A 288,358-nucleotide genomic window follows, 5' to 3' on the forward strand; every position below is an offset into this window, starting at 1 on the left:
CTTCACGAGGAAGTATCTCGAGTAGACTCCGGAGCCCCAAAGCCTCTTTGGGACGAGTTCGATCGCGCCCTTCTTGAGCATCGCCTTCACCTCCAGGAGAAGTTGAGGGACGTGAAGTTCTTTCCTGGCCACGGGGGGGACGCGCGGACACTTTCTTTGAAACTCGAGCGCGTGGCCCCGGGCCAAGGCGTCCAGCACCCAACGGTCGGTGGAGATGGACTCCCACACGCTGACGAAGCTCGCCAGCCGGCCTCCCACCGGGGTGCTTCGGTGGGGGCCCGACCCCCCGGCCGGTTCAATCCTGCTTCGACGAGGCTTTAGCGCCTTGTCCTTGGCGACGACGGTGGGGTCTGCCAGGCTTGCCTCGTCCTCTGTAGGCCTCCTGAGATGACGAGCGGGCCGCTTGACGGTAGGAGGAGAAACCACCGCCGGAACCTTTGGAGGCGCCCTTGCCTCCGCTGCTCCGAAAGGGCGTCCGTCGTTGTTGCAGAACTCCAAGGGCCCGGGCCGTCTCGGTGTCCGCTTTAATGGCCTGAAGGGAATCGTCCACCGTTTTCCCAAACAGGTTGTTCCCATCGAAGGGCATGTCCAGGACTCTGGTCTGAACGTCTTGATGGAAGTCCGTAGCCTTGAGCCATCCACGCCGCCTAAGGCAAACGCTGTTGCCCAACTGGCGGAACCCAGTGTCGGCGATGTCCGTCGCAACGGTAATGGCGTGGTCCGAAGCCACCTCACCTTCCTGCAGGATCTCCAGGGCCTCTGCCCTCTTGTCGTCCGGCAAGAAGTCCAGCAGGGGAGCCAGTTTGTACCAGAGCTCCCTGTCGTATCGGGCCACGATAGCCAAGGCGTTGGCAGCTTTAATCGTCGTCGCTGCAGACGAGATGACTCTGCGTCCCATAGCGTCCAATTTCTTTCCCTCGCCGTCCGGTGGGGAAGTCGATGTGGAGGCCGCACCCCCCCGCTTTTTTCCTGGCCGCCGCGGAGACGACGGAGTCCGGGGTAGGCTGCGCCCGGAGGCACAGGGGGGCCGTGTCCGGGACCCGGTACTTTTTCTCGTACCGGTCTCTTCTAGCTGGCGTCGTGGACGGGTTCTTGAGGAGGGTGAGGCCCTCATCCCAAATGTCGTCCAATAGAGGCACCGCGAGGACCGTCTTCCTCTCTTGGCCTCGCGCCGCTGATAAAGGAAACCTTCCTTCTTCTTCTCCTCAGGGCAGAGTTGGAAAAGCTCGGATGCCCTGGCGATCATTGAGTGGAACGATCCAATCTCGTCGGGCGGAGAAGCCCTGGTGGGAGGCGACGACGGTACATCCTCATCATATACCTCGTCATCCGTACCCGTCGCTGCCGTGTCAGTCCCCGTATCATCCCCTCGGGTGGACGGGGAGGAGGGCTGGAAGGGGCACGACGGCGGAAAAGGAGGTGGAGGGTGGATCCTTCTTTTCTTGGTAGGGGGAACACCAGAAGGTCCCGGTTCTGGGTCCCCCGACGGGAGAGGTTCCGTCGGCAACGGTAGTCTCGTCCTTATCTCAGAGCATAAGGACTGTATAGCCAACAAAATGGCCGCCGAGTTGTCTTGCGGCGCTGGCAGAGGGGAATCCGACGGGCGATCAGGGGCCCCGTCGGTACCCTCGACGATGTCGTCACCTGCGTCGGGATCCATCCCGACGGGCCGGTCTTCTTCCACGCCGAGGCCGTGGCTTAAGACCTCGACCAGCTCCTCCTCCGAGGTTGAGGCCGAATCTACGACGACGCCCTGACCCCCCTTTTTCTTCCCCACGGGGGATTTCACGGGGGTCCTATTGATGGGCACAAAAGAGGACTCCCTCCGAGGTGGCAGGGAGACTCTGAGCCCCGAGGTCGCCACCACTGGTGTAGCCTCCACAGGCTGAGCCAGGGCCGCCGCGACAGTTTCGATAGAGGGCTGGCCGGATGGATTAAGGCCTTCACCACCTTAGGTGCGCTCACCGCCTTATCCTTGAGGGGGGGGACACTGCCTCGCTCCCCCTCCGCCTTCGAGCTCGACCGGGGCCTCTCCAGGAGCTTCGCCGGGTGCTCGGCCTTCCTCTTACCCGACCCAGAGCGTTGGCCCGTGGTTGATGGTGCCGGGGAGGGTGCGCCCTGCCTGGCGCCCGTAGAGCCCGACCGGTCGGCGCTCCCGGTGCCAGCGGACTCGCGGTGCTTGGCCTTATGTTGGACCCCCGTCGCCGGGGCGTCCTCAAAGGTCTTAGAAGACAGCTCGGATTTCTTCCTCTTCTTCTCGCCGGACGGGCTCTTCCCTTCTAGCCAGTTGGCGAGACGTTGATGGCGTTCCTTCATGGTCCGCTCCGACATGTTGCCGCAAAACGCACAGTTCTTCTCCACGTGCGTCTTGTCCTCATGTAGGCAGTAAAGACAAAAAGAGTGTTCGTCCTCCTTGAAGACGTTCTGCAGCTGGCATCCAGGGCAGACCCTGAACAGCTTTCCGGGCGTCGAGCTTCCCTTCTCCTGGGCCATGGCCGGGCCTGAGAAACTTCTGGAGTCCTCCAAAAGCGTAGCTCGACGAAATCTTCACCCTTGAGGGGCGCAGACGAATCCGAAACGGGTCCCCGTTGATCGGATGGAGAGTCGGTGGAGCTTGAGGCTCTTTTGACCGAAAAAACGAAGTTTTTGAGAAAAAACGTGAAAAAAATAGCACTAACGCTCGAGAGCAATAGCACGAGGATCCCAACACATTAACGTGCGGTAAAAATCTGAAGATGGCTGCCAGAGGCGGTGCTGTGGTCAGTATGACGCAGAGACCAGTGATTGGTTATTACTACGAAAGACAGATCAGAAACGAAACTGATACTGGTTTTTTCTTTACCGAGGATTCCCAGCCTGACGACGGGGAATATTCATGAGCATGTGAATCCATGCCAGACCCCATGCTGGAGAACAATAATAACATTTTGCAGCACTGAGCAGAGAGGGGGGCAACTCCCAGCCCACTGATGCTGCCACCCATGGCTGCACCCCACAATGTCGGTTTATGTAGGGTTAAAGTAGCAACTTCCACTAGCTATTGTGGGTGAAGGATACTCTATTTCACAAGTGCAATTTAAAGATGCAAATCAATATAAAATCACATACTAGTTTAAGTACTTCTTTAAACACATCCTCATTGTTAACAGTTTGGCAAGTGGAAAATGTTGACCCTCTATCCACAGAAAAAAGAGCAAATGTGCTCTCCTATGGTAAATTGACTGACAAACCCTGAAAAATATGGGTGTATAGGTTGGCTCAATTACAACTACTCCTCTTGGGCAATGGTCTTTTCTCTGGCCTTGCCCCTGTGTTGGTGCTTCATGCTGGTGACTGTCCTCTTGTTCTCAAACTACACTGGTAGTGTTGCTGGTTATTACTGTAGTGGAGCTGCAGCAATGTTATGCAGGATGACTGGAGCAGTGTACGGGCATGGCAAGTAAAAGCACCCAGTATTGTCACTTTCCAGCTCATTGCTAGCCATGAAAATCGATAACTAGCACTACCCTGCTCACCTTGGTCAGCATGCTCATAACTAATAATGAGCCAGCCCAGAATGAACAGACTGGCCAGCGCACACTGTTGTTGCGACAACTGAATAGGAGTTAAAATAATACATTTGTCAAAACACCACATCATAATCAGACAGTCTGAGAAAATAAGTGCAGAGGCTCAGAAATAAGTGCCAGCGCTGGGCCCTGGCAAACACTCCCGCAAATTAAGCACTGCGAGAATTGTGCCTTGCCACACATGGTACAGGGGTGAAGCAGAGTATGTTGCTCTTGGCCCTTTTGCAATTGACAAACTATTGTGTCAAGATGGATTCTACAAGGTCCTGCGTCTATGCACCATTTCACATACTCTGTCACAATGGACATACCCCAAACAGTTCCATATCATTTCCTTTATAGGCAACGTGTATGTTGCACATTAACCTATTCATCTTCCACTCTGGACAATAATCTCAGTCAAAGTTCAATGGGACAGGGGAAGACAGGTTATACATTATATATGTTCATGTAAAGTGTAAAAAATGATATTTGTAGGTGACCAACATGTGGCATGCAACATTGGCTCTTACAAAGGTGATCATATAATTGTTAAAACATATAATTCCATCTCTAAATTCAGATGGCCTTGCATAGAACTTTGATGCCCTTTATGAAAAACACAAAACCATTTTTCAACATTTTATTGACATTGTTAAAAACACACATTTCCCACATACTTTGGCATTGTTTAAAACAACATATACAGGGTAGCATTACAATCACCTAAAAATGGCATAAGGATACAAAAGTTGTCTGTGTATCCACATGTTTTTACAGAGCTCGTTGTACAGAATTTGTGCAATACTGTTTTAACTATGTTATAACTTTCCTTATCCATAAATGGGGGGTCCCATCGCATGCCTCTCATTAAAACCCACTTTGTACCACATTTACCCAACTGCGATCTACACTTTTTCAGTCTTACCTCACTGTATATTGTTGGGGTTACTGGGCATTCATTACTGATACTAAGAAGACATTTCAATATCATGGTATTTTTATTTAAATCTGTATATCAGATTTGTTAAAAATCACATACTCTTGTATGGCTAACTCATAAAAAATATTAATTAAAAGGTTCAATGGGAACATATGCGCACATAAAACCAGAACCAGCACCTTTGAAAAGAGCCCCTCAGCTGTTAAGGGATGAAGGAGCACAAGTAGAAGTAAACATTTGGCTCATCATGGAATGTACTGCAACACTTAGTTAGCAAGAGCCATTTGCTGCGTTCCGCGAGGTGTGACTTGAAACGGCAGATTGCCAATACCTGATCAAAGTTCTGATATAACTAAAGGCACTTAGTTGCAAGTGAATATTAGAAAAAAGGCAATGGGGGATTTTAGGGTGGAACTAATGAATCGAACTCTGCTTCATAACAGGATTTCACATTATATAATGCATTACTTTATTTATTGGCAAGATTTACATGACAGTATAAGGCATACCACAAGCAGCCTTCAAAATACGTTTTCCAGTATAAGCGACTAACACAATCTTTACATGTAATACAGACAAATGTAGCAGGCAATCTTCAGGATTCAGGCTACTATGCAGCATTTACATACACAAGGACAGATACAAAATCACAGTTTATTTAGTTTAAATGTCTTAATACTAGCAGAACGTTTACTTTTCACCAGGAGAAGAAGGGTGCATAGGAATTGATGTCAATAAACAAACAATTGTATCGCAGCATAGCCCATTGCTAGTGGGGCAATTTCATTTGCTTAAGAGGTACACACATTATTGAACAGGAAACTAGTTTCTACCCAAGTGACAGTGGTGCAGTTAGTTAATAGGGCAGTACAGATGGATGGCTACAAGTTACACATACCATGGCATCCAAAAAAGGCCTTTCTGCTTGAACACAAAGGAAACCCAACATGGGCCAACGCAGCCAATTTCACTGCAGTAGCCGACACTCATGCCATTTATGCCAAAAGACCAATACAAATATTCATACAAAATGGTTTTTTATGTAGTGTATGTTATCACAGTCTTGCAGCACTATAGTTAATAGGTGTTAATAATGTCCAATTGAATGATGACCCTTTTATCAACCTCAGAGTGATGAAAGACTGCGCTAACGCTGCTGATGTATGCATGACTGATCTCGCAGACAACCTATAGATCTCAGTAGTGAGAGCTAAACTCACTGAGCTATCCAACCGGTTTGTGTCTAAGGGGAATATAAATACAATACACACTTTTTGGGGACCATTAGGGAATCACAGGGAACTTTTCTAAGAAGAAAATTAGCACTGTATGTAATCTCATTGGTTCCACACACAGTGGTTCTTCCCATAGCACAAATTAGCCCTTATGTTAGGAGGGGCACATCAAAGGCCCTAATCTATACATTGAGCACCTTGATAAACGAGAAAGTCAATCGCTAAAGTAAATAACATTTCCCTTCTTGCAATGAAAGTACCCGCAAATGGCTCTAATGCAATAAGAAAGTGGCAAACCATGCAAGTGCCCCAAAAATACATTGCGTTGTTTTACACCCGCTTTTCAACTTTAAACTCATGCTTAGCAAAAGGTCTTATGCAGATAAAAAGGACGGTTGAATTAGTTAATTAAAGTTTCACCTGCCACTCTGCAGGAATTAAGGATATGCTGAGATTGGATTTCAGGTAGAGGTTTGCATACTCGGGACTATAAATTACAGGCTAATATAGATAGATGAATCTTTAGGGTAAATAATGTTGTTTAGTACAGCTGATATTGTGAATTAAATGCAGTGGGAGTCACCTTTCATAAATGACCAAAAGCAATACATTCTTACAAAGCTTTCTTTTTTATGGATCAAATGAGTACTGTTTACGCAGTGAGCATCTCATGTCAAATAAAGAACAGCAGATAAGTTAAAGTTCAGCGTTTATGCATCATACTTCATGGAAATAGGTCGATCAACTGATACTCAAAGAGTCCAGGATTGTTGCCTTCAACTGGCCGTATTTTCAGCCTGCAGCCTCTCAATTAGTTGATCCGCCTGGATTGGAAAAAGAGGATACACATCATCTGGGTACAGTCATGAGTAAGCATATTGTACATGCTATGCTGTGACAGATCAAAGCAATCCTCGGCAGATTAGCCACATACACTGACATCCAGGCAGATTAAGTGGGGCATTTCATTTGGACTTCTGTACTGTGGCAATATGCGTTTTGTATGTACTGAACAAAAAGGTGAGGGCTTCGATCACAACTCTTGTACCTGAGGATAAGTCACTGGAACAATCCCTATACAAGGTCCTCCCCAAAAGCTCAAAGTCATAAACAAGCAGGTAAGATACATGTGACCAAGGGGGAAGATTCTAGTGAACAGAGACTGGGGACATCACATACTGACAACATATGTTTTATACAATGTAGTGGTCAACGGTTGAATATCCAGTATGTACAAGGAGGAGAGGAAGAGATCAAGCGGGAGGGATGATGTGGTGCCCTTCCGAGGAGAGGAGATGCAGTTGAAGGAAACATTTGAATGCAGGTATAGTAGTCTCATTTTATATCCAGGGTAGAAAGTTCAAGGGAAGGGTCGAAGGAAAGAAGGTCAAGGTTCAGCAAATGTAAGCTATGCAAGTCTGGCAGTGCAGGCTTTGCACAAGCCTCTGTACACCATAAGTAAATGGAGATTGCATTGATGAAGACTTACAGACGTTTAGTTTGGGAATCATTCAAAGACTTAGAATACCACAAGGTTGAACATATTGCATCGCATCTCAGTTGAGAACAGAATACAAAGTAGCCATCTTGGTGTACCCGCTGCGTGAGACCGTCCAGTGCAAAATGCGACGCATGGTACTGGTTAAACTAAGCAATCTTTATTAAATTAGTTATCAGGTTTAAGGGTTGGCTACATGCCTACATGTCCTGGGGAAAAGCTACAAACAATAGGAATATTTTTTTAAGTAGACAGTGAACGGGTCATATTTATATAACTTGAGTTTTTCTTACAGGTGCTGGGCACTTTGGAGGCTTCTGTTCCTCTCCCCAAATGCTAATGTTCGCCCCATTCTTATAAGTCTTTGTCTAACCCTGAGATATCCACCTCTACAAAGAAAAAGTCTTTCAAACTGGTGGGCAAAGTAAAGTTCCATTATCTAGTTTGAATGAGTTCTTCGCCGCCAAGATATCCAGTTCTAACAATAGGAGTTTTTGAAGGTTTGGCCCCTAAAACAATCTTCACAAACCTACTTGTCCAAGTCCAACCCTTTTCTAATATCACCAACAAAGTATTTCTCAGGGCAGGCTCTTGTATCCGTTACACACAATCTAGTATGATTAATATGGCCTCTCTGCTTAGCCTAGCTCTTTCATGTCCTCTCCTCAGACATGGCTCATGGTTCACAATAGGCCTCGCCTGGTCTTGGCTTGATTCAGGATTCTAACAGGCCTCCCCAGACCTTAGCTTAGTTTGGGTTTCTCACCAGATGTAATGGTTATTCATGCCCCTCAAACCCCTCCACCACCCCCATTGGGTTTGTCTGGCAGTCAATTAACCTCCTCCCATGGGTCAGTCTCTCCCATTTACCTTTGGAGTGCTGTTGCCAATACCCTGGGCCAATATTCCCTTGCAGGGTCCCCAAGTGAGGACTGCTTCCTCTAGATTCGTCTAGCATTTCCCAGAATCTTCAGCCTTGTTCGAGGGGCTTCATGACTCTTCAGCAAGGGAGCATGAGCAGACATGTCTGCTATCTCCAGGAGTCTCTGCCCTTCTGAATGTCCCTAGCCCCTGTCATACTTCCTCAACAGGGGCTTGGATTCTAGGCTGACTTCCAATCACTTATACCTCATTCCAACTTGACATCTCAGGGTTAACTGGTTATTCCCCAAAGTGTTTTTGTATCCCTTTCATTATATCATTGTTTTATCATTCAGATTGATTAATTATCTGATAGTTCTTATAATCACTAATGAGGGTTAGAGAGGAGTTACAAGTGAGCGTGGCGTTCAGTGCCATCCAAGCAAGTCCTCCTATGTGTTATGCAGAGCTGCAAAGCCTTGCCTCTTATTGAAGTCACATGGGCTAACGTTGCACTGGAATCACTTAAGAGCGGTGGGCGTGAGCCTCCTCTCTTTGGCTCCCTCAATTAATACTGCAAATACATCTTGGTTCATGTAGTTGTGAGGATCAACACTTCCACAAGCAACCTCATCCGTTAGTAGCAGGTCTTTGGGATCCCGTCTTGTCCTCTGGAATCCCACTTTGCCTACCCCTATAGGGAGGCACATCAGGTAGCGGTCGGACCAACCCCATACCTAGCAGCTTGCTACTCCCACATGCTAGAATGGGGATTTTGGGGAACTCCCCACATCACCCTAACATTATAGGCAATTGAAATCTTAACAGTGAAGGGATATTATTCCATGTTTTCCTGCAGTCAGAGTGTCACACTACAAACATCAATAGTTCAAGTAAAAACTGTTGGACAGTGATGATGCTGCAGCAGGGATTGCTTGCTGTACCCCACTGCAAAAATATACACTGGATATATTACTTTGATTTGCTTTTTAATTTCCATTTGCCAATCAACAGCTATAAACCACAGTGTAATCAATCAATTTATTTTTATAGCGCTCTATCACTCAAGGCATTATGGCGCTCAAACAACTAATAGTCAGGATAGATGTAAACGAAACCCATGTGTCAAAGGGGGTATCTCTGAGCTTTATCTAAAGAGAAACGTTTTGAGATGATTTTTGAAGGATATGAAATCCTCACCTTTTCTCACATTTTCAGGCAACGAATTCCAAATCCTGGGGCCAGCCACTGAAAAAGCCCGGCCACCCAAATGTTCTTTGCTCTACTTGGATATCGGAAGGAGTGATACATTCGAGGATCTCAAAGAACACACCGGGCTATATCTAATCAGTTTCTCCTGGATGGCTAATCATCCATTTCCACCTAGTACACGCTGCATAATGCAAAGCGCCTTAAACTGTAACTGAGCTTCTACCGGGAGGTAATGGAGAGATTGTCTAGCCTTCGTTACTCCTGCTCTGGCTGGCAAGTGGGTAACCAAACACACTGCTGCGCAGGCTGTGACAGGCAAACAGCATTACAATAATCCAGACTCCCATTAACACAAGCTGCCACTACTAGAGCATGAAATATATCTGAAATAAACGGGAGGACTTTCTTTAGCTGTTTGAGCTTAAAGCCTGCACCATACACTGAGTTAACCTACGCCTCCATAGACAGGGATTCCGAAAACTTTACACCTAAATTACGAGCTGTCTTAACGGGCCCAATGATGCGGGCCAAAAAGCATCGGACCATCCCTCAGAAGCCCCTGTGGGGTCCTAGATCAGAATCTCTGTCTTCCCGCCATTCAATTTAAGACAATTTGACTCCATCTAGACTCGGACGGCTTCCAGACAGTTTTTTAGCTTATATCTTACATCGTCCTGCTTAGTGTCTAGTCTAAACAACATCTGTGTGTCATCTGCATATGAGAAGACTCTAAAGCCAAACAGAAGAATCAAGATCAGCAAAGGGGCGAATATATAAATTGAAAAGCAGGGGAGAAAAAGCCAAACCTTGCGGAACACCACAGGAGACCGAAACCAGAGAGGAGCAGTATGGGTGAAGGGAAAACTATCTGCGAGCGAGAGGTCAAGAAAGCATGAAACCAATCCAGTGCTGCCCCAGCAAATACTGCCTCCTCTAGCCTCACCATCAATTATCCATGATCAATGGTATCGAAAGCAGCCAACAGGTCCAAAAGAATGAGACCTGTCATGCCGCCTTCGTCCCTGATTATGGTAAGATCATCCAATACAGATACCACAACTGATTCAGTTTTCATCAAGGGGCGAAAATCCATTTGGAAGCGATCTAAGATGTCTTGACTTTCCAAGAAAGTTCTCAGGGGGGTCACTACTGCTTCCAAAATCTTCATAGGAAAGGGCAGGAGTGAAATAGGCCGATAGTTAGCTAAAATCAGAGGATCAAGTGATGGCTTTTTCAGCAATGGAATAACTAAAGCCTCTTTAAGCTTAGATGGAACTACGCCCCACTGCAGAGACAAATTTACTGCAGCAGCCAGTGTGTCATAAAACTTCATAGGCGCTGCTTTAAACAGTCTCAATGGAATGGGATCTAAGGGCGATGCCGATTTAAGCTTTGCAACTATCTTAATTAGCTCCTCCTTGTTCATTAAGGCAAGTCAGAAAATAGGACCGCTGCCTTTTTTCTGACCGACAGCATAGGGATGCCACGTTCAATGTTCGCATAATGTAGATCGCTTGGGTTTCCCTTACCCACAATTCCCATCCTAATCTCCTCAATTTTACGGATAAAAAAGGTAGAGAGCTCATAACACAAAGATTGTGAGGTGGCTATCTGTGTATTACTATCCGGTTTAGTCAATTTGTTAATGATCCCATTATTTGTTTTACTGCTTTTAAGTAATGGCAGAACATGGTCAGAGTACGAATGTCAATGTCACCTATAACACTGTTTTCTAATTCCCAGGGAAATTACTCAGTGGGCAGTGGCTTTCCCACAGTTCATTTGTCAGATAACCAAGTTTCCAATTTGCCACAAAGGGGAGACATTGTCTTTATTTTGCGGGCAAACATGCAAGCGTACAGCAGTGAGACTCTTGTCACCATGCAACAATATTAGCCTTCACTACAGATACATCACTTCAATGCTTTATTTTCGGATTTACTCCCTAAAAGCAAAAAGCATAGTATACAACAGCAACAAAATGAAAATTCCAAGTTATGGCAATTTGAAAGAGCAAATGCATTACAATTTTGTAAAATGATACCATGAATGCAAACTTTTGCCACCTATTTGATGAGAAGGGGAGTGAAAAGAGGTATAAAATAATGCATTCAAGTTTTATCTTTTTTAAAACGATTAATATATATATATATATATTATATACAAAATATATATATATATATATATATATATATATATATATATATATATATAAACATTGCATTTCATAAAGGAAGCATCAACCATAAGAACTAGCAGTCATTCATATGTCTGTATGACCAAGATCTAAAAAATGTATCTAGATACGGCAAAAGTGTATTTGTCAACTTACATAGAGTTAAAGCATCCGAGAGATGACGGACAGAGATTCTTTTAAGATTGGTTTCAAATATTGCTCCCTTAATCCTATGTAAAACGCACATAGGAACAAGAAGTGTGTGATATCCTGTTTAGTCGTAGGGCAGGAAGGACATAGATCAGAATCTCTCATGCTCATGCAAGTTGGAGGGTTTGTAGGGGAAGAACGCCCAAGCAGAATCTAATATAAGTGCTTGTGCACAGGGTGGGGATATTTCGTCCAGGTAACTTTCATAACCATAGTTTAATTTGGAACTCCAGTACGCTGCAGCGAAGTTAGATTGATGACAGGTGTTGCTTAGGTTACTAAGCAATCGGGAGTTGTGAACCGGTTTTAATTTTTTGCCCTTGGATGGCTATTTATCGTTTCTGGGTTGTACCACAGGTCCTCGTGGCCTAATGAGGTCAATAATAGCCTAATATGCCTACACCAACTTGTGTTAGTGCCCCCATTTTGTGACAGAATATCTACCATTGCTTCTCGATATTTGTTAGAGATGGGGAAACACACAATTGAAGCCAGGATCGAACAAGACTAAAAGAAGTTGCATTCGAGATGGAGTTTGATTGAGTTCCAATCGCAGAGCTGCATTCATAGTGCTTTGTGGTAAGCACAAAGCCTTTTTGACATATTTTTTCTAAACTATGTCAAGTCAGGAACTGTTGAACTCCAAAAACGGAAACAGCCCCAGCTTGGATGTTATATAATTGAAGCGCTGGTGTAAATGCGCCATTCCCATGACTTGGAATACATTTTAATATGGCATTGGTAGTTTTTTCCAGGGTTGGCAGATATTTATCCACCTGGCTTGCCCAACTGCTCTCACTCCTAAACCTGGTACCAAGATAATCAAAGCTCCCCACTTGCTCTATACATCTATCTCTATGAAAATGTCTGTGCTTCACTCTCTTCTGCAAGGTGCGGAATACCATCATTTTTGTTTTACTGTGGTTGATCGGGAGCCCATATTCCGTGTTTACGGAGTCCACACAGGGTGGGAGAAATTAATAATCTGTCATCCGCAAACAAAACTAAGGGCATTCTGTCCACGCAAGCTTAGGGTGTCAGTTTGCAGATGTTCTAGTTTTGTGATGATCTGGTTAATAAACATGCAACAAAGTGTGGGTGCAAGGAAACAACATTGTCTTAACCCCACTTTGATGTCTATCGTACTGTTACATCTCCCGCTAAGTACCAATGGATTCTGGCAGAATTACCATTGTAAAGGCTATAAAGGGATCAAGAGTAAGTCTCAGACAAAGTCATCGGTTTCAAGATGACTTCTAACTTTTATTTTCAAAACAAGAGGGTTGGGGAAAATCCTATCCCTAATACCAAGAAGGGTTTCCCTGCCTCAACAAAACTAAGGAATGTCTGCGTCAGGATGTTAAACAAAAGAGTGCCTTCCCATCCTGTGTCCAAAAACCCTAATCTGACCCTTCTACTATAAACTTGATATGTCTGCAAGGGGATTGCTCCTTGCCTGTGTTTCTCTTCCCTTTTTAAGGCTTCGCTTTACCAGTTCAACAAGAATGATTTCTCCCTTGAGCTCGTCTATCTTTCTTTAGCCCTTTATGCTTTTTAAGGAAAAAATCCTTGTATTCCTTCAACCTTCAAAGCTTTACTTTAAGTATTCACAATCTTATGCCTAAAGTATGCTTGTAACCGCAGCGGCCAGATACCTTCGTGTGTGGTGCGCCTTACAAATAAATAAACACATGATATTCATCTTTCCATGAGTTTCCTTTAGAAATATGATGCCCTTTACTTCACAATGTCAAGGAAATTGGCCTTCCCCTTGCACCTCCCTTTAAATACACAATTCCTTTTTAATAATTCCAGTTCATCACACTGAGTATTTTCCACTTACTTTCTTAGGGTATCTCTCTATCCTTCTCCACTGATTGCTCCTCTCTATTGTGATGAATTCGCAATGATTCCCCAGAAAACCTGGCCTGGGACCCTTCTCATGTGGCCAGGGAAAGGCAGACGCTTTCTGATCCAGACCCTGGGGGTGGTGTTCTGCGGGAGGATCACATGATGGGGGAAGTAGGTCAGGAGGAATGGAAAAACCCCCTTGTTCAACTTTCCCTGAAGCCCTACTCTTTTAATGGCTTATTGTAAAACAACAGAAATAAGAGAACCTAATTTTCCCATTAGGGACTTCAAGTCCAATAATTCCCTAAGTGCTAGGACGGAGAAGAGGTACAAACTTGAAGGAGTGGTCAGCTCATTAATGCACCTGAGGGAGACAGAGGATTAAAAGACCCCCTCAGGTGCAGGCTATAGAGTTGTTATTGTGGTACGATGTCCTTTCATCGCGGGTTGTATTTTCGTTGGGGTTTTTACTGCAGACTTTTTGTAACGGAAAAAAACTCATCGACATGTTTAGGGGGTTAGAAAAATATACATTTGGGGTGTTGGTGTTCGAGAATATATAAAAAATGAAAGGGGATGTGGGATTTGGGGGGAACCCCCCAAAAACATTTTTTAAAAAAATATTTTTTGGTTAAGAAATCTGTGGTAAAAAACCCAGCGAAAAAACATCCCACGATGAAATGACATGAAAACATTATTCTTGGAGAGGAACAGAGGAAGCGAGAAGCAGAAGCCACGTGGTTTGTGCTGGCAGCACAGGCACAAGCTGGAGAAGAGAGAGGGCGCTGAGACCACTGTTTGGCAGCTATCAGATGCCGGTCCTGAGAGGGTCTGTGTCTCCAGAAATCTGAAGTGCAGAGATCGCACAGTGGGAAGCGTGCAGGAGAGAAGCTTGTTCCCTTGTGATCTGTTCTGCAGAGGCCGCGCAGAGGAAAGCGTGCAGGAGGCAGTCTCAGGTGGCTTGCGTGCATCCGAGTGCCTCAAGGCTGTCTGTGATGGCTGGGGTGCACAAGAGGGCCTCCGGAGCAAGAGGAGGTGGTGTGGGCGAAGGCAGACAAACAGAAGCAGATTGCCGGGTTGTGAGGAGCCACAGCAGCAGAAGTCCTGTGAGCGGCAAGGAGAACGGAGTTGCACGTCTTATCCGGTGAGTTCACAAGCTGTCAGTGACCCTGTAGCACTCTGTCCCCGCTAGCGTTACGCGTTTCAGAAGCAGACATTCAGCAGTGAACAACGCTAGCGTAGAAGTAAAAACAATTCCAAGTTGGTTTTGAATACCGAACTATTGCGAAGCAGCAGGAGCAGGAATTGCATGTGTGTGAAAGTGGATCCCGAGTTAATTTTGAATACCGAACTAGGGAAAAGCAGCAGAAGTCTATCATAACAAAGCCAAATTACTGTATCCTTAAAAGTGTGAGTCTGTGGAAAACCCAGTAACCCGAGAGGGCAACTTTTGAGAGTTAATACCTACAAGCATTGCCCAAGCAGAGAGAGATTAAGACCAAGACGCATACAAACTAGCCAATATTGCCAACAGCAGAAGGGGGCAGATGCAGGGTCTATAAGCTCTGAAACGTGTTTCCCATACTTTGTACAGCATATAGTACAGGCTGGGATAAACACACATTGGCAAAACCAAGGGAGAAGCAGGAACAGACCCCATTTCTATCAGTCATTGGTTAGTTGTGTAGTGGGGAAACAAGAGGGGCAAAAGGCTGACCTTCAGGGAATAGATATCCAGATGGAGAGGAGCATCATTACAGAAGAGTGATAAAGAGCATCAACGTGAATCTTGTTCTCTCTGAAAAGTTGTTGAAAGTTTTGAAGCTGCAATTTGTCTAAAACTGTGAAGCTGTTGTAAACATTGTCAGTTCATCTTAACCACAAAAGTATTATTGTTGTGTAACGCTGTTCGAGCAGGGAAGCAGACCCAAATGGCAAACGTTTGAAGTTATAGGCCTGGCATGGAAGTAGACCAGGTGAAAGTTGAAGTAGTGCTACAAGGTATTCCTGACAGAGGCATTTTATGTTGCTTGTGGTGCTAAGTAAGAGCAAAGTAGAGATGTTCCAAAAAAAGCTATATTTCTTTAGAAGTTTTCACTGTGGCAAAAATCACCCTGGCCAAGACAATTATTGTTGCTATTGATGAACTGAGAACCTATTCAAGAAAGAGGAAGAGGGTTATATCTTCTGTGTGGGAAATCTTTTTAACAAGTTGAAGTGGCATCGAACTGTATTGGAAGCAAACCAGTGGTCTTTTCTTGAACTGTGAAGCAGAAACATGGTTATCAAGAAAGACTGGTTGCATTGTGAATTACATCATTTTGGTTTTGAACTGCCATGTATTTCCTTATTCATTTGTTATATGTATAAGTGTGAGACACATATCCTTTGTTAGAGTATTTCCTTTAGTTTATTTTAGGCAGGGAAATCCTCGTCAGGGTAGGGATAGTGAGGCATTCATCCAACCTTTTATAATAATAAAATGGCATTTATTGAGTAAACTTCACAACGCGGTGCTTCTCACAAGTCTGACCCCTCACACAATGGCCCTGATTCACAGAACATTTTCCTATGGGATTGTGCCATTATAAAACACTTCCATGAATCAGGCCCAATGTGTCCCTGTTGTACTCTCCTGCCAGGGTATTTACTTCTTTTTCATTGATTCCATAAAGAGGTTTAAGTCTTCCCTTTTATGTATTGGTTTGAAACTTTTCCCAACTTCAGATTCACTTCCTTTCCCACTCCTGGTTTACTCTCCTGCCAGCATGTGTAAGGGAGGCATGGTTTCAAAACCTTTATTCAATTTGCTGGGTTTGGAAGAACTCCTACTTTGCCCTATAGTTAAGATGGCAGTAGTCTCTACCATCAAATAAGAAAGAAAACACAGTCCTAGTCAGTCTATATCAAATCAAAATGGCCGATGCTAACAAAACCTAATTCCTGCATGATTTCTTATACAAAAAGTGTGTAAAAGGGAATGTATATGCAATGGCAAGTCAGTTTTATAACAAAGGATCAATGTGGCTGAGTCGGCTCTCCGCCGCACGTTGGACAGCACGGAGTAAGGCGGCCTTCGTAAACAGAATGACAAACTCTGGCTCAGGTTATAAACAAAAGGCAGTTTAAAACGTGGGTCGAGGCCCGCTTGGCCTTCCATGTTAAAGTCACTTATTCCAGCTTTCCAAAAGTTCTCTCACAGTTCAGTAAAAAGTCCACGTAGGTCTGCCTTTGTAGGGCTCAGACCTCTCAAAGCATTAATAGTTCATGTACTACTTCTTCAGTCGGGCTCAGACCTTTCAACCAAAAAGTACCTGATTCAACATAGATCTCCCTCAGCCGGGCTCGGACCTCGTAATAGCAGCATTTGCAGGGGTTTCCTTCCCCAAGCTTTTCCGCTAACCTATTGCATGCTTTCGGACTACCTCAGTCGGGCTCAAACCTTTCACTGATGTAGAAGACTTTCGAATGTGCAAGGCTTCTACCATAAACCTCTGCAGCACCACTTCGAATCTCTAACGCTATTTGCCCCAATGTCTCTTGGTCTTGGTAGTTCCATACCACAAGTACAAAAGTTCAAGGAAATCTTCCTCTTAAAGCAATCACCTTTCAACTTCCCCTTTCGTCTGGGTTAATCTGGGTTAATCTGGTCCATTTGCACTTTTCAGAGTTTGTTCACTTTATATCTTGACATCAAGTATTTTGCGGAGACTTTCGAGTGGGCTACTTCCTTTTGCCGGACCACTCCGCTACTCTGTATCACTGGCTTCCCAGTTATCGGTATGTTAAAGTTCAAAACTGGTTTGCTTTCTTTCGCATCTCATTAGCATGTGTGCAACCTTCACTGTTAAGATACACTGTTGCAGCTTCAATCTTTCCTTGACACACACCGGCCTTTCATGTCTTTTGCTAACTCACCGGCTGTGTGCATTCCTTTCTTGTCTTTGCAGCTTTAATTCATGAGTCAAGGTTAATACCACAGGCTTGGCCTCGCCAACTCTTGTCGTTCATCCGGGAGGGTCGCCGGCACCCTTGAAACACAATGCAGGTTTCTTCTTGTCTGCAATTTGGCTTTCTCTGCATCTCCTTTATGGTTTCCGAGAGGCAACAACCTCCTCCAGGGAACCTCAGGGTTCCTCAATCCCCTGCACTGGTCCCTCCATCACTCATCCTGCTCCAGTGGGTTTGCCTTTTCCCCGGAGGATCTGCTCCTTCTCGTGTTCTACCTTGCTCAGAATGTGTCTCTACGTTCCGCCTTTTATCCGTGTGGTGGGAGCCAATGGGTATCAGATGAATGAGATTACGGTCAAGGGCCTGACTTTGCCTGACCTGATTAGCGGGGCATGTCCAATGAGATACATACGTGTTAGCCTCTTTACTCTCAGTCACCCTCTTCATCAGCCCAGTGTTTGTGTAGAAAGAGGGTGAGAGAGGGGAGGTAGTTGGGAAGTTGGAGAATCCCAAAATATAGGATGGATTATGTGTACGGGAAAGGAGGGAATGCCCATTATACCCATTATTTCTGACTTAGAAACATTTATCCTCAGCCCCATCACTTTCTCCACCCTTATTAATTCCTGACACAATGCTGGAATAGAATCTTCTGGGTCTGTCAGGGACATCATCGTATCATCAGCAAATGCCATTATTTTGTATTCTTCCGCCCCAAACCGAATACCCCTCATCTTTTGATTGCATCTTATAGTTGTTAATAGGGGTTCTAAATAAATGGCACATACAAATGGGGAAAGCAGACATCCCTGACTTGTCCCTCACGTAATATAAATGTTTTCTGATATGTGGGAATTAATAGAGAGCCGAATTTAGGGATTCACACAATTAGCTTTTATCATCCGAATTAACCCAGGACCAAAACCCATATGCACCAGGGTGGAAAATAGGAACCGCCACTCGACTCGGTCAAACACTTTCTCTGCGTCGAGTGAGATCAGAACCACTGGGATCTAATGGGAGTTAGTTTTCTCTAGCAAATGTGCCAATTTTCCTATATTATCCCTTGTTTTTCTCTGTTTCTGTTATGAAGCCTGACTGGTCAATAGAATGAATGTCCGGAAGGAGCGGGGTGACTGGCTGCCAATATGCCCGTATACATTTTTGCATCTAGAGTTAATAAATCTATGGGCCGATATGATCCACATAATGTTGAATCCTTATTGGGTTTTGCAAATACCACCACTTTCGCCTCAGCAATGGTAGGGGTCACTTGTCCATTCTCCCTGATAAAATTGAATAGACGCACCAGTCTGGGACTCAACTGTTTACAAAATGTCTGGTAAAAACGTGCAGTGAATCCATCGGGACCCAGAGATTTGTTTTCGGGTAGTTTCTGAATAGAGGCCACAACTTCCTCCTCCGTAATCTCTCTATCCAATCTATCCTTTTCTTGTTCAGCTATTTTCTGCTGCGGGAGGCTGCTAAGATATTGAGCCACTTCCCTCTGATCCAGTTCATCTGACATATAAAGAGCCCCATAATACTCTTCAAACTCTTGTAATATTGTTTCTAAGTCCAGCGCCACTATACCATCCTTTTGGTTAATTCACATTTTCGTACATTTCGCTGTGTCCCTTCTAATCTGTCTGGCTAGTAGCCCATCTGCCTTATTGGCACTTACATAGTAGCGTTGGCTAATATTTAGCAGGGCCCTCTCCGCATATTGTGTAGGTAGCAGTTCCAATTGTGTTCCTAATCCTTTCAATTTATTATATACCTCTTTATTCTTACCCTGCGCAAGTTTACGCTGAGCCTCTCTTAATTGGGCCTCTAATTCCATCTATCTCCATTGCCACCCTCAATTTACTTTTTCCCTTGGATTGATATAATCTCGCCTCTAATGACCGCTTTAAATGCCTCCCAGACCCCCTCAGCTGTCATTCCCTTGCTTTCATTATGCATGAAATATTAGTCTATCCCATTGTTCAATGCTTCTACCGAAGTACTTCCCGGGGGCATGTCCGGATCCATACTCTCTTCCGATTACCCATCCCCTTCAATTCTACCACCATTGGGTCATGATCGGAAGTCAAATAGCCCCTATATCAACCTTGATCACCTCCACCACTAGTGATGTTGTTGTCCATACATAATCTATTCTGGAATATGTTTGATATTTGTAGGAAAAACACGTATAACCACACTCATTCCCTTCTTTTGATTGCCAAATATCTACTAGAGGTAAGTGGGCACATTTCTTTTTTAAAGCCTTCTAAGGGTATTCCTGGTGTGTCTATTGTGCGCATTCCTATCTAAAACTGGGTCACAGGCCATATTGAAGTCCCTAGTAAGCATTATCTTTCTAGTTTTAGGAGAGACACCCTAATAAATGCCTCCTGCCCCATACTAGGTGCATAGACTGTGCCCACAGTCAGCCTAGTGTGTCCCAAAAGAATCACTAGGAACAGGTATCTGCCTTGCTTGTTCACCTCTATTCGTTCAACTTTTGCCTTTACAGCGTCTTTAAAGCCTATCAGCACCCCTGCTGTTTTGCCTGGGGCACTGGCTTGATATACTTGCGTAAATGGTTGAAATCGCTGTAGTGACCTATCTGCTTTCCTTATGTGGGTCTCTTGCGGCATTATTATATCCGCTCTGAGTCGTCTAATCTGCACCTCTATTTTCTTACGCTTCACCGGGGAGTTCATACCTCTTACATTATGTAAGTATACTGTTATAGCCATAACTTGTCGTTAAAATAATGTCCTTCACAAACCTCAGAACGCAATGATTAATCCCGTTTATACTCGGATTTCTGGCTAAGCCATCCCCCACACTCCCTTTCCCAACTGCCCCCAACTCCCCCCTTCTCCCTCCATATCCTTTCCCTAAACTATCCCCCTACCATCCCCCCAAGATTATCCCCCTAACCCCTTCCCGGTCCAAGACAGAGTTCCTACGGAAACCCCCAGATTCCTTCCTGGGGCTCTGATCCTGTGGCGACCCCGAGAACACCCCTGGTGAGGGCGAACTACACCCCCCCCAAGTGATTCCTCAATGCCGTCACCTCAACCCTCCCTCCAGCCAGGTTGATACATATGCCCCGTATTCCTTTCTCATCCACTTGGTACCCCTCACCACCAATTTTACTATCATATCTAACCACTTTATATCGCTAGACAACAGGAGTGACAACAATACTAAATTTGAATCAACTTCTCAAACGCCTCCTGACGGTCAAGGCTTGTCCATGTTGCCCAGAGGGCCTAGCAGTTTTGCATATCTGCTGTCTCGTCTGCCCGGTGCTGCATACCAATTCCACTGGCAATGTCCTTCAGATGAATGTTCTTGCATTTGTCCACTGGATCGCCTGCCCCCTTGTATGTTCATGATAGACAAACCTTCCTCACAGGACGTTATCTTGTATTGCTTGCCTTCCCATGTGAACAGCAGGCCTAATGGAAAGGTCCATTTATACTAAACATGTTTAGCTATTAGTTCTTTAGTGACCGGATACATGGCCCTCCTTTTATGCAAAGTCGTCAATGCAACGTCTTGAAAAATATATATCTTAACCCCACTAATAGTTAAGTCCGATTGTGATCTCGCCATCCTAAGAACCTCCTCTTTAATCTTGAATGAGGATATGACCACTAGCACATCTCTTGGTCTTGTACCTGGACCCAATCCCCTGGGGCCCACACAGTGAACTATCTCAATCCCCACATCCTCAGGTGTTATATCCGTGCCTAGACTCCCAGAACACTGCTGGATCATTGGCCTCAAGTCTATATCCTTTATGTCCTGCGGTAATCCCTTCACACGTATATTCAACCTTCGGGAAAAATGTTCCTGGTCTTCCACCTGTATTGCCAAATTGTGTGTGGCTCTAGCCAGTAGATCTAAAAGCTCACTGTTTTGACCTGCTTCTTTCGTCATTTCAGATAGGCCCCGTTCAGTTGTATCCACCCTTGCACCAATTTCACTGATCTCCTTCTTCACTTCCGTCATTGAGCCCTGCAACTCTTCCTTCATTTTACCTAGCTGTGATTGGAAGGCATTTATCATCCTTTCTTCCATTCCTTTTAAACAGTCCTGGAGATCTTCCTTGTTTAAAACCATTTCAGTATGTTCGGATTTACTTTATCCTAAAGACTGCTGCGCTGTTTCCTCCCCCAAAGAAATGTCTCCTGTGCGAGGTTTCCAACAGCGTTCTAACTAGCACCCTTGTGAACTGACAGACATCTTGGATTAAGAAGTAGGGGTTTTCCCTTTAGCCCCCGGCATCTGGAATTGTAAAGTATCCTCTCGGTCGGGGATGCACCATGCATGAGCAAATGCTAAAGTAAAATTATTCCACTAGTACACTGCAGCAGTATTAATATGAGTCTGTCGCGGCACCCTCTTCTTCCAGACCACTCTTTTGTGTTCCTGGAACTGTAACACCACCCTTGCTTGTCCAAATGATGAGTAATTGAATGAGGTTATAAATTGAAGCCAACTGGATTGCTCGATCTCACATAGTGCCTGTCGCAATATTTTTCATCTGTGTTTTACCTTAGCCAAAGTAAATTACCTGTAGTGGTTCACATTGATCAATGATAAGTCACTTTATAAGTCCAAACAATAGAGCCTTACCTGTCTCTTCTTTTACTTATATCACTCTTTAGGGATGTTCCTCTCTTTTACCCCAGTGTTATTTCATAACTGTTTTAAGTCTGTCCCTTTTGTTTGTTCCGTCTTCATCTTTAAATGAATGCTTCTGTATCGTCAGTGTAACTTGGTCCCCCCTCTCGCATCCCCTGAGAGCAGTGTTTATATTATCCTTGAATGCGGGACACCATCCTCCTTTTACGAAAGTCAAATATTATACTTTTTAGACCCTTTGAGACACTGGGGGAATGGCTTCATAAACATTAAGTAGGCTGATGTGCTCCATATATGCACTTATCTTCTTGCGACCACAGTTATATGCCCATTTGGTCACTCACCGGCTTGTCAGTACCCCACCCACTTCGTATTCCAAAGTTTTCTTAAGCACGGGTTTCCAGGATCGCTGCTGCATCTGCCTCAGTCATTTATTGTTTCATTTTGGCTAAATAAACCAGACAAAGTCATAAAGACGCATCAATCATTTCATGGCCCCCTATCCAGACCTCTTGTGCCCGGGCCATCCCCATCTCAATGTCGAAGATATTTCCAACTCAATTATGCGTTTTCTCGTGGTCTCTCCGCTGCCACTTGTACTGCATCTGTCTCCGCCTTCATCTGGAGTCTCGCCAGCAGCATCCATTCATTTTAAGTCGCCGGCCCATGGGCTTGCTAAAAGTCTTGCTGCTGGAGCTTGGGAGACACCCTCACACCGTGAAAGCCATTTTGGAATCCTCTTTTTATTTGATTTTTTTAATGTGTTTATTGGTTAAAAATAAACATCATAGACATCCATCTAAAAGGTACAATATAAAAACGATACCATAAATAGTGAAGGATTGCACAACTAAGTAATATAAGATCATCAAAACAACATTGGCCACAATGTTCTCAAAATAAACAAGCAAAAAATAATTAAAATCATTCACCATTAATAAGTGCACAAGCAAATTTCCACACATGGTATGTTGCGGCTGTAATCACAACAGATTCCGCTCCAAGCATTGTACTCCAAAATTGATCGTCTTCTCTACTCATATCATGTGAAAAAAAAAAGTGTATACCCTTTTTCATAGATAACAGTCATAGCTGGGCATTGTGTTAAAATGTGACGTGCAGACTCCACTGTTTGATTACAGAGACAGCCAAGTCTTTCCTCTCTGGGCAATTCCATCTACCTGTGTGCTCAAGTGTAGGTAAGATGTTCATGCGCAGGTAGAATTGATTTAAATATGTACATAGAGCATTTCTGTTGTTACTGCCAAAGCCCTGTTTGCTATATTCTACATAAAGTGTCAAAGAGGAAAGATGATCAACGCCATTACAATGAGCAAGAACTTGGGCCTTCTTCTTTAGGACAAGTACCCAGTTAGGAAGGGTTAACAATACATTTAATGAAAGGTTTTGGTAAGCAAGTCTGTATCTTCACGCAATTGTAAGAGAATCATGTTCCTACAAGAGCCAGTGTTAGCTGCAGCTAAATAAGAAAGAAGAGTATTAGGCTTTTCAATAGCTTGCAGAATGGTGATATACATAATACTCCACTGCGTGAGCCAGCAAGATCTTAATGATTGCAGACCCAATTCGCAGCGCAGAGCCTCCACAGGCACTGACTGTGGGTCCCCCCTCCCCCTCAATATAGACAGCAGTATTTTACCTTCCAATCAGGTCACCCAGCTCATCAGATGTGCCAGAATTGCACCCAACCCATAAAGAATTCCAATACTTTTCCAATACAAGGCTATCTGTCCCTTGTTATTTCCTGTTTTAAGACGGATTCATTTTTTTTTTTTTTAAAGAGGAACCATTTCTTAAAGATCTTAATATTATTATGGTGATTATAAAATTCCAATGAGGGCGGACAACAAATAGGAAATCCCAAATATGTATATTGTTCACCACTTCAAGCAGAGTCCCATTCATGGACCAGGTAATCACAGTCCTGCGGGACCGTGCACCGATAACCAATATTTTGGTCCTACTGGCGTTAACAACCAAGTTATTACTACGCGCAAACAGGGCGAGAGCATTGATTGATCACTGCAGCCCAATGGGAGAGCGATCCAGTAGAACGGTGTCATCGGCATACCCGAGCCGAGACACTGCCCGTGTTTCAATTTTACGTGGGAGGTTACGAACCAATTGGATAGCAGGGTCCATATCTCTCACATTAAGATTATAAAATACAGGTGCCAGAACACACCAGATGTTGACCCCCATCTCAGATGACATATGCTCCATCTGATGAAGTCATACTCTTACCATATTATCAGAATGTACTAATATGATAAAAGTATAATAATGAGCAGTCAATGCCCCAGTGCCGGAGTTTGTTCCATAGAAATAATTGTGAGACGGTGTCGAAGGCCTGGCTAAAATCTATGAAGCACATATGTAAGATATCCTTCTGTGTCTTCCTACATGCTGCAATGACATATTCTAGGGCACAGATGCTATGCATAGTATTGCACCCTTTACAGAAGCCTGTTTGGTTGGGGGGGTGCAACAAACCCTCTTCCACAATCCATTTGTTAAATAATTTTAGGAGGTTGTTCGCAAAGACCTTCTTGCAGGCGTCGATCATTGCCAGAAGCCGATAGTTTGTGATCACCCCTCTTATGGACAGGGATCATAATGGACCACCGCCAGCTAAGTGGAATGACCCCATCTACCAATATTTTATTAAAAAGATTTTCCAGTACAAATGCCCAAAATTCCAGGTTTTCCTTAAGCACTGCGTTGGGGGGGTGCAACAAACCCTCTTCCACAATCCATTTGTTAAATAATTTTAGGAGGTTGTTTGCAAAGACCTTCTTGCAGGCGTCGATCATTGCCAGAAGCCGATAGTTTGTGATCACCCCTCTTATGGACAGGGATCATAATGGACCACCGCCAGCTAAGTGGAATGACCCCATCTACCAATATTTTATTAAAAAGATTTTCCAGTACAAATGCCCAAAATTCCAGGTTTTCCTTAAGCACTGCGTTGGGGGGGTGCAACAAACCCTCTTCCACAATCCATTTGTTAAATAATTTTAGGAGGTTGTTTGCAAAGACCTTCTTGCAGGCGTCGATCATTGCCAGAAGCCGATAGTTTGTGATCACCCCTCTTATGGACAGGGATCATAATGGACCACCGCCAGCTAAGTGGAATGACCCCATCTACCAATATTTTATTAAAAAGATTTTCCAGTACAAATGCCCAAAATTCCAGGTTTTCCTTAAGCACTGCGTTAGGCAATGTATCTGGGCCGCCTTCGTGAGAGTTGTTCAGAGAATTGATTATAAAAATGATGTCATCTTTATGAAAACCCACGGCAAATTCTGGCTTATATGTATACTGGGTATTACCCCCCTGGTCCATGTTAGGACAGTAGAAAATGTTCCTGAGGTATCGTCCTAAACGCTCTCACATATGGGGTTCAATGCTATACCTATGTTGTTGGAGATAAAAGCGTCTAGACATGGCCCAGAACCGTTTCTCAGTGTTGTTCTTGACCATTTCCCAGAAGGACAACCAATTCGAGGATTGCAGAGAGGATCAGTGACTTCTCTATGGGAGGACAGGTCTGAAAGACCCCCCTCCCAGACAAGCCCCACCTATGTGAGGTTCGTGGCTCGTCAGGGGCCACCCCTGTTGCCAAGGCCCAGGCGACGGGGTGACTACTGACCCACACACAGGACTGATCATGCTGTACCATGGACACCATTTTGGAAAGCATCGGGACTCCATTTTTGATACTGACAACCTGAAACCCAACGAGACAGCCTGCCTGCGAATGCTGCAGCTTGGCCCCCACTCTCAGAGAGCCATGCCCTTCCCCTGGCGCCTCTGCTCCATGGCAGTTCCGCCGAAGGGCCATTCTCACGAGCAACCAGACACAAACAAGTATCAGAACAAACACTATCATTTACCTTCCGCAGTACATCACTGTCCCCGAAGTGACCTGACTCGCGGTTCAAGCCTGGAAAATAACAGAAAACCATCCTAACAGAACAGGCCTCGACCCTGCATCTAACCCGTAACATGTAAAATATATGATGTCAATACCTACATTGTACCTTCCCCTCGAATACTTGGAATCCAAGATGCTTCTGACTTCGAATTCTGGTTCTCCGTCAATAAGTATGGATTTTGGTGGTGTCCCAACCTGTGTACCAGGCTACATCGGTTTTAATAGGGACACGTCAAATACTAGGTGAATCTGTAGGTTAGGTGGTAAGTCTAGTTTGACGGCCGCTGGATTGATAATTGCCTTGATGGTGTAAGGTCCTAAGTACCTGGGTTGAAAAGTCCGGGTTCCCTTGATGGGTACAAACTTGGCAGCCAGCCAAACCTTGTCTCCTACCGGATAGTCTGGGGCCTTTTTCCGGTGTTGGTCGGCAAATTGCTTTTTTTTTTCTTTGGCGAAAATAAGATGTTCTTTGGCCTTTTTGAAAGCCTGAGTGATGTTGGTGTGAAGAGTTTTTACTGCTGGCATTTCCAAATTTGTTGGGACATCTAGTTCTGAGGTACGTGGGTGTCTACCATAAAGGGTAGACAAGGGTGTTTGTCCGGTACTGGAGTGCAAGGAGTTGTTATATGCGTACTCGGCTATCCATAACAAATCTTTCCAGTCTCTTAGTTCATGGTGTAACATGCACCGTAGGTACTATTCGAGGGTCTGGTTGGTCCTCTCGGTCTGACTGTCCTTTTGGGGGTGATGGCTAGTGGATAGCCTGACGTCAATTTGTGCCATTGCACAACATTTTTTCCAGAAGGTGGAGATGAACTGGCTACCTCGATCGGAGATCAGGAATGATGGGAAGCCATGCAGTTTTACAATACCATCCAGGAACACTTTGGGTAGAGTGGGTGCGTCAGGGATGCCTTTGAGTGGAAAAAAGTGTGCCATCTTTGAGAACAAGTCCACGACTACCAGGATGGTGTTAAACCCTTGACTGGGAGGTAGGTCAGTGATGAAGTCGAGGGAAAGAGTGTGCCAGGGAGTGGGAGGAATGTCTAAAGGTTGCAGAAGACCGGATGGTTTTTGTTTTTGTGACTTGTTTTGCGCACAGACTCCGCAGGACTGAACATATTGGATGACATCTTTACGCCAGGCAGGCCACCAGAAGTTCTGTTTTACCTTGGCTAGAGTCTTGCTGATTCCTGGGTGCCCTTCGATCAGGGAATCATGATAACTAGCAACAATTTGTTGTTGTAAGTCTTTGATGGGTACATACAACCGGTCCTTAAAAAAGGGTAAGTGATCTTTAATGGTTCTCCGTGCGCTTGCCATGCGAGGAAGGCATCTGGGTTCATGGTTAGTTGAATCTCATCTCTCAGTTCAACTTGGGTTAAGGCCGTAGTGAGGCCCAAGAGCTTGTCTTCCGGTATGATGGGGACTGGATCTGGGGGCATATATACCAAGTCATCAGTGCCTGTACGAGAGAGTGCATCAGCTTTTCCATTCTTGACCCCTGGTCGAAAAGTGATGACAGTCGTATTCGGCGAAGAAAAGATCCCACCGCAAATGGCGTGAAGACTGGGCTTTAGCTGTCTTAAGGTATTGCAGGTTTCGGTGGTCTGTGATAACTGTAATGGTGTGTCTGGCCCCCAGAAGGTAGTACTGCCAGGCCTTAAAGGCGGATTTGATCACCAAGAATTCTTTGTCCCTGATGGCATAATTCATCTCCAGGGGGGAAAATTTCTTCGACCAAAAGGCCACTGGATATAGCTGGCCTGTTACTGGATCTCTTTGCGAGAGGACAGCTCCCATCGCTATGCTGGAAGCGTCTGTTTCCACGATATAAAGAAGATCGGGGCGAGGATGTCGCAGGATTGGCGCGGAGGTGAACCTTTTCTTGAGTTCCTGAAAAGCCTTCTCTGCTTCTTCGGTCCAGGCAAATTTCTTGTTATTTTTTCTTAGCAATATGGTGATCAGGTGTACGACCTGTGAGAAGTCTGGTATGAACCGGCGATAGAAGTTCGCAAAGCCCAACATGTTCTGTACCCCTTTTACTGACGTTGGTGAAGCGCATTTCAAAACGGCGTCCACTTTATGCAGGTCCATTCTGATGCCTCCTGGAGTAAGAATAAAACCCAGAAACTCAACTTCGGTGACGTGAAAAAAGCACTTCTCCAGCTTTGCATATAACCGATGTTCCCGGAGCTTGGAGAGGACTGAATGGACGTGCTCGATGTGATCCTGTTTTGAAGTGGAGTACACCAAGATATCATCTGTGTACACTAGGGCGCAGACATCAATTAACTCTCTCAAAACGTCATTCATAAAATACTGAAACGCTGCAGGAGCGTTGCATAACCCAAAGGGCATGACTTGATATTCGAACAAACCATATTTGGTGCGGAAAGCAACTTTCCATTTGTCTCCGCTTCTGACCCGCACCAGGTGGTATGCTCCTCGAAGGTCCAGTTTGGTGTAAATTTGGGCATCTTTGACCTGGTCCAGCATTTCTGGGATGAACGGCAAGGGGTAACGGTTCTTTACAGTGATCTGGTTTAATGCGCGGTAGTCAATACAGGTTCTTAGGTCCCCTTCTTTTTTAGGTACGAAGAACAAAGGACTAGCTGAAGGGGACTTGTATGGGCGGATGAATCCATTTGCGAGGTACTGGCCTAAATAAGTCTTCAGATGAAGGTTTTCGGGTTCCGTGAGAGCATAGATTCTACCGCAAGGAACCTGAGCACCGGGAACAAGGTCGATCTGGCAGTCATAGGGCCTGTGCGGCGGCAGCGTGTTTGCTTAGTCCTTCTGGAATACATCCTGGAAATCTTGGTATTCCTCAGGCAAGGTACTAGTCACTCCCAAAGTTGCCACATCAGGAGTCGTAGAGATACTGAAAGCAGGTTTCTGTTCTTGGTAATAACAGGCTGGAGAGCAGTCGCTGGGAAAGGTTAATTTTCTTGCCCGCCAGTCAATCAAAGGGTTGTGAGCAACTAACCATGGCATCCCTAGTATGAGCCAGAATTGAGGTGCCTTGATGAGATCGAACAAAATAAGCTCCTGATGTCCGTCCTGGCACAGCAAGGTTATCTCAGCTGTGCGCTGGGTTACGGGCCCGGAAGCGATTTCTGTCCCATCCACCGTGGTTACCTTGTCTGTAATCGGCTTGGAACACAGGGAAAGCCGCATCTCTGTAGCTAGGTCCTGATCTATATAATTCCCAACTGCTCCGCTGTCGATGTATGCTTCAAGGCATGCATGCTTGACGACCGTTGGTTATTAATTAAGATCACCGGAATTGCAAAGTGTGAGGTCGGTGGCTCCTTTCCCTCACTCGACAAACGGACCTCTACGTTTGCCGAGCTGGGCAGTTTCCTGACTGACACGCCTTCTCTTCATCTTTTTCCGTGGCTCCAACAATCTTCCTCAGAGGTTTCACTGGGCAGTCCTTCAGGAGGTGCCCTGACTTTCGGCAGTACAGACATAGTTGTTGTTGTCTCCTTTTATCTCGCTCTTGTTTTGTTAGTGGGGGGTCGTACCCCTCCGATTTGCATGGGTTCCACAGTATTTTCTTGCACTCGCATTACATTGTCTCTAGGCCGAACGTGCACTGGCCGAGGGTCCATTTTAGAACGGTCTGCTTTTCGGTCTTGCAACCGGTGGTCCAGTTGCACAACCAATTCTATGAATTCAGAACAATCTCTGGGAGGATTAACCACTTGAACTAGAACGTCTTTTAATTCGCCTCATAAACCCCAAAGAAACAACGTGGTTCTTTTTTTTTTCAGGCCACCTGGCTTCAGAAACCAATCGGTTGAAAGTAGCGATGTACGTTAACAAATCCTGATTCCCCTGTCGGAGGGAAAGGAGTTCATTGTCCACAGCTTGTTCTCGGGTATGGCGAGCAAAGGGTTTTTCCATTTCCCTCTGAAAGTCTCCAAAGTTATGTAATAAAGGGTCATCATGGGACACCAATGGTACCGACCAATCTGCGGCGCTGCCACTTAGATATGATAAAACGAAGGCTTCCCGGGCTTGGTCATTTGAGAATGCTCCCGGCCTGCAAAGAAAATGAAGGCGACACTGAATCATGAAAGCTGCATATTTTCGTGGATCACCAGCCAACCTCTCCGGTGCTGCCAAACGAACTATACCTGGTAACACAACTTGTACCGGAGTAGAGACAGTGGATGACATGCTAGGATTTTGCATCGGTGGGTTGTTCCCAGGTAGAGGCGTCTGACCCACTTGTGATTGCAAGGCTTGCCTGCTGATATCTTCGGTACGCTCTTTAGTTCGCAATAAGTCTCTCCGGAGAGCGTTAGTCTCCTGTCTGGCAGAGTGAACCTCGGCACAAAGTTCTCCCAACAATTGGGCCAATTGGTCTAATTCTGATGTTTCCATGGCGCCCAGGTGGATTGGTTTGGCATGCTTCGCGTTCTATTACACTCACCTGGTATCCACAGGGACGCCACCCAGCTGCGGGGCCTCTGGTGCCCTTTTCAGCCGCTCCCTGGTATAATCAGTGGGGAAGTTCTGCCTGGAAAACAGGTGGGCAATGTTCAAGACTGGGCAACTGGGATAAGAGCCTCCCAACACCCCGTATGCCCGCAGCCCCTCCCCGGACCTTTCCTCACCTTGTTATGGGTTTTGGCGTGCTCTCCGTCCTGCCTTCTTGGCAGGGGCGCGTTGTCCTTTGTGGGCGAGTGCGATCTAGTTGCTTCACTGATGCTGCCCTTTAGAGTCTTTCAGGTAGGTCTTATTACTGTTATACTGTAAGCCTTTCTTGGATTCAATAATGTCTTTTCTCTCTCCTTAGGTGCGCGGAAGTTTGCTGTGAAACATTGGCTGAATTTGGACTCACCGGCAGATGATGGTGTTTCGAGAGCGCCTTGATGCGGTAAGTAGGCGCTATGCGCAGCGCTATGATGCCTTGCCTTTGCTAACCCGTTGTCTTTTGTTCCCGTGGGTTGCGGTGCTCACCCGGAGCAAGAAGTCCCAAGGCGGTGCTGGTCGATGGGCGACTTGAGAGGTAAGCTGCCGGCACAATTGTAAATGTCCAATGTCTTGTTTCTCTCCTTTTGTAGATCGGACGGTCCGGGAGGCTCGCTGTTCCTTGGATGCTGTTTGCAGGAGCAGAGGGCAGCTAGCGGTGGAATCACAGGTAAGCTGCTGCTAATAACGATGTCCCTTTTGTTTTTTCAGGTGCTGTTCTTCCAAGGTTCGCAGATGCTGCTGAACACGATGAGCGTCACGTTGCAGGATTGCAAAGTAACGCAAAGCGTGTTCTCCAAGTCGGGTGTGGTTTAAATAGCATCAAGAAAGTAGTCCAGGTAAAATAGTCCCTAGGTTACCACACCCAAAACACTATACCGCATAGCGTAGTTCCAAGGAGCCAAGCTATGTGGATGCCTCCATGTTGACTGGCATTGAAATAAAGTAGTTTCCAAGCACAAGTCTTCATTAAGTATGAGCCTGGCGCCAAATGCGCCAGGACTGGCCCCAAGAGGGCCTAGGCAAAGGATGCCTAAGCTTGTTGGGGGTCCGAGCCGAGACCCCTCCTGGCCCATGGGCCTGCCGGGGTGGTTTCAGGAAGTGGGTTGTGACAATACGTCCAACACGGATGTTATCTCTTTGGGAAACGCTGCAGCCGATGCCGCAGAAAAAGGAAGCTTTCTATTTAGTAAAAAAAAATAACATGTGAGTACTTAGTGCAACAACAAGCAGTAGAAGAGCTTCCGGAAGGATACAATACAATACAATGCCCGTGTCACAAATACTGGAGTTGCAGGAAGGAGCAAGTGAGGAGGAAAAAGGGCTGTGGGAAAAGAGGTTGTAGTCAAGCAGCAACTGATCTTTTGTGGCATCAGAATAACACAGGAAAGGTGGTAATGCCCCTCAAACTCCTAGAAATAGCATTTCAGCAACTACACTTCCCTGCCCACGATGCTAAACAACACATAGCAGCAGAGATACAAGAAGACTGGTGTGTGCCAGGCCTCCAGGAGCTTATGTCCAAACTGGCAATGGAATGTACAACATGTCAAATATACAATTCAGGAATGACACTGAGGACAATTAGGGGAACAATACCCAAACTAGTAGGGCCCTTCAGAGAGATGCATATTGACTATGCAGATATGGGGGAAAGGTGTAATGGAGCACGGTATATGATAGTGGTTGTCTGTCCATTCTCCAGATGGGTTGAAGCAGGGCCGTGTGTGCACGACCTGATGCCAAATGCGCTGCAAAGTTCTTAGTGAGGGAAGTCTTCCCACGCTGGGGAATTTGCGACGTAATTCGCTCAGATAACGGCACTCATTTTGTTAACAAGCTTTTCAAGGAAGTGACTGCCTTGTTAGGAATAAAACATAATCTGTGCTCGATTTATCATCCGCAAAGCAACGGCGTGGTTGAGAAGATCAACAGCCTCTTAAAAAGGCAGGCTATCAAAATTGTGTTTTTCGCTGAAAAAGAATTGGGTCCATTACCTGCCTCTGGCCTTGTTCGAGCTGAGAAATCAGCCAAGCAAGGACCACCATTTGTCACTACACGAGATCGTGACGGGAAGACGCAAGCCTACGGCACACTCTCCACTCCGCAGACATTCAGATGCACACAAAAGTGCCACAATACTAGGCGAAGAATTTACTGATTATCTGACAAAACTCACAAGAGCAGCCCGCATGATATCAAGGCAGCTTGCACCACCATTTACTCGGGAAGAAGGGAACGAGACAGTAACATTTGTCGAGCAAGGCCCACAAGGGCAGTTGATGCCAGGGGACCTAATTTATGTCAGAAGTTTTGTACGGAGGTGGAATGCTCCAAGATTTCATGGCCCTTATTAAGTGATATTTTGCACACAAATGCAGTGAAAGTAAAGGGCCTGAGATATTGGATACATTTAATGGACGTACGTAGAGCATATGATAGTGTCCAAGAGGAACGAGAAGAGGAGGTACAGACAACAGCAGATAATTACCAATAAAGAGGAAAGCAAATCAATGCACATAAAACATGTAGACTGAGTAAATGGTTAAAAATATGGAAAAATGAGAAATGCAAAAACTGTTTTGATGATAAATGAAAGCTAAACATGAAAATGCCAATAATTATGAATTGTAAATATAAAGCTCTCTTTCTTTCTCTCTCTCTCTCTCTCTCTTTCTCAAGAAACGAAAATGTCAGCTGTTTATGTATGTTTAATACGCTTTTATGTTTTAACATATAGGAGTGATCATGGCAACGAACGGGCAGCCCGCAACAACTAGTATTAGGACACTTAGAAATGTAAATAATGTATTCCAGTGGTGTAGATATTCGTATGAATGTGGCCTGTCTGTGTGTGCTATTTTATTCTTTACAATGATGTTTGGTCGCGTTACGTACTGGTTCATTTCATTCATCTCTACCGAGATGAATGGGGGGAGGGGGGAATGAAACTAACACGAAAAATGCAACCAAAATGGTTAAAGAGGGTGATTACTTACTATGGGATGGATTTCAGCTTTTATGGGGCTATGGTATAATCCCACCCAAAGCGCAGCCCCCAAATAATATCCATAGCAGCTCGAGTATAAACCCAACCTCACTCACAAATGTCTCGGAATATAATGTGTACAGTTTAAATGACCGCAACCCTTCTGTCATGTCATGGCTATACGATACTACTGCCACACCTCCCTCACTAGAAGCTACTCCCACAACAGACATTACAGTACCTATAGGAGAAAAGGAAGAGAATGAAGAAATGACAGAGAAGCTTCTGTCTCTGTATGATGAATGGGAAAAGGGGGGTGCGGGGAAAGGGGCCAGAATCACACATAGCCCGAGAAGCAAGGGGCTACCTTAGAAGCAATAGGAGGAAGAGGGAGCTGGGGAGGAGAAAATATGACTAGTACTATGGTCTAGGTCTAGACACAATAGAAGACCCGAAACATCCACACCAGTCAAACAAATGGTATGCAGACATGAGTTCCACTGCAAAACAGACAACCAACGAAAGTTGTTATGTCTGTTCCCTGATCCCCCACGCCTCAGGCACACCTAAAGTCCTGTTGCCAAAGGAATTACCTCTTGCAGATGCCCAGTGTCTCCTTCATCTCACCTTGTGCAGGATTAAGAACACCTTTCAGGCACACGAAGTATCCTTTGAAATGCTGCAGAATGAGAAAACCTGTTACTCAAGAGTGAAAAGGAGTGATATGCTCGAAAGAGCCTTTTTTCGTGATCAAAGGGACATTGTTTTTGGACAATAAATGGAAAGACGAAGAAATATCGTGCAAGGCTGAGGCACTACGAGGGCTGACCGCAGACAAATTACAGTGGGTCGAAAGAACATGCACGCCAGTCTGGAAAGAGCACATCACGAAACTGACTTGGGTGACCGCCATAGAAAAGCCATTCAAAGTGCAAAAAGAAATATTGTATGATCTATGCTTCCAGGGGGAAGGAAAGAACCCAATTGGTGTGAACAAGAACTGCAACCGGACACTCTATCCCAGACATGAAGGGAACAGCAGCACTTATGGAGTGGGTCTGCGGCAAACAGGCATACTTGCACCTCCCACAGTCTTGGAGGGGCACATGTTCGTTGGCAATGCTACACTCAGCATTAATGGTGATTCCGGAGAGCCATATTGTTGGGGGCAAAGGAGTGCCGGATGCCCCCCATGAACGAAACATCCCGCCAACAGAAGAGCCACATATGTATGTCCTGTCTTCCAGCAATGAGCAAGAGGTGCTATCGAGGAGGCTGCGATCATCCAACTACATATCCAATGCCTCCTCAGAATTATTGGCGCAGATTCCAGATAAGTATCGACGGTTCAGCTCTGCAGAAACATTCTTTGCCTCACTCGTTCCAAGTATCCAGGCGCGGGCTAATGCAAAATGGCTCCAGATCACACGCTGGGAGCTGATCCAGCTAGCTAACGACACTGAAGAAGGGTTTAACGTGATCAACGTGGAGCTAAGAGCCCTGCGGTTAATGACGATGCAGAACAGGTATGTCCTAGACCTGTTGACGGCGGTGTTTGCTGAAAAATCGGGAGTCCATGTTGCACATTCGTACCTTCTGAAGACGCAGATAATGCTATGTTGTCAAATGTCATCGAAGCAGTGCACAACCTGGGGGAACAAATGAAAACTGAAGGAGGAGGAGCTGCCAGTACCTGGTTTGACAACCTCTTCTCTTGGATACCATCATGGCTTGGATTGACGATCAAAATGTTGATGCCTATCGTGGTATTTTTGCTCTTAATTTTTTGCGTGTGCCAGCTGGGTCTTCGCCGTTGTGCAAATGCAGTGCCTAATGGCGCAATGATGATGGTGACAATGGGCAACACCAGATGAGTGGCACAGGTCATGCACGAGGCTCAAGTGCAAACAGGTGAGGATCCCGGGCCAAAGTACAAAATGGTACCTATATCTTACGATGGGGACATAGTAGATAGATTGTATCATACCACAATAAAGGAACCACAAGAAAGAATGGTGTGGGTGGACCTGGAAGGAGATGGGGATTGCATATATATGCCCTGCACACCAGATGAATATGCTAGAAGAGGGGGAACCCTGAGAGGGGTGTGTAGGGCTTGGATGCCAATAAAGGGTACACAAGCATGGGACGAAGCTGTTGCAGATGAGAAGGAGCGTCAAAGATTGGGTGAATTACAGTATTCGTTACTTAAGTACTTAAGTAACGAAAGGGGGGAAATGTATGGGAGGACAGGTCTGAAAGACCCCCCTCCCAGACAAGCCCCACCTATGTGAGGTTATGGCTCGTCAGGGGCCCCCCCTGTCGCCAGGGCCCAGGTGACGGGGTGACTACTGACTGACACACAGGACTGATCATGCTGTACCATGGACACCATTTTGGAAAGCATCGGGACTCCATTTTAGATACTGACAACCTGAAACCCAACGAGACAGTCTGCCTGCGAATGCTGCAGCTTGGCCCCCACTCACAAAGAGCCATGCCCTTCCCCTGGTGCCTCTGCTCCATGGCAGATCCGCCGAAGGTCCGTTCTCACGAGCAACCAGACACGAACAAGTATCAGAACAAACACTGCATCATTTACCTTCCGCAGTACATCACTGTCCCCGAAGTGACCTGACTCACGCTTCAAGCCTGGAAAATAACAGAAAACCATCCTAACAGAACAGTCCTCGACCCTGCATCTAACCCGTAACATGTAAAAATATATGATGTCAATACCTACTTTGTATGAACCCTTGTCGATGTTTAAACACACTCCAATGCCTGATGGTTTACAAAGGTGATTATATCAAATATAAACACTCATGTTTAAGAAATAACTAATTCATAAGTTTTGGTAAAACAAGCATGGTCTTAGCTCATGTACAGTACCATGTGTAATCACCTAGGGTTAACTAACGAATGCTGCTAAGTACAAAGGAAGGCAAACGGAGCATTACTGAAAGCATGTGCGTGTGTGTGTGTATGTGCATAGAGGGATGCGTTTAAATGTATAAGCCAGAATGAAAATGTATTTTCGTCTCTGAATGTATTGCTTCCATGTTTCTGAGTACACTATCAAACCTAATGCTACCTCATGTGTTATTCAGCTACTACCGAGTGACATTACTAAAATATAATCGTTCAATGTGTAATGAAGTATGTAACAATGCCAAATCAACGTAGACAGATATAAAATAATATACAAATATATAGACGGTAGAAATGTGTGATCGTTTTTTATATTACCAACTTCATTAATCATCTCCTTGTTTTACATAGTGTACAGCTTAAGCACAAAGAATCGCTCACACACCCAAGGCCATCTCCCCTCCCCTCACACCAAGGCACGCCAGGACAAGCTGGTGTGCGAACAGCACTGGCTCACCTCCCCCCCATTCTGCTGGACCCGCTTCAAGTATTTGCCCCCCCCATATCCCAGATTGCCATGGTCGGCCAAAGGAATTATTTACAACCCGGTCCTAAAATCCCACCGTCCCAAGGGGCCAGAGGTACACCCTCGCTGGTCCAGTGGCCGTCCGGTTCACCCTAAGTTAATGGGCCTTGAGAAACAGATATTCAACCCTGTACTAACACATTATAAAGTAATTCTTCTCTACATCTAACGAGACCCGAATGAGAGTGCAGCCCATCTTATGCCCTCAGACCAGACCCCCAGGTTTATGACACCCGGCCAACAGGTCAGAAGTAACAGTGTCTTGATGTATTGGTAAAGCCTCACATTATATGTATTCCTATTGTGTCTTATTAACCTTTAGAGTAACCTATTGTAGGATTTACAGGACAACCGGAATTATCTAAACGAATGAATGTGGTGTGGGAGGCCACAAGGGCAGAAAAGTCAGGGCACCCTTTCATCAACGAGACGGACTGCGCCTGGCCTGGCAGCCCCACCCTGATGAGCCCAGCTGACCTATCCGCCCCACGTTGGCACCACGCTGATGTCCACCAACCACAGAGCGGCTCGTCACAACTGCACCTATAGTTAGTCGACCCCACCCAATCCCCAAGATTATGTGCCCCCTATAGTGTGTAGGTTTCTATGACAAAAATCTGTAATAAATAAGACTTTTTGCTATTGTCAGACAGAGCGCTCTCGGAGCTTGCAGAGTCCTTTGCATGCCCTATTTGATTAGATAAAAAATCTTTTACTTTTACATGCACTTGATCCTAGCCTCATTCCCTTTTGGGTGTGTCACTTATTGCCTCTCATTGCGGGGAGGGTAATGCCTTTTTAGGGACGCTTGCCTTCACTTCTTAACCAATTTTTATATTTGGTGGTGGAAGGGTCTGTAATTTACTCATGCTCAGGGCATCAAGATGACTAGAAGAACGTATAGATCTAATTTGATTCTTTACATTTCTCATGGCCCTTTATATAGAGTGGTCAAATCAACTGGAGTGATGTATCTGCAGTCCATATGCTTGTAATTGGAGAGGAAGCACCCCATCCAGCTACATCAACAAATTCTGTATACTCCAATTGTTGGTATCAAGCCAGTTAATTAAAGATATGGCATTTAAATGTATATAAGCGCTGATCTTATTGAGATTTCTAGGGCCCCACACAATACGGTTCCCTTGACAATTTATGCTAGCTTTGATCTGAAAGTTTATTAATCCCGTGTGGCCGATGCAATGCAAAAGCCATCTCAATGTGGCATGGTCCCAAATAGGGGTAAAAGAGGACTGAAGGTTAGTGCAGCGTGATCTCATAAGGTTATCCATGAATACAAAGTCAGGTTAGAAAAGGGGTTGCCATTAGTCTATGTATACGGTGGCAGCCCTGATTAATAATTTAGACAAGTCAGATCAAATCTAGACATAAATAGGTACCATGCTTGGTCTTTACCATGCACATTATCAAAACCTGCAACCATCAAGCCCCCCCATTTGCCTCGTCCATAGCCTGTAGCTTGTAATGAATTAGATTAGGAGCGTTAAAATTTCCCGCAATTCTAGTCCAAATTCCCAATATTTCCTCCATCTGACATAGTATTTCCTTGACTTTAGCCTAGCCTGGGGGTGAGTAGATGTTAATAATCAGCATGCGAAAGTCAGACAGGGCTAATTTGATCATGGCTGCCAAGACATATGGTGATGTATTCTCCTCGAGGAAAGTAGTAACTTTAAAGAAAGACTTGGGGCCAATGATAAGCTCACCATACGGTTGGCCCTGGGGCCCAGATGCTGCATGCCTAAAAATCATGTTAAAACCATCAATATATGAATCATTAGTGGCCCAGGTTTCTTGCAGTATAATTACGTCACTGTTGCCAATGACTGATGATCCAATATGATTTTTCATGAAGGAATTATTACCCTGATGATTCCAGCAGAGCATCTTCAATGTTGTCACAAAGCCAGAATTTCAGGAAAGGAGAGGTGTTCCTTGTTCCCAGGGGTAGCTATGCAGATGATACTGGTTCGTCTGTGATGACCACCCATTGCGGGATCTCATGTGCGTGGACAAATTACTAATCAGTAGAGAAAGAGGCAATGGCACCACATTGCCGCCATTGGAACCGAGACCCCCCTACCCTTCGGGGGAGGAAGGGGGGCTCACTATTAACTGATGGAGCGCAGTAGATTGTTAGTTGGAAGCCCAAAGTCTTGAGGGCCTGCGCCCCCATACAAAGCAGTGCAGAAATTGCACAAGAGGTTAGGCAGGGCCTAATTAGACACACTATCCCACTTAGGTAGCTCAACCCCACAGATATCCTCACGCTTAATTGAGTTAAGCCAAGGACTAGTCCTCCAAAGTTGCAGAAGCCTGGTTCTATTCTGTTTTTCTTTCATTCAAACGGAACAGGGAAGGTCTTGGAGGGATTTATACAGTGAGTGGGAACTTCATATATTGAATGGACAAGTTGTAAGAGACATTCTAAGTAAATCCACTTGGCATTGGGACACAGTTGTGTCCCGTAGTGATTACATAGCACTCAAGTAAATTATTTTACCCATGTACTGTTTTTTGGTGGGACTTACAGATGTCAGCGATCATATGATACCTACGGCCCAGGTGGATGGTCATCTGAGTTTGCAGATTAAATCCAACAGTACAAACATTGGTCTTAATATGCAAAAAAATCATCGAATTGTCTGGAATCAAAGAACGCTTAATGCTTTCAATGAAGTGATTCATTATTTCTGGCACTCCAACCCCCTGAATCTTAAAGCAGAGTTCCTTTCCATGGAAGCTTTCCCTGAATGTATCCTACAAAAAGTAAGGAATACTTGGGGATGCACAGTTGTCTTCATATTCTGCGCATCTGAGGTATGAGTTTAATATAGGAGGTACAGATCAGGAAAAGAATTATGTTCTTAACAATAAAAATGATTCAGGGAAAGCTAGATGCCACGGTTAATAAAAATAGAAATGATAACTAAGGAGCAGCAAAAATACAAGAACTGGTTGAAAGCACATAGATACTTACTTGCCAAGCGTGATGGTGAAGTAATGTTGAAGACTGTGGCCGAAGGTTATGGTAAATAAATGTTGGTCCTTGACACAAAATAACGGGAAGTCGAGTGGAGAGGTGCTGACTAATCCAATTCCTGAACAATGGGCAGCTTACTTTTGTGACTTGTACAGCAGCCCAACAAAAGTTGTATTTGTTTCTTCTTATGAGGGCACTGGTCTGTTGGGTTTTCAGTAGAATCAATACACAAGATTATATCGTATTTCTTGAACTCTCGAGCTCCTGGACCAAACATGCTCTCCAATTGAGTGCTTAAGACTGATCTGGGTGCCGATTTTGTATATCTTGTTTTAAGACATACTAAGGACCAAAACGTTGCCCCCCAACCTGGAATAGATCACTCATTGTCCCCATATACAAAAAGGGGACAGATTAAATCCTTTGAGCTACCGACCTATTGCTCTTCTGGACTGTGAAACAAAATCTTATCAGCATGTATTCTGCAAGAGATAGAGAAGTAGATTTCTCAAACAAATAGGCTTTCAGGATTTCAAAAGAGGTTCAGAAGGGGGGTAGGTACGGATGCAAATGGCCTTATACGTTATTGATATTTTATTTCTATCGCGCTCGTACACAAGTGTTTCTCTAATTGAAAGTGTAAGAGGCGCAGATCCCAAGTGCGTCATCTCGGTTGATTTAAGCCAGGCGTTCAACACTGTAGAGAGCCCAGTTGTGGACAAAACTTTATAGGTGGAACTTTCTGGAGTCCCTCCTCGATATTCTGGTCCACAAACACACCAACACAGGAATAAAAGTGAGAATAAACATGCAAGGCTCGATAAGTGGTTTGATTCCCACAGCAAGAGGACTTTTTAATCTTTTGTGCCGCCACTAATGAATATGGAAAAGTATTTCTGGCTCAGCTATGCTAATGACTTTTATTGTTGGACAACACCCAGTACACTTTACAGCAGCTAATAGAAAGGTGCTCAGCATACACTGTATTGAATAGTCTTGGGGTCAACCCTTGTAAGACTAATGTTATGTGCTTCAGGGGCTCAAAGAAGAGTATTCAGAAATTCTGCTGGAAAATGAATGGGAACTTATTAATGGTACAATATACTTTGTATATCAGGGATATTTATTGACCAGAAGCACAAACCGATCTGGGTGGGGTGAACCGAAATTTGAAAAAGGAATTCATCTAGGGACACAGATGAGGTTTATCCAAAAAAGGTATTGTTGTTTTACTCTATGCCCTTTGAATGCTTTGACTAACTTGAAGGTTATCCTGGTCCTTATATATGGAATGGAACTTTCGCTCTTCTCTGAAAAATGTGATTTCCCTGGACCAATGGAAAATTATATAATTGTATTAATAACGCGATGAAGCAGGCCCCCAGACTCTGTGGGTCTCATTACAAGTATGGCAGTGTGGGGGAAAAATTGAATTATCGCCACTATTCCTGCACCGCCATACTACGAGCGTGGCTCCGGAGGGGAAGGATTTACCTCTCTGTTTCCGTAAAAAATCAGCAAAATCGGCAGAATGACCACAGCGCTCATTCTGCCAAAAAAGCCCCATATAGTCCAGTGGACTCTATAAAAATGGGGATTAACTCTGCCACTTGTAATCCAGCAGTAATTCCCCTGGACCAAGTGGTGGTAATGGGAAATCAATTGGGAGGTATTCCATTTACCGCTGGAATACCACCCAACTCGTAATGAGGCCCTGTATCATTTAACGTTTAAGTAACTGATAAGATCAAATGTGGGTTGTATGACTAATTTTAAAAGAAGAGGTCATGAAATCTTTTACAAAAACGATACACTGGGGGACAATTGTTTTAGGAACTATGAAACAATTAAGAGGAAACATTTTGATATGAGCTGGATAGTAACCTGTGAGAAAAGAAGCTCCTATAAGTTGTATAAGGATCTTTGTATGTTAAACAAAAAAGAGGCACATTACCCAACTATCTGACACATTGCCCAGATGGGAGAATAATGATGACTAAGGATAAGACTTAACCTTAATCACACTAATGATATTTTGTGCACCAGGGGATTAATTGTAAATAATCCATTTAGATTCTGTTCAGGGGAGCCTGAAAAACTCAAGCGTGTATTTATATTCTGTTCAGCTCTTGCTCTAGATAAGCATATAGAATTGTTAAGAGATTACGTGCATGATGTCGTGTATTTGTCTAGGCTTTCATTTTCGGTACTCCATTCTAGGGTTTGTGAGGGGTCAGAAATGAGAGCCAGACACAAAGTTGTACTTTTTTGTACTGTCAGACATCTTTATTAAAATAAAAGGGTTGGATAAAGGCCTTTCTGTCCCTATCCTAAAGAGTTTCGCTACCTTGGAAACTAAAATTAAAGATCAGTCTGTGTCTCGTTGTCAAAATGATGTAAACTGTCCTTGTGTCCAAAATATACTAATCTGACCCTAAAACTAAAAATGAACAACTAAGGGTATTAGGAAATGTCTCTGACTTAGGCTTGGCAAAAAAGTGTTCACAATGAAGGCAAATAGATAAATCCAACAAAATAGTATTTTCCAAGGAGAAATCCTTGGATCCAGAGGGTGGTTCCCTACCCCTGGATTTCTCAGGTAGCATGGCAAACGTGTCTCTTTTAAACAACAACTTTGTTGATTCCTTATACCTGGTTCAGGAAGTTTCTGTGCAAACAATATGTCCACCATTCAGCGCTTTCTAGGTTTCTTTGGACTGAGTTCACAAACTAAAAGGGGTATTATTCACAATGAAATATGCCATATAGGGTTCTCTTGTACAACCTCTTTGATATGTTAGCGGACCACCTGATGTACTCGTCCATTAGAAAACCTACCGTGAGCACTTTGGCTCTCTGCTTATAACCTTCTGCCAGATATTTTCGTTTTAACAGAAAAGGGTCTTTGTTCCATTTTACAACTTTCACTTGCCTGTTTTCTTTAAGTCTCTGGTATACTCGTTTTACCAGGTGTTCTGCAAAAGTAAGTTTCTATGACTTTAATGGACTTCCTGGTACACTCCCCTACCAGGAGTCCTGTAGTAGATTCATCAGGTCCCCTTGAATACTCTCCTGCCAGGTATCTTCCCACAATGTTAACATGCTTATTCAACTTCAATATGCCTGGTGTTTCTGACTGTCAGGACTTCCTTTAATCTGGTTCTTAAATTCCTTGGTATACTCTCCTGCCAGGAATCCTTCCATAAGGTCTTATTACTCATATTTCGAATGGATTGCCTGGTATACTCATCTGCCAAGAATCCCCTTCTGGGGTCTTGCAGATCCCCATGTATGCTTCTCTGCAAGATATCTTCCCCCCAAATGCTGACTGCCTGATGCGCTTCTTTCACCAGGACTACTTCTCTGAGTTTACTGTTTTTTTAGTATAGCGCAGCTGCATTCCTGCACTGTGTCTATACTTCACTGGCTTGCGGTACTACTTGTTTCAATTCTCCCCACATTGACATCTCATATATGGAACCTTGTTCAAGTTCTGTCTTTGTATTCTACTTGTTATTCAAAACAAGTTTTTAGTTGCTCACATGCCTGTTGGTACGCACCAGGGTCCCCAATATGTCTGGAAAGACTCACCGGTGTCTGGTAGCATCCTCAACCCGTGGCACATTATTGTGGTGAAGCTTTCTCTCTGAGATGGCATTTCGCACTCTGCAGACCTTCTTCCAGCTCTCCTGCCAGCTACGCATTCAACAGACTTCTGCTTCTCTGCACAACCACATTCCGGGTAGCTCTGCTGCCGGCTTCCCAGCGATTCTCCCACAGTGAGTGCTATGTCTCGTTTTGGCTTAACGCCATGCCGGTAGGTGATGCTTGCAAGCAGCAGTTTGAAAGCGCCTGCCTTCTCCAGCACGGTTTGTTCCTGTGCTGCTGCCCTCTCTCTCGGTTCTGCTTCCTTCTTCTCCTTCCTTCTCCATTTCCTACAATGCGGACACCATTTTTAAATGTCCTGCACACTCAATCATTGCAACAACTAGTCTGCATGTGTAGCTTGGCTTTTCCTTCAATCCATATTAACTCCTTTCTCTTCCTCGTCTCAGTACTTGAGTCTTTATTGAAGTTGGAGTCCATAAGATTGTTGGGACTTAAGTGATTTTGTTTAGGATTTGGAGTTCGAACAAAAACAGAGACAAGAGATCTTATTTTTTTTAATTATTTATTTGTTTTGGTTTTAAATGAAAAACCTTTACAAAAAAGAGAGAAATCTTCTTAATACAAAACAAGAGTTTAAAAACCCAGAATAAAACTAGTAATGGCCAGAAGTAGCCACGGGTGACCTGACTGGAACCTAGCTCAGCCCTTATCTTGCTCATTCGACTTATTCAGGTCTTTAGGGCTCAATAGTAGGAAGAGTTTTTCCAAAACTTTTACTATTGTAGCCGTGAGCATAATTTCTTGCCCTGCGATCAGTCTATCCCAAAACAGATCACAGATTAAGCGCTCCTCTTTCGCCCCAAATCTTCCAAGCAGCTGTGAACTTATTTCCCAAGTGCCCTCACACTCCATTAGCAAATGTTTGAGGGATTGATGGCTTGGAGGATCGCAGTGTCTGCAGAATATGATAGCTTTGTCGCCCTGGTTTCTTCTGGCCAGTATTTCTCCTGAATGTGCAATATTGAGTCTTGCTCTCAAAGTTGTTTCTTATAGCTCTGTCTGGATATTTTTGAAGATAACGAGGAAGAGAACCCAGTTTTCTGTCTACTTTAAAAAAATGGTTTGGTGGTTTCAGATTTCTTACTCCATCAATGGTGGTAATCCAGTCTTGTCTCCAGAAGCTTTTTTACTTTCGATGGATTACAGATAAGGGTTTCTGGCGTTGTCTCAAGCCCAATCAAAATGCTTCCCAATTTCTTCTTCAAACCTGTGAGTTGCTTTGATTTAGCTTTTTTGAGATATTCGTTTACCTCAAAGTAAAGAGTGGACCGACCAGCTGTTATTATTTCACGGTACAGGGAAAGAAGTTTCCAATCGGCTCGACAATTCAACGAAGTCAATCCCAACTCAAATCTAAGGCTTACTAGTGGGGTACACATTTGGGAGGTTTAGCGATTTTTTCCACAAGAGCCCCTCAACCTTGTCCAAGTTGAAATGCCAGAGTAAAGGCTTTGCTTCTAGCCCATACAAGAGAACCGGGACTGTTTTGGCCATATAGTATTTAACGAGTGGAAGGAGTGAGAATTTGCAAAATTTACCGTTCAGTTTCTTCATTTGGGAGATCACATTTGACGCTTTGTTCAGAGAAGGGGAAGCAAGAATTTCATAACCAAGATAAGTAAGTTCTTCAACCCGGGGAACTGCTTTTCCATCCAGGACCCAATTTCTAGAACCCAGATTTTTTTTGGGATGTTTGAAAATGAGAATCTTGGATTTCAAAGGGTTGATTAACAGTCCATTTTGTGTAGCATATTCCCCATAATCTGGACAGAAGCCTCTGCAGGCCAATCGCAGAGCTGTCCAACAGGACCAGGTCGTCCGCATATGCCAACCAATGAATTCTCCTCCCATTTAGCCTCGGGCTGGCCATTGAAGAAGACTCCAGAAAATCTCCCAAATCTGATAAGAATAGGTTGAAAAACAGGGGGGCTTCAAGACAACCATGCCTTACCCCTTTGAAGACATTTATTTTTTCTGACAGATTACCCAAATTATCCAGCCTCACTCTGATGGTAGTGTTCCTGTGCAGCTCGACTAGCATTGCAAGTTGAGAAGTGGGAATCCCCCACAACTATGGAGTTTCCGCCACAGGCGTGATCTATCTACCTGATGGAATGTCTTAGACAGGTCAACCCAGGCACCATAGAGGGGGACACCTTCTTTCTCACTGGTGTTTTCACTGAGGAGGTTCAGGATGAGCCCATTGAGGCTGGTGGAAAGACCTTTCCTGAATCCTGTTTGATGTTGACAGAGAATCTGCTTAGACTCCACCCAGAGAGTAAGATATTTTAGCAGCAATCGCATGAAAATTTTACTGTCGATATCCAGGAGGGCGATGGGGCGATAGTTTGCCGGATTTAACCGATCGCCCTCCTTAAAAAATGGGATTAACAAAGCATTCTTCCATGATGGTGGGAATACCCTGTTTTGCAGGATTTCTTTAAAGAGGCAGTATAGTAGTGTAGCCCACATTTTTGGGTTGTCTTTGAGAACCTGATAGGTGAGTCCAATGGGGCCTGCCGCTTTCGATGTAGAGGATGAACGAATAAGCTCTACAATATCCTGTTCCTCAAGAGTGAGAGACCAGTGTGTGTCTGATGGTAAGATAAAGTCAATGGACCCTGTTTGTTTAAAGTTGTTGGACATGTGAGCCATCCACTCTTTCTCTGGCACCAGGTTACAAAGAGCTGTTCTGACCACTCTCTAATTGATTCAAAGCCGCCCAGAAGTTTCTACAATTGTTTGCATTTAGTAGATAAAGCATTTTCTCTCCGTCCTCTTGGGTTTTCTGATGTTTATGGTTTTTTGACCAATTTCTGTAGGTCTGCTTGGCTAGCCTTAGATCTTCTTTACATAACATTGGATCGTTTTGTCCATTTCTTATACAACGGAGGGTTTGTCGTAAACTTCTTTTTTTCTTTTGTGTTTCTTCATCAAAAGGGTGCAGATGAACTGGTTTATCTCCAACTTTTATTTCACTTGGTGGACAGATGGACCAAACAAAGTTTCCAAATTTCTCTGGATGAAATTTATCTTGCCATATTGAGGGGGGAAACGTCTTTAAGAAGTTTACTCAGTGTTTTCCCACCCTGTTTGTATTTTACTACTCTCAGTTTTCCTTTTTGACCTTCGATTTCCTGCGTACTGATAGAGTGTGTAGGCTTCTGTATGTCAGGAAATAGAAGTTGTAACCTTGCGTGATCACTTCCCCCCTTCCAATTAAGGGAAAGTTCTGGACAGAGGACTGAGAGGCCGGGAGAAACAAAAAAAATAGTCCAGAGTGGACTCTAGGGACCCTTGCTGCCATGTTGCGCCCGCTTTATCATCACCCCCGGATTTTACATGGATCATTTCGAGGTCCCAAGAGTTCCAGAAGTCTCTCCATAATTTGGCTTTTCGTAGTTTACTCAACTTTGGTTGTGCGAACAGACTGCTCCCAGGGTATATGTGATCGGTGTTTAGATCCCCTGCTAATAGGATATATGCTCCCTCGCACTCAGTCTTCACCATTATGAGCACAGAGTCCAAGATTTCTAGGAAGTGTTGGAGTTTAGAATTGGCGGGGTTCCAGTAGATATTGATAATTGCAATGGTAAAATGAGGGGCTTGTATTTCCAGTTTTACTATACAGGCTTGAATCCCCACTCCATTGTTACATAAAGGTATAGTTTCTTTTATGCTGGAATTTTTAAGTGCAATTATCATCCCACCTGCTGGTCTTCCTTTAAGTTTTTGTTGGCTTGGAGGTTTAAGATTGTGAGGCCCTCTATCTCAATAGGGTTTACGAGCCTTGTTTCCTGGAGCAGAAGAATGTCATTCGGACCTAAGAGTTCTTCTTTCACTTTCTTACTTTTCAGGAAACGTGGTCCTCTTGTGTTCCAGGAGATTACCCTTAAGCCCCTTTGCCTAAAGACTATTTTCCGTGGCACCCAGTTTCAGAATTATTTGAGAGATAATCCCTGGTAGTTTGGCTATAAGGTTCTCATTTATGCTTGGACCCAGTACCCTAGTTCTGCCTAGGTCTCTTGTGTTCTCTGATGGTACTTCGTTTTTTTTGGCTTCCTCCGCCCCTGTTTGCTTTATTCTAGGAACAGTATCAGAAAGCGCCTCCTCACTAGTCTGATAGACCATCAGGCCCTCTTTGGCAAGATCCCTTTGGTTGTTAAGCAGGCCTTGTTGGGCTCTGCTTGAGTTTAGTCCGATTTCTACAAAAAATAGGTCTTCCCCTTGTGGAAATGTAACATATTCGATTACCTCAGATGAGAAGAGGAATAGATTATGATTTTTTTTATCTCAGATAATAACACAGATCTACAAAGTGATTTATTCTTATTTTGCTTGACCAATCTTAGCCATACTTTAGGGATTTTAAAGTCTCCCACATTCTGTTCATCATTTGTCTTTTCAGGTGTTAAATACAAGAATCCCTCATTCCTCTAAGTAGATGGTGCGAGGGTTCTATGCTTACCCACACCATTTTGACTTTCAATTTCGTTAAGCATACATCTTTGACCCACTTCCTCTTGGGTATGGGGCAAGGGATGAGAGACAATCTGAGCTGATAATGGAGCTGGTTTTAGTACAGGCTTTAAAAATATCGGTGCCAATTTCACAACGACTTTTGAAGATCCTTTTATGGGTTCCTGATTGGGGTTTACTTGATCAATCTTCAGAGTCTTATTTTTTTTTAAGAATATCGGGGCAATCTTCATGTTTCTAAGCCCTGTTTTTTAACCTTGTGTCTTCGGATCCTTTTTTGGAGATGTTAGAGGATCTGTTTGCAGACCAACGTTTGAGGTTTTCACTTTTGAACTCTGGGGTTCAGTATTTTGGTGCAAAAAACGCCTTTTTTCCCTTTTTTCCATGCAACTGATTTGGTAGACAGGGTTTGGTTTGGACTGAACCTCTGTGGTAAATCTGGAGTGGATGTGACAGATGCAATGGTTTCTGACAAATGCTGATCGATTGTCAGAGCCAGATTTTTAAAAAAAAGAATTAGTACCTGTATTTTTCAAAACTGGATTTTTTAGGTTTTTTGGGCTCTTTTTGTCTGCGGAAATGACGTTGCAGGTTTTGCACTGCGCCCCTTTTCCTTTTTTGCCTCTTTCTCCCTTTGAAGTCCTGAGAGGCCACTGGAATCCAGTTTATTTCCTTACTTGATGAGCCTTTTTGGGCCTCTTCCTTCTCATCCACAGAAACATCTGGAATCTCCACCAACTCGTCAATGTGCATATTGGCCAGTCTCCTGAATTCATCTACGATTGAGTCCGATAATGGGGTATCATCAAAAATTGTACCATCCTTAAGGGCCTCTTCCCTACTAGGCTGACTCCAGCTTTGGAAGTTTGAAACTTTCCTTGGGAGATCTTTTAGGAGTTCTTGTGTAACAATATTTCCCTTGGTACCCTGCTTCAATATGCTGTAGATTTGGGTGATGTCCAACCCTTGTTTCACTCCTTCCACTTGCATATCTTTTAGGGTTGGGACCAGAATGGTGTTCAAGATGTTACGAAGGGATACCGTGGCTGACTCATTCTTGGACATTTCATTAGTTAATTCCAACAATAGGCCAGCCTGCGTCTGCACCTCAGCTTTTAGAAGTTCAAAGATTGAAACCAGGGAGTTTAGAACAAAGCTGAGTGCTGCCAGTGTGCTGTCACTGGTCTGGGAGGAATCTCTGCTGGGAACAATCACAGGGCCTTCCAGGAGAACTTGGGGAGAGGCAGATAGTTCCTCATTTTGTATATTGTTATCTACAGGCGAGGGGCTATTTTGAGATCTTTCCAGGGAGGGTATCCTTTCTTCATCCTCTTGGGTATACTCAGAGGGCTGCCAGGTACTAATCAATAGGTCAGCATGTCGTTTGTACCTTTTCCTGGGAAAATGATCATTTATTCGACTCTGAATCTTCTTAGTTGTGATTGTGAATTGCAATCCCCGTTTCCATCCTTTCTGAATGAGGGAGGTAAGGGCAATTTACTCCCTTGTTTGCTGCCCATTCATGTGGATGAGGGCTTGTGTAACTACTGGGGCTGCCAAAATTAAGGTTTGGACGGGGGTATTTTGGGCATCGTTCACCATCTTCTCCCCTTCGCCCAGATATGAGCCTTCCTGATCAAGCAGGTCTTCGGTATCCGGCGAACTACGAAGTCTCATTTGGTGGGTCTGATAGTTGCTAAAAGTATTTAAAAAGATGGTCCCCCCACAGAATATTGATGTGTTGGTAGAGGATTAAAAAAAGAGGAAAACATTTTTTTTAATATATATATTTTTTAGATTTGGTTTAATATTTATCTATAAAAGATAAGAGAAATCTTCCATGTTTTCCCAGTTTTAAGTCTACCTCAATGACACCTTTCTCTAATCAGAGCAGGAGGTTGGTATGGTGCGGAGGATGAGGGTTCCCTCAACAAGAGTTTAGTATCCCAAATCTATGTATGGACTGCAATTTTTTTAACCTTTGTAGTACGCGCCTCCCGCGCCTAACAGCCGCACAAGAGTCAATGGCCTTGGCTCCGAAGGGCTTAGCGCTGCAAGGGTGGCTCGGGCCTCAGTAAATACTCGGATAGTATCACGTGATCAGTCACGTGACGTGGACTGATCCCGCCTCCTCCAGGAAGCAGGAAGAATTACAACAAGAGCGCTCAGCTCGCAGTGCTGTAGGCTGACAGGTGGATTCAGGTAAGCGTTTCTGTAACAAAAGCAGTCCTTTGCTTCTCAGCAACACACGCCGCTCGGGCGGCTCGGGCCTCAGTAAATACTCGGATAGTATCACGTGATCAGTCACGTGACGCGGACTGATCCCACCTCCTCCAGGAAGCAGGAAGAATTACAGCAAGAGCGCTCAGCTCGCAGTGCTGTAGGATGACACGTGGATTCAGGTAAGCGTTTCTGTAACAAAAGCAGTCCTTTGCTTCTCAGCAACACACGCCGCTCAGGCGACTCGGGCCACAGTAAATACTCGGATAGTATCACGTAATCAGTCACGTGACGCGGACTGATCCCGCCTCCTCCAGGAAGCAGGAAGAATTACAGCAAGAGCGCTCAGCTCGCAGTGCTGTAGGATGACACGTGGATTCAGGTAAGCGTTTCTGTAACAAAAGCAGTCCTTTGTTTCTCAGCAACACACCAAGAGATCTTGTGCATCTGTTATGGGCATATGAGGTATGAAAGGTACTCTGCCTGAGTGATTTCCCTCTCTGGGAAGTGAAGAATACAGTGTTTCTCCCGATGGGGGCATCACCTTCCCCCAACAGCTGTCTCCAGCCATGCGATCCTTCCTCATAATGTCACCCTCAGGGTCAGGATGATATAGTGGCTTCCATCCCCTGGCCACATGGGAGGAGATTGCTGGCTGGGGATCAGTGATGACTACACAGGATTCATCACAGGGGACAACAGACTGCATTATTAATTAGGGCTGTATCCTGTTTAAAAGGATTTAAAAATAATCAATGATTTTTGAAGAATCATATGAAATGGATTTTTATTTTTATGATTGTCTGTGAACATCTGATGTGTTTTAAAGCCAAAGTCAAAGTGAATTATTTTTTTTCCTCTTTCCACTCCCCAATATTTGGGATTTTTTTTGCTTGAATGTCATTGGAACATTTTAGATAATCATGATCATTAAATAAATTTGAATATGTGTATCTATAAGGTTTGTAATAAATCAATACAATAAAAACAAACCAAAGTTATCTCCTGCTGAATAAAGCACCTGTGACCTTTTCCTACCCACAAAAATGTTCCCTGCTTATTGATCGCAAAGTGTGTCACAGAGAGGTGCGGGGGAGGGAAGCATCAGGGTAGGCGCGGCCGATAGGCTGGGAGTTCTTCTGGTGGGATCTCAGTTTGACATTGCCTGTGGGACTTGGATAACAGATGGGGCCGCAGAGATCAAGCGTGAGCTATCGTGGTCATACGTTTACCAACCATCAGCACACATTGCTATAGAGCAGCAGCTTCTGCAGCATGGTTTAGCTCTCCAACTACAATTAGGAAGGGTATATCTACTACCTAATTAGCATAAGAAAGTACTCAAGTTCTGGTGGCAATAGGGTTGATAACGGAATACAGATGCGGCTGCGTTACTGCCAGAAGAGCTCATGGTATCTCAAAAAGCGTGCAGTGCTGCCAGAAGAGTTGGCAGGAGGAGGCTTGGTAGAAGGAGAAAAAAAGCCTCCTTCTGCCAAAGTTCCCTTACAGGTTTTGCAAGGACACAAGACAGAAGGTTCTGCACATTTTTAGAGTGTCAAGGTTAGCTCTAGTGCGTTTTGGACCTTGCCACTTATTCATCCACCAAACCACTCAGCTAAAATACCAAACAAAGTGTGGCTTTTGTAAGTCCTAATGGCTTTGTAATGGGGGGGGGGGGAAGAGATTTCCCTCAAAAATAGACTTCAGATCATCAAAACGTATATCTGAACGGGCAGTGTTACAGAGAAGCCCAAACAAAGACAGACATTTCCTAAATCAAAATACCATAATGCGAGAAACACACCTCTAATCTGCCTAACAGAGATATATTTCACAGAGACTGGAGGAAGAAAAAGATGTCCACCACCAGGGGCCTGAAAAATATTGTGCCCATGTGGGCTTGACATGAAGGGGAATGCCCGTTATGCTTTGTGAACAGAAACTGAATTGGCCATTTTACATATTGTTCCATGTTGGAACCATGCACATCGAGAGTGTTACATGTAACTGAAATGAATCGAAAGAAAGAGTGAAGGAAACTGCCTGCAGGTGGGAAAGAGTATTTCAGTAAATCTAAAGCTCTGCTTAGCTGCAGGGCTTATCCTTAACAATGTGTTATATCGGATTCCACAGCCATTTCCCATTTCAATAGGTTTTGCATTTTCAGAATATATTTTTAAACACGAATTGCAGACTTTTTGTATCGTTAACTTTGTTCAGCTGTATCTCATGGTGTTTGCATCATTGGAGTCATATCAGGGGTAGTAGAGCTAAGTGGCAACTCGCTCGTCTTGGAAGCAAGACTATGCAGAGCAACACAGGTTCAAATCCCAGATCTGCGCTTAGAAACCTCTTTGGTATTAAGCACGTAATAAAAAACCAATTACATTATATTACATATTGCGTTTTACAACGAGAAGGCACCTTCCACTCCCAGCTACGCTTTCAAATAACCTCCCCAGCAGCACACATACCGTGATAAACCAATACGAATTGAGTCTGTAAATCATCCTGGACAGGAATCCGAGCTGGCTGGCTGGGGCCAGTACATGAAGATGCAGGTGTGCAATTGTACAGAATGGGGGCCAGTGGTAGCCAACCCTAGCAAAGGAAAAAATACATGATCAAGATCAGTGTAGATTCTTTTAAAGAAACAAAAACATAACAGGTATAATGTATGTACATAAATACATCGCATGCATTAAAGTCTGCAACAGAACACCTTAAACTATCAATGCATGCCCCAATAAACAGAGTACTGGGGCTCCTCTGCCATATTTTGTGAAGCCAATAGAATCTAATCTAACAGTCAACAAACTGACAAAGCGGTTTGCTTTAGGTGTAGTACAACTGAATAGCATCTAGTATGGTTTAAACATCAATTGTGACATTCAGGTAACCTGAGATTAGAGAGAGCAGTCCGCATACAGTTGGCTTGGCTTTTCAGCCTTTAAAGGAATGGGCACCTCATGCACGTTTTCTCCATAAATAGTCAGTACACTTGCTCCGAAAATCATGGTGATGTAATAGAAGTGTTTTCTACGGAACATCACTTACATGTCAATGCACTTATCACTGCGACCCAACCTTGTTCACCATTGCCATCTTGTGTTAACAGAGACACACGGGCGAGCTAACAGTCTGATATGGCAGCACAAACCAGAGCAAGATCACGCGCAGTTGACGCCTGTAGCTGCCACAGAAGAATGCACTTGACACATGTATGCACATTCAGAAGACACTCTCCACAGTAATGCACATAAACATTGCATTTCTCAGTTCATCTCCAAATCTTTCTTTTTTACAATAATATATCTAAAATAAAGAAAGTAGTTGACACAGTAATTTAAGGATTTGTATTACATGTAATTGTACATATACAGCACTGTTATTAAAAAGCTGCCTGAAAAGTAAACTGTACACTTTTCACAGCAATGTGATTGTAGAGAAGTCCAATTGAAAAAAAAGTCTGTGGTGTGTTTGTGGCAATGTCTCTGAATGGCTTTACGTTGTTTTATATTCCAGAGGTCAGTCACGGTCGTATACTTCGTGGCATTTCAAAGCAAGGTCAACATTAGGTTATTGGCAAAATTCAGGGACAACAACAAATGAAATCTTTAGTACGGAAACTGACAGCATGGTGTTCCAATTTATGTCTTTGAATGATGGGCAATTTTTCATCTGTATTTGACAACGGATTTAGTATTGCGTCGCTCTAAATAACGGTAACTACATGCAGGCAAACAGGTGTTTGAGGGTAGATTGCCATCAATAATAGTTGGACATTAGGAAGGAATATCACTCAATGGTCCCTAAAGAACCTGACGGGCTGTAGAGAAAGAAGGTAACACACACGTTTGCAAACTGTATCTGTCGAAGTATAAACATGCAGCATTTAGCCCATGGAACCTCTGCTTGCACCACTAATCAACAAATAATACACGTCGCTTTTAAATATTTAGGGCTTCATCTCGAGTTGGGCGGTAGCCCTTAAATGCGGCGGTAATGCCATTACTGCTGCATTTAAGGGTCTGCCCAAACACGAATATGGCGTGTTTACCCCCAGCTCAGTCTCATGATGAGGCCCTTAGTACCTACAAAGTAACCCTTTGTCAAGGGGAACACCTCGAGCCAGTCCTGGTTTTCTCACTGAATGCTGCAGCGTTTGTGCACTGTAAGGATGGCATGGTATCAAACAGTGAAGACAGACACAAGTGATCACAGTTCATGGATGTTTATTGAACTTCAATGGGTTGGTTGAACGCCTATCCAAGCCTAAATCTAAGGATGGGAGCAAGCTACGACCATCAAACAATAACGCAGTCCTAGTGGAGTCTCTGTCAAAATAAAAGGGCCTCAACTAATAAACCTATTGCCAATCCTTACTTCTAAATACAAATGGTGTGGGACAGTAATGTATGCATAAAGAAAAGTCTTCAAGAAATAATTTGTCAGGATAATTGAACAGTTGGCTTTCCTTCCCCACGTTTTCAGCACTAGGCAAGATGGCACATTCGAGCTTCACACACACCCTGGCTTCTCTGCCACGAGGATACAGTTCAAAGCATAAATATCAGGGCCTTCTGCCAAAGCCTCTTTCTCAATAACCGTCCCTTATGGTAGAGGGCCTCAGGCTACCCTGCCAGGAATAATACCAATGTCTTTAAGGCTGAACACAGATGTCAAAGGAGAGTGCTTAACTTTCTGAGCGATGTTATGCAGAGCAAGTGGCCAGGGAGAGAGGTGGGAGCACATGTGAGAGGAGACGGTTAAAGCAGCAGACAGATGTTTGGAAGAGTGATGCAGGTGTTTCTGACTTGTACAGTTCCTATGTTACCAGAATTTTGCAAATTAGTTGTAATGGTAAAGACCAGTGTTTCACCCTCCCCCTCAAACATTTCCTGGCACAAACCACTGCTCCCACTACTGAAATGAGGGACATGTTGCGAGGCGGTCGGGCTTCTGTATGTGCTTCTCCAAAGTGAAGAGGAGAAAAGCCCAAGCAGCACATGCAGTTTCTGAAAAAGCACAGTCTCGGGTCTGCAATCTGGCCACAGGAGCAGCCCATACCATACAGCCTAGGGACTAGGGCACCCACGGAGGCATATCTCAGAGACAGATGTCTGCCCATCATTTGTGCCCCAGAGATTTTCATTACCCTTTCGATTGTGGCACATTTAATTAGCACAACCAATGGTGTAGGCTATCTTTAGGGTCTGGGGTGAAAGTCAGACCCCACTGACCAACGTATGATCTGTACCTTCACCACAAACCATTTGGGCCTTCCCATCCACCAACTCCACACACATGCTAGTCATTACTAAGGGCCAGTCACCCCGAAGATTTTCTTTAAATTGCTCCCATGCTCTGGTCATTACAGTAAGACCTTCTCTGCATTACTGATGTCTTTTTTTTTTAAGTCTGTCCACCTCTTATTGTCATTTTCCTGTATGTATGTTTTGGTAGTGCTGAAATCTGCATCAAGCGCTGTTGCTGTGGCCTCCATTGAGACGTGGGCAATTCAAGAGAAGAGGTGTTGTGGCATTTAATTGGAAATGTGCGTCTCCTCATTTCTTCTCTGCAGCAAAACACATTGTGTGGGAAGAAGCAATAGAATCTGAGACATGGTAGAACTTTCTGTCTAAGAATTCATTGTGTGGTCTCGATTGCTAAGAAGAACCACATCAAATTGAAAGCTCCCCTACACGATATGTGATCCTGAGAAAATTACCTTATCCACGTGTACCTCAGTCCACTTATCTAGCAACAGTGGGTGTGCATAAAACAGAGAGCACAGTAAGAACTAAGTGCAATGTAAAAATCAAAAAAACGGTCCCTTTCTGTGCCGCCCTGTGTTTTGGGGATGGTTCAGCTTGCAGTGCTGCAGTACACTGGCGCTATTATGGGGTTTTCATAGTCCCCAGATATCACCCGATTCAACAATGATTGATGTTTTGGGTCTTTGTAAGCTAGCACCATGAAAAGATATTCAAAACAAATAGTGGGTGAGAGTGGGAGATACACGCAAACTCTTTGCTGCAGTGTAATTTGATCCAAGTACAGCCCTGAGGACTAGTCTATTTTTTGGACTTTATAGGCAGAAGGTCGGGAGTTGCGTCTCATTGTGGCGTTTGCTTTACAAATACATTTTGAACGTCAAATATACAATTTGGGTGCTGTTCGTGGCCCCTCCATCATGGGTGGGTCACTAGATTGCACTTGCCGCTAAAGCCAAAAGGTGCCTGTCCTCCCCCTGCAGTTGCATCTCAGCAACTAGCACTGGTTCATAGTCTTCAAGTGAATACAACAAACTCGAAGACATGGTCGCCAGTGGAGTCATCCAAGGCAAGGTCTGGAGTACAAAATGTAGACACAGATGAACAGAGTATGTGCCATCTCTCGTCACTTCAATGGGGTTGCATGTCAACCAAACAAACATGTTGAACAGCATGCCATTACAACATTGCTGAGTGATGTGGGGGTGGTGTGTAGAGAGGAAATGGTTGAGAGTGAGTGTAGTCAGACAGTTTGTCATGCGCTTCATGCTTTGCTATGTGAATCCATCCTCGAATGTCAATGCCATAATGTCTAATTGAACAGTGCGCAAAGATCAGTGAACCACGCAGTTGCCCATCACATCGACATCTGCAGATCATGTCCTGGGTGGTGACCAATCAACCCCATGTCATCATCTTAGAAAAAAACCTTTGCCATACATCTTATTGGGAGGGTAAATAACCATAGAGACCTGCCTTAATGCAAAACGTGTCTAGCTGATGAGCCTGATGTTTGAGAAACATTACTTTAACCACTGTGCAAGGCATTTACAACTATTCTCGTCTCAGTTGTTCACACCGAATCTGAGCTCACAGTATTTCCCCCCCCTCACCCTCCAACCTAAGTGGGAGACGAGGAAGCTATGCATCAGATGGAAGATTTGCCAAGTAGCACTAGAGAGTGGAGGAAACAGCATTCGCACACCTACTCCCTTTCTCAGGTGGCCAGGGAACGGCCATTGTTTTTGGATCCTGAGACTGGTGGTGGAGATGCGAGGGAGGATCACCTCGTTGGAGTGTCCTTTAGGATTGGCGAGAGGATGTCTGCAGGCAAGACATGGTATCCACCTTTTCCTTTTTTTAAAAAAAAAACAATTTTTATTGAATTTTATCCAACAAATAATACAAGTAATGAATCCCTTGTTCGTATCTGTGAAGGCATACATATTCCAACAATCCTATACTACCACTCCCCCACCCCCCTTCATCCCGATCCTATCAATAAACATCTTTTAGCATGTTGGATCATCCTCCGCCAATGTCTGTTGAATTCTTTCTCCATTTCTCTCATATGCAGCAATGTTACAGTTAGGGTTATCCATCGCTGGATGTCCAGGCTTGCTTCTCTTTTTGTCCCCTCAATGCCTTCTCCCATGCCCCTGTTTCTGCTTTAATCCATTTATCTAGTTCTCGCCACCATCCAACGATACTAGGTTCGTTAGGATTTTTCCAGTTCATGGCTATGCTCCGCTTAACTAATATATACATCCCCCCTTTTCTAACAAACCTTACACTCCCTGTGCCTTTATAGGTTGTTGCCAATCACTTCCTTTCATTTCCCTCAGTCAGACCACTCTAGTACTGGGACGAGGAAGAGGCGACTAGGAGTGGTACACACTACCATGCAAATACACCACTCTGGTACTGAGATGAGGAAGAGGCCTGAAGACTGTTGTGAGGGTCAAGCATGTACAGGAACCACCAGTAAATATGGTCAGGGAAATCTAACACCTGCAACCTTTGAATAGGTTACAGGTGCATAAAAGGTGGAGCCGACAGTCAGGAGGGGGAGACCAACAGGACAGAAGCCGGGGTGGGAGGTGCAGGCTTGCAAGGAGAGAAATCCTGTCAAGAAGGAGGCAGCCGAAGGTGGTCCTGCCTGGAGGCCAGGTCACTAGCAGTTATCAACGAGAGACTGCGACGCTGTGGCCCACGTGGGCTGTGAGAGGGTCAAAGCTGTAGAGCCCACAGCCAGAGCTTTGGGGCACGGAAGAGACCCCAGTGCTGCAAGCTACCGGCAGCGTCCGCCAGTGATGTCAAACCACAGTGAGATTTCAGAAATGGTAGCAGGGCTCGCAATGCTGCAGAGACGTGTGCGCAGAGCAGAGAGTGAGAAGAGAAGAAACCCAGAGGAGCCGCCAAGGACCGGTGAGTGAGTCAAAGGGAACACTTGTACCGGTGCGGTCCTGGGGCTACTACAGAGCAAATGTGATTGTCAGATTAAAAGAAATTGATGTGCCATTACAAGTGAACCCAAAGTGAGGGGTTGCCTTGAACAATATGAGCAAGTTGAACTATAATCGAAAGAACATAACTTAAGCATGGTTTATGGCCATTGTATCAAATTTTTACCATCGACGGACCATCCCATTAAAAAAAATAGCATTTTATTGAGGGGGCAGGGGGCCCTACCCAACCCCTCCGTTTTTTACCCTTTGAAACCCAGTAAAATTAAACAAAATCTTTTACCTTTAAAAAACATACATTCGATTCATATTTTTTCAATGCAATCTTTTCGATGGAAAGGCATTCGATGGTAATCCATTAGATGCAATTACCTGATACCCTTAAGCATTATTGAATACCGAACAAAAGGAAATCTTTGATAAGCCTACGAGTGGAATACAAGCATGTGTGAAGCACGCAGAATAAATACTGAAAGATAACGAATGCATCTTATGGAATAAAAGCAAGTAATGAACATTACAGAACAGTATGAAAGTAATGTGGTAAAGGAAAGTGAGCACCACGGAGTTAATTGTATGAAAGAACACACTGTGGTAAAGCCAAGAGACTGGCAAGGAGAAACCAAAGTGAATGCGAACCAGAACACAGGTGCAGTGACAAGAAACCTGTGTGGGCAAGAAAGCCTAGGGTTATCGGTTACATGACCTTTAATTGGTGGACCGTGTGGTCCGACAACTGCGCCTTGATCGAGGATACCCCGTCTGTGAAAGCCAAGGAAAATACAGATAACAAATCGTCACTTATGAAAGAGATTGCTGAAGTGAAGACAGAAAAAAGCAATCTGTGTAAACTATTAAGGAATCAGAAGGAGTGTAAAGTTGATCTGGAATTGGTTTTGAGTATTAAGAGACTGAGACTGAGTGCGAGTTGACAAGCTGAACACGCTGATGTCTTGGGAAAGGGAAACCTAAGACTGAAATTTGTTGTTGCCTTGGGTAAGGGAACCCCAAGGTCCTTTTGGAACTGTGTTGTCTTCTTGGGGAAGGGAACGCCCAAGACTTTGTGGAAATGCTTTGAGGAAGGGTGGCTGAAAAGTAAGCCAACAGCTGGAAGAAGCTCTGAACTTTATTTTAGAAAATAACACTACTTCATTTGTTGTTGACATCCCTACACATTATTTAGCTATAGTTGTGAGGACAAGTATAGGTTTTGGACACAGACCTACAGGCTGATTCATGGAATTAATGTGCGCCGAAAATCGCAGCGCAAGCGTGCGAATCGCAGCGCAAGCGCGAAAATCGCAGCACAAGCGTGCAAAAGTCACGCAAATCGATTCATGGAAGTTCGTGCGTGTGTAAATCCTGGGATGTGCGCTAAAATCGGCGTCATCAAATGCCGTGCGCTACGGGCACAGTGAAAGCACACATAGCGCAGCGCACACAATAAAAGTGGGCTGAACGCGGGGCGTAACACCCGGAATGGGGAACAACGCGTGAAAATGTGGGCGTTACGGGGGAAGTACAGGAGGTAAATGCGCGGAACGCCCACACGCGCGCCTACAACACGTATTCATGGAATCGAACAGGGGAAACGCATGTGCCAAACAAGACGTGCTAATCTGGAAACACGTACACCAGCAGGAAGCAGGCGTAGGTGGCCCTGCGCAGCATAAAAGTGCGCGCAAACAACAAACAAGCTCAGACACTACGATGAATATACCGTTCCTCGCAGCAGTGGTCGTGGGACACCGCAGGAGGAGGAGGAGGAGGAGGAGGAGGATAGCCAGGCCCAGAATTTTTACATCCGGGACCAGCCTTTTTGGGATGCCTGATGACCAGGTGTATGGGAGGTACAGGTTTCCACCACACATAATACTCGACCTGGTGAGTGAGTGGGAGGATGACCATGACCTTACTTCACCCACCCTGTGCTCCCAAGCACTGCGCCCCTTGGAAAAGGTGCTTAATGTGCTGCACTTCTTGGCCACTGGTTCATTTCAGCGGACAAGTGCCATAGTGGGAGGGGGGGGTGTCACAGGCCACGCAGTCATGCTGCCTACACCAGGTGTTGGCCATCATGACTGCACGCCCATCAGTCCGCAGGCACATATATATGCCCAGAACACCTGCAGAAAGGCAGGCTGCCGTCCAGGACTTTTACTGGGTGGCACACTTCCCTAAAGTGCTAGGTGCCATTGATTGCACCCATGTGGCTCTACGTCCACCCAGGGCAATTGAGCACATCTATATAAACCGCAAGCACTGGCATTCCATCAACGTGCAGGTAGTATGTGATGCCAAGGGAATCATCGCCTCAGTATATGGCAACTATCCAGGGTCCACCCATGATAGTTTCATTTTCAGAATGTCACCCCTAAACCGGGACCTAGAAGCTGGGCGGCATGGCGATACATGGCTGCTTGGTGAGTATGAATGCCTGTGCAAATGCATGTATGTCAGATACTGAGTAATGTGACAACCCCACTAATGATACCCATCATCACCTCCCCAGTCCAATTCGGAACCCCAATACACCACCTGAGGTAAGATACAACACAGCCCATATTGCAACCCGGGGCATAGTGGAGCGCACATCCGGAGTGCTCAAGTCACGCATTCGCTCCCTTGACCGCTCTGGTGGGCAGCTGCTATACGCGCCCCCAGTAGTGTGCAGGATCATAGTGGCAGTATGTGTCCTGCACAACGTTGCAACCCGCCGGGGCCTGCAGGTGAACATGGTGGTGCCCCCACATCCCCAACCACATGCACGGCCGCTGCGCATGGGAGGTGAAAGGGCACATGGTGAGGCAGCCCGTACACAGATGGTGGCTAATTACTCCACCTAAAATCACACCCCTGTGGAGTGCACACAGCCCTGGCACATACCAGCTGACAATCAATGATGATGACATAAGGGACAGTCAACTGTCACAACCATACCAGCCTGAGATTGGACACCTGGAAGTGTTACATTGTGTGCATCCCTACCTACTTAAATACAACCAATGCTGTGTGACAAAAAGACACACATTCATGCTGCATGAATGACTACCCCCTTGCAAAATACAACATGAAAATAGTGCCATGTCACCCAACCCCTCCCAATCTCAGCTACCCAACACACCATGGCATGGCATGGCATGCAATGTGAAAGCAACCAAATGAATGCATAACACATGACACAAGTGTCACAAAGTGCACTGTCCCAAATGTAAACAGGCCACAGACAATATGCTCCCAGTAATCAATAAGAAACAGCACACATGAACACATACTTACCAGCAACACAATACAGCAACACAGGATAAAACAGTGGCAAAATATGACAGTACAAAATCAAAATAGTGCAAGTCTTACAACCTGAATAGGCCAGCACATCGACCCTTCCAACTGCAGAGTGTTGCTGTCAGGAAAATGTGTCAGTGTACTGCATACAACATGAACTGCATCTGCAAAGGAGACGGCCTTGTGAAGGCATGAAGAAGGTACATGTGAATAAGGAGAAAGGCATGGATGCACAAGCACATATCAATACACCATGCAGTGTTCAATCCAACAACAATCCCCACTAGGGATGTCCACACAGTTTTGACTAAAGACTGCCCACACAGCTCATGACAGCCCAATGTCACTGTGTAAGTCACTGTCACTTGGTCACACCCTTTGCAAGCCCATGGAAAGGGGAAGCAGGAGGGGTGTCTGTGTCAGGAACCCAAGCATCTAACCAAAAGACAGGACAAGCCTGCATGTGCCCAGCTGGAATACACAGTGGATGCCCACGGGAGCCACACAAGGCAACACTGGAAAAACCTTTTTTTTAAAAAAAAAAAATACAAAAATCAAAAATGGCCATGTGTGGACCGGGGGGGGGGGGGGGGGGGTTGAGGGCCATCCAGGAGGTTCGAGGAGAGGGTGCACCCCAACACCCACCAGGTGGATTTTGCGAAAAAATAATATACCTTCATGGACTCATGGCCTGCACGGCTATGCTAATGTGGGAGAACTGCTGTCGCTCTCTTCACCCTCTGCTGCTACATGAGGAGGTGGCTGTGCTATGGGAGGCAGCCCACACAAAGCCCTGGTATGGTCCTCAATGGCAGCAAGCATGCAGGTCTGGAAGGTCTGGTTCTGGAGGATGATAGGACGGAGATCCCCATGCAGCACCTCACGGGTTGCCTGCATTTCTGCATGCATGGCCTCGCGTGATGCCCGGATCTCCTCACATGTTGCCTGGAGCTCAGCTGAGAGTGAACGTGTGAGCTGCTCCAGCTGCTGTTGTGACCAAAATTTCGGGAAGCCTCAAGTTCACCCAGAGACTCCCTGAGGAAATGGAGTTCTAACCTCAGGGCTTCCCTGTGGCCCTGTGACTCTACAGATATGGCTTTGCGCAGAGTCTCCAGTGCCGCCCGTCGGTCGGTCCCTGTTTGACGCCAACATGTCTTCCATGTGTGATTGGCAAATGGAGTCTGTTGCCTGCTGTTGTGGCTCCATCTGCCTTTCAGGGGGGAGAATGGAAGTGGCCACCCTCTCCACTGCCTGAGCCATCATTTCAACCGATGCTCCCTTTTGTGCTGCTATACTGTAGATGGAGTTTTCCCATACAGTATTGCCTGGTGGCGTACGGCCACCGCGTCGGCGGGCACCACACCTGTTTGGGGCAAGGCGATCTGCACCTTGCTGTGCTGGCACTGCCTGAGGCTGCAGGACTGCATTCCCCCTCTTATCTGCTGGCCCAGGAAGAGGATCAGATGTTGAGTGTGACCCTGCATCCGTAACCGCCAAAGGCGGATTTACCAACACTGAAATCCCCATAGAGGGGTCTCCCCCTGGTGCAGGTGGGTTGGTCAGAACAGCATCCCTCCCAGTAACACTCACCTGCGATGCCACATATGTCTCACACTCCGATTCAGCACCTGAATCATAGAGGTCTGGGGAGGTGCACCCAGAGATACCCGTGGACAGTTTGGTCTGCAGGAGGATTGGGTTTTCACCCACCACCACCCCACGTCCTCCACTGGTGCCCGGTTGTGGCCGAGATTCCTCCTGGGTCTGCACCATCTCCTCCACCTCAACAGCATCACCTGCAAAAACATGAAAGACAACAAATGGAAACAGGCATGAGCACCATAGCACACACATAGACCTGACAAGCCAGAGATCCAGTACATGAATTACACATGTCCCACATGACTATAACCCTGGCATGCATCCACTGTCAATGAGTTGGAAGGGGAGGCAAAAAGCAGACACTGAGGACTCCAAGATGGAAAAGCAACACATTTGCTGCACGCTGGATAGCACTGGCATCACACATTAGCCTGTGAGTGGCATGTCCAATACACATACATAACACATGCCAGCACACAGATGGCACGTAGCATAGCCATGGTACATTTGACAAGTACTGCCATATGTTAGTCAATGAGTATTGTCACCCATCCATGTGAGATGGACATGAGATGAAAAATGCAAAATAGTGTGACAAAACAATCATGTGCCACACACTGCAACACATCCAGTGTACAATTATACAGTGATGGCAGGCAGATGGATGCATCAATGGTTGGTCACTTCAACATGACAGGAAACAACAATCATGTTCCACATTCAAACAGGCCACAAAAATTGATGTGAGCAGGCACTTACTCAATCAGCCTGAATGGTCAAATCATTCCCATAACATGGTAATAAATGTGGGACATTGTGGGGTGTAATCTCTGACAGAAGCATGTCATATATGTGGCATTAGGGCAGAAAAATGTGTTGCAAAAATGGGATTATTGAAAAAATCGGGCTGAATGAACACTGAAAATTCCGAACATTGTTGTTGCAAGATGACATTTCAAGGGCAACTGCAGTAATGTGGTGCTAATTGGCCACTGTGGTCAGAAGGGATACTGCCATACCCAAATGCAAGGCCGGTGACTGGTTTAGATGAAGCACATGGGTGACCCATACCACTCATGGGTACACACCCTCACCTGGCACTGAATCATAACACATCACCCAAGCAACATACACATGGATTACACACACATGCATGGGCACTCACCGGACAATACTTCATAATATGGTGGGTCTCCCACGCCTAGGATCCGTTCCTCTGTGATGAAGGTTCCAGCAACAGACTCATGTTCAGTGAGTTGGTCGTCCTCTGGTGGAGACCCACCGCCAGTTACCAGATTAGAGGCATGATTGGAAGCCAGCTTGTTCTTTGCTCTGCGTTTCAGGTCATTCCACCGCTTGTAGCAATCATCAGCTGTGCGCCTCACAAATCCAAAGCGACTAATGTGGTCCGCGATGGTCTGCCAGTGGGCCCTACGTTGAGCAGGCGTAGTCTTGCAGCCTGCAGTCACCAGCATTTCGCGGCTATGTGCCAACACATAGACCACAAGTGCATCAAGTTCGGCGTCATTGAAGGTAGTATTCCTTGACGTGCCGGAGTGTGTAGCCGTGTCTGGGGTCTCAGCCTGTAGTGCAAGAGCACCCTTCTTCTTGTAAGGTGGTGCGGATCCTGAGTGGCTTACGCCGCTCTGGTCAGTAGGGGCAGAAGTGCAGGTGGACTGGGTACTTGAAGCCTGTAAAGGCACACTGACCAAAGGTCTTGGTGCAGGCATTGGCTGCAGGGTGATGGTGGCAGGGCCAACGTCGGTGTGATGGACCTGGAACGACACTGTCCCGGCTGGGAGACTCGGAGCTGGGGTGGATTGAGCTGCAGCTGCCCCTGCAGCCTCCCCACCCTGGCTACTTTGGGCAGCAGATGACATTGCTGCCCCAGATCCACATGGCCTGGTGACAGCAACTTTCACCGCCACACGTGGCTTAGACATGGTGACCTGGGAGTCATCCTGTGCCGGTTAAGTTGACAAAATGGGCCGGTCCAACAAGGGCTGAGCTGGGATGGTGCCAGCTACGTTTCCCACAACCATTGGGGGGGGCATATGTGGCCCTGATTGGTCCTCCACACACAGGGCTCTAGGGGCACCCTGCAAATCCTGGCCACGTCCCCTACCCCGCCCACCACTCCCGCCTCTTTGAGATCTGCCACCTTTGCCTCCCTTACTACTTGTTCGCCTCCGAACTATGGCACTGATGTTGTTGTGCGTATGGGAGTTGCAGTAAACAATTGTCCTGGGCAATTGGGGAGAAAGAGGTAGGGTACTAGATGGAATTTGTACCCTAGTGCTCTAGCAAGGCTGTCTGTGACCCCTGGGGGAAGATGACGGGTCACACAACGCACAGGCACCCCAAAAACAAAAGTACACGTGCACGCAACCCCTGGTAGACAACGTGCATAGAAAAATGAACCCGCACTACGCTGTGGCACCCAGAAACAGATAAATAAGCGTACGCGTGTTACACTCAGCCTACAATGACCTCTGAAGGGGTACGCGACACACGGGGGCAACCACAGTTGGAAAATACGTGCGCGACTCACCGTCTGCCTTGAAAAAGAACCTGAAAAAGACACGTGTGTGCGCGTTGGCAACACCCCCGCCAAAAGAAGAAAAGAACGCAGTCTGAGGAAACAGGGAGTACGAATTGGAAACGTTGTGAAGTAATCGCGTGTGAACTGACAAGAAGTACAAGAAGCACCTGCTCGCTCTCCACAAAAAGCACGTACAAGAAAATATTATGATACTCGTACCTTTTAAAGCAGCCCACACGTGCAACGTCACGCGCTTACGCGCCAAGGCCCTTTCCTCCAATATCACGGTGACGTGCAGTTTTCTCACGTGCTGATTCACTATGCAACCGTGTTGTGGGGAACGCCCGCGCGCGTAACGTCACTTTTGCGCTTAGGGCCTTTCCTCAGATTTCACGCTGACGTGCACTTTTTTCACGTGCCAAATCACTCTGTATCAAGCTGGCCACGCGAAAATACACGGAAGACCACACTCCTGCCCAAAAGGCCATTTTCCTGCCCCCAAGAGTCCCGAGCACGCTCTGACCAGCCATCTGCTGCTGCCTGCCTGCCTGCCTGCTGCCCACGTGTTCTGCTATTTGGTGCCTTATCGTCTGCCATCTGCAGGGGTCCAGTTGCTGCGTCCACCCCTGCTGGAACAGAAGACTCCCGACTGGGATACCATCGCTCCACAACCCAGTCCCAGGACCCAGTTGCCCACCCACGCCTGCCTCGGGGGTCGCCATGTCGGGGCAAACACCATCTGAGACCACTGGTGACCCCCAGCCAGAGAGGCAGAGGGCCACCAGCTTCAGTGAGAAGGAAGTTGGTGTCCTGGTGGAGCATGTCCTGGGGCATTATGATGCCCTCTTCCGAACATCACGCGCCAACAAGGAAGGATGGGAGGGGATCTGGGAAGACGTAGTGGCTGCCATCAACGCGGAGGGGGTGGCAATCCGCGACATCAAGCACATCTGGAAGCGGTGGGAGGACTTCAGGTCCAGGACCCTCTACAAGGCCCGGCTGTTATGACTTGATGGTCGTGAAGATTATGGGGCCTCTGTCCACAAGTTCCACTCAGAAAGATACAAATAACTTCCTGAGCAATCCTTTAGGCCGCAGGTTGTTTGAGTGCCGAAGAACGCCAGGAACCAGGAACACCGTTGACCCCTCGACCACTGTAAAGCAAGCAATGGGTCAGTACAATGGCAAACAATACACTGAATAGCGAGGTAACAAATATCAAGGGGCTTACCAAGGGTCTGGGGACAGGAAGAACAAAGATGAGAATGGAGGTGTTCCGTGTGGCTGCAGAGTGTAGCAAGCTGCAGCGGGTAGGCGTAGATTGTTGTAGAAATAGGCACTGCAAGACCTGAATGGAAAGGGTACTCCAAAAGGTAACAGACGAGGAAGTCCGAAAACAGTCCGTTAAGAGTTCCAAGGTCAAAAGCCAGCCAAGTTCGTCATAACTAGGGGGTAATCCAAAGGAATCCAAAAATACAGTTCAAAGGTCCTGAAACAGCAGAGCAAACAGTATCCAAGGGCTTGACAGAGGAATCCAAGAAGAACAGTCCGTAGTCCAGGTTCAAGATGTGGAGACAGGAAGACGCCGAACAGTGCCTGACTGGATCAGCTGCGAAGCACTGAATGAGCGTTACCTCTCCGGTTTTAAAGGGGCCTCAGAGTGTCACATGACCCATCACGTGACCGATGATGTAGCACGTTTCCTTGTCACATGACCCAAGTTTTCAAAACGCTGCCGGGTCTTCCTGAGGGCGTGACGAAGCAAAGGAAAAAGCCGGCGTCTCCGTCGACTGTCTCCAAGACGCCAGGGCAGCTGCCAACGTTGCAATGGGTGAATATGACCATAGCGCGTTAGATGCCCTCGTGTGCGTCGCTGCCATGCTGCTTAAGGTAGTGAGGACATGAGGTCAGAAGGGGAAGGCAGAACAGGACCTGAGATGGAGGGCTTAGTGACTGCACGGGTATTCGTGTGCGTAAGGTGACCAGTGGATGGTGTAACAAAGGCGCCTCGTGAAGGCAGAGGATGCAGAGGGGTGCCGGGTCAGTATAAGCAACATCCAGATGAGGGTCCTGGAACGCGTAGGCCCAGCGCTCCACGCCCAGATCCTTCGGAGGCAGACCCGTCTGGAGTTGAGCGGTAAGTGGCCAAGCATTGCTGTATAAGACAGGGCATGTTGCAGTGTGCTGGTAGTCTGATACTTGCCTGTATGTGTGACATAGGCCATGTATGGATGTGTGTGTGTGTGTGCAGGGACATCATGGTCATGCATGTGAGACCAGTAATGTGTGAACCACATGGATGGTGCATGTGTTCCAATGCAACATGGGAGCAGTATGCGGAATGCACACATGAATGCATGCCAGTCTCTGTTCTTGGACATGGAGGGGGTGAGGGATGGGTGCTGCTCTCATGTACATGTATGGTGCACATGTGTGTGTGTGTGAGAAGTGTGTGTGTGACTTTGAAACGCCATGGATGCATGACACATGTCCGTGATGATGTGTAGATTCACTCATGCAGTGCGGTCACTGTTGTATCCACTGTGTCTGTGGTGTACAAGCCATGATGCATGACCCTCCGGTGATGTGTGTGCATGGGATCAGTATGAGCCATGATGCATGTGAGTTTTAAGGCAACATTTTGGTTAAAAGATGCCCTTGTACATGGATGCTGATGTTGATTGCAGGCACCGTGCCCGTTTCTGCATGTGTGTCGCGTGCATTCACCCATGTGTTGTGGAGGGACAGGATGGAAGTGACATTTGACAGTGCCACTTATGTGTTATTGCTTCCTGTCTAGGGGAGTATTGTACTGTACCCTTATGCTTGTGTTCTATGTCTCCCTCTACGCAGCGTCGAGTGAAGAAGAGGGCGGAGACGGTGCTCTGGAGCCAAGCGACAGGGATGCCTCCAGCAGCGGCGACGAAAGGCCCAGCCACCCTCCCAGGAATTGCCATCATCCGGGAGCGAGGGGACTGGTGCCGCGTCTGCCACTACAGCTGTAGCGGAAGGGCCGGGTGAGGCACCACAGGGGCTTGCAATGGCAGAAGACGGTGCAGAGACATCCAGGTTGGTGGTCTCCACAGAGGAGGAGGAGCCCGCTACTGAGCCGCACATGGGGCCTGGTGGGGGTATTACCACTGGTGCAAGTGGTGCAGTCCAGGGCCAGGGTCAGGAGGCAGCACAGGTCACCACAGAGGGGCCTGTGCATGTCGCTATCCTTGACCATGTGACTGCACCACCATGCACAAGCAGGGATGCCCTGTCCCAGGCCCGTTCGCTGGTAGGGGGGAGGCTCACGTCATCTGCCTCTCCACTACCTGCGGACGAGGGGTCCCATGACCATATGGGGTCCGTCCTGATCGGTGTTGCGTTGCGCACGCGTGACATTTGTGATGACGTGCATGCTTCCTGGGGGGAGCACGCACGCCATCATGAAGAGCAGCGTCGCGGCGTGGCACTGTTGTGAGGGGCCCTGGTTGGTGGGTTCCTACATGTGTCGCGCACTCTGGCGGACCTCTCCTCCTCTGTGGAGACTATGCGCCAGTCGTTCTCCCTGCCGTCTTCCGTCCCAGATTCCACCAGGGCCCCCTCTGGACCTGGCCTGACCAACACAGCCAGCTTGGTGGAGATCCCATCCCTGCCACAGTCGGGAGTCGGCGGTCCAGCAGGGGTGGACACCACAACAACTGGAGACCAGCAGATGGAGGATGTGCAGGCATCATCTGACAGGGCACATGGACAGCAGAAGCAGCAGCAGGCGCTAGGTGGGAGCAATGATGGCTCGGGGCCATCAACATCAGAGGGGCAGGCATCGGCCAGAGGGCAGGACGACCCTGGAATGGGTGTGTCTTCCGTGTGGCTGCGGTTGGGCCAGCGTATAGATGCGGAGCGGCGGCGGGCATAAGAGGCACGGCTCACAATGGTCAGGGCGGAGAACTCCATGCGCAGGGCACTGAGGCGGGCCGAGTGCCTCGAGGCTATGTGCAGGGAGTTGGAGTCCAACATGGCATCGTCCCTGCGAACCCTCGGGGCCATGGAAGAGGACCGCCTCCAGGACATTGACTAGGAGTTCGATGATGCCCTTGCCCGGGACATCGGAAAGTGAGCCTTCGGACTAGCCTGCTGCCATTGTAAATAGTTTTTAGTGTTAGTTTCCTTTTCGTTTTCATTTCTTTTGGGGCGATTAGACTATGCCCCACACTTTTGTATATAGTTCTTTTCTTAGGTAGTTTTTTTAGATATGATATGATATGGCATTTGATAGGTTTCATTTCTTTCGTTGGGCTCATGGACCCTTTCAAAATTGATTGTACATAGTTGAACTTTGGATTTATGTGTGCATTTTCACCATGGGGAAATGGATTTTCATTTTTATGTTTCATTTGGATTTGTTTTGGTGGATAATGATTTTGGACCATTTTTCATCTGGATTTATTTGGATTGTATCTACATTTCATTTTTCATATTTTTGGACATGCATTTAATTTCATTTTTGTATTATTTTTTTTAACTTTCATTTCATTACATTGATTTGTTAATAATACTTTTTGATACTTTAATTCCATGTGTGGGATTCGCTCATTGGGTTCATGCATGTCAAATTGTGGTTTTGTACAATCTATGGCAAACAGTGTGTGTGTGTGACCAACATGTGTTGATGTACATGGTTGACTTTTGATTTGTGTCGTAACATAAGCATGTCGGTGCGTGGTGGATTGGTGAAATCATTGCATGTCAAGACTGGGGTGGCGTGCTGTGGAATTGTGGTGCACATGAGGGCCATGATTGTACAGCTTCCTTTCGTGTTGCAGGGGGACATGAGTCTGGGCCTGCTGGCAGGTTCCCCTCAATGCTGGGTGGATGGGGTGCTGGGGGACATGAGTCGGGGCCTGCTGGCAGGTGCCCCTCAATGCTGGGTGGATGGGGTGCTGGGGGACATGAGTCGGGGCCTGATGGCAGGTGCCCCTCAATGCTGGGTGGATGGGGGTGCTGGGGGACATGAGTCGGGGCCTGCTGACAGGTGCCCCTCAATGCTGGGTGGATGGAGTGCTGGGGGACATGAGTTGGGGCCTGCTGGCAGGTGTCCCTCAATGCTGGGTAGATGGGGTGCTGGGAGACATGAGTCTGGGCCTGCTGGCAGGTGCCCCTCAATGCTGGGTGGATGGGGGTGCTGGGGGACATAAGTCAGTGCTCACTTGTGCATGGTGACATGTGGGCTGGCTGGGGGGCTTCAGCAGGGTGGATGGGCTGCCCGTGGGGCATGGCCAGGGGTGCAGTGTGTACCCCTGTGTTGGGGTCTGACTGCAGGCCCTGGGGAGGGGGGAGAGGGTACACCTGGAAGGACACACACTGCCAATTCGGTGGGGCACCCCGAAATACACCTACCCCGCTCGCACAGGGCCAATCGCGTGTGAAACTTCCCACGCACCCCAGAAATACACGTACCCCGCTCGCAGAGGGCCAATCGCGTATGAAACTTCCCACGCACCCCCGAAATACACGTACCCTGCTCGCAGAGGGCCAATCGTGTGTGAAACTTCCCGCACACCCCAGAAATACACGTACCTCGCTCGCACAGGGCCAATCGCGCGTAATACTTCTCACGCAGCGCAGTACGTGTATTCGGAGGGGTGCGCAGGGATTTTTACGGACTTTTTCGTGGTTGGGGGGCTGTATGCTAGTCCACTGTCCTGTGCGCCATGTACGGGATTTGTGCGTTGTTCATGGTGCACGGGGAGGGGTTACTGGCGCTGCTGCAGGGTCGCTGCGCCACTCTGCGCCATGGCTGGTTTTGGATGTTAAAATCCATGAATACGCTGTGCACGGAAATGGATTTTGGCGCACGCGGCTCACGCAGACTGCCGCACACGCACACTGTGCACCAGCCGCGTGCGCCACTTGTGCGCTGAATTCTATGAATTACCCCCTTAATTTGAACTTACTGACTCAGACTATCCTTAGTTTCTTTAGGTAGGGAAATCCCACCTTAGCATATGGCAAGTTAAGCCTTACACCATCCTGACATTTAAGTTAATAAACGTCTTTTGTTTGAACTTTGAATTTGTTGTTTGTGTCTTTGTTTATGATGCCTTCACAAGAGTTGACCAATAGTACTAAAGCCCCAAACATCATGCTTCCTACGAACCAGGTAAGATGGAGGACATTGGGTCTCATTACAAGTTGACAGTATTTCCCAAGCTATAGCCCTAAACTTGATTACTCCAAGGAGGGTTTGGGGGAATTATTCTGTAATGTAAGTGCTCCAACTACTATTTCTCCATTTTGTGGTGATAAAGTGGAGAGAAGACTTACAGTGGTAAATTGGAAGTTTCGTCTCCAACTTACCACAACGTTTGGAATTCAGCAGTGTGGGACAGTGGCTATAGAAAAAGCCACCAATCTGATTCCACCACTTTTTCTGAAGTCGCCAATCAAGTAGTGAGGGCCACTGGGTCAAAAAGAACAGGCAGAGAGGTCTGACCGTGTTGTGTCGTCACCTGGGTTAATGGGCACAGACATAGGTTATGGCGACAACATTTCTGATTATCAGCAGGCAAGGGAGCGTTTTGGACCAGGTAGGCGAGGGAGATGTTAATTTAGACAACAGTCATGGGGTTTGGCTTGGACCCATAAGGAAACAGGGCATTAGGGTAGGGACCAGAAACAAATACTGATTGTGGCGGAAAGCCCCGGAGTGTACGGCATGGGGAGACAGGGAACTTTCAAGAGAGAAGTCATACTCGTGGATGACGCAGCAGGGCAGAACAGTGTAATGGGGAGGCCATTAAAAGTTCAGGGACAAAATGGTCCAGACAAGTCAGAGTCACAAAACCAGGTGGACTTCAGAAAGAAGACAACTCATATGCCTAGTCTAAAAGGTTTTTTATTAACGATTTTACACAAAGGTTTGGGCAAGAAACATACAGGTCCAGAAGGCAAACAAACACAAAGAAAATCTTCTTGCTCCAGAAAGTGCATCCCAAAAGTCTCTCGATCTTTCCCCGGTGTCACTCTCTTTTTTTGTGCATGGCTCGGTTTGATTGGAATATGTTCCAAATTGGCAAGTCTTTCAGCACTCTTGCTGAAGTTGCCAGATTTGTCTCAGTAAGGTTCAAAATATCTTTCAGAGGTCAGGTAGGCAAAGTGGACAGGGCAGTGAACATGTGCTGGACCTCCTCCTCTGAGCACCCGCCCTGTCTCGAGGCTCCGACCCTGGAGCTATCGGTTGGCTAACTGGGCTGCTTCACAACAAACGTGTTCCTCTTTCTAGGCCTCTCAAACAACTGTTAGTCTGGCCGTTAATGGCCCTGTGACCCCAGGGAAACCTCTGTTCCGACCCTTTGCTCAGAGGCGTTGCTACAGGGGCAGGGGTGAGGAGGTTATAGTCACGGGTCTTTTGGTTGTAGCCCTGGATAGAAACTCAGGGACTACAAAGAAAAGGCTAGCTACCCTAGAGTCCTGACAGCTCAACATTAGTGTATCCCCAGATCTTTTCCAGACCTAGCAACAACCCTGCTCTTCGTTTAGTATCTCTCTTGGTCCTTGATATTTTCCTCCTATATCTGGTCTCCCTCCTTTGTTGTCTCCACCTTCCCTCATATCACCTTCCTGTCTAATCTATTTTTGCTCCTCCACCATCGCCTGCTCCCGCCTCACCCTCCTCTGCCTCCAGCATCTTCAGCTCTTTCCACACCTCCTTCTGTCCTTTACCTCTCTGCCAATCATCTCCCGCAAATACATTTCTCACCATCCCAGCTCCACCTGCACGTTCAGCTCTCCCCTCAGCTCCTTTTCCTGCATCTTCAACTCTCTCTCCAGCTTGCCCCTCCACTACTACAAATACTAACACTCACTAACATCTTCCACAGCCTTTTATAAACCCCTGAATCCTCCCACCGAGGTCGGGCTCTGCTATATGGGTTGCACTTGTGATTGAAATTTGCTCTTTGATTGGGAATGGTTGTGCAGGGAACAATCAAGTGCTTCCCCATTTTCCCTGCTGTGCGTACCATCCCGTGAACCAAGCCTTCAGCAGACCAGTCTGTAATCTTGGGATTTTTTGTTATGAGCAAACGCTTTGGATCACGCTTGCTGTGCCTGTCTGGGAGTGATGCTGATGCCAGAAACTGTGCTGAACTCGGCTTGTGGGATGCAGAGGCCGTGGGAACAAAAATGCTGCAGATCAGCAGGTAATCATGACTTCCTCATTCTTACTTATCAATGTCCACGGGTCCACATAGAAGTGGGCTGCGCTTCCTGTATCTGACACATATGGATAATGATCTAAAGGGCAAGTAGCAGGAATAGAGTTACTGTGGCAGTCCGCTGCCACAGGTCCCTGGTGTTGTGGGGAGGAATAAGGGGATCCTCCCCATACCGGCCCTGTGTCCCACATCAGGTAGAGACTGGTGGGGCCCAGCCCTCTGAGTTGCCCCTGCAGGCCCTCTCAGGGCCAGGCAGGGGACTTTGTCACAACAGTCAATGACAACTAACACAGTAGTCATATCCTGCATCTTAGCTACACAGAGGAAGAATTTAAAACTGACAGATGTCAGGGATTTATTGTTTCCAAAGTAAACAACATCTCAGGTTTTTGCTCATGAGAGGAGCAAGAGTCGGGTTCCCGAGTGCTATGTATATCTAAAAGTAGTGAATATTAGAGCCTGCCATCTATAACAGGGGAGTTGAGCACTCAATGCTAGGAATATGTTATTCCAACACCAACAGGTCTGTGGTCCTTATTGCCTCCGCCACAAATCGCTACTCCCACGGCATGTACATCTGAAGGTCTGTCTACCTTTGCCATATTAAGTACATGATGCTGCAGGTCCATCACACTTTAAAGCCTAGATGAAGAAGGACCTAATGGCCAAGTATATTAAGGATACAGGTGAAAGCTGTCCAGACCACCGTCCTAATGGTAGGAAGTACTATCAGGGCAGGGACAGTTTTCAGCAGGTGGCGCCTGAAATGGGAAAAATCACTGAGTTGTAAAGTTGGGCATTCTCGCCTCTACAAGCAGAAGCAAAGGCAACAGCTATGCGTACTGGCCATGGCTCCCACTAATCCCTCTGTTCATGTCAGGGAAGGAGGTTTGACTGCCCAAGGTGTCTACTGTGACTTGTTGAAGTAGGCTTTTAGTGGAAGAGCCCAGTGCGGTAAGCAATTACAGCTCGTCTAACGTGTTCTGGTATTCTCTTTTCGGTTGTGCTGGAGGTTTTGTAAAAGGTCGAGCAGGCATTTCTGCACACATTCTTGGTCAGTGTAGATTGCAGGAGTTCTGGGATTGTAGATCTGTCTGCACCTGTGTGCCCTCCTCATAGCACAAGCAATGTCCACAAGGACTTTGTCAAGACACAGCCCCGGGTCTATCTATTCCAGCTTCTGATACTGCCTGGAAGGTGGTATGATGGCAGTAACTGGGTAGTGGTTGGGGGGGATGTAGGTAGTATATGCACTGGCTTTAAGGGGCAAGAATTGATACAATGTGATCCGCAGTTCATTCATGCAAGTGATTTCCGATGGAAATGCTTCAAATGAGGGGATTCCTCATGAAGAGAGAGAGAACTAAATGTATGGTTTGTCACATTGGGGGAAGCATATATTGTACACAGTCAAAGTTACTATATAATGTTTCACATTTTTTTTCAGTTTTGATCAATGTGCATTTCTTCTCCCATTTTACTTTTGTTCATCTGAGATGTGCATTGTGCTCTAGATATGTTAATACGTGTTCTAATAATTCTATACTGGTGCTTCTGAGGTTTACTTCTGTAAAAGCATTTGTGATGTTCATTGCTGGTGTGCTGCATTGAATGAGTTGGGTGTCTTTGGGTGGTCAATTGGTAAACATGCTATGAGCACAAAAGCACTATAAAGATTGGGTTTGTATTTAGAGTGGAATGAACAGTGTTGCATTTGTTGTTGCCTGTCCCATTTGCTAGATTGCTGTAATTGTTTTGGGCTCTGCATGTGGTCCTATTCAGGATATTGCAGTCCCTGGACTTCGAGCGTGTTGGTGACTTTCCCTGAATAGCTGGTGGATTTCTGCCAAATGATCACTTCTTTGAGGAACATAATGGAATGGGTTCTTGACTTGGACTGAAACACAAGGACAGATTCTTTCGTCACTCATTTTGACAACTACAGGTTCCTCAATGGGGCCCAGACATACTAGGAAAGAACACTGCAGAATTCCAATGTTGTTAAAAAAAATTACATTTTATTAATCATTTTTACAGTTCGCTTGCAACATTTGGGTAAAGTAGTGGAGAGCATGAAATGTTGCCCTCACAGACGTTCAACCTACTTTGAGTGGTATGAGGTTGCTTGCCAAGTGCCAGCCAAAATAAGCCAATAAGAGTCACACTGACAAGACTGGTAACTATTCCTGAACAGAACATCATGATCAGTAGATGACAGAGTGTGAAAGCCCGAGCAATCTCCCACACTAGCCTCATTAAGATCAGGGTCTATTAAATGGCTACACCCCATTTGTACTGTCTTGATGAACTACCACAAAAGGCTTCTTCTTCAACCTGGTTTAACTTCACAGATTGCCCTGAAAAGGACGGATAGTAGGGAAAGGATACTGGCTTGAAAGTCTGTGCGGTCTACACATTTTAGGAGTATTTCGCAGGTGATGGGAAATTTTGCATTTTATGAAGGCGATTGTCATACTCTCACTAAAGAAATAACATTGTAAGGTTTTATTTTGTATTGCCCAGGAATGTATACCATTGTTGTAAGTATTTAGGGATCAAAGTAGATTTAGCTCTCAAATAGCAATTTTCTGCATGTAATGTAGAATGCAGACCAATTACTCTGATGTATGGGTCATTACGCTAAAACAAGATGGTCTTTAAAATCTACAACAAAAGGCTGCAAAGAGGTGTCTCTACCCTGGCCGCCTCCATCCACTGTTATTTTTCTAAACCTCGCTCGAATTGTATTTTTCTGTGCAGGATTCATCTCTGAATGATTAAAGCAGTCTTCTTAAAAAGTCAATTATACAGTGCCCATGGAATATAAATACATTGGTATAACCACTAACAATATTTGCATCTACACGCCTCTTCAATGTTTAAGTTTATTTAACTCTGAATGAAAAATGCAGTTATATAAATACTATGTAATGCGTTTCTATTTACTAACTTACTAAATGTAAAAACGGGAACATCAGATGCAATAAGGGAGTAGGAATGATTTTTTGTTTTCTTAAATTTTGCAATGGGCTTTAAGGAATGAAAACAGAAGAAGCCACAGCACCAGAACAAAAATACAATAAGGCATGATACAGGTTAACAATAAGATTGTATGCCACGTAGAATGCCCTATTTTTACGATGGCAGTGGCTTTTGTATCGCTTTAGTTTTTTCTCCTTTGTGGCAATTTAGCACCACTGAAATGAGTGAAGGGTAAGAAAATTAAAGGGGCTGTGCCAGGCAGCGGACAACGTCCTCATGCTATTTTGTGAGGCGTTCTACTGGATTTCAAAACTCTTTGCTCTTCAGAAAACTCCACATCGCCCATTGATCTTAATGTTGTTTTCCAATGAGATTTGCTTGTCGTCTGCTTCTATTTTCATGACGTGGAGAGAGGGGACACACTGCTCATGTCACACTAGGATATTACAATGGCAGAAAGAAGGGCATCCAAGAGAAGGCGCATATAAGTGAACAAGGTGTGTGCCCCTTTGCCCTGCTCCTATGTGGGCTCCCCAGTATGGACGTCCTAGCCCCACATTGCCAGAGAGAAGCAAGCACTCCTACCGACATTCTGTCCTGCCACTCCGGTCCCACTACATAGATGGACATGGAAGCGCAGCAGGGAAAGGAGGACTGTGTGAACATTGTGCAGGTCTACAGCCGCTGGCATGCTCCCCACGTCATAACACTAGCCCTTTAACAAAGGCGGGAAGATCTGGGTGGGTGGCAGGGCCATCCGAGATTCGGAGTGTGACATGGCCAGAGACCTGTCCCTGCAAGGTGGGGGTAGGGACCCCTCTCAGCCTAGTGTGAAAGGCCTACCAGGCGTATTGCAAGTGCCAGTTCTTCCCCAGAGTTGGGATTGCCCATGCACCTTCCCCTTCCGCCTCTGCCTGCATGACAACAGAACCACTGTATCACCCCATGCCTGGATAGCCACATTCCGCCCAGTATCTTTCACTTTACCAGCCGTAATGGGATACCCAGCCAGCACACAGAGAACAAGCTGAGCAAGCAGGTGTAGGAACATGCTGCCCACAGGGTGTCCGGTTAAAGTACCTAATACAAAAGGATTGAATGCCAAAGGATCGACTCAATTTGACCTAAAACCAAAGGGTCGAATTTTTTTTGTTTTAATATATTTTTTTGGGGGTTTCCGTTTTTGAAAAAAAAGTGGTTTTAGCACAAAAAAGGGAGTTTGGGGGGACCCCCCACTCGAATAAATAAATAAATAAATAAAACGACCCTTTGGTTTTAGGTCCTTTTGATTCGACCCTTTTGGCATTCGATCCTATGCATTCGAAAATTTGACCTATAACCGCTGCAAAGCAGCCGGATGACCGCAAGCCACGTTGTGACTGGCCTCAGTGGGAACCTCCCAGCTAGTCTGAGCATGGAGCGCTGCAGGAAAAATACATCCACTCAGAGACAACAACCTATGCAACACCCAACACCAGCGCGAGTCATGGTGTGGAGTTCCCAGTGGCACTCACATGAAAAAAGACTTTGTGCTCATCTGTAGAGGGTTCGTTGAGCGGCAACCTCCCCAAGCCGGCACCCATAAACTCCCAGGAGACCCTCCCAAGAACATTAACTGTTGTGCGTCATCCTTGCTGGAGACCGGCAGTTCCATGGATGAAAAACGGGTGGATCTTAAGAGCCCTTTTGAATGTTGGTGCAATTTTAACACCTTCCCAGTGAAAAGAGGAGTCAGTGGTTGGCCCAGGGAAAGAGCAAAGGAAGGACGGGGGAAGAATAAAAGGGAGGACAGGAAGCAGAAAGGTGTGGTTTGCTGGGTCAGGTGAAGGAAGGAGCTGGTAGACCATTCGACCAGGTGGAGGAAGGATGGAGAAGAGGAGAGGAGAGGGGAGTAGAAGTGGTAGTGAGGCCAGGGGAGTAGTAGTGTGGAGAGGGGAGTAGTAGTGTGGAAGGGACTAGTAGTGGGCTGGAGAGGGGAGAGTAGGAGAAGTAATCGAGAGGAGAAAGAGTGAGAGTGGTAGGGAGTAAGATCAGAGGGTGGAGGCACACAGTAGAGAAAGGAATATGGGAGGCACAGAAGAGGAAGTGCCAGGGGGAGAGAGAGAAAGAAAGACGAGACAGTGGGTGGAGTATGAGGGAGGCGAGTAGGAGGAGATAAAGGAGATTAGTCGGGCTTGTAATGGTAAGATCAAGTGGGTCCCCATAACCTAAACCATCTTGGGAATTTCAGAGCACAGAACTAGATTCTTCCCTCACGGAGACTTAGATTAGGTGTTCTGCCTTTGGGCCATCATCTTTAGAGGAGAGAGATTTTATATAGTAGGGGTTACTGATCTACAGTGACCATCCCGGGGTTGAGGGATACTTGGGTTAGGAGGGAACACCAGTCCCTAGATGAGATAGAGGGTGAAAGCCTGTTGACTACATAAACAATAAAAGCCCTTGAACTGTCTTCGAGAGTTGTTGTATACTCTGGGCCAAGTGTGACAACAGACCTTGCCTTCCAGAGGACCCTTAGTGCAGCCTCATCCCTGATCGTCAACCTATAGCAGCACGACGGGGAAAGTGGATAGGACAGGTTTCCGCTGGGATGACATGAGTCTCTTGAGCTGCCGGCAAACAACCCCTCCCAGAACACCATCCTATTTCTGAGGACTCTAACAGAACAGCAGCGCTTGGCAGGTCAAGTACACCAACCCTACTTTGCCAATAGATTGGGTATTAAATGGAATTACTTAGCATATGATGAGAGTACCTGCCATTTGATGGGAGTACATAGATGTTCTATGCAAAACCAAAAGGTGATAGCTGGAAGGTTTTGAATCAATCATAAGCATGGGCAGAGCTCTGGGCAACACTCCAGACTATCGCTTATCAATCTGCTAAGCCATTATAGAAGGGAAAATACCATATGCAAATCAGGCTTGGTTCTGCCCCAAACGAAGAAGTGCAGCCCTAACTTCTAGGTCACATCTCATCTGCATATGACCACAAGTAGCCCCAGACATGTATTAGCCTCATTGGGCATCATCAGCGAGGTGTAGCTTGGGTCTCTAGGCCCAGCAGGCTCAGGACCTACGTCTGGGCATCCCAGTCCCACTCAGGTGCCCAGAACAATTGCAAGAGGTTAAGATTAATTCTAAAACTTCCAGCCATTTTGTTTTGTTTTGTCTATGTCACTCAGTGTGGGACATGTATGCCCAGACATGGATTCCGAGCCGGGTGGGCCTTGGGCCTAGAGACCCACCTAATGAATACCTAGCAGTGGGTTACAATGGCTAGAATATGAAGGGAGTACATGTGCATTTCGTGGCAATAATTGGCATATGAAAAGAGCACTTGAAATTTGATGGCAATACCTGGCACCTGGTAGGTATATTTGATGTTTAAGGGGAATCCCTGGCATATATGGGTAACTGACACGTCAAAGCAATTATTGCAATATGATTGTGTTCCCAGCCTTGATGGCAATTCTGGACATTTTACAAAGGCCATATGCCCTTTAATGTAAATGGTAGGGTGCCTGACCATTAGGTGAGGAACATTGGCTCAGAATGGAGTACCTTCATTTAACAAAAATAACTGCCATCTAATGCAAGCACCTGGCATTTGATTAAATTCATCCCATGATTTTTGTCATTGCCCATTTGATGGCAATGCCTGTCCTATCATATTAATCCCTTGTGTATTTTGTGAGTACCGGGGATACGACTGTAGTACCTGGTAACACAGGAAACCATTTCACTATGCAAAAGCGAAAACTGTTGAATTGGCCAAAGCCTATACTGCTTTTTAGAAGACTTGACCGTTAATATTGTTGCACGGAGCACCACAACCAAGGAGTAAACTCCACCAGAAGAGGCACTGAAATCCAATTCCTCTCAAACTCGCAAAATATGAGCAAAAAGCAAAACACAGCAAATCGCACACTTACCTGGTATCTTCTAAGTCAGTAAAATGATTTCGTTGCAGAATAGTGTTGCCCACTTCCACCATTTTCTTTACTGCTCAACATAAAACAAAAATAAAGTCAAATGTTTACACTGCAAGTTATGAACAATGTATGAATTCCAATTGCAATAACTAAGTGCTTTAATCAAATAGGTTCAGAGAGAGCAAACGTCTTCATTCACAGGCTCCCAGATTCAACATTCTAAAGCTTGGCAGCTATGCCTCCCAGTCCGCAACATCAATGCACTCATAGCCTATATTATTGCAGTGCCCAATTAGATCAAAACAATCTGGTGAGCCTTTTGGCAGGTTTGGGGTGGGTGGACAGATGGAAGGTCAAAGGGATGGGCATGTAGAAGTAATCCTGCACAAAACATCGCCAGAGAAATTACAACCTCGTTTTGAGTGTGAAGATCAGTTGGGGGATGGATGGTGGAAAGGTGAGCGGATGAAGTTTACAGCTGGCCAGTCTGGAATAAAGTGTGCAATGTAGTGCATTTTAAATCAGCATTAATCCAGTAAACACTTGTCTTGTAAAATCTGACACGAAAACACAGTATGCCAATCATGAATAAAGATCCGTTGCTACAGTGTGAGAAATGCCACATGTAGCCAGTGGCTTCTTATCCACAGGAATGGATGACAATCTTGAAGGGTCCCAGTAGAAATGTATAATCCCGTTCAAAAGGCCTGCCCTCATTATAGTAACTGTCTTCACCGGAACTATAAAATGTGTTCCCAAATCAGGCCCTTTTCCCAATTGTACTTTGTTTGTGTCTATGGAACGAACGAAACATGTTGGGCATGATAGAGTAAGGTTACTTTGTCATGCATTGGATAGCACTTATGCACTTTAGAGGATGCTGCAATATCGTATCTGTATTGTTGTATACCTCTGCTAGGTCCGCGCTCAATAAATACCATAATAATAATAATAAAAGGGCAGATCAAGAACTTTGTAGCACACATGCACTTTAGAGGAAGTTGTAATAGGACCGGTTTGTTTAGCAAGAAACGTGTTTTCAGATGCAAGACTGCATAAGGAATTATGTGGTTGGAAACCACTGTGAATATATGTTAAAAGTTAAACGTAGCTAGAGGAAGGTGAAGAGACCTACAGACTGGTAGCAGTATAGAAAGTATCGCTATGTAATAAAAATGAGTTGTAAATAAAATGCATACATTTTGTAAATGGATAATGTCAAAGAATGTGTAATGTGTTACATGCAGTGAATGTGTAACCCGTTGCATACAGGAGTGGGTTTTTGATGTTTGTGCATATGTATCAAGTCAAGGGATACTCCAGCCCTATGTTTTGACCGCTGGGGCCTCTATTTGTCTAAGATTGTGTGAACCATCTCGCCATTGTTTTCTTTGGTGAGGGGGTGAATGGTTTTTCAGGTGGGAAGTCATCTAGTGTTTTCGTGATCCACCTTTTGATTGTCTCAGTTCTTTCTTCTATGCTGGATGAGTCCAAGATGGTGATTGATGGTTTTATGGCACCCAATATGGTGTCAAGGTCAGCAATGTTTATGGATTTCCAGTTTCTTTCCTGAATTGGAGTATTTTTTGGGAGATTAGTTAGTATTTGCGTTGGCAGGTGGATCAGAAAGGGTGCTATGAAGTGGTTTCTCCCAAGGATTTGAGTTGGGGGTGCGATTGAGACCAGGTTTCTGCTGCAGAAGATTGCATCTAGGGTGTAGCCAGCTGTGTGTGTCGATCCCTTCATCAATTGTTGTAGATGCATCGTTGCTAGCTGATTTGTTAGAGTTTTTGGTGAATCAATGTTTTCTTCTTCGAAGCAGATGTTGAAATCTCCCAGTATGATCAGGTTATCATGTTTTATGGCGATGTTGGTGATGGCGTCCACAAATGTGTCTTTGTAGGGCTGTATGTCTATGGTCTGTAGTTAAGCAGGAATTGTAGGTTGGCTTGGTGATCCAAGGCTAAGTGCAAGAGGAGTGATACGCAGTTTGGGGTGTTTAGTGGTGGAGCTGTTGTCATTTTTAGCTGGTCCTAGCGAAACCTCCTCCTCTTTTTCCTTCTCAGCTGGCTTGATTCGATGTGAAATTGTTGGGTAGGGAATGGTGCGCTATTACCTTGATGTTTTGCATTAGCCAGGTTTTGGTGAGGAATACGATGTCTGTCCCACCATCGCTTAGTAGTTCATATATTTCTGTTGTGCGTTTTGACATTGATCTGTCGTTGACTAGATTGCAGTGTATGTGTTCGTTTTCTGGGTTTTGTTTGTCTTTTGACGTTGGCATTATTAATTTGAGGTGAAACGGATTTGTTTTTCCTTCAGATTGTGCCTTTGGTTTTGTTGTTTCCATTTCTTAGTTGAGTAGGTTGCATTTTGGGTTGATGTTTTCTTCTGGGTCGTCTGCTTGCCTTAATCATTCATTGTGTCATGCCAATTTTTTGGGATGAATGGTTTGTTGGGGTCGTTTCGCACAGTTGTGCTTCTGTGGACTTTCCGCAATGCTGTTGGGTTTCCGGCCATCCTCCTTATGTCCTTATGGTTGGCTGGTTGTGCGAGTGGGTTATAGGTTGATAGGTAGTGCGATAGGTAGAGTGATTTTGGTCATGCACAAAGGGGCCTTCTTCTGTTAGGCGGGTAGGTGAAGCCCTGCTGCAGTGACTATTTGCCAACTTTGCATCGACAGAGAAGCCCCTGCAAGGACGACTTCTCCCTTTGAGTTGGTGGGACCAATCAACTCCAAAGTAAGCCACCTGGACACCCATCTCGGAGCTGGTTGAATTTCCTCAGTTGCTGCAGGAACTGCATAGCCAGGGCAAGGGACACCAGATTGTGTGCATTACTTTTAAGATCGCCTAAAGCTTTTGGAAGATCCTCCGGACTCCGATGAAGGAGGACTGACCAAGCCTGAGCCCCCTCAGCAGAGTGCGGGACCCCAGAAGTGAGGACAGTCCACCTTAACTGCCAGGAACCGCGCTTATGCTATTTGCTGTACCGCAAGGAGCTGAAACGCAAAACAGCCACTGAAAGTTAAGTTTGCAAGTTGGCCGTTTTGACGGTGCCAGTACAGTGCAGGAGTCCCCCCTCGACATCCTACCTCTTGTCCCCACGACTGAGGCCCAGGAACAGTGTGATTTGCAGAGCTGCACAGGAACAGAAGTCATCAGCTGCATCTTTTCTTCTTTACCAAGGTACTGTAAAACAAGTCTAAGCGAATTTACCCCTTACTGTAGAAGTGCTGGTAACTTCCACAACTCACAAGCCTAATCAGCTTGTGGCCCTACATTTGATTCTTCTTTTCGTCAAAGACTCCTAAGAACGTGTGCAAAGACTTTTCCATTACTTACCAGAAGTGCTTTATCCTATCCAAGACTTTTGCCCATCGACTTTGGCTTAGCCTATTGAATTGAATGACTCTTCTAGTGAAGTCTAAAATAATCTGCACTGCTTGGGAATATTTGTGGTCTCTTGTGTTCTAATAACCTTTGCCTTTTACCAACTTTTAAAGAGTGTTCTGAATGCCAACAGTAAGATATTAATGTCCCCAGCACCCTTGTTACTGAAGTCACCTGTGGGTATAGGTTGCGTCTGTGGGCCATCCCAAAAGGGTCTTGTCTGATTCAGATACTCAAAGTGTACAATATTGAAGTATATTTGTGTGTTACTATTCTATTGCTCCCTTCTGAAGAAGGCTTTATAACTGACTGATAAGTTATTAATTGTTTATGCAAGAAACCTTTAGTATAAGAGTTTATGTGAATACCTGTAACTGTGAATCTTTGTGTAACTCCACTACAGCTCACATTTCCCCTCTTGAGATAAGCCTGACTGCTCAACATGCTACCAAAACTGTGTGGTACAAGCTTATACCAAAGGTTGGGTTGCCTATACCTGTAGTCATAGTTGTATGTAGTGTTCCCAGAGGGTACTGCATTCAAACTTTGCCCAACACAAACCTACCGACGGGAAGACGCCGGGATCAGATGGACTCCCCAGCGAATTCTATAAGGAATATACTCAGGAACTGGCCCCTCATTTGTTTAGTACCATTAATGATTGCTACCAGGCTGGGGTTCTACCATTGAGCTTGAGGGAATCCATCATTATTCCACTTCTTAAGTCCGGAAAGCCTCCTGAGGAGTGTAGCTCTTATAGGCCCCTCTCGATGCTCAATCAAGATAGCAAGATATTTACATCTATATTTGCAAATCAGATGAAAAAAGTGATAGACAATCTGGTGCTGTCAGATCAGACGGGTTATTTCTGATAGCCATCTTCTTATAGCCCTCAATCAAACGCCCGGTCCATACAATCATGTCCAAATCCCAATCTCACTTATCCATTGATTACTGATACTTCTGCTGCTATAGACATGGGCCTTTGGAATGACAGGTCCCTTTGCAATATGACATCTGCAGTATTGGACCTCTTTCTACGACTACGTTTACACTTCCTCTGCATTACCGAAACTTGGATTTTACCCCATAACTCAACTGTTGCTGCTTCTCTTACCGCTTCTATGTCTTCCTTTGCCCATATCCCTCAAGCCACTGGCTGTGGAGGGGGCATTGCAATACTATTTTGCTCTTCTTACTTATCTATCCCTTCGCCGGTTCCCGTACCCGACTGTACTTCTTTTGGGTTCATCTAAAAGATTTTCACTGCCCCACACGCTATCTCTTTTCTTATTGTTTATCGTCCACCTGGCCCACTTGGGTCATTCTGTGAGGACATTGACCACCTTCTTTGTCATATTCTACCTAGTCCTACTCTGCTTGTTCTATTTGGAGACGTTAATCTTCATCTCTTCTCTACTCACTCTACCTCTTCCTTCCTTTCTACCCTTGACTCACATCTACTTTCTCGATTATCTACACCCCCTACTCCTATCTCTGGCTCTTCACTTGACCTGATCTTTCTTTCCACTTTCTCTGCATCATCTGTACTAGCTCTACCGGTCTACTTATCTGACCATTTTCTACTCTCTGCATCACTTCTCCCCCTTACCCTTATATCCCCCCTCTTCCCTCCTCACCCAAAACTTTTTTTTTCACTGCGACTTACGCAACTTTAACTCTTCGCTTTTCTATGATACCTGTATTACTTCTCTTCCTTCGCTCACAAACTTCTCCTCTCTTACTGCCGACGAGGCCACGTCCACCCTTTCCTCAACTTTTTCCTTAGGTCTCGACCAACTCTATCCTCTCTCTGCTTTTCAGCCTACCCGTAAACCCGCCCAACCTTGGCTCTATTGTCACCTCTGCTCTATGCAGGGTCGTCTCCGTCGTTTGGAAAGACGCTGGCTCAAATCTCGATCTTCATCTAATCATTCTGCTTATTTCTCTCATCATGCGCTCAATGATAACTGCTTGAATTCTGCTAAATGCACTTTTTTCTCAGACTTTCTTCATACTCAATCTGCCCATCCTAGGTGTCTTTTTCAAACCTTAACTCAGCTTCTTTCCCCTCCTTCATCTATCAATTCCACTCTATCTGCGCCTGACTTTGCTTGCTTTTTCTCTTCTTAAGTTCATTCTTTAAGCCAGGACATCTTAACTTGGTCCGCTCCTAGCACTGCTCCCTTTCCTTCTCCTATTCCCTCTACTCTGACTCTGATGTAGTACTCCTGTTGGCTGAAGCCCATCCTACTGGGAAGGGTTGATTGTTGTGGGTGGTTACCAGGCAACGTATTGTGTGCCAGTCCCTGATGCAAGGGGAGCTCTTTGGGAAATGTGTGCATGCTGAATGAGAAGTGGACTTTTGCTATTTGAAACCGCAATTGTGTGTGTACTGATTTGTAAGATTGGAATTTTGCAATCTGCCAATACGCCACACACACACGCACACGCACTGTGATTTTATAAAGCTGCGTGTGCTATCTATTGCGTCTAACAGTAAGTGTGTAATCCTGCAATTGACTCGCTCACCCTAGAGGAAGTGGGACGGCAATTGCAGAAACCAGACGTTGCTGAATTTGCCTCGTAATAGAAACTGAGGGTGACTTATTTGACATTTGTTGCTGTAAAATACTAACTAGGGACTGCAAGTCCCAGAAGCCCTGGCACCTACAACGAAACGTCAGGCGCTTCAGCGCCGGCGCTTCGAAAGCCAAGCCGGTCTTGCGACGGTCCTCACCATCCACAAGGCCACAAACCCTGGATCTCTACCCCAGGCTCTTAACTCATTTACATTGAGGTGCAGTATTTTCCTCCGTTAGGACCCTAAAATACCATCAAGTTGAACCGAAGCGATCCGGCAGCTAACGCGGAGCCCTGACCCGCTCACAAAGCTCCATGTTGCGTTTTACTTATTCTGGTCATTCCCTGATGTGAGTTTGTGAGCTTAGAGTGTTGAGTATGGAGTGTTGGCTGTAGAATGTTATTGGGTAAAGCTGCTCTGATTCCATAGAGAGTCAGTTGGGAACTGAAGCCTAAGAACAGGGGGACCGGTGGATGTCTCTCATATGAAGAACTTGTCTTATGTTTACTTTATAAATTCCTATTATACTTACCTACAACTACGAACCCAGTAAAATCTGTCTACGTCACTTGAGGCTCCAGTGTGATCTGTACTACTTTAAACTATAAACTTAACACTGGCGACGAGGATCTTGAAAACTGAAGGAAATCAGGTACAGAAAGGAGCAAACGAGCAGGCACAGTACAGAAAGCAGAAACAGAAAGCAGTGAGCAAGCTGGAAGCAGAGGACAAGTGGTGGAAAGCAAATAGCCACCAGGAAAAGCAGAGGAATCAGAGGCATCCACCGGCCCCCTCCGGCCCCAAGGTAAGAGCACCCTTGTCCTGCATTACGGGAATGTCAGAGACACCTGGAGTGATTTTGGGGGGCAGCGTTTTACACCCCTGAAAGTTAGCCATTTGGTAGTCTCCATATGCCATATCGAGTGCCTGAAAGCTGTACTGGAGAGCTGTGGTGCACCTGAGACAGAGCACAATTGAAGGGAGTGGCGGTTTACTAGGGAAAAGTTTAAGGGGCCGGGTGAACATATGAGTGACTTTGGTGGTCGGCAGTGAAAGTGAGAGAAAGTCTTAAGCATAGAAGCGGCTTCAGTATTTACTGTCAATTAGTGATTTCAAAGACTTTACTTTTCGTGAGGGGGTCCTTCCCTGGCACCAGGAGAATGTACTTTGTCAGCAAGCTGATCTCACATGCTGTTTGAATGCATACCATTGAAATGCACCCTGTTGGACTTAAATGCTGTTCAGGAGTCTTACCGTTGTGTGGGCGTCACCTTAGGAAAGCGCAGTGAGGGCGGCATGTTGTTTACAGCACGTATCACAGCTGCTGTGGACTGGATGGCGGTTGCTCCTGGGAGCTGTGTCCAGTTCGGAGCTCAGTTTGTAAATGGTGACGTCATCAGGCTCTGCAGGGTAATGGCGATGCAGGCTGTGAACGAATGTTGAGGAGGACGTTCCATAAAGCTGAAAGAATGGTTTCTCATCCTATGTACTGCAGTGGCTACGACGGGCAGTGCTGAGAAAAGCACCTTTCAACGTGGTCACAACGTGATCTAAGCGTCCCTTTCAGCTGGGCCAATCAGATTACACAACGATGTATTACGAGGAAGAGAAAGGAACAATACTTTGAAATGTACTCTTGATGTCCGTGTTTTGGTATGAAAAAAAAGGAGGACTGTTTAAGCTCAGATCATACTGCAGTGGCTACGACGGGCAGTGCTGAGAAAAGCACCTTTCAACGTGGTCACAACGTGATCTAAGCGTCCCTTTCAGCTGGGCCAATCAGATTACACAACGGTGTATTACGAGGAAGAGAAAGGAACAATACTTTGAAATGTACTCTTGATGTCCGTGTTTTGGTATGAAAAAAAAAGGAGGACTGTTTAAGCTCGGATCATCAAGCAAGAGGAAGTAATGTGTATTGGTCATTTTTTTTTGGTTCGGATCAGCAAAGCAAATGACACAGAGCGGATCATCGGAGCAGTGAGATTATCATTTTAACTGTTTCATGTCTGGGGCCTGAGGTCTATAGAGTGCCCTGTAACTACGCTAATGATTTTAATTTTTTTTTGCTGCTAGCACAAACTATGCTACTAATGTTTAAGTCATTAGGTACTGTTGGAACACATGATCTCTTGTAATAGGGGGAGGTCAATTGTAGCATGGGATTGGTCGTGGCACTGACCTACTATAAAGTAAATTGCAAAGTTAAATACTGAAGAGATGCTGCAGATAACAAGTAGTGAGGCATGATGTGTGCGCTTTAGGTGCAGATAGATTGCAATGCTGGATATTGGTGGGTCAATGACAAGAGATTACAACACTACAGATCTTGCAGTGAGAAGATGTGTTGACCTCAAATGTATATTGTGGCAGTTGGTGGTGTTGGTTATTATGCTATATGGCATTCTAAGGGCATATTGTGTTTGGGGATGTAGTTCCCGGTGTTGAGGTGCCTAAAGAGGTGGTGTGTTTTTGCCAATATTGGTGGCGTTGTTTGGCGCTAATGGGTGCGTCTATGGGAAGTTCTGATGTCTTGGCTATGTACTGAAATTCAAAAGCTATGTACTGAAATTCAAAACCTAATGTGAGTTGTGTTTATGTTTTGCACTGCATTAACCAATTATTCTTCCACAGGAAAACAACCATGAAGGACTTTGTAAGCTTTATTATTGGACTCAAGTGTGGTGCTTAACCCTTGTTTATCATATTTAAATGCTCAATTTTCCTGACTGGTGTGTTTGGGGGAAATGTGTGTGGTGGTGCAAGTGAGTGGAGAGCATGTGGTTGCTCAGGTCAGGTACCAAAATGTGGAGCATATGGTTGCTTTTAGTAGCTCAGGCATGGTGCCTGGAGTGGTGGAGCAGTGTGAGTTTTGGTTGCTCCATGATGAGCATGGGATGCTCAATGATGAGCATTTAGTAGCTCAGACATGGTGCCTGGAGGGGTGGAGCAGTGTGAGTTTTGGTTGCTCTATGATGAGCATGGGATGCTCAATGGTGAGCATTTAGTAGCTCAGGCATGGTGCCTGGAATGGTGGAGCAGTGTGAGTTTTGGTTGCTCCATGATGAGCATGGGATGCTCAATGGTTAGCATTTAGTAGCTCAGGCATGGTGCCTGGAGTGGTGGAGCAGTGTGAGGTTTGGTTGCTCTATGGTGAGCATGGGATGCTCAGATGTGAGCATTTAGTAGCTCAGGCATGGTGCCTGGAGTGGTGGAGTGGAGGTTACTAGTGTGAGCATTGGTTGCTCAGTTATGGTACCGTTTCTGGTGTGGGGTTGGATGCCCGGTTGAGCATATGGTTGCTCAGGTATGGTACCAAATTTTGGTTGGTGCCATACATAGTGATATGTGGAGCCGACATTATGGTTGGTGCCATGAAGTGGAGATGTATGTGTTACTTTAGGCGGTCGGTGGGGTTAGAACCCTGTTTGTTTGTGTTTTGCACAACCAGTTGTGGGCGGATGATGAAGTAGGATACAGGTGTTATGTTTAAGTGGTGTGAGATTTGTACTGGAAGGTGGGCTGGTTCCCGTGTGTGAGTTCCATAAAAGGCCTGTTATGGTACTGTTGATATTTCTGGAATTGGTGTGGCTTCTTGTAGCTACTGTATAGGTCTCTGTAAGGGAATAGCTTTAGTGCTTGAAGTTGTTTGCCGGATAGGTACATTTTAGGAGGATATCTGTAGAGTGTGTTCCATTTAAATTTTAGTTCCACTATTGTTAGTGTCTACCATCCTTCTATCTCTCCATTTTTCTATATTATTATGTAAGGGGAGAGATGTGTTGGGTTTTACTTATTCTGGTCATTCCCTGATGTGAGTTTGTGAGCTTAGAGTGTTGAGTATGGAGTGTTGGCTGTAGAATGTTATTGGGTAAAGCTGCTCTGATTCCATAGAGAGTCAGTTGGGCACTGAAGCCTAAGAACAGGGGGACCGGTGGATGTCTCTCATATGAAGAACTTGTCTTATGTTTACTTTATAAATTCCTATTGTACTTACCTACAACTACGAACCCAGTAAAATCTGTCTACCTCACTTGAGGCTCCAGTGTGATCTGTACTACTTTAAACTATAAACTTAACACTCCAATACCAAGAGGCAGCTGTGCCGAAGCTGCACCCGGCCAACAGCAACGCAACGAAAATGGCGGGCGCCATATCGCAGAGCCCAGCAACAAGCGGTAGGGCTCGGAGGAGCAGAAGCCAAGCCGGCAGCCTGAGCGTCTACCAGGGGTGCTGCTGGGGAGAGCGACGCCTGTGGAGGGAGTCCAGTGTGCACTAGTCTGGCATGCTGGTGGGGTGCCGCAGCCCTGCGCCAGCAGCTACCGATGACCGAGGGGTCCAATCGCAGCACCAGCAGCTGAAAAGAGATACCAGCGCCTGTCTAGGGGACAGTAACGCTCTGGGCTGCAGGCCATCCCGGGGCCGCCACATCAGACGCTGGGCTGACATTAGCAGCGAGCGATAGTGTGGTAAGACCCGACCAAGCAGCAAGCAAGGGGACTGGCAGGAGTGGATTGCAGATGGGAGCGGCTCTGGACCGCTGCAATCTAAGAGCGAGAGCAGCAAGAAGAACCATCGCACAAGCCGGCAGTAAGCTTCCTCCCCGCTGAACCCCAGGGTCATAATTTCCCATGGGTGGGGAGAGGGGGGGGATCTGAGCTCGGCCCGATGCACATCCGGGCAGCAGCATTCAACAATCCAGTGGGTCCCAGAACCATGTCAAGAGACCATGCGGGTATGCAAAACGCACAAACAGGAGGATCCTGCATTAGTTCCAGCAGGGGCCCGTAATTAAAGCACAGACCTGTCTGGCCCACAATCACTAAATGGGGAAGACCCTTAGTGGCCACAGCTGCGCGTGCAGCATCACTTCCATACGCCGCCCCACAACAAAAGCCCCCTCGAATTGTGAACCGTGGGATAGAGCAAAGTGCCCACTCTATTGGGCGCGCAAATAGTCTAAGGGTCAGCACCAGAATCAAGCAAGCTCATACCCGGTGGACCACCCGGGGCTGGGGGGGGACACCAGCACACAGCAGATTTGAGGACCCAGCCGCGCACCGAGACCAAGCAGCCAGCCACCATCTCAGTACTCCGGCAGCAGCAATAGAGTCCGCTCCCAATTACGTAGGGTGCTCACACACCTCAAGGGGCCATAGTGGTAACTAGCACAACATCCATGGCGAAAAGTGGCAAGACGATGAAACAAACGGACATTGCGGCCCTGATGTATAACGCCTCCTCTGAGAGTCCAAAGAAAATCGAGCATGCAGCGGACCCCGCCCCAGAGGTAGCCACCATTCCTGAGAGCCCAGAAGCGCCCCAGTTGGCAACCAAGACTGACCTCAAGGACCTATTAGCGGCAATAACACAATAACAAAGGAGATCTAAAGGGGGACCGACGAAGTCACAAAGAAAAATCACAGCGCTTGACAAAGAGTGGCAGAGGTGGAACAACGCACCAAAGAACTGTAAAACACTGTATGTGACCATGCCTTCGACCTGGAAAGAAACCTGGACAGAATTGTAGCCCTGGAGGTGAAGTGTGACCTCCTGGAGCTCAAGCAGGAGCACGCGGAAAATCGTTCCAGGAGGAACAATATACGCCTCGGGGCATACCTACGACAGTCACTGATGTAGAACTGGAGAATTTTACAAGTGAGCTATTTAGATTCATCCTGACCCTCCCAGACAGCTCCCCTCTGGAGATTGACCGGGTCCACCGAATGTCCCAGAGGCCATCCTCCTCATTCCCTCCTGATGTCCTGGCACGGATACACTTCTTCAAAATCAAGGAGGAGATTATGAGAGAGGCCAGAGCTTCCAAGCAGATTCTTTTCAGGGGGGCATCTATCTCACTGTACCAGGATTTATCTACAACTACACTGCAGAAACGGAAAGCACTCCACACCTTCACAGGATGGCTATCGGAACGGAAGGTGCAATACAGATGGAGTTGCTGTCATAACCCTTGCCCCAGGCGCTCACTGGCAAGTCAGCCTTCCAGTTAGGGTCAGGTCAAAGGCCTTAAAACCTCATCCAAGACTCTCTTGGAGTCAGTCCTGGCGCCTTTGGCACCAGGCTCATAACCATCATGAAGACCAACATTAGAATGGGAATATTTACTTGGTACTATTTAACTTGGGGGGGTTCAGCCAACATGGAGGCACACACATAGCTCAGTTACAAGGAACAGAGCTATGCGGTCTAGTTTTTTGGGTGTGGCAGGCCTGGGACTACTTTACCTGGACTACTTTGGGTGTGGCAGGCCTGGGACTATTTTACCTGGACTACTTTACCTGAGACTATTTAAACCACACCCAAACAGCAGAACATGCTTGCGTTATTCTGCTGTGGGCAGCGTAACGCTCACCGTGTCCAGTTCTTTGATGCCAGCTTACCTGAAACCAAGGACCTGCAGAGAGAGAAAGAACACTACGAAATTTACCTGGAACAGTATCCGGTCTTCAATCCATCGCCGACTTCAGTTCCACTCACCCGAAGGTACAAACTCCATCATCCGGCACTGCATGGAATACCATAACCTGGGAAGAGGAGAAAGAAAGACAGCATTAGTAAGCGTTTACTCACGTTTCCACCCGAATGAAGAAAGCCACACACTTCTTACCTGGATAGTCATCTCCTGGTCAGTATCATTGCTGGAACATTACAGCGCTTGGCGAGGAACATCACAACCTGCAAGGAGAGAAAAGACACAGGTTAGCAATATAAAAAAGGTGAAACAGCGCCACGCATCGCGCATTACTCACCGGGCAGCATTGCGCACACCGCGCTTTCGCCTACCGGCCCATGCTCATCTTCAAACTGCACGACAACACCAAAATACCTTTCCATACCTAAAAGGAAAGAAGCAAGACATTATTATTCGAACTAAGAGGGTGGGAGGGGAGCAGGGGAAGGAATGTTGAGGAATCTTGCCTCCATGTTGGAACATTATGTTACATCTCAGGCACACACAGACATGACTTACACGCACTCACCAAGGGGGGCGTGCCAAATATCGTTCCGAGGTCCCGAAACTAAGGAGCTCATAGCTGCACTACCACGTGAACCTCACAGGGCTGGAGAAGGATAGAAACGTCTGCATCCTCACATGGAACGTGGGCGGCCTCAACTCTCCGAGGTAGCGCAAGTCGGTAGAGAACAGGCTTAACAATTTAGCGGCGACATCGTAATCCTTCAAGAGACGCATCTGTTGGCTGCCGATGAGACGAGCTTCACATGAGGCTCAGACGATTTAAGCAGGCCTACTTTGCCTCCTCAGGGGAAAAGAAGTGGGGGGTAACAATCCTATTGAGCAGTAATTTCCCAATCCGTGATCCCACGGTGAAAAGAGACCCGAAAGGCAGGTACCTCTTAGTAAAGGGATATATCTTAAAGAACCAGTCACGATAGCGGGGGTCTACTGCCCAAATAAGGACCAAGATAAGTTCCTACAGAACCTAATCCCAACGCTAGTAACATTCACCACAGGGCACCTTCTTATGGGGGAAGGGGATTTTAACATGGTCCCGGACCCACTAATACACAAAACCCTCCCGCCATCCAATTTGGATTACGCCCGGGCCATAACCTTTGCCAGGCTACTGCGGGAAACGGAAACAATAGATGCATGGAGTCAGGCGAACAGTGGGGCCAGGGACTATACCTTCTTCTCGAACGCCCATAAAGGTAATTCCCGGATTGACCTATTACTAATCACGGGGGTTCTATTTCCATGCCTGGAGAGTATACAAATCCACACCCGGATGATCTCAGACCATGCCCTGGTCTCAGCAGACCTGGCAATTTGCGGGCTACCAACGCCCTCTCCGAGGTACTGGAAGCTAAACGACTCCTTCCTCCTAGATGTAGCAATTAAAGCGGAGGTCGAGGACACACTGACTAACTACTTCAAGGAAAACACGACCCCTGATATAGCCACTGAAACAGTATGGGAAGCTTTGAAGCCCGTGATCAGGGGAACATTAATCAGTGCAGCGGCGGAATATTAGCGGACCGCAAAGATCCAAGCAGCAGCCCTGGAGCAATGTAGAGCAGAGCCTAAAAATCCCCCATACCAGGAAGTTAGAGAGAGAACTGAGGAAAGCGAGAACCGCGCTGGAGATCCACTGGGCAGGTCGTTCGGCTAAGGCCCTCGCATACACGAAGCAGTTCTACTATAGCAAAAGTAACAAGGCACACCGCATACTCGCCCATACGGTGCAGCGGATACACAAAAGGAATAATATAGCCTGTATCGTTGGGCAGGATGGCACAACCCGAAACTGAAGACTCAGGGAAAATGGTTGCCCTCCTAACCCATCACAAAACAATTATGACCGGCACACCTACCCAAACAGGGGACCAACACCAATGAAAGCAGTACCTGCAGCCATTTAAAGCGCCAGACATGCAGCTCCAACTTGAATCGCTTGAAATCCCAATAACGGTGGAGGAAGTCATAGAGGCCATAAAGTCCCTGAAGAACACTGCACCAGGCCCCGACAGGCTGATGGCGAAATTCTTCAAAACATACGCGCAGACACCAGCTCCACAGCTTACCCAGGTATTTAACTAATTTCTAGAATCCGGCCAGGTTACTAAACTAATGGGGGAATCACTCACCATACTAGTCCATAATCCAGGAAAAGACCCAAAGCAGGTAACCTCTTACAGACCGATAACGCTCATAAATCTAGATGGGAAGATCTACTCGAAAGTCCTGGCCGCCAAATTGGGGAGGGTGCTCCCAGACCTGATAGAGAGGGACCAAACAGGGTTCTTCCCCGGGAGGGCGACGTTTGACAACATTCGAAGAACACTAGATCTTATCGAGTGCGCTGCAAGCAGAAGGAAGAACTCCAGGTTATATCCCTAGACGCATACAAAGCGTTTGATCTGGTAAGATGGGAATACATTAAGAACACACTCGAACACATGGGTTTTGGTCACTACTTCACTACATGGATAATGGTGAACTACCAATCCCCAACGACCTAGCTGCCGGTGGATGGGAGTAGATCAGAAACTATAGCTATCATCCGGGGGACACGCCAGGGCTACCCTCTATCTCCCATGGTGTTTGCATTATCTATAAAGGCCTTTGCGGGAAGGATTACACAAAATCTGGACATACAAGGGGTATCAGTGGGTGGCAGGGAATACAAAGCGGCATTATATGCCGACGACATCCTAACAATAACTCACCCAAGCACCTCCATGGGGCCCCTGCGAGAAGAGTTGGAAGCTTTCGGAAGAGCTTCAGGATTCAGAGTGAACTTCGACAAATCATCGGCGCTGGCAATCAACATCGCTAAGAAGCAGGAAGAGGAACTTGCCCCCAAATGCTGGGCCGAAGAAGCAATCCAATACTTAGGGGTCTGCATCCCCAAAAGCTCCACCCAGACATACCAAAGCAACTTCCCACGCCTGTTTAGAGAGTTGAGAAGGGACATACGCCACTGGAGCAAGCAGGAGATCTCATGGCTAGGCAGGGTGGTAGCAATAAAAATTAACTTGATCCCTAGGCTAATCTACCACTGCCTGGCGCTTCCGGTGCACATCCCAGAGTCCGAGCTAACTGGTCTACAGCAATCCATACTAAAGTTCATCTGGGGCGGAAAAAGGCCTGAATAGCGAAGCGAATCATGACCCGAGGCCGCAACGCGGGAGGGCTGGGTGCACCAGACGTAGCCAGGTACAGACGAGCAGCCCAATTGGCCCATGCATTCACATGGACACAAGCAACAGACCCACCATACTGGAAACAGATAGAAGCAGCATGGTGTAAATCTCCCCTAGCCGACCTCCTGCACAAGCGGTCGCCCAAAAACCAGTCGAATACTGGGCCCCTAAAAGCCACACACAACACAGTGGTAAACTGGAAAGCAGCTGCTCGGAAATGGGATTGCACTGGAACCCTGGGCCCCCTGACACAGCTATGGAATAACCCAAATTTTCCACCAGGCCTTCAACCTACGAGCTTTGTTGCATGGCAAGAAGGGGGCCTCCAAACAATTCAAAGTCTCAGAAGGGAAAAGGTTCAGATACTCCCAGATTCGGCACTGGCTATCCCAGAGAATAGTCGGGGAAAAAGGCTCTAGAGACCTAACGGCACTCGAATTGACACTAACGGCAGCCCCACCCAAGGGGAAGGTCTCCACACTATATTGGCTCTTGGACAAACATGACCCCACAATCAAAGAGAGATATCGAATCAGCTGGGCGAAAGACTTAGGGCGGTCAATAAACTAAGCAACCTGCAACAAAATCTGGGCAAAAACTCACAAAAGCACCCAATGCATCACCAACAGAGAATGCGGATATAAGATATGCTACATCACCCCCGCGCAGCTATACAAAGCCAACCCAAACATCTCACCAGGCTGCTGGAGGGGCTGCAAAGCTGAAGGAACCCTGTTCCACCTACTATAAACATGCCCGCAAACAGCGAACTATTGGAGAGAAGTACTATACCATATAAAATCAATCACAGGCCTTGCAATTCCCTGGGAGCCAGGGATTGTCCTGTTGGGGGACACAGGAGACAGGGAATTCCCCCTGAAGGGACACGTAGCGCGGTTATGTACACACCTCCTAACGTCAGCAAAAATAGCACTGGCGCGGCTTTGGAAGAACCGTACGGGCCCTTCAATCCCGCTGTGGTGAGCAAAATGTTGGGACAAGGTCGTGGCCGAGAAGATCACTGCTCTACGCGCAGGGACTCCGATCCATTTCTAGAACACCTGGGCCCTGTTCATGCACTTTGCACCACAGTTCCCGACCCTCTCCCGTAGACCCCCAATCACTCAATGGATGGAGTAGCTTGAGAGGCCCAGCTAGCCCACAGCTGCAGCACTACCATCCCCATCGCCTCTCACACTGAACTGAGCCACCCAGCCCATCACCCGCCCCATTAGTAAACCAATAAGCTGATCCGATGCAATGAAACACACGCAATGTCTGATGTACTGTCGTATGTTAAAATGCCAATAAAATGTTATGTTAAAAAAAAAAGAAAATACTTAGTGAATCCAAGGAGGACAATTCATGTGACAAACTGATCCCAGACTTGACACTTCAGGCAAAACAATTGATGGAGCTAAAAGCTCCCTTAAAAAATAAACTTGTAAGATCTAATAAAAACCACCAGAAGTGGTTCAACGCAACCTTAATTGAGCTGAAAAAACAAAAAAGGAAAAATGAGGATAAATGGCTAAAACATCCATCATTGAACAACAAAGCCAAGTGGAAAGATAGTGAAAAATCATACAGGAGAAGGCATTCATATCGCAAAAAAACAACTATAAACGAACAAATCAAGGCAGCAGAAAATTCAACCAGTAAACTATTCGAAATTCTAAAGGCCATAGAAAAACCTAAAGCACTAGCCCCTACCTTCTCACCGTCACGTGAAGACTGCGACAAGGGTCAAAATGCCCTCACAGAAAAAATCAGGAAGGCTAGGGACTTATTAAGAGTAGCCCAAAAACTCACTGTAAGGTAGACAGAGTTAGTTTTAGGAGCAGAATGCATGTATCATCAAGAACCATTCAAATTCCAGTCACAACAGAAGAAATGATACAAACTCTTACATCAATGAAACCCACCGCCTGCGCCAAAAATATAATTCCATCTAAACTCATATTAGAGAATTCAAATATTTTTGCCCCTCTTCTAACCAAAATGGTGAAGGCCTCCTTCTGGGATGGCCATGTTCCAGCAGACATCAAAATGGTAACAATCACACCTTGCTAAAAAAAAGCCTAAACTAGATCAGAGTGACTCTGGCAACCCCAGACAAATTACCAATTGTAATTTTTTACTGAAGGTATTGGATAAGGTTGACACTAAAGAACTCCAGGCCTATTTTGAAGCCAATGAGATTCTCCATAGTCAGCAATCAAGCTTTCGTGCAGCACATAGCACTAAGACAGCTATGCTCGACCTTCAGTCCCACATGCTGAGCATTGTTGAAAATGGGAAAGCTGGCTTACTTATCCTACTCTACCTCAGTGCAGCTTTTGACTGGCTGGATCAAAACTAACTGAAGCAAGCGCTTAAGAAGGGAGAAAATTGCTCCATAGAATAATGACATAATTTCTCTCAAACAGGAAATTCAAGGTTCATTCGGGGGACAATTCCTCGTTGGAAGAAACAATCAGTTATGGAGTGCCCCAGGGGGCAAGTCTATCGCCGCTCCTTTTAAATCTATATATCAGGTACCTCTGTATTATTCTTGAGAAAAATCGGTGTATTTTTCACCAGTTACGCCGATGATACCCAGCTGATCATCAAGCTGAGCTGCGATTACGCCCAAGACAGCTCCAAGGTCGAGAAACTCTATAAAATCATTGAAATCTGGATGACTAACAATTGGTTGTGTTTAAATGCAAAAAAACAGAACTAATGATTTTCGGGACTAATCAAGCTAGAGCCAAATTAGGCTAACAATACGAGGCTCTACTCATAAATGGCTCCCAAATAAAAGTCACGAATAAAGCCAAGACCCTAGGGATGTATTTAGAGGCTTCCTTGAGCGCTGAGGCAAATGTCATACAGCTTAATAAGAACTGTTCTTACTATTTAAGACTACTACACAGAATTCGTCCCTACCTGAGTGAAGAAAATTGTGCCACAATTGCAAGAGCAACCATTCTGTCCAGGTTGGACTACAGAAACGCACTCCTGTTGGGGGCTAATAAAGGCCATATAGCAAAATGTCAAAAAATCCAAAACCATTCATTGAGAATTATAAAGGAAAAAAGGAAAACAGAACACATCAGTGAGGACAGGAGAAACCTTCAATGGTTAACCGCTGAAGACAGAATTCAATTCAAAGCACTCACCCCGACTCACTGATGCATCCATGGCGCAGCCCCTGCATACCTTAAAACCAAATTGGTCACCTAAGTACCAGGTCGTGGCCTTAGATCCCAAGCCCGGGGCAAGCTAGAACCCATCAGGTACAGGAAAACAAATTGTCTAGGCAAAGCATTTCACACTATAGCTGCTACCTTACGGAATAATCTTCCATCACAAATCAGGCTTGAGACCTCTTATAGTATCTTCTGAAAGAAAGTCAAGACACATTTGTTTCGATAAATGATGTAAGAGTTAAGCATGGCCCTAATATCACTTTGAAATATGTAAATTACTTCTTGTCCTGTGGCCTGTATGTTCTGAGTTTTATGTGTGTTCATGTTTTGCGCCCTGTTGCCTGCGGGCTTCGGCGTGGTACAAGAAAATAAATCAATACATAAATACTGCAGTTCCTACGGACCCTATTCCTTCTGTACTCATTCCTAAAGTTTATCCGATTTTTGTTCCATTTCTTGCCTCTTTTTTTAATATCTGTCTCTCTATTTCTACTTTTCCCTTAGCCTTCAAACATGCCATTATTCCCATACTAAAAAAAACAACAGCTAATCCTCTCCTTGTCTCTAACTTTCGCCCTATTTCTCTTATACCTTATCTATCTAAGCTTCTCGAGCGTCTTGTCTATTCTCAGATCTCATCTTTTGTTTCTGTTCCATCTCTTCTCCCTCCCTTTCAGTCTGGCTTTCATCCCTGTCACTCCACTGAGACTGCTCTAACTTGTGTACTTAATTCTCTTCTAGCAGCTTGCTATTCTAAACACTCTTCTGTTCTCATTCTTCTTGATCTATCTGCAGCTTTTGACACCGTGGACCATTCTTTGCTTCTGGATTCTCTCTTCTTTTTGTCTTCGGGGTTCTGTTCTTTCTTGGTTCTCTTCTTATCTGTCTAACAGAACCTTTTCCGTCTCCTGGGGCGGTAAGACTTCTGCACCCTTTCCCCTTGACCACGGTATGCTCCAAGGGTCAGTCCTGGGTCCTTTTCTATTCTCCCTATACACTTCATTACTTGCTCCCATAATTTCTTCTTTTGGACTATCGCATCACTTTTATGCTGATGACACACACAACTATTTCTATCCTTTTCATCTTTCACACCCGAAATTCACCACACTCTTACGACTTGTCTTTCTGCCATTAAATCATGGATGGCCTCTCATTTCCTTACTTTAAATGCAGGGAAGACTGAGGTTTTATTCTTCCCTACTAACACTCTCCCCCCGCACCCACCACATTTGTCCATCTCCTTTCCTCCCTCTATTCTCGCTATCTCTTCTACAGCACGTAATCTTGGTCTTCAATTAGATTCTAGTCTTTCTTTTACTCATCATCTCTCTCTTACATCGCGTTCCTGTCACTTTCATCTCTATAATATTCGTAGAGTCTGTCCCCTTCTCACTTTTCTTGCTACAAAACTTATCTCTTTGCTTATTTTCTCTCGTCTTTTCTACTGCTCTGTTACGCTCTTTGGTCTGCTGCCCCTCTTAAATCAATTTATCAATCCTCCGTTTGTCTACTTTGTCTTATTTCCTACAGTGACTCAATTTCATCATCCCTTCCCTCGCTTGGTTGGCTACCTTTTCACTCGCAACTTAAATTTAATTTTCTCTGTTTAGTCTTTAAATCTCTCTACGGGCTTGCCCCTGAATATCTCGCTTCACTTTTATCTTTCTACACTCCTCATTCTCTCTGTTCTTCCTGCCTCTTTAGGTTGAATGTTCCCTTGTCCTCCCTGTGCATAATCACGTTTCCGATCTTTCCAGCTTCTTGCTCCTCTTCACTGGAACACTCTTCCCCTGTCTCTCCGATCTATCACTGTCTACTCTTTCTTCTGACTTTCTCTGAAAGCTCATCTCCTTGTTTGACATGTATTACCATCATCATTTTGTACCATCTGTTTTAACTATGTGAAGCGCTTTGAACAAAGCGGCTATATAAAATACAATAAAAATACAAATATATACCAGGACGTAGCATGTCCTAGAATCAAAGACGATTGCATCATGTGCTCGATAGCGCAGCGTCCTGGGACATACTGTGCGCCATAGCCACGCTAGACGCGGTTAAAGCGTTTGATTCCGTCAGATGGGACTGGCTCTATGCAACTTTGCGCAGGTTTGGGTTTGGGCAGATATATATTCAGTGGGTAAAGCTAGTGTACACTAGACCGATGGCTAGGGCTCAAAACGGGGAGATATATCTCGGAGGCGTGGGAACTGGGGAAAGGGATGAGGCAAGGTTGCCCGCTGTCAATGCTACTTTACGTGCTAGCCATGGAACCTATTGCCCAGTATCTCAGGTCTGAATACATAGGAACAGACATTGAAATTGATGGAACTTGACATCCGATATCCCTGTATGCAGACGATACACTGTTGTATATCCAAAACCCAGAGAATATCCTGGAATTGTTACTGAAGCGATGGCGCTTTTTTTTGCAGAATTGTCTGGGATTACCATTAGTACGGACAAATCAGCTTTGTTTCCCCTAGCGGGACTGAGCAAACTAGACCTAGGTGCGCTACCTATCCTTGCTCTACAGTGGAAAGTGTCCACGTTCAAGTATTTGGGAGTCAACGTGTACCACGACCCCACAGAAGAACACGTACAGAACACGCTAAGGGCCTTGGAAGGGGTTAAGAGCTCTATGAAGTTCTGGGCCAGACTGCCCCTTTCGCTGATGGGAAGAGTAGCTCTGTTAAAGATGCCAGTGTTGCCCAGGCTGTGGCACTTCTTTGTGAATGTTCCGTTTTACATACATAGATCTTTCTTTAAAACTATGGTTAGTTTCTGTAGGGGGTTCTTGTGGCAAAATGGGCGGAATCGAATAGCGATATCGCAGCTGAAAAGACGGCACACAGAGGGGGGCATTAGGTTCCCGCAGTTTGAACTATACTACGTGGCAGGACAGGTACAGTTTGTGGTGGACTCATTTGCAGATGACCCTACCGCTGACACACTGATGCTACAGCCCAGGGGCGCGCGCTATTACTTGAAAGACACTGATGCTACAGCCCAGGGGCGCGCGCTATTACTTGAAAGAATTGGTGTGGATTAAGAAACCCTGGTGAGGTTGGCGGCCGCACCCAATGTCCCTAAGGGGGAGAATGTGGGACAGAGCCATGGCGGCAATGGGGCTTATGGAGCAGATTACAGAGCACATTCCTTTGGTATTGTGATAGCATCTTCAACACAGCGTTGGGGAGATTTATGCGCCCAATGGGAAACCTTTGGGGTGGCCACAAGAGGAGACTTAATGCAGGACACATCTGTTGTACCCTTTTCAGAGTTGGTAGCGCACACAGGAATACATAAGGGCCAATATCTGTTGCATAGCACACTCAAGACGGAGATCACGCGTAGATGGCCCACGTACAGTGAACTAATGGGGAAACATGCGGGGATAGATGGTAGATGTCATATATGACTAGCAGAAGGGAGGCACACTGTATTGCGGCTATAGGATCTTCTGCTGTCTAATGGGCCTCTCTCCCCTCTAGCGATATGGAGTAAATGGAAGGCAGACTTGGGGTCAGAGTTTACAGCTTCACAATGGGGGTAGGTGCTGGGATATCAAAAAAGGGTGTCCCAGAATACAAGGCGGCAGCTTATAAAGCTGTTGGTGCCACACAAGGCATATATGACTCCTTTGAGGAACTCACTGTTCCCAGGCGCGAAAGCACAGGTGTGTCCCAGATGTAACGCGTTAGAGGCTAGGCTGTTGCATATGTTTTGGCCATGCCCAGTGGCGGGGCTATACTGGCAGAAGGTGGCGGATAGATTACATAGAGGGGGGCTGAATCTGGATGTGCTCTCCCCGGCAGCATGCTTGTTGGGCTGTTTTCCACACCCTAAAAGCACAAAATATGCCCATAAGAAGAAAGATTTGGCGCGCATCCTGGCCAAACGTAGAATAGCCATGGCATTGAAATTTCCCAGAGGCCAGGCAAGGGTGGATTGGTGGCGGGACCTGAAGCGGTGGGCAGTGGCAGAGACTGCGCATGGAAGCGTGCTGTGTGAGGTAGCCAGGGCGAGGCCACAGCGGGCACCACCAAATGGGAGACTTGTTGCACACTTTGTTTGCGGCAGCAGTTACGGAAGGCGGGAAGGTGGATCCAATTTAATAACATGAGGTGTCTCACACGATAGCAGTAAAATTTAGTAGCCAAGGTACCAGTGTTTTTTTCCTTTGGCAAGAGGGGCGTGGGAACTCGGAGAGAAGGGAGGGGGGAGTTTTAGGATAGTGTTTTGAGAAATGTTTCAAGTGGTCAGATGTTGGCATTGTTTGTTGATATGTTGTTGTATAAACCAAAACCAATTAAACAAATTTAAATTAAAAAAAAAAAAGTGAGGAGAAGGGTGAGGGGCCAAGGGAGGCAAAGGTGTGTGGGGCGGTTGGGAGGGGAGGGTGAGTAAAAAGGGTGTTCAGGATGTCCTGAGTTTTGGTGGCAAAGTGAGTGGCCAGTGCGTTGCAGAGCGCCTGAGAAAGAAAAGGAGAGGAGGAGACTGCTGAAGGGTTGGCTAGTTCCCTGCAGATCTTGAAACGTTCAGCCGTGTTGTTGGAAGCACTGGAAACCCGTGCATGCATGTGGGCTCTTTCCTTGGCACAGATGGAGAGTCTGTATCACCTTTGGAGCAGGCGGCAGGCCAGTTTGTCAGAGGATGAGCCTGAGGTTTGCCACTTCCGTTCCGCCGCCCTGCACATTCGTTTCAGGGCCACAAGTTTGGAGTCGTACCAGGTGTTATGCTTAGAGGCAAGTTTCAGGCAGATCTTCATGACTGGGGCAAGAATGTCAAGGGTATTGGTGATGGACAAGTGGAGGTTGCTGAGAGCAGAGTCAGAGGTAGCGTCTGAGATAGGCGTGTGAGGGGGGATGAAGGTGGATGCAAAGGCAGCAGCTGACACTCGTTTCATTGGGAGGATGTTAATGAACAAGGTTGGCAGGGCTTTTGGGGGAGTGGTCAGAGGGCCAAAAGGAACCCAGGTAGGAAGAGGGGAGAGAATGGTCTGACCAGTAGAGAGGGGCGACTAGTGGGGGGGGCGCAAGAGAGAGAGGTCAGAGTGTACGAGGGTGTCCAGAGTGTGTCCAGCTGAGTGGGTTGGACCAGAAGGGAGAATGGAGAGGGATACAGAGGTGCAGAGATCGATTAAGAGGTGGATGCTGAGCCAGGGGAGTCCAGTTGGATGTTGAAATCACCCAAGAGGAGGAGGCTGGAGGTGGATGAAAGCAGGGAAGAACAGAAATCAGCCCATTCAGAAAGGAACAGGTTGGTGGCACCTGGAGGCCGGTAAATGGTAGCAATGGTTGGGGTGGAGATGGGAGAAATGACCAACTTGCATAACAGGATCTCAAAGAGTAGAGTAGAGCTGGGTGGGCAAGATGGAAGCAGGAACCCACTCAGGGAAGATTAAGGCAACCCCACCGCCAGTACGGTGAGGTCGAGGCTTGAAGATGATCTTGAAGCCGTCAGAGAGGAGGGGGTCAAAGGCAGTGTTGAGCGGGCATTGAACCAAGTCTGAGTAAGAGCGAGAATGTCGAGGTCATTGTCTTCAAGAAGGAGACAGATGTAAGCAGAGTGTTTGTTGGCAGACCGGGCGTTAAGAGTCGCCAAATGGAGGTCTCGGCCTTTGAAGGTTTTCTGAGGTGGGTTACAGGGGCATGGTACACCAGTCAGAGGAGGAGGGATAGAGAGAGTAGTAGGGGGAGGTGCAGGAGAAGGAAGGAAGGAAGTTAATGAGAGACAGCAGGATCCGTTCAAAGAGGAGGAGGTTGGGTTGAAGACCATGAACCCGGATAGCGCCTGTGTGATAGATATTAACGAAGCAACGTGAAGATGAGAAGCCAGCCAAGAGGACTTCCCAGTTGGTGCCACCATTAGTGAGAGAGTATGTGGAAGGAGAGAAAGTAGATATGAGATGGGGGGTCCATAGATCTGGAGAGGGGACAGAGAAGAGGATATCAGTGAAGACCTCTCTGGAGGAAGTGTCGACATAGGCGTCTGCAATGAGAAGGCCAGGGATTGCACTCAAGATATCTTTTTTGTGCTTTTTCCTGCCATACTTTGTGAGAGAGGGGATATAGGAGATAGTGTAGCAGTTAGAGAAGATGGGTGAGATGGAGAGAGTCATGGGGCGGCAGAGGTTGGTCGAGGAATGAAGAAGAGTGGCTGCACAGCACAGTTCTAGCTAAGTTCACCAGGGGGCCTATTAGAGGTAGTCACAAAAGGCATAAATTCAATCCAGAAAGGAAATCAAATTTCAACAAACAAGAGGTGCACATATGTAAAAGTAAACACAGCTAAAGTCAATTTGTTTTTTAAAAAGGAGGCACACATGAAATGCAAGAGGTGCAGAGACGCAAAAGTACACAGCTAAATTTGTTTCTTTTTTTTTTAAAGGAGGCACGCATGCAGTGATAGTGGATGCAGGATAGTTGAGACAAGGAAGGCAGAGTACATAACCACAGTAAATGGTTCAGATGGATTAGTGGAGGAGACAATGGAAAAGTTCAGCCATCGCTCACTTGCAGATCTGCAGGGAGTGTGGGGTAGTAGTAACTAGCCTGGAGGCCGAGTCATAGTTTGTTTGGGGTAGAAGGCCCTCCAGGCCCTCCTCGGCCCGGACAGGCACAGAAAGGGCCTTAGATGTGGCCCGAGGATGGAGGGGCGGCTACCGCCTGCTGGTGACCCAGTTTGGCTGTATGCAGAGAGGCTACCCAATCACAAAGGGGGCAGCTGGCTGGCAGTGGGTGGCTTCTTTCAGAGCGGATGGGTCGGCCATTTCAAGAGTGGCCACTTGGTGATCATTAAAGCAGCCAAATGTCTACAGGGAAGGTTGTGCACCTTCAAATGCAACCCCACGGATGCGCAAAGGGAAGAAATGTCTTGCGCTTATTCAAAAGTAATTTTCTCTTATCAATCCCCACAGGATTACATTAGCCCATCAGGGCTTACCTTCTTGTGAAGTGGTGAAACGCTGCTCCAGCAGCTTAAACTACCACTGCTGGTGATGGGTTGTACAAGGCCTCTTCTCTCCTACCTTCTGCAGCGCCGCTTTACTCCCGTACTACGCACCCTCATCTGCGGCTGTCAGGGTGATATTGTCTTCTGTATACTCCCACTTATGATGTCCGGTGCCTTCGTGTTGCCTTTAGGAGTCCCTCTCAGTATGTGCTCCCACCCAGTTTGGTAGCAGGTGATAGCCATCAATAAGCCCTCACCTGTCTCCTTCCAATTTTTCTCATCTCCGATCTTCCAGCGTCAGCCAGTTAATGCTAACTGGCTAAACAAAAATTACCCACACCATGTTAAAAAAAAAAGGTCACTAAAAGTAGCATTTAAAAAATCAAATATAGGCATTTCTAATCACCTCTGGGAAACAACACCTATTATATATACTCCTGTCTCTAGCGACCTTATAGAAAATATGTAATTTGGTCCAGAACAAAGTGGTCCTTTTTGATCTTTAGCAGCAACAAGATTGAATTATTTGATCATGCTTTCATGTGCTGTACTATAAACAGGTAATACAGAATTTCTTTTCATACAGTTTATGAGAAACATATTACTTTGCCCCTGTAAAAGGAATCAATTGCAGTAAGAGGTGGGCATATGGAATCCAGTCTAACCGCAAAGGGATACCAGGGTTCTGCTTGATCTAATCCAACACAAAGAGTAGGAAATTACCACAAGCCAATCATATGGAAACCAGATGATACAGATTTATCTTCCATCAACCCCGGTTTTACTTTAAAACCAATTGTATTCAGAAAGTATCACGAAATATAAGTACAGTTGTGTGTACTGCAATGGTTATGCATAAAGCAGGAAGAAAGCGTACAGTAATATAAATGGTCCATACACATGGAAAGAATAGATTTGGTGTGCAAGGCTGTGTAAGCCTTATTAATGAATTGATCTTTTATAATGCACTCAAGATCAGAGACCAGTCGCTAAGCGCAGGACCGTAATTCAAACCTGTGTTACTCTGCATGGACTTGCTTCCAAGACAAATGTGTTGCCCCTGAGCTATTTTCATAGTCTTATAGTCTTACCTAGTGGAATATTATCTTTTGTAAGTGTCTTGCAATTTCCCATATGCTTTTTTGGGACCACGAGGTAATGGTGTGGCGCTCCGGGTCGGATGTCTTTGAAGCAAACTAGATCTTCGTCCTAATAAAAAGAAAAAAACCCACACAAAATCCATTATTCACCAGAACAGTTACTTTACGGTTAGGAACTCCAAAAGAATAATATATGCACAGCTGCTTCATCAATAATAGTAACCCAATGGAACCAAAAATAAAATTTCAAAACAAGACCGAACTACAGTCACCGTAAGTACAAATACAATCTCTATATGTGAGTTGCAAGCGTACGTGGCCTTTTGGTAACAACGGATGGCGAGTTTAATTAGTTTTACAATTCGTTTTGTTTGTAATATTGAATGTAGGCGCACCATCCGATTGTGTTTGTAAGCTCTCAGGCTGCACCGAGCTGGATACAAAAGTGAAAAGATATACAGACACTGCGGTGGATGCACTCTAAATAAGATTTATTGTTTGTGGTAATTTCTTTCGTTTTGAGTCAAATTAGCATTTTTTGTTTTTAGGAATTATTGTAAAGCAAAATAGACCCCCGACACGTGTTTTCCCCCCATTTGTGACAATGGTTCCTAAAGAGGGTGTAAAGACAATATTTTAATATTCTGTAACATAAATTGAACAAGAAAATAATTTTAAACATCCCAACTTAATCACTCTAAAATGGTCATAAAAAAAAAAAGAAAAGGGCGTTTGTTGATTCCTCCTCAAAAATCTAATTTTTATCAATGGTTTCATGTAAAGAGTTTTCCTTAACCCAATTTATATATTACAACTTTATAGAAGTATTATTTTTTCCATTCACCAGTTCCTACAAAATAAATCTATGTAATCAGCATTATTTCCCTTGTGAACACTGAGTTTGAAACAAATTATACTATCAAGGTCTTATTAATAAAGTTCTCATCCCGTTACCTGGATGTCTCCTTTCCGAAATTTAAAGAACGGGATTTACCGCACTGGAACTCGATCTAATGTTGACAAAATGGCTGTTTAAATATATGACGTTGCAACGTGAAGACACGGGATATGCATGTAAACGTCATCACGTTGCAAATGTCATAACATCACAGGCGCCATTTTGGATCGGTTAGGAAAGCGTATGGATGTCTACTGTTTGTATGAGAATTACTCAAAAAGTCGTAAAAAGCAAACAGATGACACACTATACAGATGAGTTATGGATGTTAGTCCAATGCATAATACAAATTCCTATTTTTAGCCAAAGTCACTCACATGAATGAAAATATAAAATTTGAATAAACTAAAATAGATTAATCTCCAACATATGATTATGTTCATCATATCAACAAAGTAGGTATGCTGTAATGGCTTATCATCATCAATCAAAATAATAATAAATATTGTGTGCCCCCACACATGATTCTTGTTATTGAAAGTTCATTGTCACATTCATCCATTAAAGAAAATGATCGAATTCTGTGTCCGAATTTAAACCAGTTTCACACTTTGCGACTTTCATTTAACACAGTTCTTATCTGTTCTCTCCTCGATTCATTGGCACGGTACCACGGTAGCAGACGTCTCCCTCTGTCTTGCATATTAGCGTAGGCATGCTGTGTGTACCGTTGACATCTGCTGCAACACACTCTGGCTATTGTTCGCAATCTTATGTTTTTACTTCCGTGGAGGCTTCGTGGGTCTGGGTTGGAAAGGGCGAGGTCGCTTTTCTCCTCGTCGCCCCTTCAGTTCTTGCCGCCTTTCTCCTCTCTTGAACTGCCATGCTTGGATAAACTCTCTCGTCGTGCGGTCTCACTTGCTCGTTGTGTGCTCTTGTGCTCCACCTTTTATCCCTGTGGGATAGGGCCGTCAGGTGTGTGTGTGATTCTGGTAAATTGCCTGACTTTGCCTGACCCTTGTGTTGGGACATGTCAGGTAAATGGCTCTGGTGTTAGTACCTTGTCTTTCATACTGTGTGAAAGTGTTCGTTTTGGAAAATGGGGGGTAGAGTTTCTGAGTATCCTTCATGGAAGGATGGGGAAAAGATGTCAGAGGAAGGGGGGATACCGTGTCTCACCTGGCGGTGTCCCACTTCCACTCCCCGAGAATCCCCCCCATCCAGGTGCTCCTCCCTCACTGGTCCATCCCCAGGAACTGGATCAAATAGCGATGGCCGTGTCCTGGCCACCTGGATGATTAGTCAGGGAGATACCTTCAGGTTTCTCAGAAAGGTAATTGCTTCATAGTTAAACAAAATGGAAGAAGAGATGGCAGAAGTTGAGAAAAGTAATAGCGCACGAGAGGGTGACCTACAGAAACAAGTAGAGCTGAAGCAAAATTGCCTATCACAATGGGATAGGTTGGGCAAATTAATTTATACGAAGTATATAGAGAAACTACATGCAGAGGGGGATAAACATTAATTTACTCAGTGCAGGGTAGGATGTCCTCCCTTGCGACACGCAAGCCGATGCGAAAGAAGCATTTTCTGAATAATACAAAACACTGTATGAGGATGCCAGTGCTGAGCAGCCCACAGAGCTGCGGGAAGCATTGGACCTTATACAATTGCTGCATCTAGGCGCAGAGGATGTAGAGTTATTAGTGTCGCCTATAACAGCAGATGAGATTCTAGCCACAATTAAAACATTGCAGTCAGGACAACCACCAGGCATGGACGGACTACTGGGCGAATTCTACAAGGAATTTGATGACATCCTTGCGCAGGGCATGCTTGAAACGTACATAGGCATGCTTGAAATGTACACGGAAGTGTACGATATTGATTTGCTCCCTGGCAGCCTAAGAGAAGCAGTGATAATACCCCTGCCTAAGTCTCATAAACCAGGGGCAAGCTGCGGCTCCTATAGCCCCCTTGTCTCTACTGAATCAGGATGGCAAAATAATTATAGCCTTATTATCGAACAGGCTGAGGAGAGTGATAGTCGAGTTGATACATCTAGACCAGACAGGATATGTGCCTGGCAGGAATATCACTTGGAATCTAAGAAGGTTGCACCAGGTCAATGACAGTACTATGACATGGGACCATCACTGTGCGGTGGCCTCACTAGATGCGGTAAAGGCATTTTATTTTATTCACTGGGACTGGCTCTATAAGACGCTGGACAAGTTTGGCTTTGAACCGAAGTACATCAAATGGGCGAAATGAATATAAGCTAATGCAACAGCTAGAGTGAGAACGGGCCGAATCTTCTCTGACAAATGGGAATAACAAAAGGGCACCATACAAGGCTGCCCTTTATCCCCAATGCTGTTTATACTAGCTATGGAGCCAATTGCAGCATTCCTAAGAAGCGCCTGGAGGAGAACCTGCCACTTATTCTCGAGGTGCTCGATAACTTTAGCGCCTTATTAGGGATTACGATTAGCAAAAAGTAATCCTGCCTATTCCCACTGGCTAAGCTCGCCGGCGGCGGAGACGGGGTTCTGCCTATCCTGGCCCTCAAATGGAACAAAGACACATTCCAATATCTGGGATTAAATATTTACCACAAACCATGACAGGAACACACACATGCACAACACACAAAGAGCATGGGAGGGCATAGTAAACTCCATGAAATTCTGGTGCAAGCTGCTGTTATCTGTAATGGGGAGAGCAGCATTCTTAAAAATGGTGGCACTGCCTATATTGCTGCATTGCTTTGGGAATATCCCCTATAAGATCCCCACATGTTTTTAATGGAAGATTTGACAAGGAGTGTAGGAGTTTTTTGTGGCACAACAGCAGAGTAGCACCAAGTAAACGCCAGAGGACCTACGAGAGCAGAGGGGCTAAGAATACCGCACTTTGAGTTGTATTATCTGGCATGTGAGCTCCAGTATGTAGTAGGATGGCTAGCAGACGAACCAACAATAGACATGCCTCTGCTACAACCGGTGATCAAACACTTATACTTAAAAGACCGATCATGGGCGCCCCCCCCAGAGCCGAAGAAATACCCACATTTAGTGAAACTGGGCATGCAAATATGGCAGAGGGCCTGTAAAAAAATGAAGATAAAAGACCCACTATCACCACACATCTCCCTAGCTGCAGTACTTACAGATGGTAGAGGCCTAAGAGCTAGTGTTAGTCTTCACTGGGAATCGTGTGGGGTTTCTACAATAGGGGACCTAATGACGAATGACACCTTCATGAGCTTCCAAGAGTTACAGGAGACCTCGGGTATAATCATAGGACAATGCGTTCTGCACCGATCCATAATGAATACAATACAGAGCAGGCGGCCAGCAATAGGAAGGGACACAATTAGGCAGGAGGCTATTGAAACCATAATAAACATATCCGAGGAAGGGCATGCTATTTCCCGACTGTATGAAGTGCCTCTAAATAATCACTCAGGGACGGAACGGAGTATTCGGATTAAATGGAAAGCAGACTTGGGTAAATAATTTACAGATGCTGAATGGCTAAAGGAGTTACAATACCATAAACAAGTGTCCAGGAATGCGAGACTGCAACTTTTACAACTGTACATAAGGAAGAGGGCCTATTTAACACAGCAAACACCAGCAAAATTTAAAGGAGCAGGAAGACAGGGTTGCCTCAAATGTAACACAGTGAATGCCGGAATGCTGCATATGTTTTGGGAGTGCCCTATTTATACGAGGTTCTGGGAGGACATTGCCCAAAAGATGTTGGGGGTGAGGTTCAATTAAATGTTCAAATCCCGGCTGCCTGCATGCTGGGATTATACCTGAGAGGCAAGACTGGAAAGAATGTGGGTAAATGGAAAGACATGGCCTACGTGTTGGCCAAGGGCCGAATCGCCATAGAATGGAAGTCTGTGACCAGCCCGCTGGTCGAATTGTGGTGGAAAGACTTCCAAAAATGGACATTAGCAGAGACGGTGGTGTGGCAGCAAGTAGCCAGTATGCATCAACAGAACCTAGGAGGAGATGTATAACAGTGGAATGTATTCATACAGACAATATTCAAACTCACAAGACGCTGGAGAAGGGCATGGAGAAGGTGAGGGTGGGATACAGGAGGCATACAAGGGTGGTGAACATAGACAAAAGAGTTAAGGGAAGAATAGTCAAGACATTATACAAGGCCAGTTGGGCCATGGGCGGGGGTGAGAGGGGAAGTTGTTGGGGCGGGGGGTGTTACAAAGACATAGTTGGTAGGTGTGTTACTTGACAAGTGGGAAAACCTGGAAGCACTGTAATGGAAACCTGTGCAGTCATTGGTGGGGTACTGGCATGTTTAGCTCATTGTTTGGTGGATCATTTAAGAAAATGCAAATAAAGAAATTTAAAAAAAAAGAGAAAGGTTTGTACTGGCGATTCTTGATTATGCCACACGATACCCTGAGGCATTTCCTCTACGCAATGATACCACTCATCAAATACTTAGTTGAACGGTTTAACAAGACAGGGAAGTTAGCTGATGAAGATGCAACTAACTGGGAGCAAATTATTCAGTGGGCCTTGTTCACCATAAGAAAAACTCCAAGCATCCACCAGTTTCTCACCCTTTACACTACTTTATAGGGGTGAAGCCTAGGATGTGCTAGACATGCTTCGAGAAACATTGGAAGAAAGTGAAGAAGCTGCAATACCCCTCTCCAAGACAGCCACCCAATTAAAGACTGCAGTCCGGGCCTTAGTACAGGATCATCTTGGTAAAGCCCACTGGACCTCATCACGGGTTGGGCGGTAGCCAGACGGTATTACCGCCGGGATACAGCCCGGGCCAATAGCTTCACCGCTACCCGATCCAGCACTATTAGCGCCGGATCAAGGGTTGGACGGTAATGGTTATGCCCCATTCCCCATGGGGTCCATTTCAGCGCAATTAGCGCGCGTTAATAGTGCTGCACTAATTGCGCACGAAAATGGGGTAGAAAATAAATAGAGCTGGATGTAAATGCTGCCAGACTCGTGATTGAGCGGACCTTTAAATGCAGCAGTAATAGCATTACCGCCACATTTAAGGGCTACCGCCCAACTCATGAGGCCCACAGCCATCAAAAGACATCTTATGACATGGCCTGGGAAGAGCTCTTGCATGATCCTGCACAAGATCATCATTGCTAACGGTATACAGTGATTTATGAGATCCTGAGTACATCTGCAGATGTATGAGGCGATTCCGCAGCTCCGGTATGCAACGCTGATCGAATTCGGAACTCAGGGACCGAGTAATTCAACCCGCAAGAGAGTCCCCCCTGTGGGCAAGATGGCGGACGCTGTCGTGGCCCAGTGAAGCGGAGGGGCCGCGACCTGAGTGGAGCCTTGCGGACTGGGAGCGATCGTAGGAGAGCTGGACGTCTCCGTTTCAATGCGCTTCACTAGTGTGGTTTAAGTACTGGGGAGAGTGGAGTGGTGTCGTGCCCGCTTTGCTGGTTCAAAGCGGAGTAGGAAGGCAAAGCAAAGCGGTGGCCTCGGCCACGAGAAGCAGGGAGCTGCGATTCAAGAGGCGGCCCAGATGTGACCTGCGCGGCACCTGCAGTGAGTTGGGCGAAGCCACGTAGGATTGAACTAATCGGCAATTTCGGGACACCACAGGCCCACCTGCAGACACGTCGGATGGGCCGCGGAGCGCGGTGGAAGAGGAGACTCCAGTGGAACCGTGGGAGGCAGTTGCATCATAGCAGAATTGGCCCCTGACCCAGGAGCAGCACCGCGGGATCCAGCAGTGGGGCCGCCTGGACGTGAGCAGGGCCACCGCTGACTCTGGGTAGCTGTGACTGGTGGCCACGTCCTTCAGCTTGCGGACAGAGACAACGGACGCCGGGCATATACCACGCAGAAGGCTCGTACCCAGAGTTAGACTTTAAAACCAGCAACTTGCGCTGTGGGTCGGCCATGCAGGGCCCCACCGAAGACAGACACCTGTGGAGTTGCCACACGAGGTCAGGCACAGCACGGTGCGCCTTTGCCTGCAGGGGTGCGGAACGCTCACGGATAATTGTAACCCAAAGGGCCTGCTAACATCACAGACATACGGACAGCACTTGAGGGGAAGGTAGGAGTGTAGTGTCCTGATATTCAATGCACAGCTTGTGCGGCTGCACGAGAGGATGCACGAGAAGGAGAACGAGGACGCGGAAGAGGAGATTGAGTTGGAATGCTGAGGGTCAGTGTCAGTTGGAGAAGCAGAGAAGAGAAGAGGAGTTCCTGCTCATGTCCCCTTTTATATAACTATAATACTTTATACACATAGCAGTTGTAACATAAGAATAAATATAGAGTTTAACACCAATATAATTGCCTCCCCATTACTTCAGTGACGTCGAGGATGGGATCCACTGTGGCCGTTGAGAGGGATCTCCAGCCGCGCAATAGGTAGGAGCGGTTATTTCATCATCCGCGATCGCCCACCATCGAGTGCTGCCACCGTCTGCAGATTGTATCCAATTGGCGTGTGCGTCTCCGCGGACGAATCCGCTACATTTAAAATATTCATATATTCACTGCTCATGCCCACGGACTGCCTCCCTGAAATCCGCCTCATTGGCTGCTCAGCCGCATACACAAACGCTACATTTAATATATTCATATTCACTGCCACGTACTGCCTTCCTGAAATCCGTTTCATTGGATGTCCTACTGTATACGCTTCCAACCAAAAGCGTTATTACAGTAAGGAGGCAGGTCCAATCCCGTGTTAACCCCACAACGCTTGCCGAACACAGTGACACGCACGTCCATCACTTTGTTTCTGTGCAAAAGGAGTGCAGCCATACGGATATGAACGCGCATTTAACACTCTAATCATTTGACTACTACAAGAGTCTTTCCACACGACATTTCAAAAAAAAAAAATATATATATATATATATATATATATATATATATATATATATATATATGCAAAGCGAATATCTTATGAAAGGTGACAAGATAATATCTCCTGTCAGCCTAAGAGAGAAGATTATGGAAATGGGCCATGAGGGACACCAAGGCATTGTAAAGACCAAGAGAAGAATTAGGAGTGCCTATTGGTGGCCTGGTTGTGATCGCCAGATTGAAGACCAAGTCAGAAAATGTATCCTTTGCTCCAAAAGTGATAAAGTATGAATGGGTGCTAGTTATCCAATGGTGGTGAGAGATATTCCTGAGAGTCCATGGAGTAAAATAGCTATGGATGTGATTGGCCCAGTCTGGAGTGCGGATTGTGCAACCTTTTGTTTAGTAATTATCGACATGCTAACCAGGTGGGTTGAAATTACTTTCTTACCCCAGGTCACCACACGGAATGTTATAGATTTCATGGAGAGGGGTATCCCAAAGAGGTACTCACAGAGTTGGCATGGGCTGATGGGAAAGAGTGGAAAGGAGTTGTTATAGAAGTTTTGATAGCTCACAGATTCACTCCTCAGAGCTCCACGGTTGTTACCCCCTTTGAGCTGAGTAGGGGCAGAAAAGCCAATACAAAAATGTTTCCAGGGTGGATGAGTGACCTGGTGAAGAAGGTGATTGATATAGAAGAAGTGAAAGAGTGTATTCTGCAGAGACAATGGAGTAATAAAAGACTGCATGACAGAAAGTGTTACAGGAAAAGACCCGAGTTTCAAGTGGGTGGTTGGGTACGGATAAAACTTCCAGTAAACCTGAGAGGAGATGGATGTCATTGGTCCAAACCAGTGAGAGTGGTAGAGGTATATTCTCATGCTGTTAAAACTCAGGATGGTAGAGTCTGGAACAATGAGAGAGTGATGAATATAAGAGATCAGTGTTTGGAGAGTAATTCTGATGAAGTGGTTGAAGTGAGTAGAGAGAGAAGAAGACAATGTCAAATCACGAATAAGGATGACGAATAAGGATGATAAGAGTGTACGGGGAGAGAATGATAGCTCGAGCAGGATGTCTTGGAGAGTGTCTTCCTTGGCAACTTGTTCAGATAACCATCCAGAAGGAAGGGACAGACAGGACAGGAGGAAATTACAGACTACCAAAATATCTTAATGACTATGTAGACTAAACAAGTTTAAACTTTTGTTCTATAAAGAAGGGGGATGTGTAGTGTCCTGATATTCAATGGACACCTCGTGCGGCTGCACGAGAAGGAGAACGAGGACGCAGAGGAGGAGATCGAGTTGGAATGCTCTGGTCGGTGTCAGTTGGAGAAGCAGAGGAGAGAAGAGGAGTTCCTGCTCATGTCCCCTTTTATATAACTATAATACTTTATACACATAGCAGTTGTAACGGAAGAATAAATATAGAGTTTAACACCATTACTTCAAGGAGGCGGACCAACGTTTCAAACACCGGAACAGTATACTGGGTGGGCGGCTGAGGCTGCCATCATCCTGACACAGAGCACAGCTGAAGGGCCACGAACATATGTAAGGCCATAACTGACCCACGACCCAACTGAGCATACCAGTTCAACACAAGGAAGTACGACCAGGAGGTCAGAGGAGACCGGCTGGGACACCTTACACCCCCTGGACAAGGTGAGAGAGCGAACTGACCACAGAGTGGGAGCTGCTGCATGAAATACATAATCCAGGGTCATATGGGAACTTAGGCAAAGTGACCCGCTTGCCGTCATATCAGCCTGACAAGCCAGCTTCCCCCGCAGAGAGGCAGGGGGCGGCTAAGTACTGGAAGCGCCAGCAGTGCTAGCATATCCACACCACAAACCGCATAAGAGGCAAAGGGCTACCAATCCCCAAGGCTGAAACTAAGGACTGGCTGCTAGAGTGGTGGGAAGGAGCGATCAGCGAAAACTCACGCAGGCTACGACGCCATAACACACATGAACAAGTGCACTACCGAAGACTGGTGCGTAGAGTAACTTGCAACTGAGGTCAGTGGGTGAAATCGAAAGGAGGTGCTAAGGGGTGCCAAGGCTATAGTGCAGAAGTATAAACAAGAACATCCAGTGTAGATCTGACCTGGACACAACGGCCCTTCCACTGGGTGGTAATCCCAGCCTGCAACACGAATGCACAAGTGGCGCCACCAATCATGCAAGGGAAACCTCGCTCTGCCGCAGAAACGGCCTAAAGTTCGGCTTTCAGGATACAGTAGGGAAAAGGCACAATCCTGATATAAACCACTTTTGCGAACACGAACGGCCACGCAAAGGCTGGTACCAACCCACAGGCAACAGTTAAGAGCCTACTTCAGAACAGTCAGACCAAGGCATGTCCCCATCTAAAGAGAAGAGAAAGTCCACAATCATAGATTCCTTCAAAGCAGCCAAACCCTGCGAACCCTTGCAGGGCAGTGGTGGGTCACAAGGCGCTCAAGGGCCTCATGAAACTGGCGACAAGGACAGCCAAGTGCTGGAAGCAATAGCAGCGCTGCAGATCTTCATAGACACCAAATTTGAAGAGGTCAAGCCGGACATGCAGCTGATGAGACAAGATATGCGTAATCTGGCAGAAAGAGCGACGGTCACGGAAACTGGACTAAACTAAACTGCAGAGACCACGAAGGACCTCGAGGCAAGGGTGAAAGATCTGGAAAGAAGGAATGTTGCACTGGAAGCAAGATCAGAAGACGCTGAAGGGCGAGCCCGGCGAAAAACCGTGCGCTTGCTGGTTTTTCCGGAGGGGATAGGGGGCCCCAACCCCACTGGATTCGTTGAGACACTACTGCAACAGGAGATTGGTGCTGGACATCTCTCGCAGGGTTTTGTGGTGGAGAGGGCCCACAGATCCTTGTAAAAGCGACCGCCGACAGGATAGCATCCACGCCCGATCGCCAAAAAGTTGAACTTTCAGGACAGGGAAACCATATTGAAATACTCAAGAGAGGGAGGTGTGATTTGTCGAGACAATGCTAAAATAGCATATACCTGGATTACACTCCAGCAGTCTAACATGCAAGGAAATCATTTGTGCCAGTTAAAGCCAGGATCAGGAAACTGAATTTCAAATATATGCTTATGTACCTGTCCAGGCTGAAAGTGATTTATAAGGGCAGAGCTATCTACCTGGAGACTGCGGCAGCGGCCTTGATGTGGCTTAAGCACAATCATTTGGCTGAAGGCGAGTGTCAGATACCGAGGCTTCCTCCCCCAACTCCTCACCTGTTTCTTCCGGAATGGGTTCTGTAAGAGTAGCCTCTGATCTCTTCTGATCCCTCTTCCTTGTGGGAGTCTTGTCCTTTGGTGCTCGGGCCTTTTTATCGTACAGATAGGGTCTGTCCCCTCCGGAGGCCACCTTGGCAGAGATAATCCCTGACCGCGGGGATCCCCAGGGGGCCAGTCCTAGATTCAGGGAAAAAGCACTAAGGCAGAAAAAACCCTGTTCCCAATTGGGTTCTGCTGGGTGGCAATTAGAACTCCTCTCTTCCAATTATGAAAGTTCCATTTGCAGCAGGCAAGGAAGTCCGTTAAACTTGAGAACAAACTCCCCCGCTGATGAATGCTCAGTGTATCCAGGAGAAGTGGAATAATAGAACAGGAGATATAAGAAGCTACTAGAACCAGTGGTTAAGACTAAACAGAATGACAGAGAAAAGTATTAGAAAGGATAAGTAGGTAAAGAATGAAAGAACCCATACAAAGCAGACCGCGAAGACGAACCATTAGGAAGAAGGAAGAAGTATAGAAAGAAACCCACTCACCAGTTTAGAAATGCTCCTTAAGGTCCCAGTGAGCAAGGCTAGCTCGCAAAAACAGAGTGACGGCACCGGTAGCAATATACCCCCGGTACCTACAAGAAATGAAAAGACCAAAAGTGCTCAAAGAATAAAGGCAAGAGTAAGTAAGCACGGCACGGCCCAAAGCAAGCCGATACCGCGTATAGTGCAGTAGAATTTGGGCTGAGGAATACAGAAGGGAATCACTCAGTAGGCGAAAATAGGAAGCCGGAACGGATGAATTTCACGAGAGAATCTCCACACGAACCGAGCGCTGGTAAACAGATACAACGCGTCGGTTTGTGGGAGGAGTCAGCCTATAAAGGGTCGGCGGCCATCTTGGGTGAGGACTGGAGCGTGATCGATCGGCGGCCATCTTGGGTGAGATCGGCGGCCATCTTGGGTGAGGATTGGAGAGTGATCGATCGGCGGCCATCTTGGGTGAGGACTGGAGCGTGATCAAAGCTTCCAGCGCTTCCACAGCCTCCAATTCCTGACAGCGAGGAAGCGGTCACATAAGCATAGCTTGCCTAGAGAAGGTGGCAGGAGCAAGGGAGGGAAGAACGGAAGCTCGCCAAGATGGTTATTAAGGTTAAGTTAATCATTGTTTGGTATTCACTGTAACCACTACAAAGCAGTTGAGGTTGACGGGAGGTAAACCAGGCTGCTTGCCTGGGCACACAGGCCTATCCCGCGAAATGGTTGTTGTCATCCTGTCTTTGCTGCGACACAACCCTCACACATGGTCCCGGATTGGCCTAAGTGAGGGGTGCCTGAACGCTGCGAGGGAAGTGCAGCGGCTGAGCACAATTGTTTAGTTATGGTTATTATTTTAAATGTTATGTATGCTTCACTTGTTCAGTCAAAATGGGACAGCAGAGTCAGCAGCGGGAGAGGGGTGGAAGGGAAGACTGCGGTTGAGAGGGCTGTGCACGCAAGGAGGGGGGTGTTGGGGGACGAGATGGAATCAAGTGGGACATCTTTGAACCATCATGTCAGCTAATATTAGGGTCCTAACATGGAACATAAGAGGAATGGGCACATACCTACGCAGAAATCGAGTGAAATCCTTTCTTACTAGGAAAAAAAAGTGTCCATAGCACTATTGCAGGAAACTCACCTGTCGAAGGGGGCCATGGCCAAAGTGAAAGATCACTGGGGAGGACAGGGGTATGGTGTGGCATATTCTAAATATGCTTGTGGTGTCTTGGATCACTTGGATCAATGCTAGCGTGCCCTTCCGACTACTGCAGATAGAGGTTGGCACAGAGGGGAGGTACCCCTGGTATGTCTTAAGATTAAAAGGTGTGCTCATTTAAGTCTGTGGTGTTAAATTACTTTTCAAGTGTGTGGGGGTAAGAACACCGGGGCTATGCACAAAATGTATCTGCATACTGTAAGAATTATCCAGTGATATCACCTCCTGTAATGTCCCTTCCCATTGCTCATGTGATTGTCCACTGCCTTGAAACCTATATTTTTGCACATTAGCTTCAGGCTTGATCATTCAATAATACCACCATTAACAGCAAAACCTGGATTTTGTAGTAGCTTACATAAACCTCCACACGTGGTTGATTTACTGAATTTAATCACTGCATTGTTATTTGCAAACATGGTAGCAATTACTTCACTGCTATCAAAGTCTCTATGGACAGGCACATCCAGAGCAGTTAATTCACTACTGTAGCAGTCTCTCACAAGGCTTCAGAGGCATATCCTCCTTTCCTCGCCACTTCCGTGACCTGTAGGAGCATTGAACTAAGGCATCAGGGTTCAACATTGTTACGGAGTCTGCTCTACACTGTTCATCACTCTCACTGCAAATCAGAAGGGTAAATGCTGTCAGATATTGGGAACTGGGGTCCAGTGGCACTGAGAAAGCTTTTTTCAAGTCCACTACTGTGAAGCAAGTGGCTGTGTTTGGAATCCGCTGGAGAGCATATTCATTGTCATTTGCATCACCATTGGAAAATGCATCCTGGGTGAACCAGACTAGATCACAAGGCCCATTCCATCCATCATAGAGGAAACAACACCCATTCTTTGTCGTCCGTCCTGAGGAAGGTTGGCTGAATAATTGGGGAAAGATGATCTGCACCCACTAAAATACAACCAAAACACGTGTCGACAAACTGTCACCCTCTATATAGAGAGATACATCTGTAAAATACACGAGTTGAAATCTAGGAAATGTGTTTTGAATCTTGGCTATGGGTAGAATAGACACCCATATGAATGTATACATGTTGGTATGAATATGGTACGTATGAGTTAAGACTGAAAATTTGAATGGAAGAGAACTATACATTGGTTTTGTGATCTTTTTGATGATTAATTTGAATTGCTTAATAAAATGAAATTAACATTTTAGTATTGGTAAGAAAAATGTTGACTATACATATACGGCATCCTGTTATTTATTTATTGGTCATTTTTTGTTATTTACATATATTCTCACCTGGGGGACCTTAGATGTATATCAGGTGCCCTTTAAGTTTATTTATTCAGAGTCATTAGTCCTTGTGCAATTATGGATGCAGAATCATTAAATCCTTATAACAGGAGAAATTCATGGAGCGTCTTCTTACCCGCTCTGCTCTAATCCCTTTTCATTCGCTTCGGTGCGCACATGCTGTAAGTGATTTCAATCCAGCACTTCACCTAAATCAACGCCTATCGTGTTATGCACAACTGAAATCCTTATTTATTTATTTGTGTCTAAAAGTTCTTTTATTCTGAACGATGTACTACTCATATCACGCCCCTCTTGGAACCCCTCGCCCCCCGCCCCCCGTTCACACTGAACCAGGAATCAGGCTGGTTTGCAAAGTTAAAATATTTATTTATATACTTCACAATATAATCACACTATGTTTAATGGGGATACAATAATCACCAATGGGGTGATGTCACACTAAGCAAACTCTTTAATCACAAGGAGTAAAAATGAGCAAAAACAATGCAACACAGCAATAATACTTTTGTGGGTGTGTGTTCAAATCAAATGGCAATGTGGTACTATTTCCCCTGCACACCCCTCAACACCCCAATATGCAATGTAGAAAGATAGGAGGAGAGAGAACAGGTTTCAGGAATGCAGAATTCAAGCAAAGGTATCAATCCCAATTTCCTCCCAGCAAACACAAGAGAGAAACCGAACTGATTGGCAAACTGTCAATATGGTTTTAAAGTTGGCTTTCAATGGAATAGGTAAAATTGTTTAAATTCTAATGGGTGCTGCTTTATCTGGTTGTAGACAAACACTAGCAATGATTTGATAGGAAAAAGCAATGTGAAAACTTAATTTTGAGGGCGGGTGCAATGAAAAGCTATTTTACACGTTTAAGATTTTGCCAAAACGAAAATTCGCGGCAAACTCTCGGGTTCTCTGGAAAGCTTAGGATGTTAGCTACAAGCAGACACTTAAATTTCGTTTCTAGCCTGAAAATTGAAGAAGTTATGGACGTTTTCGTGGAGGTCGATTTTTCAGATAGAGGAAAATTGGAAAACAAGTATGTGCTTTTAAACAGAAAAACAGGGTTTCTTTACACTAGCGATGGACTATGAAGAAGCAATTGCTACACGGGAGCCCAGCCACTTGATCAAGGCGACTGCCAGATGAGACGCTTTCCTTCTTCAGATGCAATATATGAGCGCACAGATAATTTTAACAATAATATTATAGAAGGAAATAAAAGGGATGAGATAGAGAGTTCAGGCAGTTCAAAATAATTCTAACAATGCAGGTTTCTAAAGATAAGATAGGATGGAATTAGATAGGGATTACTATTGACAGTACATAGGCTAGTGACAGTCCTATACTATGGATACTCACTACAAATGTTTTGAATAGAACCGTCAGGGATCTGGTACTGGATACTCGGATTCTGCTGGGCACACCGGACTGGACAGCAAGGTGCTCTGGTCTGCACGGTAGGACTGGACAGCAAGGCGCTCTCTGCATGGCACAACATGACTGGACTGGATCTGCAATGGCTCTCTGGTTACGGCACAACACAGCGCGGCAGAGGATTGGGTTTAATCTGCCCTTGTGGTTCTGAAGATAATTATTTGGCAGGCAAGCAGTACAGCACAGCCTGGCTGTTTCTTTGGTTTCCCCTTTAAGCTTGTGGGATGGGTTCTGGAAGTTAAGGCCCAGCTGAAAGTGGTTCAGCTATGCAATGAGCCTTTCTGCTTGCAAAGTTTCTGGAGTCTGGAATATGGATAGTTCTCCTGCAGGGTGCTTCGCCAAGATCGAGATGGTGGGTGGATCTGTCCGTTTCTAAGTCCTCAGCTGTCTCTATTTATGCATTTGATGAAGGGGTGTGTATGCTGAATTATCCTAAGCGCACCCCATATGTAGGCTATTGGCTAGAATCCGCTCTCTCCCTTGATTGAAGGAGAAAACTGTGTCACCATGATGATGTGGTGTTATGATTCAGAACATCCTCCCCTTGTCTTTTGAACATGAAATCTACTTTTGGGTATAATACATATTTACATGTTTGCAATCTTTATAAAAATATCATACATAGATCACATATTTTGTGGAGCAAATACTCTTCCAAGCCCCGTCTCTGTAGGGTCTTGGGTCTGGATTTGACAGAATTTTGCACTTTTTGTCAGGGACACAATATCTAGGTTGTCCAAAATGTGTACCCATGTGCGCATTGTATATGGGCATAAGCGTGTGAAGTTTCATGCTTCTGCCATACATACAATTGCTGTAAAACCAGAATTTTCACTGTGCCTTCCCAGAACATTGCACAGAGTTCTGGCATCTATTAAAATGTGCACCCAAAATCACATTAACAATGCTGTTAATTCTATATTTTTTACAAATTTGCACAGTCATGCATCAGTCTTTTTTTAAAAATATGTTTTTGGTCCATTGTTAATCAACAATGTTGCCTGTCACCGCCTCCTTTTCCTCTTGGCAGGTCTGAAGCAATCTGCCCCCTTCCTTCTGGGTGAGGCCATTTCTGACACTTCACAATCTGCATATCCTTTCAGACAGAGACAGTCCATTGTCCCCTTCTTGCAGCAGCCCAAGATCTCCTCCCCTGATCTAATTCTCACAAAGGTGTGAGTTCCTGGCCTTGGTGGGAAGCAGAAGGGAGATGCCTTTTGTTGGGGAACGTTGTGGAACTGGTTTGGGTGGCTTTAAGTTCAGCTTAAATTCAATGTCAATTTATCACATTTTTCTTGGTTTAAAACAAAACTTTGCAATCTTCAAACAAGCAGCTAGAACTCTTATTCCAGCTTCTAAACCATAGAAATTAAATAGTTACAACCTAGGTTCCTCTTAATCACAGGTCACTTAGTTTCCAGACATTTGACTTCAATTGTACAAGTTTAAACTTCTGACGTAAACTAATGACAGCTGTCATACAGGCGGCGGCTGGTACTGCGCCCATATTTTGACAGATTTCACCGGCAGGCACCTTTTTGCTGTGGATATTTTGATGACAGATCCCGCTTTTCATGACATTGTCTGTTCATAATGATTTCTTAAATGAGGTGACAGGTAACACCCAGCAAGGATATTGGATGTTTTATGGTGTTTTTGACCGGCATTCTGTAGTTTCAGCAACCAAGAAAAAAGGATTTAAGAACAATTTCTGGGTTTCTTTCAGGAAAGCACTGCCTTTCATGCAGTTTCCATTTTTACTTGTCAGGCAGCCCAATGACATGTTTCAGCAGTGCGGTCTCCATTTCACCACTGATAACATGCATGGTAGATTTGGCAGCCATCTTTTTGTGCTTTGTAGAGCGCAATTTCCTTAGGTTTTGGCGCGTATAGGGCTTGTGCGGCCATTTTGATGATTCTGGCCCCATCAGCACACAGTAATGTCGCAGGGCAGAGCATAAGTGTGTTAATACATCCCACAATGCGCATTCTCATTACAGTCTTGCGCACTCACAGCGGCTGGCGTCATCTCCCAGGGCTATGTCCCCACATACCTCCTTTTGTTGAGCAGCTTGGGACTACTCCATTATGAAGTCATTGTACCTAGTCGGTCTCCATCTCTCGTGTTTTCGAAATGACTCTCGCCAGGCAATGGTTTCGGTGATGCAGTCTCTGCTCCAACTTTTCCTCTGGCATTTGGCAGAATGCCACCTTCACTTTGCACATCCATCTTCTCTTGTGAAATGTCTCCTACGCCGCTTTCCTCTCAGAATTCTTCCAAATTGGTCTCATGCTCTCTATATGGCTCAAGGTCCTCTGGTGCTGGTTCTTCTAGTTCTGTTGTGGATGATCCTCTAGACTCAGGGGGTTGTCTCCTGAATATGGTAACTCTCTCAAGATTCCACCTTTTCCCATCACGGGTGCAAACGTGATGGGTGCCCATGTTCACTATTTCTACTGGTTGACTGTATTTGGATCCTGTTTCTTGATCCTTTTGTGGCAATCTTATCATTACCATGTCTCCTTCGTTGACCTCTGTTCTCAGAGCTGTTCTACTAGTGTCACTTTGTGTCTTTATCTGGTCTTTGCTTTTTTGGATCCTCTATACCACATCTTTCATGTGGACTGTGTTTTCTTGTCTCACTTTTGATAACAAGGGAGGTACCAATGAAGGCGCAGCTCTCCTCCCCATTAGCAGTTGAAAGGGGGACACCTTTGTGATGGCGTTGGGAGTGAAGAGCAGCTATCGCCTCCTTGACTGTTTTTTGAGGTTCCATACCTAAGGATGACGTTAGCTGTAGTGCCCCCTTTCTAAACTGGTTTGTTCTTTCGAATAATCCATTAGCCCGGGGGTGATATAGACTGGCTTTGATTTGCCTGATGTTGTGCTGTAGAAACGTTTACATTTCCTTCGATATTAGCGGAACACCATTGTCGATTATTATTTCTTTGGGTAAGCCTTCCCTCTGGAACACTGTATACAACAATTTTATACTTGTGGCTGTGGTAATGTTGGGTACAAATTCAGTCTCTACCCATTTAGACAAATAGTCTATGATTACCACTCCATATCTGTGGTCCGGTGACATCACATCTAAGGGTCCAATGAATTCCAGGCCTAACTTTCGTAATACTCCTGCAGGGATCTCCGGGGGGGGGGGGAATCAACAGCGCTTGCCACACTGAGTTTCTTGTCATTGTTTATGCATTCATGTCTTCTTTCTATCATTACTGATTCAGCAACTCTTTTCAGGGTCGGGTCTCTGGTTGTCTCCTGCAACCAATGGTTTTTGCTCATCTCTAAGAATTCTTGGCTCCTGAGGTCACTTACCGACGCTACCACACATTCGTCTTTGCACTCAGGTAAAAGTGAAATGCAGTCCGCTATGTGAATTATGTTGTAGGTGTATTCTTGTAGCTTACTGTCTGTGCGCACCAGTCTCTGAGTGAACGCTTGAGTCCGTGCTGTGGACTTAACAGGTGAATCAGGTGTTTTTGATCCGTGACCAAGTGAAACCCTGTGCACCATAATATGGCCCAAATGACTCCACTGACCAGGCGCACACAAACATTTCTTTCTACACAGTGGAATAATTATTTCAGCATTTGACAGTGCCTTTGATACAAATGCGACCACTTGTTCCATGTCACCTCTCCTCTGAGTTAGTATGGCTCCCAGTCCATAGGCACTGGCATCAGTGGTTCCACTCAGGATTGAACGGCTTCAGACATGGAGCGTTCACTGTTCTGCTTTTGACTTCTTTGAAGGCTGTTTGTTGCTCTTGCTGCCATCTGTAGTTTGCCCCTTTCTTCATGAGTTCTCTTAGTGGGGCTGTGGTCTCGGAGAACTGCGTTACGAATTTAGCATAGTATTCCACTAACACAAGGAACGAAGCTCATCCTTTGTAATTGGTGCCGGGGCATTAGCTATGGCCTGCAGGAGATTCCTCTTGAGACTGGCGCTATTTTTTGAGATCTTGTAACCCAAATATTCTACTTTGCTTGCTTTTATTATGCACTTTCCGCATCTAGGCATACCGCTGCGTCTTGACATTTTTCCAGAACCTTCCTCAGGACTACATTGTGAGTCTCTGCATTCTTTGCGTAGATAAGAATGTCATCTTGTCTACTGGGAGGCTTTATGGGCGATCATGAGAAAGATGCAATTTGGTGATTCCTTTATAAAATGGGTCCAACTCCTCTATAACTGCCCACTGGCGGAGGTAAGGGTGAACGGCTGGCCTTCGCGAGTATTCCCATTGGGAAAAGGTTCCAGGCAAGGCTGTCCACTTTCGGCTATGCTATTTGCATTAATAATAGAACCGTTAGCAGTCATCCTATGGAGCTCACCCCCGTGGCGTGGCTTCTGCAGGAACTCAGAGTGGGAGGACAGAGTGTCCTTGTATGCCGATGATCTTCTGGTGTACCTGGGAGATCCGGCGGTCTCCTGCCCTGTAGTAACTCAAATACTGATAGATTATGGAGTCTTTAGCGGACTAAGAGTGAATTGGATGAAATCAGTGCTCTTTCCGGTGAAAGGGATAGACTGCAGTCCGCCATCCGGCTCCCCATACTGTATTGAATCCACACAGTTCCGATACCTTGGCATCCTAATAGAAAACAAACTTGACAACTATGTAACCCAAAACCTACACCCCCTGATCAAAAGATACTCGCAGGACGTAGTTCACTGGGCATCACTGCCATTGACGCTGTTAGGCAGAGCAGCGCTCTTTAAAATGCTGGCCCTGCCCAGTTTCCTCTACATCCTCCAGAACGCCCCTCTCAGTATTTCTGCTGTAGAGTTCCATATAATAGACAGAACAACACGTAGGCTCCTATGGGCAGGGAAACACCCGAGAATAGCGCTTACAACCCTCAAACGCTCAGTCTGGGAGGGGGGAATAGGGCTACAGAATATTCAGGTTTACTACTGGGCGTCACAGATAGCGACAATAAATGACATTTTGCACGGGACACCCAAAACTCCCCCACATACAGGCTGAGATTGCTGCCCGAGATGATATGACCCCGATTGAAAGTCTATACACCAGTGTGAATCGTCATCCTAGGGGGACGATTACAGCTCACTCAGCCCAAATATGGAGAGATACTCATAAATACATAGGTTGGGACAACATACTCAGCCTGGTCCAGCCCATCTGGAACAACGCCCATCTTGTAGGTCTCGACAATCTCCCTAAATGGTCAGCCTGGGCAGCAGCTGCTATCCATACCATCAAGCAAGTATATGCAAATAACCAAATAGCCCCGTTTGCCGAAATCTCATCCACATACAGTCTTCCTGCCACTGAAAGTTTCCACTATAATCAGCTACATCATGCACTAATGGAACAGAGAGCCCGCCTGCTGGAAATGCCAGAGTGCACACCCATAGAGAGAAATATAGTTACCGTCAGTGTGAAAGCCAAGATCACATCCACCATGTATAACGCCATCTCCTCCTTTGCCACAAAAGAGCTGCCGAGCCTGAAACTCAAATGCGAAGGGGACGTGGGCCCGATTCTACCCGAAGACTGGATTGAGACCCTGATGTACCCCAGGGAAACGGCGATTTCAGCAAGACTCAGACTCATTCAGCTGAAAAAACTCCAAAGAGTATATTACCCTCGAGTGGCGCTGTACAGGTGGGGCAAGACATCTGACTCAAAATGCTTACGTTGCAAGCAAGAAGGGGGGACATTCTATGGCAATGTACACAAGTACAACACTTCTGGCGAAGCTGCTGCAATAGACTCTCCAGAGTCTTAGGCCTACCCATCCCTACTGACCCCAAACTCCTTCCCCTGGGTATTGATGCGGAACAGGATCTATCGCGCTTTGAAAAGTTATTAATTTCAACATCCACTGGAATAGCTAAAAGAAACATAGCGCAGCTATGGGGCTCTGAAATCACTCCACAGTATGAACAATGGAAATCAGACATAGACGCAATTATCCTAATGGAACGACGGGTTTACCAAGCAAGAGGGTGCCCGGGCAAAGCAGACAAAGGGCCTCATTACACGGTAGGCGGTAACCATGGCGCTATAAGCGCCATGGTTGCCGCTGGTACCATACCGAGTCCGCCACGGTGAATGGCTGAATTACTGCCACATTCCAAGGTGAGTGGGGGCGGTAATTCCCCATTCACCATGGCACTTCCCCATTCCCATTTGAGCCCCCATAGGGCTCAATGGGAATGGGGAAGGCGGCAATTACGGTACCGCAAATTGCGGTACCGTAATTGCCTCCAAGGTCCCTTTGCGGCCCCATTACTTAACGGCTCGTAAAACCAGCCGTTGAGGTCGGGTCCCGCAAAGGGACATCGTAGTAAGGTGGTAGGGGATTACCGGCACCGGTGCCCCAACCGGTGCCGGTAATCCCCTACCGCGTTCTGTGTAATGAGGCCCAAAGTATGGGGGAAGTGGGAAGAGATGTCGTGAAACCTGCACAATCTGAATTAATCCAGCTCATAGAATAGCACCCTCGCCGCCTCTGGGCATAATAACGATGACATTAATACCTCTATTCATCTGAAAGAACTGAACGTGAAATGTCAATGGGCACTTGATATGTTTATCTTCTGTACTCCTATCCTCACTTGTGTTTCTACATTGGTCCTCATATATGCAGCAGTCCCTCATGTAGCTCTACCACATGTATGCACAGTTATACGTTTGTGAGTTTATATGTTATTGTATTGTAACATGAAAAGACAATAAAACATGTTATCAAAAAAAAAAAAGAATGTCATCTTGGAAATATCCTCTGAAATGCTGATCTGCTGATGACAACTCAAAAGGCATGCATGTATTTTGATAGGTGCCAAACGGGGTGATGAAGGCTGCGAGTGGTCTGGATTCTTTATGTAAACTAATCTGGTGATATGCATCTCATGTATAGTTCTGAGAAAAATGTAGCTTCTTTTATCATGAGAATTAGTTTGCTGATGCTGGGTAACAGGAGCTGTCCGTTATAACCGCTGTGTTTAGACTGCGTAGGTAGACACATAGGGCTTCATTACGAGTATGGAGGCAGCCATGGTGCTACTAGCACCATGGCTGCCTCCATACCGGGCTCCAATACTGGGTTCCTGCAATGATGATTTACCGGGTCATTCCGACATAGGAGGACCCGGTAATTCCTCTTTGCAGGAACCCATCCCCATTCCAATTTGAGCCCCTATAGGGCTCAATGGGAATGGGGAGGAAGGTAATAACGGGCACATTACGAATGGCCCGTCATTAGCTCCCTCTTCCCCTCGCGGTACCCGAAAAGGACTCCTGGTTTTACCAGGCATCCTTACAGGGTCCCGCAAAGGGAACCTCCTAATTGCGCATCCCGTAATGAAGGGTGCCGGTCCCGTACCGGCACCCTTTATTATGGGAGCGCAAGCCTCGTAATGAGGCCTATACTCTGATATCGTGCCATTATTTTTTTTATGAGTACCACCGGGCTCAACCATTGGGAGGACTCAACTGTCCCAATGGTGGAATCTTTAACCATCTTCTCAAGCTGGGATTGTAGTGTGTCTCTGGCAGTTGCGGGTACAGACCTTACTGTGTTTGATAGTGACTGCGTCCGTCTTCAAACATATCTTGTGCATAAATTTTCTTATTTTGCCTGGAACTTCGGTGAAGAAGGTGTGAAATTCATCTCTTGACATTGACACTGTTCCTGTTTTGATCGAGAGTACTTGATCGCTCGTGCACAGATCCAGCCTGATGTTTAATTTGTGCTGGTTATCCCACCACAGGACTGCAAAGCCTTCTTAAAAAAAGTAGACTGCTTTTGAACTTGATTGCTGCGTTGATATAGCCTAGCTGTCTCACTGAAGCTCCCTCAAACATGTGGGTCTGTGTTTGGTTTTTCTCACTTCCACTTCACACTGCCCCGCCATGTCCTTGTATGTTTGGATGGGCAGAAGGGTTAAATCAGAACGCGAATCAGCCATCTTGAGAGTGTCCATTTCATCCACATTTATTATACAATGCAGCTTCTCTCTCCTCACCCTCGAACGGTTGATCACGATGACTGTGGGTCCGTCTTTTTTGCTCTCATCCTCACCACTCGCATCTGCCTCGCCATCTATTGAAATAACTTTGTTTCCCCTCCATTTGCAGGCTATTGGGATGTGGCCATATCTTCTGCAGTTCGAGCACTCCTTGGTCCTGGCGGGACAGTCTTTGTCATTTGTCAGGTGTCCCGTGCTGGTACATCTGTGGCACTTCAGAGGTTCTCTCTTACCCCCCGTATCGTCATGGAACACCGTTCTGGGGTTTGCCCCGCTGCCTTTTCCACTTCACAGCATGCACATCTGTGGCCGGAGCTGTTCCGCCATTTCTTTGTGCCTGCATGAAGTCTCCGCTCTGGCGAGCTGGATGGCCTGGTCCAATTAGTATGTACAAACAACATGTCACAAATCATGTTTTCAGCATGGTCACCAAACCCACACAGCGCAGCCAATGCTCTCGCTCTGGTGAGGTATCATCGACTGGCTCCGTGCTCTCTTGTTTCCTGGTGTAGAACTTCAATTGGTGTAGGACGGTGTTCTCTTTATTTGAGGACCTCTTAACAATTCTGTGAGCGGCTTCTTTGAACACATCATCTTCATCACCCCCCACCGGTTCAGGTTTCAAGCCAGCAAATATTCTTTGTCCCTCGACACCCATGGCAATGAGCAACATGGACTTTTTTCTTCCTGCCATATGATCCATGCCACCCACGGCCTCTAGATACGTATCAAATAGCTGTTCCCATTATGGCCAATGTATTGCAGGCCTACGTGGGGATTGTAGAAAGGCTGGCGGAGATGTCAAGCCCTGCATTTTGGCACTGGTGGGTTACTTCCGTGAACCTGTAGTGGATTACAAAAAACTCCACACACTGGTTGATTTACTGAATTTAATCACTGCATGGTGTGACATCGTCACCTCCAGCGGACTGCCACATCACATGGAGAGGGACAGGGAGCCAAGGAAAAGGGAGGGGAGGGAACGACAGTTACGTTTTGGGAGTAGATGAATAAAGATGTTCCAAGTTAGCCTCCTGTCTCCGCCTCGTATTGTTGCAGCGTGTGCATGAGGCCGTGTGGGTGTAAAAATTAAGAAGATCATGGTCAGATCTTACACTGGCGACGACACGTGGCAGAATCCCATGGTGCCGGTATCTCGTCCTCGCTGCGGAGCGAGAGTTGACGAAGACAGCACGTGGAGACATTTGGAGAAGCAAGTGCAGAGGACCCGCTTCTGCAGTGTGGCGTATAAAGAGCCTGGGGCAGCCGAACCCCACAAGAAGCTACCTGCGCCTGTTCGAGGCAAGTCGAGCGGGTGCCAAAGTCCTGCTCAGCCTCCCCATCCGGTGCCCGGGCGTGTGAGCAGAGGTCTCCGCCTGTGAGAGAGCACCAACCATAAGAAGGGCAAGCACGTGCCGAGACCCATCGCTACGCAGGCGGCAACCGTGCGTACTGGAATCAGCCCGGTTCAGAAACAAGTAGGACACTTTACATGCGGACGTGGGCGCAGTTACCCGACCACACGGCCTATGGGGGAAAGAAGACAGGCCGGTATGGAAACAACTTCAGCAACATAAAGCAGCCCGCAGCACAGAGATATCCCTCTACATGGCCCAGCAGGGTGGTGACCGCTCAGATGAAAAGAACATACAGTCAATCGCACACCCATATCTTCACCACGTGTTTAGTAAGAGCAGTTTTTCCTTGCTACAGTCACCGGGGAACAGCATCAATACAGGTCAGTCAAGCCCAAACCCAGACACGCAAAACATTTAAACCGATGTATCAGTCTGTTTGGGCACCTGTCATTCAGAGGGACACAGGAATAAGGGAGAGTCTTGTGGCAATCAAATCAACAAAATGTCACAAGATGGGGATGACACACTTACCGTTCCCCTCACCCCAGCCCCAACTCTACCCACAAGAATGCAAGACAGCCTTATCACTCATCTACCTACGCATTTTGATATAACAGAGTCCAGCAGCCTAGGCCCTTGCTGGAAGAGATGGATAAGGGACTTTGAAGTATGTGTCAAGGCAATCAGGCCCCTACACGAGGAAAATAAACACAGCCTCCTCACACTATCTATTGGGCCAAATGTCAGAGACATCGTGGATGAACTCCCAGAGGACACAACAGACACATATGTAAACCTCAAGTCGACATTAACTGACAACTTCACCCCACACATAAATGTGGATTACGAGACGCACGTATTCCACACAACCAAACAAACAAAAGGGGAATCCATGGATGCCATTGTCATGCAGCTGAGATTAAAGATGAAGCACTGCAACTTCAATAACTACTCGAAAAACTAGGCGTTACGATCACAAATCATAGTGAGTTGCGATTGTACGGACTTTAGAAATAGACTATTGCAGAAACCACGCACCCTAGAGGAAATCCTGCGCCTTGCACGCTCAGACGCGGCACTAGCATCCCAAGTGGAAGGCCTGGGCAAACAAAAAAGAACTCATGGTAAATATGAAGGCATTAACAAGTTTGACGGCACATCCAAAGGTAACAGCGAGCCATTCTGTTACAGATGTGGAAACGAATTTCCGCACGAGGGCCAGTGCCCTCCCATCGGCCAACAACGCTCAGCATGTGGAGGCGACAACCATTTCTTTTTTTTTTTTTTTAAACTTTTATTTTTGTTGGCAGAGGTTCACAGGGTACAAACATCAGGACAACAAGCATATGAATCGAGTGGCTCGTAGAGCTGTCAACGGGCCACATTAACATCTTTACAACAATGACTGCAATATTTTACAAACAAAAGAGGAGGCTGGGTAAAATCACAATGCATGGGTGGGTGCCGGGGATGGGCAGGACTCCGAAGCGGCGTCAGACAGGTTATTGAGATATGAGGTGAATTCACTCCAAATGTTCTTAGGGCGAGAACGAGCAGGCAGCGTAGCCAGATAGTCCTCCTCGCAGTTCCGTGCCCATGTGAGCATGCCCAACCATCTCTGAGGGGTCGGGGGAGAGGAACACCGCCAGGCCTGAAGTATACATTTCTTGGCAACCATGCAACTTATGTCTAGAAACTTTTTTTGGCGTTTAGTTTCCTCGGTGCCCCAAACCCCAAATAGGACTGCTAGAGGGTCGGGATCAACAGTGGTTTCAGTTACTGCACTAAGTGTGTTCATGACCCCTCCCCAGAAATCGGACAGCTTGTGGCAGGACCAGAACATATGAAGGTGATCAGCCTCTGTGGCCCTGCAGCGCGGGCAGAGGCGCACCTCGGAGCGAGCAAACCCAGAAGTCCTGTGAGGTGTGTAGTATAGCCTGTTGAGGAGTTTATACTGCATGGCCCGGAAGCGAAAGTTGAAGGAGACTCTTTTGGTGTGGAGGCACATACCATCCCATAACCCATCCGGTATCTCTAGACCCAACTCATCAGCCCATTTGTTGCGCGCCCCAAGGATCGGGGCAGGGGGGGCATCCTGCAGGATGTGATACAGTGATGAGACAACCCCCCGTGCCCCGCCCGAATTGGCAATGTACGCTAAAGCAGGGTCGTCTGGGGGTTCGTTCGGGAAGGAGGGCCACATAGTGCGGAACGAAGCGCGAAGCCTGAAGTATTGAAGGGTCTCTAAGGGGGATCTGGTGTGACCCGGCCTCCACGTCTGGGGATCTATAAATTTGCCCTCTGGGTAGAAGTCAGACAGTGCCCTATATCCCAAAGCCTCCCAGTGGCGGGTCAAGGCCACATCGTGCGTGGGTTCCAGGCCCGGGAAGGCCCACACAGGCAGCCACTTGTAATACGGAGAAGTCCCAGGCGATGGGCTTAGTATGTGTGACCAGGCGAATAATGTCGCGGCTAAGGGGTCAATGGGGGAGTCCGGTGCGTAATGTCGGTGCAGCACTAGGGTCATCAGATTAATACCCGAGGATGCCAGCCGTTCCAGCTTGACGTGAGGGCGTCCCGGGGCGCCAGGGTACCAGTGGGTGGCATACTGGGCTTGGGCCGCGAACCAATATGTAGCCAGGTCAGGGGCAGCCATACCCCCCCGCCTGTACGAGAGTGCCATGTCAGTCCACTTTTTGCGTACCGCACCAGAGTGCCAGAGGAACTGTGCGCAGAGCGTGTGAAGCTTAGTGAAGTATGCCTTCCCAGGCCAAAGGGGCACATTGCTAAAGGTGTACAGGAGCTTGGGGAGGAGGATCATTTTGATCAAGGACAGTCGACCAGCAAAGGACAACGGGAGAGTGCGCCATCGTGAAATTTTGGTCTCAACGGTCCGCGCCACAGCGGAGTAATTATCGGTGAGTAGGGTGGGTTTAGTGAGGGATACATGTACTCCCAGGTATCTAATACCGTTAGGGGCCCAGCGCAGGGGATATTCAGAGGCGGGGTGTGTGGTAACTCTCGTAAGCGGGAAGATCTCCGACTTGGAGTAATTGATCGTAAAGCCGGAGTGTGTACCAATGCGAGTGATGTCTCTCAGTATGGGGTTGAGGTGAGTAGCGGGATCCCTGATGTAGAGTAGGACGTCATCTGCATATAGGGATATGATTTCAGGCTCCTCTATTAATCTTATACCTTTGCGAGAATGTCTCGAACGCACATAGTCCGCCATCGGTTCAATCGCCAGTGCGAAGAGAATCGGCGAGAAGGGGCAGCCCTGCCGGGTGCCTCTGAAAAGCGTGAAGATCTCAGATGTAAGAGAATTAACACGAACCCGCGCCACGGGGGATGTGTACAAGAGTCTGATGTATCCTATCATGTTGGGGCCAACACCCATTGTCTCGAGGACCAGCCACATATATTTCCAAGAGACCATGTCAAAGGCCTTCTGGGCGTCTAGCGTAACCGCTACAGCCTGGGCGTCTTGGTCTATGCGAGACATGACATTAAACAGTCTCCTGATATTGTGGGAAGTGGACCTGCCCGGGACGAAGCCCGCCTGGTCCTCGTGCACAAGGTGCGTCATTATTGGCAGGAAACGGTTGGCAATAATTTTAGCGAAGATCTTTGTGTCAAGGTTCATGAGAGAGAGGGGTCTGTAAGACCCACATTCGTCTAACGGCTTGCCCGGTTTGAGCAGCACCGTGATTACCGCTTCCCGCATGGAGGGGGGAAGGATGGAGGTTTGTAGCGCCTCGTTCCATACCTCGAACAGCCGAGGGGCCAGGACAGCAATGTGTTCCAGATAAAAGTCGGCGGTGAGGCCGTCAGGGCCAGCAGGCGCCTTGCCTTTGGGCAAGTCGGAGATGGACGACACTATCTCGTCTAATGTAATCGGGGAGTCTAACTGGTCCCTAGTCTGTTGGGAAATCTCCGTAGTGGGGATTTGCCCGAGGAGTTCGCGCATATGCTGCTCGGTGTGTTCTGCGGGCTGGGAGTAGAGGGAGCTGTAAAACTCAGTGAATGTCTCTAGTATTTTCGGGTCCGCCCATTGTGCGTCCCCATTCCGATCTTTGATGGAGGATATCTGTGTACGGCCCAATTCCCCCCTAACCAGGGTCGCAAGCGTTTTCCCAGGTCTATCGCCCTCCCCATATCTCCTGGCGGCCTGTGGGCGACTGAAATAGCGGACTTCGGAGGTGGCCAGTGTATTATATACTTGAAGTTCGTTAGAAATCTGGGCAAGAATGGCGGGGTCAGAGTCGGTAGTGGCGCGTTGCTCAAGTTGTTTCAATTTGGCCTCAGATTGCCCCAGGGCAGTTCTAATGGCCTTCAGCACCCCGGCCTCCCGAGAGATGGACATGCCCCTTATGTATACCTTGAAGGCCTCCCACCTAACCGCTGCGGTCGTGACCTGGAGAGAGTTAAGTTCAAAGAACGACTCGATATCCGCTAGTATTTCGGCCTTAAACACGATGTCCTTTAGGGCCTCCGACTTAAAACGCCAAGTGCTGACCGTTGGAGCAGGAGTGCCCAACTTCAGGGACAATGTGATCGGGGCGTGGTCCGAGAGCGTGCGGGCCAAAATGCCCGCGCCCTCCACCCCGCCCATTACCCCCCCGGAAACAAGAAACAGATCTATCCTGGACGAGCTGTCGTGCACAGACGAATAATAGGTGTATTCGCGTTTCTGCGGGTGGAGAGTCCTCCAGGCGTCACTAATGTTGAGGGATTTCATGTGGCACTGTAGCCTGCGCGCCGCGCGGGAGACCGCCCTAGGAGTCGTGGATGTTCTGTCCAAGACAGTGTCCAATATAAGGTTTAGGTCTCCTCCCCATATAATGTGCACTCCCATATAACCCAGAAGTATGGTGGCTATTGCGTCAAAGAATTCCGGTGAGTCCACATTGGGGCAGTAGGTGTTAATGAGCAGGTATTCCCTATTGACCAATGTGCAGTGTAATATAACGTAGCGACCCTCGGGGTCGATGTAACTTTTATGAAGTCCAAACTTAATTGATTTATGGATAAGCGTGAGAACCCCCCTGGACTGCGTGGAGTAGGAAGTGAAAAATCTGGCGGGACCCCAGGATGGGGCAAGTGCCCTTGGTATCAGACCATTGGAGTGTGTCTCCTGCAGTAGCAGGATCCTGGAGTTATGTCTGTTGGCATACGCCATGATCTTGCGCGCCTTGGTATGGTTGCTCAATCCTCTAACATTCCAGGACATTATGACAGTAGGCATTTCAATTGTAGCCATATTCAACCGCAATATCCATCCTCAGTGAACATCCCAGCCCAAGTGGCCGTGTGGGCCTCCGTAGTTAAGACAGCATGCGCGCTTGCGCCCCTTCAGCATGCGCCCAGTGAAACCTCGTGTGCCTTTTGAGAAAACAACCCCCTTCCCACCCCCCGCCCGCACCGCTAACCATGGATCAGCAGTGTACCCATCGCCCACCCTTAGCTGCCTGAAAATAGGCCAACCCCAACCTGGCCAGAACCACCCAGGGGCCCAACAGGGGCCAACCCATACCAACATAACAGAGAAAAACAGTGCAATCGCAGTGGGGTGCGCCGTTGCCACGCACTAGCACGCTTAGAGCCAGCGGCTCTGTTACCAAACAAACAATATCAGCGGGCTCCCAGCGCAAGTCCCCGCCCGCAAGCGGAAATGCGGGGACCGCGCATAAGCCCCTGCGGCTCCGCAGCCCTCAGACCAGTGTCAACAAACGAATAGCATCTACCCCATGTGTCCCCTGAGTGGGAAACTGGAACGGTCTTAATGAAGTGGGGGTCTCGCAGTGGTGCCGTTTAGGGAGGAAAACATGACAGTTGGGCAGCAAAACATTGCAATGTTGGCCTTGTGCAAAGTGGCAACCCAGACCCGAGGAGGAGTAGGGCTCGGGCATCCCAACCCGGGCAATAACGGGAGCATGGACCATCACAATGAGGTATCGTAATTACAAAGACAGCAAATGTAGCGAATAAACCCTCTCCCCAACATTCCTTCAATTCTCATCCGAAAGGCCCTGGAGCGGTATCTCCATTTCAATAAACTTCGCCGCCTCTTCAGGGATGGTAAAGAAAAAAAGTTTGCCCCTATGGGTGATTTTGAGTCTGGCAGGAAATAAAATGGCATATGGGACTTTGCGCTCCCGAAGCATCTTCTTGACGCCAAGGAACTGACGCCTTTCCTGCTGCACAGCCACTGGGAAGTCCGGGAAAATTCGAATAGTGTTAGACTCCAAGCGCAGCTCACCCTTCTCGCGTGCCAGGCGGAGAATGTGGTCTCTGTCCCGGTAATTGAGGATCCTGGCTATAATGGGCCTGGGGATATCACCAGGCTTGGGGCGCGGGGACAAGGCCCGGTGAGCTCGCTCAACAGTGAAATAAGGGGAGAAGTCCGGGTCGCCAAGCAAGTCCTTAAGCAGGCGCTCGACCGCCTCCTCCATTCGACCCTTCAGGGCGGTTTCAGGAACCCCAATGATGCGTAGGTTGTTCCTACGGGAGCGGGATTCCAAGTCATCACATTTGGCCCTTACGTTCTTCATGTCGCGCGACAAGGCAGCCACAGTGTCCTGTAGTGTGTGTATTACGTCTTCGTTGGTCGAAATCCGATTCTCGGCCTCTGTAATTCTGGAGCCAGCCTGATCGACACGTGTTTTGAGCGAAGCCACATTAGCATTAATGTCGTCAAGCTTCTCATGAAAGGAGGCAAAATTTTTTGCCATCGTTCCATTATGGCCGTAAGATCAGGGGATGGAGCCGCGGGGCTCTGCTCGATATCAGGATCCTCCGGCGTAGTTGATGTGTGGCCCCCCTCGGATCGAGGGACCGCTTTAGTAAATTTGTCCATGGCACCCCCTCTAGCGCCGCTCTTGGAGCGATTCGACATGGTCGGTGGTAGAGAATGAGAGGGAGATGCCGAGCGAAGGGTAGCCAGATACAGCGGCACGTGCTGCTACGGGCACGTAGGAGGCGGCCAAGTAGGCCTAGGTCGGTGAAGCCCCTGAGTCGGGGGGGAAGAAGACCATATGCGTGGGAGATGAAAATAGTAAGCCAATGCAGGGCTCAGCAGAGGGACCGGTTGCCCTCCCAGCACAGACCCAGTGGCGGACTCCACCAAGGCGAGCAGCGCGCAGTCCACAAGAGGTTGGGGCGCTGAGGAGGCGAGGTGCGCAGAGGAGATGCCCTGGAGCCAGAGGGAACGGCCCGGTGCGGTGAGGTCCGCCGCCAGTGGCGGGCCCGGTTAATGTGGCGAGGATCAAGCAGGACCAGAGAAGTGGGAGTCCGTTAGGTGTGGAGCAGGTCACCCGCCCCGGAGGAGGTGAGGTGTAGCGTAGGCTCAGGAGCGGAGAGAAGTCCCCAGACCCAGCGGGGAGGGCCGCGATCCATACATCCAGGCCTCAGCAGGGAAGACGTAAAACACAGCCACCCCCGGATCTCACCTCGTAGTATGCCGCGAGGCGACAACCATTTCAAAGCAGTATGCCGTATGTATCGAAGTCAGTTGAGGGGCGAAGGAACGGGAGGGAGACCGCCACAGGGCAAGGAAAGACCTGCGCAAAGTTCTCCAAGGGTACCCAGCCAGGCATATGAACCTACTCAACGCAGACACAGGGAAGAAAAATCAGAGAGAAAACCGCACAACAGAGCATCAAGCGACTGGTGGGATAGCAAGCCAAACTCATCAAGATCACGGAGAAGACCCAGGAGATATGTACTTTACCTGGTTGAACACACTCAATCCAACAGTAGATCTAGCGCAACATCTGACGAAGACACCAGGAGGAGCGAGAAACACTGGGAAGAGCCCAGAAGAAAGGGTTATCTATATGCGTTGGGCAGCCCAACTGCGAAAGAACACAGCCCAACCCTAATCATTCAAGTAAACAAGATGGCTGCCGAATTCCTAGTGGACAGGGACGCAACTGTTAACGTTATAAGCGAAGAAGTGAAGAAGTGAATCACAACATACCGCAAGCCCAGGGGCTTCAACCAGCCAAAGTCCACATGTACCCATACGGATCAAAATCACCACTACCGTGCAAAGGGTACTTTATGGCGTCATGCACATATAAAGGACAAAGAGAATCCCCATGCACGTACTGAAGGCAGCCACTGAAGGCGGATGCATCCTGAGCTATAAAAGACAGCCATTGACATGGGCCTCATCCACGTGTTATACAGACTCATGGTTCACAAATACCTCAACCCCACCGCAAAGATCGAACAGCTATTCCCAACTTTATTCAAGGATCTTGGAAAACTAAAAGGACGTCAGATTGAACTCCACATTGACCCCAAAGTCCCTCCCGTGGCCCAACCCCATCGAGGAATTCCAATAAATATACAGAAACAAGTCGAGGAAGAACTTCTCAAGTTCTTTGAAGCGGACATCATTGAGCCGGCAGAAGGGGCCACCCCGTGGGTTTGCCCCATCGTCCCTGTGCCCAAGAAGGACTCAACAGATATACGCATGTGTGGACATGCGTCGGCCGAATGAAGCCATACTAAGGAAGCGCCACCAGGCTCCCTGCATCACCGATATGGTACATTTATTGATTGGCACCACTATATTCTCCAATCTAGATCTCAACAAGGGATACCATCAGCTAGAATTGAGCAAAGATTCCAGATACATCACCACTTTTGCTACCCATCTGGGACTATATAGGTACAAACGCCTTAGCTTTGGGGGCTCCTCAGCTGCTGAAATTTTTCAATCCGAAACCCACAACATCATAAAACACATACCAAACTGTTTGAATTATAGCGATGACATTTTAGTCTTCGGACAAGACCAAGAAGAGCACGATAAACTAACTCTGGTCTGCATGGCCTTAGAGGAGGCCCGACTCACCTTGAACAAAGATAAATGTGAGTTCATGAAACAAACCCTCTGTTTCTTTGGTCACATTTTTTCATCAAACGGAATGACCCCAGATCCCGAAAAAGTTACACCGCTCACCGATGCAGAACCACCACAGAACATATCGGACGTGCATGCATTCCTTGAGCTTGCCAGTTATTGCACCCGCTACGTACAAGATTTTGCATCTGTCAGTGAGCGCCTCAGAGCATTAACAAAACAAAACACGGATTTCATATGGACCAAAGAGTGTCAACAGGCCTTCCGAGCAATCAAGCAACGGATATCAGATGCCAAGAACATGGCCTATTTCAACTCCAAGCGTGAAACAGAGTTGGTCATAGACGCCAGCGTGGTGGGTGTAGGTGCCACCCTAACGCAAATCGACACAAGGGACAAACAGACAAGGTATATTGTGTTGTATGCCAGAAGGAGCCTATCAAAATCGGAACAGGCCTACTCACAGGCGGAAAGGGAAGGGTTGGCGGTAGTGAGGGCCTGTGAACACTTTCACCTTTTCCTGTACGGAAAACCATTCAGAGTGGTCACCGACCACCAGCCACTGTTATTCATTTATGGGAATACACAGGCGAAAATGCTGCTGAGTATCGCCAGATGGGCTTTGAGACTACAGGACTACCTTTTCAACATAATACACAGGCCCGGCCAGGATCACAAAACCCGGCAGATTTCATATCACATCATCCATGCAAAGAATCCCAACCCACCCAGTCAATCGCGGACCAATACATTTGCTACATTGTGCATGGAAACACACCCAAAGGGCTGGACCCGCATCAAATAGCAGAGGAGATGGAAAACGACAAAGGACTGCAAATCATCCTTCGATGTTTGGAAACAGGACAATGGAAGCAGGCAAAACAGGCGGGACAGAGAACCCGTGACGAAACAAAACAAGATGTCAATTGTCTGATAGCCGTCAAGGACGAATTAGCTACGACAGACGAAGGACTACTGCTCAAAGGAACAAAAATAGTGATCCCCAGAACACTACGCCGTAAGGTACTAGAGCTAGCACATGAGGGCCACAGAGGCATAGTATCCACAAAAAGGATGTTCCGGCAAAAGGTATGGTTTCCTCATCTAGATTCTCAGGTAGAAGACCTTCTCAAACACTGACCCACATGCCCGGTCATCAATCCACACATGCGGCCTGAACCCCTGTGCATGACAGAGCTCCCAGAAAAAGGGGGAAGAAATTGCCGTAGACTTCTTCGGACCGCTGGAAGGAGGCAAATACATCCTGGTAGCCATAGATGAATACTCTGGTTTCCCGATCTACAACTAGTGCCTTCCACCTCAGCTTTCCATACTATTCCCGCACTCGACAGAATATTCGCCACGTATGGCATTCCAAAAATCCTAAAATCAGACAGACAATGGGCCCCTGTTCACGGGACAAGACTTCAAAACATTCTCAGAATACATGGGCTTTGTACACCGTAGAGTCACGCCACTTTGGCCACAAGCAAATGGCACACTAGAACGCTTTATGAGCAACGTGAAGAGGAACGTGCAAATCGCTCAACTAACAAGGGAACCTGTGGAGAAGATACTAAATCAACTGCTGCGAGACTATCGGAATACCCCTCACAGCACGACGGGGAAGACCCCTTCCGAAGTCATGTTTGGCAGGAACATACGGCCAAGGCTCCCTCACGCAGCTAGCCCAGAAGAAATATATTGAAAAGGTGCTGAGATGCAAGAACAAGATGCTAGAAACATGAAGACAAGGGCTGATGAAGACAGACGATCCAGAGTCAATGACATGGAACCAGGGGACGTTGTCATAGCGAGACAGTCTCAAAGCCGAAAGAATATAGCTGCTTTTGACGAAGAGCCCTCAACGGTGACTCATGTAAAGGGGTGCCTCATCACAGCAGAAAGTGAAAGAAAAAGCATTACCCGAAACTCCTTGCACTTCAAGCAGATGCTAGACATCATCCAAGCCAACGCCTGTGTGTTAGATGCCACGAACACAGGGTGGGATCCATCCTATGAAGGTGATGGTGAGGATTCATCCAGAGAGAGAGCACCGCCATGTCAGGAAGACACAGAGGACCAGAGAGCCCTGAGACTGACGGGCCGACCTCAGAGAGCTCAAAATTGACCTCAGCATCTCCGCCTCATACATCTCCGCCTCATATTGTTGCAGCGTGTGCATGAGGCCGTGTGGTCGTATGAATTAAGAATATCAAGGTCAGATCTTACACATAGTTATTTGCCATACATGGTAGCAGTGGTGGAAATGGAAAAAATGTGGTGGGGGGTCCCACAAGGGCCGATGTGGGGGAGGAGTTGGAGGGTGGTGGTGCCCAAGGGGGCATGGTCTAGATGGGGCTGGGCTGGTAGTGGACATCCAATCAAATGAATACTAAAAGAAAAAAAAGCACCCGCGGTGGCTGCATTGCGTAATGCACAATGCTAGGTACATGTACAACAGACGCCAGTGCCAAAAACCCGGCGGTAAAAGGCAATGCTGCCGTCGCAGGCGCTTTTTTTTTTAATATTCCAGCGCAGTTCATGGGCTTGGGCGGCTGACTCTGGCCATCCCGAGATCAGGCTACACATCTGGTGCCGGATCTCGGATCCTCCGAGAGCCGAACCAATGATCAGCACTGCATGATCTATAAACTTTCTATAGACATGCACAATCACAGCAGTTAATTCACTGCAGTGGCAATCTCTTAAAAGGTTTCAGTCATTAGTCCTTGTGCAATTACGGATGCAGAGTCATTAAATCCTTATAACAGGAGGAGCGCCAGGGAGTCTACCCTCTCCGTCGCTGCACTCTCATCCCTTGGCATGGGAATGCTCATTCATTCTCATTGCAGCCTCGCAAAATCACTGCGGCCGCCGTGATTTGTCCCTAAAGTTCATCATTGTGCAACTCCGCCCACTATAGGCTTCGCCTCCATGACCGGCCCACCTGGGTCCTCTATCATTTTTTCCCAATGGATACACCCCTAACCTTTTGGTAAATTGTTGACTCTTGGCAAAGTGATTTTAAAATGCACAACTAAATCTTTTTGAGCGACTCCTTCAACCCTACCTTCTTCGTTTACCCCTCCTTCAAGGTGTATATTCACTCAACTATTTGTCAAAAAATGTATTGCCTGAGCAACAGTGGTGCACAGGAGCGGTACGGGTGCGGTTTGTGCGATATGGCGAGGCACATGAATGGGTGGGGGAAAAGCAAAGCGAGGGAGGGTTGAAGACTGACCGTGACGGAATGGGAGGGGTAGACGCAGGGAGGACGGCACACGGGTCACCTTAAGCGGTGGTTGGGGAGGCAGTGACAGAAGCGAGGGCTCGTATATGGGAAAGAGATATCAGACATTTGAGAGGGAGATACAGATGTGAAAAATACGGGAGCGTGCGCAGATGGTTTGTGCAGCAGGTGTTGTTCTGTTGCATTTGTGGTGCTGTGGTATACAGTACAGCGCCTCTCACCGGGGAGTGCAGCAGCTCTGTTCCGGGCTCCTGGCCGCGACTTATCCTGCAGAAGATGCACTTGCTGTCGTAAACGCCGACGGCTTCCTCTTCCTGCTTTACACTGCAGGCTGAGTCCCCAGCAGGACTGGCCGCACTGCATTCCGCCTCAGCCATCTACAAACCGTCCGAGGGCCGCGCGGCTCCTTCTCCCACAAACACCTAGTAAACCCACAGCAACAGCCTGATACACCCACTGGTTCTGTCAGTTTTCAGTAGTACCCGCCCCCTAGGAAGTTAAGGGAGACTGGGAAAAACGCCAGAGAGGTTGTGTTGCTTAGTCTCCCGTTAACCGGAAGCAGTAGCAGTAAAACACGCCCACCAGGACCATGGACAGCAGTGTTCGATTTCTCATTTCTCAATAATCACGCCCCAGGTGCGGGGAGGGGCTTGTATGTTTATTGCCTTTTATGATTATACCATAAACTGTCTAACAATACCTTGCAACTCGTCTCATTACATGAAGTACAGCCTCTTCCTGTGTCTATGTAGTCCCTGGTATGTGCTTTATACTGCTCCTTAGAGCAGGTGAGCACTGGCAACATTTAGCCTGAAGGGCGGGATACGACTATTTTTATTTTTATGGCTCATAGTGCAGTGGCCCAACCCCACAATGCAGCGCCCCTCAATTGCAGAACAAGTAAACGCAATTCCCACACATTCTCAAGTGTATATTTAGTAGACATTATTGACCTTACTGTTCTTTTATACAACATGTTTTTCAGTTATGTTTGTGGTTTCTTAGAGACCCGGACCCCAGGAAACTCTTCCACATACCAAACATATTAAAATTACTTCACAGAATAATATAATTAGTGAAATGGGAAAGCTGGGATTTATTATTATCACAATTGTTCATTTATAACGGGCATAATACCAAAGAGTGGTTGTTAAGCGCAGTTTAGTCCATGTTTCATTGTGTTCCAGTTTGTAATTTGACAGCAGGCTACATCTCCTCCCATCCCATCTGATCCCGTCTTTAATTTTAGACCCATCTTAAGAGGTGATGAAAGTAGAGAATGCGTTGATAGAGCTGAGCCATTGCTGAACCGGGGGCCCGGCTTCGCTCTCACAGCCAAACATGTGCTGGTATGGCTATGGCAAAAGACCAAGACCTGGCTTCCTCCCTCCCCAGCTCATACCACAAAACCCATAGCTGGCCCCCTCTCTAGCCAACCCCCACATCACAAGGTCCGCACTTGGCATCTTGCTGCCCCCCGCCAAAACACATTGTATAGACGGTTGAAATAATAATAATTTATAGAGTTACGTAATAGCCTATAAACCCATTTGAGTGAGACTTTTGTAACCAACAGTTAAGAAAAATAAGGAACAGTTATAAAAAGTTATTTGCTCGGGATCACGGGATGTATGAAGTGTAGAAGTTGGAGATTTGAGCCCTGCATTCCTGGTTCCAGTTTCCAATTTAGAAAACAGGGGAGACTTCATCTTCCCCTATTCCATGTTCAATATTAGAAATGACAAAACACTTTCTTCAAAGTTGTTGGTCAAGGGATAAACTAATAGACTGTTCCATAAATCTAACTAAGCGCCAATGTATCTACAAGAGGGAAGCCTATTGTCTGTATCCTCAGGAAAATACATCTGAGAGTGCACAAAGTTGTACAGAATATAATTATAATCTTAGTCTGTAAAATTGTGTGTACTTTAAAAGCATCAGGTAACATGATAAAGCAACCTGAAACATAACTTCATAAAGCAAGTATAAATAACTTTGTACGAAAAAAGAAAGGGGTTGAACCAGTCCCACTCGGCTACAGTGGCATGCAGGTCAACACACATTTGAGCAAAAGTCATTAAGCCTGCTGACTTTTCCAGATCTTTACCTCTGTTACATTTACCTTATTTTACATACCCATCACCCTCTGGTGTCCTTCACTTGTTCCACATTCTCGTCTCCCAATGTACTTGCAATTACCTTTCAGACCTCTGTTTCCCTTTTGCTCCATCCTTTAACCTTTAGCTCAATTCCCCCCTTACCTTACCGTGGATGCACCCCCTCCATTGCCCAGTCATCAATTCCCTGACACTCACCCCCTTTAGTTGCCCGTCACACCATGCCCATTATTTGCCCTTCACCAATTCTGTTGCCCTCGTTCACATGTAGACAGTAGAACACCATGATTTGCCAGTCAACATCTGACAGACACACGAAGCCATGATGGGCGGTCTTTCTGGTAATTGTGGTTATGGGGTCTGCACTTCCAACAGTGCAGAGAGAAAGGCGCTCACGGCATTTGACTTTTATTATACTCCCAAATTGCACTATCCTGGAAAGTTGGCTTCATATTTCAATTCATGGTAGCAGAGAGAACCGCAAAGGAAGTCTGCCTAGGAAATGATGATGGAGAGGGGAGCATGAGTGACCTAGTGGAGGGGCGGGGTGTGTGTGGGTGTGTGGGTGTGTGGTGTGTGTGTTTCAGTTTCCGTGACAGGGCTGGTGTGCTTGAGTGTATTTGTGGCTGTGTAAAGTATAGGTGGAAGAATGGATATGTGTTCATGTGCCTTTTTATCTATATATCTGAATGTGTTGTTGATTTGCACAAGTGTCTTTTGTTGGTCAAATAATATAAGAGTGTTCTAGACAAGACAATGAAAAATGGTCAAGGAATCGGAGGGGTGGCAATGCCAAGGGGTGAAAAAGAGAGCACCTCTAATTGCTTCCAGTCCACTGTATCACCCATTTAATACGTACAAAGGTCAGAATTCGTTTGCAGTCTACTAATACCTGAATGTTACATCTTTGTGTGTGTTTTTTTCCTCCAACCTTTATTTATAGGACAGCAATGTAACAAGCAATATACAGAATTACACACCAGTATTTTCCACTAGGTCATTTCAGAACATTGATTTCGAGACTCCAGGCATATCATGTAACAATCAAAGATATATAATGTGATGTACTCAGTAACATCAGATAGAGGTCTACCCCATTTAATCTTCCAGTGTAGAAGTCTCAGTCCGTGCAGCCGCACCCCCTTGAATGGTTTGTGCCAAATACAGCCAAAATGGTCCCCAGATGTCTTTGGGTCGACTTACAGGAATAACAGTCATAACATATCCCTCCTCCTAACTAGTGGTCGAAGTGGGCAGGAGCGGTCGGCAGCGGTGCTCCTCTACTTCTTTTAATTAAGTTTTACTGTTCCTATACTTTTATTTTAAAAAGAAACCGTTGTGGAAGGGTTTTGTTTTAAAATAAAAGTGTAGGAAGAAATGTAAACTTGCTCTTTCAGTGTGCTGCACTGAATGTTCCCCTAAACAGAAGGCACATGTGTTTTGTGGTTTGTATTGTGCGTGGGAGGGTGCGTGGTAATGGGGTTTGTGGGGAGCAGTGCAGGCCAGTAGGGAACATAGTTCCACTACTTCTTTTCGGTACACTTTGACCACTGCTCCTAACATACACTAGTTCTCGCAACCACTTCTCTTTGCCAGGGAAAGACTTCGACTTCCAGTATTTAAGTACACATCGTTTCGCCACAGCGCATGCAATGTTAAAAAAACGGCTTTTGATTGCAGACACTTTGCCCAAGTCTCCCAACAGATACTTAATTGGTGCAAGGGTCAGTGGGATTTCCAGTATTTCGTGTAGCGCTTCCACCACCTGACCCCAGAAAGCCAATATTGGCGAGCAATCCCAGTATATGTGGGAAGAGTCTGCTTGCGCCACCCCACATTTCATACAGGTGCTACTTGCATCCAGAGAAAACCTAGCAACCCTGGCAGGAGTGTAGTGTTTAACATTTCGAACTGGATCAGACAAAGGCCAGCATTTAGAGAGACCTTCTTCATTAGTTGGCACATCTGGTCCATCTTCCATCATCGACTGTAATTCCCAAGTCCCTCTACCAAGCAACCTTCAGATTGTTCTTCTGCGTAAGATGTGCCTGAAGAAGACCATGAAGTTTGAACACTGCGCGCCACCCCTCTCTCCTGACACCATCAAACCTATGCAACTATTGGATTCTGGCTCTGTAGGAAACGTGGGCCACCTTCTGCGAAATGCGGCGTGCATTGGGCTATATTGCAATACCTAGAGGGCGCCACCTCTCAGTCTATCAGAGAAGTCATCAAATGATACAAAGCGTCCCTCTCTAAACATATCACCCACCGTCATCTGACCCAATGGATACCAGGACCTCCTAAACTCACTATCAAATGTGGGGTAAATGTCCGGGAAGTACCACAAGGGGACTGCCCTATGGTAAGGTACCCGATTCTCCAGTTTGATAAATATTCTCGACCAGGCGTTGACCGTAATCTGAACTGTGTCAAACGTACAAGAATCCATGTGTCGGTCACTAAATATAACTGATTTGAGGTTTGTGGGCGATGCACTATACTGCTCAAGTGGAAGGTGCATTATAGTATGATCTGCAGCATACCTGTGACCTGCAAAGTGGGCCTGAGCGGCCAGGTGCTGCAAGACCAACCCGCTCATAGGGCTCAGTCACTTTTCCCCAGTTTATCCTAGTGGCCCCCCCAACCCCACACAATTGTTTCACCAGCGATTGAAGCTTAGTGAAAAGGCCCTTCTCGGCCATACAGGTATGTTACAAAAAAAGTAAAGCAGCTTCGGTAGGACCACGATCTTAAGCAGCGTGACTCGGCCATACATCAAAATCGGAAGTCTCGCCCATAAGGACAGCTTAGCAGTTAATTGAAGTAGGTATGATTCATGGTTATCCACGTATAATGAATGGTGATTTCGGGAAACCAAAATCCCCAGATACCTCAAGTGAAGGGGGGCCCAGCGAAACCCTCCAAGCCTGACCCACTGCCCAGTAGCAAGTGCAAGGGGGGAAAAGTACTGCCTTACCATTATTAATCTTATACCCCGAGATCTGCGCAAAGCTGTATATATCTGCCATGATCGGGCCCATATTTTGTTCAGGTCACAACATAAATTAATGTTTAGTCTGCGTATAGGGAGATGATTTGGGGCAGACCTGCAATCCTGATCCCTCTATGCCCATGGAATTCCTGATCCAAAGCAGCAAGCGGCTCAATCGTGAGCACGAATAACAAGAGGGAGAGAGGGCATCCTTGCCTGATGCCTCTTCCTAATGGAAATGGGGCAGACATGGTTAGATTAGTACGAACACTGGCCATTGGGTAGAGTATAACAACTTCACACATCGCACAAAATAAGGACCAATACCATAGCAGTGAATAACCTGGAATAAGTAAAGCCATGAGACTGAATTAAAAGCTTTTTCAGCGTCCAAGGATGCCGCCACAGCTCTTGCACGCGGGTTTATCTGTGATGCCAAATAGTCATCTCAGATTATAGGCAGTGGTTCTGGTAGGGATGAATCCAAACTGGTCTGGGTGTACTAAAAAGGGCATTTGTGGAAGCAATCGGGTGGCCATGATCTTCGCAAATATTTTTGCATCAGAGTTAATCAAGGACGACAGCCTTTATGAAGCCACATCCTGGTCAAGACTGCTGGACTTATACAATGCAGCAATAATGGCTTTGTGCATAGATCGGGGAAGGACACCCATTGTCAGGGACTCCTCCCAAACCTTTAGCAAGGGGGACAAGGTCATGCAGAAATTCTTTGTAAAACCCGATCCCCATCCCGTCTACACCGGGAGCTTTACCGCATGCTAGTGATTTTGTTGCCTCCACCACCTCCTCAATTGTGATAGGCTGTTCCAAGCCCATGGCACCCTCCGCCGATAACACCGGTAGGGTAATGCTCAATGGTATCTGGTGATATCAGCCTCTGACACGGTATCACAATTGGAATATAATGTTGCATAAAATTTAGCAAATTTATCATTAATATCTTCCTCCTTCACAAGTACCGATCCCTCTAGCCCCACTATATTGGTGATAGGCTGCCAAGCACTTTCCACTTTAGACATCCTGGCCAGTAGGTTGCCTGTTTTGTTTCCCTCACCGTACCACCTGGCACTAACTGGGAAGGGCTTGTGCAGGACTTCTCAGTCTGCCAGTTCATGGAATTGCGCTAGCAGTCCCCGGATCTGACCCAAATCTGCTCCGTCTTTTGTTCTACCATGCTCGTTCTCAAGATTTCTCAGTTTACTATGTTTAATTCCTTCCTGATAGTTCTAAGGGCCACATTAGAGACTGGTAGAATAATCCCCTGTGTCCACACCTTAAATGAATCCCAGAGTGTATAATGTGATGCCACTGACCCCTGATTTCTGATTTAGCCTAAAAACTCAGCTATGTCCCTGTGCAGCCCTTTAACTACACGTGAGTCCTTCAATACTGCCGGTGGCATCCTCCAAAGTGGATGCGGTCTAGGGCCCTGCCCAAGCTCTAAGGATATAGTCACTGGGGAGTGATCTGAAAGAGTTTGGGGTGAATGTCACATTTCTGGACCATCAAGAGTAATTCCGAGGTAATCAGCCACAAATCAATACGTGACTCTGAGTCATGGACTGAGGAATAGAAGGTAAATTCCCTCTCCTGTGGATGCAGTACCTGCCACACATCCCTGAGTAGTACATATAATAACAACTGATGTACGGTCTGGGCAGTCCCTGACAATGTCAGGGGGTTGGTAGTAGTTCTGTCCAGGTGATGATCCAGGATTGTGTTAAAATCACCCCACTAAATGACATATGCCCCTTTCACATCCCCTATCTCATCTGACACTTGACGATACAACTCAGGGACATCTATATTTGGCCCTGATGTATTCACCAAGACAAATAGATTAACCGTCAAAGCAGCGTGCACTATGACATAACAGCCACTCAGGTCAACACTGCTCCCTGAGACCCAGAACCCCAGCGAATGGTGTATTAAAGTAAAGACACCCGCCACTGTGATGAGTAGTATAGTACCGTAATAGGGCGCAGTTGCATGCGAATGTCTCATGCCCTTTCCCAACTGCATGCATTTCTTTTAGCATTAAGACCTTGGGTCTATGTCGATGATTGTACGAGAGGATCTTCCTGGCCTTAACAGGGCTATTTAAGCCCTGCACATTCCATGTTAAGAGTTGCATCGAGAGCCCTCCCCAATTTATTCCATCATACTATATAATTGTCTTCCTTCTCAAATAGAAAACATCCCACAGTCTCCCGCATTTTCCCGCTTTCGCATGACCATCCAACCTTTTAACTTTTGAACCCCTGCCCTGACCCCCCCCAACTTGACAGTAGATTCCCCAACATTTTCCCCACATAACATCAGGGAGCACAATGCCAGCCACACATTTTTTCGATATCTCAAAAGCAAGCAGCATGGCGTCCAGTAAGGTACCGCTCAACAGCATGTCCAGACTGATGAGGGGTTATGCCAGGCCTCAGTATATGGAGATAAATCAGTCAACTGGTGTGGCCCCTCTCAATGCTCCATCTCCTGAGTCGGCGCCCTGACCTCGTCCCACCAGCACAGGGATAGCACTCTCAATATATGCTATGGCCTCCTTTGGGGTTTTAAAAAAGTGTGCACGACCTCCATTGTGGATACGCAGCTTAGCTTGGAACATCATGGGAATATCATGGTGTACCACACTTGCCGTTCATGAAGCAGCCAATGACATGGTCATATGTCCTTCTGGCTGCTTGTACACATGCCGAGAAGTCTGGATAGAAGTGCACCTTTGCTGCCTCATAAAGGAGTGTTCCCTCTCTCTTGCTAGTTTAAGTACAAGATCACGGTCCCGGTTATTTTGGAGCCTGGCAATGATGGTGCGGGCCCAGGTTTTGGCATTGGGGTGAAAGAGCGGTGGGCCCTCTCCACCAGGAACTGTGAGGAGAATTGAGTCTCACCAAATATGTATTGCAGTAGGGCCTCAACAAAGGCTTCCATGGGGCCATGGACTGACTTCTCGGGGATCCTGAGAATTCTAATGTTGTTCCGTCGGGAATGAGATTCAAGGTCGTCACATTTCAGACATACCCCCATGAGTTCCTTCTTGATGGTTTGCAGTTCCTGGCCATGTTCCCCTGTTGTATCCTCTAGGTTTCCCACTCTTGTCTCAACTTCAGTAATTCGGCCACTCTCCTTATCCAACTTGGTGCGTAAGGAGTGAGTTAACAGTAGAAACAATATCATCCAGCTTGATGTTCACTGTTGCAAAGCCAGCTTGCATTACCGTCAAATATGGGTCCATATTGGGGGCTCTGGGTGCGGCCCCATCTGGCATAGTCGAGGCAGCATCACTTATCTCTGCATCCCTATGAGGGGTGTTTGTGTCCATCGGGCCCTTACAGTGTTTGCCACTGCCCTTGGTCATGGTAGCAGGGACCTAGGACTATTCAAGGGAGGACAGCCGCAGTTTCAGGATGCCCCACCTCACACTTCCCACCGGGCTCCCAATGCCCTGTTGAGAGGTAGTCTCCCCACCAATCAGCCAGCAGTATCGCCTCCAGTTCCAGAACAGAATGTATTCACCAGCGCTGATCAGGGACGTCTTGCCAGCCCCTCACCACCACCGGGCCTAGCTCTCCCATTCTCAGCTCAGGGCCCATGCTGGCAATGACGCGGGCCTGGGGGGTCAGTCTCTCGGCCCCTATACTGAAGAGGCACTCTCCGTGCCTAATATGCAGCACCACTTGAAATCGCCGGCTCCGACCCTGTGTTCGGCACCAGTGGGGAGATCAGGCTGATCACTGTTTGTGTGCCTCCCATCGTAATAGAGCATACACCAGCAGCACAGCTCCGCTTGGAGAGAGGACGGCACACAGTCTTGTTGCCGCCCTCGCAGTTGCAGTCCCAATCCTCAGATCTCGTGGTGAGAGGTACAGCTGCACAGATGGGGCTGTGTCACCCCCAGGCCCCTTTCGCACTGGCCCACAACAGGATCTTCCCGGTGACCAATATCCCAGCGTAGGAAGGCCCACAGACACCGGAGCCGCAGCAAGGACAAGCGGGAAATAGCGTTTGGTACCAGTGCTCAGCTGTTCCGAGTCCAATCAGCCAGAAACTCGATCACTTTACCCCGAAACAGTCAGGGACAGGATTTTGCCATTGGATCAGAAAAATTTGCCAAAATTACAGGATATCTTTAAAAACAGATTTTGCTTGATGTGGAGCTATCAGCTCAAGCAGCCATTACTGTTGCTGTTCAGCAGTGCCCCCTTCTTTGTGTTTTTTTTTTAACTGTGCCCAAAAGTAAGTATCATAAACAATCCAACATCCATTTCCATAACCACAATATAGTAACACCCATGGGTGCGATTCAGGGTGCTATTAAATTCCTTTTGTAATTAACTAACTAGTGATAAGGAAATTCACCAGAACATTGGGTAAGCATTCTTATAGAATGAAACCAAGGGCCAGCTTTAAAAAGATATGGATATTTACTGCTTTGGCAAGTAGGAGACATACGCTGCTGTGGATTGTAACAACCCAATGGTGTATTGTGCACAGTGGTGCACACATTACCATCCAGGGTCACATAATCTGTCCTTTAAATATGTACATTGCTGCTGGGCAGTCAGAACATGCACCTTCAGCCTAGGCTCTTCTCCCAAAGTCGCTCACTTCGGAGGCCCATGTGTGGGAGCCACCCAGGCACATCTTCAATGCTGAAATCAAGACAAGTACCTCACCTCATCTACACAGAAGCAAATGAGCCAAGGCAGCACTAGTTTTCTTTGAGACAGGCTGAATTCTGAAGGATTTTGTATTTTTCAATTATTATTATTATTTGTTTACATTTTGTAGCACTGGCCCCCCAGGCAAAAGCCCATCCAGCCTAGGGGGCAATTGCCACCTTGCTCCCCTTCCCAGTCTGCACCTGCCATAGATGACATTCTTCATGTGTTGGTAGGATTGCTGGTTGAAGGCATAGCATTGTCACTGCATGGTTGCTGGTTAGAGACATTACCTCAATGTCCCTCTTCATTGTCCCAGTACTTACATCTGAGAGGCCCGCCTCCACATCAGGAACCCTTCCACACTTTCTTTTTATTTTGAGGTATAATACCTCCTACTTACTTCCTGGTTTTACCTTGCATGGTTTGGGGGCCGGTTGAGCATGGCGCGTACCCTGGCTCCTTGCGTGGTGTTGGGGCCCTGCGGGGAGCGGCACAGATCAGCGCCCTTGATCTCCGCCATGGGTCATCGGGCCTGGGGCATGTCAGTAAATTTGCCTGGGTCGCTGCCACTCTGTATGCATGGCAGGGGTGGCCCGGTGTGGTGTTACTTCCCCTCCTTGTCTGGCAGCATGACTGCCTGATTCACGCTCCCTTTGCGATGGGGGGGGAGGGCAGCGTTTGTGCGTGCGATTTCCATTGGCGCCTCCCGGCCCGAATCTTGGAGTGTGCTGGTGGTGGAAGATGGCAGCCCTTAGGCTTCCCTTTGAGGGGGCTAAACATTTTGGTGATTCCTTGGAGGACAAAGTACACAAGGTTTTCTGTGCTGACAAACATGCAGACGGGGCCTGCCTGGTGTCTGGAACCAACTCTTTTCAGAAACCTCGGGGAAGGCGTGCTCCTCCTCGCACCTCTCGGCCTGACGCTTCCTGCATGCCAGTGCGCGGTCGTCTCTGAAAGTATTTTCCTGTGTGGGCCCGGTGGTGCTCCGACTCCTGGGCTCTCCACATGATGAGGGATGGTTATCAGGTAGACCTTCTGTCTCTCCCAGTGCAGTCTCTCTTGGTGAGGACTGAGGACTTCTCTTCCTCGCACTCAGCCCAAGAAGTCTGCAATGTCTGCGGCCCTGCCAGAGCTGTTGCTGAAGAACGAGATCCTGACGGTCGCTCTGGCCCAGCGGGTGTCGGGGGTTTTACTCCAGGGTTTTTCTGGTTCTGAAACCATCTGGGAAATCCCATCTCATCCTCGATCTCAAGCTCCTGAACTGTTTCGTGCGGAAGGAAAGGTTCAAGATGGAGATTCTGTTGAACATTCTCCCTCTGGTCCAGAATTGGGATTGGTTGCCGTCGCTGGACATCCAGGAGGCTTATTACCATGTCGCACTGCTCCCCTCCCAATTCAAGTTCTTCCGGTTTGCAGTGCGGAATCAGCATTTTCAGTTCCAGGTCCTCCCGTTTGGGTTGCGTTCAGCCCCCCAGGTGTTCACCAAGTTGGTAGCTCATCTCCACCAGAGGGGTGTTCAACTCTGCCCCTATTTGGACAACTGTCTAGTCAATGAGGCCCAGCGGGGGACGCTACTAGCCCATCTACGTCTTGTCTGCTGGGATTTCTAGACTGGGGGTTTCTGACCAACTGGCAAAAGTCCCACCTGAAGCACTCCCAGGATTTGGTTTTCACCATGCGGCCCAGTTGTGCACCAAGATGGGGAAGATCTTCTTACCATGTGAGAGGGTCCAGCGGCTGCATTCTGTTCTCCACAGGGTTCTCCGGCAGCTGAGTTTCCCTACTTGCCTGTTTCTTACTCTGCAGGGGCACATGGTGTCCAGTGTGTTTCCGGTCCCTTGAGTGCACCTTCATCTGCGTCCCCTGGTCTCCTACCTTCTGGCCCACTGGCTTCCAGCTTCTCTGCATACATCACTACTCTCCCGGTCTCTTGGACTCTGAAGGCGGATCTGCTTTTGTGGTTGATGGTCCGCAATCTCCGGGCGGGGTTGGCCCTGGTTTGTCCCATGCGGACCACTCTTACTACTGATGTCAACGGGAGAGAGTGGGGTGCCACACTGGGTGCCTGTTGGGCTCAAGGGTTGTGGGCTGTGTCACTCATCTAACTGGAAGCCATTCACTGGGCCCTGTTATTTTCCAGTGAGTCTCTGAGGTCCCAAGCGGTGGTGGTCAGCACGGACAGCACTACAGCTATGGCATATGTAAATTAGCAACTGTCTCGGGTCTCTCCTTGAATGCCTTGGCCTGTCGGATAGCTCCCTAGAGGGAGGAGCATCTGATGTCTCTGGAGGCCACACATATCAGAGGGGTGGACAATGTTCAGATGGATCACTTCAGCATGCATTTCCCCTCATCCCTTGATCTGGCCCTGTCAGACAGGTTCTTCACGGAGGCCTGCCACAGGTTTGGGTGCCCGTCTGTGGATCTCTTTGCCTCGTCTGCCTCAGCGAAGGTTCCCCTCTTCTGCTCCTGATTTCCGACTGTGGGGGCCTGAGGGGTGGACACCCTGACTCTAGAGATGTCTCAGGGTCTCCTCTATGCCTTTCCTCCTCTTCCTCTTCTTCCCCGGGTGGTGCAACGGATCAGGGGTTACAGGGCAACGGTTCTCTTGGTGGCTCCTTTCTGGCCTTGTCAGGGTTGGTTCCCTTCCCTCTTCAGGAGTTCTGGTGTCAGGAGCTGTGGTTGATTCCGAAGTGGCCTTGCCCTCTGCAGGCAGGTCTGGGGTACGAGGTCCGCTGGATTAAATGGACAGTTTGGATCTTGCACAGTCTCTGTTGACTTCTCAGAGTTTTTCTGTTCCAGTGGTTGATTCTATCCTCTGGGTTCAATGCCCTTCTACATTGAAGACCTATGACAGACACTGTGGGCATTTCCTGGTTTGGTGTGGCGGGTCTGGGGTCCTTCCCCTTCAGTGTGGGTTGCCTTCTGTTCTCCAATTCCTCCAGGAGGGGTTTGACAAAGGACTGGCGGTTTCCACTCCCAGTGGGCCTCCATTAAGATCGTCAAGGGGTACTCTGAGGGCTGCATGGTAGGGGATGCTTTGGTGGGTAAGTTCCTTAGGGGTCTGACTGGTTATCCTCCCTGTGCATATAAGGGTTTTCCTCCATGGGATCGTCCTCTGGATTTGCGTTTCCTCCAGGGTCCGTCCTTTGAACCCCATGCAGACATCGACATCCAGTACCTCACTCTCAAAACGGCCTTCCTTATTGCCATCACGTCAGCCCGGCGTCTGGGGAGGTGGGGCCTTGGTTGTGTCACCCTCCTTTTGCATTGTTTTGAGCTATGACCCTAAGTTTCTGCCGAAGGTGGTGTCTCGTTTTCACACGTATTTATTTATTTATTTATTTTATTTCTTGTATAGCGCTGCATGCCCTTGGGCCTCAGGGCACGCAAAAATAAAGGACAAACGAAGCAGATAATAGGAAGGGAGCAGATTATAAGCAGGAAAGAGGGAGGAATTAGGCAGTGATTAAACCATATAGGTGGGTTTCAAGAGCTTTTTAAAAATCCTGGTAGCGTGTTGATAGTCCTTATTGTGAGTGGGAGGGAGTTCCATTCGCTAGGTCCCTACACTGAGAAGCTACAGCCCCCGAATTTTGCCAACTTGAAGCGAGGCTGTTTGAATTTGTGAAGATCTCCTGAGCGCAGGGAGTGTGACGGTTGATCAACAGACAGCTGTTTCTTCAGATAAACAGGGGGGGGTGGAGGACCAGCATTTATAGGCCAGAGACAGGATCTTGGGTGAGATCCGATGTACAACAGATAGCCAGTGTAGCGCCTTCCTAGAGTTGGAGACATGATCATGTTTTCATAAGCCAAAAATGGCGCGAACAGCACTGTTCTGAACAAGTTGTAAAGATTGTATGTTGGTCTCGGTGGTCACCGACAAAAGGCTGTTGCAATAATCAGGCCCTGAATTAATCAGAGCTAAGGCCACTATAGATCTATTTGTGAGTGAGATGTAGGGCCTAATTTGATTGAAAAGTTTAACCACGTACCCACATGCTGCTTGGGTGTGGGATACATAGATTTTCATATTAAGCTCCGAGTCCAAATAGACCCCAAGTGTTTTGACGCTAGTAGGCACTGATATAGAGGAGCCAGCAATCTTAAAACGTCCATAGGCAGTGTCCAGTTTGAGCACCCATTGGGCGGTAGCCACTAAAAGTAGCTCCATTTTGGTGTCATTGAGAGCCAATAAATTGGCTATCATCGACGACTGAATAGCGCTGTAGACGGCATTGATACTTGAAGAATCCTGTACAAAATCCCAAGATAGCTCGAAGACCACCTGGGTATCATCAGCGTAGTTGGTGTACCCAGTTGGTGAAGCATGTCAAGAAGAGGTCGTATATAGACATTTAATAGAGATGGGGAAATGCAGGATCCCTGTCGTACCAGGATATGGTTTTCCTTGCTTTTTTTCCAGAATCCCCAGACTCCTGGCGAGGTAGCTTGGCACACCATTGATGTTAGGTGGACTGTTCTGGAATACCTTTCTCAGATGTCGCTGTTCCATCGTTCTGATAGCCTTCTTGTTATGTTTGGAGCTTCTGGGGTTGGGCAGAAGGCCTTGGTGTTGTCCATCAGCCGTTGGTCCCGGACTGTCCCCTCCATGGCTTCATACTTGCCAACATTCTGTGACCAAAAAGATGTAGGATTTTTCAAGTTTAAAACATAATAATTCGCATAATGATCATATCATAGGAAAATACAAATCATACATTGTTGGCACCATTGAAGCATTCTAAAATACACAACCCATCAAACAGCACAACGTGGATAGATGTTCAAATGTAAAAAATGTTTAATTCTGAATGGTAAATTAACACCAAATTCAATTACCTAACGTCACAGAATGTAATCAGACAGAGCTGGTAGGTAACGTTTGCCATTGCTCTGTACAGCAGCGTGGGCAATACATATATATTCCTGCAGTGCGAGTTAAACACTGAATGACATGGATACTGATACCCCCACCCTCAGTCTGATAGGCAGATGCTGGGTGATGGTGTTACACTCTGCCACTTGCCTTCACTGGGGGTTCACCTAAGGTTTATACCGGCAATAGTGCAGGGCAGAGTCACAAAGCTGTCAGGTCAGTGGATTGGTCTGAGCCCAATCAAAGTAATCACCTACCAGCCAACTGTACAGACGGAATAATTAATGTGTTGCATGCCTTGGCCTGCAACATGCCTTAGAGTCACATAAATTACTTGCCACTGTAAAAAACTGTAGAATCTGTCAGCCATATCTGTAGGCGGTAGGACAGGACTGCTTAAAAAGCAGTAGCCTACTGCCTAAATCTGTAGGGTTGGCAAGTATGTGGCTTATGTCTCTGCTGGTTTGTCTGTGCCTGCCCATGTTCAGGGTCGTTCCATAAGGGGGGGTGGCGACTTCCTGGGCGGCTGTCCAAGGGGTGTCTCTGCATGAGATGTGTAGGGCTGCTACCAGAGCTGGCCAGAGCACGTTTATCAACCATCACCGGCTGAACGTTTCCCACCCCAAGGATGGTTCCTTTGGAGTTGGGGTTTTGTCTTATGACATGGGATTCTCTGGGGGATTAAAGTGATGTTTTGTGCTGCAGCACTTCTGTCTTTCTGTGTTTCTTTGGGACCTCTCCCGCGGTGCTATGCGTTGGTATACCTCAGAGGTAAGTACTGGGACGAGGAAGAGGGACGTGGAAGTAATGCTCTGATGATTTCTAGGTAATATTCATTACTCCTGGTGATATTCTTCCTCGTTGCAGTAATGACAACCCCTCCTCTCCCTCCCTGCAGTGAGTGTCACATGCTCTGGCTTGGTTATTGGGAACTGGGGATTGTGGGTAACTAGACGCAATTATACCTCAACAGAAAAAGAAAGTGAAGAAGGGTTCCTGGGCAGAGGTGGGGTCTGTCAGATGTCAGTACTGTGACAAAGAAGAGTAGGACTAGGAGTAATGAAGATTACTGCTGAGTAATCACAGCATTAGATCTTTCTCCCTCTTTAACGTGTACATCTCTCTGTTAATATTTTTGCAATTAGTTTTTGCGGTTTTCATATTTAGCGCTTCAGTCTCGCACATTCTTCTTCCCATTTTCTTGGTGTTTGTTCATGGCCTTGTTCTGCTGAGGTGGGCTTTCCCTCTTCTTATGGCCTGGCAAGTACACTTGGGAGTGAGAAAGTGTTGTGTCACTAGCTTTCCTTCCTCTCTCTATACAAATCAATTGAAATGAGAGGCACTCCTGGTGACCGTTTTCACCGTTCAGGCCATTCTTCCAGGGCTTCTTTACAAGTCCCATCGTTTATGGTTGCTTGTTGAACCTGCTGTCCCTGTCTGCATCTGTCTGACTAGAACCAACTCGCCCAAGTATGGGCTTCTTTGCAAGTCTTCTCCACATACAATTTGCTTCTCTGCTTGCTCAAATATTTACAGAGCCTGATCCAGACATATTTTGGAGAAGCTGGTCTGACACATGGCAGTCTTTAGGCAGCAAGCTGCCCTGGCATGAGTTTGGCCGGACCTTTCACTATGTTGTCATGGCAGTACAATTTAATTCCATTGTTTTGTATTTCCTTTGTTCTCTCTGGGTTTACGCATTCCATTGTTTTATGTTACCTCTTTTTTCTATGCTCAGTGACCCTTTCATATCACCGACATTTACCATAGCATTGCCTTTGTGATAATAAATAACATTATGAGGCCACTTGCATTAGAGTCGTTGGTACATTATATAAGACCTCAGTTAGTACAGCCAGCGGCACATTGCTATGAGGCCAGTGCAGCGTTAGGCAGCTAGTACGGTAGAATGCTGACTTTGTACATAAAGGCCTGGGTGCTGGGAGGGATCACGAGGTCTGGACACATAAGTAATGGAAGACTGTTGTGGGACTATGGATATGTACTAGCATGTGTGGAAGGTAGCAAGCAGCCCCACAATTGCCTCAGAGTCTGGATTCCTTGAGAAAGGTCCTAGTCACATGATCGGCACAGCAGTTGCATTGAAGGGCAACTACTGCCATGGAGAAACAGAAGAAGGATTTAGTGCGGGTCCCACCTGGAAGCATTGCAAGGAGTCTTCCCAGGGCAAGCCAAGGACATATTTCATCACTGTTTGAGAAAGGGCTCCCTTCATATCATCATAGTGTTTCTTATAACTATTATGAGTCTTGGGGGTGGTGTCAGTTTGATACTGTCTACTCTGGAATGTAATACACTTTCTGTTCCTTGCTACTCTTCGCAGTTATATTGTGTGGGCTCAGTTTCGTTCGCAGATGTTTTTGTGATGTTGTCGCAGGACTCTGCAGAGACTTTGGGCAATGGGGACACCTTCCACTTCTGATTGATTGATTGTCATTTTTATGGAGGCTATAAACCACTCTGCTATGGTGTTGGCTTTGGGCCACAGTCTGTAATCTTTCTATGCAGGGTCGGACTGGGCCATAAAATTGTCTCGGGCTCTAATGAAAAAGTGGGCCACAGTTGCAAATGGTAATTCATTCCTTTTGTGACACTGTTTGAATAATAACTAAGGGGGAGTTTTTTGATGAAGTGAGATGCAAATTGTGCATTTTAAAGAATATTAATAAAGATTACCCCTGCTAACTGCGCAGGGAGTATTAATTCTATTAAAGACTAGGAGGCGAGCATTATGCTTCAACTTCTTTTATTTACTACTCTTCAGCAGTTTCAACAAACTTAAAAACCATAACCAAAAACACTGACAACAGTCTGAACAGACTCTTCTTTCTTTTGAACTACAATCCCCATAGTCTCTGTAGTCCATCTCCTTCCATGCTCAGCTATGACCACTTCCTGTCCCTGAGCTCCTCCTCTCTTTTACTCAGTCTGAAAAAGCGAATCTGCAATCTCCACACAAAGTCCTGCAACCGGCAAAGACCTGAACCACTCCAAATCGAATATCGAAATCCTCCGACTCCTGACGACTACTGCTAGTCTCCTACTTCAGTTGTTCTTCTGCTCTTCTCCTAGGAATAATACAAAGCAGAGAAATCAGGGTGGCGTCCATGTATTGCCTATATCATGACATCTTCATTACATTTCCTTAATAACAATACGTGCAATACATATTTTGGCTGGGAATTTAATGCTCGCCTCCTAGTCTTTAATAGAATTAATACTCCCTGCGCAGTTAGCAGGAGTAATCTTTATTCTTTGACAAGACTGGAGGCAAGCATTATGCTTGTTCAAAGCTTCCCAACACTGAAACCGCTAAACTCTCGGTCGGCTTGAAATAGAATTCTTTAAACGTCCGATCATTCGACCAGTCTGCTGTTAACATAATTTCTCTAAGAGATACTCCTGTCTTAAATGCTTTAGACGCCATTGCTCCGCGCACTGAATGTGCTCCATGCATCCCTACGTCTATGTCTGCTGCGCGCATGACTTCTTTAACCCATCTGGCGATAGCCGCCGTGGTTACCCCTTTAAAAGGCTTCCTACACACTATAAGGAGCTGTCTGGTACCTGCTGCTCTGTGCTCTGCTGTTCTGCCCTCATACTCTCTCACGCAGCTTGCTACGCACCATTTCGGTCTACTCGGAAATTACGGGTAGTGAACCGACGAAGTTCCTGTCTTCATCCTTCCCACTATCGAAAAGGTTATTCCGTCTGGCTCAAAGTCTTCCTATCCACTTCCAGAGCCTTTAGATCTGATACCCTTTTACAGGAAACTAGGCACAACAGCATCGCTTGCTTTCCTGACAATTGCTTCAGGGACAAATATCTGTTCCCTGGCCAACTCTCCAATAACCTAAGCACCCTTACCACGTCCCAGAATGTTTTATATCGAGGTTCTGGGGGCACTCTAAATTTTCCTCCTCTAATGAGCCTCACTATCGCTGGGTGTTCTCCTGCTGGGGTCCCCTCGATTGGGAGATGTCCCGCGGAAATGGCGGATCTGTACACTCCAATCATACGGAATGCTCTCCCGCCTTGCAACAACTGAGCTAGAAAGTTCAGAATCATTACTACAGGTGCAGAAACGGGATGAACACCTCTCCTTTTACACCAGGTAGACCATTTGGCCCAAGCCGCGTCATAGCTCCTTCTCATGGAAGGCGCCCAGGATTCAGCGATGAGCTGCGCAGCTTGAGACGAAATGCCTGGCAACGCCCAGCGTCGCCTGATATCCTGCACACGACGAGCGGGAGAGTCCCCTTCGCTCTCAGAGGGTGATACGACCCAGCTGGGTCTGTGAGCAGGTGCTCCCCTTCCGGGAGCGTCCTCGGAAAGTCTACTACTAGTTCCATGAGAGTCGGGAACCACACTTATGATTTCCAGCTCGGCGCTACCAAGACTAACTCCGTCTTCTCCCTCCGACACTTCGCTAGAACTCTCCTCAGCATCATAAATGGGGGAAAGGCGTAGTGTAGGCCTCTGCTCCATTGCTGCAGGAATGCATCCGTCCCTCGAGCACTCGGGTCCAGCCTCCAGCTGTAATATTCTGCTGTTTGGGCATTCAACTGGGAGGCAAAGAGGTCTATGGCCATCGGGCCCCAACTCTCAGCAATCCTCCGGAATACTCGTGGATCCAGCCTCCAATCGCTGGAGTTCGTGAGGTACCGAGAGTTCCAGTCCACTATTACGTTCAGCGTGCCAGGAAGGTACTCTGCTGTGACTGACGTCTCTGACTGGAGGCAAAAGTAGCAAAAGTCCTTGGCTAGCACGGCTAGCATCCTGGATTTGGTACCACCCAGGTGGTTTATGTAACGCACTGCCGATATGTTGTCCATCTTTGATAGGACGCACAATCTCGTCTTCCCTTTCGTGAATGCTCTGATTGCAAATGAACCTGCCAGCAGCTCTAGACAGTTTATGTGCAATTGGAGTTCTTTCTCGCTCCATTTTCCCCCTCTCTGTAGGTCCCCACATCTTGCGCCCCAGCCCTGACGGCTGGCATCGGATTATATGATCAGATCCGGTCTGTCTCCGAAAATGGCACGCCCATTCCAGGCTTCCATATTCTTCAACCACCATTCCAGTTCTGTCCTGGATTCTTGATCCAGTGGCACTGATTGATGGTATCCCAAGCCCTGCTGCAGATGTCTTATTTTCAGTCTCTGCAATGCTCGATAATGTAAGGGTCCTGGAAAAATGGCCTGAATAGAGGCTGCTAACAGCCCCACGATCCTTGCCAGCGTGCGTAGGGACACTACTTGATGCTGCAGACATCCTCTCAATTCCCTCTTGATGTCGTGAATCTTCCGCGCTGGAAGTTCGAGCGTCGCTTTCCTGGTATCTAGGATGAAACCCAGAAATTCCAGTCTTTGTGCTGGCTCTGTGTCTGACTTCTCCCTGTTCACTAGAAACCCTAGGGAAGACAGCAGGTCCTGAACCCATTGCGTCTGATACTGAAGGGTATTTTGGTCCTCTGCTAGAAGCAGCAGGTCGTCTAGGTAGATGATCAGTCTTATCCCTTTCTCTCTTATTGCCGCTGCTATCAGCTTCATTAGTTTGGTAAAGGCCCATGGCGCTGAGGCAAGCCCGAAGGGCATTGTCCTGAACCTCCAGAGCTGTTCTTTCCAGCGAAAAGCCAGGAAAGTTCTGAAGGTCTCCGCTATTGGGATCGTCAGGTAAGCATCCTTCAAATCCAGCCTCGTCAATCAATCGTTCTCCCTGAGCGAGTCTCGGAGTTGATGGATGCCTTCCATCTTGAAATGCCGATACACTATCCACCCGTTCAGTTCTCTTAAATTTATCATTGGACGCACTTTCTCTTTTCTGTGCACCAGAAACATATTGCTTACAAATCTGGGGTCTGCCTGACACCTCTCTATGGCGTTCTTCGCCGCTAGCGCTATTAGTTCTTGGTCTAGAAGCTCTTGCTCTGCGCGTTCTAATCGCTGTTGGTGCGGTCTGTGCTCTTGAACGGGCGGGTGCGTGAACTCTAGCTGCATACCTCATACCGTTTGCAACACCCAGGCATCGCTGGAAAGCGCGCGCCAGTTTTTCAAGAACATGCCAGTTCTACCCCCCACAGGGGGATAATATGCAGCTCTCACCTTGGGTGAATCCTTGCCCTCGGCCGGCTCCCCTTCCTTTGCGTCCTCTCGGAAAACGGCCTCTGGATGGGAAGAAGGAGTCCTGCTGCCTATTCTCCCAGTACTGCGCTCTGGTATTATGGGGTCTTCTGCCACCTTGATTGCGACCAGACGAGTGACCCCTATGGCGGCTGGTCCCTCCAAAAACACGATTGGGAAAAATCTTGCGGATGGAAGCTTGGGCCTTTTCCAGGGATGTGTACGTGCCTAAGAAATGGCCCATTTCCTTGCCAAAGGTTTCACCGAAGAGCAACCCTTGCGCTGCCTCTCCGGCCTCGTATGAGGCTAGGTCACTGAGCTTCTCGTCAATTTTCAGTAATAGCTCCCTCCGGCGTTCCGAGGCGATGGCACAGTTTGCGTTACCCAAAAGGCAAACTGCTCTTTGCGCCCAGCCTGCTAGGGCGTCGGGGTCTATCTCCTCCCCAGTATCCTTTGCTCTCTCCACCAGGTCCATAATTTTTGCCAAAGGGCCGGTCAGGTCTAGCACTCTCTCTTGGCAGCTTCTCCACGATCTATCAATACCCTTCCGCTGGTCCTTGCTTGTCTTCGAAACGAAGGTCAGCATTTTGGGATCCAGTTCTGGAGTCTCCGCCACCTTCCCCGGAAGGTCTGGTCTCGGGCATTCTGCTCGTAGCCTTTGGTGAACCTCTTTGTCCAGAGCTTTCCTTAACCTCTTGGTCATGTACTGCGCCACTCTAGGCGAGGGCTGCCAGTCTGAGGATCTCGGGGTCCGGATACTGTCCGGATCTAACATATCCTCCTCCACCTCTTCGAGGTGCTTCTCTTTGCGGGGTCGCTTGCCCCCACTGGGTTTGACCTCCTCCCCCTCCCTTGTTTCTTCTTCATCTTGGGAGTGAGGATCCTCTGCCTCCTGCTCCTCTTTCGAGTCAGGGTTCTCTTTGCCATAGTCTTCCCCCCTGGAGTGGGGGTCGTGAGGTCTGGCACAGTCTGACGCAGCAGAAATGCTTCACGGAGCTTTGCGAACGCGTCGACGACCTCCGGGGCCTTATTATTTGCCCCATCCAACGGGCCCTGGGGGTCGAGAGGGGCTTTCCTCTTTCGGGCCTTAGTACTCCCCAATGACCCTGAATCAGAGGGTCCTGCGGGCGTGCGCTCTCTCCGTCCGGCGTTATCTAAGGGCCGGTTTAGACTAGCCTCTAAGGACTCCAGCCTATCTTGCAGGGGTTTTACCCCCTGAGCCACTGCATCTATAAGTGAACTTCCCAGCACCTCCTTGAAGCTGGCCACAAGGTCAGAGGGCTGCTCCTCTTCGCTCCACTCGAATTCTGACATGATGGGAGTGTGCTGTTTGCCAGATGTACCCCAGAGGGTGTCACTGCACGCCCTTTTCACTATAGGTGCTAGGATCCTTCTGGAATCCTTATATTTAAATATATCTTATTATTATTATTATATATATATATATATATATATATATATATTTTTTAATGTGGCCACCGGAACTTAAATGGTACTTCCAATAATAGCAATGTCTCCTCTGGACTCTCCCCACTCTCTGTGAGGACACGCTGAGGGTCACTCAGCAATTGTCATCTGCTCGCACCGCGAGTTCGTTGTTTCATAAGCAGCAGCACGCTGCTTTCCTCTGTGCTGCCGCGCTCGATTCCTTTAATAGCTACTCGCTCGGAGTTTATCGAATGCTCCGTACAACGTGGATCAAGCCTTTGATCACCGCCGGGCCGGGGATATGTGCGCTCCGTTCCGCAACGCAGATGGAAATGCGAACGCGGAACTGAGGCGCTCTCCGGCCCCGCCCCTGCAAAGGCGGGGGCCACCGGCCCGTGGCTCGCTACTGTGCCACTCGCTCCACCTTCCCAAGGGAGGGGGCTGGTGCAGCTCCCGTGGGTCCGCTGCCTCGCCCCCGTGCTGGAGGGGCAGGCGTCCCTGATCGGCTCCGCAGAGCCGCTACACCCCTTCTCGGCTACGTGCAGCCACCCCCGGAGTGCTGTGAGTGCGGCACGGGGCGGACGAGCCGAGGAGTCTTTCGAGCGCTGTCGTGACTAGAAAGTCGCGCTCGCTCTAAACGAAAAAATTGTACGCCTCACATTGAAAATCAAAATCAAAGCTCAGATGAGCCATAAACAACACGCATTCCTGCGCTATTAATCCTGCGCCTGCAGCTGCAATATAAATCCTTCCTCCTAAACTGTAACTAATGCAACACTACATTAGGCAGGAGAATAGGTAGAAAGGTACTTATCTGCTTGAAGAGCAGTAAAAGAAGAGGAGGAGCTCAGGGACAGGAAGTGGTCATAGCTGAGCATGGAAGGATATGAACTACAGAGACTATGGGGATTGTAGTTCAAAAGAAAGAAGAGTCTGTTCAGACTGTTGTCAGTGTTTTTGGTTATGGTTTTTGAGTTTGTTGAAACTGCTGAAGAGTAGTAAATAAAAGAAGTTGAAGCATAATGCTCGCCTCCAGTCTTGTCATAGAATTCATTAACACTGGTCACAACTACTACTGAGTGAATTAACTCATCAAAATGGCCCAAACTGCCCAAAAAAAAGTGGCCCACTTTGACCAAACGAAACTGGCCCACACCAGCATTTTTTCTTTTTTGGTTCTTCTATTGGCCTATTGCCCTATAGGCCAGTCCGAGCCTGTTTCTATGTATAAAATCTCTGAATTTTGCAAACCGTTGGAAATCATGGGCACTAAAACGTGTTTTTTTTTTTGATTTGACAACTTTCTGGACCATCCCACTCAATTAATAGTTTGTCCAGTACAGCAGCAAGAAGGGATATTCCGCAAACGTTGCTACACATATCAGTGGGAAATGGGAATACTTGTCTGCTACAAGGAACTTGTACTACAGGTTCATAGTAATCAACAGCCACCATTTGACACACATCGGTTATCAGTTCAGACATGTGTGGCAGAGGAAGCGGGTCATCTCTGGCCATGCTCTTGCATATGTGACATGACTTCACGGTCAAATTTACCCTGGCATCAATTCCGGGCAACCAGAAAGAGGCTTGAGTGAAAGGTCCCGCCCAGGGTCAATGTTAATATTGTAGCACACTTTGCCTACGTTTATTCTAAATGCCATGCTAAAACTGAAAACGCACTTGCTACTGCTTTGCTCTTCAGGATATGTGTGTCGTGCATGCTGTCTTCTCTCTGTGGGTAACCGGGATCAACAGTGGCCCCGAGTACCCACAGAGTATCCCAGGTTGGTCCTGGGTAACCAAAGGACACCCAAGGCTGATCATGTTCAACCATGTGGTATGCTGGTGTTTTTTATTTTTTTAACACGCTGCCTTTTACACTCTAGGGATGCTATCAGGGCTTCTTCAATCGGTAATGCATAAGTGACATCAGCAGTAAGTAACCGTGCCTCCACACTCTTCTTTTGCCCACAGTAGACAGTGTTACCAAGAGCTTTGGAGAACCAAATTTTAAATTTAATTTTAAATTTTAAAGTACTTGCCACAATGGAAGTCCTGTTGGAGGTGGATATTGGAGAGCAATCAGTGTTATTTTTCCTGGGCAATTCAGTTGGGGGGGAACCCAAATAGCATGAATTAGCAGTGACAATGGAGGAAAAACTGGAAAGACCAATTTTCAGGACTCACCATCCTTCCACATGGCGGAGCTGGTCTTGTGGACCCTCAAAGCCCCCCAGTTGAACAGAAAATAAATGATAAAATGGTATGCCGGTCATGTGAATGGAGAAGGCTATTAAATGAAGGGGCGGGGTCTTGAGATTTCTCTGGTTGACCAAAACAGGACCATTTTGGGAATTTTCTGATTCTGCCAAATGGCACTCTGCAACATTATATTCATCTGCATCATAGTCATAAAACATTTAAGTATTTACATACGTATAACTCGTTTACATATTATAACAGAACTAAACCATCCTAATGTTGCGTCTCTGACCGGGCGAACACCACTCTCCTAAAGAGAAAGACATTGAAACACCTCACAGAATGGCTACGAGAAAAGAAGGTCCCATATGTCTCGGGCTTCCCGACCTCACTAAATTTCGCATGGGAAGGCAAACAGGGGCAAATACTTTCAACCCAAATGAAGCAGAGAAGTTTTTAAGGTCTGGGGAAGAAAGCAGAGAATCAGAAAGAGAGTCAGCTTCTCAAGAACTGACAGGGAAACTGTCACAATAGCCGGATATGTCCTCCTCTACCTCAGAAGGTTCAGTGTCCTTTTCCACCCCTTCCTCCTCACCTGAGGATATAGATGTTGGATCCGCCTTCTTCTTCCTCCTTCTGACCGGATACTCCTTTTTTTTGTGGAGATACGATCTGCCTCGAGAGGAAGCCACTGTGACCACTAAGTCTTAGTGGACCAGTGACCTCTCTTCCAGAGCTGCCAAATAATGTGGGGAAAAAGTCTCCACGCATAAAAAACCCCAATGTTGATCAGGAAGTCCGTGGGTGATGAAATATTGTTGGAGAGTGAATCCTCTTGGTGTTGGAAGGATTTCCTGGGACCCACACAGGCATAGCCAAGGTAGAAGGAAAAACTGTGACGTGGAGCGGAACTTGAGGGTACAAAAAAAACAGGCAACCAAAAGGGATTAGGATGCAGAGAAAATAAAAAAGGACCACTGGGATATGAGAACAATAAGAGCGGAGCGAAGACCGGCTCCGATACGGGAGGAAGGGAGCGGAGGAGAGAAGGGTAAACAGAAGAAGAGGAAGGCAAAGGAAGAACAGGGAGCTGCGGCGGAAAATGATGGATGCCGTGAAAATGAAGAAAGAACCAGGCTGGCAGCGAGCCTAAAAGGAAACAAGAGAGGCAGGAAGACCGAAGAGGAAATGCAGAAAAATAGAGCGGAACACCGCTAAGAGAAATGATACTAGGAGCGCTGGCAATAAAGGAGAATCCTGAAACGTTGCAACGTGTCGGCCGCCGGGATGCTTCTGAAACAAAAGCACTCGGCGGCGGCCATATTGCAAAACAACTAGACCACTGCACACCTACGTGAGAAAAACGTGAAGGGAAAATTCAATGGAGGCAAAGTCTCCATCGATTCCAAACGTGCCACCTCCCCAGAGGTATGACAGTAACCCTCTGCGGCGGCCTGGACGAGAGTGGACTGGAGGCGCAGAATTCGGATTAAAACTGAGACAGTGGCTTACCATGGTCAAGGTCAGATATCCTTTCAAGATCCTACATCCCCGAAACCACTATGGGATCAGATAGTATTTGTACAATAAGGGCGGTGACTAGCCCTGTAAAGACTAACCTCCAGATTTAGTGGTGCCCCTGTGGGGGGGAGGAGAGAGATTGCCCCAATCCGAGGACCAAAAAGCCTCATTGCAGAAATGGAGGGAAATCCCAAGCTTGCTGAGAGAAGTTTAAATCTATACGCCTTTCTGAGTTTTGCCGTTGATTGAGCATTTGGCCCAGTTGGCCTCTAGAAAAGTTGGTGGTGGGTTAGAGGATACCCCGTTGGTTGAGGGCTGCACTCAACCCTAACAGTTATGGAAAGGGGGAGGGGAGGGAGGGAAAGGTGGGTGGGAAGGAGAAGAGGAAATATTCATGAGACCTCAGGAGACGAAAGGTAACAAAACATCCACATCTAAAACAAGCACAGACGGGCAGAGCAAACCAGGCGCCACCACTCGGGAGGGGTACTACTAAGACCCAAACAATAGCGAGAAAACTAATAAGAGCCATGGAATCTGATAAAGAGCGGGAAATACGCATAATAACATGGAATGTACAGGGACTTTAATTTGCGGGGAAGAGGAGCTCCGTAGAACGTAGACTAGTCCAGCTCTCGATGGACATCGTATGTCTGTAGGAGACCCATCTTCTGTAGGCAGATGAACAACGCGTTAAATTTAACAGATTCAAGAAGTGCTACTTTGCCACATCAGGGGAAATAAAGGGGGCAGTAGCCCTACTGTTGAGCGAAAATGTTTCTTTAACACAGACCTCACAGACCCCAAGGGTAGATTCATATTGGTAAAGGGATACTTCCTGGAAAAACCACTCACTATAGCTGCCATCTATTGCCCGAACAATGCACAAGATCGATTCCTGCACGATCTGATTCCGACCATTTTAACATTCACTGAAGGGCACCTCCTGATAGGTGGGGATTTCAATGTTGTCACCGAGCTGCAAATTGATAAAACCCTGCCCCCAACTAGAGCGTATTTCTCCTGATCATTAGGGGTCGCTGAATTTCTCAGGGAAACAGAGACGGTAGATATTTGGAGACTAGCTAACAAGGGCTCTAGAGACTTCACTTTCTCCTCAAATGTGCACAAAGGCTTCTCCACAATAGATTTGATCTTGACGTCTAGTGTTCTATTCCCCTGCCATGAAAGGGTTAAAATCCACACAAGAGTATTATCAGACCACGCTCCTGTTACTGCAGACCTGCGAATACAGGGTTCCCCGACTCCCCGTGAAAGATACTGGAAATTGCAGGACCCCATCTTATTAGATGCTGTCATCAAAAGGGAAGTGGGCGAGACCCTTACCCACTACTTCAGAGAGAACACAACAGGGGACACCCCCATAGCCATGGTCTGGGATGCCCTGAAACCAGTAGTACACAGGGCATTAATTAGTGTGGCAGCAGGGCAAAGGCGCAGCGCCCGACTTCAGGAAACTAAATTGGAAGAGAAAGTAGCAGAACCAGAAAAGAGTTTTAAAAAACACCAAGCTAGAAAAGTGGAGAGGGACCTCAAAAAAGCCAAGACAGCCCTAGAAATTCACTGGGCAGACAAATCAGCCAGAGCACTAGCGTATGCAAAGAAATATCATTACATCAATGGTGATAAAGCTAACCTCTTGCTAGCTTACAAGCTGAAAAATGTACACAGGAGAAACAATATCCTAAAGCTCAAGGGGGTGGATGGTATCACTCGATATGCTGAGGGGGAGAAAATGGAAATCATGGTAGAGCACCACAGAGAAATTATGGCCAGGCCCCCCACAAAATCCAAAAGGCAGGCGTGCTGTCATGATGCCTACCCCCGGGCATCCGGATCGATGTACATCAGCCCCGGGAGCAGGCATCCAGATACTCATTAAAACCCCTACAGCCCCGGCTGGGGGCTGCTTGGATTCAGTCCTGGCGCCTTTGGTGCCAGGCTCATCATAGAAATCAGTCCTGGCGCCATAGGCGCCAGGCTCATAGACTTTACTTACCTTATGCAGACCATGCTGCAAATGAGTCCAAGCCAACGTGAGGCCTGGATGGGACTATTTTATTACAGGGACTATTTTTTACTCGGGTGTGGTTCTGGGGAACTTCTTACCTGGGACTACTTTGCAGGCTATTTAAACCACGCCCGAACAGCAGCTCATGCTTCGTGTTATTCTACATCCAGCAGCGTAACGCTCACCGTGTCTGTAAGTCAGCATCCAGTCTTCTGCCACGCCCGCCTTGAATCCGAAACTCCTAGACAAAAGGAAAAGAAAGGAGAAGAGGTTAGATCACGGACATTATTTGATTCCTTACCTCATTCCGGACCCAGCACATCTCCGAGCCTGGAAAGGACATTATTTCAGCACGCGTCACTTCGCCAGCAGCAGCGCCGCGTTATACTCACCAGTCCACCGCATCTTTCAACTCGGCGGCTGCCTCCATAATTTGTTTTGTCGAAACCCAGCACCTAGGGGGAAAACAAAAGGAATAACAAGGTGAGCCGAGAAAACCGACAAAGACAATCTCTTTGCCACCATAGGCTTACCTGCTTTACCACCGGAAGTATTATCCTTTAATTTGCCGCATCTTTGTATGCCGCACCTATAAAGGGAGAGAAAACAGCAAGTTAAACTCATGCAACTTTTACCGGACACGGGTGGCTAAATACCTTTCTCCACTTGCAGGAGAATACTTCTACAAGTCCAGCAGACAAGATTAGGCGGGCCAGTCCAGACTGTCATCTCTTCACTACGCATCACGTTGGTGGAGACCGCAGCTGTCCGGGTCCGATCGACGCCCCTGTGGGAACCAGGTGAGCGTAACAGATAACGAAGCCTATCTACAAATTCCCACCCGGGCATAATGGAGACCTCAGAAACCGACCAACTAGCCCAATTGTTAGGAGAACTTAGGGCAGAAGTGCACTCCGTGCGCCAAGAAACTAATGCCCTCAGGAGAGAACTGATTGTGTCAAAGGAGTGCACTGATGATCTTGCCAGACAACTGCTGCAAAACCAAGCCGGGCAAACACCACTACCTGGACTTGGGGGGAATTCAACCCCTGTTTCATCGAGCAGCCCTGTGCAAGTGGTTCTACCAGGGAGCATTCCTTTAGCTCCACCCGAACGCTTTGCTGGGGACCTGAAAAGGTTCCCCGTGTTCATGAACCAATGCCGCTTGCACTTTTTATTCAGACCAGGAGCTTTTCCAAACGACCAAGCCAAAGTAGCCTTTGTACTGTCATACCTTAGTGGCAGCGCAGCGGATTGGTCAATTCCATTAGTCAACCAGGATGACCCTCTTCTTCGGGATTTTAAGGGTTTTCAATAGAGCATGGAAAGACTATTTGCCAGACATTCACAGGGACAGGCTCTGGATAACCAACTTCTATCCCTACGACAAGGAAACCAGGACCTGCTAACTTATATCGCAACTTTCAATAGGTTGGTGGTGGAAACCGGATGGCCAGAGGTAAAGCGAATTACATTATTTCATCGTGGACTTCGGGGTGAACTCAAAGATGATTTGGCCCAAGTTGTGAACCCACCTCAGGATTGCGCAGAATATATAGACTTAGTGGTCCAGCTAGACCACCGACTTCAGAATAGAAAAGCTGATCGAGCTAAGTTCGAGAATCGGGTATTGGTTAAACCCAATGTTACTCCCAAAGGAACAGATGCATCAGAACCAATGCAGATCGGGGGGGTTAAGGGACCCTTAACTCAAGAAGAAAGAGAAAGGAGACGACAGATGCAGTTGTGTCTGTACTGTGGGGCCTCAGGACATTTTCTACGGGATTGCCCTATAAAACCATCCAAGAAAGTAGTCGGAGTTGCTGATAGAAATCAAACAGAGCCTGATTCGGGAAACGACCACGCCCGACAAGCGTAGAGGTCCGCTTGCCGAGCTTAAAGAAGGACACTCAGACCTCGCACCTAATCATACCATTGGTCCTTAATGATCCAAGGCAGCCATCACGTATGCACGCAGTTAGGGCATACATTGATAGCGGGGCCGTAGGAAACTATGTGACCAGGAATTGGCTTCTAGGATGAATCTACCTCTCTGCAAAAAGACCACTTCGGATGTTATCACCACAGTCGATGGAACTGAAATTGCCTCTGGGCCTGTCACTCATTCCACCACAGAGATGACACTGTTGGGTCAAGATGGGCAATCGAGGGACTATTGTGTTTGACTTAATCAAAGCCCTGCAGTTCCAAATAATACTGGGGATACCTTGGTTGGAAACACATAATCCTTGTATTGATTGGCGAGAGAAGAGAGTAACCTTCCTGGAGTGTGCACACACCTGTTACCCGGAAAAAGCCTTGAACAAAAGCCTGGCCACAGTCACTAATCCAGTCATGCAGTTACCTCAGGAATATCAAGAATTCCAGGATGTTTTCCAAAAAGAACAGGCAAACACCTTACCACCTCATAGATCATACGATTGTCAAATCGACCTCATACCCGGTGCACAACCTCCATGCAGTAGGATCTACGCCCTTACAGAACCCGAAAATCGTCACCTACGACAATACTTGGACCAATACCTTGCTAATGGCTTCATTCGTCCATCTAAGTCCCCCGCATCTTCAGCTTTATTCTTCGTGCCCAAAAAGGAAGGTGACCTCAGAACGTGCATAGACTACGGCGCATTAAACCAAATCACGGTGAAGAACCGATATCCATTGCCTCTGATCCCCGAACTACCAGACCAAGTAAAGGATGCTTGCATCTACACTAAATTAGATCTCCGAGGGGCATATCATCTGGTACGTGTAAAGAAGGGCGACGAATGGAAGACCGCTTTTCGCACCAAGTACGGATTATTTGAATATCAGGTGATGCCCTTCGGGTTGTGCAATGCACCAGCAGCCTTCCAGTATTTTATGAACGATGTCCTTCGTGAACTCATTGACGTCTGTGTTGTCGTATATATAGACGATATTCTTGTGTACTCCTCCTCAGAATCAGACCATGTTAAGCACGTTCGTGCAGTCCTTGAGAAACTACGCCAGCACAAGTTATATGCAAAATTGGAAAAATGTGTTTTTCATGCTACAGAAGTTGAATTCCTTGGATTTATCCTGACTCCAAAAGGAGTCCGAATGGACTCTCGAAAGGTGGACGCAATTCTCAAGTGGCCATCATCCAGTTCAGTTAAAGGGGTGCAAAGCATGCTTGGATTTGCTAATTTCTACCGCAGATTTATTCCTGACTTCTCATATGTTGTACACCCCATCACAGCACTTTTGTGAAAAAACAAACGCTTCTTGTGGACCGAAGAGGCTGAAAAAGCCTTCCAAGAACTGAAATTGAAATTCACATCGGCACCTGTCTTAAAGCATCCACGCCCCGAGCTCCCATACATAGTTGAAACCGATGCATCCAGTTTAGCCATGGGGGCTGTCCTGTCCCAGAAGGATCCGGAAACCGGTCAACCTCATCCAGTAGCATTTTGGTCCAGAAAATTCTCAGCCCCAGAATTAAACTATGCGGTTAACGATAAAGAGTTGTTAGCCATCAAATCTGCCTTCAAGGCTTGGCGGCATTATCTTCTCGGTACCAGGCATACCATTACTGTAATCACCGATCACAGGAACTTGCAGTATTTTAAAACAGCCAAGGCCCAATCATTGCGTCAACTTCGATGGGCATTGTTCCTTGCCGAATTCGATTTCGTGATCACTTATCGACCAGGTTGTAAGAATGGTAAGGCAGACGCTTTATCCCGAATTGGGATGGGAGAAGCATATTCGAACCCGGAACCGGTGCCTATAATTCCTGAATAAAGAATTCTTGGGATAACTACTCTACAGACCTTAGAAGATATTCATTTAAAGATCCAACAACCTTTCAATTCAGCAGCCCTGCAGGACTGGGTTAAAAAGGGCCCAGATTATTCAGTTGTCAATGACCTACCTTACTATCAAGGGCGTCTATTTCTAACACACAAGGAACTACAAGAACAAGTCATCTCCAATTACCATGAAGCTCTGATGGAAGGGCAACCAAGTATTGCAAAAACTGAAGCTAAAATTAAAAGACAATTCTGGTGGCCCACCTGGCGAAAAGATGTAAACTCATTTGTACTGTCTTGTGGCATCTGAGCCCAGAACAAAAGTCAAAAGAAGAAACCAGCTGGTCTTTTACAACCTTTAGATATTCCACCCACACCATGGCACACTTTGTCTTTAGACTTTATTACAGATCTACCGCCATGTAATGGATTCAACACCATTCTAGTTATTGTGGATCTTTTTTCCAAGATGGCCCACTTTATTCCTTTAAAAGGATTACCTTCTGCTTCAATCTTGGCCAAGGAATTTCCCGAAAATATTTTTCGAATACATGGATTTCCTTCCGTATTGATCTCTGACCGAGGTAGTCAGTTCATTTCGCAATTTTAGCAGAAGTGTTGTCAATTGGCACAAATCGACGTAAGGTTATCAACCAGTCACCATCCCCAAACCGATGGTCAGACGGAGAGAACCAACCAGACTCTTGAACAATACCTACGTTATATGCGCCACCAAACCGAAAGTAATTGGAAGGACATTTTATGGATTTCTGAATACGCATACAATAACTCTGTACATTCAGGAACCGGACAAAGCCCCTTTTATACCATATATGGACATCATCCTCGAACCTCAGAACTCGATTTGCCCCAGCATTTAGAAATGCCGGCAGTAACTCATCTGCATTTTACTATTACACAAGCTTTTAAAGAGGCAACAAAACATTTGAAACAAGCAAAAGAGAAATACAAGAAAAATGCTGATCAACATAGAAGTGAGACCCCACCATATCGAATCGGAGACCAGGTTTGGCTGGCTACAAGACATATACCTCTGAAAAGAACTCTGACTTTTAATCCTAGATATTTGGGACCTTACACCATTAAGGCCATTATCAACCCGGTGGCCGTCAAATTAGAATTACCCTCTAATATGCGGATTCATCCTGTCTTTCATGTTTCACTTCTAAAACCAGTTCAACCCGGGACAAGATTAACCAAACCACCTGACCCCATCCTAATAGATGGAGAACCTGAATTCGAGGTAAAAAACATCCTGGACTCTAAAATGGTTAAATCAAGACTTTTTTATTTAATCGACTGGAAGGGTTACGGACCACAAGAAAGGTCATGGGAACCTAGTGACCACGTTCATGCTCCTCGATTGGTGAAAAAATTCCATCGGGATTTCCCAGACAAGCCAGGGCCAAGGGGAAGAACAACTTTAGGAGGGGCCTTGGGGGGGAGTGCTGTCATAATGCCTACCCCCAGACATCCGGATCGAGTCCATCAGCCCCGGGAGCAGGCATCCAGATACTCATTAATACCCCAACAGCCCCGGCTGGGGGCTGTTTGGATGCAGTCCTGGCGTCTTAGGCGCCAGGCTCATCATAGAAATCAGTCCTGGCGCCATAGGTGCCAGGCTCATAGACTTTACTTACCTTATGCAGACCATGCTGCAAATGAGTCCAAGCCAACGTGAGGCCTGGATGGGACTATTTTATTACAGGGACTATTTTTTACTCGGGTGTGGTTCTGGGGAACTTCTTACCTGGGACTACTTTGCAGGCTATTTAAACCACGCCCGAACAGCAGCTCATGCTTCGTGTTATTCTGCATCTCAGCAGCGTAACGCTCACCGTGTCTGCAAGTCAGCATCCAGTCTTCTGCCACGCCCGCCTCGAATCCGGAGCTCCTAGACAAAAGGAAAAGAAAGGAGAAGAGGTTAGATCACGGACATTATTTGATTCCTTACCTGATTCCGGACCCAGCACATCTCCGAGCCTGGAAAGGACATTATTTCAGCACGCGTCGCTTCGCCAGCAGCAGCGCCGTGTTATACTCACCAGTCCACTGCATCTTTCAACTCGGCACTGCCTCCATCATTTTCTTCGTCGAAACCCAGCACCTGGGGGGAAAACAAAAGGAATAAAAAGGTGAGCCGAGAAAACCGACAAAGACAATCTCTTTGCCACCATAGGCTTACCTGCTTTACCACCGGAGGTATTATCCTTTAATTCACTGCATCTTTCTATGCCGCACCTTTAAAGGGAGAGAAAACAGCAAGTTAAACTCATGCAACTTTTACCGGACAGTGTTTGGTAATACAGGCTCTTACCTGAACGCCATCAGCTGCCTCCAGGCAATATTCTTTTGGACCCAGCTGCAACCTAATGAGGGAATGGAACAAGAGTGAACATCGGACATATTGAACTCTTTGAACTTTATAGACACTGGAGTCAATATTCCTCCGGAACTCCTCTAGTACCTTCAAACCAGTGAAGTAACTGGTATCTACGCGCCCCTGCATGCCATGCAGGATGGAGAGCTCATCATTTAAAAACATAAGGTGAGGTTACCAAGAGGGGATATCGCAGGTGATTAGTGGGGAGAACGAGAACAGTTGGGGGGCCCATCACTAAAGTCCACGGGTGGCTAAATCCCTTTCTCCACTTGCAGGAGAATACTTCTACGAGTCCAGCAGACAAGATTAGGTGGGCCAGTCCAGACTGTCATCTCTTCACTACGCATCACGTTGGTGGAGACCGCAGCTGTCCGGGTCCGATCAACGCCCCTGTGAGAACCAGGTGAGCGTAACACGCACTATTTTCGATCCATCAGTGAAGTTTCCCTCAAAGACCAGCTGGAACCCCTAGAACTGCCGATCACAGTAGAAGAAACCGCAGAAGCGATAAAAACCCTGAAGAGTACAGCTGTGGGTCCCAATGGACTCACAGACAGATTTAATAAGGTCTATACCCATATATTGGCCCCGCAGTTCACATCCCTATTTTAACTCATTTCTAACAACGGGTAGTATTACCCCCTCAATGGCAGAATCTCTGACAATATGTCACGCACCCTACTCCTACACATGCCTCTACAACCCCTAGGGTTCCCACAGCACGCCCATGTCGCGCATCTCTCTCCTCTGGTACTCACATAGGACGGGGATCACGTGAGCGGCTGGATTCTCATGTCCCTCAGGGACGATTTGGCGAGTCACAGCACAGCAGGCGCCATGCTCATTCCCGGCTGTAGCCATTTCTTCAGTGGCAGCTGCCGTGGCGCATTGGGGCTGGCAAACACAGACGATCGCATCCGTGTCACGTGACAGTTTTCTCCCGATCACATGATTCAAGTCCCCGTTCACGTGATGCTGTTGCGCGTCACATGACAAGGAAGCAATTAGTATTAAAGCGGTGATTCGTGTTCTGCTCGTTGCTTCACAGCTGTTTCCTTGGAACTCTGTTCGACGCTGACTACCTGATCTTGTTTCTCGAACTCTACGACCTCAGATTTGCATTATGGACTTCTTTGGATTCCCCTTCGGTTCTGGCATTCTGCATCTGGACTTGCTATTGGTTGACATCAGGATTGTTTCAGCGACTTCTTTGCTTCTTCCTAAGTTTGAACTACAGGTGGACCTAATCGGTGTTTCGCTAACGCCGCGGTGAGCACTCCAACTCACCCTTACCTTCATCTGAGGATGCTGCTCACGTGCCCCCCACGGATCCATACCCCAAGCCTTGCGTGGTTAGCAGTGACCCTATTGCCATTCCTAGATAAGCCATTCCCTGAAGCCCTTCTTGTATACTGTCTTGGTTGCTGTGATTGTTTGGTGCTAATTGCGATTTGCTTTACAGCGGCCTCAGGGTTTCCAGTGTTCCGTGGTTCCGGGTTTCCAGCATCTCCCACCTGTGGCCTCAAGGATTGCACAGAGTGGTGCTGTTTCCTCTCTGTGTGGTAATTGGGGACGGAGGTCTCTCTAATCTTCACGACAATCAGGTCTTGACAGACTGTGAAGCCACCTGTCGTGTTTATTATGGAGGGCTCCACGGATGACCCCATGGCCGCTATGGTTCAGACAATCACAGTACTAAGGGCCGATATGGCCGTTGCCACCACTGCCATCCATCAACGTCTTGATTCCATACAGAGTGTTCAACATCCCCTTCCAGCAGATCCTGAATTTGGGGACGCAGCACCACAGCCCCCTCCGCTCCCAGCTTCCAACGTACAAAACCCTGTCCCCGTGGTGATTCCCACTCCATTCCCTTTAGCAGCCCCAGAGAGATACCATGGTGACCCTAGAAAGTTCTGCACCTTCCTTAATCAATGTAAACTGCATTTCCTGTGTAGGCCATTGGCTTTTCCTGACTCCACCACCAAAGCAGCTTTTACTTTATCCTACTTGGCAGGTACTGCAGCTGCCTGGGCCAATCCCCTGCTGGAGAACGACAGCCCTACCCTGTATGATTTCGACTTTCTGGTGGCAGAGATGTCACAGGTCTTTCACACTAGGCACAAGGTCCAATCACGTGACTTGGAATTGCTGGACTTAAACCAGGGAAGAGGGACACTCATAGACTTTATAACCTGTTTCAATCAATTATCAGCGGAAACCTCATGGCCAGAAAGCAAGAAGGCGGTGGTGTTTTATAGGGGTCTGAGCAACTATATGAAAGTCGCCCTTTCAGTCGTCCCCTCCTTGCCAACACAGTTCCCTGACCTAGTGGATTTGGCTCTGCAGGTCGACGCCTGTCGAACCGAACGTAGGGCCGAAGCCGCGTTCTCTAACCCACCTGCCTCCCCAACCTCCTCTCCTTCCCCTGATCCTTCTGAGGAACCCATGCAAGTGGGAGGGATCCATAGCCCCATCACCTCCACGGAAAGGGAATGTAGAAGGGTGGCCAACGCCTGTTTCTATTGTGGCTTGAACAGACATTTTGTTAAAGAATGCCCTCGTCACCCAAGACCAAAGAACCAAGTTTTTCAGACAGCTCAATCATAGATCCGGGGGCTGGATCGAGCACTCCTTGTTTCTACCCGGACTCAGTACCCGCTTTTGGATGCATAAGACCCATCATCGTGCAGGCTGTCCTGCAGCCTACTCCAGAAATCACACACCCTGTTGCCATCATCATTGATTCAGGGGCCACAGGGAATTATATTGATATCACATTAGCCTTGTCCCTGAACCTCCCTTTGGTGAACAAAACATGACCAGAACCCGTACAAGCTGTTGATGGTACTGCCCTAGTGTCTGGTCCTATTAAACAACAGACTGCACCCCTCCACCTGATTATCCAGCCCACCCATAAAGAGACAATAAGTTTTGATTTGATATCCATGCCACAGTTCGATCTCATCTTGGGTATTCCATGGTTAAAGGAACACAATCCGCATATTGACTGGAAGTCAGGTCGAGTACACTTCGAATCCGAACTATGTCAAAACTTTTGTCTCCCGATGTCCGAGGGTGACGAAACGCCATCACAGGCGTTGGGTGCTATCGCGCACCTCTCCCCGGAAGAGGCCGATGTCTCTTCAACCAGCTCTCATGTGGTAGGGATGGTCGCTATGAGCATTCCAGCAGTTTACGAAGACTACGAGGAGGTCTTTGATCAAGGGTCCTCTGAGGTCCTCTCTCCACACCGCCCCTACGGCTGCCCCATAGATCTGCTTCCCGACTCTACCATACCTACTGGCCGTATATATTCCCTTTCCCCTTCTGAGGAGCAAGCATTGTAGAACTATGCACAGAAATCTGTACGCTTGGGAGACATACGTCCTTCCTCATCACCCGCAGCCAGCCCGATATTCTTTGTCTCCAAAAAAGAAGGCGACCTTCGTCCATTCCATGTGTGGACTATCGTCGGCTTAACGCCATCACCAAAAAAAATGGCTACCCGATACCCCATCATAACGCCATTACTCGATTGCCTAACACATGCTTCAGTGTATACAAAACTGGATTTTAGGGGTGCCTACAATTTGGTTCGCGTTCGCCAGGGGGACGAATGGAAAACCGCGTTCTGTACCCGCTATGGGCTATACGAAAACACGGTCATGCCATTCGGGCTGTGCAATGCACCGGCCATGTTTCAACGCTTCATGAATGAAGTCTTCAGCGACATAATGGACGTGTTCGTGGTCATCTATCTAGACGACATCCTCATATTCTCCCAGAATCTGGAGGAACGCGTTATGCATGTTCGCGAGGTACTGTCCCGACTACGTAAGCATTCCCTCTTTGCGAAACCTGAGAAGTGCCAGCTCCACGTAGACAATGTTGAGTTCCTGGGTTTCCATATCACGCCCAGTGGGTTGGCTATGAACCATTCTAAAGTCAGGCCGGTGCTGGACTGGCCGACACCACTTACCCTCAAAGCCCTGCAATCGTTCTTAGGTTTCACCAACTTTTACAGGCGTTTCATATTCGGATTCTCTTCCATTGTGGCGCCTCTCACTGCTTTGACCAGCCCCCATGCACCTTACCTCTGCTTAGAGGAGCACCAGAAAGCCTTTGATGCATTAAAAACTGCCTTTACCACTGCCCCGGTCCTCCAACACCCCGACCCGGAGCTACCTTTTGTTGTTGAGGCAGATGCCTCCTCTTTTGCTCTAGGGGCGGTACTATCCCAAGCATGCCCCACCTCAGGTCGGTTACATCCCGTGGCATTCCATTCCCGCAAATTCACCACCACTGAAAGTCACTATACAGTAACATAAAAAGAGTTGTTAGCGGTAAAAGATGCCTTTCAAGTTTGGCAACACCATCTCTTGGGTGCGAAACACCGAACGATTGTGTTTACGGATCACCAGGACCTTCAAGACCTAGCCTCTCTCAATTGTGTTAATAGTAGACAGGTTAGGTGGCATCTTTTTTTTGCAGCATATGACTTTCAGATCAAGCACCGCTCTGGTATAGCTCATGGGAAAGCCGATGCATTTCCTTACCCGTTTTCCCAGAGACTCTATTAGACAAGAGGAGCGTTGTTTGCCTTTGTACACCACCCCTGCCCATGTTGGCCTCTATTCGTACCTGGGTGGCCCGACACCCTGACCAGTTATCGGAATGGGACCCTGTTTATCATGATGGGTTACCCTTTGTGCAAGACAGGTTAGTACTACCCACCACTGACACCTGCAATCTTGCCTTAGAGTGGTCCCATGATACTGCCATAAACGGACACCCCGGTCAGAGACGGACATTGGCTCTCTTGAAGCGCTGGTGATGGTGGCCTTCCATTAAGCGGGATGTCGACTGCTATGTAAACACCTGCTGTGTCTGTGCTCTGTGTAAACACCGTAGGGGACGTCCGGTGGGCCTATTGCACCCGTTGCCCATGCCCCCGAAGCCATGGCACACCCTCACCATGGACATTGTAGCAGACCTACCCCGTGTACAGGGATTCGACACTATATGGGTGTTAGTAGATTCCTTCACCAAAATGGCCCGCTTCATCCCATGTACAGGCATCCCTTCCCCTCCTGTTTTGGCTGGGTTGTTTTTCAGGTTCATTTTCTGTTTGTTTGGGTTACCTTCCGTGCTGGTTTCTGATAGGGGGTTCCAGTTCACATCCCGCTTCTGGCGGGCTTTGACTAAGTTGCTTGGTGTTGACGCTCGTTACTCCTCGGCCTACCACCCGGAGACGGACGGTCAGACCGAGCGAGTCAACCAAACCATGGAACAGTACCTGTGTTGTTTAACGCTGCAGCATCAACAGTCCTGGTTTCGCGTTTTGCACCTCGCCGAGTTCGCTTAAAACAATGCTGTGCACGCCTCCACGGTGTCCGGGGTCTATCCGCTGTCCATTCCCAGACCCTTGTTCACCTCCTGGAAGCCCAGGCCTCTCGGAAGTCCGTGGCTGACAAGAAGCGGTTGGCAGCCCCTCTCTATTCAGTGGGTGACAAGGCGTGGTTGTCCACTCAACACCTCCGTTTGTCAGGTTGTCGCAAACTTCTGCCCCGTTTCGTAGGGCCTTATGTAGTTTGTCGTGTGATCAATCCCGTGGCTTATTGGCTCCTGGTCCCGAGTGCTTGGCGTGTCCATCCTATCTTTCACACCTCACTGCTCAAGCCTTGCCCCGGTCCTACCTGCCTCCGTGCCCCTGCTGCCCCGGTTTCCCTGGGTTCCCCCGATGTGTTCGAGGTCTCTGGCATTCTAGGTTCCCGTGTTTTCAGGGGTCGCTTGCAGTAGCTGGTGGATTGGTTGGGGTACGGCCCGGAGGAGTGTTCCTGGGTACCTGCTGGGGACGTGCAAGCTCGTCGTCTTGTTTCTCGTTTCCACCGGGATCATCCGTCCTGCCCACAAGGTCGTGGGCCTTTGGGGGGGGACTCTGTCACACACCCTACTCCTACACATACCTCTACAACCCCTAGGGTTCCCACAGCACGCCCATGTCCCGCATCTCCCTCCTCTAGTACTCACATAGGACGGGGGTCATGTGAGCGGCTGTATTCTCATGGCCTTAGGGACGATTTGGCGAGTCACGGTACGACAGGCGCCATGCTCATTCCTGGCTGTATCCATTTCTTCAGTGGCAGCTGCCGTGGCGCATTGGGGCTGGCAAACACTGACGATCGCGTCCGTGTCACGTGACAGCTTGCTCCCGATCACGTGATTCAAGTCATGTGATGCTGTTGCGCGTCACGTGACAAGGAAGCGATTAGTATTAAAGCGGTGATTCGCGTTCTGCTCGTTGCTTCACAGCTGTTTCCTTGGAACTCTGTTCGGCGCTGACTACCTGATATTGGTCCTCGGACTCTACGACCTCGGATTTGCATTACGGACTTCTTTGGATTCCCCTTCGGTTCTGGCGTTCTGCATCTGGACTTCTGGTTGCTATTGGTTGACCTCAGGATTGTGTCACGGACTTCTTTGCTTCTTCCTAAATTCGAACTACAGGTGGACCTAATCGGTGTTTCGCTAACACCGCGGTGAGCACTCCAACTCACCCTTACCTTCATCTGAGGGTGCTGCTCACGTGCCCCCCACGGATCCATACCCCAAGCCTTGTGTGATTATCAGTGACCCTACTGCCATTACTAGGTAAGGTATTCCCTGAAACCCTTCTTGTATACTGTCTCGGTTGCTGTGATTGTTTAGTGCTAATTGCTATTTGCTTTACAGCGGCCTCGGGGTTTCCAGTGTTCCGTGGTTCCGGGTTTCCAGCATCTCCCACCTATGGCCTCAAGGATTGCACAGAGAGTGGTGTTGTTTCCTCTCTGTGTGGTACTTGGGGATGGAGGTCTCTCTAATCTTCACGACAATCAAGTCTTGACACTATACTCACCCCCAAACCAGGCAAAGACCCTGAACAATGTGCCGCCTGTAGGCCAATTACATTGATGAATAACGATGGGAAGATCTTTTCTAAGATCCTGGCAACTAGACTGCGGAAGGTCCTCCCAAAACTAATATACCCAGACCAGACAGGCTTTATCCCTGGGCGGTGTACCCAAGATAACATTAGATGCACAATTGATCTCATAGAAAGCGTCACCAGAACGGGGGATGAGCTGGCAGTTATCTCCCTTAATGCCCACTAGGCATTTCACCTGCTAGACTGGGGATATATTAGAAAAACCCTTACCATTTCGGGTTCAGTCCCAACTCCGTAGCATGGGCAATGTCCAATTACCACAACCTAACCACATACTGTCATGGCCACTGGACAAGGGTCCAGGCCTTCCTCACCCCCAGGGTCCAAATGGCACCTCTGGCGCCAGGCTCATGGAAAAGTGTGCTTTGCACACTCTGTGCCTAAGGCACGTGCATTAGGGCCGGGCGTGGCCATAGAACATCATTGGAAGGCACGTGCAAGAATCCCTGGGAGGGGCAAGGTGGAGCCACAAGACGGGGCCAAAGGGAGGGGCCAAGGCCAGCTTATATAAGGCCAATCCACCCACATGCCACCACTTCACGTTATTCTGCTTTGCAGCGTGACGCTTACCGCTGTCCTTACCTGTTGCTCACCTTAATTCCGGTTACTCCATCTCTGAAGACCATCTTACCTTATTCCAGCCTCTCCATCGCTGAAGGTGCACCTTACCTGATTCCAGCCTCTCCATCACTGAAGGCACACCTTACCTGATTCCAGCCTCTCCATTGCTGAAGGCGCACCTTACCTGATTCCAGCCTCTCCATCGCTGTACGCGCATCTTACCTGCATTCCATCGCTATCAGAGTCAGAGCCTTACCTCACTTGATCTGGACGTCCAGCTACGCGGGAGCTCCTCTACTTTTCTTCATCTTTGCGGTATCTGGAGCCGCGGAACGGCCTTCGAGCATCCAGACTCCGCTCCACGCCGCAAGACTGCTCCTGCAATGGAAAAAGAACACAACAGGTTAGAAATCATATAACTAACGAACACTCGGCCGCGCCATACCGGAGTCTAGAATTTGATTATAAAGGCCAATTTACCTGTTGATTTGAGAGCTCCATCATCCTCAAGGGAATCCCCGGATCTGCTCCACGACTTCGATCCACCATCTTCACATTTATTGGGAAGAGAAGAGACATTGCAAGAATTACGAATTATTTTACAATCAAGGCAAAAGACTCACTGTTATGATAAACGAACAATAACGAACAATAATCATAACCAACAGACTTACCTTCCAAGAGGATTGGTCGCAGCCGGTCTGGATCACCACTTCCTCGGACCAGTGAAGCAACTAGGTCCACCGTACGCGCCCCTGCTACAGGAAGCAGGACGGAGAGCTCAGCATTACAAAACAACAGGTGAGCTTGCATGGGAAAACTCTTGCGCACTTCATTTTGGCACGAAAGGGTAGAGGGGATTCACGAAAACCTCCACGCCATTCTCATTGCCTCTCATCTTCTCCCAGGGGCAATACCAGCATCCAGAACAGGATACTCCGCAGCAGCTGGGGGAGAGAGTCGATACAGGTGAGCCAAGTCGAGGGAGGGCTCCAACCGTGCCCCAACACCCCCGCAGCGACCAGGTGAGCGTAACACATACTTAAGGATTAACGTCACAAGATCAGGCAAGATACACATCAGCAGAGGTACTCGACAAGGCTGCCCATTATCACCACTGATATTTACCCTATCAATTGAACTATTTGCCCTCAGAATCTGAAAAAACACAACCATACAGGGCCTCAGAGTTGATAAACAAGAATATAAAGCGCCCATGTATGCGGATGATGTCCTTCTCACAATAACACAAGTAGATAAGTCAATGGAGTTCCTCTGGCAATAAATTGAGGCATTTAGCATGGTCTCAGGATTCAGAGTCAATTACGCAAAATCATCGGCGTTGGCAATTAATATCTCGCGTAAACATAGGGAATCCCTTACCCCCAATCTCACCATTCCATGGGCAGAAACCTCCATTGGGTATTTAGGAGTGCAAATCCCCAGGAAAGTGGAACGAATATACCAAAGTAACATCCCACAACTGTTTAGGGACCTACAGAAAGACCTAGAGCGCTTGCAGAAGCAGGAGATCTCCTGACTAGGGAGGATAGTGGTGGTAAAAATGAATATAGTGCTAAGAGTGATTTACCACTACGCAGCACTACCAATCAATATTCCGGAGGGCGACTTGCAGAAACTGCATAAAAGCATAATGAAATTCATATGAGGGGAAGTGGTCCGCACATAGCAAAGTGGATCATTCTCCACGGTAGGGGTTCTGGAGGACTGGGGTCCCAGACATAGCCAGATATTGCAGAACGGCGCAACACTCTCCGCATTCGCATGGGAGACTGTAGACCAACCCCGTTGGAAGCAACTGGAGGAAGCATGTTGTTTGTCCCCATTATCATCCCTTCCACACATCATGGCCCCTCGAAATACTGCAAACTCAGGCCCCCTCACTGCTACCAAAAACACAGTGTCAAACTGGAGAAAAGCAGCACGTAAATGGGGATGCACAGTCACTCTCGGTCTCCTTACCCCAATTTGGAACAACCCAGACTTCACTCCCGACATAACCCCAAAAAGCTTTGCGGTCTGGAGGGAGGGGGGCCTAAGGCGAGTAGCAGACTTTCTGGTCAATGGTAATCCCCTAACATTCGAAGAATGTGAAACGAAATTCAACATCCCATAGGCGGAGCGATTCCACTACGTACAGTTATGACACTGGCTACCACATAGTGCCATTAGGGAAAAAGGAAGGAGGGACTGAACAGGATTAGAGCGGACCCTAACAACAACACCGGCCATGGGTAAAGTCTCAACCCTATACCGATTGCTGGACAAAACAGATCCGACCAGGAAGGAAAAATATATGCTTAGGTGGGAAAAGGACCTTGGCGCACTCTAGAAATAGCAGACTGGGATAGAATATGGGCAAGAACGCATAAAAGTGCTAAATGTATAAATGTATCACGAACAGGGAAGGGGGGTACAAAGTGTGCTATAGGTGGTATTTTACCCTCGAGCTGTTACACAAAAGTAATCCAGCATTCCCCCCGAACTGCTGGAGAGGATGCACGACCACCGGCTCCCTGTTTCATCTGCTGTGGTCCTGCCCAAAACCTAGCAAATTTTGGCGAGAGGTGCTGGAGCAAATTCGGCTGATCACAGGCCTAGCAATCCCATGGGACCCAGGCATAGTACTACTAGGAGACAATGGGGAAGGGGCATTTTCACTAACAGGTCAGATAGCAAACCTATGCACCCAACTACTTACCGCGACCAAAATCTCCATAGCTCGTCTGTGGAAACACCCTGAAGGCCCGGCTTTGCCCATGTGGTGGATGAAATGTTGGGACATAGTAGTGTCTGAAGAAAATCACTGCAATCCACCTGGGAAACATCAGTACCTTCCGAAACACCTGGGCCTCCTTCATGGACTATGCAGAAAAATTCACAGGAATAGCCCGTCGCCCTCCCATGACCCGTTGGCTCAATTAGGGTCTGGTAACTGGTGCGGGCCCCGCCCATGGATCCTGTGGAATCGCCCAATTCGCAAGTGGGGGAACAGGGTTACGAAGTGGACTAAGGCAGCGGAATCAGTACATGGTGACTGGGACTTCCACAGTAGCAGAAACGAGCGAGTTGCGGAGGAAAGACCCCCCGAAGCGCAAAGAGTCTTCCGTATGTGCTTGACTTAACTGCATCTATGCTTAAGTGTGTTGTTGATGTATATCTACTGAACATGTCTAATAAAATGTTTTGTTGAAAAAAATTCAGGTTGAAAACAAAAGATCGAAATGTGACTCTATGAAATGTCCATCTTCCTCCATTCTGCCATCTGGTCCAGTCTGTCCCCAGATAACCAGAGAGACCCAGAGAGGAAACTGCTGACAACATTGCTTTCTACAGTAATACTCAGAGGAGGGCAGGGGGCACCAGAGAAAGCTTCGTCACAGCAACCTCTCACACATTCCTCCAGCTTGTTTTTTTATTTTTTATTTACTTGTCTATAATCAAAACAAAATTTGATTTTTACAAGAAATCATATCTCATGTCACACGTAGTAGAAAGATGAAAGAATAGTGCATGAAGATCGTAAAATTGACAGAAACAAAAGAAACACTGCAAACGTAGAGGATCACTCAGGATAACGGAAAGAAGATGAGGATCCGCATCAAATGATAGAACTTAGTTATTTGACACTGGGTGGACTGCCAGTCTCTATCATGAGTTTAAGTACAGCCTCCAGCATCTTTACTGCCGCTGAGGTCCATTTTGTCTTTTCACCTGCGACCAGGCGACACCACCATGTGTCGTCTTCTCGGAGTGTCACATCGCACATTAGGGGTAACAGAAAAGCTTCTCGTAAATGTGCTGTTTTGGTGCAGTTCAAGAGTAAATGTCTTACGGTTTCCACTGCTTGTGTCTCTGGGCATAGTGTGCAAGTTTTGGATAAAGATTTAGTCCGAATAGCTTTAATTTCTTGTGTTGGCATTAGGTTGAATCTCATTTTCATGAATATTTTCTGTACTCTTTTATCGGGAAATTTTATGCAATAGTTCAGAGGTAAAGCCAGCTTATTTGTTGTAGGCGATAGGTGGGCAAGTAGCCTGTTTGACATGGCTGCCTCATATGTTTGGATCCAATCCTCTTAAGCTATTTTCCTCTTTATCTTACCAGGATTTTGCATTAAATCCTCAGACGTACAGGCTAAGTCTGCCAGCTTTTTTTGCAGTTTCTGCTCCCATTTGTTTAGGGCGATGCAGTGTCCTTGGCTAAGTTCCTTCTGAATCGATTTAAATAATGGAAGTGCGTCAGGTGAAATAATTTTCCGCAGTAGTCTTATCTGGCTTTGATCGACCGACGCTTTCAGCGATAGTAGTCCCAGTTCGCGTCTGATGGCTGAAATTGATGTCGATTTGGGGAGGCCCAATACCGCTTTCCATAGAAAACCTTCCAGTTTTGGCCATATCGTGTCTTGAATGTTCAGGGCCGCGTCCATAGCGTAGATTACTGATGGCACCACCTTTTGCTTGTAGAACTGTATTGCTGGTAGTATTGAAAATTTTCCATATTTCCGGTCTACTAGCTTGGTTTGAGTGGTTAGTGTTTTAATTTTCGCCCACAGGGCCTGGTGTATAGCTTTTTCTGAATGTGTTGCATCAAACATTATTCCCAAGTATTTTATGCTGGTGACAATTTCTAATTTGGTATTGTTCAAGTACCAGCATCCCTTGTTGTTAGTGATTGGTCGATTTTTCTCCATGATTAGAATTTTAGATTTGGCGATGTTTATTTCCAGATCATTTTCATCTATCTAATTGGCCAAGTTGGTGAGTTCGCGCTCAAGCCCTATTTGGGTTTGATCCATAAGGATCAGGTCGTCCGCGTAGAGTAGTCTGGATATTGAGGTACTGCCCACTTTTGGTGGGAAGGCTCTTACCGCCGGTTGGGTGTATTGGAAATCACCCAGGAATGCAATAAAGAGGGCAGGGGCGAGCGGACATCCCTGCTTCACGCCATGTTCTGACGGAAATTGGTCTGACATGATTCCTTGTCTATTTAGACGAACTCTCAGCTTCGTGTCTGTATGAAGTGCAATCATTGGATCTAAGATTTCCCCCGGACATATCCAGTTTGATAGTTTGGACCAGAGCTTCCAGCGACTAATTTTATCAAATGCTTGCGTCAAATCTATGAAAGCTATGAAAACTCTTGGTGCACCATTCTTCACATTTTGTTTTATGATGTTTAGTATCATGATGTTTATACTTGTGCTTGCATTTTTGACGAAGCCCGTTTGCAATTGGTCCAAACAAGGAGATGAGCTAGCCCATCCATGGAACCTGGTAAGTAGAAGACTAGCAAAAATCTTGCCCATGATGTCTAGGAGGGCTATGGGACGGTAATTAGCCGGATTGTCTCTGCTTCCCTTTTTGAAAATGGGAACTATATGTGCTTCCGTCCATGTTTTGGGAATCTGTTTCTTTGTCTGGCATTGACTGAAAATTTTGGTTATTAGAGCAGACCATTCCTGAGGATGTTGTTTTAGGTCCATATTAGTTAGACCATCTGGTCCCGGTGCTCTTAACGTTTTCAATTTCAGGATTGCGGTCAAAATCTCGTCTTGATCAGCAAGGTCGGCCCATGTTGTTACCTTGGGAGGTATGTAATTTTCTGTATTTTTCGGGAAGAGATGCAAATTGGGCTGCAAAGAAGGTTATCCAAGTCGATTCCGGAAATACATTTGAGATTTGGTTGTTTGTCTCACTGCTTTTGTTTTTAATTAAAGCCCAGAAATCTCTCGAGTTTTTTGATGTCAAAGTTTTCAACATTTGTTCAGCATCGTTCTGATACATAGCAGCTTTGTGGTGTTTCAACCATAATCTATATGACTTTGTAGCGGCTATGGCAATTTCTTTTTGTTCAACGTTGTCCGATACTCTGGCCCGCCGCATCAGTTTGCGAACTTCTCTTCTTTTCAGAACCAGTTGGGTGTCATATTCGTGAGTCCTATTTCCATATGATGGAGTTTGATATCCTTGCTTTTTTCTGTATGTCATGAAAAGAGGGAGATAATTTGGTCTGGTTTGCGAGGACTCGGGGCTTTTGTTTTCTTCGTCAAATTTCTGAGCAATCTCCTTGATGTTTGTTGCTGTAAGTCGCACTGATTTACGTGATACCTCCACGTCGAAAGGATAGATTTCTTTTGGAATGTTCGCTGATTCGAGAGTCATTGTCAGAAAGTTATGGTCAATGGCTTCGGATCTGAAGACTTCATAGAACTCTACAGAAGGTAGAAGCGAATGGGAAATGAATATATAATCCAGCGTCGCTGAGGTGTCAACTCGTTCCCAGGTTGGAATCGCTGGAAGATGGCCTTGTAATGTTGCCACATTGTGGAAATTTCTGGAGTCCATGAGGTCTGTCCATAAAGCACCTCGTTCTAAAGATGTCGACGGATGTGTAGTTGTCAGAGGTTGCTCACACCTGGCGTTCAGATCTCCACAGATGACAATGAAGTCGGTGCCCAGTTCGGCAGTGAATTTGTCTAGGGTATCCGCGACGGCACTGCAGAAATCGGCGTTGTTAGTTCTTTGCGGATTCCAATAGACATTTATGATTGCTAAATTAGATTTTGTTTTTCCCCCTGTTGCTTTTTCTGGGCAAAGCCACTCTGTTTGTAGTGCCAGAATGCCGTAAGTTTCTGTCACCTTCTTTTTGATGGAGATACCTGAGCCAAGTTTGACAGCAGTTAAGAGGCCTGACGATGGTCTGCCGAACATGCCCTTACTCGCTGGTGAGATATAGGTTTCATATCCATCTATTGTTGGTTTCTCCATCAGCCAGGTCTCCTGAAGACAAATAATATCAAATTGGGCCAAATTAAATGCGTCTGGTTTGGTCAGATGTTCGTGGCTTCTCGTATTCCACAAGCACATAGATGTTTCCTTGAATTGGATCTCTGGAGGGAATTTCGAGGTAGAGTTGCTGGGCGACGTCGCTGAATCATTTCATTGTTATTTTGGAGAATTTGGGTTTAACACCTTTTTCAGCCATCTCCATGGACCTGAGGGCTCACGTCTTTTGTTATGGGACCAATCAGAGCTTTGGTCGGTCGAGGAGCCGTGTCTGCGATCTTTCTCCAGTCTATCGTTTTTTCTTATGTTTTCATTGTATTTTGCTTTCTTGTAGTTTGTGTTCTCGTTCGTTGGATAGTATTTTGATTGAAATCTCCCTCGGCGGTTTTCCCCTTTCTCCTTGTACATCTCGCTTCTTTTGTTTGTGAATTGCTCTTCTATGTTCGTTTGGCGATCGGGATGCTTTTCCGCCACTTTACTAGAGGGATGCGCGTTTCTGTCCACTAACACTGGTGTGGTAATTTCCACAAAGCCAAAGCCTAGTTCGTTTAGGGCCGAGATCACCTCTTGTTTTAGATCAGTACTTGCCGTCTTTGTGACGTGGAGGTATGCTTTTGCCTTCTTGTCTCTGTGATATGGTTCAATCAACACCAGGTGTTTCAGTGTTGGAATTTTGGCTAGGATTTTGAGAATTGTCTTTCTGTTTAATATTAGAGAGTTTTTCCCAGCTGTCAATTGCTCCATCTTGAAGATTCGTGTTTGAGAGAATCTTTTGGCTGCTGTTGCTCCTGACCGTAGCTTGGCTGTATGTGTTTCATTTGTGCTTTTCAGTCTTTGACGGGTGGATTTGTTCTTTTTTTCTAAGGTTTGTTCCACATCTTGTGTTTTTTTTTTATTAGGTCCGATGGGACTTTTCCAAGATCTTGACAAACAGTATCTTTGGGTATATGGAATTCCGGTGTGATCGTAGGGAGAACTACGATCTTCTGTTTTTCTTGAGTGGTGGTTTTAATTGCTGTATTTGCAGTCCGCTCTGGGTTTTGGTGAATATCGTCTGGGGAATCAGAGACTCCTTCTTGATCCAAATGCACTGTTAAATCTGAGAGTGACAAATTTCCCGAAGAGTCTGCCACAGATGTACTGGAGTTATCTAATTCAATTATCGCTTGTTCCTTTGATGTATTGTGGGAGAATGGACCTGGGAACATTTTAGAAGTTTTAGAAGACGTGTCTGCTTCGGGTGGTACTGGTGGAGTCAGCTTTGCCATGTTAAAGATTGTAGGCCATGTTAAAGATTGTAGCAACTTTTGGCAGTTCTTTGTTTTTTTTTCCATTTTACAGTTTTGTGTCAAGGCAACGTATCGACCTAGTGGAGCTGTCGTTTACACCATCAGTTTTTGGATCTCTTACACTCAACAATGGAGTATGCTCCATTTCGAGATTCAACTGAGTTTCGTGCGAGTAAATTGCATTAAATTTGGATTCAATTAGATTTTCAAGTCGGGCGAATTTTTCGTCGCGTTATCTTTCTTTTTCAAGGTTTTGTTGGGTTAGAGCTGTAATAAAACCCTCCAGGAAAGTTAGTTTGGTGTTTGTCATGGCTGAGAGTGCTAATGAATCTTTCATTGAGTCATTTATTGACTCATATAGTTTTACAAAGGGGGCCAGTCCCACCGTAATTGCCGACATGATCGTGACAAGATCCGTTTTTTTGTTGGAGTATCTTTGGGAAGGTTTCCAAAAGTGTCGCTGAGTCTTCCATTTCTGACTGGGGTTGAAATATTGTTTGGGTAATCGCCTTGAATTAAAGATCTCCTGGACGGGAGATCAGCAGTATTCCGTATTTGCCCCTGCTGGGCCAACACTGGTTGAGCGAGCAGAGGTTGGAATATACTTCTTTGATCCAATCCATTCGTTATCATGGAATTAACTGATGGCATTAATAATTCAGTTTCTCGTCCCGATCTCTCCGGGCAATTAGGCGGTACATCGTCGTCTAACAGGTTGATTTGGTCCGTAGAGGTCACCAGAGCTTTTTGGGCCTAGGACAAGGTCCCGCACACCCGAGGCCTCGGCTAAGCTGAAGGGACTTCCATGGTTTTTCTTTGTTTCGAGGCCGAGGGGGCTTCTAAGACTGCGTCTTGCATTTCAGCATCTGAAAGTTCTACCTCGGATTCTGTTTTCTTCTTTGTTTGTTTGGAGAAGAAATCTTTTAGGGCGTGAGGCGTCAGGGAATTCTGTTGGAAAAACTTCCCGGCTTCTCCCTTTTGAGTTGGTGCCTGAGTCCTTTTTTTGTTGTAGTTGACGATCTTTGTACAGGAGTTCCCCCTGCTCCTTAAGGATCTTTTTTGTTAAAGCTCTTTTTTTTAGTAGGGCCATTGCTATGTCTCTTTTTTGCGTGATGAAATCATTTTTTGAGACATTTGATGGATTGTGCGTTGAGTCACGATCTGCGTCCGAATCCATGGTTTCTACCCCCTCTGTGTTACTGGGGGTGTTTTGGAGGTTGTCTTTTTCCTTTGTGGTTTCTTGAGTAGGGCGCAGAGAGGTCCAGAGGCAGCAGAGGGCGCCCCTGTGTCCTCGCCGCGTGTGTTTGTCAATTTGGCGGCCGGGCTGGCGTAGGTGTCCGCTTGTGAGCTGAAGCACGAAACTTGCTCATCAGCTGACAATGCCCGGCCGACGTCCGCAGCCGAGGCCAGAGACATGCCGCTCCCCGCCGTCTCCAGCGCCGGGTCCGCCAAGGCTCCAACCGCGTCACCCCCTGCTTTGGACGCTGTGGACTGCGGGCTGAGGTCAGCCTGACAGCGTCCTTCGCCACTGCCAGGCTCCACCCCACTCGCCGCAGCGGCGGCCCCCGGAGCACAAACAGACGGTGGCAGGGGAGAACGAGGCCCAGGCGGCACCACCACCAGCGGTAGGTCGAACCGTGCATGCGGTGCTGCCTCTCCAGGACAGACCGCCATGCTCCCAATTAAGGGGCAAGCAGGCGGCGTTGAGCAGGAGATTGGGAGAGGGGGCGAGGAGGGAGTGACAGGGGGGAGAGGTTGTCTGCATGACAGGTGCCTCTTCCCCGCTACTTTCCTCACTGCTTTCCTCCGACTCTCTCGTCAGCGCTCCATCTTCAGCGTCTTCAAAATCGGAGCTCGGTCCTCCAAAAGGCTAGTGGCCATTTCGCTGGGTATAGGAGATATTTGTGCAGTTGTAATGGCTGGTTTGTTCTGTAATACAGTGGTCGAAATGAGGTTAGGACTACCGTTTTTTCCCACACTCGAGTTTTTGTGGTTTCCTTTCCGATTTTGTAGTCGGGCATATTTGCTCCTCAGCACCCTGCCTGAAGGGCTTTTTTGCTGAGGCAGGTGCTGGGGGGTCGAGTTGTCCAATGTGTGTGCCTTTACACTGTGTAAGTCTATCGCTCTGGGAAGCAGAGGCAGAGCTTTAGGGTCTGCTTGCAAGACCATATCTCCTCACCTCCTAGCCTCAGTAGACTACTGTTGACTGCTCGCACCTAAGCGAGCCAACTCCGTGTCCTCCAGCTTATTCCGCAAATAGAGGCTCTACCCCCTTCAGTTCTTCCCATACTAGGGGCTGAACAGACTATGGCCACACCGATCCTCTATTTCAGGTGCCCTTAAAACAGTTACTTTAGACTGCTGAAGAGGGGAGAACTTTAGTTACCCATACATTCCCTGTAGACCCTAAAGGAACCTAGAATTCTGGCACATGATTTTCCAAATGTAAGAGAGGAACCAGGAATATTTATGGAAGAACTACAGATTACTACCTAATGCTCCAACCCATGGGAATAGATATGAATCAGCACATGTGAGTCATTTTGCCAGCTGATGTTCCATACCACCTAACTCAATGAAATATCTCGCCAGTAACTGCCCCTGATATAGGTGAACTACTAAGTCAGGGGAGAGGCAATCTAATGGCAAGAATTTCTGAGATCTGCATGAGAAGAACATATTGGGTGAACATAAATAACTGCAAACAAAGGGGAATCGCCTGCTGATTACTTAAGACAGGCAGAACATTATGTTCACACAACACTCTGGTATCAATAAGACCACAGACACCGCACAGGAAGCAGTGGCAGTTAGCTTCTTCCAAGGATTGCAACCTAAGTTACAACAGCAATTGAAGTTCATTTGTGTGGGTTGGTTCAGCTTGTGTCTCTAGCAAATCACTGTTTAGCTCATCAGGAACAGAGGAAATAAAGCACTGAAGCACAGCTAATGACTTTGCAATTGCAAGATTTTCATGCCAAGGCAAGGGTCTTTTACAGGGGAAATGGAAAGGGGTGAGGTTGAGGGAGAGGTTTTTTTTAACACCATTTGGGCGTAACACCAGGTAGTAGTATGCCTCTTAACTATTGTAAGCAGGACGGTCACTGGAAGTATGAATGCCTCAACAGCCCACAGCAAGTCTTTCCACCTTATTCCCTAATCCACCCTCATTTACCAGTCCCGATGCCTGTATCTTCCCACAGCAAAATACCACAATGGCAGCTTCATTGGAAAAAAAATCTAGGAATACTTGAGGAATACTAATTTTACCATGACCTCCTTGATTGATGTTGATCATAAAATGCCTCATGTGCGATATGTGACAAAAGGGAAACATGTGCTCTGATTTGTGGATGTCGGTGCCAGCTGGACAGCCCTATTGCCAGAAGATCTTCCTATATTATTCCTAAAGATGTCCTATCACTAGTTCCTCTATCTCTTCCCCTCTTGGTATATCTAATCTAGCTGTTCCAAATGATGTGAACCAATATATATCTGTCTCCCGGGTCCTATAGTGGATAATCATGCATTCTTGTTGAGTCCCTCTTCTCCCATTAACTTATTAGGCTGAGATATTTTGTGTACACTGTACACCCGACTGAATGTTTTTAATGTTCCTCGTGAAAATACAGAAATTGTGCTTGCCACCTTGCAAGACAGACCCCTTACAGCACCTGTCCCTAAAGATGTATATTCGATCAAGGATCTTATCAAATTATTATCCCAAGTTCCTGCTTCCCTTCAGACTGAGCATGGCAGTGAAGTAGGTCACTTAGCCAACATACAGCCAGTTAAGGTCCAAGTAGATTCCCCCAAGCCTTTTCGGAAGGTCCCTCAGTACAACTGCGTCCCAAAGAAGATCTGAAAAGGAAGGAGGGTTGGCAGGGCTTATTTAGTGGGATTGAGAGGGAAAAGCATAAGAGAGCTTAGACGTGCTGTTGGTAGCTTCAGTTCAGAAAAAATGGTCACTGTGTGCTGCTTTGTTTTTAGTTGGTAGATGTTATCTGGTGTTTGGTTCATGAGTTTATGGGGTGATTTGTGTGTGGTTGGTTTAATTTCCTGTTGGGTGTTGTGGAGTGTGTGTGCAGTTTGTGGTTGTTTTCGTTTTCTTTCTCTGCTGCAGGGGTATGAGTGTGATTTGTTCAGTGTTTTGAGGATGAGTATGCAGCGTATTAGAGAGTTTTTAGTAGATTTACTGGTGAGTCCTTTTGAGCGAGGTTGTGTTCATCAATCGAGTTAATATTAATCTGTGGTGATTTTACTGTAGAATGCTTTATTTCTCTAGGTGGCCATGATTGGGATCATCAGGTTTCAGTTGCTTTTGGTGTTTCTATCTGATGTGCTGGCAGTTTCCCTTCGATGATGTTTCCTATATATCTTATTGAGTTAAAGAGCCAGATTTCTAACAATTCCCCAATTTTATGTGATCTTCTGTTGTTCGTATTTCCTTTGGGAGCGAGTTCCAAAGTCTTGTCTCTATGCAGGAGAACGCTGTTCCCATATATTTCTGCTTTGAGTATTGTTTAGGTTCGAGGCTAAGGTCTTTGTGGGTCTTAGTGTTTGGTTTGTAGATGGCCATTTTTCCTTGTATGAATTCTGCTCCTTGGCCGTGGATTGCTTTGTTTGTTATGCAGAGCATTTTGAAGAAAATATGTTTCACCGATAGCCAAAGTAAGGTTCTCAGTGCTGTTGTGATGTGTTGTCTCTTAGGGAGTGTGAGGAGTAGTCTTTCTGCTGCATTCTATATTCTTTGTAGTTTTTCATACGATAGTCGGGCATTCCGAGATATATGTTGTTGGCGTAGTCTATTCTTTACATGACAAAAGAGATGACGGCAAGTGTTTGTTTGATTGTGTGGAGGTGGAAGAAGCATTATTTTACTACTGCATTGACTTGCGGTTGGAGTGTTAACTCGTTCTCCATTAATATTCTGAGATTTATGACCACTTTGGATGGTTCTGGTTGGTTTCCTAATTCAGTATGCCATGGAATGTGGTGATGGTTCGGTGGGTCATTGTGCGCAATCATGATTTCTGTTTTGTCCAGTTGAGTTTAAGGAAGTTGGTACTCATTCAATGGTTTATTTCTATGAGGCAGTTGGTAAGGGTTGTGTTTCTCCAACTTTCACTGCACCATTTTATGGAAACATAATGCTGCTCCTTTAATTGGTACTATGGGCATGGTCCCAGCTTCATTCTCTACCCACACTAGTAAATTTGCACTTGCTTCCCATTCTATTAAGCATTTGTCATTTTCTTCTTGCACTATATGAACTGGAACTGTTAGGAATGTATGTGCCTTGCTCCCCACCACCCCTTCTTTCCATCCGTCAGTTTTGTATACTTGTCCATTGTAAGGAAGTCATGGTATCAAACAGTGAAGACAGACACAAGTGATCACAGTTCAAGGGTGTTTAATGAACTTCAAACATGTTGGTTTAACACCTATCTAAACCTGAAGCTAAGGATGTGAGCAAGCTATGACAATCAAATAATAAGAACGCAGTCCTAGTCAAGTCTCTGTCAAATAAAAGGGCCTATACTAATAAACCTATTGCCAATCCTTACTTCTAAATACAAAAGGGAGTGGTACAATGGTGTATGCAAAAAGAAAAGTGTTCAAGAAATAATATGTCAGGACGGTTGAGCAGTTGGCTTTCCTTCCCCACGTTTTCAGCATGGGGCAAGGCGGCACGTTGGAGCTTCGCACACATTCTGGCCTCTCAGTCACGAGGATACAGTTCAAAGCACAGACATCAGGGCCTTCTCCCAAAGCCTCTTTTCCATTACCAGTCTCTTACTGCAGAGGGTCTTTCATAACAAACAAAGTCTCACAGTTCCATTCCTATCAGGATTTTTACATGCACAAGTTCTCGCTTTCAATGTTCATCATCGGTCTCCCTCGTCAGGTTGAGACCCTCTTTTATCACAATGTTCACACTTGGTTTCTCTTGTTTGGGCTGCGACCATGGATCTCCCGCATTCGGGCTTGGATCCTCTTGATATAGATCTCCCTCGTTCAGGCTCCGATCCTCTTAGTATTAACATTGAAGACTTTTGCATAAACCGTTGCTGGACCACTTCGATTCACTTCACACAATTGTTTTCATCAATCTTCTACTTTCATTTCTCTTGGCGGATACCTTACAGAGACCTTCGATTGAGCACATTCACAGTGCCGGACCACTCTGTCAACGGTATTGTATCTTGCCTTCTCAAGTCCAAACATTCCTCAGCAGTTTAGCTTTACTTGTGTCTTGCATGGCTCGCGTTTAACAATGTTCGTTCCCGCGCTCATTATACAATGTTGCCACTTGCAACCTTGACTTCAACACAGACCGGTCTTGCATTGGTCTCCCCAACTCACCGGTTGTGTTGATCTTTTTGTCGCTTCTTTCTTCTTGGAGCCAAGGACAATACCACAGAGGCTGATGCTCCTCCCTGCCTTGGTCAGTTACGCGGTAGGGCCCTCAGTATCTTCGACACACAATGAAGGATTTTGCAATCTGGTTTCCTGGCCTTACGCTTTCTGCCTTGATGGTTTCTTGAAAGTAACGGCGTCTTGCCAAAAAGGTCAAGGGTATTTCCCTTCTTACGAACCATTCTTGGTTTGCCGTCTTTCTCCCCTCATTCAGCTGCCGACTCAAAATTGCTGTTCCTTCGTGTGCTTTGCCTCGCTCAGAGTGTGCTCTCATGCTCTGCCTTTTATCAGTTTGGGGAAGTTTAATGGAAGTCAGGCATGAGTGATTGTCATTAATTGCCTGACTTGGCCTGACCATAGTAGCAGGACATCTCATGTACACTGCTCGGGTAGGAGTCTGTTTTCTCCCAGAGCGGACTGTCTGTGTGAAAGTGTTGGAGAAGGGAAGGTTGGGGCAAGGTTCCCATGTATCCTACCGGGTAGGATGGGGTAAAGGTTTTACAGGGGGAGGGATACCACGTCTTGCCATCCGGTGTCCCACTCCCCAAAGAGCCCTCACCCAGGTGATCTCCCCGCACTGGTCCACCCCCAGGGTTTGGATCCAAAGGCGATGGTTGTGCTTATCATCCGACCTGACAGGGTAGCCATACCTGCCAGAACTGGGGTCACGTTTTCAGACTCTGGTATAGTTCCAAGTGTGATGATGAGCCTGCCTGAAATTCACTGAAAATGCGTAAATATGTTGTTAGTGCGTATTAGCTCAAGCTCCGCAGGTATGATATTGTACAAGTGCAATAAAAAATAATCGTTCCCACACAATACAGACTCTAGGATCACTGAGTATTTCGAGTACTGAGCGACTTCCTCTGCGAAGTGATGGATACGTTTGGGCCAAATTGGCCAGGAAGGCACGAAAGTATAAACTGGGAGATGGCATGCATTGTCGTTCAGACCTTCTAACGAAATGGACAAATTGACCCTGATAGGTCGTGGGGTGAGGATTCTGGGGAATCATGGGACACCAAAGAAATCACAGTCGCAACTTTCACAATGAAAACTATGTGTGGAGAAAAAAGTGTGTGCCTTTACTCTGGATTTGTAGGAACTCCTTTCCCTATCAGGTCGTGGCTGTTTTAGCTGCGGGTTCTGTTCTCCTTCTCGCACAACGTTAGCCCCTTCTTCGTCACTGCTATGAGAGGACTCTGGTTGACAGGGCTTCACATCCCCCAGGAAATTCCAAGCTTTCTTTCTGAGGTTTCTGACCGCCCTATCAGTCACTTCCTCTACCGTGTGGGAACTCGTTAATCTGGGTTTGTACCAGGTCCTGATGAAATTGTGGAGTAGAACCGAATCTCCTCGGTAGAGCTAGGGTGGTCTAAGGCGATTTTCACTGATGTCTTTATTGTTATCATCCTCACTCTTCTTGGACCTCTCCCGTCATGCCTGCAGTTGGCAAGAAATAAAAGAAGCACTAGTCATTAAGGCAGCAGTGAAATCATAAATTTCCTTCCCAATACATTAGACACATTTTCTGCATCAGTTAATGCCCTAGTGGGAGGAGCCAGGGGAAGTTGCATGCACTGTCCGGTTACCACCTCATGTGGGGTTAAGTGGTGGTCGGACTGTGGTTTATTGTGCAACGCGAGCAAAGCTAAAGGCAGGCAATGAAGCCAACTTGAGGCATTCGCACACCCCGTTTGCTTGCAGGTGATACGCACAGGAGAACTTGTGTGTAATCCCTAAAAGGGCTGTGATATGTTGAAATATTTCATTGGAGAAGTGAGGGCCATTGTCAGACCGGAGGACCTCACATACACCCCATCTTGTGAATATTTCCCTAACTAGGAATTCTGACGCTCTAAATGCGTCAGGATGGGAACAAGGACCAGCTTCCATCCAATGGTAAAATGGGCACATGACCACTATCATGTAGCGGTAGCCCTGGCATACTTGGAGCATGTCAACATAGTCAACATGAAGGTGTTGGAATGAACCCAGTGGGCGAGGTATGGCTCCTCTGACTACCTTTAATGTATGGTCTGCTGTGAAACTCTTACATACTATGCAGTTGGTCATAAATTCTGTTACATGTTGGCCAAATTGGGACAAAACAAGTCTCCTCAAAATGTGAGCAGCAAGTACATCCTTCCCCATGTGGATAGGTTGGTGTAGTTGTGTCAGTGCAGTGTGTAGTAATGACAATGGCATCACTAATCTGCCCGTGCTTTCCTGTCCCCATAGGGCATCCGTGGGGGATATAGGACACCCCCCTTTTACCCACAACTCCTTTTCTTCCTTTGGTGCATTCCCTTGCAACTCCATTATTTGTGTCACTTGTAACGCGTTGTACCCTTCCTTTAGTACCATAGTCCATGCATAATTACGTGCTCGGGATGGGGTTTCTATAGCTTGGATATCCTCGAAATAGGCTGTGCGCTTCGATTCTGCGTCTGCTGCTTTTTTGCCCCTGGAGACGGGATCCTCCCTCTCGCGTGGGCCTGGCACTTTGCGACCGCTATGCCTATTGGAATCTGAGCGCCTATATCAGTCTACCCAATGAGAGCGCGTCCTGCACCTGCATGCCGTCAGCACGTCGGAAGCCCCTCCTCAGCCAGCAAGACAGCCCAGAGTGGACCGTAGACGTCACGTAGGCTGAATCTGAATACACTGTCACTTCCTGGGTATTGCTCCGCTTTTATGCCAAGATGAGAGCCAATAGCCCGTGCTGAGAAATGTGACGGTAAGCGTGCGCTTACTACTACCTCACTTGTTCCATCCATTTTTAGCCTCTCTACCGCGGTCCCAGTATGCCTTTCTCCCATGGTAACATCGCTGAAGAGGTTGTAATGATGTTTCCCCGTCTTGGCCCTTGGTGACTTGTCCAGAGTGTTGCCGGAAGAATGAGTGATGTGAGAAGTCATCTCTCAGCCCACCGCTCATTAGAACTTGAAGGGAGAGCAAGGACAACAACCCCCAAAGCCACAGAGTGCTGACTAGTTTGAAACCGATGGAACAGCACTAGGTCCACTTTAAGTCCTGAGGCTGGTACAGGAAAAGGGCACTGGCAAGGAAGAGAAGAGAGTATCTGGCAGGACAGCAGGCAAGTAAAGGAGAACCAGGAAGGTAGCCAGCAGGAAAGAGAGTGTAACGCTCACCTGATTCCCACGGAGGCGCAGGTCTGGCTTCGAGTGCTGGTGCTTCTTCAAAGGTGAAGCGCAGGACCCTGAAGATGGACAGGAAGGGCCCCTCTACTCTGGCTTCTCTGGCTTGCAGGAATATTCCCCTGTGCGTGAAAAGGGAGTATTACCTACTGACTGAGTTATGTTCAAGCCTCCCACTCTCCTCCAGCCCTCCACGATACCCTTCCACGATTCCCCGTGAAGTCTCACCTTAGGGTCAAGAAGGATGAGCTCTCCATCCTGCTTCTGATGCAGGGGCGCGTTGAAACCCAGTTACTTCACTGGATTGAGGATTGATGGGAGTTCAGGTAAGCTTGACTATTCAGGTAAGGCGCTGTAAAAGTTCTGCTGCAAGTTCTAAAGTCCAAGCTTAAAAATAATGTTCATTGTCTTGTTGCAGAATGCCGGAGATATGGCGCCGACCCGAAGTGAAACGTGCAGTTCCAGTAAATGACAGGTAAGTTCCGGATGAGCGCTCGGGTAATGTCTTTGCATTCGCTCATTCAATGTCTTTGTCTTTTTTTCCCATAGGGGCCGGGGTCCGGAAAATGCCTGGAAGCGCCAAGACCCGAAATGAAATGGGAATGACCCAACAGGTAAGTCTTAGAAGGAAACTGAGCTTTTCCTATTCCTTTTCTTCTCTCACCTTGTTCTTGTCTTTTTCTCTCTAGGCTCTGGGAAGTGGCTGTGGATCCGGATGATCGCTGCTGAAGATGGAGGAGTCCAGGATAGGTGAGTGAAATGCAGCGCTGCAGCGATCGTAGCGAAATGCTTTTAAAATGATGTCTTCCTTTTCAGGATCGTCGGTGTGATGTCTCCGTGGTGCTGATTTAGCAGGTAAGGTCTTTTGTCTCCCTTTGCAGGTGACCCAGGATACTGACAGGCGTGGCTGAGGTCCAGATGCAGGAGCTGACACGGTGAGCGTCCAGCTGCGAGGAGCAGAACAACGCGAAGCGTGAGTTGCTGATCGGGTGTGGTTTAAATAGCTTTGGAAGAAGTTCCCAGTGTGTATCCTTCCACCGATCAGGTATGTATCCATCCCCGACCACACCCGGGTGGAAAGTAGTCCCACAGGTAAAGTAGTTCCATTCAGGCCTCAAGAGGGCCTGGATGTAGCAGCATGGTCTGCATCAGGTAAGTGCACATTAAAACACTTGAACACATGTCTAGCTTTATGAGCCTGGCGCCTAAGGCGCCAGGACAGGGGTCCAACATGAGCCTGGCGCCCAAGGCGCCAGGACTGCGTCCAAAGGGCCCCAGCTTGGGCCCGCTGGCACTCCCCTGGGGGAAATGATGCCTGCCTCTGGGGTTGCTGGGTCGGACCTGGCTCCTTGGAGGTAGGCATCATGACAGAGAGAGGCTGAGTCAGAAGCTAAGTAGAGGAAAATAAGTGACGGTCAGACTCAGTCAGAGGCCGAGGTAAGGCATAGACAGAAATGGTCAAGAGCAAACAGACCGGACTGCAGAACCAAAAGGCAAGAAAAGATAAAGGAGGTAAGAACAATTGCACATACGGAGCGCATTCAGAAGCAGCCGACCCGCACAAAGGCAGTGTTTAAATACTCAATGGGCGTCTTTGCCATGGTACCAAATGATGCCACAACGAAAGCGCATGCGCGAGAGACCAGTGCCAAGTCCTCGCGCATGCCTGCTGAAATCAACATGGTGGCATCCGATGCCCAATACACCTCTCTGCCCTCCTGTACCCAAGGCACCATCGTGGGTAACACCGCCAGGTAGGTCTCCATGGCTCACGGTGGTGACAGGTCTGGGACCCGACATCTATGGTTGAAGAACTGTCAATATAAAGCACTTCTCCCACCTCAAGTGACTTCTCTCCCACTTTCGGAATGTTGTCACAACTTTCTATATTTGTGGTGCAGTTGTGTACATAGTCTCCCTCCTCTATGGGCTTGCTGACGAAAGTTGCCTGGTTCACAATCCTCTATCTTTAGCAATCCTCGCATCTCACTACCTTTATATCTGGATTAGACAATATTACCTCATACCCTTTATCTGGTCCATGTGCTCTTGGGTTGTTCCAGTATTGCGAAGAGAGCATCCTCCACAAAGAGAGTGGTGCTGCATCCCATGGTAATACTTGCTGACCTCTGTAAGGAACTCATGGTGGCAACAGTAAAGACTGACACAAGAGATCACAGTTCAAGGGTGTTTATTAAACTGTATAAATGGGTCAGAAAAATGCCTAATCTAAACCTAAATCTAAGATGGGAGCGAGCTACGACCATCAAATAATAATAAGGCAGTCCTAGTGGCGTCTTGGCAAATAAAAAGGGCCTATACTAAAAAACAATATTGCCAATCATTACCGCTAAATTACAAAAATAGTGTGGGATAATATTCACCAGAAAAGAAAGAAGTGTTCACAAAATGATAAGTCAGGATGTTATAGCCGTTGTGTCCCTTGCCCGCGCTTCTAGCACGGGACAAGGGGGGGACTCTCGAGCAAAGCACACTACAGGGCTTCTCCAGCACGAGGTTACAGTTCCTTTCAGCGATATCAGGACCTTCGGTGGTCAAGTCTCTTTTCTACAAAGTCTCTTGCCGCTGAAGGCCTGATGTGTCAACAATAACAAAACAAAAGTTCCTTTCCGTATTCTTTATGTTGGGTGATGACTCTTCACCTCTGGATCCCCTAGACCGAGCTCCGATCCTCTTGAATGTTAGCCTCCCTCAGCCTGGTTCACTACAGCCTTTTATTCAAAATCCCTTCACCTGTAGTACTCACAAGTCTCAATGTCCTTTTAAACAACATTTCACTGTGAACATCACTCAGCCGGGTTCACTCTTGTCAACACAATGTTCATGGGGTTATCGTGCTTCACCTCGCTTTGCAGGCATCCCTCAGTCTGGTTCACATTTGCCAGTTACACAGTTCGCTTTGCTGTCTCACAATACAGGATTCACTTCCCTCTCGATTACCGGTCAGAGACTTTCAACTGTACAAGGGGATTTGCTCGACCCTTGCATGACCACATGGACCTCCTACGTCGTGCTCTCCTAGGGCCTCCTGGTATTTGCAGTTTTAACAAAAGGGGACCAATCAGAGTCTTTCGAATAATCGCCCACGTGGTGCCGGATCACTCTGCAGCTGGTCTTTCCCTGGGTTTTAAAAGTTTAGTAACAGATATTTCCTTTGTTCAAATGGTGTTGCTATTTGCAACCTTCGCTCAACACAGCTTGGTCTATTACCGTCCTCCCTCTGACTCACCAGTTGAACTGAACACCTTGTCTTTTCTTGTCTCTGGAGTCAAGGATGGTACCACAGTAGCATGCACCTCCCTCCACCTTGGTTATCAGTGTGGGAGGGCTCCGTACACCATTGACTTCTGTTACACCACATGCCAGCTGTAGTTCCTGGTCTTATAATTCCTCTTTCGGAGGATTTGCAGGTCCCGGTCAAAAAGGGCAAGGGCACTTCCCTCCTTGCCGTCCTTTTCAGTTTTGCTGCCTTTCATCCCCCTTGAACTGCCGCCCTGGAACAGCCACCTCCTCGTGTGTTTTGCCTTGCTCAAAGTGTGCTCTCGTGCTCCACCTTTTATCCCTGTGAGGAAGGGAAAGGGCCGTCAGGTGTGTGTAGTTATTGTCAATTGCCTGACTCTGTCTGACCCTTGTGTTGGACATGTCAGGTAAACGGCCCTGGTGTTAATCTGTTGTCTTTTATGGTGTAAGAAAGTGTTTGTGTCGGAAAGAGGGTGTAGAGCTTCTGAATATCCTATGGGGTTGAATGGGGAAAAGGTGTTATAAGGAAGGGGATACCGCGTCTCACCCGTCGGTGTCCCACTTTCACTCCCCGAGGACCCCCCATCCAGGGGATCCTCCTGCACTGGTCCACCCCCAGGAACTGGATCCAATAGCAATGGCTGTGTCCTGCCCACCTGGATGACAGATACCCGGGGACTAGCAGCTGAGACTCCTTCAGGTTTCTCACATACCCTTCCTCCATGTGATGTAGCCGCATTTGTTTCACAGGGCAATCATTACAGGAAATCTCCATTTCCCTGGTCTTTTCCTTTTGTATGTTCAGTGAAACAATAGGTTTAAAGGTCTAGAAACCATTGCATGACCCAAGGGTTTGAAGCTTTGCGTTGGTTAATCCAAACTAGGGGCAAGTGGTCTGTAACAAGTGTGAACTTTCTTCCCAATAGGTAGTATCTAAAATGGATAACGGCCCACTTAATGGCCAGGGCCTCTTTTTCCAACACAGAGTAATTCTTTTCACTTGGGAAATGTTTGTGACTAGCAAATAAGATAGGGTGTTCTAATCTGTCACAAACATGGGACCTGACTGCTCCCAACCCTGTAAGGGAGGCATCCATCTGTAATATAAACTCTTCAGAGTCGTCTTCCTTCAGGATTGGGTTCTGGCACAGAGTCTGTTTTGAGGTGTTATAACATATATCATCCTTGTCATTCCAATAAAGTTTCAGGGGTTCGGCATTCTTGAGTTTATCTGTCAGCCTAGCTCTTTTATAGAAAAAGTTGGGGATAAACCTACGGTAATATCCTATTAACCTGAGAAAAGCTCTAAGTCTTGGGTGTTGGTGTATCTAAGACAGCTTTTACCTTCTCATGTTGAGGCTGTACATTCCCATTCCCTAAAAAGAAGCTGAGGTATTTTACGGCTGACTGGGCCATTCGCATTTAGCTGGATTGGCAGTTAGGCCAGCCCATCAGAGAACTTTCATGATGGTATAAAGATGGAAGAGATGGTCCTCCCAAGTCTTACTATAAATGACGATATCAGCAATATAAGCTCCACAGAAATCGGAAATAGGGTTGCAGGATTTTATCTATGAGGCGTTGGAAAATGGCTGGTGCGCCGTGTAGCCAAAAGGAAGGACTTTGAATTGAAAAAGTCCTAGAGGCGTTGACAACGCAGCCTTTTCCCTATCTGGCCCATATTTGGGAACTTGCTAGGATCCTTTTGTTAAGTCTAGGGTGGATAGAAAGGTGGCTGCTCCGAGTTTATCAATTAGGTCATCGATGCGTGGCATGGGATAGGCATCGAAGTCTGAAATGGCATTAACTTGATGGAAATCTATGCACAATCTCCAAGAGCGGTCAGGTTTAATGACCAACACGATAGGAGAGGACCATGGACTTGAAGAAGGCTCAATAATATTGGCTTTCAACATTTTGTTGACTTCCTCAATCACTATCTGTTTACGGGCTTCTGGGAGTCTAAATGGTTTCAAATGAACCACTTTACCCTTAGGTGTTCTAATATAGTGATATGTGCCTGTAGAGCACCAGCTGTGTACATCTGCAGGAGATCCCCACCCCCTACATCCCCTGTAATGGAGACATGAGATTGTGCCGTGCCTAACACCAGCCATGATACCAATACCGCAGCAAGTGTTTGAAAGAAGATACCCATTGAGACAACCCTACCGAATGTATCCTCGACGTGATAACTTACAGGAGGAAAAACCTGAAGGAGCATGAAAAAAAAGCTAAAGGGGTGAATTGATGATGTCATAAAGAATCGTGCACAATATCTCAAGATAAAAAAGTATGACAAGGTATGAGTCCTAGAGGACAAACAATGACACAAGAGGTCAAATGAACTATCGACGTAGACCAGAAGAATGCTACACAATAAACAAGATGTTGAAGAAAACAGAAGTTCAATACATATAAGCTATAAGTAGTGAATAGAATGCAGTGAAGCCACCATTGTACAGCAATTGGACACTGGTTTCATGAATTTAGTAAGCCAGAACCCATGAAGCGGAAATGAAAAACTATGTTGCAGCAAGAATAATAGGCTCATGGAGTTGCATGGCAAGGCTGCCTGGCCTGAAGTCAAGACTGAAGCAACCAAGGTCAGCTATCTATTCTGGAAAGTAGTGAGTGTACAGAGGATTAATCTTCTCTTGTTAAGGTGCAAGAAAGAACACCAAGGCTGCCAAGTTTTAATTCATTTAGAGCATTTAAAAACCTGCAAAATGGACCAGATCATGGTCTCCTGTAACTTGAGGCAAGGATGGAAATAGAGTTTGAACTTGGAGTCCCAGACACGAAAGCGAGTGCCCTGACTCCCGGGCAATCCCAAAGATGAGAATACTCTACATTGCCAAGTACAAAAACAATTTCATGGCAGAAGGCATGGGCAATGAGAGATGCTGGGCTAATTGGGTGGTGGAGTAGTTTCATGCCCTATCTCCTTGCATCTGGGCCTGGGCTTACGTGCTGCTAAAGTAACCGAATGTTCCAGCCATGGCACAAGCGTGCCAACCAATTGTATTAGTCCATATAACGAAGAACCTTATAGTTTGAAGACCAATGAGAAACTGTGTATCTAATGTTTCTGAAATGACATGTTTTTAGAGGTAGGATAAAAAGTTGTCCATTTGAGACCGAACAGCCAATAACAATCATAGCTCCTATATATGTTTTTCACTATTGCCATGTAGTATGATGTCACGCTGATGTATTTTTCATATAAAAACCATATTTTGTGTAGAGATCATTGAGAGACCGAGCGTACATTCGTTGATGTTCGTTGTAACCTCCCTGTTTTAGATAATTGTTAATAAAACAGTACTTTGCCGTCTTCCTGAGTTGGTTCCGTTATTTGGACTCAACATTACTCTGGTGTAATCCCATCCATTCCATATGCACGTTCATAAGGGCAATATGCTCATGTGGTAGTGGTGCGGATGGTTTCACGATCCAAACCAGTTCGGCTCCAGAATTTTGGACGATCGTGCATCCTCTGCCATTAGCTGGAAGATCGCAGAGTTTTCTGTGGCGAGCGGGCGATAAAAATAAACTTGCAAGAAGAATAGAGACGGTGGGTAGGTCCCTCTTTGAAGAAATCCCTGCCCGGTTTATGCCGGCGCTCTGCCGACGGAAGGCAAAGTTGTCGAATTGAAGAAGGAGTTGATACCGAAGGCATCAAGTCTTTTAACGAATGTAAGTAGACTAAGGGAAATGCACTATAAAGGGGCGGGACTGTGATATTTTGAGTAACGGGAAATGTTGTGTAGATAAATATAGCACCCAAGATATCCTGGTTCAAGGGAATTGGAAGAAGACGTCTCAACCTCCAACAGGAGTAGTGATAAAAGGGAAAACGCATGGTCAGGACAGTGAAAGTTGACGTCTTAAACCCTGTATAGCAGTGGTCTTCAAACTCTTTTGACCTGGGCCCTCTGAGCAAAATTTGGGCAGGGTGGGCCCCACCAAAAATGGCAAATGGACGGTTTGTAGTGCGCGCCGTCACCGCACCCTACTTCCAGTATAGTCCCTGGGCTCCCCCACCTGCTCCCATCACAGTTGCTGGGCTCCCTCATCCCACTCCTGCCCAGTCCCTGGTCTCTCCCCATCCCATCACACACCCCGGGCTCTCCTGATTCTGCTCCTGCCACTATCCCATGGTTCCCGCCCATTCTGCTCCCACCACAGTCCCTGGGCTCCCCCCATCCCGTTCCCAACACAGTCTGAGGGGCAGTGGTGGTTGGGGAATTTTTTAAGTGGAGGGGCATAACTATTTCCCCCAAAAATGCCATAGCAACCGAGCGGTTTGAGGGAGCCCAAACCAATCATGGGGGGTCGGGGGGTTTTCCCCCTGTGAATTAAAAAAAAAATGGGTTAAAATGTTGCATTGTAGGGCATACTTAAAAAAATAATGGGTAAATAGCCAAACCGTTTGGAATTGGTGCTGGGGGGCCCAGATGGCAGACATGACATTTATTACTGGACATCTATAGATAGATGTCCAATAAAAATATACCATCCCTGTCCACTGGGCCTAACACAATCAACATGATTATATGTTTATGCTAGGGTGCCAAGCGGGAAAGCATGGTATTTTTGACTGGACATCTATAATAGAAATCCAGTAAAAGAAAATATATCTCTGGCCTCTGGGCTCCACAGCGCCTCAGAAGGAGAGCTGATTTTGGTAGGTGGGTAGAGGGATTGTGCAACAAAGGCATTTAGGCATTTTTAAAATGCCCATGTTGTACAACCCTCCTTCCCCCTCTATCCACCAGTTGCCAAAAGCAGCTCAACGGACCAAAACAAACAAACACACACACAAATATTCATACGAATTCATACAGCAATTACGCTATCATTCACACGAGCATCCATCACCATATACTCACTTATAACACAAGCATACACGCATCCATACACATGTTTAAAGTAAAAAAAATGAACATAAACGTACCTTCTGCATTGGCCTGCGTGTGGGTGCTGAAACGCTCTGCTCCAGGCTGCTATGTCCGTATGTGCGAAGAGGCGCAGGAGCTCCCCCTCACACATACAGACATGCAGTGCCACAGCCAGCATTTCCAATGAGCTATGCAATGCTGGCGAGGCAAGACGCGCTAGCACTTGCATGGCTCAGTGAGCATGTGAGGCTGGGGAACTAAACAGAACTGTCAAAGGGAAATAGTTTTCCCTTTGACAGTTCAGTCAGCACAGGAGCATTCCCTCAGCTGGGAAAAACAGCTGAGGGAGTGCTCATTGTTTCAATGGGCTGGCTCCTTAGCGCCTCCATAATGGGTGAGGGGGGCCACTGGGTGGGCGCCCCCTCGCCATCATGGATGAGGCCCCAATCTCAGAGTGGCCAATAGGGCAATAGGGCAATGACTGTACCAAAAATGGCAGTGTGGGCCAGTCAAAATGGGCCACCTTTTTGGCCAATGTGGGCCAGTTTGATGTGTTACTTCACTATGCAGTTAGTCATTTTGACCATTGTTGCTGAATAAACATTCTTTAAATATCACAATTTACTTACATTTTAACACAAAGCACCCCCTTGGGTACTATTCAAACAGTCTGTGACTAAAGGAATTAATATCTATTTACAACTGCGGGCCACTTTTTCATTGGTGCCTGAGACAGTTTCATGCTTCAGCCCGACCATGTAAGCTGCCCATGCCCATTTCTTCCAATCTAAAAAAAGAAGCACCAGGGACAACATCCGGCAGGCAATCAATCTATTTGAGGTGATGTCAACGGAACGCAGCGAGATGGTGCTACTATCCCTAGACGCCAGAACAGCCTTCAACAAAATAAATTGGGCATTCACGAGGCTGGTCCCGGAAGCATTCCACTTTGGCCCTCTGTTCCGCAAAATGGTATTAGCCAACTACAAATCCTGAACCCCAATTCCACTCTCATGCGGGACAAGACAAGGATGCCCCTTCTCCCCACTTATCTTCGCCCTAATAATGGAACCTTTTACCCAAAGAATTCTCAATAACCCGGCCATCAGAGGAGTAGACATAAAAGGCGAACAATACAAGGTGTCCCTCTATGCAGATGACGTAATGCTCTCACTTACATGTAGGGTCTCCTTCCTACCGGAGTCCCACCGTTCAAACAGGTGGCAAGCTTTTCCGTCAACTACCCCAAATCAGGGGCTTTGGCGATAGAGATGCCCGAGAACACAATAAACGATCTGCGCCAAATACGCCCTCTGCCATGGAGCACAAAAGCAATAAAGTACCTGGGAATACAGATCACATCAACTCCTAAAGGCCTCTATGCAGCGGACTTCACCCCCCCTGTACAACGATTTCGAATCGGACCTCAACAGATGGACAGGCCAGGAAATCTCCCTGCTAGGAAGAATCACGGCCTGCAAAATCAACCTTTTGCCTAGATTCTTATACATATGCTCAACCCTGCCAGTGGAAGTCCCTGTGAAACCACTCTTACGCCTCCAAAAGCTAATCTCCTGGTTCATATGGAAAAAAAGCAAGGCTCGAATCCCAAGGGCAGCAATGACAAGTGCGGCCAAATGGGGTGGGATGGCAGGGCCAAACCTACGCTATTATTACGTGGCAGTGCAACTAAGAAACACAGTGGCATGGTCAGTCCCCACCCACCCCCCGAAAATCATAGAACAAGCCAGATGCCCTCCTCAACTAAGCTCCCTGCTGCATGCCTCGGGGCCTGCACGCAGGCATTGGACAACCATCCTCTCCTCAACAAAACATCTTGGAGAGTGTGGGAATGGGCCCTACGAAAGAAAGGGATGCCCAAACGGCTGAGCCCAAACACTTCAGTCCTACAAGACCCAGACTTCACTCCAGGCCTAATGGCGGCCAACTTCAAGAACTGGAATCAAGGAGGGCTGAAGATGATTTCACAATTCTACGAGAGGGGTGCCCCCTTAGCGTTTGAGGAATGCAAGGCCAAATTTGCTCTACAGGAAACGGACAGGTTTGCATACAAACAGATTCGCCGTTGGATCTCCCAACCGCAAATTAAGCGGGAAGCCACTAGAACTCTGCGCCCCATTGAATTAGCGCTACAGGAAGGCTCTAGAAGAGGCCTTATCTCGAGGCTATATAAGCTGTTACAAGAGGACATGCTGGTCAAATGCCCCCGTTACATGGGCCAATGGGAAAAGGACCTGGGCCACCCGATAGAAGACCACACATGGATCGACATCTGGCCAAGGAACAGTAAAGCCACACGATGCGTAACAAACAAAGAATGCACACTTAAATGACTCTATTGGTGGCACTACCCTCCGGAGCGTCTGCAACACTTTAGGAGTTTGTGGAGCCCAGAGTGCTGGAGACAGTGTGGGGAACGGGGAACATATCTACACATGTGGTGGGACTGCACAGTGGCGGGAAAATTCTAGGAAGAAGGGCTACAGACCATTGAAGCAATCACACACCGCAGACTACCAATGGATCCAGAGGTGATCTTGCTGGGAGCCCCACTAGCAGACAGCTACCCAAGGAAAGGACTAACAGCAAGATTGGTAACCCAGCTCCTTCTGGCAGCGAAATTTACCATAGCTCGGAAGTGAAAATCTCACAAGGGCCCTCTAATGGTGTTGTGGTGATTAAAAGTCTGGGACATCTTAGTAGCAGAAAAGGTTACTGCTGCGAAAGAAGGAACACTGCACCGCTTTACAGACTGTTGTTCCCCCGTGCTGGAATACGGCCGTGAATTACCGGTTCTCAGCTTTAAACCATAGCTGGCAAAGCTAACCCTACGCTCCTAGAAGAGGTGGGATCCGAACGGCAGACCGACTAGAGTGACACTAAGGGGAATGGGCCATGGATTGTTAATTATGCTAAAACCTCAACATGGGGCCTCATTACAAATCACCCGGTATGGAAACAACGGTGGCGGTAAACCCGCCGCCACCGTTGTTTCCATGCCGGGCGATCACAACTCCTGCAGGCGGGAGGTGATGTTCCCGCCAGGTCTGACCTGGCGGGTTTAACACCGCCCGCCTGCAGGTGGACGAGAAAACACCGGCAGCATTACGAGATGCTGCCGGTGTTTCCATGATCCCCATTCCCATTGAGTCCAATAGGACTCAATGGGAATGGGGATTAACACCATTCCGCCTCCGTGATTCCCGGAAAACCGGGTTTGTAATGCCCCGGTAATTCCGGGAATCACGGAGGCGGAATGGTAATACGAGTCCGGCGGTAACCAGGCGGTTGTACCGCCGCAGTTACCGCCAGACTCGTAATGAGGCCCATTGTCTTATCAAAGGTTTATGTAAATACTCTGTTGCAACAGACTTAAAATAAAGTTGTTAATAAAAAAAGACTGAGACGAGGAAGAGAGAGACTAAGTTTATGAAGATTACAAAAGGAAAACACGCTCAGACACAGAGGACATACTCTTCCATTCTTTTCTTTTTTTTTTTTATTTATTTTTATTAATTTTATCAAAACCACAACCAACATGAGAACTTTCAACTCCACCCCCCCCAGCCCCCCGGTGAGTAGCCCCTGCAACCTTTAGAGTTTATTAAGCCTGAAAGAGGTCCAATATCCTGATCCTGTGAGGGCACCACTGTACCATGTAGTCCGATTCCAGATAGTCCAAAACTGCCCCCCCACCCTTTAATAAACGCACCAGGGGACCCTTGCAAGTCATAAGACAGTTTTTCCATTACCACCAGTGACCAAACCCTCTGTATCCACATAACGATCCCTGGGGGGTCACATTGCTTCCAGTTCTGGGCTATTGCCGCCCACGCCACAATAACCAACCCCATAAAGCATCTCCATTGGGCCTTTGAGAACCTCGCCGCTGTACGATCCCTCAAACCACACATCCACACCTGTAATCCCAACTGCTCCACTTAAGGAAACATCTTCTGCATTTGGCCTTTCACCCCTTCCCAAAAGGCCTGTATCCTCTCACAGTCCCACCAAATAGGCTTCCATGTTCCTTCCCGCCCGCAGCCCCTCCAACACAGTTTGGACTCCTTAGGATACATCCCATGTAGTCGCTCCGGGTGTAGTGCTACTGCAGGACAACCTTAGCCCACATCTCTCTTGCCTGAATGGAACGAGTCAATTTAGGGATGTTCTCCCATAAATCCTTCCACTGCTGCTTAGCGATGGGTACCCCCAACAAACGTTCCCATTCCATCATATAATTCCATTTGACATCCTCCGTTTGTACATTTATGAATCTATACAAAGTGGCCACAAAGGACTTCACACCCGAGTTAGACACTGTATATTGTTCAAATGGAGTGAGATCTCTCCCAGCCGCCCGCTTTATTGTTGGCGACCCTAACCAATGCGTAGCTGGTTATATTTAAATCTGTCCGACTCTTGCAATTCCAGGTCCCTCAAGCAGGTCTCAAATGACTTTACCTACCCATCCTGAAACATTTCCCCCACCTTAGACCAGTCTTCTTGCTCCCACTTCTCAAAGGCCCCGTCTTCCATCACAGGAGGGAAATCAGGGTTCCCGAACATCGGGGTAAACGGTCCCGTCATCATGTCCGTCTCCCATTGATCATCCCATGCTTCTAGAGTAGATCTCATCACTTTACTTATGTGCAAATTGGGATGCCTAGTGTGAACCCCTTTCCATAAGAGACCACTCAGTTGAGAACGCGCAACAGATCTGTCCTGCTCCGCCCAAATCGTGTGACCATCTCCCCCCATCCACTCCCTAATAACCCACATCTGTGCCGCTTGGTAATATCTGAAAAAGTGCGGGAACGCAAGGCCCCCATTCTGAAATTGGGCCGTCAGCACCTCCCTAGCAACCCTGGGTGGCTTCCTCCTCCAGACGAAGGAGTGTACCAATTTCGAAAGGGCTCAAAAGAAGGATCTGGGGACTGGGACCGGCAGAGCCTGAAAAAAATACAACAACTTTGGCAGGACTAACATCTTAATCGAAATCATGCGCCCCCACCAAGAGATCGACAAGGGGTTCCAGCGTTCAAGGTCCCTCTTGACCTCATCAAGGAGGACCGTGTAGTTCGCCCCGAATAGAGACTCTAACTTCCCAGTGAGTGTAACTCCAAAATATTTAATCTCTCCTTTCGCCATTTTCAGATTAAGGGATGTCGCCACCTGCATTATCTCCACCGTATCCCCTGATAACACCAGCACCTCCGACCTATTCCTATTAATCTTCAACCCGGACACCTCCCCAAACTTCTCAAGCTCCCGACACAGCGCCGGAAGGGAGCGAGACGGGTCCGTGAGAAGCACCAGCATAATATCCGCATATGCCATCACCTTATGGTGGATGCCCGCCATGCCTATCCCAACGATTGTGTGTTGCTCTCTGATCATGATTAATAACGGCTCCAGAAAAATTGCATACAAAAGTGGCGAAAGCGGACAACCCTGCTTAGTCCCTCTCTTTAGCCTCACTCTCTCTGTGATCTCCCCATTCAACGCAATTCTTATCGAGGGGGTGTTGTAATTGGCTTTGACCATTTTCAAAACGAGCTCCCCAAAGCCCATGCCCTCCATCGTCCTAAAAAGCATTGACCATTCTACCCGGTCAAATGCCTTCTCGGCATCAAGAGCCAGGAGGACTGCTGGCACCTGCTTGATCCCAATCTTTTCTATCAAATGAATGATTCGCCAGATGTTATCATGTGTCTTCCGGCCTTGGATAAAATCCGATTGGTCCCTATGGATCAATTTAGGAAGAACCGGGGTCAACCTAGCCGCTAGGATTTTTGCATATATTTTGGCGTCCAGGTTGATTAACGCAATAGGCCTATAAGAGCCCGGGAGCTTTGGCCTCGTTCATTGAAGGAGTCACAGAACCCTCCTCCCTGAAGGAGTTGAATCATTTTGCCAGTATTGGGGCCAGAACGTTCACGTATTTTTTTATAGAATGCCGCTGTGAAGCCATCGGGGCCCGGTGCTTTGCTTTGCAAGTCTTTTATCGCCTGTCTGACTTCCCCTTTGCTAATTTCACCTTCCAGGGCTTCTCTATCCTCCCCTGACAACCAGGGTAAGCTTATCCCATTTAAATAGAGACGCTAGGCTTCACCATTAGGTTTGTCCGACGAGTATAACTTCTGATAATAATCTTTAAAGATCTCTCCCATGCCCTTCGTGGTGGTAACCATCACTCCCCGCAATGTTTTTAACCCCTTAATTGAGCGCTCCTTAGCTTTTAGCTGCCTGGCCAAATATCTATCGGCTTTATTCGCCTTCATGTAATAGTGGTGGCGAAGATAAAGAAGGCTTCTCTCCGCTTTTTTAGTGCGCATCACATCTAGCTGTCCCTCCACGTGCCGCAGGGCTCTCTTCAAACGTAATGAGGGAGAGCAAGCAAGTTCCCCCCTTTGATCAGCTCTAGCTCCAGCTCCCATGCAAATAGCTGTCTATCTTTGGAGACCTTCAAGGCTATCACCTGGCCCCTTATAACAGCCTTAAAGGCCTCCCACTGTGTGGCAAGGCTAACATCCCCTGTGTCATTAAGGGTCCAAAACACTTCAATCTTTTCCCCAATCAAATTTCCCACCATCGGTTCCTGAAGGAAACCATATGGTAGCCTCCAGCGCCAAAGTCCCTCCCTCCTATCCGGAGTGTGCAACTCCATCCACACCGGCACATGCTCCGACAGAGAGATGGGCCCCACCTCGACCTCCCGCAGGCGCCCCAGCAGCCCCCCAGCCACCCAAAAGTAGTCAATCCGCGACCAAGTATTTTACACATGCGAATGGCATGTAAACCCACTTTGCTGACCTTTCAAAGCACTCCAAACATTGCTAATCGCCAGTTGATTCACTACCTTGCATAGCCTACTTGACGCTGCCCCCGGACTGTGACGGGATCCCGAACTCCTATCCACCGCAGGGTCCCAAACCATGTTCAGACCCCCCCCCCCATGATGATCGCCCCCTCTGTGAAAGCCTCCAATTTCTCTAGGGTATCTCTTAAAAAAGCATCCTGCCCCAGATTTGGGGCGTATATTGAGACCAAAGTAAACGCCACTCCCTCCATTACTACATTGACAAACACGAAGCGCCCCTGTTTGTCATTCAGCGAGTTGCCAATGCTGAGTCGCAGCCCATCATGAAAAGCCACCAGGACCTCTGCTCTCCTGTCAACCGCATTAGCTTGTAGTATTCTCTTATACCCACGGAGACGTAGCTTTGCTTTGTCCCGCGCCCTAATGTGCGTTTCCTGCAATAGTAGAATATCTCCCCTGTCCCTTCTCAAGAAGTCCTCCACTTTCCTCCTCTTCACAGGGGCATTCAGACCCCGTACATTATAAGTCAGGATTTTCAGCGTCCCCATGTGAATTAACCTCCTCCAATGCAGACGCCCCCTATCTGGCTTTGTACCTTCACCGGACTCCCCCTACCCTCTCTCCACCCCCCCACCCTATCCCCAACTCCCCCCAACACCCCAACACTGACCTGAGGAGGGCCCAGGAACCTAGGGTTGCTAGGACGTTCAGCCCGTCGCACCTGCCCCTCTGAGAACTCGGGTAAAACACCCCGGGCAATCCTAAAACCCGCATACCTTGACTGTTACCAGTTCACACGGGGAACTCCAGCACCAAGCCCCCCGCCGGGTCGCTGTCCAATTGTCCTCTGCTGCGTTAAGTTCTATCTGTTTCCCCTGGGGGGGTAGCGAGAAGCCAAAGTCCAGAGCCGGCCGCCCCAGCAGATGCCAAAGACTAATCACACCCTTCCCCATCTTCACCCTTAACACTTCTTTCTGCGCTGGATCTCCTTCTATCCTGAGAGCCGCCTACTGGGAGACTCCCTCTGCTTCTGCCGCTTGCCACTTCCCTCATCCTCCTGCACGCCCATCCTCAGCAGACCCTCCTCACATGATGTTACCCTTCTTGGCCTGCCTTCCCAAGTAAAAAGCAATCCAAACAGAAAGGTCCATTTGTATCTGGTCTTCCTGTTCACCAACTCCCTGGTCACTGGAGCCATCGCCCTCCTCTTCTGCAGGGTTACTTGCGAGAGATCTTGAAATAGGTAGACCTCCACCCCATTCATTTTTATGTGATCCATACCCCTGGCTCTTTTCAGAATTTCCTCTTTTTGTGGATACAAAGACATCGCCACCAACACATCTCTGGGGTGTTCCCCCGGCTCCCCTGTCCTCCTGGTACCCAGTCGATGGACCCTGTCGATCTTAATTGCCTCCGCCTCTTCCTCATCCAGAATGTACTGAAACATCTCCTGCACCACTTTCTTCAGGTCCTTCTCCTCCACCGACTGTTTCTCTAAGTCCTCACACTGTAACTCCAGATTATGTGTCAGGCGAACCAATTGCTCCTGTGTGACACTGCATTGCTGGAGTTCTTCTTCCGCATTCTGCACTACCCTTTCCAAGGTGTCCGTCCTCTCTTCAAGTTTTGCCACATATTGGCGGAGCTCCTGAACCGCAATCTTCATGTCCTCCTTCATGCTAGTGAACTGTTCCTGCACCGTGGACATGAAGGAATCCTGCAGGTCTTTGAACCAGACCTGCATGTCCGCCCTCGACACTTGTTGACCTTGCGAGGCTGACTGGCCCTGTGCCTCTGGGCCCTCCATCTGTGCCTTCCCACGCTGCGAGCCTGCAGTGTCGACCGCCCACATCTAGACCAGGTTCGGGTCTTGCTTTGAGGAGGCAGAGAGCGACCCCGAAGGGCCTCCCTTTCCTTTACTCTTAGACATTCGGCTCTGGGGTACCAAAATCCTCTCTTATCGAGTTTCAGCCCTCTCCTCCAAAGAGCATCGCTCCCGTTCCACCGGATAGCCCGTTCTCCGAGACCTCTCAGGGCCCCCGGCATTGCAGCTGTCCGCACCAGTGGGCCCTCCCCACTGTAATATCACTGCCTTCCAACACAAGTGACTCTTCCACCGTCCCGAGTCAGCACCCCCCTCTGCCGTGGTGCCTCCCGGCACCCCTTACTAGGACAGTCGCTCAATCTCTGCCACTGCGTTACATTCAAGGGCGCCGCTGACAAGGACCCCAACACCGGACTCAGGACCCCGAAGTGAGTCCTACAGTGCAGGATCTCGTACTACAGATACAGCAGACTCCCTCCTGCCGCCTCGTCGCAGCGTTGTTGCACCGTCTGCAGGCTGTGAAATGATTGTGTGCTGAATCCAGAGGCAATCACCTCGACTCGGGTGCCAGATCACTGTAGTAGCCTGAGGCTCTCCCCCAGCACTCACTTCCGTAGGTGTTCTGCACTCCGGGGGAGTCGGATCCCTCCTCCCCCCCCCGGCTGGGTGCTACTTCATGGAGGAGACCCCTTGTCTCGTCTGCCTTCAGAGCAGGCGTGTGCCTACCGTCAGGCGATCCAGCGCCGAGCTCCGGTGTACCGATGCAGCTCAGCTTCGCCCGTAGGCCCCAGCGGACCACTGCGCACTTGGTGACAATGCTGCGCTAGGCGGCGCTGCCACTTTCCTCCCCGAGGTAGCTAGGGAGCCGCCCCACTGCCCGTGCGGCCACGCCTTGCACCTCCGCAGCTGTTGCATCAGCGGCTCCGCCCGGGACTCGCCGCCGCCTCAGCACCCACTGCTGCACTTCTCCCCTCCGCTGCCGACAACTCTTCTGATACGGAACGGAACCGGAGTAGTTCCTCTCTCCACGGGTGGGTCGGCCTCCGTCCACCTCTTACTTCCTCCGGGGGCGGATCACCACGCCGTGCCTGTTCAGCCCGCAATCGCAGCAGCGCCGTCTCGGATCCCTCTCCCCGCCGCAGAACTCAGGCACTGCACTCAGCAACCGCTGCACACAAACTCCGCGTCTTACCTTTCCTCGTCCCCCCCGGGGACCGTATGCGCCTGCTGATCAAGGTAAACACATGCAGAGCATAAGTGTGGTGCTAATAATCAGCGGCCCGGCGGGAGAGACCTCTACGCGCGTCTCCTCTCATCGGCCGCCATCTTGGATCCTGATACTCTTACATTCTGACAGCAGGCTGTTCTGTTAATGAGGACAGGCAAAGTCAGGCAGACCCAACCCTGACCAAACACCTGTAGACAATTAACATCTCACAAGTGCATAAAAGGAGCCTGCAGGGGAAGCAGTTGCTCTTGGGAAGCCAGCAGGGAGGCTGCAAGGCTGAGTCCGGCAGAGGACCCCTACCTAAGTACCAAGCACTCAGAGAGCAAGCTGGCGACGCTGGACGGTGCCTTGAAGCCAAAGGGGTCATCCTCGATCCCACACTTCTCACATCTCTCCTAACATCGCTGACGTCTCTAAGAAGTCACACTACCAGCTGCACCTCTTAGGAGGTATTCTTCCTTTCCTCTCCTTCCCCCAGAAGCTCACTGTCTTCAGAGCTCTGGTTCTCTCTAGGCTGGACTACTGCAACAGCCTCTTTCTATATCGGCCTGTCTCTACTCTCCGCCCTCTGCAACTCATCCAAAACAGGTCTGCAAGACTTGTCTTTGGCCTCAAGCCCAGGGATCGTATCTCTCCAGGACTGAAATCTCTTCACTGGCTTCCAGTGGCAGTGAGGATTAAGTTCAAAACCCGCTGCATTGTCCACAAGGCCTTCTGGAGCCTGGGACCTCAATACCTTCAAATCTCTCTCTTCCTAAATATCTGCCCTCTTGAACTCTTCGCTCATCCGCCTCCAACTCCCTCAGGGGTCAGTCGCTTCGCCAAGCAGCGAGTTGGTTGTAGATCTCTTTCTTCTGATGGGGCCTCCCTCTGGAACAGCCTCCCTGCCTCTCTGAAACGTGTGGAGAACCATCTCTGGTTCCAGCAGCACCTCAAGACCTTCCTCTTTGCTTCTGCTTTCTCTCCTCCTATCCCCTGCTGATGTCCTGGCTCAATCTGAATCTGCACTGGCTACCTGGCTACCCTCTGATCTCGGGCCCAGGTCCCCTCTATGCCAGTTTCACACCTTCACTGCCCCATGGCAACCATTGCACTTGGGGACTGTATCTGTATCCCTACAGCCCCTGCTAGCACTTGACCCCTGATGTCTGCTCTTGCACTTGCCACCAGCTGGCCGCACTTTTAATTATTGTGTTTATTTATTTGACTGTTATCCTATGTATTGCACTGCACCCTCCCCTTTTCCGCTTCCCCTCCCTCCTTCACTTGCGCGATCTCAATGTCACTGGGCCTAGTGGGATCGCTGTCTGTCTTTCCTCTGTTTCCCCTCCCTTGCCTCGTCGCGCCTTGAAACACTTGTGTATAGGCACGTTATAAATGCCATATCATGATATGATAATATATCATGTCAAAGCAGAGAGAGTTGCTCATAGCAGGACATGTCAAGGCCAGTGCCCATTCCTCTGGGGCATTGACAGAGGAAGAAGTGCATTCTGGGAAAGGTAGTGCACTGCCTCCCGGGTGAATGACAGAGTTGAGGAGGAAAGACCAACAAAGACGTATCTGTTTCCCTCCTGGGTGAACAAAGGATTTGGGGAGGAATGAGGGGCAGTTGGTGAGATCCTGACCTCAGCCCAAGAAAGCACCAGACCCTGGCTGTGACTTGGGTGAGTCTAAGACAGGGGTCTCCAACCTTTTCGTTGGCAAGAGCTACTTGTCGTTAATAGCCAATAGGGGGAGCTACTAGGGTGGTGATATCCACGAGTATGAGAATTTCGACCAAGATGTTTTAGGGCAGTTTATTTGCTCTTCATATAGAAAAGGAATACTGTATATATTTACTGTCATATTAATATATCAATAACTTCAAAAACATATTTATTTTATTATTTTTTATTAGATGCAGTTTCCTAAAAATGGTTAAGCATATCAGAAGTAGGAAACTAATAGAGACATTCATTGTGAAGGCATAACCTGCATGCTATCCACCAGTGCTCAGTAATCTGGTGTAAAGCTTGAACCAGCAAGAGCACTCAGATGCTATCAGCCTAGATCAATGTTTTGATTTCAGGAAGTTCGTCTGAAAAAGTCAGATTCACAGAGACGGGCAATCACATTGGCTAATGCTTTTTAGCCATAGTGATTGCACACCAACATGGCAGACATACATTCAGGACAGTTTGTAAACTTGCTTACAAAAGACTCAGCCATGGGAGTCACTGTGCCCTTCACAACTGCACCATCTGTAAAAGAGCATTTAAGGACACTTAATTCCAACTATCGTTTCGTAAAACATCTTGCATGTTTTTTAAGTCCTGGTATTGCTAGACATGTCACTTTACATTCATGTTTAGTTTTATAAATGTAAGTGGACAAGCACCAGAATGTAGTGCATCTAGTAGTTTTCCACATTTACTTAAATGTAAAATTGCTGTTAGCGCTTTAATTCCTGTTTTGGACCATCCATAGAGGTGGGCTCCTCCTCATCACGCCATATTCCATCCTAAGCTTTAAAACAGTTTTGGTACTAGAGCTTTAAAACCGTGATCTCAATATCTGAAAATATAAAAATGAATTCACAGTTTTACCATAAACACGCAAAGCGAGATTTACCTTTGTTCTTGCAAGCTGGGACTCACACAAATTGTTATTTTTCTATGCACACACACAGCGATTACAGCTGTAATTTTATTTCCCCCATTCTGATTGAAAGCCTACAATTACCAGTATGCACAGTAATGCTAGCTGAAATAAATCTAAAGAAACACAGTGAGACTGAAACAATCACAGACCAACCTTTGTTTTACACAGCATGCAGATTTATGCACCCAGGCCCTTTCTAATAATTTGCACCTCTTGGTGACAATGGCCACAACACACATTTCCCATTTACTTTTGTTATTGATAGTTAACCCCATGTTGGTGTGCTGCCCAAGTCCTTCAAGCCCAGATGTAGCCCTTCCTCTCACTCTGCACAGAGCTTTTGACTGTTTACTTTACAGGAAGAGGAGTGGGAGGGGCAGGGGAAAAGTCCCAGGGATTTCAGACACCAAAATAAACACACAGGGCTCATTTGGGTGTCTGATCAAAGAGCTACTGGGAAGCCTCAGGCAAGCTACCAGTAGCTCACGAGCTACTGGTTGGAGACCACTGGTCTAAGAGATAGGGGAACCCAGTGGCATGTTTGTGGCTGAAGAATAACAGAAATTAATTAACTGAGTCCAAGTGCATTATGGGACTGGGTGTTTTTTCAGCAAAGGATTGAAAACCTGCAAGTACTCTGAGTGAGAGGTCAGAGCCCGACTGAGGGATACCTATGTTGAATTTTGATACCTTAAGAGGTCCTACGTGAAAGGATTTCTTGGAATAAAAAGGTGTGCTCAAAACTACATGTGCCAAGAGGTTTTGGAGTAGGAGACAAAACGTGATGGTTAAAAATAAGTCGAAGTGGTCATGCTGAGGTACCTGTCAAATCCTTGCACATTAGAAATTCTTCAACAGTGAAACCAATCAAGGAAGAAGACTTGAGCCCGACTAAGGGGAGCCTACAGTAAACCGTGATTTGTGTGAAGTGAACTATAAAGTAGGCTTGAGCCTGGCTAACAGGAGCCTACCGTGAACTAGTGAACTACGAATTATAGCTCCAGAGGAGCAAGGAGAGTTAAGTGCTGCACATGGGTGGTCTCTAGGCAGTTGACAGACCCAGGATGGCCACAGAGACCCAAGATGAATTGGAATCAGAGAAGCTGAAGACTCTGGGAAGGGAATACATAAGTAATTTGAAATTGTGGTTTAGATATTTCTTGTGAATTTATTTGGACATAGACCTGACTTTGGGGAAGAGAACAATTTTGTTTTGGGAACTTTGTGAACACTGTAACTCGGGTAAAGAGAGACCTGGGACACCTACAGTGAACTGTTGTTGTAATATATTCTTGGTTAGGAACTGAAGAGCTGAGAGGGACTGATCTGCAAGACTTGAGAGCCTACCTCTCGCTAAGACCAAGAGAACCATACCTTGAAAGGAGACCCAGACTTGGGTGAGGGAAACCCCAGGGTCCCAGTTGAATCTAGATAAAGAAGCCATATTTCCATCTTGACTTTAATGTTGATGCACCCTTTATGTTGTTTAATCACTCATCCCTCTTCACAGTTATTGTATAAGCTTAGGGCAGGTAATAGGTTTATTAGTTTAACTGTTATAATTTGGACTAGACTGGCTAGGACAGTTTCTTTTCTTTTTTTCAATGTTCGAGATTACTCCCATTCTAGCATTAGGGCAAATTAGGAGTTTTCCCAAACCCCTAGAAAACTGTTCAATAAAACCTGTTGAACTTGCTCTTTGTGTTGTTTTCTTACTTTTGATACCATGAATTCCTCACGCCATGCAGAGACCTAAAAACTGGTGCATTTGCCTTACTGTCATGGGTATTGGTGTCTTGAGGATTGCCTCCGCCCTTTCTGGTGTCACTTTCCATCCTTCTTGTGAGATCAACTGTCCAATGTATAGTACCTCTTTCTGGCTATACCGTGATTTGTCTTTGTCTACCTTGTACCCCTTTTCTGTGAGTACAGTCAACATGTGCACTGAGTAATTTCTACACTGCATTTTGGATTTGCTGCAGATCAAAATGTCGTCCACGTACTGCATAATCGCACTTTTCACTGGTACATTGTCTAAGTCCATTTGGAGGACCATCTTGAATATGGAAGGGGAATCACAGTACACCTGTGCGAGCCTAGTATGTTTCCACTTTTTATTTCTATATAGAAATGAAGTCAAATCTTGTGAGTCTGGGTGAAGTGGTATAGAGAAGAAGGCATTCTTCACATCTATAACTTTGAAGTGGGTTGCTTCAGTAGGAATGCTACACAAAATTGTCACAGGATTTGGAACTAAAGGAAATTCTGCCTCTACAATCTGGTTTAAAGGGTTCAAATCCTGTATAAAATGCCACGATGCCCCTGTTACCTTTTTCACAGTATATATCACAGTATTGCACTGCGATTCTGATGGTACCAGAATGCCCTGTTTAACTAATGCCGCAATTGTCTCGTAAATACCTTAATCTCCATCTCTCGACTGGGGATAGTGGGCCTCATTACGACTCAGGCGGTAAGGGTTTTACGACGGCGTAAACAGCGCCGACCCTTACCGCCTGAGTACGAGGTCCCTTAGCGCCATGGCGGATTTAACACCTGCTTTTAGCAGGTGTTAAAATCCATGGCGCTAAGGGACCATGGAGTTAATTACGCCACCGTAATTTACGGTGGCGTAATTAACGCCTTCCCCACTCCCATTATGCCCTATGGGGCAAAAATGGGAATGGGGAAGGGTAAATGGGGATTGGGGACTTACCGCCCCGCCAACCTCGGAATGGGGCGGTAAGTCCGCCAACCACCATGGCGTAAACATAGTTTACGCCATGGTGGTAAAGTCACGGCCCAGGCGGTAACTTACCGCCTGGGTCGTAATAGTGTCTTGCCCTTTGTAAAATTGCTCCTGGCTTGAGCTTTATCTTCAGTGCACCATCCCTTTCAAGAGCCCCATGTCATAGGGAATCGTGGTCCAAAAGACACTGGGTACCTTAGCCAGATCTTCCTCGAGAAACGATGGCAGTGCTTTCAGCATCATCGCCATTATTTGTGGTACTTCCCTATCATGTATTTTCATCCATTATGTGATGCTAATCTCAAACACCATTTTGTGATCCGACCAGTTGTCTTGGAACAGTTCCTCGTCAGTCACGTCGGTCAACCAGGAACGCTCCCTCACTGCAATCACTGTCCTCCAAGCCAGTCCTATGTCATCTGCCCTGTGTAATGTTATTCTGTCGTCTCCCACTATTACTGCGTTAAGTTCTAGTGGAATCACTTTCCCTTCTGGCTCATCTAGTGGTAGTTTTGGTCTGAATATGTATTTGTTGGGAAGACACCATCATTTCCCCTGAATTCCTGGGAGTCAGTCTATCATCACTTCCACCCGATATTGAAATAGCTCAAATTTGGTGGCACTGCCCTCTGTGCCGTGTGCCCGCAATAGGCCTGAATAATCTCCATTACGTTCAGGAAATTAATCCCAGATGTGGAACACACTATCCCTTGGTCTGTAAATGAAATGGTCATATTGAGTTTGCTCATGATGTCTCTTCCCATTATGTTCACTGGTGTCTGTCAGGAATACAATAGCGGTAGAGCTAAGTCATGCTCACCTTTAGAAAGTGTAAGTTTGTCTGTAAAAGGAACCAAATCCATCGCCCCAGAAAATCCCTGCGCATACGTGGCGTTGCCTGATATTGTATACCTTCCTTCCCTGATACAGGATCTAGTCACCCCTGTGCCTAGGAGAAAGGAAGAAGTCTTGTCACCTATTGTCACCCCTATACGTAGTTCCTCTGTCGAGTTGGGTGTAATCGATAGGATAGAACACATGAATGGGTTGCCCCCACCACAGTCACCCCTCCCAACTTTCGCATGGGAGCGACTGCCATTGAATATGTGTGTGGCAGTGTCCTGTCATTATGTTGTGCTGATTGTGGTGTCTGCATGTGACTGCATCCGTGGTGCCGGTGGTGCCAGTGAATATGGTTGTCTGGGCCCTTGCACCTGGGGTGTCTGCACCATAGGTTGGTATGCTTGTGTGTGCCCATCTTGAGTCTGTACTTGTCGCTGTGTTTGGTCTTGGGCATAATACTCGGTCTGCTCTCCCTGATATGTGGGCTGGTTTTGCATTCACCCATTCTGTTGCATTCCCCCTCTGCTTCTACACACTCGAGAAATATGCCCTATCTGTCCACACACCGAACACTGAGGTGGTCCCCCCACAGGTCTCTGATAGCCCCCTGAAAATCCTTCTGGGCCCTATTGCATCTGATGTCTGTATCCTCTTCCCCTAGGTGCTCCTCCTCTCCTTCTGAACATGTGGTACATGTCGCCCCGCCCCATGAAACCCCCCCCGCGGGTGGCGGTCTGTACTGCGATGCACCTGTTCCTTCTGGGCTTGTTACCATCACCCCTTCCTTTGTGTATTTGATCATTTCTTCTGTACTAACTTAGTCTCTTCCTGCTTTCTTTCCTCGCGCTTCTTTCTCGCATTCTCTTGCATTAGTCTACAACAGTGTACTATAGTGAGTTGAATTTCAGACCAAGGTTTGGCTTCCATCCCTACTAACTTCTTCAGCTGTCTTTACACCAGCTCAGGTAACTTTTGGCATAATATCTGATTGAATAATCCCTCTGTTTTGTCCCACGGTTCCCCCTTCTCAAGTCTCCATTTCTCTTGAATAGTCTGAATATATTCAAGGGGGTCTTCGCCATCCCCCATTTTACGTGCCATAATCCTGCTAATGTCCAAAGTGTCTGGGTACTGTCTCAGCAATTGTTGAATGGCGAACCATCGTGCGCCGTGTTTTGTCCGGTCACTCCTGTGAGATTCCACACATTGTCTGCAACCTCCCAGAGAATGGCTGAAAGTAAGCTTTTCATGTCTCCCATTTCTAATATTGTTCCTGCTGTCAATCTTTCTATCTCATATATCCACTTGCCAGCTCCCGCCATCAACGACGGTAGCTTACACCTTAAATCATCCTTGTCGATCTGTTGCCATTGTATATATTGAGGTCGTATCCCTCCCTTCTCTAATAGTGGGCACTATGTCAGTCCTATCCCTCACTTTGTCTCCCCGTGTCTTTGGTGGCGGTAAACGCCCTGGTCATGTCTCCCTTCCTTCATCCGGGAAGGCCTCTAAGTCTTTGCGTATATGGGGTAATGCTATCTGCGCTGCACGATATATCTCTAGAGCGCTGCGATCTTTTCCCCTCTGTCTTCCCTTAGTCCATCCTCACTTTTATCATCTCTCTACATTGTGTCTCAGCCTGGGCTCTTCCCTTGAGAACGATGGAAGGACCTCCCTACCCCCCATCCTCACTCCGCACTAAGTCATCATCGGACCATGTGTCCCCATCAGCGCTGTCAAAGTTCTCTTGGAAGCTATGCCTTCTCAACACTGCTCCTTCCTTCTAAGAGGCTCGTACTTCTGCACTCTCCCCTCACAGAGGAAGCAATCTTGTCTCTATCGATCCGTGGGGTAGCCTTGCTACATTTCCCGCTTCAGTCACCCTCCCCTCTCTTTTGCGTCTCTCTCTCTTCATCATCACTAAAACGTGTTAAACCCATCTTTACTTGCACTTCCGTTACAGCCTGCCTGTCTTCATCTCTGTACCGTTGCTCTCTAAGGAGTTGTTCCACCGCCAACTTTCTCTTGTCCTTTATTTGCAAGTGGCTTTTGCCCTCCTCCTTGCCATGTCATCAAGCACTCTCTGTTGCTGTGCTTCCCGCTCCTCTCACGCCTCTGCTTTCTGCTTCTCCCTACGTATTGTATTCTCTTCCTTTTCTACCCTCTCCCGTCTCTCTACTTCTTCCATTACTGCTGCCCATTCTCTCGCTTCATCTGCGTCCTTACAACTCACAGCTTCTTCGTTGGTACCCTCTTTGTCTTGACCGTGCCATGTAGTTTAAGCAATATCTGTCTGCCTACCCACTTGTTCAGAACTATGGGTTCCTGTCCCTAAGCGCTTCCTCCTTGTCTGCGTTGCTTTCCATCAAGCATGCCTGAATTTCGCTGCGCTCCTTGCCTTCACCGCCAGTGCTTTGCGCTCCCCTAGTCGTTTGTTCGATTCCCGTCCTGCCCCTCCCTTTTGCTATATGCTGGAGGTGCAAATATGGGATTGGTAAACCTGCCCTGCTCTTAATTCCCTTTCTTTGTATAATCCCTGGGACCCCACTGCTTCACTTTCGCGTTCAGGAGGAGCTCAAATATAGCCATTTATTTTTATTCTTTTTTATTGTAAGCTTTGTGTGTATATATACACGCATGTAATGGTTGCTGCACACATCTGGAGATGTTCCCCTCTTTTGGCCATGGTTTTGGCAATTTACCTCCTGTACGTCATGTCCATTCCACGCTATATTTACAAATCTTGTCCTTATAGCGCAGGAGGGCCTTAGACATATGTTGTTGGGGTGTGTCCATTAGAATCAAGGAGGAACCCCAGATATGCACTCATAAAACAAATATCTGAGTGCTGCCTCTATCTGGTTCCGGGTAGGGGTTAACTATGCAGTAAAGGAGGTAGAGGCAGGTCTGGTAGGGTGGAAGACTGAAGCAGGGTTCCTTCAGTACTTAAAAACAAATGTAATCATCATAAAGATAGACGTACAACGTCAAGGGTTATATCATCTAAAATCATCAATAAAAAACCAACATATGCACAACTCAATCAATGGTCCTGTACATTTACAATCTGCCACAATGGTGGCCTGAGTATCTTAACAAAAACACAGTTGTCAATAAAGCATTATTTTTCTGATTTTCAAACCCTTGAGTTACTACATGCAAATATGTATGTTCACATACATTTTTCACTGCATTATCGTTATACAGGTTACTGTCTCAACATCTGAAAAATGAAAAAGGGAAGTGACAATATATAGGGTGCGTTCAACTCTCTTGTATTATGTGTTGTCCCATGCTGCAAAAACTACACAGGAGGTTCCCCTAAATTCCTCCAATTATTATTGACATAAAGGTGGAAGGTGTGTAGTCAACTGCGCAAAAGAACACTTAGTTCCAATTTCCAAATCTCAGTGTCCTTAAGTGTGTGAAAAAACAGCCATCCAGAAATGTGAATGGAGATTTTTATTGTGATCACAGCCGACACGTGTTTTGACCAAAGCGTCGTCCTCAAGGCTGTTTTAAACATTAACAATAAAAGCCACATTTGCAAAAGTGACAAAAAACCACACAAAACAAAGCAAAATTACAAACGTGACAAAACAAATCATATGATACACGATTTGTGAAACCATATTAATAACCAAAGATTGTACATGTTAATTCAGTTTCCACAATCATATGCAATTAAAATATACATTACGGGTATACATACCCAAGTTGATAGTGCAACAGTCAGATGATTGCAGAGAGCAGATGGGTGGAGAAGACAGGGAGGTAATTTTAGCATAATGTCGTTGTATACATATGTTGTTGTATACATATGTTGTTGGATACATAAGTTACTGTGATTCCTCAGTGTTCAATGTTGCATTAAAATTCATGCATACATCAAATAAGCTGTGCCTAACCAAGGAGATGACATTTCTGAGATGAATAACACAAATTATGCCATGCACTGCTGATTCCTAAAGATACCGAAAGAGTGCCAATCAAGGTAGATAGATGTTACCAATTACATATGAACCGGTGTAATTAATGGTTAGCCTATTGGAGTGAGAGAAAAAACCATAGTGTGAGTGATTAGATGCATTCACCAAAGGCCACTAGGGATAATGCCCTTTATGGCCTGGTTTGGAGATATTGCAAAGATGCAATTATGTGAATTCTTGGATGCTACCTGCAAAATAAAAGAACTAGGTTGAGAATACCTAAAAGAGTTTGATGATTGATATGCAATTAAGCATAATAAACAATGTCAGGCAATTGCCCCAGAGTGAGTTTGCCAAATCAAATTAATGCTGGAGCTTACCTATTAGGTACTCCATAACAGCCCCATGAAGGCGATGAAATAGTATCTTAATTATGTTCCGTCAAATCTTTCAGATAGATGGATTAATTTGAGGTACTAATACCTATGAGTTATAAAACAATTGCAACCGTTCAGAATCAAGTATAGAGTAAGCTAAATGCAAATAGAGCATATAATATTACAGGCTCAAAATTATTATGACTGACTCGTGATTAGTAGTCAAAAATGGTGTCCTTACTGAGAGTTTGCATATATGGGGGATAAAGCCCTTATGCTGCAGATGCGAGCGTTCACTCTGTCGCAGGATCGTGTACTTTTTCATCTGTATGCCTGTGGTAATGTCGGAGGGGCGATCGTGACATCACAGGTAAACAAGGATCTGAATAGATTACGGTAATGGCCGCATACGGGTGAAGTATAAACTAATATACCCCAATGGAATTAAAGAATCCTTATCATTAATAGAATGAAATCTATCAACCCTAAGTCTGCAGAGTATTAGAGATTAACCATCAGAAATATGAAGTGTGAGTAGCTGTAATTCAATGGGAGTGGTATGTATAATGGGATCCATGGTAAATGACCACAAATGAAAGTGTAGAGGTGCATAAGTATTTAGCACATGGACAAATGTCCACAATTAGCGAGGGGAAAAGAGTGCAAGAAAGCGTGTTTATGGAGAACGTAGAGAACCAAATCATTTACAGTTCGTCCTAGTCCTACTGTATCCAGTCGAGGGACCACTAAATTAGATAAGTGGTCTGAAGAGGTAGAATAATGTAGTCACATAAACAGAATTATCATCAGTGTATTATCGCACTCTTAATAACATACCAATAGAGAGCGGTTATTCCTTGGGTATTTAGAAGCAGATCTTGAAATGACAAGAGAGAATTCTGAATTTCTACTCAGAGTGTTGATTCAGGTATATCTTGGCCATGTGCTTAATAGCTAGTAAGGTTTGATCATATCAGTATATATTTGTGCTGAAAGGCTGGTAAGTCAGGTCAGAAATTGAAACAAAAAGGTTGGATCTAGTATCATGCAGTGGATACCCATAAATGCAGTATCTGAATACAGAAATTAATCTAGATCATGTTATGGATACATTCACCAAAAGTTAAAGAAAGACATTCATCTCATGGTCTGTGTTGAGTCCATGAAGTACACAGCGCAAGTTACAGATGACTTTAGACTCCATGTGTCTCCGTTTTAATTTGAGATCCCCCCCACTTTTGCCCAAGATGGCTTTTTTTAGTCCAATGAATCGAATATCATTCACATTGTCCATTCGGTGGCATTCCTGCCATTGGCAGGCCAGAGGTAGAAAATGGTCCTGTTTCTTTAAACTTGTTAAATGCTCCCTTATCCTAATGCGTAACTGTCTGATTGTGCTACCTACATAGATCTTTCGACAGACACACACTATTGCATAAACAACAAATTTTGTTCTACAGTTCATGAAGTCAGTAATCACTGTTTTGATACCCAAATGATTAGTGAAATCCTTACAAGCTGGATGAGCGTATTTGTCATCCGCAACCGCTACCGCGGGTGGCGGCTCCTTCCACGTTGGAGGCTCTCCGGCAGGTAGAGCTATTTAGTCCTTTCTTTGTATCTAGTACCTACCACCACCAATCACAGCACTGCCGGCAGTTTATCTGTCATCCAAGCCCGACAGTCGCTGCGTTTCAACCGTTGCTGGCTCTCACTCCAGCGGCTCTGGTTTTTGCGCTCTCCAGCGTTGCCCTCTGCTAGCCTCGACTTGCAGCGGGTCTCCTTTGCTTGCTCACTCCTCGTTTTTGGTATATGAGTTCTTTTCTTCTTACCTATTTTGCTGTTTGATTACAGCGGCAGTTTCTTGCTTTTTGCAGCATTTTGTACTTGCCGATCCTTCGGCTCTTCTTCGTTTTTTCTCTTTCTAGACTCGATGCTCCGGCGGCGGGCGTGTTATTTTTATCCTTTCGCTTTGCCGCTCTTTTCTCTCGCGGCTCTCCAGTTTTCCTTTTTTCTCTGTCCATCAGTTTTCTCTTCTGTCTTTTCTCTTTCTCTCACCGCTCCCAACTTATCCTTGGCCTGGTTCCTTCCACCATTCTTTGGAGCATTGGATATCCCTCCTGAGTTTCTAACCGGTGGATCACGCATCAGCTTCCAGTTCGATCGTCCCACACCTCTTTACCAGAACTTCCTAAGGGTTTTTTCCCACTTGTGGGTTTTTCCCATTTTGTCCGGCCTGTTCCCGGTCAAGGGGTCCCAGGACGGCTGTCCAGTCAGCGGTCGCTGTGGCTTCTCACCGAGACAGGCAAGTGCTACCTAAAAAAGAACGGGATTACCTGAGCCGGCGGAATCTACAGAACACAGGTGACTCTGAGGACTCAGGTGAGGAGAGTGTGGAGGGAAGAAAAGAGAAAGGGGAGACACAGCTTTCACAGCCACATAAATCACAGATTGAAACGCCAATAAGGACCAAGATGTCTGCCGAAGAACAAGTCCAAGAATTATGGAAGGCTTTTCAGGCCATGTCACTGGAATTACAGGGGGTAAAGTCGGAGAATGCCCTTCTAAAGCAAATGGTAGCGGTCCGGGAACCCTCACATCCTCCGGAATTGCCTCCTATGACTCTGTCGTCAGGAAGATTTGATGGCTCACCTAAAAGGGTGAAGGAATTCCTGGAAGCCTGCAATGTATATTTTACTTTCAGACCACACACCTTCTCTACAGATCAAGCCAGAGTAGGTTTCATGATCTCCAATATGACAGGAAATGCTTTAGCCTGGGCTACTCCGCTAGTTACGAGCAGCAATGCCATTCTACAGGATTGCTCAGGTTTCCAGAACCTACTGAAACAGACTTTCGAGCGACCTGAACTATCTTTTACTGCAGGTGAGGACCTGCTGGATGCACGACAGGGTGCACTGGATGTGCTGTCATATATTTCCTCTTTTAAGACATTGGCGGCAGGAGCAGGATGGTCCGAACAAGCACAATACGCTGTATTCCGAAGAGGGTTGAGAGAGGAGATCAAAGATGAGTTAGCCAGATCTCCACGCTCTCCCACATTTCCAGACTTACTTGCTGCCGCGCTCCACATTGAATACCGTCTCCAAGAGAGAAGGACAGAACGCAGGAAACAAAGAGGACCAGGAAATCTCATGAACCCTCCTTCACACTCTCCTTCTGGACGATTCACCTCTACTCAAAGCGAAGAACCGATGCAGATCGGAGCTACCAGAGCACCTCTATCGTCAGCGGAGAGAAGGCGAAGAAGAGAAAATGGGTTGTGCGCCTATTGTGGTTCCGATCAACATGTACTGAAGGATTGCTCTGAAGTACCGGAGAAGAAGGTGGGAAACGATTACCCTCGGCGCCAATAGGGACGGGCAGCCGGGGGTATTCAGATCTTTTTCAGCGTCCCTATGTCACACTTTCGGTATCGGCGTCAGAATCCCAAGAGGATTCCAGACTGATGGTACTATCTGTTACCTTGAATTTGAATGGAAGACTGGTAGAAACATTAGCCTTATTGGATTGTGGAGCGGCCGGAAACTTCGTGGACACTCTGTGGGCAGACAAGATGGGGCTCACACGGATAGTACGGAAGGTGGGTCAGAAGGTAGAAGGAGTGGACGGTACACCTTTGTCGTCCGGATTAATCACTCATACCACTGAACAACTCTCCATGGTCATCAACCAACACACAGAAAACCTGCAGTTCGACATCATTAGAGCCGCACATTTCCCCATAATCTTAGGCATTCCCTGGCTGCGCAGGCATAATCCGTATATCGACTGGACGGAAAATCGACTAAGCTTTTGCTCTACGTACTGTTCGGTACACTGTTTCCCTCCCGATACCAGGGCGGATCAACAGTCTATCAGAGTTCTCTCCAAGGATCATGTAGGTATTCACGCGCTTCCTAGTTTCTGTGCAAGATATCTCGGGGTATTCCAAGAGAACCTTCACGCTCAGCTACCTCCCCATAGACCAGAAGACTGTGCAATCGATCTCGAACCTAATGCACTGGTACCATTTGGGCGCATGTTCTCTCTCTCTCAGGCCGAGAAGAAGGCATTAAGAGTCTATCTAGATACCAACTTGGAGAACGGTCTTATTAGACCTTCGAAGTCGCCTGCTGGCGCCTCCCTGTTCTTCATTAAGAAAAAAGACTCGACTGATCTTCGACCCTGTATCGATTACCGGGGCCTCAATAAGGTTACAATCCGTGACCGGTATCCCATGCCACTCATAACCGACATTATTGAGGCAGTACAAGGGGCTCGAATTTTTACAAAATTGGATCTCCGAAATGCTTATCATTTGCTTCGCATCACCGAGGGGGACGAATGGAAGACGGCTTTTCGAACTCCATTCGGTTTGTTTGAGTACAGAGTAATGCCGTTCGGCCTAGTGAATGCACCGACTATATTCCAAAGGTTCATGGACAGGCTATTCTCTGATCTGCTGTCAGTCTCAGTCATCATCTACCTGGATGACATTCTGGTTTTCTCCCCTACCCAGGAGGAACACGTTCAACATGTCACACAAGTACTGTCTCGCCTTCAGAAAAATCAGTTGCTAGTCAAGAGCGGGAAGTGTATATTTGCAGTATCCTCAGTTCACTATCTCGGATTCATTCTTTCAGAGGAAGGGGTGGCCATGGACCAAACCAAGGTGGATGCGATTCTGGATTGGCCAGCTCCTACTTCAGTCCGAGAAGTCCAGAGATTCCTAGGATTAGCCAACTACTACCGCAGATTCATTTCAGACTTTTCAGAGGTAGTATACCCGATTACGCGCTTACTCAAGAAGGAGGCTATTCCTTTTTTTTGGTCTGAGGAAGCTGAGAAAAGCTTCAATTTTCTCAAAAGATTGTTCTGTACTGCTCCCATTCTCCAGCATCCGGATCAATCAAAACCTTTTGTTCTGGAAACGGACGCGTCTGCGGTAGCTGTAGGAGCGGTGCTTCTCCAGCTTATCCAAGGAGCGGAACACCCCGTAGCCTACATGTCAAAGACCCTTTCTCCCAGCCAGCTCAACTATTCGGTACTGGAGAAAGAACTTCTGGCCATGAAACTAGCCTGCGAAGAGTGGCGCCATCTCCTGCTAGGAGCCAGACATCCTTTTCTGATTAGGACCGATCATAAGAACCTCAAGGTATTACAAGAATTGGAATGTTCAAATTCCAGACAGGCCAGGTGGGCACATCACTTCGCACAGTTTGAATTCCAAGTCTCGTATATCCCTGGATCCCAGAACAGTCTGGCGGATGCCTTATCCCGCAAAGACTCTACCAAGGAACACCTGGAAGTAAAGAGGGAATCCATGTTCAAACGCAACCAAATTCTGGCCTTTGTTGGTTCTTTCCTCAAAGAAGTGAAGACTGCCCTCACTCAGGAAAAACATCCACTACCCCTACGTAACACCTCTCCTTTTCAACAAAGAGGTGACTGGTTATTCTACAAACAGAAATTGTACATCCCCACGGGTCCTCTTCGTTCAAGAATTCTAAAGTGGAGTCACGACTCTCGCTCGGCCGGCCATAGAGGACCTGAGAGTACTTTGGAACTTCTCTCTAGAACATTTCTTTGGCCAAATGCTAGAAAGGAGACATACGAGTATGTCAACACTTGTCCAATTTGTGCCAGAGCCAAGTACCGCCTAGGAAAACCATTGGGTCTGCTCACTCAGGTCGAACTTCCAACGCGCCCTTGGGGTCTTATATCGACCGATTTCATAGTTGATTTGCCGGTTTCGGAATCCTGTACCTGCATCATGGTCACAGTAGACGCTTTTTCAAAGTTGGCTCATTTTTCCCCCCTTCCGGGTCTGCCCACTGCTGCTAAGATGGCGGAGGTTTTCTCTCGAGATATATTCAAGCTACATGGTCTTCCCGATAAGATAATCTCGGATCGGGGAAGTCAGTATATCTCAAAGTTTTGGACCGCCTTCTGTCACCGTTTGGGCATTGAAAGAGCTCTGTCTTCAGGTTTTCACCCAGAGACCAATGGTCAGACGGAACGCCTTAATGCAACGCTGGAACAATACTTAAGGTGTTATATTTCTCAACATCAGGACAACTGGGTATCGCTGCTTCCCACAGCGGAATTCTCATACAACAATACTAGACATTCCTCGACAGAACTCTCTCCTTTCTACTGCACTTACGGGGTTCACCCTCGTGCCGTATTTCCAGAGGTTCCCAGTTATACTAACTCCCCTACGGTGGAAGAGGTATTAGGGAATATCAAGGAGGCCCAAACCTCTGCTATGCGGAGTTTAGAGATTAGCAGAAGACGGACGAAATCCAGTGCCGATCAACATCGGAAAAGATGTCCTGTTGGGAAGCCAGGGGATTAGGTGTGGTTATCCACCAAGTTTCTACCTAGATGGACAAGGCCTTCTAAACTGTCTCCTCGTTTTCTGGGACCTTTCACTATTCTCTCTAAAGTGAATCCTGTAGCTTTCCGCCTTCGGCTTCCTTCCTCTCTCCACCGCATTCACCCGGTCTTTCATTCCTCTCTTCTCAAACCTTACCATCCTGATCTTCACCAGAGAACCATCCCCAGATCTATACTAGCACAGTCCTCGGAGCCTGAGGAATATGAGGTATCTAAGATCCGTGATTCCAGGTATTATCGTGGACGTCTTGAGTACCTTCTGTCCTGGAAGGGATACCCGGAGTCGGAGGACTCATGGGAACCGGCTTCTCAGGTTCATGCACCAAGGTTATTGGCTATTTTTCACCGCCGCTATCCGGGGAAGCCTGGGGCGGTTAGGTGGGGAGGGGGTCATACTGTCATCCGCAACCGCTACCGCGGGTGGCGGCTCCTTCCACGTTGGAGGCTCTCCGGCAGGTAGAGCTATTTAGTCCTTTCTTTGTATCTAGTACCTACCACCACCAATCACAGCACTGCCGGCAGTTTATCTGTCATCCAAGCCCGACAGTCGCTGCGTTTCAACCGTTGCTGGCTCTCACTCCAGCGGATCTGGTTATTGCGCTCTCCAGCGTTGCCCTCTGCTAGCCTCGACTTGCAGCGGGTCTCCTTTGCTTGCTCACTCCTCGTTTTTGGTATAGGAGTTCTTTTCTTCTTACCTATTTTGCTGTTTGATTACAGCGGCAGTTTCTTGCTTTTTGCAGCATTTTGTACTTGCCGATCCTTCGGCTCTTCTTCGTTTTTTCTCTTTCTAGACTCGCCGCTCCGGCGGCGGGCGTGTTATTTTTATCCTTTCGCTTTGCCGCTCTTTTCTCTCGCGGCTCTCCAGTTTTCCTTTTTTCTCTGTCCATCAGTTTTCTCTTCTGTCTTTTCTCTTTCTCTCACCGCTCCCAACTTATCCTTGGCCTGGTTCCTTCCACCATTCTTTGGAGCATTGGATATCCCTCCTGAATTTCTAACCGGTGGATCACGCATCAGCTTCCAGTTCGATCGTCCCACACCTCTTTACCAGAACTTCCTAAGGGTTTTTTCCCACTTGTGGGTTTTTCCCATTTTGTCCGGCCTGTTCCCGGTCAAGGGGTCCCAGGACGGCTGTCCAGTCAGCGGTCGCTGTGGCTTCTCACCGAGACAGGCAAGTGCTACCTAAAAAAGAACGGATTACCTGAGCCGGCGGAATCTACAGAACACAGGTGACTCTGAGGACTCAGGTGAGGAGAGTGTGGAGGGAAGAAAAGAGAAAGGGGAGACACAGCTTTCACAGCCACATAAATCACAGTATTTGCAGAGTGTGCATCCACTCCGAGCCACTATGCTTGGAGCTGTTGACAAATGAGGGACACAGTTTATTTTTAAGTGTTTCAGCTCTGGTGAATACGAATGAGGGTTTCTCACTGACATATGGCAGAATGTCTTTGTCAAGTTTCAAAAGATTCCAGTGACGATTCACAATGTTACACAGTTCATGTGTGTTGGCAGAGAATTGCGTTATGATGTCTACACAAATTTTCGGTGTTTTGGAACGTCCACCCTTTTGGGTTTGCAACAAGTCTCTCATATCTTTTTGGTCAATTCTGTTACGAGCCAGCGTGATGGATTCTATTGGATAACCCCTGTTTTCGAACCTGCTAGTCAAGATAGAGGATTCATGTGCATAGTTCGCATCTGTGCTACAGTTGTTGTTGCTACATGTCTCAACATGTTTCAGTTCACAAATGGTAAAGAATACAGAACATTCATCAGGAGATTAAACCCAGTTCTTGTCAAAGCGTGTAGATTGCGCTATGGTGGTTATGAGGTATTCAGCGAGGAATTTCTATGCATCCTTCCCCTATCAGATCAAAACAAAAGCAGATGACTAGAGTGAGCTACTGTTCCCCACATTTCTAGTTTAACTCTCTCTATGAGTGTCACATTTCTGTAGGTTGGTAATTAGCTGCATCTATGTGTCAGAGGGCAAAAACATTCACAGTAATGGAGGTCGGGACTCAAATGCGTCCTTCTTTGGACCTGCTTGGTGTAAGAGCATGGAAATATGCTTACAATTTGCTAAAAACGAATACAAAGAGGGTAGAACCCCCTTCATGCTACAAAAGATAACGTGACCATGTTAGTGGCCAACTGTTAAAAGGCGGGTAAAAAGGCTCACCTTGAGTCAGGGAGGCGGAATAGTCTGCACTCGGGTTTTGCAAACAATAAATCCAATGGATCCTCGCTCGCCAGCCCGTTCGGGGCAGGGTCGGTTGTTCAGCCCAAAAAAAGAGGTGATGTCCCTATGTGGGAAGAACATGAGAAACACATGTGACATCCTAAATATGTTGGAACAGATTGTAATCTCTGTTAGCGTCCTAGGTATATAGGCAGCGTTTTTACCTTTTCAGGGGTTCTCAAGCGCTAAATAAATTTAGCAAGTATTGTGTCCAGATCCTTCTAGCGCAATCCGATAGATCCTCGCTCGTCAAGCCGTTGGGGACGAAGTTGGTGATTCAACTAAAAACGCATTAGTTATCCCTATATGGGAAAAACAGGAGAAACATATGTGGCATCCTGAATATGTTGAATTAGGTTATACTCTCCATTAGAGTCATAAAGACATAAATAGATGGCATGTTTACCTTATCAGGGGTTCCCAAAAGCTAAATAGATTTAGCAGGTTTGTGTCTACTCCCCAGGTGGTCCATGTCCCTCATGGGCACTGGCATGAAAGGATGTAAAGAATAGAGAAAAGGGCGTGTTTGGTATTTAGTATTTTAGTATTTATTATTTATTTTATTTATAAAGCGCAACCAGGCCCAAGGGCATCCGGGCGCATCACTTAGGTTACAACATGGTAAAGGCAGACATATCATTACAGTAATTTACAGTTATATACACACATATCATTAAGTAATTTACAGTTATATACATACGCAGAAAGTACAGAATGAACAGTTTCCTATTTACACAAAGGTGGGTGGTGGCTATCGATGGCTGGTGGCTAGCGAGTGGTCAGGGGTGATTCTTGGGCGGAGAGCCAGATTCTAGCCATGTTTTTAAATCTCAGAAAAGAGGGTTCCTCTCTTAGTGTGTTAGGAACCGAATTCCAGAGTTTGGCGGCCAATACTGGGAAACTGGTCCCGCCAGCTCTCTGGAGGTTGAAGCGTGGTATGGTTAGGCAATTAATCTGAGCAGTTCTGCGGGGTCTGATAGCGCTATGGAGAGAGAATCTGTTGGCAAGGTAGCTAGGTGCTTGGTTGGAGAGGCATTTGTGAGTGAGAGCAAGTGTTTTCAGGGAGATACGTTGTGATACTGAGAGCCAGCATATACTAAGTCTGGTGTCTGAGATATGGTGGTTCCTGGGAATATTTAACGCAGCTCTGATGGCATTATTTTGGATAATTTGTAACTTGTTTATGTTACAAAGGTTGGTGCCTAGATAGAGGGCATTACAATAATCGATGTTTGACAGTACCAGTGTCCTGGCTAATATAGTGCAGTTGGATGGGGATAAGAAAGGACGGCTGGCTGTGATCAACTTGCAGGTGTAGGCAGCTGCAGAGGTGACTGCGTTAGTTTGCCTGGCCATGGATAGTGTGGAATCAATGTAAATACCTAATGTTTTAGTATCCTTGGAGACCTAGATAGTGTTGCCTCAATGGTGAAGGAATTAAACAGGGGGTCTAGTTTGTGAAGTCTTTGGTGTGAGCCGAGAATGAGGAGCTCTGTCTTTTCATCAGTCAGACAGAGTCTGTGCTGTGCCATCCAGGCTTGGATGACTTGATAGATGGAATTCACAGCAAGAGAGTCAGTTATGTAGTCTCCTGTGATAGGGATGTGTCAGGGTTAAGGTTTGGGGCAGGGGTCGGCGTTTGTCTGCATCCAAAAGGACGATATGGGGATAAAAAACGACATTTCAGTAGTCTAATTACGCCCAGCTTTCGCGCGGCACTCAGCTGGGCGTAATTAGATGTTGCTTAAAGTTCACCGCCACCCGTGCCTCAGTGCAGGTAATTGCAGTTATTAGCACGGGTGGCGGCAGCTGAGAACGCCAGCAGAGGAAGCACGTTCGAACGCCGAAGGACTGGAAGTTTTCTCCACGAGCCGTGGCGGTGATTTTCAACATGACAGGCATTACGGAGAAGGAGCCTGGGTTGCGGCAGTGATCCAGCTGTAAACTTTGTGTCGAGCAGCATACTTCAGGGTCCGGGTGTCCTCGTGAGGCATCCGGACCGCCAGTTAAGTGTTTTTACTTCTTTGGCATTGTAGAGGAAGCGTGGTCTTCATGTGCAGTTGCTTATTTTGCTCCACAAGTCTCTTGCTGAGAGCGTGGTATAAATCACGCAATTTATCTAAAACTGACAAACATTACGCCTGACTCAGTATTCAATCAAGGAGAGATTAATCTCTAGTTTATTTGATTTTGTAATCATTACATCATGTCCCACAGCAAGAGGGCACGTGTGTTGTGTAATATGTTGTGACTTTTCGTTTGTCGCTTCATTGTGCCCCATGGGCCATGAGTCTTGTGTTCTTCATACAAGGAATATCCCTTTGTTTGTGCCATCCTGCTTATGTGCAAATGTCTATGTGCTGAGTTGATTGATTGATTGATTTATTTATTTATTTATAGAGCGCTTTACACCAAGGAGCTGTACAATGAAACAACAGATTACAAAAAAACAATAACACTTTACAATGGGAGCAAAATTTACATCTTGAATCATTCAAGAAAACAGTGCAAAGAGTAATTAACTGAGGGGGGTAGAAAGGGGAGAGGGAAGAGGTGGGGAGGAGAGGGAGTTGGACAGGGCGAGGGAAAGTTGAAGAGGAAGGGAGAGGAGTAGGAACTGGGAGAGAGGAATCAGGTGATAGGGGAAGTTTTCAAGGGGGAGAATGGAGGAGGAGGGATTTAAGGGAAGTGTGAAATGAGGCGAAGGTCGTAGTAGAGCGGATTGTAAGAGGGAGTAAGTTCCAGTGCATAGGTGCAAGGAGTTGGAATGAGCGGAAACGGGAGGAAGCGCAGGGGGAAGGAGGAACAGTGAGGAGGAAATGGTCAGCGGAGTGAAGGAGAGAAGGGAGGAGAGATAAGGAGGAGCAAGACCATAGAGGGATTTGAAGACAAGGCAGAGAAAGTGGAATTTAAGCTGTGAGTGGAAAGGTAGCCAGCCAAGGTATGAGAGTGAGGAAGAGATGGAGTCACGGGAGGTAAGGAGACAGAGGGTACGAGCAGCAGAGTGGTATATGGATTTAAGAGGGGCAAGTTGAAAAGCGGGAAGTCCAAAGATTAGAGAAGAGCAGTAGAAGAGGTGGGAGAAGATGGGAGAGGAAATTAGGAGTTTGGTGGCGTGGAATGTGAGGGAGGAACGGATTTTGCGTATATTGTAGAGGTGGTATCTGCAGGTGCGGGAGGTGAGTGAAATGTGTTGAGAGAAGGTGAGAGAGGAATCAAAAAGAACACCTAGATTACGAGCTTGGGGGGAAATCGGGAGATTAGAGGGAGGAAAGTGAATGAATGGAGGAGGGGAGGGAGGGGGAAGAGAATTAGAGGGGAAGAAAAGGACTTTGGTTTTATCGGTGTTAAGAGAGAGAAAGCGGGAGGACATCCAGTTCTTGATAGCAGTGAGGCAGGAGGAGAGTTTAAGGTGGAGGTCAGGTGTGAAGGAGGAGAAAGAAAGAAAGAGTTGAGTATCGTCAGCATAGAAGAGTTGAACCATTTACCTCGGTATTGTGTCATTTGTATGCATTAATCTCATGTTCTGTGTTAGGAGAGGGTTGTCTATTATAAGTAATTAAGACATGTTATGTTATGGCCTCTACTGATATGATTTGACATGCAGAAGGTTGATTTCAGGTTTAGGAGATCAGGTCAGGTGTTCAGGAATAAGGCTGTCAGTATATGAGTATTGACTTACATAGTAGATATTGTTCTGTACTTGCTGTTTATGTTGTTCCCCTCCTTCCCCTAACTCTGTCTTCCCCCCATTGGCTGCCACGTGGCTACCTATGTTAATCATTATCAGGCGCCCGTGCCAACCACGGTGGGAGGGTCAATCTATTCGGCTTCTGTGGTTCGGGAGAGGGGGTTGCGTGCCCTATACTTCTTTTGTGAGTTTGACAGGATGAGTATCTGGGTGTCGTCAGCATAATTAGTGTATGTGACATCCAGATAGTCCAGAATATCGAATTATGGCTTTGTAAACACATTGTACAAAGTGGGGGAGACACACAAACCTTGTGGTACCCCGCAAGTGACTGGTGAGGGTAAGGCCGCTGCTAGGGGGGAAAAAACCTGCATGGATCTGTTGTCCAGAAACAAACTGATCCAGCCTGTTGCTTTATCCAAAAAGTGTGCAGCTAGTTTAAGGTGTCAACACAGTATTTGGTGATTTACAAGATCGAATGCCACAGAAAGGTCAAGTAAAAGTAGTAGGGCAAGTTTACCCTTATCTTTTAGGTCTTCAATTTGAGTTTTAAGATCAATGAGGGCAGTTTCAGTACCGTGTCATGGTCGAAACCCGGATTGCCTCAGTCCCAGGAGATTGTTGGATTCAAGGTATTCTTGAATCTGTAAGTAAGCAGCTCGATCAATGATTTTTAGAAGAAAAGGCACCGTAGTGATAGGCCTGTAGTTCAACAGGTAGGTGGGTCTTTAGGAAGAACAGGAAGATGGATCCCTACTCTCTTTGTGTATGACCACTATTACTGCATCCATCATTGAGTTGGGTAGGTTACCGCCCTCTAAAATTGCATTAAAGAACTTAACCAAGTGTGGGGCTATGACTGATCGATACATCTTATAAAATATCACTGAGAAGCCATCTTTCTCCTGGGGATGTACCACTTTTCATGTTTTTAATTATGTGGATTACTTCCTGCAGAGCCACAGGTGACTCCAGTGTTTCTGCTGTGTACCGAGAGAGATCCTGGGGATAGGTAGTTGATCTAGGAACTGATTTATAAGGGACCCATCCCTTCATATTCCACAGTGTGTAGATGCTCATATTATTTTCTGAACTTCACCCCTATTTTATCATTGTCATAAATGGGAGGGCCCTCATTAGATATTATCTACGACACCATTTTACTTTTACGTTTCTCTCCAAGTCTCCAAGCAAGAATCTTATCTTCCTTATCCCCCTTTATGTGGTATTCCTGTTTTAGAAGCATCAGTTTTCTTTCTTTGTCTTGCCTAGAAGGGATTTGAGCTGTGACTTGAGGTTTGTAAGCTTTTTAGCTATCATAGTGTTATGCTTGATCTAAAATGGCGCTGGTGCGCAATGTATTCTGGGAGCGCTCGGAGCCATGATGGATTTTTACTTCATGCCGCAGTGAAAAGCTGCACACATTTTGCTGAGTGTTAGATTCACAGTGCTGAGAAAAACATGCTTTCCAAATCTGGTATGCGGTCAAGGACATTTCTGCTGGGAAAGCTAACTTTGTTTTGGTTTGCTACTGTTCTCCGTGGAGTGTGTTTTTAGAGAAGGGAGGCACTGCGCTTCTTGTGGGGAGCTCTCGATTGACCCAGCTGGCAACCGACGGTTGTTCCTCAACTGCGCAAGTGCAATTTCCAGAAGGTTCGAGAATTGACTCCCCTTTGTGGAGTGTGTATATATGCGGAAGCCCGGAGGTGGTCAGGTGAGACTTCAGCCGGTGAAGGATGCTTATGTCCGGCCCTCCTGTGAGCTGTGGTGCTCTCGGCCTGGCTGTTCCCGGGGTCTTCCAGCCGCTTCTGGGCAAGATGAGGAATCCTGTTACGCTCACCGTGATGTATTTCCTTTTGAATTCTTTACTTCTTCTGTGATTTATGTCCATATTATTTTTGTGAGTTATTTCTATGTACTTCTGAGCTTTGAATAAATAGCCGTATAAGAGATGATTATCTTCTAAGAGTGCGTGGCTGTGAGTTATTGCGTCTGTCAACGTTCAAAGTATTTGCTCTGTAATTGCATTGGTGATTTATGTTTGTTTCGTGCACTTTGAGGAGAGCAATACACATAGGTGTTATTGTTTTATGTCCGCCGTCCCCTGGTTGAAGTGCTGCTATTTTACCTCTAAGAATCTCTTCCTGTCTCGATCTCACTTTCTTTTTTTGAGAGCCCATTCTAATGAGGACACACCTTACGGTCACTTTAAATCCATCCGATAGAGATTGAACTCCTACTTCACTGTTGTTGTTAAACTCAAAACATTCCTTAATTTCCATAAGGAGCGCCTGTGAGATTTTCTTATCTCTCAATAAGAAATCATTGCACATCCATCTCCCCCTTGCCCCAATCCCCAGACAGTTTCCTATCATTATTTGAACCAAGTCATGGTCAGACCACAGAACAGGGAGTACCTCGGCCTGCAAGACTTGCCCCATCAGATAACCATCTAGCAGAATAATGTCTATTCTGGAGAACGACTCATGTACAAGTGAGAAATATGTATACGGTGGGTCTCCCATGTCCCTCTCCCCCATTGAATCCATGAGCCCCAATTGCGAACTAATCAAATAAAATCCATGAGATTCCCCCTCCTTATGATGAGAGGAGTTGTCTTTCCCCACGTTCTTCCTTTCCTTAAGAGAATTTAAGACCATATTAACCCCCCCGACCACCATTAGTGGGCCTTCCACCAACATCTTAACTGTCTCCTTCTGAAGGTTACGTGACCTACATTAGGACAGTAGATGGAACACGCTGTAACCAACTTCCCCTCTTTTTCCTTGTGATCGAAGCACTGAATACATGTTAGGCAAGATTGTGTGCAGTATCCTTTGGAAGACTACAGCAATCTTGACCTCCTGTCAATAGGAACCCAACCTTTGGTATAAGTCTGTACTACACAGGTTGGTAGTGTGGCTGAGCAGCCAGGCTTATCTCAAGAGGGGTCAATGTGAGCAGTAGGTTTGTAACACAGAGTTTCACAGTGACAGTAATTCAAATAAACACATTCAACGTTTCTTGATTAAACAATTATTGATTTATTTAACAGTCAGTTATATAAGCCTTCTTCAAAAGGAAGCAAAACATGTAACAATTATAATACACTTCAAAACACGCTCTGTTTCTCTAAATCAGGTGATACCCATTGGGGATGGCACACAGACACTTCCTTCAGCCTCAGGTGACTTAAATAGCTACCACACTGTGGACATTGATTTATCACTGGTACATTTAGAGCAATACTGAGTTTGGTGCAAACGTTAGATTGGGGAATAAAACACAATTTAACAAACAATTCATAAATGGGTAAGTACTTTTTAAACCTTCCAATGTCAAGTAAATTTTAACCCTTTCCTGGGGGAAAGGCAAAAGCACAGAGTCAGAGGTAAGAAGAGTCTCTCAGGGAGCCAGTACAGCCAATGTTAGTTGAGCAAAATCTAGGGGAGCCTTTGCAGGTAAGTAAAAGTCATAAACAATGGGCCTCATTACGAGTCCGGCGGTAACCGAGGCGGTAAAACCGCCTGGTTACTGCCGGACTCGTATTACCATTCCGCCTCCGTGATTCCCGGGATTACCGGGGCATTACAACCCCGGTTTTCCGGGAATCATGGAGGCAGAATGGTGTTAATCCCCATTACCATTGAGTCCTATTGGACTCAATGGGAATGGGGATCATGGAAACACCGGCAGCATCTCGTAATGCTGCCGGTGTTTCCTCGTCCGCCTGCAGGCAGGCAGTGTTAAACCCGCCAGGTCAAACCTGGCGGGAACATTACCGCCCGCCTGTAGGAGTCGGGATCAGGCGGTCCGGAAACAACGGTGGCGGCGGGTTTACCGGCACTGTTATTTCCAGACTGCCTGATTTGTAATGAGGCCTACTGGGCCTCATTACGAGTCCGGCGGTAACCGAGGCGGTAAAACCACCTGGTTACCGCCAAACTCGTATTACCATTCCGCCTCCGTGATTCCCGGAATTACCGGGGCATTACAACCCCGGTTTTCCGGGAATCACGGAGGCGGAATGGTGTTAATCCCCATTCCCATTGATTCCTGTGGGACTCAATGGGAATGGGGATCATGGAAACACCGGCAGCATCTCGTAATGCTGCCGGTGTTTCCTCGTCCGCCTGCAGGCGGGCGGTGTTAAACCCGCCAGGTCAGACCTGGCGGGAACATCACCTCCCGCCTGCAGGAGTTGTGATCAGGCGGTACGGAAACAACGGTGGCGGCGGGTTTACCACCACCGTTATTTCCGGACCGCCTGATTTGTAATGAGGCCCAATGTTTTTAGAAAAGTTTGTAGAAATAAGATTCACTTGAAGGGCCACAAGCTGGGAGGCTTGTGAGGGGCAAAGCTGTAAGCAACTCTGCAAGGGCAACCAAGACAAGTCTCAACTGAGAGCAAGTAAGGCTACATAACAAGAGGTAAGTCCTCCTAACTTTACAGTACCTTTGGTTAGAAGAAATGTTTCCAGCTTGCTTCTGTTGCTGTACAGCTCTGCAGATCCTGGTGTTCCTGGGCCTTAGTCGTGGGGACAAGAGGGTGGACGTCTGGGTAGTACTGCACTGCAATGCGATGGTCAGTGGCAGCAATGGGCAAACTTCGATTCAGCGGCACTTCGCGGTTTCAGCTCCTCGCGTCTGACAGAAAATAGCAACACTGCGGTTCTCGGATACCACTTCAGACTTTCCTCGCATCTTGGGTCCAGCACTCTATTGAGGTGGCTCAGGCTTGGTCAGTCCTGCTTCAGGGAAGTCGAGAGGATGTTCCTGGCGCTCAGGTCTGACTTAAAAGTGATCCACTTGGTTTGATGTTGCTCTCTTCGGTTCCTCTCTTCTTTGGATCCACTTTGGTTCCAGCAGCAGCAGCAGTGGAAGAACAGCCAGCTCCAAGAGGATGTCCAAACAAGTTCACTTTGGTGTTGATTGGTCCCACCAACCCAAGGGGAGAAGTCGTCCTTGCAGGGCTTCTCTAGTCAAACCAAATTCGGAGCCTCAGCACAGCAGCAGGGCTTCACCAGGCAAACCAACGGCCCAGGAGTTGCAGCAGGCGTCTCTTCCAAGTTATTCTTCGGATTCCTTCATCCAGTGGTCAACTCTGTCTTCCAAGCCAAAAAGCCTCGCCTTCTATGCAGGTTTCTCCCATTCATTCCAGCCCAGCTGTCAATCGCACAGCAAGGTGGCTGTCTTCTGAGGACAGCCAGCCGGCCAACCACCTTTGGGTGCATTCCTGTAACCAAGAGGATTAAGCACAGGGAGTTTCAGCCACCTCACTCGCTTCCTGCCCCTGCCAGACATACTGGAGCCAGAGGCAAAAAAAGAAGACCAGGGCCATTTTGACAAAATGGGCATCCATGGGTGCCTTAATGCAGCTGCGAACGCAGCCCGCTGTAAAAACACACAATGGTAGTAAAAAGTAAACCACTTCCACCAGCCATTAATTGTAGAAAGGGTAACATAAAAATGTTACATGAGAAACTAGAAAAAGGGGGTACTAAGTAACCCCTCCAGCACCCTATGGTAAGATAGTGTGTGCTGGGTCTAGAAAGTTACAAAATGTAAGTAAAGTCAATTTCACTTCACTGCTCTTGGAAACAATAGTTTCACCAAGAGAAGGTATTTAAATCCTTGGGAAATCTAAGAGACTTGCCTGTGCCACTGCACTGAAGGTGCTGTGTGTCACAATGCAAAGATTATGCCTATGGAGTTTGTCAGACTTCAAAGTCCAAAGAAGCACAGAGTATAAATCACAGAAATAATACATGAGAGAGTGGGAAAAAGGTCTCACTCTCTCCAGGTTAGAAATTAAAAGCCCTAAAGTCTAGCAAAAGAGCTGGGGGTCTCTAAGGTAGATAGGAATTAGCACATTTCTGAGAATTCTCCCTAACAATACATCACTCACTGAACTGGCCCTAAGGGCTGGTTCTTTCCCTTTCAACCAGTGGGTTTCTTGTAACAAGAGAATATCCAGTATGGCTTCATGAAATTCGCGAAGTACAGATCCTGGCATAAATAAATCAGGTGAGTTCTCCCACAAAAACTCTCCACTGGCCCTTCTTTGGTCTTATACAGTATAATCTTGGTCTCTTTAAGCTTTCAACAATAACTTTCCCAGAATAGAAACATTGTAATGTTTGAACCTTTGTTTTCCATCACCCAACCCTAAATGAACTTCATCCCACCTCACCCCCTTCCTAAGAGTCCCGTCCTGACTGTAAGCCATTAATAGCTTTGCACTGGACCACCAGTAGTGCCTAAACCACTGGATCTTTCAAACTCAATAACACCTCTTCTGAGCCCCATCCCCATTACCCCAAACTTCCCTCCATAATCGGCCACCTCCCACTCCAAACCCTGCAGCTTTGTTGCTACCCCGAGTCCCCCCCCCATGGCCTTGTTCTTATCATCTCCCTCGGCTCCACATATGCTCCACCGTACTTCCCCTATCCATCTACACCCCCCCCTCCCCCACCAACTCCTTGGCTTAAATCCCAGCATGGCAACATTTAGGAAGCATGCGTTGTAGGTCTGATCTGAAGGAGAAGTCATTTTCCCCCGTCGGGGCAGTGTTCAACTTCTTGAATTTCCAGGAACCAGGTATGCGTCATCTGTCTCCAAATCCTCCACCACTCAGAGCTCCTCCTTGGGACTACTCTGTGTCTGGTAGTGGGTCCGTAGCGGCTACACTCATTTCCCCTCTCACTGTCTGGCTGTCATCCTCTGTCACCAGCTTGTTCTGCCCTCTCCTCTCGCCCTATGGGCTCTATTGGTAGAGTCTTCTCCAAACAAACCCTTGACCACTTCATTAATGGCTCTTAATATGTCTCTCTCCGTCTCCCCCTCATTTTCAGGAACACCAAAAAATCGAGGATTATTCTGTCTATTTTGAAGTCACACATTTTTAAGGTCAATTCCTCTTCACGTCTTTCGACTACCAAAAGGCTCATGTCTATTTGAGTCTCCAGCACATGTACAGCTGACTGATTCGTCTCTAGACCCTGAATTCTGTCATCCAAGGTATCCACTTGCCACAAGCTTGTCTAGTCTGTGTCCAATGTCTGAACAAATGACTCTTATTTCCTCCAGTAACGCTGCAATGTCTTTCTTCGTGGACATGGTATCTTCATCATTTCTGTTGCAGTGTGGTTCTCAGTGTTGGTGTCTGAAAGGGGATGACTGGAATATTGAAATTTCTTTAGGGCCTCCCTAAAGGTCATCCGTGAGATGGGGTATTGTACTCTATCCGTGCACTCCCTCATCCACCTTGGTGGGGCCCTCACTTAAGTTCTTAAGAGTTTTTAGGTCAAACCCTAGATCTAGAGTAGGGGAGTCGGGGCACAGATATAAATCCCTTACCCAGGAATTCCTCCTCTTCTGGGGAAGAGCGCGTGGATGGGTCCACTGTAATTAACGCAATGGGACATGCACCAAATGTGTGTAATTAAAGATTGGGGTTTTGGCTGAAATCAATGCCCCCCAGACTTAGGCCGCGTGTATATTCCTGTCTTCTTTCCCCCTAGTACCAATGGATGATCCTTGTCACTAGAGCCACCACCCTGTACCTCTACAGTCACATGCATGCAGAGACGACCCCTATATTTCAGGGCTATGTGCGATCTCCTGTCACCAGACACCCCTCCTATCTCCCCTTCATAGCTTGCGTCTCAACACTAGATGTGCAGGTAACTGCTTCTCCTCCACCTCCTATTCTAGTAAAGTTTAGGCCGCGTTGGCCTCACTGTCCAGGTTGTCCCAGTGGGAGCGCTGAGATGCCATGTGGACCCCAGAGCCTCTTCTCCTGGGGACCACCTTACATGCAATACAAGGCAGGCTCCCCACCTTCAGTCTCCTCCCCGGGATTGAGGGAATCGACTTAAGGGTGAAGCCCATTTCGGGCTGTGGGAACGGATGAGCATAGCCTCTGCAGCCCCAGCTCCGGCACTGCACCAAAGTCTCACCAATCGGCAATGCACAAGCCCCTGCCAATCGTCTTGTGTTTTCTTCGCCCCTCTACCCGGGGGAAACTGCATCTGCCCTAAGGGCTTTACACGTCCGCCGCAATCCTCCTCTCCTCTGCCTCACTAACCAAAGGTACTTGGTCACAACTTGGCAGCCTGCGCGAGCACCGGCGTCCATTGTCCTCAGCACCGCCGTAGGTCTCCCCTCTCACCGGTGCATCAGCTTTCCCTGGCAATATCTTGGCTCCCAAGCAGCCAATTCTCCCCAGATGTATCAAAGGGGTGCCCTGATGGTTCTGTTTTGGGGCTGCTGTCGATGGATCACTGCATACGGGGCCTAAGGGGGGCTCAGTACCCCTTTTCGTCCAGTGGTCCTCAATCTACAAGGTTAGGCTAGCTTGATCTGTGGCCCCCTGGTGGCTTCCTCCTTGATCTTTGTAAGGCAAACATAGGGACTTCCTCATTGGGGAGACTTACACTTACTGTCAATATTTTGTGGATGTACGACATCTGGACGTGTGACACATGCTCCCATAACACTCCATCGGACAACACATACTATTATAATATACACTATTTTGAGACACACTCCTACAACACACACTCCTACAACACACACTCCTACAACACACACTATTTGATTTCAATATTTTTTAGGTATTAATGAAGTTTATGATGTTGTACCGTAACGTTATTATTTCTGATGTTTGTAGACAAACCTTAACTCTTTTGTAAAAACAAATGTTTTTCAAATAATATAAATATAAAATAAACATACACATTAATAAAAACACATGAATACATGACAGATTATATACATTTCATAACTATTTATGGTCTAGCACACTTTTGCCGACCTACATTTTCACTGAATGCATTTTTGCCAGCTAGATTTTCCACTTTTTTTCCTGCAAATTGCAGATGGTAAACTGGGGTAAGGGGGATAAAGGAGGGTGCGCCCCCCACATTTTGCTGTAAAAAAAGTTGAAAAGTCAGAAGTCAGTAAAAAATGTTTCGAAAATCGGTAAAACTGTAGGTCTGCAAAGAATCTTCAGCAATTCTTCATAGAACCATATGTACATGGGTAATGCTACTACTGGATTCAGCTACGCCACTTCACAGTACCATTCTCCTGTATGTTTTGTGAAATGTTGGCGGGACTGCCCTCCTTGCTGTTTGATAGGGGCTGGCTTGCCCCCAGGGTACTGTCTTAGTGGGATACTGGGCACCTCCTTGTTAACGTCCTGTCACTGGGCTGAGGAAGTCATTTTAATCCTGCGGTGCCCAGTGCCACCACATGCGGCACCTCTGTCACCACCACACAGCATTAATCTTCCAATGGTGGCCACATTTCCTGGGTGGAGGGCACTGAAATCACAGCACAGGTCCATGTCTTCTCAATCTTTTGATGGCCCACCCTGCCGCAGAGGGGTGCCATGCTCACTGCCAACAGCCCAGTGGAAGCATGTTCATTTTTGCAGTGACCCCATACCCTGGTGGATCTTTGCACTCAGTGCCATGCCCCCAGCACATTGTGTAGCGGGTGGTACCTGCCCCCTATACTCCCTGCCCGTGCAGTGCAGGCCCGCCACAGGGTTTCCATGTATCCAGCCCTGGAACTCTTCACCTGGAGTGACTCATCCTCGGCAGCCTGAACTTCCAGGACTTGGCCCACACCAGCCAACTACCAGGCCACTCCTTGCATACGCGGTCAGGGAACATCGATCTCACTCACGGCTTAGCTGAGCCAGCAGATGTATGGGGTCCAGCATTTCCAGTCCTTATAGCCATGAAGAGGGAGCTCAAAGGCGCTGGCCCCCAGGTAGAGCTTCACAAGCCTCCTTCTCTTCTTACAGGCGCATTATGAACACCATATCATATCAACTACCTTTAATCCTAACAGATGTTGTTACTTTTTCCCCCACGTTCTTTCACCTGCCCAGTCCACCCCTGGGTAGGGGAGCCCCATTAATTGTTTGTTTTGTGCTTTCTCGTTGTCAACCTTCTACTTTGGGCTGGATGGTTTAGTCCACTGTAAACACAGGTTTACCCAGCGAAACACAAATACTACATAAGATACTTCCCGACACTGGTGTCTGTGGGCCTCATCACGAGTTGGGCTTTTAGCCCTACCGCCAAACTCCCCCGGCCCTATTAGTGCCGGATCACGGGTTTGGCGGAATGGTTAGTGCCCATTCCCCATTGGGCCCATTCGGGAATTCCTCATTCCCCATTGGGCCCAATGGGGAAAATGTGCACTATTACCGCCGGCGGCGGTAATAGTGCCGAAAATCAGCAAAGTTGGCACGGATTTCCCCCCAGAAGGCCATGATCTGGCGGACCCTTAAATATGGCGGCAATAGCCCTACCGCCGCATTTAAGGGTTACCGCCAGACTCGTGATGAGGCTCTGTATCTTTTATGTATTATTTTCCCTCAGGGGACACCCATGTAGCCCATCATGTCAGGTCATAATTCGTCCAGGGAGCTACAGATTCCTAGTGAACATCTTGGGATTTAGGGATGGCCGGGTTAGGGAGAGAAAAGCCCATGGGATACGAGAGAGGGAGGGACGTCCCTTAGTTAGACCCTATTTAATCATTCTAATAAAAACCCTTAGATTGTCTTTGATGGTGTGTTTTGAGGCCATCTTTGATGGCTCATTATAACATGCCTGTCTTGATTTTTAGACTTCACTATATTTGGGATGCTTCTTACCTTTTCTGTATCTCCCGTTATTCTACCGCGTCAACTGGCATACTAGAGCTGCTAGCATTGCACATGCGTCTCTAGTTCCAGAACATTCTGTAGTTAAATGTACCGTTTTAAACAATGATGGTCAATTTTGGATGAAATATTGATTTTTGAAACAATGAAATGTGATAGTCATTTGAAGAATAAGTATATATTTGTCCTATGCGTGAGAACACATTTTTAATGCAAAATGATGTGGTAATAATAGAGATTAATTAGAGAAACATATATACAAGTTCGACATAAAATATTCAGAATTAATTTGGATTTAAAGAATGACGGCTGTTGCCGCTGTATAAGTATTCCAGCACTTGGCATTTAGTTTTCGGTTTGATTATGTCGCCTGGGTAGTCAGGGCTGAGTACCAGGTCCCTCTCATTTGTAGTTTGCTCCTTTCTTGGTAAAATACAACGGCTGCACATTTCTGTGCTTTTCTTACTTCCATGCTCGTCTTTAACATAATGCGTAATAGTGTCTTGCCAAAATAACGTCATTCTGCATTAGTGAGTACAAGGAATGTTTTGTTTTTACCTTATTCATACCAAATACAAAAAAAATGTAAATCATATCTTGATTATCATATATTAAGTATTGGATAAGGAATTATTCAATATATTATGATAAACAGACTGCGGGCCTCTATTTCATTATGATTTTTTTTGTACTAACCGCCATTGCTACCCAACTCCAATTATCGCTTCCAGATCATTCTTAAAAATTGATTGGTATACAAAAAGTCCCAAATATAAAAGCTGTTAATTTTGATGGCTTATACTGTAGTGGAAAAGTTCAACTCATCTTGAAATGATGCTAATACATTTCTTAATTTAATCCCACAATGTCATTTTGGGTCACAAATATCAGGGTCTGTTCTTTGTGATGAATCCAGGGTGTGATACCCCATAGCCCCCCAAAGAGCTGAGGATTGCCCAAAACAGATATCAGCAATCCTACCTATTCCCAGAATCCCAATGTGTTTGTTGGCTATATGGGACTTGAATTGTGTGATGACTTAACACTGTATAGTTTCTGACCCTTTTCAGGCACTGTCCGCAACTGGGAACATAGAATGGGAGATGAGCCCACCCTCTCCTTGCATGGGGTATAAAGACCCAATCAGTGTTGGACCTAGGGAAGGAAGAGAGACCGCTTCCTGGGATGTGTGGAAGAGAGAAGCGAGCAAACAGGCGGATCGACCCGCGACCAAGCCCACAAAACGCTTACCAATCCTGCATGGCCAGGACCAGAGAAGCTCAGCCCACAAGTCTCTCCTGCAGTGGAGAACACTGGAGCAGCAAATGACCGGCACAGCATAGATCCACCATTTAAGCCTCATAAGAAGAAAGTGAGAAGTTAGCGCCTGGCTCTGTCAGACGCGGAACACCTGGAGGAAGCTGGAAGAAACCGTGTTTGCCCAAGTCAATGTCTGCCTGGAGGAACACCACACAGAGGAAGAAGGTACAGGGTCACTACAGGGAGGAGGGTGGAAAGGCCACACCAGCCCACAAGGTGGGATCAGAGCTACCAGCCCCCCAAGGCGGGGTCAGAGCAACCAGCCCCTCAAGGCGGGGTCAGAGCAACCAGCCCCCCAAGGCGGGGTCAGAGCAACCAGCCCCCCAAGGCGGGGTCAAGGCAATCAGCTCCCCCACCCCCCAAGGCCAGGTCAGAGCAACCAGCCCCCCACACCCGAAAACTGGGTGAGAGCAACCAGCCCCAAAAAGGCCGGGTGAGAGCAGCCAGCCCCACAAAGGCCCGGTCAGAGCAGCCAGCCCCACAAAGTCTGGAAGAGAGCAACCAGACCGCCAAGGCGGGTTGAGAGTAACCAGACCGCCCCCCCTGCCCTCAAGGCAGGTGGAGAGCAACCAGACCCTCCCCCAAGGCAGGTTGAGAGCAACCATACCCCCCCCAAGGCAGGTTGAGAGAAACCAGACCCCACCCTCCCCCCAAGGCAGTTTGAGAGCAACCAGGCACCCACAAGGCAGGTCGAGAGCAACCAGACCACCACAAGGCAGGTCGAGAGCAACCAGACCCCCAAGGCAGGTAGAGCAACCAGACCCCCGAAGGCAGGGTGAGAGGGTTTATAGTCATAACATCGAAAACCAAAAAATCGAAAGTCAAAATCTCGAAAAAAAACGTCCCAAAAAAACCAAAAAGTCGAATTAAAATTATTCAACTTTTTTCGGCATTTTTCTTTCGAGATTATGACTTTCCCCTAGGTGGGGAGAGAGACCAGAAACTCCAAGGTGGGGAGAGAACAACAAAACCACAAGACGGGCTGAGAGACCAGAGACCCCAAGGCAGGGTAAGAAAATTGAAACCCCAAAGCGGCGTGAGAGCAACCAGATTCCAAGGCAGGATGAAAGAAACCAGACCCCAAGGTGTCATGAGAGAAAACAGATACCCCTAGGCAGGGAGAGAGCAAAAAAAACACAAGGCAGGAGGAGAGGCCCAAGGCAAGGTAAGAGAAACAAAACTCCATGGTGGGTCGGGTAAGAAAAACTCTAAGGCGGGATGAGAGACCAGAGCCCCTAAGGCGGTACAAGAAACTAAATCCCCAAGGTGGGGTAAGAGTCCCAAGATCCCACGGTTGGTTGAGAGCAACCACGCCCCAAAGCGGGGTGAGTGGAACCGAAACCAAGTGGGACAAGGACCAAGAACTATCTAGTGAGTGAGAGTACCAGAATCTTTCTTGGGAGAGAGACCACCGAGAGAATGGTCATTGTGGGGAAACACGGGACATTTGTTCCTTCTTTAGACCGAAGGGAAGAGACATTTATGGGACTAATACAAACAATACAGACAAGAGTAGCTGGGAAAGTCCTTCAGTTTACCAGCCTAGACTGCACATGGGCCGAGGTGCCCCTATTAAGAAAGGCATACGGAGCTGGGGGGTCAGTTGCCAACCATCAGTCAGTTGTCAGGGCCAAGGCCCAGCTGTACCTTAGTTCAATGTATGTGTTTTATTGGCATTAGTATATTTGTTTGAATATGTTTGGCCGAATGGTACATTTGAAGGAATTTGGCCTGTACCATTTGACCGAATATATTCGAACAAATTGGCTTATACATACCAAACATGTGGCAGGGGGGTTGCGAGGGTGTCCCCCACTCCCCATGATCGGTGTGTATTGGCCCTGGGGAGTTCTCGGGGTGTACCCCGCTTCCTCAATATTGGAGGCGGGGGACGAAAAAAACAAAAAGAAAAAGGTACCCTGCGGCGGCGGATCCGACCCGCGTTTGAGGGACGGATCTGATGCTGCAGGGTTGAAGTGGACCAGGTAAGTAGGGAAGGGGGAAGGGGGGTGGAGGGTGTGGGTACTGGTGTTTGATCATTAGGGAATTGATCGCATGCGGGCTGTTTTTTTTCAAACAGTTTGCCGTGATCAATTCTCATACCATCAAGTACCCCTAAACCGTTTTATTTACAGTGTGCGATGAATCGCGGGATTCAGTCACTTTTCCTCAGGGGGAAGTCTTACCCTATCAGGCTAGGCAGGTAAGCCCACTATGCAATACCCTCCCTAGGGGTAGAGGCAAGCAGGACCTCGCCGAGAGAGACTCCCCCGCGTGGGGACAAGGACTCCCATTCGATGATGAACTCCCAAACCACCTATAACCCATCACACTACTAACACCTACCAGAAGAAAAAATGAAGAACAAGCTGAAATGTGTTCTTGTCTTGTAGAACCCTGGAGTATATCTGAAAAGGGATACCTATTCAGTACGGAGACAAAGAAAACTACTTGAGTAATACAGAGTGAGAGCAAGACATATAAGAAGGACTTTGACCCTCTGCCGGGGAAGTGCCATGGCCACATCATAAGTCGGAGAAGTGGAGATCTGGGAGTAAGAAAAGCCTGAGAAATACAAATCCGCAATGAGAGTGGAGCTGAAGGAGGTGGCGATGCACGGTTTCAGGTGCAGAGAGGGAGCTGGCGTGTGAGGCCAGGTATGTTACGCTCAGCAGAATCTAAGATCCAAGAAACCAAAGGACTGACAGATGGTCCAAGGAGTGACCCAGTGAGAAGTGGTGGCATGACCGAAGCTCGGACTTGGGAGTCCCTAAACAGCGCTGAGACCACTTACCTGAAGGCACAGCGGAGTGTGCTGAACAAAGAGGCAATAACAAGCCAACCTAACATCCGCTGAAGAAGACCCTGTGCAGACTGCAAGCCCGGTGATGCGATCCCCGAGGCAGAAAGTTAACAGGAGAGCAGAAGACCTGGGTGGGGAACTGAAAATAACGAGTGGAACATTCATACTCGTCCAAATAAGGATAAAGTATGGTAAGTACCTGAGAGTGCCAATCAACACTGGAACAATCACACTCGTCCCAGTTAGAAGCAATTGTTAAAGAAGAGGGAGCATCATTACTAGAACACTCCTACTCATCCCAGTAACTAACAAGTGTTAGAAAAGAGTGAGAACTATCATTGGAACCCTCACACTCATGCCAGTAACTACCAAGTAAGTACCAAGTGTTGGAAAGGAGTGAGAATAATTACTGGAATACTTCTACTCATCCCAGTAACTACCAATTGAAGTAGAATAGTGAGAAGAATTACTGGAACACTCCTACTCGTCACAGTAATTACCAGGTGTTGAAAAAGAGTGAGAATCATTATTGGAACAGTCCTACTTGGTCAAGCCAAGGAAAAGATTGGACATTGAGTAGAGGAAAACTCTCAGGTTTAATGAACAAGGAAACAATGTAATTCCCCTAGGAAAGAGGGGAAAAGAAACAAAAAAGGTCCAAAGAGAGAAGAATAAAACAGAGAGGGGCGGGGGGGACGAACCAGCATGTAAATGACACTGTTGAAAAGTTGGAAGTACCCAAATTGATCATTTACAATATATCATTTTACCTTTTTGATCTACAGATATATGTCCTTTTTTACCTTCTTCACATTTGACCTACTTACCTAAACATGCGGGGCAGGGGTTGCGGGGGTGACCCATGCTGCTAATGTTCAGGTAGGTAGGTCAAAGGGGGTTTGTGGGGGTGTCCTCCACATTCTTAACAATTGAGGCGGGGGACAAACATTGCTATTATCAGCTACCTTTTTTCGTTCTCTTTCTCAGTGATATCCTTCTTCATGCATTTTAGGTTTTTTACCAATATTTTCTGCATTGAATTCACCTAAAAGGAGCGTGCTTGTCGATAAAGATGAATTATTACTTACTGCAAATGCACTTTTAAAGGAGCACTCTTAGAAACTGTGACAGTGTTTCTTTACTCACATTATACTTTTAAAAGTGTTAATGATGGCCCCAGAATGCTACTTTGACATGATGTAAAAAGTGTATAGAGAAATGTGGTTCATTGAATGAGACCACAAAATGGGCAGGGTGTGGGCATTGCACCAGGACAGCTTTTGGTTCTGAGTTTACCAGTGAGTTTCTGGTTGCAAATACTGTTCATTAATGGGGATAGTGTTCTCCCATTTGTGTTGTTTGTTTTTGCTGGGCTCACGTAAGTGAGGGGAGGGGGCATTTTAATAAATTGCGTGCATTGTGTATGCTGCGAGTAGTAGAACAATGTATATTGTAAATGTGTATGTTTTCCTGCTACCTAAAATAACATTTCAACTGTTTCCAAATGACAACATCAAAAGTATCCAGCAGGTGGCAGCATTGTCCAGTATAAATTGATTGCATCCCTCGGTAAGTTCTTTCATTGATTATTCCCTTTATTTTTCAAAACTCGCATATGTTTTACAATCAAGATCACGCTCATTCACATTTAAAAAATACAATGCGCACTGACGAACTGTTGATCGGACGTCAGATTGCCCACGAGCTGTTCACCCGCGAACAATTGTAATAGAACAAATCGTATACATCCGAAAAGTTGAAGAGCCCAATATCTGAAATATACGACTCTATAAACGTATTTACCAAGAACTACCTATGAATAGTTTAATAAAGTGAACTTGCTGAGAAGCAGCCCACAGGAGAAGGAAGTGCCTTAGTTCTTTTGACAGTGGCATCAACAGGTTGGATTCGTTTGGACAGAGTACAGTTCTTCCTTTTGGGCTCACAACTGACGAGCATCCTAGTTAGTTTTTGCTAGGTAACGAAAACTCATAGTTTAGGGAAATTCAGGAGTTTTCACTTTTCTTTTAATAAAGCATATCTAAAATTGGAAGACCAGAGCCCTTGTCTTTCCTATGGCCCTCCACAAGTGGTAGGGTCAAATATCAGGATACAACAGGTTCCTAGACGGCATACTTTGATTGTTTTATAGCACATCCTGACAAGCACTCTTTTAGACGCCTTTCTTTTCTGTAAAAGTAGGGCCAAGAAACATAGGGAAAGCTTAACCTTGGTATTCAAATAAAGAACTACTTTACTCAAAATGCCACCCCGTCCGTCTCCTGATTCTGATTTACCAAATCTTGTTTCAACAGTTTCTTTTTTATGTCTGACTGGAGTCACCCACTTTTTGTATCAAAGTCCAACAAAAATGGTCATATTTGTGCTGTTCAGTTGTACTTTCAAACAACTCCTGTGTTCTATAATACAGGTTTTCAATGTTCTCACTATTTAACCTAAATACCTTAAACCATAGGGGAATGTTATCATGTACACCAAAATTGGTACTTTCACAGTTTGCAGACCGCACGACGAGAGAAATATCTCTGCACAGCAGTTCAAGAGGAGGAGAAACCAAGAGATTGACAAGGAGAGAAGCGACCTTGCCCTTTTCGAGCCAGACCTGTGAAACCTCCACGGAAGTAATCATAACATCGCAAACAATAGCCAGCGTGTGTTTCAGCAGCTGTCAACGGTACACAGGGTCCTCCTGTGCTGATAACCAAGCCGGGGAGACACGCTTGTTACCGTAGTACCGGCCTTGACTCCAGAGACAAGAAAAGCCAAGCGGTTCATCACAGCTGGTGAGTTGAGGGGAGAGCTGATAAGAAACCGAACTGTGTTGAACAAAAATAGCAAAAAGCTAAGTGAAGAAAGTACAAAGAACTGTTACTGTGAGGAGGGGAAACCCATCTACAGAGGAGTCAGGCACCAGGTGGGTTCTCACTCGGGAAACTCTGGGCAACTACCCTATTGTTAAAACTGATGTTATCAGAAGGCCTTTGGAAAGGCACGAGAAGAGGGTCAAAGTGGTCATACGTGGGTCTAGCAAAATCCACCGTACAGGCGAAAGTCTTTGACTGGAAAATTAGGGTAAAACTAAGGGAAGTGAATCCCGCACTGTGTGATTTGCAAAAGTTGGCAAGAGTGAACCCAACGGAGGGATGCCGATGAAAAGGGGGCGAAGTCTGAAGTCCCAATGTACAGTGCGTTGACAAGAGTGAACCCGGCAGAGGGATGACCACAGTGAACTGTTTAAAAAGACATTAAGATTTGTGAATGTCACAAAAGAGATTGTTTTGAGACGCCCTGGTGAACCCGATGGAGGGAGGCTGAATTGAGAAGGGTCTGAGAACAGAAGAGGGGAACACAGGGATGAAAAGGCACCACCCAACATGCATGCAAGAAGGTACTTTTGTTTATTATTTTGGATACATCAGGTCCTCGGAGGCAAGAGACTTTTTGTACAAAAGAGACTTAACCACCGAAGGCCCTAATAACTGAGAGCAGAACTGTTGGCGTGTGCTGGGAAAGCTCGAGCTTGTGCTGTGCTCCGGAATCCCACCTTGTCCCGTGCTCAAAAAGTGGGGAAGGGAGATTCCCGGCTACCAAACCTGACTTATTATTTGTGCACACTTCTTTCTTTCTTAAGAACATTGCCCCACGCTCTTTTTTAAGGATTGGCAATAGATTTTATTATAGGCCCTTTTTATTTGACAAGATGCCATTAGGACTGCCTTATTATTATTTGATGGTTGCAGCTTGCTCCCATCTTAGATTTAGGTTTAGAATAGCTGTTTTCCAACCTTCCTATACAGTTTACTAAACACCCTTGAACTGTGATCACTTGTATCTGTCTTTACTGTTGCCACCATGAGCTCCTTACAGTGGTTGGAGGGTAAAGGTGGAAGATGAAAAAGTGCGGGCAGTCAGCAAAAGGAGACTAAGAAGCGGAGAAGAAAGAGGCGCAAAGGAGAGCTGTGGAGGAGAGTGGAAAGATATATTGAGGCGATGGGAAGTAGAAAGAGAAGTGCGAAGGAAGTGAAGAGAGGCAAAATAGCTTGACAGTGTGTTAAAGAGGCCCAGAAGAGTGCAGAGGAAATGAAGTAGAGGTACAGAGCATATCAGAGAAACAGTAGGAAAGAGTGAAAAGAGATCGAAGAGAGGATGAGAAGTGGAGAGGAGAAAGAAAGGGTAGAGTGGAAAAGAAATAGAGAGAGGGGCAGAAGAAAAGAAGGAAGGGGATGTTGCAGGGCTGTGAGGAGGGAGAGATTGATATATTGTGCAGGTGATTGGAAAGAAAGGAGTAGAGGAAAAAGACTGTCAAGGGGCAACAGGGACCCCCCGCTCTCCCAAACTGGGGCAGAGGGCCTACCAGGGTGAAAGCCAGAGCCAGCCTTGTCCCAGAGGTGGGGAGTGGACATTGGGGCGGCCTCAGTCCCTGAATTCCCATCACGCGCCTTGAATGGAAATACTGGTACCATCCACTGTCCCACAATGCCACGCAGTATTTTTTCTAGCCAGAGTTCTCTCTTTTGTATACTAGGACCGTAAGTACCAGAATTCCGAGAGGCAAAGCACAGAGTGAAAAGAAAGCGAGAGGCCGTGTGCAACACAATAAGCAGAATACCAGAAAACAATTCCAAGTCCAGCAGGAAAGTAAACAACTCACCACGACAGAGAACCCGAAATGCCAGACCCACAGCCCATCACAGAAAAAGCAGACTGACCCATGCAGTGAAAGGGGCCAGGCTAAGGAGGGATTTGTACAAACCTGCACCGATGTAACCGTCCCCTGGCAAAGATTTGACATAGATGAGCCTGCAGAGTCAGGGGAGCGTTTGAAACAATGAAAAAGGTGAGTGCTAGAACTAGGAAGAGTTCAACATAAAAGGAAAAAGAATCAATGTGAGTGTGGATTGTATGGGTGAGGTCAGAAGGAGTAGATGCGGACCAAGGGACCAGGCAGAGAAAGCACAGTGGAGAAGAGTGCTGAGGAGATGGTGCAGAGAACAGGTGCGGTATTGGTTGTGAGAGAATGGTACTGTTTGAGTTTGACACTGTGAATATGAGTGTGTCAGGATGAATGTAGTGAGATAGGTGAGAAAGTAGGTGTTGGGTGGAGAAAGGAGAGGGTCGGGAGTAGAGGGGTAAGGAAAGAGAAGAGGGGTAAGGATAAAGGAGATCGGAAGTGTGAGGAAAAGAGAAGGGTGAGGAAGAGGGAAGGATGAGGAGAGGAGAAGAGTGAGGAGATGGGAAGAATGATCAGAGTGGAAGAATGAGGAGAGGGTGTTAGGCAGAATCCAGTGCAGTTCCCTTAGGGAGCACTGCACCAGATTAGGACTACAGGTGAGAGCAATAAATCCCCTTTTGGTATCAGTCTGTACCACAAAGATTTAGTTGGTAGCTGTGGCTGAGCAGTCAGACTTATCTCAAGAGGGAGATGAGCAGTATTCAGGGTTTGCACAATAGGTATCACAGTACTATGGAACAAAGAAACACTGACCAAAGCTATGTATCAAAAAGAGAATATATTTATTTTATACACATCTAGTTCAACACATAAATCACAGTTGATAAAGTAAGTTAAATTCAGTCAAGGAAAAGTACATACAACTCCCTATTCAACTGTAGACAAGTTTGCGGTAGAGTGAAAACTGAGCAAAACGGCATAGTGAAAACCAACTACAAATGGCACTCTATCAATTTAACGAAAGGGAGGGAAAGCACAAGTTAACCCGAAATATCTTCAGACACTCCCTAGCAACACGTCCCTGACGTTTTGTGAACAAGTAATGCACAGTGACACTTTAGCAGAAAGATAAGTGAATTAAAACTGAGCAAAATGGCACTCCACAAGTTAAAACAGTAGGAAGGAAGAGGAGTTTAGAAGATTCAGGTGCATCAACACATTTCTTATTGAAAATCAATCTAGTGAGAGCAGATCTAACAAATCAGCCAGAGTCAAGGGGCCTGAGCCAGAGTCAGCGGTACAGGACCAAGATCTTAGGAGCAAAAAGGTTCTTGTAGCTGCAGTCAAGTCTTTGGTAAATGAATATTGAAAAGGCAGATGCGAGGTGAAAGACAATGTTAAGAGCGAGGGTGGCCAACCCAACAAGTAGATAAAGGATTTAAAACACCTTTAGGGCTACCACAGGAAAAGGGAGGCCGGGCGGAACAATGTACCTTAAACATGAAGAAGTGGCTCCTGCGGTGGCGGTTGTTCCTGCAGTTCGAGGGATCCAGCAGAGGAAGAGAGGCTCTCGTCGTGGAGGAAGGTTCGAGTCACTGCACTAACCAGCGATGAAACCAGCCGCGGTGCTGCCAAACGAAGTTTAAAAGGTACGCTCCTTTTAATCGCGGTTCGGTGTCGATAACTGCCTGGCTATCCGGTCGCCAAGTGCTGGGCACTGTCGATTCGACCAAGGCAGGTCCGGAGAAGTGATGGGCGAACTGGTTGTTCCCACCAGCTCAAGGGAAGAAGGTTCTTTCGATGAAGATCTCCTCTTGTTGTGTGGAAGAAAAATGGTGAGACGATCTGGCAGGTCTTCACCGGTGGTGGAGATGCTGAAGATGTCTGTGGCTTCTCTCACCTTCGGTTCCGTAGTTCCAGTGGCGAAGTCTTGCTCTTCCAGTCCTCAGGACCCTGCTTTTATGCAGAAAGAGACCCATTCATACAGCCTAGCTGTCACTCACATAGTGGAGTGGTCTTCTTGGCGGGAGACCCTCCAGCCTATCAGGTTAGAGTGCGACCTGAATTGCTGCGGCAACTCTGTCCAGGGGTCCTACTCCTCCTCCCACACAATGGACCCACCCCAGACTCAGTGGCGCCGGAAGGATGGCTTCTGGGCAGAAGCCCGCCAAACGGACGAACAAAGGATCCCGACCTGCATTAGGATCATAGAGAAAGACACAAGAAAGAAGTTATTTTAAAGTTCTGGCAAATAAAACCTACCGGAGCAAAGTTAGTATTAAAATGCACAGGCGGTATGTTAGAGGCTGTCAGAAAAAGTGTTAGCCTCGAACAATGGGAAAATCCCGTAGGAAATATTTGCGGTCGAATATTTACAGTAGTAACCACTGCCACCAGCCAGAAACTTTAGAGAGAGGGACTTTAAGGTACCCCCTCGAAAATGAACCTAGGGGAAAAACTATTAACCCCTTCAAGTACCTCCATAGTAAGATGGGTTGTACTGGTTAAGTTAATAAAAATCGACTAGTAAAGTCAATGGGGACTTTACATGCCCTGGGAGACGGTAGTCAGTCCCACGGTATGGAGTCTATGTTTGGGGGTCGCGACGACACCCTTGTGTCACCGCACGGAGGGCGCTGTGTGACACATGTGAATAAAGATGGTTCCTGTGGGGGAGAGAAAATCCCACAGGCATCAAAAAACAAAAATAGCCTAGAACACACATAGCAGAAATGCCTAAGAGTGGGAAAAAGAGTCTCACTCTTAGCAGGTAAAAAGAAACAAACCCTTCAATCCAGCAAAGCTGCTGGGGGACTCTATAGGTAAGAGAACTGCACTGGATTCTGCCTAACAGAGGGGAAAGGTGAGGAGAGGGGAAAGGTGAGGTGAGATGAGAGAGGAGCGGTGAAGAGAGAGGCGAGGTGGAGAGAGAGGTGAGGTGGATAGAGCAGAGGTGAGGGGAGGGGTGAAGAGAGAGGAGGGGTGAAGAGAGAGGGGAGGTGAAGAGAGGGGAGGTGAAGAGAGGGGAGGTGAAGAGAGGGAGGGGTGAAGAGAGAGGCAAGGGGTGAGTAGAGAGGAGAGGAATGAGGATAGAGGAGAGGAATGAGTGTGGAGGAGAGGGGTGAAGAGAGAGGAGAGGGCATTCGTTTGGGGGAAAGGAGGGTATGAAAACAGGGAGTTGAGGGGTGAGAAGAGGGGTGGGTGGCGAGAAAGTGTGATCATCATAGGGCCAGAAGGGGAAGAGATCGAGTAAGACAATCAGAGCAAGTGAGAAAGGACGGCAGATGGGAAGCATGAGGGTAGAATAGAAAGGCAATATCTTGGAAAGGAGAGAAAGGGAGCGACCAGGGGGAGAGAATTTGCCTGGGTTTCTGGCATTGGTTCAATACAAACCTCATCATTCTGGATGAGAAAACATGGGGAGTAGTAAGGTAAATAACCCTTAGAAGAACCCTAGAGATGGAGCCTGAAAGATACAGCTTTGAAATGTAAGCCCTCACTCATAGCTGTTACAACTTTATCCGTACCCCTGGGCCCCCCGTGAGCCTTTGAACCCCTGTACCTTAATGAAGACGCGGACACGGGTCTGCTTGCTACGGGCCCCGGCACACACGGACGCGCTGCGGGCCGCCCCTTTATTTCGTGCATGTGTGACAGCGAACCTTGCCGTCGCGTATACGTAACTTGCTCTGTCACATCCCTCCTTTTTCATAACAAAATAACAATTTGCATTATTAACCTTAACTTGGTGTCAACGTGACATAATGAACGTGAGTCTAATACAGTAAACAGTGCTACAGCTCAACGTGGGCAAATACAGTCAGCTTGTGGTCCTTGTTAGTACGCGTACAAGATGTAGTCCTTGAATCTGACCAGACACCTCCGGCCCGCTTGGCGGGGATACCTCTCTTTGCCTTGTTCCCTGCCGGGACTGGGTCGCTCAGGTTCAGGGTCTCCAGAGTCCACCTCGGGAGTCAGTCCACTCGACACTGCCCGAGCCGGGGATACCCCAACAGCAGGCTCTTGCTGGGGTTCTCTCGTTGCAATCTTCTTGAAAAAACACAAGTTTCTTTTGACAGTTCCCCGTAGATCAGCCGCCGTCTCCATGGAACCGTTGACATGGGTTACCCCCATGGGGGTGGGCTTATAGTTGAGGGATAGCTTCCCTTCTTGGTGTCGGTTCCTCACTAGAATATTGTCATCTACTTCAATGTCAGACCGCTCCAAGTTCCGTCTAACGTTCTCTCTCACATTGAGCGCCCGCCGGTCCACCAGTGTCTTTTGATCACCTATGACGTCTGGTGGTCAGCCATCGGTTTCTGGTATGAGCCCCCTCGGGCATCGGCTGAACAGTGCCTCGGCTGGGACCACCCCTGTAAACTGATGGAGCTGATATTCTCGAAGGAACTGGTACAGGTTTCTCTTTAGTTCCCCTCCTTGAATCTGTGAGATTCAAAATATCTTGTTGATGGTGCGTATGAAGCGCTACACTTCTCCATTGGCCCTTGGACATGCTGGAGTGACTTTCTGATGTATGATGTCATAGTAATGGATGAATTTCGCAAACTGTCTTCCGTGAAACGGTGGCCCATAGTTCGAGCACATGACCCGAGGAATCCCGTGGGTCGCGAAGATCTTCTCCATTGCCTGTATTGTGTGATCACTTGACATTGATTCGACAATCTCCACCTCAGTATAGCGTGACCGCTGGTCAATTATTACTAAGAAGTGCATTCCCCTCCTAGTGGATCCAAAGTCAGCATGCACCGTGCCCCATGGGGTTACACAATCTCTTCCATCGACTCGATGCACGGCTCCTTGTTCACAGGTGCGGCCGCTTGGCACCAGACACATTGTCAAATGTACGCATCGACCTTTCCTTCTAATTCCGGGAACCATACCTTGGTTCTCAGCCTTGCTTTGGTCTTCGCGGTGCCCTGGTGGCCACTGTGGGCTAGTTAGAGCACCCTCCCAATCAGTTTCCACGGTACCACTATTTGTCTTCCTCAGAGTAACAGGCCTTCGTCTGATCTTGACAGCTCGTGTCGGGCCCTCTACACTGACTGTAAATCGCGCTGAGTGTCTTTATCCCTGCGGGACATGTCTGACAGCGCCGCTTTCCAGTCACCGCCTTCAACAGCATTCTGGACGAGCTGGAAACACTCATCAGCCTGGAAGGCCGCGGCCAGCTCTCCCAGCGTCAGGGCTGTTGGTGTGGCCGAATTTACCACTTGACGAACGTAGTCCTCACAGTCGCCTACTGATTTCACCTTGTTGGAGTTGCTTTCCCTGGGGTGGCGGGATAGGTAGTCCGCCGGGTTGTGGGTCCCTGGTCTGTATTGCAGCTTTACCCCGTACTCCAAGAGGGTGAGCATCCACCCCTCTATTCTCGGTGGCAGTTTTGAGGAGTATCCGTTAGAATGGGAATCAGTGGTTTGTGGTCCGTGATGTCAGAGACCGGCTTGCCCAAAATGTAGATGCAAACATGTTTGCAGCCCCACAGAATGGCTAGCGCTTCTCTTTTGATTTGAGAATATCTTTGCTCAGTGTCTGTCAACGCCTTGCTGGCGTATGGAATGGGTTTCATTTGGCCGTGCGAATCAGGCTGGAGCAGCACGGCTCCTAGTCCCACAGGACTGTCATCTACTACCAGCTCCGACTGTTTTTCTGGGTTGAAGAAGGCCATGGTCTCATCTCCCGTAAGGGCGGTTTTAATGGCGTCGAAGACTGTCTGTTCAACTGTAGACCAGGTCCAGGCTGTGTCCTTCTTAATGAGGGCTCGAAGAGGCTCCGAGAGTGAGGCCAGATGTTGGATGAACCTCCCACAATATGTCACCATGCCCAGAAACTCTTCACCTATGAGGGGTTCTCTGGAGGCCTGGTGTCGCGGCTGTCTTTCACCTTCTGTGGCTCTGGGGAAATTCCGTCAGAGTGGAAGATGAATCCAAAAAACTCAATACTCCCATTTAGAAACTCACATTTTTCACGGTGCAGAGTCAAACCGAGGTCTCGGATCCTTTTCAAAGCTTTTTTCTGCCTGGTCATGTGTTCAGTTTCTGATGTTGCGTACACCAATATGTCGTCACTTAGATTGATTACGCCCTCCAGGACAGCAAAGGCGCCCCTGATGAAGTTCTGGAACACATCGGTGGCAGAGGAAATCCCAAAGCTCAGACATTTATACTGGTATAGGCCATTGTGTGTTGTAAACGTTGTTATATACCTGGATTTGGGGTGCAGTTCAGGTTGGTGATACCCCGCACACAAATCCAGCTTCGAGAAGATCTTGGCACCCTGAAGTTCACCCACTACATCGTCCAGCATCGGCGTGAGGTGACATTCCCTTTTTATTGCGAGGTTGGGTAGCCTCATGTCCACACAAATGCGTATGGCTCCCGGATGCTAGGCCTTGGCCGCCACAACGATTGGGGACACCCACAAGGTGGGCCCAACAACTTTCTCCATGATATCTGAGTCTACTACATTTTGTAGCTCTTGCTCCACTTGCGATCGTAGCTGGAAGGGTATGCGCCTGTGCTTCAAAGCTGTTGGGCGCACTGATTCGTCTATATGCAGCTTGATTGGCTCCCCTTTTAGCTTCCTGACTCCCTGAAAGATGTCTGCGAATCTGGTGACAATGTCTTTGATGTCCGCTTCATATACAGAGAGCGCAAAATGCACAATGTCTAGCGCCTCAGATGCGGCACAACTCAGGAGCGAGTGTGGGCTGACGTCTGTTACGAAGAACTTTGCCTTGATGGTGTTGTTGGCGTGGGTGACTGGAGCCACGAACATTCCTCGGAGTGGAAGTGCCTGATCTCCACCAAATGAGTAGATTTTACCTTTGGTCTCCCCAACCGCTGGTGGTCCTGATAGTGAATCAATGGGCCTCATTACGAGTCAGCCGGTCCGGAAAGAACGGTGGTGGTAAATCCGCCACCACCGTTTTTTCTGGACCAGCTGATTCTGAGTCCTGCAGGCGGTAGGTGTCACTCCCGCCAGGTCTGACCTGGCAGGTTTAACACCACCCGCCTGCAGGCGGACGTGGAAACACCGGTACCATTACAGCATGGTGCCGGTGTTTCCACTTCCCCATTCCCATGGAGTCCTATAGGACTCCATGGGAATGGGGATTTACCGAATTCCGCCTCCGGAATTACCGGGTCACCGGGGTTGTAATGCCCCGGTGATTCCGGGAATCACAGAGGCGGAATGGTAATACGAGTCCGGCGTTAACCTGCTGGTTTTTCCGGCTCGGTTAACGCTGGACTCGTAATGAGGCTGAATGTCTCGTCGCCAGCACACATACTGACGCGCCAGCGTCTATTAACACAGGAGTTGGAATCTCACAAATGTTCACCACGCACGTGGGCTGCCTACTTTTCTTGGTTTTAGAGTCAATGTTTGATATGAAAAGAATACCTTTTCATCTTCTTCTTCTTCCTCCGCAATCTGCAGCTCCGGGAACTCCTGTTCCACCATGGCTATGTTTCTTGGTCTGAGCTGCCCTGCATTGCTGGCTCTGCTCGGACCTCTCGGGATGGCGGCAGGGTTGGCAGCTCTTCACACCCTACATTTCGCTGGGCACTCACTGGAGTGGGGGAGGTCGTAACCACACTTTTGGCATGGCTGTGGTATGTCAGTCTTCTTTTGGGACCACCTTGGGTGTGACGGGCCGGTGTTCGCTTGTTGTCCAACGGCACATGCTTCTTCACTGACTTGACCGCAGAGTCCATTCTGGTGGCGCAGCTGTCAGCCAACTCGTAGAACCTACCTAAGTCGAGGATCTGTGTCAGGGTGAGTCCTGTTTCCCTGAGAATTTGTCGTTGTAGCTTCCCCGAGCTACAGCCCTGTATGATCTGGTTTCTGACCATCCCCTCCTCATTTTCCCATTGGCACGTGCTGACCAGGAGACTTAGTGTTCCACAGAAGTGGTCTAGCGATTCGTCCTCGTCCTGCTTCTCGCCACACATCACGAAGCACTCAAAATCCTCGTTGGCAAGGGGAAGGAAGTGTTCTTTGAGTGCGTCTTTCACGGCTTGGTATGAGGCAGCAGGCATGTTCAATGACTCGAAGACACTGCAGCATACAGCATCGTCGCCACCTTGGCCTCATTGTCCGTCTCACCTGTGGCCCTGAAATACATCTCTCGCTTCTTGACCCATAATAGCCACTTCACGCCCAGTTTCGATGGGGGGCAGACATGTCGAATTCTGGCATGGGGGCCAGCGTGCCTTGATGACTGGATTAATTTCTGACAGGAAGCAGCGCAATTGCCCCTTGGGCATCAGCTGCAGGATCACTCATGGATGCGGACTGCACGAGCACCTTCCACAACTGCGAAGGCCGCTAGTCCTCAGATGCAGCGACTTCTGGAGGTCACAGAGGGTCCAGGTGCAGCCTCCTCCTCCAGGTGTTTGTGTTGGACATCACCCTACCTTGGCAGGTGTATGCAAAAATCTCCCTGTACCAGGGATGATGGATGGGGAGAAAAAAACACAGTCTCGACATGTGTGCGAGATTGATGGGGCTAATTTATATGTAAAGTCCTGTCTTTCTGTCTCCCCCGATATGCTTTCTTCCTCGAGGAGGAGGGAAAACACAAGAATAGACTGCCGCCCAGCTTCATTTGTTGGCACCAGCAGAAGATGTTTCTTCTTTATTTTTTGTATAGCCTTTAGAAGGCTTCACCGGATGGTGCACGAGCACCCCGTGAGGGGCCGCAACCATCCGCGACACAAGATGGTGGTCGGAGTTGCAACACGCGTGTGACACACCTGATGGGCGGCAAGACAATGCTACAGATCGTAAACCTGGCATCAGAAATTGTATCCGCCATCCAGTGGCGTTCTCGTCGCCAGTGTTACAACTTGATCCATGCCCCCTGTGCCCAGTAAGCATGCCTTCAACCCCCATACCTTAATGAAGACGCAGACACAGGTCTGCTTGCTATGGGCCCCGGCGCACACTGACACGCTCCGGGCCCCCCCTTTATTTCGTGCATGTGCGATGACGAACCTTGCCGTCATGCTCACGTGACTTGCTCTGTCACAATAGCTAGCCTTAGATAGGTGTTCCTGCTCGCTAGTTGGAAAACCTAGTTTTTATGAAAGGCTGGGTTAGGGTGGAGGTAGTCCATGGGTGACGAGAGAGGGAAGCCATTTAGTGAACCCTGCCCACAACCTGACCAGAAGAAAAGCTATACATTTCCCTGTTGGTGAATTAAAGACCTTTACACATCCTTCAGAGTCTGGGAGTTTCTACTGCCACCCATGGCAATGCCAAGAGAAGAAAGGAAATGGAGGAGTGGGAGTGAAAGAATTAATGTGTGCAGTTCTCAAGGAGGTCAAAGGGGAAGAAAGCAAGAGAAGGAGAAAGGAAGCATGTCAGAGAGGAGGTGTCTGAAGAAAAGACTACAAATTGAGATGATACCGGTGTAAACAAATGGGAAGAAGTAAGAGTAGGTTGTGAGGCAGTCAGGAAAAAAAGAAGGGGAGAATGGAAGACCATACCAAGTGAAAGGGTATGATGGAAAAACAAGGAGAGAAAGAACAAACCCTGGGGAAAAGAAAAGGTGGGGGCAGACGAGCACAAGGAGTCCAGAAAAGGAGAAGGGGACTGACAGTATTCAGAAAGAGGAACTTGCATGGGAATTTGGCATGGTGGACAATAAAACGCTTGAAATGAGAACAGAGTAATAGGAGACAGAAGTGATGAACCAAAGCCAGAAAAGGAAGACTCTCTGGGGAAAGGAGGAGGTGAAGAAGAACCTTGAAATAGAAAGAGGGCTATGTCCCAACCTAAACATCTCTACTGCCAGCTGTGCACATTTTCTATTCCGCCTCTGCTAAGATTTTATCTAATATTGAATCCATCCTACTTGATGGTTTGGACATGTCCACTATGGATCGGGGCCCTTATTTCATTCAGGGACACATTTGGGAAGATACATTTGGTCTCTTTGGTCTCTGTAATTCAGTCCCCAATGTAATTGTTTAGGCAGAACTGGTCAGGAACCATTGAGCAACTTAATACCTACAGTTCTTATAAAGAATATGTTAAGTTTCCTAGGAAGAGAGGCGACTTGGTACTTACATCTTTTTCCCTGAAATAAGGCTCACACAATGTACCTTTGTTTTCACCTCAACTGCCTTTTCTTGAACGAATAGGTCACTGGAAAGTTCCTCAGGATCAAGTCTTAGATTGTCGTCTTTGTAGACGCTCTGGTTTACTGGAGACATTAAAACACTTGGTCACTTCTTGTCCTATACTGTGTAACATCAGAAATCTTTAATTTACTGACAGATTTTTAAGGGACATGTTTCGGTTTCGCCTCGTGTGGGGTGAAAATGCTTCTCTAATACTTGCTCTTAATAGATTTCTTTTGGAGGCTTTTGAGATTATTGCAAACTAATTATAGATTTTTTGAATTTTGTTTGTATTTGCTGAATCGGCCAATGCAGGATTGAGGATTGATGCGGCTTGACAATTCTGACGTGAGACATGAGACACAACGGGGTTCCTTCCTCTCGGAACTGTAAAGATAGCAGCTGTGGTGAACGGTGGCAGTGAAAATGGTGAAAGCTGCGGTGAACAGGGAACGACTTTAGTAAGAGGAGCACTACTGCTTCAAAACAGGGCAGTATGTGTGGTCATGGGACTATCCTGAAGAGACCATGTCTCGGCCACTAGACAAGCACTGCATTGGCTCCCGTAGAGGCTTGTCTGCTCTTCTGCCTATTAGTCATCACCTTTAAATGTAGACAGGGCTTAATGCCCCTTTATTTGCAAGATCTTATCACTGAAAAAATACACAGGAGATCTCTTAGATCCAGCTACCAGGAACAGTTGATGCTTCCCAGGTCCAGGACCGTGAAGGTTGAAAAGGGAGCATTTTACATTGCAGCTCCCAAAGACTGGAACAATCAGCCTTTGCATGACAGAGAGTATAGATTAATTCAAGAAGAAGCTGGAAACACTGATGTTTGCTTGATTCTGCTCCTGGGCTCTCCTGGCTGAGTTATATCTTTTTTAGCTCTGGGTTTCTGCCTTGTATTTCATGTCTGTCCACACCCTAATGCCTACGGGTCCATGGCTTGCGCACTACAAATTCATTAAAGTAAAGCGTGTAAAGCAGAGGTTTTGAGCAGTATTATTCTCCTCTGCTGTTCAGGGAGAAACTGCAGAGTGAGATCCAAGTGTGATCCTTCCATGGCAGGCCTTGTGGGGGCCTCAGCTGTTATAGTTGTCTGCAGAGGCCTTGTCTGTGGCAGCCAATTACTTACTTAAGTTGGTTATGGCGCATATTAATCCTAGACCCAGCCCTAATACAACCGCAATAATCGCCTGATGCTGCACCCCTTTTTCCCTTATTTCTCGCTGAGTGAAGCACTGGTGAACAGTGACTGAGGGTTTCATTATATTAGAAGCCTTTGAGCTCTGCATGTTGCAGGAAGATTTTTGTTTGAATTTATTTTTTAAACATTATTTTAGTTAGCGTTGATCTGTGTAGACCTCCTCTTTCTACCTTTCTTCTTCTTTAAACATTTTTTTTATTAATATATGCATAGCCAAGAGTTGGCTTTGTGGGGCGTGGCCTGGAGCGCCAGCGATGTGGTCCCTCTCCTGATGGCCTCCGTGGGAAGTCCGTGACGCTGTCTACTTAAAGCAAGTTTCCGGCGAACCACCTGAAAAATAAATGCCCGTCACAGCATCCAGTGCTCCTAGACAGCCCCCTGTGAGGGATCGAGGAAGCCCGCGGGCCTGCCGCCTTCTCATTACAAAATGGCAGACGGACCCGAGAGGACCTTCGGCAGCGCCTGAGGAGATCTGGAGGCGGGCGATCTCGACCGCAAGTGACAGTGCAGGAGAACCCTAGCCGCCTTGCAGCTTGCCCAAATTGCCTCCGAGGAGCGTTTCAGGATCTCCACCCGACCGCTCGCTCGGGCATGAGAAGTGCCTGCTGTGTCGATGCGGGGAGAGGCCACACACAGCCCATGTGCGGCAAGGAGGGGTGCCGGGAGCTCTGTGGGTCTCGGCCGGAGGAGTGGCGAGAGACCTGGCGGCCCAACCTGACACCATGCCTCGGTGCGGACTGCAACAGCAGGCCCACATAAAGGACAAGGAGAATTACCCCAGTCCCCCCCCCCCTGGTGTAGGGGGACCAACTCTTGGCAGTGGCTCTTCCTCGGCTTCCAAGCCCCACTCCGGTGCATATCAGTCCCCTGGGGCCCTCTGGTGCTTCAAGGAGCAAGTACGATCTGGACAGGGAATACATCTTTGTGGGACAACTAATGTGCCAATGCTACCGGGGGTTGCCTGAGACGGCGGGTACTGCTTGGTGAGTGCAAACCTGGAATAGGCAATCCACCCACCTTCCCCTCGGCACCGGGCCACGCTTGAGCCAACATTCATAACCTGGGGCGCCCCTGCCCACAACGTAATCTCATTCTCCCCCTATGAAAAACTCTGGCTGGCCAGCTTGCTCTGGTGGAGACTCCAGTGGGGGCGGACTGAACCCGCGGACCCACGGGGTGAGGGCACCATAGGCCCCACACATCCAGCAATAACATCCATTACGACTACCCTAGTGCGGCCTGGAAGCTCTTGCTTCTCCTTACTGCAATCTCCCCCCCTGCACCTGCGGCGAACGCAGCTGGCCTGCGGTCCCCCTGGGGGCCCCGGCCGCACACAAAGGACTCAAAACAAGGCAGCCCTCCCCTTTCCCCCACTCATCTAACAAATACATGCTGCATCTGGAAAGGTTTTGTAAAAAGCATACAACAGGAGTCAGACAGCCCTTCTTGCCCCGCCAGGACCAGCGGACTGTGCCGGGCCCTCTCCTCCACTGCTACCCCTCCGCCTCAGAGGGCGCGGGGCTCTCCCCTCTACCAAACAGTGGAAACAATGTCCAAGCAGTCAAAACTCACCAAAACCCTGACATTGCCACAATGCTTCTTTTGGTGGACAAAGGAAAGAAGCTCGAACCTCATAAACTCACACCTCAAAAAGCTTCGGAGGACAGAGGATCTTTAGCCACCAAAGACGATATCCAAGCCTTTATGTTGGACATCAAGGCGGAATTCAGATCATGCATGGCAGAGCTCACCATGAAACTGGAACAGAATGACCAAAGGGTCACAGAGGCAGAGCAGAGACTGGGGGAGATGGAGGACCGCTCTCAAGACAACTTGGCTACCCTGGTGGAGATCCAACGCTTGCTCCGAACTCTCCAGGACAAATGTGAGATCCTTGAAGTCAAGCAGGAGGACCTCAAAAATAGAGCACGATGCAACAACCTGCGGATACAGGGAATTCCATCCTCAGTTCCGGACAAGGATCTGGCGGAATACATGGCCGATTTCTTCCAGTCCTTGCTGCCACAGATGCCACAGCTAGACAAACAACAGCTGATGCTGGACCGCACCCACAGATTGCACCCTCGACAAGGGGTAGACTCAGAACCCCCCCCTGACAAGGATGCACTTCTATACCAAGAAGCCATATCAGCAATAGGCCGATCCCGAGACGAACTAACCTTTCAGGGCTCCCCCCTCCAAATATATCAGGATATCGCCCTCCTCACGCTGCAGAAGAGAAGAGCCCTCTGAGCACTGACACTTTTCCTCAGGGACTACCAAGTACGATACTGTTCCCAACAGCCCTCCAATTTTCTTATAAGGGTACCCTCTGAAGAATCAGTCACCTCTCAGATGCAGAGAAGATCCTATGCCCTGAATCCCCCGGGGGTTCAGAGAATCCGGCACCGGTAGGCTCAGGGAGCGGGACAGCTGACTCCCTGCCGAAACCAAGGTGGGCGTCCTGGTTGAAAGTACAAAGAAGCCAGAAGTCGAGGTGATCCGCTGTGGGAATGGTGGACGCCGAGAGGCGCTGGGTCCCGGGTTGTCGAGAGCAACTTGGCAACTCCTCAGGCGGCTCAGGCCTGACTCTACGGAGCTCACCCCCATCGCTCCCTTGAAGATCTCATGCTACAATGGTAAAGTTTCACTGGCACTGAAATAGGGAACTACAAATACACGCTGTGGGCTCCCCACGGCCCATGCACAACTGCAAGGTACATGTCATCAAAGTCTCCTTGGAGTGAAAGGCAGATCTCATTATCTGCCCCAGCCCGGTTGGCTGGGGGAACAAGTTTGGCCCGGTTGGCCAGGGGATGTGCCGGACCCAAAATGTTGGCCCCTCGAACGGTTAAAGTTTCGGCCTCCTGTTGGAAGCCGAGGTTAAAATCCCAACCGCAAGGTGATATCAAGCTAATAAAAGCCCGGAGTGCTGGCGACCTGCACCCACTTCAGTCCCCCCATCCAGATCCTGCAGTGGCCTTGGACTCCACCCTGACTCATCGAATCCTGAAGTTTGTCTCAATTAATATTAGGGGGCTGAATTCCCGAACTAAGCACAAATCCCTCTTGCAGAGACTACAGGACGAGGATGCCGCAGTGGCCTTTCTGCAAGAGACTCATCTACTCCCGGCAGACTTTGGGTGGCTTTGCAACAGACACTTTCTGCTTCAATTCTTGGCCTCTGGCGGCACCAGAAAAGGGGGAACAGCGATCCTTTTTGCAAGAGGGTGGAATCTGCAAATTCTGGAAACTAGACAATGCCCTGATGGTCGATACGTGGCGGTTAAATGCCTGCTGCTGGGACAATTATGCTCGTTCATCTCTGTGTACGGCCCCAACGAAGGGCAAACTACCTTCGAGGAGACTTTAGGCAATGCGCTCCCCCCCCTTTGTGGAAGGCCAAATTATTATTGGAGGTGACTTTAACAGGGTCCCTAATCCGGCAAGAGACAGATCACACCCTCCCGCCCCCAAAGACTTCAAACTCGCTGTCAGCTTCCTCCACCTCTTCAGGACCTTAGATGTGGTGGACTCATGGCGGGTGCTCCATCCCACCGAAACGGATTTCTCCTTTTACTCTCATGTACACAGGATATTCTCGAGGATCGATCTCTTACTGGCATCCCCACAGATCCTGGCCTATGGTGACAAAGTAGCCATCGGATCCAGGATATTATCCGATCACGCTCCTATAACTCTGGCCTTTCGGGCACATGACCCGGACCCAAATCTGCAACGCCGATGGAATCTATTTGACCCCATGCTCAATGAGATGCCACTGAGGGACGCAATTGCCAAAACAATCCAACATTTCTTTAAGGAAAACCTAAATGAAGAAACCTCCCCAGTGAACACCTGGGATGCCATAAAGGCGGTGGTGCGGGGGAGCTGATTGCGCAGGGAGCAGCATATCACAAGCGCAGGTGACAAGCACGGCTGGTCCTCGAGGAGGAGGTCCGACAAGCCGAAGCAATCCATAAGCAGAAAGGCTGGTCCCCAAAAACCCAGTGAGCCATACAAGCCGCCCAGAAAAAACTAGAAGCCCACTACGCGGAAAACACTCCACACCTACTTGCCAAATCTAAACAATACTACTATGCCAGAAATAACAAAGCAAACAAACTCCTGGTGGCGAAACTGGCCAAGACAAAGAGGAAAAACACGATCATTGGGCTCTGCGACCAACACGGAGTGGTCCAACACGCAGAAGAGGAGAGGTTGCCTCTAGAGACGGCCCACCTGTCCGAGGTAATGACTGCACCATCACGGGACCAAGGTGAACAACGGGAATACTTGCGGAAGGCACCACTTTCCCAGCTGACAGACTCGGTCCGGCAGAGCCTGGACGCCCCGATTTCAGGTGAGGAGGTTGAAGCAGCCATTCAATCCCTCAAGCCTTGAGCCCCGAGCCCAGACGGATACTCATCCAAGTTTTACAAGATCTTCCGGCCCCAACTGACTCCCCCCCCCATGGTCACACTCTTCAACTCCTTCAGGGAATCGGGCTCCGTGACCCCTTCCATGCAGGAATCTATCACTAAACTGCTACTCAAGCCAGGCAAAGACCCCAGGGAGAATACCTCCTATAGACCCATTTCCCTCTTGAACATAGATGCAAATATCTACTCCAAATCCTCGCGAACCGCCTGACAAACGTACTGCCCGATATAATCAGCACTGACCAAACAGGTTTCATTAAAAACAAGTCCACAGGGGACAATATCCGTAGAGACCTGAATTTAATAGATATTGCCTCTCAAGACTCGCGGAAGCCTGCGCTCCTAGCCCTGGATGCTTCCAAAGCGTTCGATAAAGTCGATTGGGCCTTCCAAAAAATGGTCTTGGCCAAATACAAATCCCTGAAAACTCTCTTCAGGATGATTGATTCCTGCTCCGGCCCAATCCCCCTAACTTGTGGAACCAGGCTCCATAACCAGGACCAGGACATAACATGACCCTTGTCCCCGCTCCTATTTGCTATGGTTATGGAGCCCTTTGCCCAGAGAATCAGATTAAACACCAAAATGAAGGGCCTACAAATTGGCCCCTCTCAGCATAAAATTGCCCTCTACGCAGATGACGTGCTGCTGACCATTACAGAGATTGGTACCTCGTTGGGGCAGGCACTCTCTGAAATTGCTAGCTTCGGGAGGGTAACAGGCTTCACTGTTAACTTTGATAAATCCGTAGCCCTGGGGATAGGCTTAGAACCAGGTGAGTGGGAAGTGCTCAACTCTCTCAGCCCGATCCAATGGAACGAAAGAATGATTCCCTATCTGGGGGTTCATATTCCCACGTGCCCAAGTGAGGTGTACCGAGTAAATTTTCCCCCACTCTTTAAAGAACTCGAGAGGGACCTGGATCGCTGGTTAACACATGAGATCTCACTTATGGGGCGCATTACAGCCTGTAAAATGAACCTCCTTCCACGGTTCCTATACACCTGTTCCTCCCTGCCCGTCACGATCCCGCTCCCCCCACTCTGCCGATTGCAAAGGAAACTCTTTCGGTTCATCTGGAGGGGTAGAAAGCCAAGAATTTCCCAGAAGACAATGATGGGCAACGCCAAATTAGGCGGGCTAGGGGTCTCTGATTTGTGAGGGTACCAAGTGGCGGCACAATTAGCACACACGCATGCCTGGCTGATGGCTTTGGAGCGTCCAAGATGGGTGGAAGCAGAACAATCTCGCTTACCTCTCCCTTTGCGCTTCCTCACACACATTACGTCCCCACTGCACCGGAAATTGAAGAATATGTTGGCCTCCACTAAACATCCCCTGAACATATGGGACTGGACCTTGAAACGCAAGGGCATTCCAAGGGGACTAAGTCCCTCTTCCCCAATATTCCATAACCTGGCATCCTCCCCCAGAGCTCAGCCTTTGGAACTTTAAAAACTGGATTGTGGGGGGTCTTGAAACCTTGAGCCAGCTCTTTGAGGGGGTCAACCTCGCACATTTGAACAATGCAAAGCGGCCTTCCAACTCACAGAAACAGATAGATTCCCCTACATCCAAGTGTGCCATTGGTGCTCCCACCCTCAAACTCTCCAAGCGGCGACGCGCACCCCCACTCCCCTCGAGATTACCCTACGGGATCTCCCGCTACGGGGGAAGCTCTCTACCATATATTAACTCCTACAGAGTGACTTTCTTTCCACAAGGGCCCCACAGATGTTGCAGTGGGAGATGAACCTGGGACATCCCCTGGAGGATCAAGACATTTGGACCAGACATGCCTCATCCTTTTGTATCACCAACAGGGAATGCGCGTATAAAATACTTTCGCGCTGGTACTACCGCCCTGTAACGCTCACCTGATTCCCGTAGAGGCGCCGGTCTTGACTGGGCGTATACCGTATCTTCAAAGGTGATGTGTAACACACGGCTGGCTCTTTGGGCTGGACCTCTGTGCACTGTATGTCTGACTCGAAGGGTAAGATGTCTGCAGATAGAAAATATGGGATTAAGGAACTGGGTTATTGAATGTCTCTCTCTTCTTCCCTTTCTCTTCTCCTGTAGAACCCCAAAGGTTAACGCTCTCACCTTAGGTAAGTGAACGCCGTGCTCTCCATCTGCCTCGGGGCAGGGTGCTGTAACCAGTTTCTTCACTGGATAAGGGGAGCAGGCCTCTTGACTTCAGAGGACTGCTGTCCGTCGTTTACTGCACGAACGGTAAGTTTCGAGTAATTCTAATGTCTTTAAAGTCTTTAGTAATGATGTCTCTTGTTTTGCAGGGTTCCGGCGATGGCGGATGACGGGCTGAAGTGAGTTGAAGATGGAGCCCGTGTGATGAATAGAAGCGCCTGGAAGCACGTAAGTAAGCGCTTGTTGCCTGCTTCACGATGCGCTCTAACTGTCTTTTTATTTTGCAGGTACAAGTTCGGAGCGGCTGCAGGGTGCCGGAATACCCACTGGGTTAGATGTGGAAAGGAGTAATGGCACGTGAGTATTAAAGTTCCCCAATGTCTTTAAACGCACCTTGTTTTGTCTTTCAGATGCGGGATGCAGCGCCGAAGGCCTCCGGAGCGTGCGAAGAGTTGGTAAGCTTTTGTCTTTCAGATGCCGGAATGCAGCGCGAGGCGTTGGTGACAGCCGATGGACCAGGTAAGTGAAGAGCTGTCACTTAAGACCGTAATGCTAACCTGTTCTTTCTTGTCTTTATAGGTGTTGCTGAAGACTGGATTCAGGATGGTAAGCCTTTTTCCTTAGGCCCAGGATCAGATGCAGAAGACACGATGAGCGTTCTGCTGCAGAGGATGCAGAATAACGCAAAGCAAGATTCATCCATCGGGTGTGGTTTAAATAGCCTCATGTAGTGCTTAGGGGTCTCCTTCCACAGCCACGCCTAGGTAAGAAAAGAGTTCCTGCTTTCCAGAAGAGTTCCAGTGTTCTGAATCTAGGGAGTGGCTCCTGCCCCACCCAACAGGAAAAGTAGTTCCAAACAGAAGAGGATCAGAGGCTCAACTGGCAGGCAAGTAAGCAGCATGGTCTGCTGCAGGTAAGTCCACCCAAGCATTATGAGCCCGGCGCTTCCAGCGCTGGGACTGGGCATATTTATGAGCCTGGTGCCACTGGCGCCAGGACTGGGTCCAAAAGGTCCCAATTGGGACTGGTTGGCACTCGGAACCTGGGTTATGGATCTGCTTCCAAGGGAGTTGGGAAAACCCTGACCTTTTGGAAGCAGAGATCATGACAGTACCCCCCCTCAAGGCCCCTCCCAAACCGGGCTTCTCCGGGGGTTTTGGCTTGTCAGGAAATGTTCGGTGAAATCTTTTGATTAGGCGAGGAGCGTGGACATATTCAGCAGGTTCCCAGGATCTCTCTTGGGGGCCGTAGCCTTTCCAGTCAATTAGGTAAAATAGTTTAGATTCGGAGATCTTGGAGTCCAGAATGCTTTTGACTTCAAACTCGAGTTCTCCATCAACTAGGATAGGTTTTGGAGATTTAGTTAGTCGGGTTTGAGGTTGCACGGGTTTTAATAGAGAGACGTGGAAGACCGGATGTATCTTCATGTGCGGGGGCAAGTCCAACTTGACCCCTACTGGGTTTACTATGGTAGTGATGGAATAGGGACCAAGGTATCTTGGGTTGAATGTGCGTGGCCCTTTTAGAGGTAGATATTTGGTGGATAACCAGACTTGATCCCCTACTTGATATTGAGGGGCTTCCTTCCGATGTTGATCTGCTCCTTTCTTGTATTGTTCTTTAGCCCTTTGAAGGTGAGAAACAGCTTCCTTAAAGGCTTGGGTGATTGTAGAATGCAGGTAGTCTACTGCTGGTGTTTCAAGATCTTGGAGGGGATCCAACTCCGAGGTTCGAGGGTGACTGCCGTACAAAAGAAAAAACGGGGTTTTCCCAGTTCCCGAATGGACAGAGTTATTGTAGGCATATTCGGCTATCCAAAGGATGTCTTTCCAAGTTTTTTCAGTTTGTTGCAGCATGCAGCGTAAATACTGTTCCAGAGTTTGATTGGTCCTCTCGGTTTGTCCGTCGGTCTGAGGGTGGTGACTGGTCGATAGTCTCACATCAATTTGAGCCGACCGACAGCAACTTCGCCAAAAATGAGAAATAAATTGACTACCTCGATCCGAAATTAGAACCGAAGGAAAACCGTGCAGTCGGACGATGTTTTCGAGAAATTCTCGGGCCAGAGTTGCTGCTGTTGGCAAGCCTTTGAGCGGAATGAAATGCGCCATCTTGGAGAATAAGTCCACGATTACTAGAATCGTATTGTATCCGGAGCATGGAGGTAGATCGGTGATGAAGTCCATAGAAAGCGTATGCCAAGGGCGAGGTGGGATGTCAATAGGGCGTAAGAGGCCTGCTGGTCTTTCCTTTTGACTCTTGTTTTGGGCGCATACTCCACAGGACATTATAAAGTCTCTGATATCTTTTTTCCAAGACGGCCACCAGAAGTAGCGCTTGATCTTTTCTGAGGTCTTGGCCATACCGGGATGTCCTTCCATTAAAGAATCGTGATAACAAGAGATTACTTTTTTCTGTAAATCTGTGCTGGGTAGGTATAATCGTTCTTGGAAATACAATAAGTTGTCCTTTACTGCAAAGTCCTTTCCCTGCAGATGCCAATTCTGTATGTCTGCTGGAGTTACAAGTTGCCTGGCTTTATCCTTAACTTCCTCTATGGATTCTGTGGCGATTACACCCAGAATTCTTTGTTCGGGAATGATTGGTACAGGTTTAGGGTTGATCAAGTGTTCTTCCACTCCCATCCGAGAAAGGGCATCAGCTTTACCGTTCTTTGTACCAGGTCGATAGGTAATTATGAAGTTAAACTCAGCAAAGAATAATGCCCAACGGAGTTGTCTAGAGGATTGGGCTTTTGCGGTTTTCAAATATTGCAGGTTTCGGTGATCCGTAATCACAGTAACGGTGTGTCGGGCCCCCAGCAGATAATGCCGCCAAGCCTTAAAGGCAGACTTGATAGCCAGAAGTTCCTTGTCAGTAATCGTGTAATTGATTTCAGGAGGCGAGAATTTGCGGGACCAAAATGCCACGGGATGCAACTTATTGGTTACCGGGTCCTTTTGTGATAGAACTGCCCCCATGGCAAGGCTTGAAGCATCAGTTTCCACGATGTAAGGGAGTTCGGGGCGAGGGTGTTTTAAGATTGGTGCAGAGATAAATTTAGTCTTCAAATCCTGGAAAGCTTGTTCCGCCTCGGTAGACCATTCAAAACGTTTGTTTTTCTTTAACAAGGCAGTGATGGGCTGGACTATTCGAGAGAATTCGGGGATAAACCTGCGGTAAAAGTTAGCGAAGCCTAACATGCTTTGCACACCTTTTACGGAGGATGGTGATGGCCATTTGAGAACTGCATCGACCTTCTTTGAATCCATACGCACTCCGCCAGGTGATAATATGAATCCCAAGAATTCAACTTCAGTCACGTTGAAAACACATTTTTCCAACTTAGCGAAAAGTTGGTGTTGACGCAATCTTTCGAGGACCATTTTCACGTGTTTCCGATGTTCAGATTCCGATGAAGATAAACGAGGATGTCGTCAATGTAAACAACAACACACACATCTATGAGCTCTCTGAGGACATCGTTCATAAAATATTGAAAGGCGGCCGGGGCATTGCAAAGTCCGAAGGGCATGACCTGATATTCAAATAGCCCATACTTGGTGCGGAAGGCCGTCTTCCATTCATCGCCCTCTTTTACTCGTACCAAGTGGTAAGCTCCTCTAAGATCCAGCTTTGTATATATGCATGCTTTTCTGACTTGGTCCAGGAGTTCAGGGATCAAAGGTAACGGATATCTATTCTTAACGGTGATCTGGTTCAGGGAGCGATAATCTATACAAGTTCTAAGGTCTCCTTCCTTTTTTGGAACGAAGAACAAAGCTGAAGAAGCAGGGAACTTGGAAGGACGAATAAACCCATTTGCCAGGTATTGATCCAGGTATTGTCGAAGGTGAAGGTTCTCAGGCTTGGTGAGGGCATAAATTCTACTACAAGGAGGAGTAGATCCAGGTATCAGGTCTATCTGGCAGTCATAAGACCTATGAGGAGGTAGAGAGTTAGCCTGATCCTTCCGGAAAACATCTTGGTATTCTAGGTATTCGGGAGGTAACTGGGGAGTCTCTGAAGAAATTGCTGCCAGTGCAACACCAGGTGGAGGGTGACAAGTAGAGACACATTCTGGAAACTGGACCGTTCTTGCTCGCCAATCGATCAGAGGATTGTGTTTCTCTAACCAAGGTATTCCTAGAATAATCTGAAACTGAGGGGCCTTGATCACATCGAACACGATCTTCTCATGGTGTCCATCTTGACTTACTAGCGTCACCTCTTGAGTGGTATGCGTTACTGGCCCGGAGGCTATCTCCGTACCATCCACCGTAGTAATGAAGTCCTTTACAGCCTTGGGACAAAGAGTTAGATTCATCCTCAAAACCATTTCATGATCCACATAATTGCCGATGGCACCGCTGTCAACGTAAGCTTCAATTGCATGTAATCGATCCGGATTATCAGGGCTAATGAGGACCATATGTATCACGAAATGCGAGGTCACGGAACTGGTTTTCACGCTCGGCAAGAGGACCTCTATTCTTGTCGGGCGAGGTTGTTTCCCTGCTCAGAGTTTGTAACTTTGGTAACTGCAGCTCCTACTGCCTTCTTGGCAGGTTTCACCGGACAGTCTCGAAGAAAGTGCCCTGAGTTTCCGCAATAGAGGCATAATTGCAACTGTTTTCTCCTTTCCCGCTCCTTTTGTGTTAGAGGACCTTTCAGACCCCCTATTTCCATGGGTTCCCCGGAGTATACTCCTTTGGAAGGAGTTGGCGGTTTGGAAAATACTCGAGCATCAAACTTGGAACGATCGGCCTTCCTGTTCTGCAGTCTGTGATCTATTTGAACGACTAAGTCTATATAGTCCGAACAATCTTGTGGGGGATTCACTATTTGGGCTAACACATCTTTGAGCTCTCCACGTAGACCTCTATAAAACAGCGTAATCCTTTTGTCCTCAGGCCATTGAGTTTCCACTATCAGTCTGTTGAAAGACGCAATATAAGCCAAAAGGTCTTGATTACCTTGTCGTAACGAAAGAAGCTCATTGTCGAAGGCCTGCCCCTGTGAATGTCTTGCGAACAGTTTTTCCATACTGAGCTGAAAAGCTTGAAAATCATGGAGGACCGGATCATCTTGATTTACTAGAGGGATCGACCAGTCTGCCGCATTGCCACTAAGGTACGAAAGCACGAAAGCTACTTTAGCTTGATCAGTTGGAAAGGCTGCTGGCCGGCATAAGAAATGCAACCGGCACTGATTGATAAATACTGCAAACCTCTTTGGGTCACCAGAAAATCGTTCGGGCGGAGCCAGAGGTACATTCCCAGGTAGGTTGATCTGCACTGGATTCATAGAGGATGTAGAAGGAAGATTTCCCCCAGATGCGGGTAACGGGGTCTGTCCGGCTTGTGACTGTAGCAATTGTCTAGCGAGATCATCTGTTCGCTCCTTGGAAATAATCAGTTCCCTTC

General features: G+C 47.1%; 1 protein-coding gene across 1 annotated transcript; it reads right to left on the reverse strand.

Moving 5' to 3' along the window:
* Positions 1–4,177: 4,177 nt before the first annotated feature.
* Positions 4,178–145,589, reverse strand: HINT3 (histidine triad nucleotide binding protein 3). Its single transcript, XM_069607507.1, has 5 exons — positions 145,317–145,589; positions 108,100–108,217; positions 81,192–81,261; positions 52,872–52,998; positions 4,178–6,550 (listed from the first exon to the last, which is right to left on the reverse strand). Exons 1-5 carry the CDS (start codon positions 145,470–145,472, stop codon positions 6,503–6,505), a joined length of 519 nt encoding a protein of 172 aa, XP_069463608.1. The 5' UTR covers positions 145,473–145,589; the 3' UTR covers positions 4,178–6,502.
* Between the last annotated feature and the right edge of the window lie 142,769 nt (positions 145,590–288,358).

Source organism: Ambystoma mexicanum, chromosome 4q (genome assembly GCF_040938575.1).
Source record: "Ambystoma mexicanum isolate Mex_15411 chromosome 4q, UKY_AmexF1_1, whole genome shotgun sequence".
NCBI lineage: Eukaryota > Metazoa > Chordata > Amphibia > Caudata > Ambystomatidae > Ambystoma > Ambystoma mexicanum.

Bases quoted from the DNA above. Each gene is read 5' to 3' on its own strand.
- HINT3 (XM_069607507.1), bottom strand. From the start codon at position 145,472: ATGGCTGAGGCGGAATGCAGTGCGGCCAGTCCTGCTGGGGACTCAGCC. The intron at 108,218-145,316 runs GTGAGAGGCGCT...TCTTTTTATTAG, and splicing joins CAGAGCTGCTGCACTCCCCG to GACGAAGATCTAGTTTGCTT. The intron at 81,262-108,099 runs GTAAGACTATAA...TATGTTGAGCAG, and splicing joins AAAAGATAATATTCCACTAG to TAAAGAAAATGGTGGAAGTG.